This window comes from Oncorhynchus clarkii, chromosome 18, assembly GCF_045791955.1.
Source record: "Oncorhynchus clarkii lewisi isolate Uvic-CL-2024 chromosome 18, UVic_Ocla_1.0, whole genome shotgun sequence".
NCBI classification, from domain to species: Eukaryota; Metazoa; Chordata; class Actinopteri; order Salmoniformes; family Salmonidae; genus Oncorhynchus; species Oncorhynchus clarkii.
The window spans coordinates 59,860,515-60,148,872 of NC_092164.1; the positions used below are offsets into that span (position 1 = coordinate 59,860,515).

Here is a 288,358-nt window from a genome sequence, read left to right on the forward strand (position 1 = left end):
TTCTGAGTGAGTGAGACACTGGGGTTGGTTGTTCCTTCAGAAAAAGAAAAAAACACATTTTATATATTACATTATATGTGACTGTGTAAAATGTGCTGATACCCTGATGGTGTTGATGTATGTATGAAATATTTGGTATTTGGCTTTCTCAAGATGGCATGAAATAAAATGTATAATTCACATAGGAGTTCCCTGTTTTTACGACTGTCGTGACAAATCCACTCTGTTTCTTCTGTCACGCCAGTTTCATTTCTACATCCCGTCTTTAAGAGGACATCATCAAGCAGTCAATGTCAAAGCCAAGATTCTCCGTGAGAAACCCCCCCCCCCCCCCCCGTACACACAATATAATGTAAACTACATGCAGCATTACACATGCTGCAAGATGCTGAGGGCAATAAGTGTACAACACGTAATAGCTTTGGCTAGCTGTATCAGAATTAACCTATAGAACAGTCAATAACACATCAAAAATGTTCTTTTCTCAGCATTCATGGAATCTGACAGTCACTATTTATTGTTCTTACAAAATGCCAAATGCTGTTTATCAGGTACTGTTACTTTTATTTGCAATGTGCCCTAATTTTCTACTATTAATTCAAAATTGTTCTCAACGTCTGCAACAATAGTTCTTCAGATGTTAGTAGTTAAAGGGCTCATAATAACTGGTAATAAACTGCTTTTTCATGCTAACGTTCTGTATTAGCCAGGGCTACTCTGTTATTCGGTTTCTATCAGTTTAAAGGTCAAAAACATGTGTTTGTATGTATGTATGTATATATATATATATATATATATATATATATATATATATATATATATATATATATTTGTATATATCATCATCAGGGTTTCTGGAATATCTATTACAAAATATAATATGAGAAATATACAGTACCAGTCAAAAGTTTGGACACACCTACTCATTCAAGGGTGTATTTATTTTTACTATTTTCTACATTGTAGAATAATAGTGAAGACATCAAAACTATTAAATAACACATATGGAATCATGTTTTAAAATTTATTTAAATGTATTTTATGTAGTAAGCAAAAAAAGTGTTAAACAAATAAACAATTATTTGAGATTCTTCAACAGGTGTGCCTTGTTAAAAGTTCATTTGTGGAATTTCTTTCATTCGTATTGCGTTGAAGCCAATCAGTTGTGTTGTGACAAGGTAGGGGGGTATACAGAAGATGGCCCTATTTGGTAAAAGACAAAGTCCATATTATGGCAAGAACAGCTCAAATAAGCAAAGAGAAACGACAGTCCATCATTACTTTAAGACATGAAGGTTAGTCAATCTGGAAAATTTGAACGTTTCTTCAAGTGCAGTCAGAAAAACCATCAAGCGCTATGATGAAACTGGTTCTCATGAGGACCGCCACGGGAAAGGAAGACTCAGAGTTACCTCTGCTGCAGGAGGTAACTGCAGGATAAGTTCATTAGTTATCAGCCTCAGAAATTGCAGCCCAAATAAATGCTTCACAGAGTTCAAGTAACAGACACATCTCAACATCAACTGTTCAGAGGAGACTGCGTGAACCAAGCTTTCATGGTTGAATTTCTGCAAAGAAACCCCTACTAAAGGACACCAATAATAAGAAGAGACTTGCTTGGGCCAAGAAACACAAGCAATGGACATTAGACCGGTGGAAATCTGTCCTTTATTTTGATGAGTCCAAATTTGTGATTTTTGGTTCCAACGGCCATGTCTTTGTGAAACGCAGAGTAGGTTAACGGGTGATCTCCGCATGTGTGGTTCCCACCGTGAAGCATGGAGGGGGAAGTGTGATGGTGCTTTGCTGGTAACACTGTCTGTGATATTTAGAATTCAAGGCACACTTAACAAGCATGGCTACCACAGCATTCTGCGCGATATGCCATCCCATCTGGTTTGCGCTTAGTGGGATTATCATTTGTTTTTCAACAGGACAATGACCCAACACACCTCCAGGTTGTGTAAGGGCTATTTGACCAAGAAAGAGAGTGATGGAGTGCTGCATCAGATGACCTGGCCTCCACAATTTTCAACCTCAGCCCAATGATGGTTTGGGATGAGTTGGAACGCAGAGTGAAGGAAAAAACAGCCAACAAGTGCTCAGCATATGTGGGAACTCCTTCAAGACTGTTGGAGAGAATGCAAAAAGTGTGCAAAGCTGTCATCAAGGCAAAGGGTGTCTTTGATTTAACATGTTGATTTAACAAACACATTTTTGGTTACTACATGATTCCATATGTGTTATTTCATAGTTTTGACGTCTTTACTATTATTCTACAATGTAGAAAATAGTAAAAACAAAGAAAACCCCTTGAATGAGTAGGTGTGTCCAAACATTTGACTGTTACTGTATATCAAAATAAACATCATTCTGTTTATGTTTTTGTCAATTTAACATGTGGTATTCCATACACACATTGTAGAATTTAAGTTCAATTTAATAACCTTATGTTAAAAGCAAAATATAACATGTATGAGAAGGGCAATAACTTGTTTTATTATTCCAGAAACATAGAGAAATATATATACCAATCTTTATGTTCTAAATCTAGATTTTTCATAAGAAACCTTGATGTTCAATGGCCACGATGATACTTGGAACTCATTGGAAACGTTTTTTTTTTATTTACAGTATCTGTAACTATGGTATGTACAGTTGAGATAGATATGAAAACGTGTATGAAATAAGTATCACACTGGAATACAATAACATTTTGGAACCATATCGGTTGTTATGGCGCGTTTTGAACATAATTCTTCTTTAAAATGTCTGAATGTCATTGGACAGCCTTTACTTTTCACATCATAGTCAAATAAAGTGAGACTGAAAATAACTCTATAAAAGCTTTGTTTGGATCAATTCAAAAAGCCTAAGAGGGTAAAGACCTCCAGATTGTTTCAGTCTGCCCGTATTCAGAGGCCCATTTATGTACCGTTGTCTACCCTTAGGCTAGTGCTCTTTACATAGAGCTTTTAAAGAAATAGGAAGTCAACTAAAGCACAGTTCATGTTTTTGTTATTGTGATCTCAGTTCATTATGTTCATTATAACGGCAATTAAAACAACTGTTTTATCCACAAGGCAAGGTTGTCCAAGGGCTCGATTCAATGTTAAGCTGTGTTGGGCGACATTCGCATAGCAGATGCTTTACAGGTGTAACTGCGGTATGAACTGTAAAATCGGTGAGCGGCTGCTCTTCCGTGTCACCAATCACGCCCTTACTATATCCCTACCATGTTAGAAGTTCATAACGCCGATAGAAAGTGTAGACTCTATTGATGATAGAAATAATGACATGTTTTCATGTTCATTTGGAGCGGAGGAATGTATAGCCTAATTGAGGTGTAGATAACGGAACATTACGCATTTGAGTTTTTGAACTTCTAACACAGCTGCGTGGCTTTGTCTGAATGTCGGGTGTGGTTTCGTTGCGTCCAATGGCAGTGTCCGCGATAAGGTGACGCAGGCAGCCGCTTGTGGATTTGACAGCTCCAACACAGTTCCACCTCCAAAACAACCGCTATCGGGATGTCAGCTCGCGCAGATCTGATATAATCTAGCCCTGATCATTCATGAGCTGCTTTGCTTTATCACCTCAGAACCCTTCTAGAAGGAGTACAAATGAATGCATTACCACAAAGAATGGAGTGCAATTATTTGCTGTCGAAAGGCATTGTGGGGGAAATGGCAGTCATCATGATTCTACAGTAGTCTGGACCTTTGATGTATTTTTACTTGCGCAAACAGGGCATTTCAAATTATTATGTTTCTCATACCTACATAAAATCGCAGAAAAAAGTGTTGATTTCCTTTTCTTGCAGTATTTTTTTTCAGATGCATGGGATTATCAGATTTTTCAATAAAACAATTGCAAAAAATCTGTTGCTTAATAAATTGCTACAGTGATTACATTTTTATTTCCATCACTGATCATCATAAAGAAGAAAAAGAAATTGAAGAAAAAAGAAAAAACCTAAAATTGCTCGAAAGTGTAAGGCCGAAAGCATACTATACTATAGCCAACTATGATGTACGGGGTAAAATGGAATCAGGCATAAACAGACCGGGTCGCAGCACGTGAGCTCAGCTGTCTACAATCCATACACATTACAGAGAGAGAGAGCCAGGAAGGCCAATACATTAGGAATGAAAAGATCCATGTGCAGAGGTTGATAAATAATACAACTGTCAAGGCACAATGGCAAACGGGATGTGGAATGTGTGTGGAGTCCTGTGAGTGAGTGTGTGAGAGACAGAGACACAGAGAGAGAGAGAGAGAGAGAGAGAGAGAGAGAGAGAGGCATTTCCATCGTGCTGTCAAATATTGACCATGTAAGTGCTAGACAGAGGGCTCAGAGGCCCAGAACAATCCTCTATGAGAGGTAGGACTGAGGCTGCAGCAAGACAACCTTAAGGCCTACTGTACTGTACACCTATGGACCTCTGTACACTTCAAGCCAATATGGTATTATGTAGTAATTCGTTTTCTGTTCAGAGGCTCTGCCTTTACACAGCCAGCTCAATTCTGATCTTGTTTTCACTATTGTTTTTTTGACCAATCAGATCAGCTCTGAAATATATCTGACGTGATTGGTCAATCATTGAGAAAAAAAAATCTGAATTGGGCTGCCTGTGTAAACACAGCCAAAGTGATCCACTGATTCAAAGGATACTGTATACATAATGCAAATCGACTGTGGGAAAGGGTTTCTGAGCCCAGCTGGCATTGCCCAGTTCTACCACTACTACTGGTATTGTGGAAGATATACCATTTAGGTTACTGTACATGACTGGTGTAGGGGGGAAGGGGGTGTTACTGTGCTCTGGAGAAATGTGTTTAACCTGAACAGCCTCTGTAAAGGTCACGCTGTGTAAAGGGAAGATTGAGGGGTAATTAAGTTGACCTGAGTGAGAATACAATGATAGCAGGCATGTACACGTGATAGGCCTTCACATGGTTTTTCAGGTATGGTTGTCCCAATCTGGAAAACAATTGTGGTTAACCAATATGCTGCTGTGTGCTAGTCAAGGTACTACCTACAATAGGAGGTAGAGTGTTGTGAAATTATAGTAAAAAAATGTGTAGTGTTACTTCCACATCTTTCCATCATGAATCAATTGTGGCAATATGATTAAAATAATTAGAGTAATTTGTATGGGATATGGCGATGTTAAAAATCTTTATTTTTTAATATATACATTTAACCTTTATTTAAACAGTTAAGAACAAATTCTTACTTACAATGACGGCCTACCCTGGCCGAACCTGGACGACGCTGGGCAAATTGTGCGCCGACCTATGGGACTCCCAATCACGGCTGGATGTGATGCAGCCTGGATTCGAACCAGGGACTGTAGTGACGCCTCTTGCACTGAGATGCAGTGCCTTAGAACGCTGCGCTACCGGTCAAAGTTTTAGAACACCTACTCATTCAAGGGTTTTTCTTTATTTTTACTATTTTCTACATTGTAGAATAATAATGAAGACGTCAAAACTATGAAATAACACGTATGAAATCATGTAGTAACCAAAAAAGTGTTAAACAAAATATATTTTATATTTGAGATTCTTAAAATAGCCACCCTTTGCCTTGACAGCTTTGCATTCTCTCAACCAGCTTCACCTGGAATGCTTTTCCAACAGTCTTAAAGGAGTTCCCACATACGCTGGACACATGTTGGCTGCTTTTCCTTCACTCCGCGATCCGACTCATCCCAAACCATCTCAATTTGGTTAAGGTCAGGGATTGTGGAGGCCAGGTCATCTCATGCAGCACTCCATCACTCTCCTTCTTGGTCAAATAGCCCTTATACAGCCTGGAGGTATGTTAGGTCTTTGTCCTGAAAAACAAATGATAGTCCCACTAAGCATGAACCAGAAGGGATGGTGTATCGCCGTAGAATGCTGTGGTAGCCATGCTGGTTAAGTGTGCCTTGAATTCTAAATAAATCAGACAGTGTCACAAGCAAAGCAGCCCCACATCTCCACGCTTTACAGTGGGAAATACAGTGGGGCAAAAAAGTATTTAGTCAGCCACCAAGTGTGCAAGTTCTCCCACTTAAGATGAGAGAGGCATGTAATTTTCATCATAAGTACACCTAAACTATGACAGACAATATGAGAAAAAAATCAAGAAAATCACATTGTAGGATTTTTAATGAATTTATTTGCAAATTATGGTGGAAAATAAGTATTTGGTCAATAACAAAAGCTTATCTCAATACTTTGTTATATACCCTTTGTTGGCAATGACAGGGGTCAAACGTTTTCTGTAAGTCTTCACAAGGTTCACACACTGTTGCTGGCATTTTGGCCCATTCCTTCATGCAGATCTCCTCCAGAGCAGTGATGTTTTGGGGCTGTTGCTGGGCAACACAGACTTTCAACTCCCTCCAAAGATTTTCTATGGGGTTGAGATCTGGAGACTGGCTAGGCCACTCCAGGACCTTGAAATGCTTCTTACGAAGCCACTCCTTCATTGCCCGGGCGGTGTGTTTGGGATCATTGTCATGCTGAAAGACCCAGCCACGTTTCATCTTCAATGCCCTTGCTGATGGAAGGAAGTTTTCACTCAAAATCTCACGATACATGGCCCCATTCATTCTTTCCTTTACAGGGATCAGTCATCCTGGTTCCTTTGCAGAAAAACAGCCCCAAAACATGGTGTTTCCACCCCTATGCTTCACAGTAGGTATGGTGTTCTTTGGATGCAACTCAGCATTCTTTGTCCTCCAAACACGACGAGTTGTTCAATCTTCTTCTGGATCATCCAAATGCTCTCTAGCAAACTTCAGACGGGCCTGGACATGTAATGGCTTAAGCAGGGTGACACGTCTGGCACTGCAGGATTTGAGTCCCTGGCGGCGTAGTGTGTTACTGATGGTAGGCTTTGTTACTTTGGTCCCAGCTCTCTGCAGGTCATTCACTAGGTCCTTCCGTGTGGTTCTGGGATTTTTGCTCACCGTTCTTGTGATCATTTTGACCCCACGGGGTGAGATCTTGCATGGAGCCCCAGATCGAGGGAGATTATCAGTGGTCTTGTATGTCTTCCATTTCCTAATAATTGCTCCCACAGTTGATTTCTTCAAACCAAGCTGCTTACCTATTGCAGATTCAGTCTTCCCAGCCTGGTGCATGTCTACAATTTTGTTTCTGGTGTCCTTTGACAGCTCTTTGGTCTTGCCCATAGTGGAGTTTGGAGTGTGACTGTTTGAGGTTGTGGACAGGTGTCTTTTATACTAATAAGTTCAAACAGGTGCCATTAATACAGGTAACGAGTGGAGGACAGAGGAGCCTCTTAAAGAAGAAGTTACAGGTCTGTGAGAGCCAGAAATCTTGCTTGTTTGTAGGTGACCAAATACTTATATTCCACCATAATTTGCAAATTAATTAATTAAAAATCCTACAATGTGATTTCTTGGATTTTTTTTCTTCTAATTTTGTCTGTCATAGTTGAAGTGTACCTATGATGAAAATTACAGGCCTCTCTCATCTTTTTAAGAGGGAGAACTTGCACAATTGGTGGCTGACTAAATACTTTTTTGCCCCACTGTACACATGCAGAGATAATCCGTTCACCCACACCGCATCTCACAATAACACGGCGGTTGGAACCAAAAATCTCAAATTTGGACTCATCAGACCAAAGGACCAATTTCCACCGGTCTAATGTCCATTGCTTGTGTTTCTTGGCCCAAGCAAGTCTCTTCTTATTGGTGTCCTTAATAGTGGTTTATTTGCAGCAATTTGACCATGAAGGCCTGATTCACAGTCTCCTCTGAACAGCTAATGTTGAGATGTGTCTGTTACTTGAACACTGTGAAGCATTTATTTGGGCTACAATTTCTGAGGCTGGTAACTAATGAACTTATCCTCTGCAGCAGAGGTAACACTGGGTCTTCCTTTCCTGTGGCGGTCCTCATGAGAACCAGTTTCATCATAGCGCTTGATGGTTTTTGCGACTGCACTTGAAGAAACGTTCAAAGTTCTTGAAATTTACATTTCTTACATGTCTTAAATAATGGACTGTTGTTTCTCTTTGCTTATTTGAGCTGTTCTTGCCATAATATGGACTTGGTCTTTGACCAAATAGGGCTATCTTCTGGATACCACCCCTACCTTGTCACAACACAACTGATTGGCTCAAACACATTGAGGAAAGAAATTCCACAAATGAACTTTTAACAAGGCACACCTGTTAATTGAAATGCATTCCAGTACCTCATGAAGCTGGTTGAGAGAATTCCAAGAGTATGTCAAACTGTCATCAAGGCAAAGGGTGGCTATTTGAAGGATGCCAAAAAGTATATATATTTGGATTTGTTAACTTTTTTAGTTAGTACATGATTACATGTGTTATTTATAGTTTTGATGTCTTCACTATTATTCTACAATGTAGAAAATAGTAAAAATAAAGAAAAACGCTAGAATGAGTAGGTGTTCTAAAACTTTTTTACCTGTACTGTATATTATTAGACAAGGGGCCCCAGATTGAATAATGTCTCCATATACATGCTCTGCCATTCGAGAGAGAGTGAGTTATGGCCTACACTTGCACACTACCGTGAGTATATTGATGTCCAACATGTAACCATGGCTCCCTCTGCGGCATGTACAGTACATCCTAACTGTAGGCAATGATCCTAATGGCAACCTGTTCCCTATTCAGTGCACTACTTTTGAACAGAGCCTAATGTGCTCTGATCAAAAGTAGTGCACTATGTAAGGGAATTGGGAGGTATTTGGGATGCAAATATGGATTTCCTCTGGCTCTCTCCTTGAGAATGATAAATTGTACACTATTCTACCCTAGTACTCTACTGTATCAATCATAAGAGAAGGGAATCTACTGCTAAGTTGTAGTCTATATTAAGTTAATTGTATGGTATATAAACAATGTTTTATATATATATTGTTTAGGCAAGTCAGTTAAGAACAAATTCTTATTTACAATGACGACCTACCCTGGCCAAACCCGGATGACGCTGCAATGCCCTATGGGACTCCCAATCAAGGCTGGATGTATGCTATTACATTTTGCTACAGTGGGATGGAAAATGCCAAAGTCATGCAGTCATCATTGTCATTGGGGTCAACTGGTTCTGGTACTAACTCACAGGAATCAATCTATGTATACAAAAAGAGCTTTATTCAGAAATGTAACTTATTTTACATTAAAAGTATCAGCAGTACTGTGTCCTTTTTTTTCTAAGGACATTTCAAGCCATCAGAACATGAAGAGACCGCAATACACCACAAATAAAGAAGATATGGTAATCAAGAAACCAGGGGACTTTCAAACATGACTTGATTTGACAGTTACTGAACCCTAACAAATGAATACATGAACATAAAAGTATGTTGAAACGGTGAGCCTAATATCCCTTGTCTCAGACCTTAATAAGAGCATAAATACGGAAGATAAAGACCAGGGCTGCATCGAGAGAGAGAGAAGTCCTGGGCTCGGGGCATCCTGAAAGCAGCCTGTACCCCAAACCACCAGACAACCAGACCTGGCCATGTGACTATATTGTCTGAGCTAGCTGGCTGGTTGCCACACAGGGTGAATGGAATGACCCAGTGAACAGCCAGCCCAAGGTCTGATCCACTCCTCTCCAGACAGCCCTGTAGTCTCAGTCAGCAGTGTCAGGATACCACGATCTAATGATGTCAGTGTCTCCGGCCCAACGCTAGCTACACAGCTAGTCTGTTGATGTTGAAGATTTTGACAGAGTGGTCTGCCCCTGCACTGGCTAGCTGTACCCAGGAGCTGCCTGCTGCTGTGATGCTGCCCTCGCCTTCCTCCTCATCCCCCTGGCCGGCTCGGCCCGCCCTCGGCCTCCAGCGCAGCCTCTTCACCGTCAGCGAGTGACTCTGACTGGAGGGGGGAAGCGTTGTCAAGGAAACAACAGAGTGGTGAAATACTGTACTACAGTCATAGTGTATCATTGTGTATGTCTCCATACTGTACTAGTCATAGTGTATCATTGTGTTGTGTCTCCATACTGTACTAGTCATAGTGTATCATTGTGTTATGTCTCCATACTGTACTAGTCATAGTGTATCATTGTGTTGTGTCTCCATACTGTACTACAGTCATAGTGTTGTGTCTCCATACTGTACTACAGTCATAGTGTATCATTGTGTTGTGTCTCCATACTGTACTACAGTCATAGTGTATCATTGTGTTGTGTCTCCATACTGTACTAGTCATAGTGTATCATTGTGTTATGTCTCCATACTGTACTAGTCATAGTGTATCATTGTGTTGTGTCTCCATACTGTACTACAGTCATAGTGTATCATTGTGGTGTGTCTCCATACTGTACTACAGTCATAGTGTATCATTGTGTTATGTCTCCATACTGTACTAGTCATAGTGTATCATTGTGTTATGTCTCCATACTGTACTACAGTCATAGTGTATCATTGTGTTGTGTCTCCATACTGTACTACAGTCATAGTGTATCGTTGTGTTGTCTCCATACTGTACTACAGTCATAGTGTATCATTGTGTTATGTCTCCATACTGTACTACAGTCAGTGTATCATTGTGTTGTGTCTCCATACTGTACTACAGTCATAGTGTTGTGTCTCCATACTGTACTACAGTCATGTATCATTGTGTTGTGTCTCCATACTGTACTAGTCATAGTGTATCATTGTGTTATGTCTCCATACTGTACTAGTCATAGTGTATCATTGTGTTGTGTCTCCATACTGTACTACAGTCATAGTGTATCATTGTGTTGTGTCTCCATACTGTACTAGTCAGTGTATCATTGTGTTGTGTCTCCATACTGTACTAGTCATAGTGTATCATTGTGTTGTGTCTCCATACTGTACTAGTCATAGTGTATCATTGTGTTGTGTCTCCATACTGTACTAGTCATAGTGTATCATTGTGTTGTGTCTCCATACTGTACTACAGTCATAGTGTATCATTGTGTTATGTCTCCATACTGTACTACAGTCATAGTGTATCATTGTGTTGTGTCTCCATACTGTACTACAGTCATAGTGTATCATTGTGTTGTGTCTCCATACTGTACTAGTCATAGTGTATCATTGTGTTGTGTCTCCATACTGTACTAGTCATAGTGTATCATTGTGTTGTGTCTCCATACTGTACTACAGTCATAGTGTATCATTGTGTTGTGTCTCCATACTGTACTACAGTCATAGTGTATCATTGTGTTGTGTCTCCATACTGTACTACAGTCATAGTGTATCATTGTGTTATGTCTCCATACTGTACTACAGTCATAGTGTATCATTGTGTTGTGTCTCCATACTGTACTACAGTCATAGTGTATCATTGTGTTGTGTCTCCATACTGTACTAGTCATAGTGTATCATTGTGTTGTGTCTCCATACTGTACTAGTCATAGTGTATCATTGTGTTGTGTCTCCATACTGTACTACAGTCATAGTGTATCATTGTGTTGTGTCTCCATACTGTACTAGTCATAGTGTATCATTGTGTTGTGTCTCCATACTGTACTAGTCATAGTGTATCATTGTGTTGTGTCTCCATACTGTACTAGTCATAGTGTATCATTGTGTTGTGTCTCCATACTGTACTAGTCATAGTGTATCATTGTGTTATGTCTCCATACTGTACTACAGTCAGTGTATCATTGTGTTGTGTCTCCATACTGTACTAGTCAGTGTATCATTGTGTTATGTCTCCATACTGTACTACAGTCATAGTGTATCATTGTGTTATGTCTCCATACTGTACTACAGTCATAGTGTATCATTGTGTTGTGTCTCCATACTGTACTACAGTCATAGTGTATCATTGTGTTATGTCTCCATACTGTACTACAGTCATAGTGTATCATTGTGTTATGTCTCCATACTGTACTAGTCATAGTGTATCATTGTGTTGTGTCTCCATACTGTACTACAGTCAGTGTATCATTGTGTTGTGTCTCCATACTGTACTAGTCAGTGTATCATTGTGTTATGTCTCCATACTGTACTACAGTCATAGTGTATCATTGTGTTGTGTCTCCATACTGTACTAGTCATAGTGTATCATTGTGTTGTGTCTCCATACTGTACTAGTCATAGTGTATCATTGTGTTGTGTCTCCATACTGTACTAGTCATAGTGTATCATTGTGTTGTGTCTCCATACTGTACTAGTCAGTGTATCATTGTGTTATGTCTCCATACTGTACTACAGTCATAGTGTATCATTGTGTTATGTCTCCATACTGTACTACAGTCAGTGTATCATTGTGTTGTGTCTCCATACTGTACTAGTCAGTGTATCATTGTGTTATGTCTCCATACTGTACTACAGTCATAGTGTATCATTGTGTTATGTCTCCATACTGTACTACAGTCATAGTGTATCATTGTGTTGTGTCTCCATACTGTACTACAGTCATAGTGTATCATTGTGTTATGTCTCCATACTGTACTACAGTCATAGTGTATCATTGTGTTATGTCTCCATACTGTACTACAGTCATAGTGTATCATTGTGTTGTGTCTCCATACTGTACTACAGTCATAGTGTATCATTGTGTTGTGTCTCCATACTGTACTACAGTCATAGTGTATCATTGTGTTGTATCTCCATACTGTACTAGTCATAGTGTATCATTGTGTTATGTCTCCATACTGTACTAGTCATAGTGTATCATTGTGTTGTGTCTCCATACTGTACTACAGTCATAGTGTATCATTGTGTTATGTCTCCATACTGTACTACAGTCATAGTGTATCATTGTGTTGTGTCTACCACAAGCAGACTATGTAAAATAGGTTGTTAGGCGCATGGTAATATATAAGAATGAATTATATTTCTAGGATTAGGTCAACCATGGTTGCATGATGAGTAGTGCAATATGCCTGAGACCTAAAGACTTGTGTTAGCTCCCTGAGTGTGTCACATACAAATATAACGCACAAAAATAAAACCTGATGAAGCATAGATGTTCTCATATGACATTTCCAAAGGTGCTGAGACTCTCTTTAAATGTTGTTTTATACAATAGTATGTATCTGTTGGCGCCGAATCAGATGCCACTCTGTCCTCAGCTGTTGTTGGCACGTCCATTGTGATACCTCACTTCGTTATCGTTTCTCTTATTCATGTTAATTGTGGTCCATGAATAAAACCAAACGTTCACAGATCAGGTAACATAACATTGTTAGAACATTCCTTCAGTCCAGAGATTTCCCTTCATGACTCAGGCCTTCACAAAAAGAGCCTGTTGATTGCAATTTCCTCTTCAATAACCCTCCGTTCAATACACAGCTATTCAAACCCACTTGAGGATGTTCTTTCTCTGGCTACCTTCCAGATGCCACCCTATTCCCTATATAGTGCACTACTTTTGACCAGGACCCTTAGGGTAGGGAATAGGGTCCACTATGGACGTACTCTAAAAACTCTGGGCAGAGTCATAAAAACTCCTGTCTAAAGAGTCAGAGTACCTTTTGGGGTATTTATCCATTGAGATATGTTGGCTTGAGGAGGCTTCATCGTAGAATAATGGAACCAGTGCTTATAGGACAGCTGGACTAAAGGCCTGTAGTTAGTCAGTCCCAAAAGGTGTGCGTGGGTGGGGTGGGGAGGGGGGGGGGGGGGGGGGGGTAATTTTAGAAACTGAAATGTGTGATGAAAGCTTGGGACTGTGTGTTTGTGGGGCGTACATGCATGTGTGTCTAAAGGATACGAGGAGTCTGTTTCTCCATATCTGGTCCAGTCTGATGCTCCAGCAGGCTCCTCACTGAGTTCCCACTTATACAGCAGGACCTGGCCACTCTCCAGCCCCACCGCCAGCAGATAGCTGGAGGAACATACATCAATCAATCAAACTTTATTGTTCCAGATGGACATGTGGTTAACAGGCAGGCTTATTGTCCCAGATGGACATGTGGTTAACAGGCAGGCTTATTGTCCCAGATGGACATGATTACAGGCAGGATTACAGCTAGACATGTATAATATTTCAACACATCACACAAAAGGCTAAATAACACAGAAACGTCATCAACTAGAAGCCAGCTGGGGGAAAAAAAAGCGCATGTGGAAATAAAGCGCATGTGGAAATAAAGCGCATGTGGAAATAAAGCGCATGTGGAAATAAAGTGCATGTGCGAATAAAGTGCATGTGCGAATAAAGTGCATGTGCGAATAAAGTGCATGTGGAAATAAAGTGCATGTGCAACTCAAAGATGGGTTACTAGGCCATAGACAGACAGCACACACAGGTGGCTACAAGGGAAGCATACACACTCCATCCATACACACTACCATCAAGATATGAAACCCCTAGGAACTCTTGTTGATCTGAAACGATTGGATAGGATAACGGCTAAAGCTTCCCTATGCCTTCTGATAGGCTGCGTATACATTTGAACCATATTGCTAATACCTATCCAATTGCAGGCCTACAGCAGTGTCTAGGGTGAAGGGATCTAGTGGTTCAATTGGAATTCAGAAAATAAGCGCTGCCTCAGTATTGTACCTGTTGCCGGGGCACAGGATGGGGCAGAAGGAGACAGCAGTGGCCGAGTCTCCTACATCTAATATGGAGGAACAGGGCCGGATGACTGGAGGTTCATCAGGGGTCACAATGGCATCAGAACTACTGCAGTCACCCCACACTATCACCTGTAGAGAGAAACTTGAATGAAGTTATTCTGGAAAGTCACACTAACATAGAATGTGTGGTAGGATAGGTGGTATCCTATAGCCTATGTAGTTCTATGGGCCCTGGTCAAAAGTAGTGCACTGTAAAGGGAAAAGGTTGCCCTTTGGGATGTAGCCTATGATGAACAGTATTTTACTGCCTCTTCCTTACCATTGTGACCTTTACTTACTGAGGAGCTCATTTGTAAGGAACAACCTTTGAAGGCTGATGCTGGTTTGAGATTAGCACATCATTATGTTTCATGCATTGCATTGACATCAAAGGACTCTTAAGCTGTGGATCAGGGCCTGTTTCAAAAAGATTCTCAGAGTAGAAGTTCTGCTCTAGGATCGGACCCCCCCCCCCCCCACCCTCTCATTCATCACCAATGAAAGGACAAAACTGATCCTTGATCAGTGCTCCGTCTCTGAGAAACTTTGTGAACACACGCTCAGACAGAAGTGAATAGATGTTGAAGTCCGGAGAATACAAGCTACCTCTACTAACAACACTAAGGCCTTGCTGGTGTAGAATAATGACCTTCTTGTCTCGACTTGACGTCACAAAGTACTTGTTGTCGGCGCTCCAGTCACATGACCATATGATGCGCGTGTGTACGGCCGTGTCCTTCCTGGTAGATGAATACAGGGAGAAATGGGGCTCTGGGTGGGGGAGACACACACAGGCACAATAAATACCCATCTACCTTGCACTTTGCATTAGTATTGAACCACAAAAAGATTCTAACACAGTACATAACTGCTCAGTGGTAACAATGAATCTCTCCACTGACACACAAATAAACCCAAAGCCTCAGTTCCTCCTCTCCATGATGTCTGTCATTAATGTTGGTTGTGATGCACTGTTCTGTGTCGTTCCAGCAGCCTCTAGAGAGACATTGCTGCCTGTCGTTCCAGCAGCCAGCCCTCTAGAGACACTGTTGTCTGTGTCGTTCCAGCAGCCAGCCCTCTAGAGACACTGTTGCCTGTCGTTCCAGCAGCCAGCCCTCTAGAGACACTGTTGTCTGTGTTGTTCCAGCAGCCAGCCCTCTAGAGAGACACTGTTGTCTGTGTTGTTCCAGCAGCCTCTAGAGAGACACTGCTGTCTGTGTAGTTCCAGCAGCCAACCCTCTAGAGACACTGTTGTCTGTGTAGTTCCAGCAGCCAGCCCTCTAGAGAGACACTGTTGTCTGTGTCGTTCCAGCAGCCAGCCCTCTAGAGAGAGACACTGTTGTCTGTGTCGTTCCAGCAGTCAGCCCTCTAGAGAGACACTGTTGTCTGTGTTGTTCCAGCAGCCTCTAGAGAGACACTGCTGTCTGTGTCGTTCCAGCAGTCAGCCCTCTAGAGAGACACTGTTGTCTGTGTTGTCCCAGCAGCCTCTAGAGAGACACTGCTGTCTGTGTCGTTCCAGCAGTCAGCCCTCTAGAGAGACACTGCTGTCTGTGTCGTTCCAGCAGTCAGCCCTCTAGAGAGACACTGCTGTTTCACACTTGTCTCACAGTTTGTATAGGCATGTTTCTAGTCTCACAGTATGTATAGGCATGTTTCTAGTCTCACAGTTTGTATAGGAATGTTTCTAGTCCCATGTTTCTAGTCCCATGTTTGTAGTCTCCCAGTTTGTATAGGCATGTTTCTAGTCTCACAGTTTGTATAGGCATGTTTCTAGTCTCATAGTTTGTATAGGCATGTTTCTAGTCCCACAGTTTGTATAGGCATGTTTCTAGTCCCAGTTTGTATAGGCATGTTTCTAGTCCCACAGTTTGTATAGGCATGTTTCTAGTCCCAGTTTGTATAGGCATGTTTCTAGTCCAAGTTTGTATAGGCATGTTTCTAGTCCCACAGTTTGTATAGACATGTTTCTAGTCTCCCAGTTTGTATAGACATGTTTCTAGTCTCCCAGTTTGTATAGGCATGTTTCTAGTCCCACAGTTTGTATAGGCATGTTTCTAGTCCCAGTTTGTATAGGCATGTTTCTAGTCCCACAGTTTGTATAGGCATGTTTCTAGTCTCACAGTTTGTATAGGCATGTTTCTAGTCCCAGTTTGTATAGGCATGTTTCTAGTCTCACAGTTTGTATAGGCATGTTTCTAGTCCCACAGTTTGTATAGGCATGTTTCTAGTCCCAGTTTGTATAGGCATGTTTCTAGTCTCACAGTTTGTATAGGCATGTTTCTAGTCCCACAGTTTGTATAGGCATGTTTCTAGTCCCAGTTTGTATAGGCATGTTTCTAGTCTCACAGTTTGTATAGGCATGTTTCTAGTCCCAGTTTGTATAGGCATGTTTCTAGTCCCACAGTTTGTATAGGCATGTTTCTAGTCTCACAGTTTGTATAGGCATGTTTCTAGTCTCACAGTTTGTATAGGCATGTTTCTAGTCTCACAGTTTGTATAGGCATGTTTCTAGTCCCAGTTTGTATAGGCATGTTTCTAGTCTCACAGTTTGTATAGGCATGTTTCTAGTCCCAGTTTGTATAGGCATGTTTCTAGTCCCACAGTTTGTATAGGCATGTTTCTAGTCCCACAGTTTGTATAGGCATGTTTCTAGTCCCACAGTTTGTATAGGCATGTTTCTAGTCTCAGTTTGTATAGGCATGTTTCTAGTCCCACAGTTTGTATAGGCATGTTTCTAGTCCCAGTTTGTATAGGCATGTTTCTAGTCTCACAGTTTGTATAGGCATGTTTCTAGTCCCACAGTTTGTATAGGCATGTTTCTAGTCTCCCAGTTTGTATAGGCATGTTTCTAGTCCCACAGTTTGTATAGGCATGTTTCTAGTCTCCCAGTTTGTATAGGCATGTTTCTAGTCCCACAGTTTGTATAGGCATGTTTCTAGTCCCACAGTTTGTATAGGCATGTTTCTAGTCTCAGATTGTATAGGCATGTTTCTAGTCTCAGATTGTATAGGCATGTTTCTAGTCCCAGTTTGTATAGGCATGTTTCTAGTCACAGTTTGTATAGGCATGTTTCTAGTCCCACAGTTTGTATAGGCATGTTTCTAGTCTCACAGTTTGTATAGGCATGTTTCTAGTCCCAGTTTGTATAGGCATGTTTCTAGTCCCAGTTTGTATAGGCATGTTTCTAGTCCCAGTTTGTATAGGCATGTTTCTAGTCCCAGTTTGTATAGGCATGTTTCTAGTCGCAGTTTGTATAGGCATGTTTCTAGTCCCACAGTTTGTATAGGCATGTTTCTAGTCTCACAGTTTGTATAGGCATGTTTCTAGTCCCAGATTGTATAGGCATGTTTCTAGTCCCAGTTTGTATAGGCATGTTTCTAGTCCCAGTTTGTATAGGCATGTTTCTAGTCCCAGTTTGTATAGGCATGTTTCTAGTCCCAGTTTGTATAGGCATGTTTCTAGTCCCAGTTTGTATAGGCATGTTTCTAGTCCCACAGTTTGTATAGGCATGTTTCTAGTCCCACAGTTTGTATAGGCATGTTTCTAGTCTCAGTTTGTATAGGCATGTTTCTAGTCTCAGTTTGTATAGGCATGTTTCTAGTCCCAGTTTGTATAGGCATGTTTCTAGTCCCAGTTTGTATAGGCATGTTTCTAGTCCCAGTTTGTATAGGCATGTTTCTAGTCCCAGTTTGTATAGGCATGTTTCTAGTCCCAGTTTGTATAGGCATGTTTCTAGTCCCACAGTTTGTATAGGCATGTTTCTAGTCTCACAGTTTGTATAGGCATGTTTCTAGTCTCCCAGTTTGTATAGGCATGTTTCTAGTCTCCCAGTTTGTATAGGCATGTTTCTAGTCTCCCAGTTTGTATAGGCATGTTTCTAGTCCCACAGTTTGTATAGGCATGTTTCTAGTCCCACAGTTTGTATAGGCATGTTTCTAGTCCCACAGTTTGTATAGGCATGTTTCTAGTCCCCCAGTTTGTATAGGCATGTTTCTAGTCCCACAGTTTGTATAGGCATGTTTCTAGTCTCACAGTTTGTATAGGCATGTTTCTAGTCCCCCAGTTTGTATAGGCATGTTTCTAGTCCCAGTTTGTATAGGCATGTTTCTAGTCTCACAGTTTGTATAGGCATGTTTCTAGTCCCAGTTTGTATAGGCATGTTTCTAGTCCCAGTTTGTATAGGCATGTTTCTAGTCCCACAGTTTGTATAGGCATGTTTCTAGTCTCAGTTTGTATAGGCATGTTTCTAGTCCCAGTTTGTATAGGCATGTTTCTAGTCTCAGTTTGTATAGGCATGTTTCTAGTCCCAGTTTGTATAGGCATGTTTCTAGTCCCAGTTTGTATAGGCATGTTTCTAGTCCCACAGTTTGTATAGGCATGTTTCTAGTCCCACAGTTTGTATAGGCATGTTTCTAGTCTCAGTTTGTATAGGCATGTTTCTAGTCTCAGTTTGTATAGGCATGTTTCTAGTCCCAGTTTGTATAGGCATGTTTCTAGTCCCAGTTTGTATAGGCATGTTTCTAGTCCCAGTTTGTATAGGCATGTTTCTAGTCCCAGTTTGTATAGGCATGTTTCTAGTCCCACAGTTTGTATAGGCATGTTTCTAGTCTCACAGTTTGTATAGGCATGTTTCTAGTCTCCCAGTTTGTATAGGCATGTTTCTAGTCTCCCAGTTTGTATAGGCATGTTTCTAGTCTCCCAGTTTGTATAGGCATGTTTCTAGTCCCACAGTTTGTATAGGCATGTTTCTAGTCCCACAGTTTGTATAGGCATGTTTCTAGTCCCACAGTTTGTATAGGCATGTTTCTAGTCCCCCAGTTTGTATAGGCATGTTTCTAGTCCCACAGTTTGTATAGGCATGTTTCTAGTCTCACAGTTTGTATAGGCATGTTTCTAGTCCCCCAGTTTGTATAGGCATGTTTCTAGTCCCAGTTTGTATAGGCATGTTTCTAGTCTCACAGTTTGTATAGGCATGTTTCTAGTCCCAGTTTGTATAGGCATGTTTCTAGTCCCAGTTTGTATAGGCATGTTTCTAGTCCCACAGTTTGTATAGGCATGTTTCTAGTCTCAGTTTGTATAGGCATGTTTCTAGTCCCAGTTTGTATAGGCATGTTTCTAGTCTCAGTTTGTATAGGCATGTTTCTAGTCCCAGTTTGTATAGGCATGTTTCTAGTCCCAGTTTGTATAGGCATGTTTCTAGTCCCAGTTTGTATAGGCATGTTTCTAGTCCCAGTTTGTATAGGCATGTTTCTAGTCCCACAGTTTGTATAGGCATGTTTCTAGTCTCACAGTTTGTATAGGCATGTTTCTAGTCTCCCAGTTTGTATAGGCATGTTTCTAGTCTCCCAGTTTGTATAGGCATGTTTCTAGTCTCCCAGTTTGTATAGGCATGTTTCTAGTCCCACAGTTTGTATAGGCATGTTTCTAGTCCCACAGTTTGTATAGGCATGTTTCTAGTCCCACAGTTTGTATAGGCATGTTTCTAGTCCCATGTTTCTAGTCTCAGTTTGTATAGGCATGTTTCTAGTCCCAGTTTGTATAGGCATGTTTCTAGTCCCAGTTTGTATAGGCATGTTTCTAGTCCCACAGTTTGTATAGGCATGTTTCTAGTCTCAGTTTGTATAGGCATGTTTCTAGTCCCAGTTTGTATAGGCATGTTTCTAGTCTCAGTTTGTATAGGCATGTTTCTAGTCTCAGTTTGTATAGGCATGTTTCTAGTCCCAGTTTGTATAGGCATGTTTCTAGTCCCAGTTTGTATAGGCATGTTTCTAGTCCCAGTTTGTATAGGCATGTTTCTAGTCCCACAGTTTGTATAGGCATGTTTCTAGTCTCACAGTTTGTATAGGCATGTTTCTAGTCTCCCAGTTTGTATAGGCATGTTTCTAGTCTCCCAGTTTGTATAGGCATGTTTCTAGTCTCCCAGTTTGTATAGGCATGTTTCTAGTCTCCCAGTTTGTATAGGCATGTTTCTAGTCCCACAGTTTGTATAGGCATGTTTCTAGTCCCACAGTTTGTATAGGCATGTTTCTAGTCCTACAGTTTGTATAGGCATGTTTCTAGTCCCATGTTTCTAGTCTCAGTTTGTATAGGCATGTTTCTAGTCCCAGTTTGTATAGGCATGTTTCTAGTCCCAGTTTGTATAGGCATGTTTCTAGTCCCAGTTTGTATAGGCATGTTTCTAGTCCCACAGTTTGTATAGGCATGTTTCTAGTCCCACAGTTTGTATAGGCATGTTTCTAGTCCCACAGTTTGTATAGGCATGTTTCTAGTCCCACAGTTTGTATAGGCATGTTTCTAGTCCCACAGTTTGTATAGGCATGTTTCTAGTCCCATGTTTCTAGTCTCAGTTTGTATAGGCATGTTTCTAGTCCCACAGTTTGTATAGGCATGTTTCTAGTCCCAGTTTGTATAGGCATGTTTCTAGTCTCCCAGTTTGTATAGGCATGTTTCTAGTCCCACAGTTTGTATAGGCATGTTTCTAGTCCCACAGTTTGTATAGGCATGTTTCTAGTCTCAGTTTGTATAGGCATGTTTCTAGTCCCAGTTTGTATAGGCATGTTTCTAGTCCCAGTTTGTATAGGCATGTTTCTAGTCCCACAGTTTGTATAGGCATGTTTCTAGTCTCAGTTTGTATAGGCATGTTTCTAGTCCCAGTTTGTATAGGCATGTTTCTAGTCTCAGTTTGTATAGGCATGTTTCTAGTCTCAGTTTGTATAGGCATGTTTCTAGTCCCAGTTTGTATAGGCATGTTTCTAGTCCCAGTTTGTATAGGCATGTTTCTAGTCCCAGTTTGTATAGGCATGTTTCTAGTCCCACAGTTTGTATAGGCATGTTTCTAGTCTCACAGTTTGTATAGGCATGTTTCTAGTCTCCCAGTTTGTATAGGCATGTTTCTAGTCTCCCAGTTTGTATAGGCATGTTTCTAGTCTCCCAGTTTGTATAGGCATGTTTCTAGTCCCACAGTTTGTATAGGCATGTTTCTAGTCCCACAGTTTGTATAGGCATGTTTCTAGTCCCACAGTTTGTATAGGCATGTTTCTAGTCCCATGTTTCTAGTCTCAGTTTGTATAGGCATGTTTCTAGTCCCAGTTTGTATAGGCATGTTTCTAGTCCCAGTTTGTATAGGCATGTTTCTAGTCCCAGTTTGTATAGGCATGTTTCTAGTCCCACAGTTTGTATAGGCATGTTTCTAGTCCCACAGTTTGTATAGGCATGTTTCTAGTCCCACAGTTTGTATAGGCATGTTTCTAGTCCCACAGTTTGTATAGGCATGTTTCTAGTCCCACAGTTTGTATAGGCATGTTTCTAGTCCCATGTTTCTAGTCTCAGTTTGTATAGGCATGTTTCTAGTCCCACAGTTTGTATAGGCATGTTTCTAGTCCCAGTTTGTATAGGCATGTTTCTAGTCTCCCAGTTTGTATAGGCATGTTTCTAGTCCCACAGTTTGTATAGGCATGTTTCTAGTCCCACAGTTTGTATAGGCATGTTTCTAGTCTCAGTTTGTATAGGCATGTTTCTAGTCCCAGTTTGTATAGGCATGTTTCTAGTCCCAGTTTGTATAGGCATGTTTCTAGTCCCACAGTTTGTATAGGCATGTTTCTAGTCTCACAGTTTGTGTAGGCATGTTTCTAGTCCCAGTTTGTATAGGCATGTTTCTAGTCCCAGTTTGTATAGGCATGTTTCTAGTCCCAGTTTGTATAGGCATGTTTCTAGTCCCAGTTTGTATAGGCATGTTTCTAGTCCCAGTTTGTATAGGCATGTTTCTAGTCGCAGTTTGTATAGGCATGTTTCTAGTCCCACAGTTTGTATAGGCATGTTTCTAGTCTCACAGTTTGTATAGGCATGTTTCTAGTCCCAGTTTGTATAGGCATGTTTCTAGTCCCAGTTTGTATAGGCATGTTTCTAGTCCCAGTTTGTATAGGCATGTTTCTAGTCCCAGTTTGTATAGGCATGTTTCTAGTCCCAGTTTGTATAGGCATGTTTCTAGTCCCAGTTTGTATAGGCATGTTTCTAGTCCCACAGTTTGTATAGGCATGTTTCTAGTCCCACAGTTTGTATAGGCATGTTTCTAGTCCCAGTTTGTATAGGCATGTTTCTAGTCCCAGTTTGTATAGGCATGTTTCTAGTCCCAGTTTGTATAGGCATGTTTCTAGTCCCACAGTTTGTATAGGCATGTTTCTAGTCCCACAGTTTGTATAGGCATGTTTCTAGTCCCCCAGTTTGTATAGGCATGTTTCTAGTCCCACAGTTTGTATAGGCATGTTTCTAGTCCCACAGTTTGTATAGGCATGTTTCTAGTCTCACAGTTTGTATAGGCATGTTTCTAGTCCCCCAGTTTGTATAGGCATGTTTCTAGTCCCAGTTTGTATAGGCATGTTTCTAGTCTCACAGTTTGTATAGGCATGTTTCTAGTCCCAGTTTGTATAGGCATGTTTCTAGTCTCAGTTTGTATAGGCATGTTTCTAGTCTCACAGTTTGTATAGGCATGTTTCTAGTCTCCCAGTTTGTATAGGCATGTTTCTAGTCTCCCAGTTTGTATAGGCATGTTTCTAGTCTCCCAGTTTGTATAGGCATGTTTCTAGTCCCACAGTTTGTATAGGCATGTTTCTAGTCCCACAGTTTGTATAGGCATGTTTCTAGTCCCACAGTTTGTATAGGCATGTTTCTAGTCCCACAGTTTGTATAGGCATGTTTCTAGTCTCACAGTTTGTATAGGCATGTTTCTAGTCCCCCAGTTTGTATAGGCATGTTTCTAGTCCCAGTTTGTATAGGCATGTTTCTAGTCTCACAGTTTGTATAGGCATGTTTCTAGTCCCAGTTTGTATAGGCATGTTTCTAGTCTCAGTTTGTATAGGCATGTTTCTAGTCTCACAGTTTGTATAGGCATGTTTCTAGTCTCCCAGTTTGTATAGGCATGTTTCTAGTCTCCCAGTTTGTATAGGCATGTTTCTAGTCTCCCAGTTTGTATAGGCATGTTTCTAGTCCCACAGTTTGTATAGGCATGTTTCTAGTCCCACAGTTTGTATAGGCTTGTTTCTAGTCCCACAGTTTGTATAGGCATGTTTCTAGTCCCACAGTTTGTATAGGCATGTTTCTAGTCCCATGTTTCTAGTCTCAGTTTGTATAGGCATGTTTCTAGTCCCAGTTTGTATAGGCATGTTTCTAGTCCCAGTTTGTATAGGCATGTTTCTAGTCCCAGTTTGTATAGGCATGTTTCTAGTCCCACAGTTTGTATAGGCATGTTTCTAGTCCCAGTTTGTATAGGCATGTTTCTAGTCCCGCAGTTTGTATAGGCATGTTTCTAGTCTCACAGTTTGTATAGGCATGTTTCTAGTCCCCCAGTTTGTATAGGCATGTTTCTAGTCCCAGTTTGTATAGGCATGTTTCTAGTCCCAGTTTGTATAGGCATGTTTCTAGTCCCACAGTTTGTATAGGCATGTTTCTAGTCTCAGTTTGTATAGGCATGTTTCTAGTCCCAGTTTGTATAGGCATGTTTCTAGTCTCAGTTTGTATAGGCATGTTTCTAGTCCCAGTTTGTATAGGCATGTTTCTAGTCCCACAGTTTGTATAGGCATGTTTCTAGTCCCACAGTTTGTATAGGCATGTTTCTAGTCCCCCAGTTTGTATAGGCATGTTTCTAGTCCCACAGTTTGTATAGGCATGTTTCTAGTCTCACAGTTTGTATAGGCATGTTTCTAGTCCCCCAGTTTGTATAGGCATGTTTCTAGTCCCAGTTTGTATAGGCATGTTTCTAGTCTCACAGTTTGTATAGGCATGTTTCTAGTCCCAGTTTGTATAGGCATGTTTCTAGTCTCAGTTTGTATAGGCATGTTTCTAGTCTCACAGTTTGTATAGGCATGTTTCTAGTCTCCCAGTTTGTATAGGCATGTTTCTAGTCTCCCAGTTTGTATAGGCATGTTTCTAGTCTCCCAGTTTGTATAGGCATGTTTCTAGTCCCACAGTTTGTATAGGCATGTTTCTAGTCCCACAGTTTGTATAGGCATGTTTCTAGTCCCACAGTTTGTATAGGCATGTTTCTAGTCCCACAGTTTGTATAGGCATGTTTCTAGTCTCACAGTTTGTATAGGCATGTTTCTAGTCCCCCAGTTTGTATAGGCATGTTTCTAGTCCCAGTTTGTATAGGCATGTTTCTAGTCTCACAGTTTGTATAGGCATGTTTCTAGTCCCAGTTTGTATAGGCATGTTTCTAGTCTCAGTTTGTATAGGCATGTTTCTAGTCTCACAGTTTGTATAGGCATGTTTCTAGTCTCCCAGTTTGTATAGGCATGTTTCTAGTCTCCCAGTTTGTATAGGCATGTTTCTAGTCTCCCAGTTTGTATAGGCATGTTTCTAGTCCCACAGTTTGTATAGGCATGTTTCTAGTCCCACAGTTTGTATAGGCATGTTTCTAGTCCCACAGTTTGTATAGGCATGTTTCTAGTCCCACAGTTTGTATAGGCATGTTTCTAGTCCCATGTTTCTAGTCTCAGTTTGTATAGGCATGTTTCTAGTCCCAGTTTGTATAGGCATGTTTCTAGTCCCAGTTTGTATAGGCATGTTTCTAGTCCCAGTTTGTATAGGCATGTTTCTAGTCCCACAGTTTGTATAGGCATGTTTCTAGTCCCAGTTTGTATAGGCATGTTTCTAGTCCCGCAGTTTGTATAGGCATGTTTCTAGTCTCACAGTTTGTATAGGCATGTTTCTAGTCCCCCAGTTTGTATAGGCATGTTTCTAGTCCCCCAGTTTGTATAGGCATGTTTCTAGTCCCAGTTTGTATAGGCATGTTTCTAGTCCCACAGTTTGTATAGGCATGTTTCTAGTCTCAGTTTGTATAGGCATGTTTCTAGTCCCAGTTTGTATAGGCATGTTTCTAGTCTCAGTTTGTATAGGCATGTTTCTAGTCCCAGTTTGTATAGGCATGTTTCTAGTCTCAGTTTGTATAGGCATGTTTCTAGTCCCAGTTTGTATAGGCATGTTTCTAGTCCCATGTTTCTAGTCTCCCAGTTTGTATAGGCATGTTTCTAGTCTCACAGTTTGTATAGGCATGTTTCTAGTCCCAGTTTGTATAGGCATGTTTCTAGTCCCAGTTTGTATAGGCATGTTTCTAGTCCCAGTTTGTATAGGCATGTTTCTAGTCCCACAGTTTGTATAGGCATGTTTCTAGTCCCACAGTTTGTATAGGCATGTTTCTAGTCCCAGTTTGTATAGGCATGTTTCTAGTCCCAGTTTGTATAGGCATGTTTCTAGTCCCAGTTTGTATAGGCATGTTTCTAGTCCCACAGTTTGTATAGGCATGTTTCTAGTCCCACAGTTTGTATAGGCATGTTTCTAGTCCCCCAGTTTGTATAGGCATGTTTCTAGTCCCACAGTTTGTATAGGCATGTTTCTAGTCCCACAGTTTGTATAGGCATGTTTCTAGTCTCACAGTTTGTATAGGCATGTTTCTAGTCCCCCAGTTTGTATAGGCATGTTTCTAGTCCCAGTTTGTATAGGCATGTTTCTAGTCTCACAGTTTGTATAGGCATGTTTCTAGTCCCAGTTTGTATAGGCATGTTTCTAGTCTCAGTTTGTATAGGCATGTTTCTAGTCTCACAGTTTGTATAGGCATGTTTCTAGTCTCCCAGTTTGTATAGGCATGTTTCTAGTCTCCCAGTTTGTATAGGCATGTTTCTAGTCTCCCAGTTTGTATAGGCATGTTTCTAGTCCCACAGTTTGTATAGGCATGTTTCTAGTCCCACAGTTTGTATAGGCATGTTTCTAGTCCCACAGTTTGTATAGGCATGTTTCTAGTCCCACAGTTTGTATAGGCATGTTTCTAGTCTCACAGTTTGTATAGGCATGTTTCTAGTCCCCCAGTTTGTATAGGCATGTTTCTAGTCCCAGTTTGTATAGGCATGTTTCTAGTCTCACAGTTTGTATAGGCATGTTTCTAGTCCCAGTTTGTATAGGCATGTTTCTAGTCTCAGTTTGTATAGGCATGTTTCTAGTCTCACAGTTTGTATAGGCATGTTTCTAGTCTCCCAGTTTGTATAGGCATGTTTCTAGTCTCCCAGTTTGTATAGGCATGTTTCTAGTCTCCCAGTTTGTATAGGCATGTTTCTAGTCCCACAGTTTGTATAGGCATGTTTCTAGTCCCACAGTTTGTATAGGCATGTTTCTAGTCCCACAGTTTGTATAGGCATGTTTCTAGTCCCACAGTTTGTATAGGCATGTTTCTAGTCCCATGTTTCTAGTCTCAGTTTGTATAGGCATGTTTCTAGTCCCAGTTTGTATAGGCATGTTTCTAGTCCCAGTTTGTATAGGCATGTTTCTAGTCCCAGTTTGTATAGGCATGTTTCTAGTCCCACAGTTTGTATAGGCATGTTTCTAGTCCCAGTTTGTATAGGCATGTTTCTAGTCCCGCAGTTTGTATAGGCATGTTTCTAGTCTCACAGTTTGTATAGGCATGTTTCTAGTCCCCCAGTTTGTATAGGCATGTTTCTAGTCCCAGTTTGTATAGGCATGTTTCTAGTCCCAGTTTGTATAGGCATGTTTCTAGTCCCACAGTTTGTATAGGCATGTTTCTAGTCTCAGTTTGTATAGGCATGTTTCTAGTCCCAGTTTGTATAGGCATGTTTCTAGTCTCAGTTTGTATAGGCATGTTTCTAGTCCCAGTTTGTATAGGCATGTTTCTAGTCCCACAGTTTGTATAGGCATGTTTCTAGTCCCACAGTTTGTATAGGCATGTTTCTAGTCCCCCAGTTTGTATAGGCATGTTTCTAGTCCCACAGTTTGTATAGGCATGTTTCTAGTCTCACAGTTTGTATAGGCATGTTTCTAGTCCCCCAGTTTGTATAGGCATGTTTCTAGTCCCAGTTTGTATAGGCATGTTTCTAGTCTCACAGTTTGTATAGGCATGTTTCTAGTCCCAGTTTGTATAGGCATGTTTCTAGTCTCAGTTTGTATAGGCATGTTTCTAGTCTCACAGTTTGTATAGGCATGTTTCTAGTCTCCCAGTTTGTATAGGCATGTTTCTAGTCTCCCAGTTTGTATAGGCATGTTTCTAGTCTCCCAGTTTGTATAGGCATGTTTCTAGTCCCACAGTTTGTATAGGCATGTTTCTAGTCCCACAGTTTGTATAGGCATGTTTCTAGTCCCACAGTTTGTATAGGCATGTTTCTAGTCTCACAGTTTGTATAGGCATGTTTCTAGTCCCCCAGTTTGTATAGGCATGTTTCTAGTCCCAGTTTGTATAGGCATGTTTCTAGTCTCACAGTTTGTATAGGCATGTTTCTAGTCCCAGTTTGTATAGGCATGTTTCTAGTCTCAGTTTGTATAGGCATGTTTCTAGTCTCACAGTTTGTATAGGCATGTTTCTAGTCTCCCAGTTTGTATAGGCATGTTTCTAGTCTCCCAGTTTGTATAGGCATGTTTCTAGTCTCCCAGTTTGTATAGGCATGTTTCTAGTCCCACAGTTTGTATAGGCATGTTTCTAGTCCCACAGTTTGTATAGGCATGTTTCTAGTCCCACAGTTTGTATAGGCATGTTTCTAGTCCCACAGTTTGTATAGGCATGTTTCTAGTCCCATGTTTCTAGTCTCAGTTTGTATAGGCATGTTTCTAGTCCCAGTTTGTATAGGCATGTTTCTAGTCCCAGTTTGTATAGGCATGTTTCTAGTCCCAGTTTGTATAGGCATGTTTCTAGTCCCACAGTTTGTATAGGCATGTTTCTAGTCCCAGTTTGTATAGGCATGTTTCTAGTCCCGCAGTTTGTATAGGCATGTTTCTAGTCTCACAGTTTGTATAGGCATGTTTCTAGTCCCCCAGTTTGTATAGGCATGTTTCTAGTCCCCCAGTTTGTATAGGCATGTTTCTAGTCCCAGTTTGTATAGGCATGTTTCTAGTCCCACAGTTTGTATAGGCATGTTTCTAGTCTCAGTTTGTATAGGCATGTTTCTAGTCCCAGTTTGTATAGGCATGTTTCTAGTCTCAGTTTGTATAGGCATGTTTCTAGTCCCAGTTTGTATAGGCATGTTTCTAGTCTCAGTTTGTATAGGCATGTTTCTAGTCCCAGTTTGTATAGGCATGTTTCTAGTCCCATGTTTCTAGTCTCCCAGTTTGTATAGGCATGTTTCTAGTCTCACAGTTTGTATAGGCATGTTTCTAGTCCCAGTTTGTATAGGCATGTTTCTAGTCCCAGTTTGTATAGGCATGTTTCTTGTGTGCGAACTCAGCGTGTGTGTATGTGTATGTGTGTGTGTGTGTGTGTGTGTGTGTGTGTGTGTGTATGTGTGTGTGTGTGCGCGTTTATGTGTGCGTGTGTGTGTGCGCATATGTGTGTGGGGGGGGGGGGGTCACAATTAAGTGAAACTCTGAGGGTAATTGGACTTCAGGGAGAAGAACTGTGTGATGCTTGGCATGGTTTCTTTTTGTGTTATACCACACAAATTAACATGTACAAATGGAACACTAGAGTCAAAACAAATAAATTGTGACAAGCCACAAAGCACATTCCACCCAATAGTTGTCACAGTATTTGGGGGAAACAAATGTGATCTATGGTTAAAGAAAGAGTTTTGACTTCCATTTGATTACTAATAACTATTCTGCCTGTATCAGCCGTTCTCCAGATAGAGCCATGCTAGTAGCAGTGTACACACACACACACACACACACACACACACACACACACACACACACACACACACACACACACACACACACACACACACACACACACACACACACACACACACACACACACAGACACAGACACAGACAAGGTAAAAAATAAATATATAATAATACAAATCGGTCTTTCTGACCCTGATCGAGGCAGATAACCCAGTGTTCCCCGGGCGCCGATGACGTGGATGTCCATTTAGGCATCTCCCCCCACACCTCTCTGATTCAGAGGGGGTTAACCCAGTGTTCCCCGGGCGCCGATGACGTGGATGTCCATTTAGGCATCTCCCCCCACACCTCTCTGATTCAGAGGGGGTTAAATGCGGAAGACACATTTCAGTTGAATGCATTCAGTTGTACAACTGACTAGATATCCCCCTTTCCCTTCCCTACACGCACGCGCTGTCGGAGCTTAGGGAGGCCTGTCTTCTCTCTACCTCCTGCTACAGCCACTCTCCATCCCTGTCTTTACTGGCCGGCTGGGCCGTCCTGTACTGTGCTTTCCAGCCCCTCGATTGGCATGTCTAGACTGGTTAAGAGAGAGAGAGAGAGAGTGTGTGTGTCTGCACGTGTGCGGGCATGTGTGAGATTGTGAGTAATTCAGGGATCAACTGGAACAGACTGCCAGTTCGCCGTGGAACCCATCAAGGAACCCGCCACAGGCAAATAGGGAAAGAAAAACAGTTGCTTCACCGATTAGGGCTGTGTCACTGGTGATTTACCTGACTGGGTTTAAATGGGGATTTGAGACATTGGTTGTATGGCTCCAAACTATCCCTAGGCTAGTAAAACAGGACTATACTCAAACTAAACTAGCTCTTGGCTGCTTAAACACCTGACATGAAACCAAACTAACTTCAAAAGCAGGAAGAAAATACTATTAAAAGAAAAAGCATAATACCAGTAAAGCAGCCAGACAGGACCCTCAGCTCACCTGTGCTTGTAGGGGTGGCGGCGGGGTCGTCCCGTTTCCATAGCGACCAGGTCCTGTCCCGGGACACGGCCAATAGGAACAGTCCATTGGGAGAGAAGGCCATCTGGGTGACAGTGAGGCTGTGGCAGGGCAGTGCCTGTAGCTGGCGCCAGGAAGTGGAGCTCCAGAGCAGCACGGCCGCATGCTCAGCCTTAGAGGCCTAGAACCAGAGAAGAGAAGCAGCTGGAGGACCATAGTGAACTAGCTCAGCCTAAGAGGCCTAGAACCAGAGAAGAGAAGCAGCTGGAGGACCATACTGAACTAGCTCAGCCTAAGAGGCCTAGAACCAGAGAAGAGAAGCAGCTGGAGGACCATACTGAACTAGCTCAGCCTAAGAGGCCTAGAACCAGAGAAGAGAAGCAGCTGGAGGACCATACTAAACTAGCTCAGCCTAAGAGGCCTAGAACCAGAGAAGAATAGCTGTTGGAGGACCATACTGAACTAGCTCAGCCTAAGAGGCCTAGAACCAAAGAAGAATAGCGGTTGGAGGACCATACTGAACTAGCTCAGCCTAAGAGGCCTAATACCAGAGAAGAATTGGAGGTTGGAGGACCCCACACATAGCTGACAAGATAGTCATAGGACCCTATACCATTAATGCTATGTTAGATACCATACCATTCCAGCCATTAATGCGAGCTTGTCCAAGTGCTGTATAGATTAGCTAATACTATCTCCATTCCTCACCAGGGGGCAAACAGTATACAATTCTCCTCCCTCTGTGTTCGGTAAACACTCATTTTAAACTTTGACTCAAAGATGTACTAGCAAACCTAGTCTAGTCTATTGAAGTGACTTAAAAAAATAGAGGCCTATGTTTGTATTGGCTAAAGGAGAGACAGCAGGAAAGATAATGGGCCAATTTGGAACCCACAGCAAATATGTCCTGTAGGTGACAGCATGGACTGAAGGACCACCCAGGTCAGGTGACTGCCATCAAATCACATCATTCCAGTTGTGATAGGAATCTGAATGATCCTGATGGCTGCTAATGGACTTCACCTGACAGATAACAGGTTATTTCTCTGAAAAATAGACACTTTCAGATTGATTTTGCTCCGATTAAAAAGCTGACTGTCCACACGCACTGACACGTTTATTGAGTCTGCCAGATCAGAAGCATTAGGGGTGACCAGGGATGTTCTCTTGATAAGTGTGTGAATTGGACCATTTTCCTGACCTGCTAAGCATTTAAAATGTAACAAGTACTTTTGGATGTCAGGGAAAATGTATAGAGTAAAAAGTACATAATTTTCTTTAGGAATGTAGAGAAGTTGAAGTAGTCAAAAATATAAATAGTAAAGTACAGATTGGTTTTTGCCCTAGCACTACACAGCCGATTCAAATAACTAATCAAACTTTGATCATTTGAATCAGCTGTATAGTGTTAGGGTATAGGCTAGTGTATAGTGTTAGGGTATAGGCTAGTGTATAGTGTTAGGGTATAGGCTAGTGTATAGTGTTAGGGTATAGGCTAGTGCATAGTGTTAGGGTATAGGCTAGTGTATAGTGTTAGGGTATAGGCTAGTGTATAGTGTTAGGGTATAGGCTAGTATATAGTGTTAGGGTATAGGCTAGTGTATAGTGTTAGGGTATAGGCTAGTGTATAGTGTTAGGGTATAGGCTAGTGTATAGTGTTAGGGTATAGGCTAGTGTATAGTGTTAGGGTATAGGCTAGTGTATAGTGTTAGGGTATAGGCTAGTGTATAGTGTTAGGGTATAGGCTAGTGTACAGTGTTAGGGTATAGGCTAGTGTACAGTGTTAGGGTATAGGCTAGTGTACAGTGTTAGGGTATAGGCTAGTGTACAGTGTTAGGGTATAGGCTAGTGTACAGTGTTAGGGTATAGGCTAGTGTATAGTGTTAGGGTATAGGCTAGTGTATAGTGTTAGGGTATAGGCTAGTGTATAGTGTTAGGGACCCCTAACCAAAATGTGCACCGAGTTTGGGAAACCCTGTTGTAACCAGTAAATTACATATTTAAGGAGTAGGATCTACAACACATATTTACAAATAAGTTATCATGCAATATCAACATGATCAAACACAAGATAAACTTTGGTAAAAACCCTTCAACTGATATATCACTGTCAACTAACAAGAAATCAAAAAAGATCCTTGTGCGCTCAGTTGAGAACAGGGATACTGTCTCTGGCAATTGAAGTAGGTAGATTCAATACCCTAGATGAAGAAGAGAGGATAAATCTGTGATTTCGGGGGTTGGCTTAACATTGGTTGGACCAGAGCTAGCTAGTGTGTGTAGAGCAGCACCAGAACTTTAAATAAAAACACATTTTACGTTTTTGTAGTTAATACATGTCAGTAGCCTACAGTAGACCCGCAACGTCAGTAGCCTACAGTAGACCCGCAACGTCAGTAGCCTACAGTAGACCCGCAACGTCAGTAGCCTACAGTAGACCCGCAACGTCAGTAGCCTACAGTAGACCCGCAACGTCAGTAGCCTACAGTAGTCCCGCAACGTCAGTAGCCTACAGTAGACCCGCAACGTCAGTAGCCTACAGTAGACCCGCAACGTCAGTAGCCTACAGTAGACCCGCAACGTCAGTAGCCTACAGTAGACCCGCAACGTCAGTAGCCTACAGTAGACCCGCAACGTCAGTAGCCTACAGTAGACCCGCAACGTCAGTAGCCTACAGTAGACCCGTAACGTCAGTAGCCTACAGTAGATGCCAGGAACATAAACAAATAAAAAAACGTTATTAACCGGCTCCCATGCTTTTAAATTAAATGTTCCGGAACAGTATAGATCACTTTCGTTCCCGGTTCTGATTCCTCTATTTGTTAAAACAATTTATGGTTTTCAGTTAGGTTCCCGGATCCAGTTCCAACCCCTGCTAATAAAGTACAATGTGCTTTGCTACAGTCACAGATCGACGTTTGGCATTTGACCTCCAACTTGTCACACTACCTTACATGCCGAAGCCACCACCGTCCTCCCACTGTCAGACGCCAGACAGAACATCTCAAAGCCATGTCCATACCTGGAGAGAGAGGGAAGGAGAGAGAAGGATAGAGAGAAGGAGAGAGAGAGCGAGCGAGAGAGCAGAGGGGAGGGAGCGAAGAGGAGTGATGAGAGCTTAGTCACCAGATAAGACTGTGATAAAAGACAAGTGGTCAAACTTGAAGCACAAACAATCCTCCTGAAAGCTTTAAAATGGCGCATCTTAGAATCACGCTTCTGGTGTCAGAGCTGCCAGGCTCTAAACAGGGGCATTTGAAACAGAGCGACTACGTCCCAAATGGCCCACAATTCCCTATTAGTGCACAGGGCTCTGGTCAAAGATAGTGGACTATATACAGTTGAAGTCGGAAGTTTACATACACCTGAGCCAAAGTCATTTAAACTCTTTTTTCACAATTCCTGACATTTAATCCTGGTAAAAATTCATTTTCTTAGGTCAGTTAGGATCACCCCTTTATTTTAAGAATGTGAAATGTCTGAATAATAGCAGAGAGAATGATTTATTTCAGCTTTTATTTTTTTCATCACATTCCCAGTGGGTCAGAAGTTTACATACACTCAATTAGTATTTCAGTATTTGGTAGCATTGCTTAAAAATTGTTTAACTTTGGTCAAACGTTTCGGGTGGCCTTCCACAAGCTTCCCACAATAAGTTGGGTGAATTTTGGCCCATTCGTCCTGACAGCTGGTGTAACTGAGTAAGGTTTGTAGGCCTCCTTGCTCGCACACGCTTTTTCAGTTCTGCCCAAAACTTTGGAAGTATGCTTGGGGTCATTGTCCATTTGGAAGACCCATTTGCGACCAAGCTTTAACTTCCTGACTGATGTCTTGAGATGTTGCTTCAATATATCCACATAATTTTCCAGCCTCATGATGCCATCTATTTGGTGAAGGGCACCAGTCCTCCTGCAGCAAAGCACCCCCACAACATGATGCTGCCACCCGTGCTTCACGGTTGGGATGGTGTTCTCCGGCTTGCAAGCCTCCCCCTTTTTCCACCAAACATAACGATGGTCATTATGGTCAAACAGTTCTATTTTTGTTTCATCAGATCAGAGGACATTTCTCCAGCAAGTATGATCTTTGTCCCCATGTGCAGTTGCAAACTGTAGTCTGGCTTTTTAATGGCGGTTTTGGAGCAGTGGCTTCTTCCTTACTGAGCTGCATTTCAGGTTATGTCCATATAGGACTCGTTTTACTGTGGATATAGATACTTTTGTACCTGTTTCCTTCAGCATCTTCACAAGGTCCTTTGCTGTTGTTCTGGGATTGATTTGTACTTTTCGCACCAAAGTACGTTAATCTCTAGGAGACAGAACGCGTCTCCTTCCTGAACGGTATGACGGCTGCGTGGTTCCATGGTGTTTATACTTGCGTACTGTTGTTTCTACAGATGAATGTGGTACCTTCAGGCATTTGGAAATTGCTCCCAAGGATGAACCAGACTTGTGGAGCTCTAAAATTTTCTTCTCAGGTCTTGGCTGATTTTTTTTGATGTTCCCATGATGTCAAGAGGCACTGAGTTTGAAGGTAGGCCTTGAAATACATCCACAGGTACACCTCCAATTGACTCAAATGATGTAAATTAACCTATCAGAAGCTTCTGAAGCCATGACACCATTTTCTGGAATTTTCCAAGCTGTTTAAAGACAGTCAACTTAGTGTATGTAAACTTCTGATCCACTGGAATTGTGATACAGTGAAATAATCTGTCTGTAAACAATTGTTGGAAAAATGACTTGTGTCATGCACAAAGTAGATGTCCTAACTGACTTGACAAAACTATAGGTTGTTAACAAGAAATTTGTGGAGTTGTTGAAAAAACAAGTTTTAATGACTCCAACCTAAGTGTATGTAAACTTCCGACTTCAACTGTAAATCAAATCAAATCAAATTTTATTTGTCACATACACATGGTTAGCAGATGTTAATGCGAGTGTAGCGAAATGCTTGTGCTTCTAGTTCCGACAATGCAGTAATAACCAACAAGTAATCTAACTAAAATTCCAAAACTACTGTCTTATACACAGTGTAAGGGGATAAAGAATATGTACATAAAGATATATGGATGAGTGATGGTACAGAGCAGCATAGGCAAGATACAGTAGATGGTATTGAGTACAGTATATACATATGAGATGAGTATGTAAACAAAGTGGCATAGTTAAAGTGGCTAGTGATACATGTATTACATAAAGATGCAGTAGATGATATAGAGTACAGTATATACATATGAGATTAATAATGTAGGGTATGTAAACATTATATTAGGTAGCATTGTTTAAAGTGGCTAGAGATATATTTTACATAATTTCCCATCAATTCCCATTATTAAAGTGGCTGGAGTTGAGTCAGTGTGTTGGCAGCAGCCACTCAATGTTAGTGGATTTTCCTGACACCACACTCCGAGGGCCCTCACCTCCTCCCTGTAGGCCGTCTCGTTGTTGTTGGTAATCAAGCCTACCACAGTTGTGTCGTCCGCAAACTTGATGATTGAGTTGGAGGCGTGCGTGGCCACGCAGTCGTGGGTGAACAGGGAGTACAGGAGAGGGCTCAGAACGCACCCCTGTGGGGCCCCAGTGTTGAGGATCAGCGGGGTGGAGATGTTGTTGCCTACCCTCACCACCTGGGGGCGGCCCGTCAGGAAGTCCAGTACCCAGTTGCACAGGGCGGGGTCGAGACCCAGGGTCTCGAGCTTGATGACGAGCTTGGAGGGTACTATGGTGTTGAATGCCGAGCTGTAGTCGATGAACAGCATTCTCACATAGGTATTCCTCTTGTCCAGATGGGTTAGGGCAGTGTGCAGTGTGGTTGAGATCGTCTGCGGACCTATTTGGGCGGTAAGCAAATTGGAGTGGGTCTAGGGTGTCAGGTAGGGTGGAGGTGATATTGTCCTTGACTAGTCTCTCAAAGCACTTCATGATGACAGAAGAGAGTGCTACGGGGCAGTAGTCGTTTAGCTCAGTTACCTTAGCTTTCTTGGGAACAGGAACAATGGTGGCCCTCTTGAAGCATGTGGGAACAGCAGACTGGTATAGGGATTGATTGAATATGTCCGTAAACACACCGGCCAGCTGGTCTGCGCATGCTCTGAGGGCGCGGCTGGGGATGCCATCTGGGCCTGCAGCCTTGCGAGGGTTAACACGTTTAAATGTTTTACTCAATGATCCAAGGTTTTTCCAGCCCTGGTTGCGCAATCGATATACTGATACAATTTAGGGAGTCTTGTTTTCAGACTAGCCTTGTTAAAATCCCCAGCTACAATGAATGCAGCCTCAGGATGTATGGATTCCAGTTTGCAAAGAGTCAAATAAAGTTTGTTCAGAGCCATCGATGTGTCTGCTTGGGGGGGAATATATACGGCTGTGATTATAATCGAAGAGAATTCCCTTGGTAGATAATGCGGTCGACATTTGATTGTGAGGAATTCTAAATCAGGTGAACAGAAGGATTTGAGTTCCTGTATGTTTCTGTGATCACACCACGTCTCGTTAGCCATAAGGCATACGCCCTCGCCCCTCTTCTTACCAGAAAGATGTTTGTTTCTGTCAGCGCGATGCGTGGAGAAACCCGCTGGCTGCACCGCCTCCGATAGTGTCTCTCCAGTGAGCCATGTTTCCGTGAAGCAAAGAACGTTACAGACTCTGATGTCCCTCTGGAATGCTACCCTTGCTCGGATTTCATCAACCTTGTTGTCAAGAGACTGGACATTGGCGAGAAGAATGCTAGGGAGTTGTGCACGATGTGCCCGTCTCCGGAGTCTGACCAGAAGACCGCCTCGTTTCCCTCTTTTACGGAGTCGTTTTTTTGGGTTGCCGGCTGGGATCCATTCCGTTGTCCTGGTTGAAAGGCAGAACACAGAATCCGCTTCGCGAAAATCATATTCTTGGTTGTACTGATGGTGAGTTGACGCTGATCTTATATTCAGTAGCTCTTCTCGACTGTATGTAATGAAACCTAAGATGACCTGGGGTACTAATGTAAGAAATAACACGTAAAAAAACAAAAAACTGCATAGTTTCCTAGGAACACGAAGCGAGGCGGCCATCTCTGTCGGCGCCATGGCAACCTGTAGGGACTAGGGTGACATTTGGGACTCAGCCAGAGAGCTGAAGGTTTTCTAGCTGGAATTATGTAGATTCTACTCACACAGGCTGCAAAGGTTAAGAAGACACAGATGATACCTTACTGGTAAAGCACGCTAGAGCTAGACTGTGGAATTAAACAGTGACGTACGGGACTCCAGAACAGCAGACTGCAGGGCACACGCACACAAGAGCGCAGAAACATCTCATCCTCTCAACCTACCAAACCTTCTAAACATTTCATATTCAGAAATATACTCAGAATAGAAACCCTACCACAGAATCAAAAATATGACGCCACATAAATTTTAATGTTGCTATTACGCGTTCAATTATACAATGCATTCCTTGCCAAATGGGAGTAAGAAAAGTGCTATTCAAAAACACAATGACAGTACTTGCAGTAAATGTCACAGCTGTATGTCATGTTAATGCAGGACTGACTGGTAAATAGATTTAACATTGGCAACAAATGGAGGTGATATATTCTCCTGGGCAGAGAAGAGGCTCATGGGGAAATCTGCATTCTGATTGGTGGGAGGTCTTTGGCTGGCTGGCTCTGAACGGGGTTTAGAAATATTTTCAGACCCATTAATCCTCACAGGAGGCGAAACAAACCATAACCAGTTATTTGTCTATAAATATGAGAAATGCGTTGAAATATCGTGTCGCATGGAAAATGGATGCTGCACACTAAAGGTTGAAATCATAGATGCCTTGTGTACATTCCTAGAAAGCAGGAAACAGAGCTGAAACCTTTCCTGACAAAGTCCCCATCTGATTCTGTAGTTGATGAAGTGTGTGCAAAAGTGGTACTGTAACATTAGCTGCCTTTACACATGCAGCCCAATTCTGATATTTGGCAAAACAGCTGATCTGATTGGTCAAAATACCAATTAGTGGAAAAAGATTAGAATTGGGATGCCTGTGTAAATATAGCCATTGAGACCGAAAGTGTGTGTGTGCGTGTATGTGTGAAGATGGAATGAAAGGACTGTTAGAATGATCATGGGACACTAACAGTTTTTGGACCTCAGGCCATAGTGTATTTTGAAGGAGGTGGTCCTCTGGCGGTGGCTCTGTGGACACACACACACACACACACAAAATTACAAAGAAAGTCAATTTCAAAATAATTACATAACTACTGTATTTAACATATTCAGCATTCACCCTAATGGGAACCATTTTCCAATTGACTAAAATTAAGATTGTATCTATGTGGAGATTGTATCTACGTCAATGGCATTTATGATTTTCTTGTGAAACAAACCCTAATGTTAAGCAGAGAGGGAGAGAGGGACAAGAGGGACAAGAGGGAGAGAGGGAGAGAGGGAGAGAGGGCGACAGGGAGAGAGGGAGAGAGGGAGTGACAAGAGGGAGGGAGAGAGGGAGAGAGAGAGGGAGAGAGGGAGTGAGGGAGAGAGGGAGTGACAAGAGGGAGGGAGAGAGGGAGGGAGGGAGAGAGGGACAAGAGGGAGAGCATTAAAGAAGAGACACACTGGAGACACGAAACAGAATGAAGAACAGAATTGACCGCCTCAAGACAATGTTCTCTCTCGGATTCTTCACAGCGCTCATCGTTAGCATTTAGCTCCAATACCTAACCCTCAGTTTGCTATTTCTGAAAAGCCATTTTGTAACAACGACTCTTTATCTCCCAATTTTCAACGGCTGTTAGCTTTGAGGGGTGCTGCGAAATGAGAATCAAATGTACCCCTTCTCTCATTCTCCACCCATGCCAAGACAACGTCACTATCTACTCCTGCAGACACAGTGTGTATCCCAAATGGCACCCTATTCCCTATGGACATTGGTCAAAAGTAATGCACTATGTAAGGAATATGGTGCCATTTGGGACGCGTAAACTTACACAACCCTTACTCTCCTTCATTACACATGACATGTAAAGCCTCGTTCCCTCTCGTTGTTATTTGTCCCTGGCTTCCTGTTTCTCCCAAATGGTTCCTTCCCTTAATCCTCTCTAGTAGTTAATCAGAGACATGGCATTACTCTGTTAACTGATTATTCTGTTGACAACTCACTATTGTGTTGACAACTCATTATTGTGTAAACTCATTATTCTGTTAACGACTCATTATTCCGTCCACCTCATTTCCCTCTCCCTGTAGCACTAACTGTACATGCAGACACACATAGCCCTGTAGCCTAGTCATCGATATTCTAACTTCGCTCTGCGCACACACACACACAAACGAGTCATTAATATCCTAAATCTGTAATCCTATAAGACGTCATTGTAATGATGATCTCAAGACTATAAGGAGATTTTTACAATCACAATGAATGACAACGCATGACAGTGTTTGACTAGAGGCAAGGCACCCAAAGCTCCCCATCCCTTGATTCTCTTTCATTGTGGATTTATTCCTCCTGTTATTTTTTTCTCTTATTTTCCTTCTTTTTTTCTCTCTGCATTGTTGGGAAGGGTCCGTAAGTAAGCACTTCACTGTTAGTCTACACCTGTTGTTTACAAATCATGTGACAAATACAATTAGATCTGTCTCTCATCTTCCTCTCGCTAACCCTCCTTCCCTCTTTACACTCTCGCTCTCTCCCCCAGTCTCACTCCCCCCCAAGTCTCGCTCGCCCCCCCCCCCCCAGTCTCGCTCTCCATCTCTTTCTCACTCCCACTCCCCTCGCCCTCATCCCACCACCCTTCTCTTCCTGCGCTGCTTCTCATCCTTATTTAGTAATTACATGTCTCCAGGTGCTCCGATTCATCCCGCTCTTCTAGAATGCAGGCATGGAGAACAGAGCATAGCAGAGCAGAACAGTGCAGAGTAGAAAAGAGCAGAACAGAGCAGAGCAGAACAGAGCATTAAAGAACAGAGCAGAACAGAGCAGAACAGAGCAGAGCAGAGCATTAAAGAACAGAGCATTAAAGAACAGAGCAGAACATTAAAGAAGAGCAGAACAGAGCAGAGCATTAAAGAAGAACAGAGCAGAGCATTAAAGAAGAGCAGAACAGAGCAGAGCATTAAATAATAGAACAGAACAGAGCATTAAAGAAGAGCAGAACAGAGCAGAGCATTAAAGAAGAGCAGAACAGAGCAGAGCATTAAATAATAGAACAGAACAGAGCATTAAAGAAGAGCAGAACAGAGCAGAGCATTAAAGAAGAGCAGAACAGAACAGAGCATTAAAGAACAGAGCAGAACAGAGCATTAAAGAAGAGCAGAACAGAGCATTAAAGAACAGAGCAGAACAGAGCATTAAAGAAGAGCAGAACAGAGCATTAAAGAAGAGCAGAACAGAGCATTAAAGAAGAGCAGAACAGAGCATTAAAGAAGAGCAGAACAGAGCAGAGCATTAAAGAATAGAGCAGAATAGAGCAGAGCATTAAAGAAGAGCAGAACAGAACAGAGCATTAAAGAAGAGCAGAACAGAGCAGAACATTAAAGAAGAGCAGAACAGAGCAGAGCATTAAATAATAGAACAGAACAGAGCATTAAAGAACAGAGCAGAACAGAGCATTAAAGAAGAGCAGAACAGAGCATTAAAGAAGAGCAGAACAGAGCATTAAAGAAGAGCAGAACAGAACAGAGCATTAAAGAATAGAGCAGAATAGAGCAGAGCATTAAAGAAGAGCAGAACAGAACAGAGCATTAAAGAAGAGCAGAACAGAGCAGAACATTAAAGAAGAGCAGAACAGAGCAGAGCATTAAATAATAGAACAGAACAGAGCATTAAAGAACAGAGCAGAACAGAGCATTAAAGAAGAGCAGAACAGAGCATTAAAGAATAGAGCAGAATAGAGCAGAGCATTAAAGAACAGAGCAGAACAAAATAGAACAGAGCAGAACAAAATAGAACAGAGCAGAGGCATCTAATAAATAGTCAGTCAAGAAGGCTGGATATCATTGTCCCTTAAAGGAATAAACAGAAATATGGAGAGAGTGAAGGAGAGATGGGCTGCACTGACTGAGGCCGTGTAGAAAGGACGTTTATCCCATCCCAATAAAAAACAGTATTAAGGTTTATGTAGGTATTATGTATTGTGGGAGCCATGCCTCAGACAGATGCGGCTGTTAAATGGGTCTAATATTGTAATAGGAATGGTAAGTTTTCAGTATACAATACCATTAAGGGTGAGCGGGTGGAAGTAGGACTCTTGGTATTGGTCAGAAACACTGTTGAACCCGGTTCCCTCCTCTTCATTGGTCTTGGGAGTAAGATCACCTGTCAATCAAAAGAAGAAACTATCAAAATCAGCCAGATGTAACGAGACATTGACGGTTATGTGCAGATAGACCAAGTTTAGGATGGACTTGGAGCCGTACCTTGAAACACAGCCTTGTTGGAGAGACCTAGGGCAGGGGTACTGGCCCCTTCTGGTTGATCTACAGTGTCCTGGGAAAGAGAAACAGACATACCCACACACATACAGGGGAGAGGGGTCAAAGGGGAATTTCAAAGTTCTAGGCTCTTTCCCAGTTCATTTCACCTCGAGTCCTCACATCCTTTTCCCTTGCCTACTTCTCAAAATGCATTGGAGAAGAAGGCCCGAGGGGAGGGATCTTCTCCAATATGGTTGATGGGGAGGCATAGACATAGGATGCGATGAATCATGGAAGGACGAATTGAGATTGAGGCCAACAGTAGCCATTGGGGGTGATGTAGGAAGCAACTGGCGTTGATTGACACACTGCTCAAACAATAACAAAACAGAATGTTGGTACTTCGACCAACAGCAAAGCAGGATTTAGGAACTACTACTCACACTGGAGGCCAGCAGTTTCGCCAGAGGCGTGCCAGAGATGTTTGCAAAGTTCTCCACAAAGTTGCGGGGGGCGCGGAACACCCGGAGGACCTTCTCGTCGGCCCCGGAGACGTACTGGAAGCGGCCCACCATGGCCAGACACTGCATGTCATAGCCGTGGATCTGGGGGCGAGAGATCTCGTGCCAGGTAGGCTGTAGTTAAGACACAGGGGACAGAGGGGAAGAGCTACTGAAGACATACTGAGATACAGTTAGCGATCTCGTTCCAGGTGGGCTGTGGGAAGGGGAAAGAGATACACTACATGACCAAAAGTATGTGGACTCCTGCTCGTCTAACATCTTATTCCAAAATCATGGGCATTAATATGGAGTTGGTTCCCCCTTTGCTGCTATAACAGCCTCCACTCTTCTTGGAAGGCTTTCCACTAGATGTTGGAACATTGCTGCGGGTACTTGCTTCCATTCAGTCACAAGTGTATAAGTGAGGTCGGGCACTGATGTTGGGCGATTAGTCCTGGCTCGTAGTCGGCGTTCCAATTAATCCCAAAGGTGTTCGATGGGGTTGAGATCAGGGCTCTGTGGAGGCCAGTCAAGTTCTTCCACACTGATCTCGACAAACCATTTCTGTATGGACCTCACTTTGTGAACGGGGACATGGTCATGCTGAAACAGGAAAGAGCTTTCCCCAAACTGTTGCCGCAAAGTTGGAAGGACAGAATCGTCTAAAATATGTAATTGTATGCTGTAGCGTTAAGATGTATCCTTCACTAGAACTAAGTGGCCAAGCCATAAGACTCCTGAACATCTAATCAAATGGCTACCCAGACTATTTGCATTGCCCCCCCCCCCCCCACCCCCTCTTTTACACCGCTGCTACTCTCTGTTATTATATATGTATAGTCACTTTAATAACTCCACATGTACATATTACCTCAATTACCTCGACTAACCGGTGCCCCCTGTACATTGACTCTGTACTGGTACCCCCTGTATATAGTCTCACTATTGTTATTTTACTGCTGCTGTTTAATTACTTGTTACTTTAATTTCTTATTCATATTTTTTAAACTGTATTGTTGGTTAGGGGCTTGGCAGTAAGCATTTCACGGTAAGGTCTACTACACCTGTTGTATTCGGCGCATGTGACTAATACAATTTGATTCGAAAACCATGAAAAACGGCTCCAGAACATTATTCCTCCTCTACAAAACTTTACAGTTGGCACTATGCATTCGGGCAGGTAGCGTTCTCCTGGCATTCGCTCAACCCAGATACGTCCTTCATCCAGATCGTGAAGCATGAATCATAATTCATCATTCTACTGCCAATGTTTGTCTATGGAGATTGTAGGACTGTGTGCTTGATTTCATACATGTGGCTGAAATAGCCAAATGCACTAATTTGAAGGGGTGTTCACATACTTGTTTTTTGTATATACAGTGCCTTCGGAAAGCGTTAAGATCCCTTCACCGTTTCCACATTTTGTAACGTTACAGCCTTATTCTAAAATGGATGAAATATATTTTAAAAATCCTCAGCAAACTGACAGGTTCTGAGTTGTAAAACTTGAAAATATGAAATATCCTTAACCATATCAGAGGGAGAGAGGGGAATGTAGAACGTTTACATTCTGTCAGAATATGTTATCTTTGGAAATCAGGAATCCTATGGGGAGGAGTGAGGGATTTGGGCCAAGGTCAGGTCAGATGAAGTGAGGAAGAACAGAAATCACTAAGGTTCTGGAGAGCAATATAGGTGTATTGGCTGTTCAGATGTGTAAGGAGGGGCTCAGCATAGGAGAAAGGGTTCAATATCACTGCTTGTGTGAATATCAAATCAAATGCATTTATAAAGCCCTTCTTACATCAGCTGATATCTCAAAGTGCTGTACAGAAACCCAGCCTAAAACCCCAAACAGCAAGCAATGCAGGTGTAGAAGCACGGCCCCTAGAAAGGCCAAACCTAGGAAGAAACCTAGAGAGGAACCAGGCTATGAGGGGTGGCCAGTCCTCCTCTGGCTGTGCCGGGTGGAAATTATAACAGAACATGGCCAGCTGTATGACCTAGCGGGTGAATAAACTGAGCTGTACTAAGAGTTTTTTCCTCTGTTTATTTAGAACTTAACAGAACTAAACACAATACCTCATAATGACTAAGTGAAAACTTTTTTATTTATTTATTTTTTTAATAAATGTATTAAAAACAAAAATACCTTATTTACATAAGTATTCAGAACCTTCGCTATGAGACTTGAAATTGAGCTCAGGTGTTTCTATTGATCGTCCTTGAGATGTTTCTACAACTTGATTGAGTCCACCTGTGGTAAATTAAATTGATTGGATATGATTTGGAAAGGCACACACCTATCTATATAAGGTCAAAGCAAAAACCAGGCCTTGAGGTCAAAAGGAATCGTCCCTAGAGCTCCTAGACAGGATTGTGTCAAGGCACAGATCTGGGGAAAGGCACCAAAACATTTCCGAAGCATTGAAGGTCTCCAAGAACACAGTGGCCTCCATCATTCTTAAATGGAAGAAGTTTGGAACCACCAAGACTCTTCCTAGAGCTGGCCGCCCGACCAAACTGAACAATCAGGGGAGAAGGGTCTTGGTCAGGGAGGTGACCAAGATCCTACTTTTTGAATGCCTAGCTCAGAATGACCTTCCCAAAAGTTGTTTATATAGAGATCAGTCCTTTCGGGAGTCAAGATAATTTCTTTATAAATCCCATCATTGGATGTTTTGGTAGTTGGGTTTCCAAAGGGACACCATAGGTCAGCATAGATGACCTAAGTTGAAAATATCAAAAAAAGGAGTTGCCCGTTGTATTAATATTTGGAAGATAAAATGCACAACGCAGGGGACGAGAGGGCTAGGATTAACGATCAATAGGAGTTGGTTTTCAGTTCAACATCTGTTTAGGATCTGTGGGATGTCAGTCATGAACTCAGAGCTACGTGTGTTACGTGGGCCACGTTTTCATTGGTCTGTACATTGAGTCTGGAGTGGGATACTTGTTATTTGGCCACTGGCCAAGTTGAACCGGCAAGGACCTATGATTTGTCAACCCCAGGCTAGGGTGGGGAGTTATAAGTGGCACCCTGTCCTTTGTTCTGTGTGGAAAAGCTGAGGACAGGAGGAAACTGAACATCTGACTCCAAGCATAACATCTTGATTTGTCCTCTCTGAATAAACCTATTCTTCTCTCCCTGATTTGCTTTGGAGTTTGTGTTACTGAAAATAACAGAAATGGCTAACACTGGTAATGTGTATGCATCTTTCAAATCTTGAAAAGTTCTCAAACTATTTCAGTCCAAGATATCGGCAGGGTTACGTATTCCACATCTGGACTTATTGGATGCAAAAGACCGCCCTCCAGATGGCAAGGTATTATTGTGAAATATTGGAGTATGGTCATGTCATTTTGATTCCCAGTTACAATGTTTTTCAATTTGCAGTAAACAGAAATTGTGTGAGTAATAATAGGACCAAAGTGTAATTTACATTGTTTAAGGGATATACTGTATCAGTGAAGACCACCTCTTCCAGGGCAATAGGAGACACCATCTTTCTCTCTATACTCAGCCAGGGGGCAGAAGAATCATGTCAATGTAGGATTGGGTGAAATGCTAGAATCTGGAAATACAATTTAAAGTCCTCCTACGTCTTTCCCTCTTTGTGAATGTATACATTTTATCCAGGATGATTTACCTTGCCATATACATTTGAAACCACACTATTATTGTGATCACAACAGGCAGAAGATACTGTACATTGTCTAGATATAGTCAAATATCATCTGTGTATAATGAGATGAAGTGATCAATAGATTTGAGAGAAATTGGTGTTATTTCCTTCGATTGACGAATGAACTGGGCCAGAGCTTCCATGGATAATAAGAATAGCAGAGGCGAAATTGGATCGCCTTGTCTGCTGCTTCTAGTGATTCTGAACAGAGCAGAGCAGATATTGTCTGTTATAACTATGGCTGATGGATTGGCATGTAGGGATGGCTGAGGGATTGTCATATTAATGAAATTGGAGCCGATTCCCATACGTTCCAAGACAGACCAGAAATATGACCATTCTAGTCTATCAAAAGCTTTTTCTGCACAGAGAGATAATATAGCCCAAGGAGCTGTTGTTTCTGATGAAGCATCTAAGGCATGGGTTTTATAACCATTACCCAACGAGGTCCGGAGCCTACTGGTTTTCTGTTCTACCTGATAATTAACCTACCTGGTGTCCCAGGTCTAAATCAGTCCCCGATTAGAGTGGAACAATTAAAAAGAAAGCTGTGTAACTGGCTTCGAGGTCCAGAGTGGACTTTGATGGATCTAAGGTATGTAATAGCCAACTGAGGTTATCCAAGGATAAATGCTTTTTAACAAACCCACTTTGGTCCGTATGGATCAATTTGGGTAAGTAAGTCGAGACATGACAACAACTTTGTGGAAATTACTAACATACGTGTTCATCAAAGATCGTGGCGATAGTGAGAACACTGGGTAGCATCCTTACTTTTTATTAATTTTTTATTATAAAAACGAAATTAGTGATGTGTTCACAGTTCTCCCAATGTAACGCTTGTGAACAGCTGTAGTAATCATTCCAAGCAATAGCGGGCTCCCAGCAAGGTGGCTTCCTCTGTTGAGAGAATATTTTAGAAAAGGCCTGAGTGTGGCTTAGTGTGGATTTACAATCAGAGGTGTACAGTTCTTTATAGAAGTGGGAGAATCTTTGATGGATTAATTCTGATAGTAATACCCCTGTTTCAGATTCAATAGTTGCTATATCAGCTAATTGATCATAACTGTGTAGCTTTTTGGCAAGTAAACGACTGGGACGATTAACATGGAAGTAATGGTTGAGTGTTACTCGAAGGGGGGGGGGGGTACTGAAGAGATCGTGAGGTAAAATTTTAGAGTTTGAGATCTCATGCCAGGTGGCCTGTGGGGAGGAAAGGAGGGAAGAAATAGTGGAGGATATGTCGGAGGAGATCTCCTATGGCTGCAGCCCAAATAACTCTCTATTCCCTATTGTAGTAGTGTACTATATAGTCATTACTGGGGATGTGGTGATATTTGGGATGCTGCCTATAGCTTTCATGTGTCTTGTTTGTTATTTTCATTTAATACACCTGAATGTATCCCTGGTGTAGGATGTGACGTTGCGATGAGTTCAGAGAAGGGGTTAGGAAATATGATGGCAACATTTAATACATATGCATAACTTTGAGAGAAGTATTCATTTCAGAGTAAAAGGGTTTATGTGATCCTTTGAAATGGATTCCCACAATAGGTACTCTGGGAATCATTCTAAAAACGCACTATTCTCTTCAAAAATTACCTCAGAAAGAAATAAGCCATTTGAAGAGTGTGGTTAAGTGCATGAATACGAGACATAGAGAAACACATTTGCCACTCTTAACAAGGTTTTCCTGACAGACAGACACATTACAGTGTAAACCTAAACAACAAATTGTTGACTCCATCTTCCATTAGAAAATGAAGGAATAGTAAAACTAATTCATCTTCACAAACTGTTAAAATGCTACTGTAAATGTCAAATGAAACACAATAGAACACTGTCTTACTAAAAAAAATGCAAAACCGGTAGATGATATTTGGCCCTTACAAAGGGGAAAAACACTGAGCAAAAAAGATACTTTTGAGTTTTAGGGCCACAGTATGTAGCCAGACATTTGGGTAAAGACCATAGTAAAGAGACGGCAGGGATCCTAGTGGTTAGAGCGTTGGGCCAGTAACCAAAAGGTTGCTGCATCAAATCCCCGAGCTGACAAGGTAAAAATATGTTGTTCTGCCCCTGAAGAACTCACTGTTCCCCGGTAGGCCTTCGTTGAAAATAAGATTTTGTTCTTAACTGACTGGTATAGTTAAATAAAAGGTTAAATAAAAATGCATTTAAAAAATGTAGTACTGCATACAAAAGTATTTTCTCTAGAATTGCATTATGGTTTCATTATTGGAGCTCTTTGGGGGCATCAACATGATGTCTATGTGGTATTTAGGTGTCTTCAGTGCATACTTGAGTCTGCCTATAGGAGTGAAAGGGGTTTATAGGTTACATCAGGGACAGAGACACTCCAACCCTAATCTAGCACACCTGATTTTAATAATTAGCTGGTTGCTAAGCTGAATCAGGTTAGTTACAACTGAGGAGCAAAAACCTACAGGAGGGTAGCTCTGCAGGAAGAGGATTGGAGAGCCCTAGGTTACATGTACCTGTGTTTGGTCCATCCTCTTCCAGGGTGTTAGTAGCCTGGTGGTCTGGTCTGACCCCACACTGAGGATGAATTCCCCCTCAGGGTCCCAGCTCAGGTCCTGAACTGCGTTGAAGTGACCAGATATCACCACCCCTGGTCTCCACTCTCCCTGGGACATAACAAACAGACAGAAACAGAGAGTCAGTGACCAGATATCACCACCCCTGGTCTCCACTCTCCCTGGGACATAACAGACAGAAACAGAGAGTCAGCTACCAGATATCACCACCCCTGGTCTCCACTCTCCCTGGGACATAACAGACAGAAACAGAGAGTCAGTGACCACAGGTATCTGCCAAAATAAAGGAAACACCAACATAAAGTGTCTTAATAGGGTGTTGGGCCACCACGAGCCACCACAACAGCTTCAATGCGCATTGGCATAGATTCTACAAGTGTCTGGACCTCTATTGGAGGGATGTGACACCATTCCTCCACAAGAAATTACATAATTTGGTGTTTTGTTGATGTTGGTGGAAAACGCTGTCTCAGGCACTACTTCAGTCTCTCCTATAAGTGTTGAATTGGGTGACAGACACACACCCTTTATACCCCCGATGCTCCTTTGAGAGCTCTTTTTCAAAGTCACTGAGATCTCTTCCAGTCATGGTAGACAAAATAATGACCCTAAGCATGATGGGATGTTAATTGCTTTATTAATTCAGACAGAAACAGATTGAGTCAGTGACCAGATACCACCACCACCACTGGTCTCCCCTCTCCCTGGGACACCACACACACAGACATGCCCTTTTCACACTGCTGAGCCAGGTAACTGGGAATCAGATCCGATACCTTCTCCACACTATCCTGGCGACCCCAATCACACTGTGTTGACTCAGATGTGTTTCTTTCATGTTGAACCAGGCCAGAACAGATCAGCTCAGTTAGACTCAGATCAGTGTGAAACAACAAAGGTATAACAGAGTAGTCAGCCACTCAGTCAGTTCTGGTTCCCAGGGTAACAGAGTAGTCAGCCACTCAGTCAGTTCTGGTTCCCAGGGTAACAGAGTAGTCAGCCACTCAGAGTCAGGTCTGATTCCCAGTCATACACTCCAGCAGTCTGGGTCTTTAGTCAGTTTAATTACACTTAGCACAGTCTCTCTCGCTCCCTCCCTCGCTCATTTGGGATAGACCCACTACTGTGCAGATGAATCATTAGTCTATCTTCACAAGCAGGGGGCTATGTGAAGTGTCGTTGGCACTGCACTGCTGTACTGTCCCATAATTCTCACCTTTGTCGTGGTTCTGGTGCCAGAGATGTAGAATAATGAAATAGAATAGAAGTCTCACCTCTTTGCCGTGGCTCTGGGTCCAGAGATGCAGCGCTCCGTGGAAGGCATGGGCCAGGATCATGGATCCGTCTGGACTCATCTGACAACCGTAGAAACCCAGTGTGTTTCCCCCCACCTCCCCTACACGCACCTGGAGAGAGCGAGAGAGAGGGAGGGGGGCGAGAGAGGGAGGGGACCAGCGGAGGATAAATGACATTAGGACCAGCGGTGTAGTAGAGGTTAAATGACATTAGGACCAGCGGAGGTTAAATGACATTAGGACCAGCGGAGGTTAAATGACATTAGGACCAGCGGAGGTTAAATGACATTAGGACCAGCGGTGTAGAAGAGGTTAAATGACATTAGGACCAGCAGTGTAGTAGAGGTTAAATGACATTAGGACCAGCGGTGTAGTAGAGGTTAAATGACATTAGGACCAGCAGAGGTTAAATTACATTAGGACCATTGGTGGAGTAGAGGTTAAACAAACGTAAACCCCATTTAGGCCCATTTTCTGGGAAAAGTATAGGGAGCGTTACTTTATCCACCTCGACCGATGATCAGCGTTTACACACCTATTTTTTCTACCACTACATCACCAATTATGACATTAAAAACTCTGGACCTAGCTAGTTCGAGGCTAGTCAGGCAAACCTCCTGACCGTACTAATAAGAAACGACTAATAGATAATCCTAGGTATTAGAGCTATGGTCCACTGATTTACAGTGCCTTCAGAAAGTATTCATACCCCTTGACTTATTCCACATTTTGTGTTACAGCCTGAATTAAGAACAGTAACTCGGCCACCCAAGAACATTGACTGTCTTCTAGATAAGCAATTGCAGTGCATATTTGGCCTTGTGTTTTAGGTTATTGTCCTGCTGAAAAGTGAATTGATCTCCCAGTGTCTAGTGGAAAGCAGACTTAAACATGTTTTCCTCAAGGATTTTGCCTGTGCTTAACTCTATTCCATTTATTTTTTATCCTGAAAAACTCCCCAGTCCTTAACGATTACAAGCATACCCATAACATGATGCAGCCATCACCATGCTTCAAAAAATGGAGAGTGGTACTCAGTAATCTGTTGCATTGGATTTTCTCCAAACATAACACTTTGTATTCAGGACAAAAAGTAAATTGCTTTGACATGTTTAGCAGTTTTACTTCAGTGCCTTGTTGCAAACAGGATGTTTGGGAATATTTGAATTCTGTACAGGCTTCCTTTACAATGTCACTTAGGTTAGTATTGTGGAGTAACTACAATGTTGTTGATCCATTATCAGTGTTCTATCACAGCCATTAACCCCTAACTGTTTTGAAATCCCTGAGCAGTTTCCTTCCTCTTTGACAACCGAGTTAATAATTAATAACTTCACCATGCTCGTAGGGATATTCAATGTCTGCTTTTTTTTTTTTTACCCATCTACCAATAGATGCCTTTCTTTGCGAGGCAGTGGAAAACCTCCCTGGTCTTGGTGGTTGAATCGGTGTTTGAAATGCACTGCTAGACTGAGGTACCTTACAGATAATGGTATGAGTGGGGAACAGAGATTAGGTCATCATTAAAAAATCTTGTTAAGTACATACAATTTTTTTACTCCTGAATGTATTTAGGTTTGCCATAACAAATGGGTTGAATACTTCTTGACTCAAGACATGGAGAGTGCTTTTCATTTTTTGTTAATTAGTAAAAATTTCAAAAGACATAATTCCACTTAGACATTAAGGTGTATAGTGTGTAGGTCAGGGACAAAAACTAAATTGAATCCATGTTAAATTCAGGCTGTAACAACAAAATATGTAAAAAGTCAAGGGTTGCGAATACTTTCTGAAGGCACTTTATATGTCCACTCTTTCTCCATCCAACCATCTCTCCTTAACAAACACCATTCAAGCGCAAAGGGTGGGTGACAAATAAATCAGGCAGTCAAGTCAGAAGATGAAATGATGCAAAGCTGGAAGACTCATTATTAGAGGGAAATAAATGGTGTTGTTTTGGGAATACATGTATCTTCTAATGCGATAATGAAAGCAGTCCCAGTGCTCCATATCACATTACAAATGGCCACCAAAAAGCACATGGCTCGAGAACACATTAAGACTAGACTTGGATTTGGGTGGGAGAGCCTTTAAACAGGGAATGTAATTGCTCCATACAAGTAGGTTACGTCTCAAATGGCATCCTAATACCTATCAGGGGTCGGCAAAACGCGACCCCGCCAGTGATTTAGTAAAAAAATAGAATAATTAAATCGGATTTTTGTTTTTAGTCAAAAAAAAAAGCCTATCACCACCAGGAATTCAGCTAAACATTTTCATAAATATCCCCATGAATAAACATATGTGATTGTGTCTCGATGTAATCAAGCTATGAAATGAATGTTATTTTCAAATACATCTCTTTTTGGGCTTAGTTGTGATCAATTTGCAGGGTACAAATGATTTGAATTATGTTCTGGCCCACCCAACCATCCGCGTTGACAAAAATCGGCCTGCGGCGAACAGAATACAATCTGGTCTTTCAACATCACAACCACCCGCTTCACACTTTAATAATGCTGCAGTACATTTATGTAAATCTATATTTCATTAAATCTATATAGAGAGAAGTTATGTACTGGTAGTTCAATGTGCAGTGTATAAACTAGAGACAGAATACTTTATTTTCACAGGTGTCGTAAGTCTATCATCAGCACCCATATTCAAAAAGAGTGCTGATCTAGGAACAGACCTGTCAATAAAAGGTTAAACTAATCCTAGATCAGGACTCCTGCTCTAAGGACGCTTTATTAATACGGACCCCCAATTTGGACAATTTCCCAATGAAGTAATTTTCCAATTAACAATAACTAAATGAAGAGGACCTAAGTGGAAAACAAGTATATTTCAGACAGAGAGAATTGTGGAGCAAAAGAGGATTATAATTGAGTGATAACATTAAGACATAATAAGCAAACGTTATCCAAATGAAGTCATCGCGTGTACGGATCTAGTTCCTGACAGTGATATCCAGGGGAAAACCATTTTAAAAACCTAAATCAAAATAACAAGACAGCCTACATTAAAAACACTTTTGTCGGCTGTGTAACCAGGGCCATTTGCAGAAGGATTAAAGTGCAACAGAGAAATAACTTTCACTCAGCAACATCTACCACACTAGTAAACATTAAAGAAACAACGAGAAATACAAACAGATAACACTAAAAAGGTGTCAACTACCTCAAACTCAATATTTGCTCCTGAGAGTATAACACATGAAGAAAACATGTACAAGAACCTTGCAATATTGTCATATCCAACTAGGCCTAAGTCTTTGTTCATGAAGAGTTCATGAAAGCCTGGGTCCTATACCGATTGAGCTGCTCATCAGGTCACACCACTCAACCTACCGGAACAAAGAGCATTCCCTTTTACAGAACCCTATCAGCTAAACCTGGCCCAAAGGAAGAGATCCAGTCCAATCGAGAGAGAGAGAGAGACGATGAAGCACGAGAGAGAGAGAGAAAGAGAGGCGATGAAGCACGAGAGAGAGAGAGCGAGAGAGAGACGATGAAGCAAGAGAGAGAGAAAGAGACGATGAGGCACGAGAGAGAGAGAGAAAGAGAGGGGATGAAGCACGAGAAAGAGAGAGGGGGGATGAAGCACGAGAGAGAGAGAGGGAGAGAGAGAGAGAGAGAGAGAGAGAGGGGGGGGGCTGAAGCGCGCGCGAGAGAGAGAGCGAGAGCGAGAGAGCAAGAGAGCGAGACGATGAAGCAAGAGAGAGAGAGAGAGAGAGAGAGAGGCGATGAAGCACGAGCGAGAGAGGGGATGAAGCGCGAGAGAGAGAGAGAGAGAGGATGAAGCGCGCGAGAGAGAGAGAGAGGATGAAGCGCGCGAGAGAGAGAAATAGAGAGAGAGAGGATGACTTGTTGACACATCGTAAATAATTAACAAAAAACAGAGCAAACTAGAATGCTATTTGGCCCTAAACAGAGAGTACACTGTGGCAGAATACCTGACCACTGTGGCAGAATTTTCAATGATGTTTGTTCTTCACTTGTTGCCCTTTTCTTGTGGCAACAGGTCACAAATATTTCTGCTGTGATGGCACACTGGGATTTCCTGACCACTATGACTGACCCAAACTTAAGGAAAGCTTTGACTATGTACAGACTCAGTGACCATAGCCTTGCTATTGAGAAATGCTGCCGTAGGCAGACCTGGCTCTCAAGAGAAGAAAGGCTGCCCACAAAATGAGGTGGAAACTGAGCTGCATTTCCTGTTAAATGTATGACCATATTAGAGACATATTTCCCTGAGATAAACAAAGAATTCGAAAACAAACCCGATTTTGATAAACTCCCATATCGACGGGGTGAAATCCCAGTATGCCATCACAGCAGCAAGATTTGTGACCTGTTGCCACAAGAAAAGGGCAACCAGTGAAGAACAAACACCATTGGAAATACAACCCATATTTATTTTCCCTTTTGTACTTTAACTATTTGCACATCGTTACAACACATAATGACATTGTTAAAGTCTTGATTATTTTGGAATTTCTGTGAGTGTAATGTTTACTGTTCATTTTTATTGTTTATTTCACTTTTGTATATGACCTACTTAACATAGGTTTCCATGCCAATAAAGACCATTGAATTGAGTGAGTGAGAAGGGGCTAAAGAGAGAAGGAAGGGATAAAGAGAGAGAGTAGTAGTAGTGGTATTAGTAGCAGAAGCAGTAGTAGTAGTAGCAGCAGCAGTAGGTATACTCTTAGTTCTATTCAAGTTGGATTTTGGGTTGAAATTTGAATAACATTCACCAAACATTAGGCCTACAAATTTCTTCTCCTTGTAGCGTAATGATACATGTAACCTGGGGGCCTTAGCAGCAGCTTGACAGGGAGGTTTTTAGTGCCAACTTCATTATTCTCCCTCCTAGAGGCTCAGCCATCAATGACCTTCAAAGACAAATTTCTGTTGATCCTAAGGCTGCGATAAGGCGGAACTAACGACTGCTATAAATCTGTCCGCTTTCACTTGAGTGGCACCAATCTACCCCAGCCATTCAGGGGATAGACAACGAGGAGGAGAGACCCATCTCCCCCAGCCATTCAGGGGATAGACGACCAGGAGAGATCCATCTCCCCAGCCATTCAGGGGATAGATAGATGACCAGGAGAGATCCATCTCCCCAGCCATTCAGGTGATAAATGACCAGGAGAGATCCATCTCCCCCAGCCATTCAGGTGATAAATGACCAGGAGAGATCATCTCCCCCAGCTATTCAGGGGATAGATGACCAGGAGAGATCCATCTCCCCCAGCCATTCAGGGAATAGACGACCAGGAGAGATCCATCTCCCCAGCCATTCAGGGGATAGACGACCAGAAGAGATCCATCTCCCCCAGCCATTCAGGGGATAGATGACGAGGAGATACGAGGGAGGACAGAGCGATGCAACATTAACCCGATTGATTTTTTACACACACAACAGCCCCGCCGTGAATCATGCAAAATTCACAGAGGCACAACAAAAACGACATCAGTCTTGTTAGGCAGGAAAACAATATGGATGTGAGGTGCGACGCGGGGTCTTATCGCTGGCAGGCGGATAGAGGGGGAGGAACAGAACAAGAACTACAGAGAAGAGGGGGGAGGCATATTTCATTCAAGAGAAAGGAGGGAGAGGGACTGAAGGATGTTGTTCTGGAAACCAATGAGAAGGCCATACGGTACAGTAAAGGGATGCTTTGACCATCCACAGGTTTATACGAAACAGGAACCGATCTAGACCCCAAAGAGCAAGCAGAGACAGTAGCATAGGCCAGGGAAAACTAGGTCCTCTATTGGTTTCTTCCATCTAAGGAGTTTTCCCTGGCCTATGCTACTGTCTCCGCTTGCTCTTTGGGGTCTAGATCGGTTCCTGTAAAGCACTTTTTGACAACTAGATAAACTAATTCATTTACCTACACGTACAAATGACCTCGACTAAACTGTACCTCCACACATTGACTCGGTAGTGGTACCCCCTGTATATAGCCTCGTTATTGTTATGTAATTGTGTTACTTTATAATTGTATTTTTTACTTTAGTTTATTTGGTAAATATTTTCTTAACTCTATTTCTTGAACTGCATTGTTGGTTAAGAGCTTGTAAGTAAGAATTTCACAGTAAGGTCGACACCTGTTATATTTGGCGCATGTGACATACAATTTGATTTGATTGGTTGATGGATACACAAAGATAAGAGGTGTTGGTCTCAGCATTGACTCCCCGTCAAAATAAAGGTTAAGTAAAATAAAAAGAACACACGTACAGACACACGAACACAGACAAATACGAACACAGACAAATACGAACACAGACAAATACGAACACAGACAGACACACGAACACAGATATACGAACACACACAGACACGCGAACACAGACAAATACGAACACAGACAAATACGAACACAGACAAATACGCGAACCCAGACACACGAACCCAGACACACGAACACAGACATACGAACACAGACATACGAACACAGACACACGAACACAGACACATACGAACACAGACACACAAACACACAAACACAGACACACAAACACAGACACACAAACACAGACACAGACACAGACACACAAACACAGACACACAAACACACGAACACAGACACAGACACACGAACACAGACACACGAACACAGACACACGAACACAGACACACAAACACAGACACACAAACACAAACACACGAACACAGACACAGACACACGAACACAGACACACGAACACAGACACACGAACACAGACACAGACACACGAACACAGACACACGAACATAGACACACGAACATAGACACGCGAACATACACACAAACAGACACACGAACATAGTCACAGACATACGAACACAGACACACGAACATAGACACACGAACATAGACACACGAACATAGACACACGAACATAGACACACGAACATAGACACACGAACATAGACACACGAACATAGACACACGAACATAGACACACGAACATAGACACACGAACATAGACATACGAACATAGACACACGAACATAGACACACGAACATAGACACACGAACATAGACACACGAACATAGACACACGAACAGACACACGAACATAGACACAGACATACGAACACAGACACACGAACACAGACACACGAACATAGACACAGACATACGAACACAGACACACGAACCCAGACACACGAACACAGACATACGAACACAGACACAGACATACGAACATAGACACAGACATACGAACATAGACACAGACAGAGACATACGAACATAGACACAGACAGAGACATACGAACATAGACACAGACATACGAACATAGACACACGAACACAGACACACGAACACAGACACAGACATACGAACACAGACAGACACAGACATACGAACACAGACATACGAACATAGACACAGACATACGAACATAGACAAAGACACAGACATACGAACATAGACACAGACACAGGCATACGAACATAGACACAGACACAGACATATACACAGACATACGAACATAGACACAGACATACGAACACAGACATACGAACACAGACACAGACACACGAACACAGACACACAAACACAGACACACAAACACAGACACACAAACACAGACACATCTGAGGGAGGGAGGGATGCTCTGGTCTATTGTCCTCCCCGGTTCCTAATTACCAGTATGACTCGTTAGTACTTGGTGATTTACGCCATCCCACTGCTTGCCCCGGCCCTCCGCTAAATTTCACCAATTACTCTAATCATCACGGAGGGGTAAGGTGTTAATTAAGACGTAGCCCAGGTTGGTCATGTACTGCCTGGCTAAGCTCAGTGGGCCTTTAAGTCCTGGGGTGTGTTCAGTAGGGAACGCCATAGCAAAACCTTTCATAACGGAAAATGAAAACAAGCGTTTCTTATTAGACAAGTTCTGGTTGTTCCGCCCCCATTTCACTTCCCTTTTAAAACCTTTTCTCCTCACTGAACATGAACCTGATCTACACTGAATAAAAAAATATATAAACGCAACATGCAACAATTTCAATGATTTTACTGAGTTAGTTAATATAATGAAATCAGTCAATTGAAAAAAAAATCTTAGTCCCTAATCTATGGATTTCACATGACTGGACAGGAGCGCAGCCATGGATGAGCCTTGGAGGGCATAGGATCACCCACTTGGCAGCCAGGCCCACCCACTTGGCAGCCAGGCCCACCAACTAGGCAGCCAGGCCCACCCACTAGGCAGCCAGGCCCACCCACTAGGCAGCCAGGCCCACCCACTAGGCAGCCAGGCCCACCCACTAGGCAGCCAGGCCCACCCACTTGGCAGCCAGGCCCACCCACTTGGCAGCCAGGCCCACCCACTTGGCAGCCAGGCCCACCCACTTGGCAGCCAGGCCCACCCACTAGGGAGCCAGGCCCACCCACTAGGGAGCCAGGCCCACCCACTCAGAATGAATTTTTCCCCACAAAAGGGCGTTATTACAGACAGAAATACTCCTCAGTTTCATCAGCTGTCTGGGGACTGGTCTCAGACGATCCCACAGGTGAAGAAGTTGGATGTGGAGGTCCTGGGCTGGCTTGGTTATACATGGTCTACGGTTATGGACATACTGCCAAATTATCTTAAACGGCTTATGGACGAGAAACGAACATTCACTTCTGTGGCAACAGCTCTGGTGGACATTCCTGCAGTCAGTATACTAATTGCACGCTGCCTCAAAAACTTGAAACATCTGTGGCATTGTGTTGTATGACAAAACTGCACATTTTAGAGAGGCCTTTTATTGTCCCCATCACAAGGTGCACCTGTGTAATGATCATGCTGTTTAATCAGCTTCTTGATATGCCACACCAGTCAGGTGTATGGATTATCTTGGCAAAGGAGAAATGCTCACTAACAGGGAGGTAAACAAATTTGTGCACAAAACTTGAGAAAAATAAGCTTTCTGTGCGCATGGAAGAATTCTGGGATCTTTATTTTCAGCTCATGAAACATGTTGCGTTTATATTTTGCTTCAGTATAGAAAGGGATATGCATCCTTCTGGTGCAGACAGGACATGTGAAAGGCCTTAGCAATGTCATCTATCCCAATTGTGAATGTGTCATTGATAACAGTGACAAAACTCTTCCCACTCTCTGTGCGCTTCCATTAACCTGGACTTTGCCCAGCAAGTGTGGGGTTTTTGAGATTGTAATATCCTTTGACAAAAGAGTATTATTAATGTGAATTACACCTATCGAGCTTTCCACTGGATGTGAGCACAGTGGGGAGGAAGAAATCTGTAATTAGATGTCAATCATTGACGTGTACAATAACAGACGTTGGCTTCCTTTGTAAGGTTTCTCCCCGTTTGAAAAATCACGGGGAAAAAAAATTAACTGTTCACATATCTTATGCACTTTCACACTGAACAAAGACAGGAGCTATTCCAGGTGTGTATTCCTTCTGCCTTGCTGTGTCAAAGCCCTGGCCAGAGGAGCCATGTTGTCTTTTCCAGAGACCTGCTGCTGCTGCTGCTCTTTCCTTCGATTGACGACCTTGTTCTAATCAACGTCAAGAATAGGAGCCTGGAACAATTTTTAAACTTTGTTGCAGATCCTTATCAGTCTCCTGGTGTCAGAGTGGAGGAACTGAATTTCTGCCACTGTACGCGCAAACGCCAAGATCGATTGATCGATCACCTGTAGACTGTTATCCTTCCATCATGTCATCTTCCTCTCCGAGAGCGCCACTCAAAACCCTGTTCAGGTTAGATTGGGGTGAGGGCCTGGCCATATATTCAAAGTGTCTTAGAATGAGTGCTGATCTAGGATCAGTTTAGCATTTTTGATTACAATGAATAAGATTACAAGGACAAGGTGGACCTGATCGTAGATCAGCACTCCTAAGATGAGATGCTTTATGAATATGGGCCAAGGCCTGCTTTTAGGCTGATAGCCAGTGAGGGGGGGGGGTCATCACTATCTAGCCATGCTACAAAGCAGAGCTCTACGCTGACTTGTTTTTTTACAAGGAGCACATGTGTGCCTAAGTTGAAAAATGTAGGCACACACACAAAAGAATTTGGGAACACAATACAAAATATTTGAGGTAATAAAGCTAGAATCCTTCATTATTCTAGGTATACTGGTGCTCTTAAAGGGAAACGCACAGCTAAATATTTAGGCACATATGCAAGCCAAATAGTCGTACAGTAGAGCTCTGCAATGTTCTCTCTGACATTGGGACTTAAGCATGATTCTGGTGATAAAGTCAACTATGTCCTTTGTAGTAGCATAGTCATCTATTGATTTCAGAGGAGATATTAAGAGTGGAGGAGGAGAAGACAGGTTATATAAGGTCTCTCCCAGAATTCAACACTCCTGAAACTCAGGGGCAGATGGGGAGGAACTTACATCTTCCACACTTCTGTTAAATTTAGCCCAGCACAGAGAAACAGCAGATGTTCTGAGAGAGACAAAAACCGAGAGAGACCGACGGACAGAGACATACACACACACACAGACAGAGAGACATCCAGACAGAGAGACACAGAGAGAGAGAGAGAGAGAGACAGGCATCAAAGCCAAAGGAACTGAGTAACATTGAGAAATGCTATAAATGGAAAGAATGCAGTTTGGAAACCTACCAAAAAACAATTAGGCAACAACAAATTCAATCCCTTTTAGACAATTTCCTGGGTAAAATGTTTCACTGTAATAGTGAAGGTGTAAACTTGGCAGTAGAAAATCTGAACAGTATATTTGACCTCTCAGCTTCCCTATCAAATCTAAAAATCTCAAATAGAAAACCGAAGAAAATTAACAACAATGACAGATGGTTTGATGAAGAATGCAAAAATCTAAGAAAGAAATTGAGAAACCTGTCCAACCAAAAACATAGAGACCTGGAAAACCTGAGTCTACGCCTTCACTATGGTGAATCACTAAAACAATACAGAAATACACTACGGAAAAAGAAGGAACAGCATGTCAGAAATCAGCTCAATGTAATTGAAGAATCCATAGACTAACCACTTCTGGGAAAATTGGAAAACACTAAACAAACAACACAGAGAATTATCTATCCAAAATGGAGATGTATGGGTAAACCACTTCTTCAATCTTTTTGGCTCTATAACAAAACATATACATGATCAAATACAGATCTTAGAATCAACTATTAAAGACTACCAGAACCCACTGGATTCTCCAATTACATTGAATGAGTTACAGGACAAAATAAAAACCCTCCAACCCAAAAAGGCCTGTGGTGTTGATGGTATCCTCAATGAAATGATCAAATATACAGACAACAAATTCCAATTGGCTATACTAAAACTCTTTAACATAATCCTTAGCTCTGGCATCTTCCCCAATATTTGGAACCAAGGACTGATCACCCCAATCCACAAAAGTGGAGACAAATTTGACCCCAATAACTACCGTGGAAAATGCGTCAACCGTAACCTTGGGAAAATCCTCTGCATTATCATTAACAGCAGACATTTCCTCAATGAAAACAATTTACTGAGCAAATGTCAAATGGGCTTTTTACCAAATTACCGTACAACAGACCATGTATTCACCCTGCACACCCTAATTGACAATTTGCCGATGATCTGGTGCTTCTGTCACCAACCAAGGAGGGCCTACAGCAGCACCTAGATCTTATGCACAGATTCTGTCAGACCTGGGCCCTGACAGTAAATCTCAGTAAGACCAAAATAATGGTGTTCCAAAAAAGGTCCAGTCACCAGGACCACAAATACAAATTCCATCTAGACACTGTTGCCCTAGAGCACACAAAAAACTATACATACCTTGGCCTAAACATCAGCGCCACAGGTAACTTCCACAAAGCTGTGAACGATCTGAGAGACAAGGCAAGAAGGGCATTCTATGCCATCAAAAGGAACATAGATTTCAACATACCAATTAGGATTTGGCTAAAAATACTTGAATCAGTCATAGAGCCCATTGCCCTTTACGGTTGTGAGGTCTGGGGTCCGCTCACCAACCAAGACTTCACAAAATGGGACAAACACCAAATTGAGACTCTGCACGCAGAATTCTGCAAAAATATCCTCCGTGTACAACGTAGAACACCAAATAATGCATGCAGAGCAGAATTAGGCCGATACCCACTAATTATCAAAATCCAGAAAAGAGCCGTTAAATTCTATAACCACCTTAAAGGAAGCGATTCCCAAACCTTCAGAGTACACAGCGGCAGAATACCTGACCACTGTGACTGACCAAAAGTTAAGGAAAGCTTTGACTATGTACAGACTTAGTGAGCATAGCCTTGCTATTGAGAAAGGCCGCTGTAGGCAGACATGGCTCTCAAGAGAAGACAGGCTATGTGCACACTGCCCACAAAATGAGGTGGAAACTGAGCTGCACTTCCTAACCTCCTGTCCAACGTATGACCATATTAGAGATACATATTTCACTCAGATTACACAGATCCACAAAGAATTTGAAAACAAATCCAATTTTGATAAACTCCCATATCTACTGGGGGAAATTCCACAGTGTGCCATCACAGCAGCAAGATGTGTGACCTGTTGCCACATGAAAAGGGCAACCAGTGAAGAACAAACACCATTGTAAATACACAACCCATATTTATGCTTATTTATTTTCCCTTGTGTTCTTTAACCATTTGTACATTGTTACAACACTGTATATATATATATATGTATGTATAATATGACATTTGTAATGTCTTTATTGTTTTGAAATTTCTGTATGTGTAATGTTTACTGTTAATTTTTATTGTTTATTTCACTTTTGTATATTATCTACCTCACTTGCTTTGCTTTGGCAATGTAACACATGTTTCCCATGCCAATAAAGCCCCTTGAATTGAATTGACACACAGAGAGAGAGAGAGAGCGAGCGAGAGCGAGAGCGAGCGAGAGCGAGAGCGAGAGCGAGAGCGAGAGCGAGAGCGAGAGCGAGAGCGAGAGAGCGAGAGCGAGAGAGAGAGAGAGAGAGAGAGAGAGCGCGAGAGCGAGAGCGAGAGCGAGAGAGAGAGAGAGAGAGAGACAGACAGGAGTGTGTGTGTGTGTGTGGGGGTGACCTTTACCACAGGTCTCTGTCCTGAACGCCACCCTATTAAGACCAGAGACCAAAGTAGTGCCCTATGGGGAACAGGGTGCTGTTTGGGACACAACCAGAAGTAGACACTGACCTGCTCCACCCACACCCCTGAGCCTTCCTCCTGAGCCCACAGGATCATGGTCTTGTCCATGGAAGCAGAGAGCAGGCTCAGAGACTGGTGCTGGTCGCCACCTGTAGGGGAGACAAAGAGCTTCACAATGAAGGAACACAGTAGTGAAATCGCCCCTAGATGCTAAACTGTACCTAGGAGAAACGTCTTCCTCGGAGCCACAATACAGCAACGCGGGTTGGATGGATAAAAACATCATGAAAGTACCGCAGCGGACAGACGGTGGGTGAGTGATGTGAACTATTAAAAGAGTTCAGGGTTCACCCTTTCTGATGTCATGGGCGTGTGGAACAAATCACTCTCCCTCCATCCCCATGAAATCATTTAGTATGACACCTCCACATCACAGTGAAATAAGTCAAGTGTGATCTGGGGAACAAATGGCGTATAGGTTGACAGTAAAGTACCTTTGATGACAGGGGGCTGCCAGTGGACTCCATAGACCTTGTTCTCGTGGCCGGCAAGGACTGACTCTAGCGTCACTGCAAATGCGGAGGACGCATCTGGGGCAAAAATACAACATGCATGAATCTAAAGTCGAACGGTATGATTGTACAATCACAAACTCATCCACATTTGTGTGATAACTTATTCAGTTAAAAGGCATGTTTTAGAATTGTACGGTTGTTGCCAGGGATCGAACAATTCAAATTTCCCCCGATTAAAATAACACGACATTTAAATATAAAGGCATCGATTCAACGAACATCAACAATGATGACATTCACATTAATGATCACGTGATTCTTGATTCTTCTTGTTAGACAGACATTGAAACAGACTGTGAAAGTGACTCAAACCTGACTTTGATTTAATCATTCATTTTTAATAATTCTAATCAACACATTTTTCTAATGAAACCTGATGCTGTCTGCTCACCGTTCTGTGTCAGTGTAAAGACATCTTCAGACATCCTAATGGCGCGTTCTTCCTGCGCGTTTCTCTTCGTCCTAGACTTGGCAACCAGCCTCCAAACCCGGATCAGACAATCCTGAGCACAGCTGGCCAGTAACAGATCCCCGTCTGCCAGCATAGAGGTAGACATTAGTTGATTTTAATTTAACCTTTATTTATTAACCTTGAACCTTTTTTATTAACCATTAACCTTTATTTATTAACCTTTAACCTTTATTTATTTATTATTTATTTATTAACCTTTAACCTTTATTTATTAACCTTGAACCTTTTTTATTAACCATTAACCTTTATTTATTAACCTTTATTTATTAACCTTTAACCTTTATTTATTAATCTTTAACCTTTATTTATTAACCTTTAACCTTTATTTATTAACCTTTAACCTTTATTTATTTATTATTTATTTATTAACCTTTAACCTTTATTTATTAACCTTTAACCTTTATTTATTTATTCTTTATTTATTAACCTTGAACCTTTTTTATTAACCATTAACCTTTATTTATTAACCTTTAACCTTTATTTATTAACCTTTAACCTTTATTTATTAACCATTAACTTTTCTTTATTTATTACAATTTAACCTTTATTTATTAACCTTTAACCTTTATTTATTAACCTTCAACCTTTAATTATTTATTCTTTATTTATTAACCTTTAACCTTTATTTATTAACCTTTAACCTTTATTTATTTATTCTTTATTTATTAACCTTTAACCTTTATTTATTTATTCTTTATTTATTAACCTTTATTTATTAACTTTTATTAATTGAACCTTTATTTATTCCGGGGGTGGCAGGTAGCCTAGTCGTTAGAGCGTTGGACTAGTAACCGAATGGTTGCAAGATCGAATCCCTGAGCTGACAAGGTAAAAATCTGTCTTTCTGCCCCTGAACAAGGCAGTTAACCACTCTTTTTCCAACTACGACTACCTGGAGAAGAGAGCGAGGAGAGAGGTTGAAAGAAACGGGGTGATTAGATGGCCATGGTAGTATGAGGGGACCAGGACACCAGGGCTAATACCCTTACTCCTGTGACGAGAGGGGACCTTTAGTCACCACAAAGTGTCAGAACATTGGCTGAACCATGTCCTAACAAGGGCTGGAATGAAAAAGACTGATCTCAAAAGACAGGGCCGTGGAAATAGCTGCTTGAAGGATACAGTGTATCTGAGAGAGGGGGGAGAAATAAAGCATTGACTGGGCTCTGCTGCAGCCGTTTCATGCATTATGGAAAGACGTCCGTCTACAAAAGTGAAATCTAATTAAACAGACGTCCCAGTCATAAAAGGACACATTTTCATTTTCTTTTACCCTTTTAAGGTGGAGAGCAATTTTACCCTGCCTGTGGGGCTGGTGCATATAAATTAATCTCTGACAGCATCCCAAACGGCACCCTATTCCCTATATAGTGCACTACTTTCGATCAGAGTCTCTGGTTAAAAATAGTGCACTATGTAGGGAATATGGTGCCATTTGGGACACAGTGTGTCTCTGCCAATACTGGCCGACCAGCTTGGAGTAAGTCATCAACTGAGTGGGATAAGTCTAGTGATGAGGGTCGGTGAAGGAGATGGAATAGCTTTTACAAACCCTGGGGTGCATCCCAAATGGCACCCTGTGCACTACTTTTGACCCGGCCCAATAGGGCTCCCGAGTGGCGCAGCGGTCTAAGGCACTGCACCTCAATGCTAGAGGCGTCACTACTGTATCGCAACTGGCTGTGATCGGGAGTCCCATAGGGCGGCGCAAAATTGTCCCAGAGTCGTCCGGGGCAGGGGAAGGTTTGGCCGGGGCAGGGGAAGGTTTGGCCGGGGCAGGTTTGGCCGGGGCAGGAGAAGGTTTGGCCGGGGCAGGTTTGGCCGGGGCAGGGGGAAGGTTTGGCCGGGGCAGGGGAAGGTTTGGCCGGGGCAGGGGAAGGTTTGGCCGGGGCAGGGGAAGGTTTGGCCGGGGCAGGTTTGGCCGGGGCAGGGGAAGGTTTGGCCGGGGCAGGGGAAGGTTTGGCCGGGGCAGGTTTGGCCGGGGCAGGGGAAGGTTTGGCCGGGGCAGGTTTGGCCGGGGCAGGTTTGGCCGGGGCAGGTTTGGCCGGGGCAGGGGAAGGTTTGGCCGGGGCAGGTTTGGCCGGGGCAGGGGAAGGTTTGGCCGGGGCAGATTTGGCCGGGGCAGGGGAAGGTTTGGCCGGGGCAGGGGAAGGTTTGGCACGCCACCATTGTAAAATAAGAATTTGTTCTTGACTGGCCTAGTTAAATAAAGGTAAAATAAAATAATTTATAAATAGGACTCTGATCAAAAGTAACACACTATATAAAGGGCATACAGTGATACATACAGTGATACATGCAGCCATTTATGATGTAGCCCTGAACAGAGCACTGCTGGAGAACCTCTGGAGTGGTTTACACAACCACCTGTACCTACCTAGTCATCAGGGTTACACAACCACCTGTACCTAACTAGTCAGCAGGGTTACACAACCAACTGTACCTAACTAGTCAGCAGGGTTACACAACCACCTGTACCTAACTAGTCAGCAGGGTTACACAACCACCTGTACCTACCTAGTCAGCAGGGTTACACAACCACCTGTACCTAACTAGTCAGCAGGGTTACACAACCAACTGTACCTAACTAGTCAGCAGGGTTACACAACCACCTGTACCTAACTAGTCAACAGGGTTACACAACCACCTGTACCTAACTAGTCAGCAGGGTGACACAACCACCTGTACCTAACTAGCCAGCAGGGTGACACAACCACCTGTACCTAACTAGTCAGCAGGGTTACACAACCACTAGTCAGCAGGGTTACACAACCACCTGTACCCAACTAGTCAGCAGGGTTACACAACCACCTGTACCTAACTAGCCAGCAGGGTGACAGAACCACCTGTACCTAACTAGTCAGCAGGGTTACACAACCACTAGTCAGCAGGGTTACACAACCACCTGTACCTAACTAGCCAGCAGGGTTACACAACCACTAGTCAGCAGGGTTACACAACCACCTGTACCTACCTAGTCAGCAGGGTTACACAACCAACTGTACCTACCAAGTCAGCAGGGTTACACAACCACCTGTACCTAACTAGTCAGCAGGGTTACACAACCACCTGTACCTAACTAGTCAGCAGGGTTACACAACCACTAGTCAGCAGGGTTACACAACCACCTGTACCTACCTAGTCAGCAGGGTGACACAACCACTTGTACCTAACTAGTCAGCAGGGTGACACAACCACCTGTACCTAACTAGCCAGCAGGGTTACACAACCACTAGTCAGCAGGGTTACACAACCACCTGTACCTACCTAGTCAGCAGGGTTACACAACCACCTGTACCTACCTAGTCAGCAGGGTTACACAACCACCTGTACCTAACTAGTCAGCAGGGTTACACAACCACCTGTACCTAACTAGTCAGCAGGGTTACACAACAACCTGTACCTAACTAGTCAGCAGGGTTACACAACCACCTGTACCTAACTAGTCAGCAGGGTTACACAACCACCTGTACCTAACTAGCCAGCAGGGTTACACAACCACTAGTCAGCAGGGTTACACAACCACCTGTACCTAACTAGCCAGCAGGGTTACACAACCATCTGTACCTAACTAGCCAGCATGGTTACACAACCACCTGTACCTAACTAGTCAGCAGGGTGACACAACCACCTGTACCTAACTAGTCAGCAGGGTGACACAACCACCTGTACCTAACTTGTCAGCAGGGTGACACAACCACTTGTACCTAACTAGTCAGCAGGGTTACACAACCACCTGTACCTAACTAGCCAGCAGGGTTACACAACCACCTGTACCTAACTAACCAGCAGGGTTACACAACCATCTGTACCTAACTAGCCAGCAGGGTTACACAACCACTAGTCAGCAGGGTGACACAACCACCTGTACCTAACTAGTCAGCAGGGTGACACAACCACCTGTACCTAACTAGTCAGCAGGGTGACACAACCACCTGTACCTAACTAGTCAGCAAGGTTACACAACCACATGTACCTAACTAGTCAGCAAGGTTACACAACCACCTGTACCTAACTATCCAGCAGGGTTACACAACCACTAGTCAGCAGGGTGACACAACCACCTGTACCTAACTAGTCAGCAAGGTTACACAACCACCTGTACCTAACTAGTCAGCAGGGTGACACAACCACCTGTACCTAACTAGTCAGCAAGGTTACACAACCACCTGTACCTAACTAGTCAGCAGGGTTACACAACCACCTGTACCTAACTAGTCAGCAGGGTTACACAACCACCTGTACCTAACTAGTCAGCAGGGTTACACAACCACCTGTACCTAACTAGTCAGCAGGGTTACACAACCACCTGTACCTAACTAGCCAGCAGGGTTACACAACCACTAGTCAGCAGGGTTACACAACCACCTGTACCTAACTAGTCAGCAGGGTGACACAACCACCTGTACCTAACTAGTCAGCAGGGTTACACAACCACCTGTACCTACCTAGTCAGCAGGGTTACACAACCACCTGTACCTAACTAGCCAGCAGGGTTACACAACCACCTGTACCTACCTAGTCAGCAGGGTTACACAACCACCTGTACCTAACTAGTCAGCAGGGTTACACAACCACCTGTACCTACCTAGTCAGCAGGGTTACACAACCACCTGTACCTACCTAGTCAGCAGGGTTACACAACCACCTGTACCTAACTAGTCAGCAGGGTTACACAACCACCTGTACCTACCTAGTCAGCAGGGTTACACAACCACCTGTACCTAACTAGTCAGCAGGGTTACACAACCACCTGTACCTAACTAGTCAGCAGGGTTACACAACCACCTGTACCTAACTAGTCAGCAAGGTTACACAACCACCTGTACCTACCTAGTCAGCAGGGTTACACAACCACCTGTACCTAACTAGTCAGCAGGGTTACACAACCACCTGTACCTAACTAGCCAGCAGGGTGACACAACCACCTGTACCTAACTAGTCATCAGGGTTACACAACCACCTGTACCTAACTAGTCAGCAGGGTTACACAACCACCTGTACCTACCTAGTCAGCAGGGTTACACAACCACCTGTACCTAACTAGTCTGCAGGGTTACACAACCACCTGTACCTAACTAGTCAGCAGGGTTACACAACCACCTGTACCTACCTAGTCAGCAGGGTTACACAACCACCTGTACCTAACTAGTCAGCAGGGTTACACAACCACCTGTACCTAACTAGTCAGCAGGGTTACACAACCACCTGTACCTAACTAGTCAGCAGGGTTACACAACCACCTGTACCTAACTAGTCAGCAGGGTTACACAACCACCTGTACCTACCTAGTCAGCAGGGTTACACAACCACCTGTACCTAACTAGTCAGCAGGGTTACACAACCACCTGTACCTAACTAGTCAGCAGGGTTACACAACCACCTGTACCTACCTAGTCAGCAGGGTTACACAACCACCTGTACCTAACTAGTCAGCAGGGTTACACAACCACCTGTACCTAACTAGTCAGCAGGGTTACACAACCACCTGTACCTAACTAGTCAGCAGGGTGACACAACCACCTGTACCTAACTAGTCAGCAGGGTTACACAAACACCTGTACCTAACTAGTCAGCAGGGTTACACAACCACCTGTACCTAACTAGTCAGCAGGGTTACACAACCACCTGTACCTAACTAGCCAGCAGGACATACAGATTATACCACAAATCCATTTTGTCAAACTATCTGATTATTTGTCAGATTTATGTAAGTCACACCAGATAAAACAAGGCAATGAAGAAACAGATGTTTAAAACAGTGGTGTGGTCCTCACCTACACAGGCCCACTCCACACCACGGATCCAATCCTCATGCCCTTGCAAGGAGAGGACTTTCCTGAACTGTCAGAGACACAGGGAAAGAAGAAGGTCAGCATCAATGTCAATAAATATGTTTAAACATCGTTAACCCAACATATTAATGTATTCATGTTAACATGACCTTTATTTGTTGGCCCATATAGTCAGCTACTTGAGCTTACCTGTCCATTGCACTGTGCATACAAATGGATTCTGCAATCGTCGCCCCCGCAGGCAAGTATGGGAACTGCAATGAGTGTAGTGTGTTAGTCCTGCCACGCTTGCTGAAGTCAGACCGCATAATAACACATTTGCATGTGCCTCATGTTTTTAAGACAGATTGAGTGGAGGGGAGGAAGAGGGGGCGGACAAAGCATCAAAAGGAACAGGCATGTGAAAGGCAGTCGAGATGACATGCGGAACACTTCAAGATGATCTGAGGTGTGGAGGGTTCACTGCTGCTGCTTACCTCTGCTGCCTGGCAACCACGCTAGCGAGACATCCATCATAAACCCGCTCCCAAAGGATATGGTATGGGTGCACTCCGCTTCATAGAAAGAGGAAAAATAAATACAGAAAAATTAGCCTTAATGATAGGGCATACAAATTATGAAAAATCATTGGGTTCCATAAATCAACTGTTCCGAGATGATTTCATTAACTTATCCTAGAGAGGTGAGATGGCTAATAGCCAGGAGAGTTCCATTGATGCTAGCTGCAGAGACATTTGTCAAAGGGTGACATATTGAACTTCTCTCCTTTCCCCAGAAACCCAGGGGTCTTCCAGGTACTAGCTAGCACTAGCAACACATACTTGTAGCAGAGCTCCGGCTGGGCTACATCAGACAACATGCCTTGAGGACAGACCCAGCCAGTGTCCCAAATATCACCCTATTCCCTATATAGTGCACTACTTTTGACCGGGGCCCAAAACAATCTGGTCAAAGTAATGCACTCTGTAGGGAAAAAGAGTAGCATTTGGCTACACGGCCGTCTCCATGACTGTCACGTAACATCAGCGTTCGCTTCCCCCCACACCCACTAACACCCAGAGAGGGAAAAAACAACCAACGCTACAAAGGAAACAACATGTCGCCACCAGGGACAGATCTCAAATGAAAACAGCACTGATACTGAGATACATGGAAATGACTTTAACTTTGACCTGACAAGAAACTCACATCAAAATGAATAGGGCCTGATTTTTTATGAAATATCATCAAAGAAGAGGAAGATGATAGCAGCTAATTTACAGTAACCCCCCCCCCCCCCACACACTATTCTCTTCATCCTCCTTCCTCCTCTCCTCTCACAGAACTTATAAGGATGAGAAGAGAACAGTCCAGTGAATATAATGACATCCCAGCATCCCAAATGGCACCCTAGGGCTCTGGTCAAATGTAGTGCACTATATAGGGAACAGGGTACCATTTGGGACGCAAACAACAGAGTGATCCCGGGTCGTATTCACTAGACACCATGTCTTGTGCACTAATGAATACGACCCGGCACAATATCCTTGATACCAAACCATGTCCTGATACAATCCTGGTGTCATGATAGAGTGGAAACCACACCGGTAACAATAGATCAGTACAATATCAGACCTGATAAGTGATGACTCATTAAACGCTGTGATTCAAATGACCAGACTGTTCTGTCTGTGCTACCACAGCATAGCAGCAGATGTCAGGCTAGCTGGAAAATTCAGCACAGATTAACTCACAGATGTCTCTCTTGCTTCGTGGTGAAGTTTCCCCTAGGTACAGGTCTAGGATCATCTTTCCTCATCCAATCCTAACCTTATCCATTATTGGGGAACATGCATCTACATTGGTGATTGGGGAGAGGGGGATCAGTTAAGTTACATCACTGGGCCCAAGCTCCCTGCCATCCAGGAGTTGTGGACCAGGCGATGTCAGAAGAAGGCCTTAAAAATTGAGAACAGTGTATGGCTTGGGTGGCTGGAGTCCATGACAATTTTTAAGGCCTTCCTCTGACATCGCCTGGTACAGAAGTGGTACCAATTCGCCAAGTCTGGAACCAACAGGACCCTGAACAGCTTCTACCCCCAAGCCATAAGACTGATAAATACCGAACCAAATAGTTACCCAGACTACCTGCATTGACCCTTTATTTTTTTTTAACGCACTTGACTATGTACACACACTGGACTCTACCCCCACACACAACACTCGCACACATGCATACTCACGCCACACACACACTTTCACCACATACGCTACTGCTTATGGCGTGAGTATGCATGATACACTGCTGATACAGCTCAGTCTATTATGGATCCTGTTGCCTAGTCACTTCACCCCTATATATACGTATATAGCCACCTCATACCCCTGCACATCAACCCAGTACTGGTACTCCCTGTATTTAGCCATGTTATTTTTTACTCGTTATTGTTATTCACTGTGTATTTATTCCTCGTGTCACTATTTAAATGTTTGTAATATTTATCTTCAACTCTGCATTGTTGTAAAGGGACCTGTAAGTAAGCATTTCACTGTTAGTCTACACCTGTTGTTTACGAAGCATGTGACAAATAACATTTTTATTTTTAACTGACCCACGATCAGCGTCTAGGGGCAACTTCACCCTACACCACCTCACGTCGCTCTGTCTCAAATTTAAATGAGCTGACTTTTGGCTAACATTGTGGGTATTTGTAACCTAATCATGTTGAGACAGGGTACTTTTTTATTTATTTGTATCTTTAACTAGGCAAGTCAGTTAAGAACAAATTCTTATTTTCAATGACGGCCTACAGGAACAGGAGATGGAACAGTGGGTTAACTGCCTGTTCAGGGGCAGAACGACAGATTTGTACCGTGTCAGCTCGGGGGTTTGAACTCGCAACCTTCCGGTTACTAGTCAAGCCACTAGGCTACCCTGCCGCCCCATCAGCACTTGAGAGTACTACTGAGGTGGCCTATGAGCCCTGGTCAAAAGTAGTGCATTACATAGGTCCATGAGGTCCATGAGTCCAAAGGCCAACATCACATCACTGATCTGATTGCCTTACCTAATCTGACTGTCCTAAAGAGTTCCTTTTTTGTGTGACATGGAACACCATGTCACACAAAAAAACTAAGTAAAGTAGCCTTGCCTGAGTTAGTTTCCATCTCCTGTTCCTGTAGCGTGAGGCAACTTGATGTACAAGTACACCCGCTGGACAGGACACTTGTCTATCGCTGAGACAAAAAACGCTTCCCTTACCTTTACTCCCAGTGTAGAGCCATAGTTTTACAGTGGAGTCGGAGGCTGTGGAGGCGATGAGTAGCTTATTGTTGTCCAGGTGGATGGCATCCACAGCACACACTGGTCCAGTATGCCCAACACACTCAACATACTGTTTAAACTGGGGCAGGGGGCACAAACACAAAACATATGCCTTAGAAAGGACTAATATTAGTGAAACTATTGCTGTGTTTAGATAATGTATCAAATGTACACAGAAGTGTCAATACAGATCATTGACATATGGTTTGAGGACTATTCCTACTTCTAATGGCTTTAAAACACACCTTTCCATCTTGGGCCTCCCACACAATCATTAGACTGTCAGACCCTCCTGACACCAGGTGAGTTTCTCTACCTTTAACAGCCATCAGGGAAGAACAACCAATTGTCAGAAACAGTCTATCAAAGCATTGGATGAACATTATAAAGCACATTATCAGCATACCAAAGCATTGGATGAACATTATAAAGCACATTATCAGCATACCAAAGCATTGGATGAACATTATAAAGCACATTATCGGCATACCAAAGCAATGGATGAAGCATGCAGGTATCTCTACTCACCACAGTCCTCTCTGTGGACCCACTGGACTGTGTTCACCCTCCCGGTATGTCCATTGAGGACAGCAACAACACACTTCTCCTGAATAATGTTATGTAAAAGAGTACAGCTGACTGTCACAACAAAAACAACAACATAAGGACACCTAGCACAATACAAAATAAAGCTGATTAACGTGAACTGTCAAAAATGACGAGACTGATGATGTAGCTAGCTCATAGCTAGCCTATGCTGCCACTGCAACGACACGAATAATTCAAATTGTGAAAGAAATATATAACCTGTGGGTCATAGAGAGCGACAGAATTGCATGTTCCATATGCAATGAGCCCCCCACGACCCCATGAAAGAACATTTGGGGTTCGATTTGCACAACATGCGACATGACATGTTTCTATTATGGGAGCCGCCATCTTGTATGCTAGCCGGTAGAGTTACCGTAAATATGGGTATAAGCGCCGCACAAGATTATACGGAACGTTCCGCTCCCATTCGGCGATGGATAAAATGATCTGGAACTCACTCTGGACTAACTGTATATTTTTGTTTCGCTGAGGGGACAGACGCTACAGTATTACTGGCAAACATAACCCACGGTTTATCATGCAAATAAATGGTGTCTAAATGAGAGGGGACATTCTAGTTACTGAACTCTTCTGCTCATTATTCGGTATAATCCAGTAGGTGGTGCAATACACTCATTGAATAAAGTAATTGATATGATAACAAACTAATGGCAAGTTAAAATATTTAAATTGGGCTGGAGAAGGTATATAAATATATTATAGTGAATTCATTAAAAGTATTGTATTTGAAAAGGGATGGGCATACACACTACTACCAGAGATAATGACGTTGTGTAGCCTACCCTAGCTGGTTTGTGTATTTAATGTGTCACAAGTGAGCATTTAGGTTTTAAAAGTATTTGTGCTTTGTGTACTGGGTGGATTGAAATGTCCCCCATTTAAATTTTAAAACCATGGAATTAAACCAAAGCTAAGCTCACTAAATGCATTCCAACTCATGTTGCAATTACCATAGCATACCATGGGTTTTAAGTTTTAGAATTATTTATATAATTAAAGTTGTCAGGCTGACCCCGTTTGAAACACAGCTGTGTACTAGTGTTGTACCATGGGCTTAGAATAGTCCAAAATGACCTTGTGTGACGAAAGACACAAAATAGTTTGACCTGTCATTTCTGGTTGCTCAAGTCATAAACCACGGCAATGGGAAAGACATAACTGGACTGTTTCTCTGGGAATGGTCTGGGCTTTGGGAATAATTTAGTTACAATAGAAGCTATATTGGATGTTAACATTTACACTGTTATTAGGCCTACATTAAGATGTGGTTTAGCGCTGTGGATGAGGGTTGTAATTGCATTTAGCTTTGTTTCTGTGAAATACATAAGCCAGTGCTTTGAACACTGACAATGGAATTAATGTGACAAGAAGAGTGTTGCAGCCTTTTGTTCCATTATGTCATGTGTCTCCACCGTATCCTCTGTACTTTCAGCCTTGCTGATTTGCATGTCAGAAGATATAACATGCAAAGAAAGCAAGACGAATCCATCTTCAAACAGCCCAACATATACAGGGTCATGACAGAGCTGCCAGTGGCATATGATCACAGGCACACTGTATGAAAGGTTACTCTGTCAGTAGGCTACACACTGAAGTGATGTGGTTGACCTGAGCTGGTCTGTCCGTTCTGGGCTGGAAGGAACTGCTCCTCCAAACAAGGTATATAGCAAAGGTCTCAGACGACAGTTTTGTCAGAAGCAGTTTAAAAACCACCTATTGACTTGATCACAAGGAAGAAAATGTGTTGTCATCTCGGAACCCTCTGAGACGACATGATTCATGACAAATAAATCAAGAATAAGAGCCGATGGGCGAGAGAGAGAGAGAGAGAGAGAGAGAGAGAGAGAGAGAGAGAGAGAGAGAGAGAGAGAGAGAGAGAGAAGGCAGGCCCTGGAGGGTTGGTATTTGGACTCATAATTATCAACATTTCAGGAAAAAATGTCCCTTGTGGACCCTGGTCAAAAGTAGTGCACATTATAGGGAGTAGGGGGCCAATTTAGGATGCACACAAAGACACTCCAAGTGACTTATCTCAGTGAAAGCAACCTCTTGGGTGAGAAAACCACAACAGATGTCATCTCAGGGGTGGCTGAGAGAACTGAAGGGGTACGCAACACCATGAAAATCTATCTATCAAAGAGACTCACATTTTCTATTATCTCCCACTTCCTCCTTGACAAGACAATGCTCCTTACTAGCCTATACTGTATGTTCTGCAGTAGGCCCGTTCACTACACCGTAGTCTGGTCCACTTGGGCCAGATTGGATACTGGGACTATGATTCAATTGGAGTTATGCTGGATTTCAAAAGTGCCCCTATACAATAAAGTGGCAAAATACCTTTAGAGTAGAGTGGGATAAACACTTTCTCTGTCCAGGGGACACATTCCCAGGTTCCCAGGCTGTATCACATCCGGCTGTGATTGGGAGTCCCATAGGGTGGTGCACAATTGGCCCAGTGTCGCCCTGTTTGGCCGGAGTAGGCTATCATTGTAAATAAGAATTTGTTCTTAACTGACTTACCTAGTTAATTAAATACAGGTTAAATATAAAATAAAACCAAATATTTAAAAATCACCCTAAGAATCATACAACATCTACAATACAGTCTGCATCCCAAATGGCATCCTATTCTCTATATAGTACACTGGCCTCTGGCCAAAAGTAGTACAATACAAAGGAAATAGGGTGCAATTTGGGGCACAGCCAGTAACTCCCCCTGCTATTTCCCACAGCCACTAAGTATGGCACCAGCCATGCTGAAGGCTTTGTTGTGCCGGCTCTCTGATGTAAGCCACAGACACATTCTGCATCAGAAATTATCACTTTATTATCTCGCCCAGCACCGGACAGATTGGGGGAGCAGGTACAGCTAATCACTAAGGCCAGCAGAGGTCAAACCCGTGTCATTCACAAGGGAGACACAACCCCCCAAGTGTGTGTGTGTGTGTGTGTGTGTGTGTGTGTGTGTGTGTGTGTGTGTGTGTGTGTGTGTGTGTGTGTGTGTGTGTGTAATATTATCCCTACCTGCACACATCAGCTTGCAGAGCGGACAGACGGTCTGTAGTTTAGCGTGCAGGATAGAGAGAGAGGCTCGGAGAGTATTAATTAAGCTCCAAACAAAACACAGCAGCCAGATTACTATGTCACTTTCTGCAGCCTGCTTTTGTTTACAGGTAATTCAATGAGCCTAGCCCATAAGGGCCTCCCTCTGGCCTCCCTCTGGCAGACTGGGCAGCAGTGGCATGGGCATATTGGGAATATAGCACTGGCAGGCTGGGTGGCACAATCACCAGCTTGCACCTGTGGTCTCAAATGCCAGGGCAAGGGGGTTTAATAGTAGAGGTATGGGAATATTTCCGTCATTGCCCTTTCTGTAAGGAGCCACTCTCTGGAAGCAGAAAAACAACTTTGTTTCTATGGTTCATGGTTGTATCAGTGTCAATGCAGTGTCGTTACCCTAAAACCTACATACCTTTGGAGCAAAAAAGACATGCTACAGGAAATTATATATGAAAGCTGTTGTACATTTTTAGAACTTACATTCCATAACTCTTTTTCAGACAAGATATGACACCATTGCATTTTGCAGTGAAAACTACCACTCAAACTTAGTTCATGGATTATTTGAATAATCATATGCCTGCCCATGAACCCAATATTCCTGAGAAAATAGTTAAAAATCCTTAATCTGCATATCCTAGGAAACGTACTGACTATGCAGCTGATTCCACATTTCACTGTGCACAAAATCACCCTCCTTTCATGATCTTTACATTCAGCTCAGCAGTTCTGTTCCCAAGAGCCGCACAGCCAAGAAGAAAGATACAGACAGTGAAATAGCAGTCAGCGGTTCTGAAGAGCATAATAACTTCAGCGGCAGCTGTTAGTAAGACAATCACACAATGCCGACACATCTTGTATTTAACGGCTAATAGCAGTGCTTGATTTGTGATGAAAGAAGTGCAGAAGCTGTCGTTTTTACAAGTCCAGACTTGGACAGACTTGTAAAAAGACAGCTTCTTCACTTCTTTCATCCCAGATCAAGCACGGTCTATTATGGAATACAAAGGGAAGCACAGCCGTGAGCTGCCCAGTGACACGAGCCTACCGGATGAGCTAAATAACTATTATGCTCGCTTCGAGGCAAGCAACACTGAACAATGCGTGAGAGTACTAACTGTTCCGGACGACTGTGTGATCACACTCTCCGTAGCCGGTGTGAGTAAGACCTTTAAACAGGTCAACATTCAGAAGGTCGCAGGGCCAGACGGATTACCAGGACGTGTACACTGAGCATGCGCTGACCAACTGGCAAGTGTCTTCACTGACATTTTCAACCTGTCCAAGTCTGTAATACTAACATGTTTCAAGCAGACCACCATAGTCCCTGTGCCCAAGAACACCATGGTAACCTGCCCAAATGACTACCGACACGTAGCACTCAAGTCTGTAGCCATGAAGTACATTGAAAGGCATGGCTCACATCAACACCATCGTCCCAGAAACCCTAGACCCACTCCAATTTGCATACCGCCCCAACAGATCCACAGATGATGTAATCTCTATTGCACTCCACACTGCCCTTTCCCACCTGGACAAAAGGAGCACCTACGTGAGAATGCTATTCATTGACTACAGCTCAGCGTTCAACACCATAGTGCCCTCAAAGCTCATCACTAAGCTAAGGACCCTGGGACTTAACACCTCCTTCTGCAACTGGGTCCTGGAATTCCTGATGGGCCTCCCCCAAGTGGTAAGGGTAGGTAACAATACATCTGCCACGCTGATCCTCAACACAGGGGCCCCTCAGGGGTGCGTGCTCAGTCCCTTCCTGTACTCCCTTTTCACCCATGACTGTATGGCCAGGCACGACTCCAACACCATCATTAAGTTTGCTGACGAAACAACAGTGGTAGGCCCAATCACTGACAACGAGGAGACAGCCTATAGGGAGGAGGTCAGAGACCTGACAGTGTGGTGCCAGGGTAACAACCTCTACCTCCACGTTATCAAGACAAAGCAGATGATTGTGGAATACAGAAAAAGGAGGACCGAGTACGCCCCCATTCTCATCGACGGGGCTGTACTGGAGCAGGTTGAGAACTTCAAGTTCCTTGGTGTCCACATCACCAACAAACAATCATGGTCCAAACACACCAAGGCAGTCATGAAGAGGGCACGACAACACCTATTCCCCTCAGGAGACTGAAAAGATTTGCAATGGGTCCTCAGATCTTCAAAAAGTTCTACAGCTGCACCATCGAGATCATCCTGACCGGTTGCATCACTGCCTGGAATGGCAACTGCTCAGCCTCCGACCGCAAGGCACTACAGAGGGTAGTGCGTACGGCCCAGTACATCACTGGGGCCAAGCTTCCGGCCATCCAGGACCTCTATACCAGGCGGTGACAGAGGAAGGACCAAAAAATTGCTAAGGACTCCAGCCACCCTAGTTAGAGACCGCTCTTTCTGCTACCGCATTGCAATCTGTACAGGGGCGCCAAGTCTAGGTCAAAAAGGCTTCTTAACAGCTTCTACCCCCAAGCCGTAAGACTCTTGAACAGTTAATCAAATGGCTACCCGGACTATTTGCATTGTCCCCACCACCTTCTCTGTTTATTATCCATGCATAGTCACTTTACCTCTACCTACATGTACATATTACCTCAATTACCTCAACTAATCGGTGCCCCCGCACATTGACTCTGTACCGGTACCCTCTGTACCGGAACCCCCTGTTTATAACCTCACTACTGGTATTTTATTGTTACTCCTTAATTATTTGTTATTATTTCTATTTTTATGTGTTTTTCTTAAAACTGCATTGTTTAAGGATTTCACTGTAGGGTCTACTACACCTGTGGCGAATGTGACAAATAAAATTTGATTTGATTAGATTAGATTGTATTCACCGAAATTCACAAATGGTATGCTATAGAGACCTCTGCTAATTTTTTTCATATGCATTTTTCATTACACCCCACACACACAAAGTTGTCAACATGTGGTCAACCCTCCATCTGGAGAGCTCCTGGGTGTGCAGGCTTCTGATCCAGCCCTGAAACTCCCAAATCTGTTTATCAAAGTACTGTTGTGCAGCTGATGTTTAGGCTACAATGTGGTTTGACCAGGGCTTGAACAAAGGCCTGCACCCCCAGTAACTATGATGGAGGATGGTTGCCACCCTTGATATTACATTTTGCAACATTACAACCAAATACTTCTGTTTTTATCTAATTATTCCCTAATTCAATGAATCAGGAATCAAATAGACAAGGTAGGCTACTTCAAAGCAAGGTATCTTACTAGACATGTTTATATATAAGGCTCAAATATTATTGTTTCAGGGAAGATCTATGCACAAGTAATTTGTCAATTATTTTTTAACGTTGTTGCAATTACATGGCTACTGTTTAATGGAGTGGAATCACCATTTTTCACGGTGCAGATTTATGTAGTGCCGGTAGAAATAAGGCGACGACGAGATTAATGCTTAGTTAGGTATAGTTAACTATCGAGTTAACTGCTACAAGTTATGTTTTGAATTGGCGATCTACTTAGTCTGTCTGTCATTTTAGCCTACCTGCTGCTGAAATGTCGCACTGGCACTGGCACACAGGCAGCACACACAGACACGCACTGGCACACACGCAGCACACACAGACACGCACTGGCACACACGCAGCACACACACAGACACGCACTGGCACACACGCAGCACACACAGACACGCACTGGCACACACGCAGCACACACAGACACGCACTGGCACACACTGAAGGGTCATTCCGATGATGGCTGATATGTCGAGTTTTAAGTTATTGATAGGCTAATATTTAAGTGTGCCTTCATTAATTACATTAACAAAAATTATGGAAAACATTTCCATTCCTTTTCATGGCTGGTGATAGGCTACTTTGTTTTATATAGGAGCTGGTACTCAATTCCCCCAAAATGAAAAATGGACAGTGCGGATATGCTTAAACAAAAAAAAATGTTTCTCCGATAGTTTTTGTTGTTGTTGACAAACAAAAACAGAACAGTCAATTTGTCTGGGAGATTAAAAAAAAAAGCGAGATTAGAAAAAAAATACATTGAAATACAGTATGGCAATAAATGAAAAAGACTGCTCTGAATAACTAGTGTTCTATTCGTCTGGGAGGATGCCTCTTGGTAATGACAAAATGAATCAGCGAGTCAATGTAACAATGTTTGGCAATTTCCCTATTGCAGACCAACACAACTGTATACTCCGTAGAGGACAACTCTACATGGACTACATTGTAATTGCAGTGCTTCTGAACTTGTTAGCCTCCTGTTTTTGATCACTTGTAAATGTAGGAGATGTTGTTCTTGATAAATGTAAAGCATAAGATAACTCTGAACTTTATGATAACCCCTGAATTGTAGAATAGACTAATAAGCAAAAGCCCGGTACATCGTCAAAGTTTAACACACAATCCAGTGTTCAAGCATCCAGTCTCACTCTAATTCCATTCAGCGTAATGACATGGCCCAGGAGATTCTATGACGCTGATCTGAGAGCTGTGGTTGTTCTGCAACCTCTATATAAACATGTTGGGTAGAACCAATGCACTCCGAGATGTGGTTGTTCTGCATCCTCTATATAAACATGTTGGGTAGAACCAAAGCACTACGAGATGTGGTTGTTCTGTATCCACTATATAAACATGATGGTTAGTAGGGAGTTAATAAGATTTGAAGATATTATGGTTTAGGCAAAAATCAGTAGGAGGGTTCAGGGGCATTCTCCCCCAGCATAAAAAATGGAATTTCAACAGTTAAATGCATGAATTTAGTGCACTTTGAGATAAACATTGCGTGATTAGACATTTTTCAGGTAACTTTCACCTTCCACAGCAGTATTCAATTACAGTAGCTATTATGGGTCTCTCTACTCTGGAACACTACACTGTGATGCAGTCACTACCATAAGTCTCACAAAATTTAGACTGACTTTACAACCAAAATTATCCTATTTACACTTTGTGGTCAATTTTGACAGTATAATAAATGTTTCCGCTTCATATCGATGCTACATAGGCTGTTTTCTAAACGTGAAGTTGTTTTTTTAGGGGAAGTTGCTCTTTTAAAGTTACTGTATACTGACACGACCAGGGCAACTGAAATGTGAAGAAAAAGTCAAGTGTCCAAATATCAGCGCAACACAACTCCAAACATAACATATAAAAAGCTGCATAGCCCCTTGGTTATATGACTGTAAAGAGACATGAGCCAAAAAAAAAGAATGAAATAATAAGACCTCTATGATACACTTTATTTCATCAGTTCTATCAGCTAATGCAAGCTTTTTGGATTAAATAACATTTGAGGACACATAACTTAAGTGCCTATGCATTTTCAATGTTGTGTTCACATACAACCTAACCACAAAGCTGGCCATCTTTTCCCCTCTATTTCTGTCTTTCCTTCAATTCTAAGTTCAAGTTTGTTTATTTGTCATATACACGTGATAAACAGGGAGTACTCAGTGCAATGAAACGCTTACTTGTAGGTTAACCTCTCGACAATGCAACAACAATGGAAAAAGGAAGTAGCTAAGTGAATAAAAAGAGTAATACAAATAAAATATCAATTTAATAATTTCAACAATTTAATAATACATATTTTTGTTTTAAATTGCCTACATGGAAATAACAGACATGAGCCTAGTTAGCTACCACCAACTTGTGGAATGGAATAGGGTATAAGACTTCTATGACTCCTTTAATTGAGTCAGTTCTACCACAACAATGCTAATTGTAAACAGGGTTCAGCTTCATTCCACAGGTGGGCACTGTGACCCTGTCAGAAAATACAGTATGTGCTTCAGTCAGAAAAACGTTAGCCAGCCAGTAGCTACCAAAGTGGCTAGCCAGCCAAGCTAAATTGAACCTTTATTTAACTAGGCAAGAAAGTTAAGAACAAATTCTTATTTACAATGACGGCCTACCGGGGAACAGTGGGTTAACTGCCTTGTTCAGTTGGCAGAACGACAGATTTTTACCTTGTCAGCTCGGGGATTCGATCCAGCAGCCTTTCATTTACTGGCCCAACGCCACTAGGCTACTTGCCACCCAAACTAAAGAAACAAAACCCCAAAAATACACTCGCTTGAAATAAACATTTTTCTTAATATCATGACTTACTGTATATCAGCATCCTTAGCTTTCCTATTCACTAAATATACTGTTAATTAAATAATTGACACCCCAATAGCTTTAGGGTGCTGAGCGCTAACTCTAGCTTATTAGCATAAGCCAACCCTTATGCCGAGGGAGACTAGCTAGTTAGCTGCCACCAACCCTTAAACTGAGTGAGACTAGCTAGTCTACCATCAACCCTTATGCTGAGGGAGGCTAGCTAGTTAGCTACCACCAACCCTTATGCTGAGGGAGACTAGCTAGTTAGCTACCACCAACCCTTATGCTGAGGGAGGCTAGCTAGTTAGCTACCACCAACCCTTATGCTGAGGGAGACTAGCTAGTTAGCTACCACCAACCCTTATGCTGAGGGAGACTAGCTAGTTAGCTACCACTAACCCTTATGCTGAGGGAGAGTAGCTAGTTATCTACCACCAACCCTTATGCTGAGGGAGACTAGCTAGTTAGCTACCACCAATCCTGCACAAACCTCTGGCTTAAGGCGTCCATGTTACCGATGTGAAATGGCTAGCTAGTTAGCGGTGGTGCGCACTAATAGCGTTTCAATCGGTGACGTCACTCGCTCTGAGGCCTTGAAGTAGTTGTTCCCCTTGCTCTGCAAGGGCCGCGGCTTCTGTGGAGCGATGGGTAATGATGCTTCGTGTGTGACTGTTGTTGATGTGTGCAGAGGGTCCCTGGTTCGAGCCCAGGTAGGGGTGAGGAGAGGGACGGAAGCTATACTGTTACATCCGCATGCTTCCCAAAAAGGTTTGGAACAGTTTGCGCATATATTATGACGACATTTTGTGACTTCATTGTTTGTTTTGGTCTGTTCGAGGCTGTTCGTGCACACAAAATAAATGTCTTGAGGCAAGCCATAAAATAAACAAAAAAATGTAATGTAATACTATTATATAAATGTAATACTGCATAGCGCAAGTGATGTGTGGTTACGTAAACTCATATTAAAGTGAGTTGTAAAAAACAAACAAAAGGAGCTCAGGTCTACTGACGACACTGGTGGGTAGAAGCAAAGAGCGCAGTGTGTATGGCATCGTGCGGGGGAGTGGTTCGCTGATGTCAATGTTGTGACCAGAGTGCCCCTTGGTGGAGGTGGTGTTATGGTATGGGCAAGCATACGTTTCGGACAACAAGCACAATTGCATTTGAATGCACAGAGATACCATGAGGCCCATGGTTGTGCCATCACCTGATGTTTCAGCCTGACAATGCACTGCCCCATGTGTCGCAAGGAACTGTACACAATTCCTGGAAGTTGAAAATGTCCCAGTTTTTCCCATGGTCTGCATACTCACCTGAAATGTAAACCCATTCAGTATGTTTGGGATGCTCTGGATCAACGTGCACAACCACATGTTCCAGTTCCCGCCAATATACAGCAACATCGCACAGCCATTGAAGAGGAGTGGGACAACATTCCACTGGCCACAATCAACAGCCTGATCAACTCTATGCACTGCATTGAGGCAAATGGTGGTCACACCAGATACTGACTTGTTTTCTGATCCATGCCTCTACCTTTTGTTTTAGGTACCTGTGACCAACAGATGCATATCTGTATTCCCAGTCATGTGAAATCCATAGATTAGGGCCTAATTTATTTATATTGACTGATTTCCTATATAATCTGTAACTCAGTAAAATCAGAGAAATGTTTGCATGTTGTGTTTATATTTTTGTTCAGTGTAGAAATACTTTCCATGCTGTCCAAGAGTCATGGAATATATAATCACATAGTGGTTTTTGTTATCCATGTCAATGGATAACTATGCCATAACGAAACACTGTTAGGGTAGGCTATAGGCTATGAGGAAAATATACCACTTTTGTACGAGTTTAAGACAAACTGAAATTATTTATGTAAATTAGAGGGTAAAACTGCCCCACGTCCTCAGTGTGCTCTCTCATGTGTCAGTCAGTTCCTGTCCATACGGCTATAGTCCTGGATAGCAAACCCACTCTCTAGTTGCTGCAGTCCCCTTTCGGTCTGCCGTAGTTGAGTAGCCTAACTACAAGGACATTAGCGGACGCACGGAACACAACACGAGTGGATTACAACGGCATGTTTTTTTTTAGAGGGGCAGTCAGTCGATCGTGTAACTAGAGGAAGAAATCCTAAAGATTTAGACATTGCCCAAATTTATTGAAACGTTACGCCAGGTAGCGGTAACTCAATAGTGAATCGTGCAATAAAGAGGTCGGCGGGAATGGCTTCATCTCCTTGCGGCAGTGGGAACTTTGATTCCGGACTGGAAATCAAAACTCGTTCTGTGGAACAAACACTTGTCCCATTGGTCTCGCAGGTGAGTTTTTGCGCGAGAACGAGCTACTTCAAACTTTGTTGTTAATACTATAAAAGGACGAATTGTAATGTTTAATTTACCAGGCTACGCTATTGTCGATTGAAGGAGAGATTGCATTGCTCTCCAGTTGTCGGTTTTAAAACCAGCCTATTCAGACATGGAAGTTTGGTAGAGCCGGTTGAATTAGCCTATATTGATACAACTGCGTTTATGTTGTTGAAATGGTTTGAAATCTGATAGCAAAATATTAAACTCAAGCCGTAAAGTGTTGCAGTTAAACAGTTCAAATGTGTCTAATTTCAGTCCTTAGCTGTCAAAAGTTTCAAAACTGATTTCGTTGCATGGGGACCAACTACGGAAAGAATGTGTGGACACAAGGAAGTTTCAAAAGGTAACCTTCCAAAAAGAGGAAACAATGTATCACTTGCCCTGAATGGTGTTTTTGAAACGGTTTCACTTAAATTGGGCCTACATTTGATTACAGTGTAGTTAGCCTTCGTTGCAGTTAGTTGTAGTTTATCAAATGGTCTGTAAACATTTCTCCCTGCATATCCTAACTTTTCTAATTAGTGCACAGGAGGACTGACCCAAACATCTAAAAAGTTACAATTATTCTCTGAACTGAAAACGTTACTTTTCTCCACCTATTGGAACAATGCTAAGAGCCGATGCACATGTAGGATTGTACAGAAAGTTACTCTGAATATCATGGAAATAGTTTTTCCCATTGAGCTGACTTCCAGAACAGTGTTGACCCCACCCACTAATTACTAGTAGGCTAATTTGACACATGTTTTGGTTTTCAATCAACGTCTCTAATTTTTGCCATACCTACCATTCTCTGAAGTCTCAGATAATTCAGTGTTCATCAGGTAAACAAAAAGCACCTGCTCTTCTGCAGGTTAAAAGCATATGGTCTAGGACTGCTCAGCCGGTTCTTAGACTATTGTAGTTCTCTAGAGAAAGCTATAAGCAAATTATGTCTACATTTCTCAGATTACACAAAGAGTAATATCCCCATTTGAAGAATAGGATTTGTCCAGATCAGATCAATAACATAATCAGATTCTCTGAAATAGCTTGTTTCAATGTAAAACTAGCCTGTTATTCCCTGTTGTGACCTCTGGGCTGATTTCCAATTCTAGCTAGTCACATGGTCAGCTTGCAATGGGGGGAATGAGAGAGGGGGAGAGATAATAGATACCACCTCAACAGATCCATAGATGACAAAATCTCAATTGCACTCCACACCCACACCCAAGTCGGAAGTTTACATACACTTAGGTTGGAGTAATTTAAAACTAGTTTTTCAACCACTCCACAAATTTCTTGATAACAAACTATAGTTTTGGCAAGTCCGTTAGGACATCTACTTTGTGCATGACACAAGTCATTTTTACAACAATTGTTTACAGACAGATTATTTCACTTATAATTCACTTTATCAAAATTCTAGTGGGTCAGAAGTTTACATGCACTAAGTTGACTGTGTCTTTAAACAGCTTGGAAAATTTCAGAAAATGTCATGTCTTTAGAAGCTTCTGATAGGCTAATTGACATCATTTTAGTCAATTGGAGGTGTACCTGTGGATGTATTTCGAGGCCTACCTTCAAACCCAGTGCCTCTTTGACGCAGCCGTCACACCACTCAGGAAGGAGATGCGCTCTGTCTCCTAGAACGTACTTTGGTGCGAAAAGTGCAAATCAATCTCAGAACAGCAGCAAAGGACCTTGTGAAGATGCTGGCGGTAACGAGTATAAAAGTATTGTCATGATGTTGGCCTGGGGGATAGGTTTATGACAGTCATAAATATCTCATCCCCCCTTTTTCCTCTCTACCCTACTGAGGTTACATTTGCAAAACCCTTGGTTAACATAGAGATTCTGGGAACATCAGTAGATGGGGGGGGGGGGGGGGGGGGTACTATATGCGGTGGTACTTAATGAATATGATGTCAGTTTGGTTGTCATCTGAGACATTCTCATCAATGATAAGATGACATAAACTCTACAGTGGAAAGTCTACACATCAGAGTTATCTGATTCACATGAAATTGTTGTTTAATTTAAATGTTTGAATAAGACATTGTAAACTTTTTCCCAACTAACCTAGATGAAGCAACTTCGCAGGTTAATTAAAGTTTAATTCCCAAATAGCCTATACAGGTCTGATTTATCATTAAATTGATCAATCACTAAAATGTGTTTTTTGCAAAACCATTCAGTAATCCAGTACTGACAAAAGCCCCGCCCCAGCGGGAATCCCATGTGGTTTTGGCCTTAGAGAGAAGTGCCACAGTGTTGAATGTTCCCAACATTTGATCTACTGTTTACACTTATGATATCCAATCAATGGAGATTGTACTGATTATCGTCTCATTCAATTTCATAAGTTAAATTGTTGAACATCACTTAATGTTCTTCCAATCAAATGAGACACTTTTAAACTTCTCATATTAACCTACATGAAGCAACTTCTCAGGTTAATTAAAGTTGAATACCCAGATAGCCTACCCAGGTAGGATTAATCATTGGCATTGATTAATTCATTCAATTTGCTTCTGCAAATTCATTCACGTCCAACTTCCACATTATTGGTACAGTACGGATAGTTCGTCAACATCTATAAATAGATTAAACTTGTCTTTGCAGCTTCCAATGAATTCCAAATCCATACTTTGAAAACAAAAAATAGGAACATTTTTCCTCTAAATTTTTCTAATAATGTGCAAGCTATCAAAGGAAGTGGTCACCACTCCTCCGCTAATTAGTGAACCTCCACCCATAAAAGGATTGATCTCTGACCTCAGCAGCGATACCAACCCTAATTATGCCATTAGAGAAAAAACAGCCGAAATTGCGAACGCTCTCCAAAATCAACCATCAAACACAAGATTTGTGATGGTTCTCCCCACTGATGTATCGCCATAAAAATGTGGCATCGGTCCAATACCACAGTGCACAGATGAAGCACGTGCCAGACATGGCTAACATGAGGGGACAGGTGGAGAGAACTGAGCAACTATTGACAAAAGCAGGAAATGAAAACATTCTGCCAGTCGAGGAACTGCGTTTGAAATCTGAACAATTAAAAGTAATTGCAAATACTTATGACGATGAACGAGCAGAAACTCTTCAACAAAATCGTCGTCTCAGGAACAACTCGATTTAGCCAAAACTAAATACGATGTTGTCCACTCCAAACTAGATAACTCAACAGATTTATCTACAAACAGGAGCGCACAATTTGATAACATGCAGGCAGTTTAGTTGAACGTTACTCAGAGTAACACGGTTCTACTCAAAATTCTGCAGACCAAAGAAAATCAATTGATGAACACAATGACTAAGTTGGATGACAAATCAGCAGAACTCATTGAAGTCGCTGACCAAATGAATGATGAGAGAACTCGGGTGATGAAGATGGAAATCCTGATTTCTAAGCAAGCGGAAGAAATCTCATCACTGAATCTCTCGCTTCGTACTCAAGACCTCTATCTGCGAACCATGACAGATAAGTTTGAGACCGAAAGGAGCAAGTGCGACACTCACGTGTCCAAAATCAGTACTCTAAGCGCTCAAGTGGACTCTGCAATGCAGCAGAATACCACCCGTAGGTACCATCTGGAGGAAGTCCAGAATGGTCACGCTCTACAGCGTGACTGTCCATCCAAGCAACCGGAGCCCTGTACTCAAAGGAGTGAAGATGATTGGTTTCAGACATTGCCTCCATCATGTGTCCCTCAGTCTTCTCCTCTCAGCCATTCGGCACTAAGTAATATGGCGCCTCTTGGCCAACAAAGCCAAAGCTTGGCTTCTCCTCTTGGCCTTTCGGCCCCACTTTCCCCACAGGATGAAGCGAACCCTCTCCGCCCGCTTGACGCGGAATACCTTGACAAACTCTTCAAGAATTTCCCCACCTTTGACCCCGTTCCAGGTCAGCCAAACGATACTGAGACGTTCTTAGCTGACATAGAGGACGTGTTGGATGGCTACCCGAACGCTACGGGTTCTGACAGGGTTTACCTGTTGAAGCGAACGTTGAATAGACACGTGACGAGGTTCATTCGTCTACAACAGCAACACGTGCTAAATGACTATGCTAAACTTGCCACAGCTTTGAAATTAGAATTCAGTGGTTCTGCGACTCGCAAACACGATAGCTCACTGGCTAACACGGTCAAACAAGCTCAGAATGAACACCCACAAGCTTACTATCATAGGCTTCGTTCAGCTTACTTTGGCCTACTCACTGAAACAGGCATGGAAGACCTGTTACCGTTTAAACATGTTCCTGTCGAACCTGTATCCCACCTTCATTACCTACTTGGGCCCTGCAGCCCACATAGGCAAGCCAATCTTACAACTCAGAGAGCTTGCAAGCACAGCTTTTGAGGCATCAAAAGTTTGCAATGCTAAGAGCCCTGACCACTCGGTTTTGAAGTTTGACCAGGAGCACTCACTCCAGTTAGAGGGTGCGTTAACAGGTATTGGAGCGTTGAGAGATGACGCACAAGAACAGTTTCTACCACGAAACCATGATTCCAATGACCTCCGCGGTCGAAATCCAAACGACTACTGCTACAATCGATCTGTTCACTACGTTCCTGCACCCAACCCACACAGTGTCAGAGCACAAGTGTAACAAAGGGTTGAAGGAAGATCAAAACGTAGACCAATGTTCTCCAGAAGTTCCACTACGTGAAGAACTAAAGAGAGAACAGTAGTGGAGCGGGTATTAAGTTTTAAGTTCCTCGGCGTACACATCACAGACAAACTGAATTGGTCCACTCACACAGACAGCATCGTGAAGAAGGCGCGGCAGCGCCTCTTCAACCTCAGGAGGCTGAAGAAATTTGGCTTGTCACCAAAAGCACTCACAAACTTCTACAGATGCACAATCGAGAGCATCTTGTCGGGCTGTATCACCGCCTGGTACGGCAACTGCTCCGCCCACAACCGTAAGGCTCTCCAGAGGGTAGTGAGGTCTGCACAACGCATCACCGGGGGCAAACTACATGCACTCCAGGACACCTACACCACCCGATGTCACAGGAAGGCCATAAAGATCATCAAGGACAACAACCACCCGAGCCACTGCCTGTTCACCCCCGCTATCATCCATAAGGCGAGTTCAGTATAGGTGCATCAAAGCTGGGACCGAGAGACTGAAAAACAGCTTCTATCTCAAGGCCATCAGACTGTTAAACAGCCACCACTAACATTGAGTGGCTGCTGCCAACACACTGACTCAACTCCAGCCACTTTAATAATGGGAATTGATGTAAAATATATCACTAGCCACTTTAAACAATGCTACTTAATATAATGTTTACATACCCTACATTATTTATCTCCTATGTATACGTATATACTGTACTCTATATCATCTACTGCATCTTTATGTAATACATGTATCACTAGCCACTTTAACTATGCCACTTTGTTTACATACTCATCTCATATGTATATACTGCACTCAATACCATCTACTGTATCTTGCCTATGCCGCTGTGTACCATCACTCATTCATATATCTTTATGTACATATTCTTTATCCCTTTACACGTGTGTATAAGGTAGTAGTTTTGGAATTGTTAGCTAGATTACTCATTGGTTATTACTGCATTGTCGGAACTAGAAGCACAAGCATTTCAAATACAATTTGATTTGATTTGAGAAATTTTGAGAAAAGCGCAAAAGATAAGTCACAAGGACTAGACGGGGAATTAAAAGGCACCAGGTCCTCAGGAATTAACACCCATAGCAAGGAAGTTAAAGTTCAAATCTCTCCCGCTCTCACTCGACACCCTATCCAGGGCCCACTTGATCAATAAACAAGCCCACGGGCATTGTCTATAGACTCGGATACAAAGGTTGCGAAGAAGAAGGTCAAACACTTAGTTAAAGCCAAGCCCACTCAAAATCTGAAAAGTCGATCTGCTTCCACCTTGAACAGAATTGCCACATCACGTCGTTGCGAACGACCAATCCACTAAACACGATTTGTCCACTAAACACGATTTGAAACGCCCATACCTGGAAACAGTCCTGGAGGACTGCTTAACTTGTCATGCGCTAATTGATTCGGGTGTGACAATATTGATAAAATGACCAGTCAATCAATGGTTCTGCCTTCCTCAAGGAATGCTACAAGATTCAAGGACTGCTCTAGCTTAACTTTTTCATACCAACTCATTTCAAAAACTAGCAGAGTTATTGTTGTTAATGCACATTGCACAGCCACTGGACGTAATCATGTTTGTTTCAAGTTCTCTCCGGTTGTGAGGATGGATGATCGTGTGTGAGCGCACTATAATGACATTCACAATCTGTTTTTAGATGTAACAAAGCGTCAAGGACAAAATGTTTGTACAACAATCTCTTTAAAAAAAAAAAGTTTCCTGTGGAACAATCCCCATAGCAACCATTTGCAACACAGAAATTCTCGGTTAAATGTTTTTTCCATATGGATCAATGTTTGCTTGTTGCGGTTGTTGATGATGATGATGATGATGCCATCGGGGATAATCATGCCGCTAGGCTGCCAGAGAGTGTAGTTGATACACTTGTTTCCCTGCAGTGAGAGGTTTCTGTTGTGTGGAGGACAGAAGTAGAAGGGGAGGTCCAGCTGCGTTGCATTGTCTCTCCTTTGGGAGTGGGGTTATGAGGAGGGGGGATGATTATCTGTGAGGAAATGAAAGGCCAGTATCACTGAGAAATGTCCTGGGAAGGTTATTATGAGGCTCGTTCCACCCTGTCTGTAGGTTGTGACGTTGAACTTCTCACAGCCTCTGTTCTGTTATCAGCTCCACTCCCACCAGCATGTGATCAGAGGGCTTGTTAGTAGCTGGGAGGGAGACGTACTCATGGGCCTACTCACGACCGCACACGACTATAACCACAGAATAAAATAGAACACTTTTATACATTCTCAGAACAAAATAATATAGAACACTGCTGTATTGTATCTCTATGGCTACAATGTTGTATCTCTATGGTCCTGCATCATGCATGCACACACACACGGCTACGACAACCTGCCTGTCTGTCTGCATCCTCCGTCACTGTGGCACCTCTCAGGACCAGGTCAAAACTAAGAAACCCTTTTATTTGTCTTTCAACAGGTCTCTCTCATATCTATGCAATGGTGCATTTTGTCTTTGTTTTGTAGGCAACCCTTTTTTAAAATTACAATGGCATATTGAATGCACGGTGATGAAGAGCCTACCTCTGATCGTGGGGCAGAATTCACCCGTCATCATACACACGGCACAGGGAATGCAAAGTGAATGAGTCTCAACCAGCCCTTTGTAGAGCCTTACCTGTGATGTGCTCCACACAGTAGGCTGGTGGGTAATTAGGGATTTTTAAAATCTAGTTTTTTCTGCTTCCTTTTCACATCCGATTACTGTTTTGAAGCCATGATTAGTCAAATAATAGTTCTGGTCTTTGGCTATATATTTGAGGTGTGTGTTTGGTTTAACAAAAGTTCCTGTGATACAGTATAGACATAACATGGTGGTCTTTGTGTTAACTGGATGTGTGGGTGGTGGTGGTGGTATGAGTATTGTGGGATGAAAGGGAAAAAATTACACAAAATTACAAATTACACCTGAGTCTTTGATCTCATCTGGGAACATTTTAAACGCCTCGGGCATTTCCATGGAAAAGGACCCATTAGCACTGACAGTTGAAGTTCATAGGAGCATGTGAAATTGGGTGTCAGATGAAAGCTAATAGTCTGTATTTGTGGGAAATTAAGGCATAGATACATTTTCCAACCATGTTCCATCTTAAAAATGAGGCATAAGTAAAGGCTTTGTGATTTCTGGATAAACACATGGAAAAGGGGTCTTCAGAAAACATCTACCCAGAAAAAGTCTTAAAAGGTATCAGAAAATACATCAAACACTAATGTTGATGTAATGACCCCTGCCAACTAATATCAATACTTATATTTAATTTTGGAGTTCAGTAAGTTCTATAAGTTCAAGAAATATTGCTTTGTGCTTTGTAATTCGGTTAGCAAAAACCCACATGTTTTCTAATTACTCTCCCTGATGAGAACTATGTAGGCTATTTGGTGCATGCAGTTAAGTCCTAAAGTGCAGGTTTATGCAGTAATAGCAGAAGAAAAACCTCATTGTAGCCGATATAAATTGCACAATAATTCTACATTTTGTTGAGGTGTTGTTTCTCTTTATTCCACCCGCCCTTCAGCCACACAATATTTAATGACCCTGTCCGCCTTGCGTCAACCCGCGCATCACTAACACAAGCACTTTACACACACGTACATATGGATTTTGTACTGTAGATATGTGATAGTATATTAGTGGCCTGATTGGACACCCTTAATGTGTTCCTTTAAAAAATATATTTTATTTAACATTTAACTAGGCAAGTCAGTTAATAACAAATATTTATTTACAATGAAATGTCATGTAATATGTTTCTATTGTATATAACTGCCTTAATATTGCTGGACCCCAGGAAGAGTAGCTGCTGCCTTGTCAGGAACTAATAAACCTCAGGAAGAGTAGCTGCTGCCTTGTCAGGAACTAATAAACCCCAGGAAGACTAGCTGCTGCCTTGGCAGGAACGAATGGAGATCCATAATAAACCCCAGGAAGAGTAGCTGCTGCCTTGTCAGGAACGAATGGAGATCCATAATAAACCCCAGGAAGAGTAGCTGCTGCCTTGTCAGGAACTAATAAACCCCAGGAAGAGTAGCTGCTGCCTTGTCAGGAACGAATGGAGATCCATAATAAACCCCAGGAAGAGTAGCTGCTGCCTTGTCAGGAACTAATAAACCCCAGGAAGAGTAGCTGCTGCCTTGTCAGGAACGAATGGAGATCCATAATAAATACAAAATAGGGTCAAAAGGTTTGAGAAGAAATTTAGATTTTCTTTTGTTTATTTATCATCTGGAATAACATTTAAGATGTATTACCTAAACAAAACCTCAGTGGCAGCCTTCAGTGATTTCAGTATTTATTTTTGTATACATTTTAAATGTTTTATTATCACATATAGGTGCAGTGAAATGTGTGCTCATCGACAGATTTTTCACTTTGCAGTACTGGGTATTTGAACCAGCGACCTTTCGGTAACTAGCCCAACGCTTTTACCACTTTTTAAAATCTACTTTGTCAAATAACTCTTCTAACATCTCAGAATGAAGAGGTAAAATGCTACAGAGCTGCATTGTCACAAAAAACCTGTTCTGAAAAATTCTCCATCTTTTCATCTAATTCATCTCTGGTACCCGCGTGCTCCAGTCCAGACCATCTATCCTGTAATGTTTCACGTGAAAATGAAAATTGTGAGTTTTATGGTGGCATTAACCACCCTGTGCAGTAATGTACTAACCTAGAATCCAGATGAATATGCTCTGTTTAACCAGCATATCAGTTATGCTAGTAATGTCCCCATCCCAGCAGTGGACTGACACACAGGTGATGCAGTAGACAGACAGCAGAGGCATCAACCTATAGAGAACTTAACAGATTTGCTTCTTCTAGCTATGACTGTAATAAAGATGAATGACTCCATGGCCTTAAGGCAAACCACAAACAATTACCATACGATACACCTCCTCAGAGACAAAGGTGTGTGTGGTCGTGGTCGTGTGCGCTTGTGTATGGTAATCGGTTCCCTCATCATGACGTTTGTTTAGCTTTAGTGAAACAAATGTGGTTAATACAATATCTGATCAACTATTTCACAGTTGACTTCAGGCTGGCTATGTGAGTTCAGGCCTTCGTCTGTTGGTTGGTTCTCTCATAATAGGTTTCTGTGTGAGGCTGAAGCCAGAGAGCTTTTTTCTCTGCAATTTCCTCCCCTCCCACCCAGTTGCTATAACCACAGTCCCTTCTCTCCTCCCTCGATCACTCTTCCCACTCCGGCTATTAAGGGAGTCATTACCACTCCCAGATGTTCATCAGTTGACTTCTTGGGCACTGCATCTGTGTGCAAGATGTGTCACTGGTTCGATTTCAGGCTGTATCACATCTGGCCGTGATTGGGAGTCCCGTAGGGCGGCGCACAATTGGTCCAGCGTCGTCCGGATTTGGCCGGGGTAGGCCATCATTGTAAATAATAATTTGTTCTTAACTGACTTGCCTAGTTAAATAAAGGCAAAATAAGTATTAAGATGTAATAATATACTGCATGATGAGAGTCCAGTGCCTCTCCAGGAATGGTGTTGTGGAGGGCAGCACATCCATGCTGTGTGTGGGGTGCCATTTTACCCCTCTCCTCCTCATTGGTTTTTAGTTTAGTCATTAGCCAGAAGGGATCTCTCACCTGAGATAATGGGGAGGTAAGTGCAGTTTCTCTCATCTGTCGGCCAGTGACTGGTGGCTGATAGCCAGACTCATTATCTGTAGTGGAGCTAACTGCCTGCCTGCTGCCTCAGACCAACCTGGGAGAGGAGACCCCAGCCTGGGGGCCTGGGTAGGGAGTGCTGACCTAGGATCAGTTTTCCCTTTTTAAATCATAATTTATACAATCATATGGACAGGGAGAACCTGATCAGCACTCCTACTCTTGAGTCTCTTAAAGATGCTTTTCGGGGGTCTGACTTGAGGGGAGGTCCCCTGTCCCTCCCAGGTCTGACCAGGGCTGCTCTGCTCTGGCTTCCTTCACCAGGATCAGGTCTTGGCCCGCTTCCAGCAGGCCGTGTTTATGCCATGACATGATATCTGTCAGCGTGCTGGGGGCAGGAAGTGATCTCTATCACTGGTGGTGGTGTTGTTTTGGGCTGATCCCCCTGTCTCACTGTAACTGACCACCCCCAGCTTTAGACCCAGCATAGGGAAGAAAGAGGAGCCCTTTTATTTGGAAAGAGAATACAAAACATCCACTGTCTGTCACTGATGTTGCTTCTGCTCTCTGGGCTTTGGTTAACTACAGTATTGAATAGCAGCGTGTTGCAGTTCTCTCTCTCTGTCTCGGTCTCTGTCTCTCTCTGTCTCTCTCTCTGTCTCTGTCTCGGGCTCTCTGTCTCGGTCTCTGTCTCTCTCGCTCTCTCTCTTTGTCTCTCGTGATAAGACGGTTCACTCCATGCAAGCTGATTATTCATTTATGTTGGCCTACCACACCGTTGTTGTGTTGGAGTCAGACATGCAGATAGTCAGTGCTATGCAGCAGTTGCTCCCAGAATGGAATGTAAAGGGCTTGTGACAAATACCCACCGCTTACAGTAATTACACAAACACACACACTCTGCCAGCCTGTGAAGTGTAGAGAGGAATAAACTATCAGTTCTGCTGCCTGGACAACAGCAAACAAACAGCCAGCGATGGACGGCGTGTATCAGTGTCATATTACTCTTCTATAATGGGCCCATTCATCTCTGTCTTAGCTGACTGGGCCACAGAGTCAATCACATCAGACTATTAATTCTATGTGTTAATTGCCTCCATGTGAGAAGCTTTGAAGCCCCCCCCTCCCCTCGATAATGAGTTCTTTAAAGACCTGAAAGTTGTTATAACAGAACAGAGCCAGGACCTTTTTAAGAAGCAGGATAGTCATGACCTTTAAGAAGCAGGACAGCCAGGACAGGAACATTTGTTTTTTTGGGGGTGCCAGGCCTCATAGGTGGAAACACTGGAGCCATAATGGAAACACTGGAGCCATGGTGGAAACACTGGAGCCATGGTGGAAACACTGGAGCCATGGTGGAAACACTGGAGCCATGGTGGAAACACTGGAAATGCACCACAAAAGTGCAAAAAAAGTTGTTGCCTCCTAAGTTTTATGCCCCCATGTGTGTTACAGGTACATTCAAGGTTTACTGTGTTGACTGAGTTTCCGCCCCAAAGTTTTCGAGATTTGATTTCCTCTGGCAGGTGTTCACAGCCCTCTGCCACCCCACCCAAGGTAGGAAATCACCCCTGGCTGAACCAGGTGTGGGACCTGCTGCGGAGGTTGCTTGTCAGGCTGAATGGCACCATAGGTATGGATGGGTCAAGAGACCGTCTCCATCCAGGCCGGTGGAGTTGGCAGCTGTTCCTGTGATTTGCAGGGTGCTGGTGAGTGTCACTTGATACACGTGTGACGTCAGAACTCTTTGTTAGGGTGTTTTAGTTCGTTCTCACTCGCTCTCTCTCTCCTGAGAACCCAGTGTCCCAGACTCACAGGTTCATGAATTATACAGGCTATTGAAAGCCCCCAGGCTACAGGTAACTGAGGTAAAACCAACCTGTCGTCTCCACAATGAACCAGCTCCTACTTCTACTCTCTGTGAGTCAAAGGTATTAACTGAGACGCGATAATACCCACCCATCTCTGCATGTTAAAGAACAGAGCTGGCCTGGAACAGTCTGTAAAGAAGTCCCAATTGGCACCTTGTTCCCTATAGGGGTGCACTATTTTTTCCCCCCCCCAGAGACATGGGCCCTGGTCCAAAGTAGGACACTATATAGGGAATAGGGTGCCATTTGGGATACAACCGGCCACATTCAACACCCATCTCACTGGGATTGAGTAGTCTACATCGAACCAATGAGATGCTGGGGGTATTCTGTCTGTGTGTGTGTGTGTGTGTGTGTAATATGCAGGTTTAATTTATGTTTTATTTAACTAGGCAAGTCTGTTAAGAACAAATTCTTATTTACAATGATGGGCTACCCCGGCCAAGCTCTCCCCTAACCCGGATGACGCTGGGCCAATTGTCCGCCGCCCTATGAGACTCCCAATCACCATGTCCGGTTGTGATACAGCTTGGAATCGAACCAGGGTCTGTAGTGATGCCTCTAGCACTGAGATGCAGTGCCTTAGACCACTGCGCCACTCGTCATGAATCTTGTTCTGGAGGCAGCTAGCTGCCACAGCCACAGTCATAATATCATATTTTAAATTTTAAACCAAACCTTAACCCTAACTACACTGCTAACCCTAATGCCTAACCATAAATACATTTTTACAATATGGACAATTGACTTTGCAGCTGGCCCATCTAGAGGAAATCACTTTGTTCTGCCTCAAGGACAAGACTTATCCCAAAAAACGTCAACCTTTGTGCAATGTGGTTGTCATGTGGCCAGTCAGAAAAGGGTTTACTTTAAACAGACCTAATTTTAATAGGAAAGGGACAGATTTGTCATTTTGATAGATGAGAAGGTCCTTGCCAAACAAAAGATCAACGTTCAATGCTAATGAGTTTTCATTGGAAATTATTGTTGTGTGACAGTAATGAGATTGATGAGTCGGGCATATTTGTTTGAGTTTTGGCTACACTCTGTCGCTTTTAAAATAACTTTTCTCACTTTAATTTTAGATAACACCAAAACATTTATTTTCAAAAAGCGACCGACCTCCAAAGATAAAAAACCAGTGCAAACAGAGCTCACGTTAAAGCCAGCCGTCCAAAGAAGAGAAGGCACGCGAAGGCACACCAATGTGAATCCTCCTTTGATTGTCCCAGTGTGTAGATTCTAGAACCTGGCGTCAATGCTTCCTTCCTGCAGAGTTGGGTTCAAAGAGCAGCTTCTCAGGGTAATTAGTTCCATCAATCATGTCCCTGGTCTGGACCACATGGATTAGCCCTCAGTGCCTATCCATCAGCCAGATAAGCAGAGATGAGGCTAACGCTAATGGAGGCTAGCCGCTAAAACATTAGGCTTGGGAATGGACTGTGCGTTATATGGGATCCAAGTCTCTCTCTCTAGAATGTTTTTAAGGGCACTACTCCATCAAAATGGATAGCATTTCCAGGTTGGTTGGAGGGTATGACAAGATAACATTCTCAACCTTCTTGTACTCACTTTTTTTTAAACAGCAAAATAGGGGGGGGGGAGCAAGGAAGAAACACAACAATCTCAGCAGTGACAATAAGGAAGTTCCGTCGCTGTGTGAAAGTCTCCTATTAATAAGTGACCACTGGTCACTCACTATCTATAAAAGGTCTGGTTCCAAGAGGAAAGATCACGTCCCTTATTGAAATGGCTTCATATGTAACGTAGTGTGAGTGATATACTGTGGTAGATAGAGAAGTTTAACTGGAACAATGTCTTTGAGTGTAGACTGGTTTGAATAACATACACAGGATATGGGACTGCAGCCCGACTTCATAAATATGTGGTTGGTTTTGGTTTCTGTACATATAGTGGATTTAGTGACAGGCTTGGGTTACAGATTGACTTCTGAATGCTGTGGCTTGAAGGAAATATGTGTACTTTAAAAACTAAAGAACATGGTTTGTCATGTAGTGAAAACAGGTGTGTTTATGTGAAAGGACACATTCCTTTGTCCAGACAAAGGGCAAGGGGCCAGCATTCCACCCTCCACCGAAAGTGTGTGTGTGGTGACAGGAGGGGTGTCTCCAGTAAGGTCAAAGGGCAGAGTCACATAGTGTGAGACCTGGATACACATAGGCCTCTCCGGTCTGCATGAGATACTGCAAACCCTACACCCCAGCCCGAGCAATCCGTTCTGCCACCTCTGATCTCTTAGAGATCCTATGGGAAGGCAGATCCCGCTTAGTCCAGTCCAGCTCAACTCTGTCCTGCAGATTCGCTATTATGCCGGAAATGTAAAATGTAAATATACCCCCATGGGCTCGAACTTTATCAATGAATCATTCAACTATCCCCAAGCTTCTGCTTTTTTTATGTTTGGCATGATATCCCTTTTAAAAGTGATTTATTGAGGCAATCATTTACTTTGTATTTTAAAAAATATATATATTTTCAAATGTCTCTGACAACACCGCAGTCCTGGGGGAAAAAACGCGAGGGATTTTTCTTGCCCTCAAGGTAGAACATGTAGTCGTGTTGACTTTTTATCACATCTGACATTATCTTCCATCTATTAGTTTGAATTTGAGTGATTGTGACTCAGGCGAAAGCCCTGCCACAGCTCACTCCCTCACGAGCGTAAATCAGTTGACTGTCATGCCTACCCCCGGTGATAGTCGAGACTAACTCTTTCATGTGACATTTTAGCTTTTATTTGATTTCACCTCAATGGTGTCTCTCTCTGACCGAAAAGTGTTTTCCCCTTTACTTTGCCTTCCATTCAGCAGTCACACCCTTTTATTAGACTACTATCTGAATGTAGGTTTTGACTGTAGCCGTGCAGCGTTCGGTGGAACACCTCGACTGAGGGCCGTGGTCATTAGCCCCTGTTAGCACTGTGGGAAGCTGTGAAGCTGTCACACAGCGAGTTAAGCCACTTTCACACACTGTTCCCCAGCTCTATATTATTTGTTCATTATTTGTAATTACTGGTAATGAAGACTGAAGGAATTTCTGTGCCTGATGTGGGATTATCCTCCTGTCAGGGTTGTAATTACCAAGGCATTAGACATAGCTATGGGTGAAAACAACATTAAGGCAAGGGGTGATATCACCAGAGGATAAGACCCCTTTAGGATCCCAGTGTGGTTTAGCATTAGTAACCAACTGATTTGTCTTTTTTGGATGCAGAACATCTAGGCTAGTAAATCCTTTATGGAAGTTTTTCTCCTGAACAGGATGGTTCCTCATACCAAGGCTGGGTTCCTGTCTTGCTAATGCTCCAGTGTGGTGATGTAAAGCAAAGACATGTGTTGGTCCCAGGCGAAGTCAGCTAACTTACATCCACTACATCTGGTCACTGTGACCTAGCTCTTCTTCTGGGGCCTAATGTATCAAGTGTCTCAGAGTGCTGATCTAGGATCAGGTTCCCCTGTCCATGTAATCTCATTGTGATCTAAAAGACAAAACTGATCCCACATCAGCACTCCTACTTTGAAACCCTTGATAAATATGGCCCCTGGTTCAATTCTGTCAGCTGTTGCAGTGAGCCTCAATAACAGCTCGAGCCATATTCCTAGAGGAACGTTTCTGGGGCCAAAACAGGAGTTTAAACAGGCAGTTTCTTATCCAAGCCATTATTGTGAGGCAACAGTCAGATGACTCTAAGATAATGATGATGACAAGACGCAGAGCTGCTAATTACAGTGATTGCTTTCGTCTCCTCTCACATTAGGGTCCCAACAAAACCCTGTGTGATGATAATGGTTCCTAGGTAGATTTACCTCATCTGGATTGATTTACACTCTCAGCGATGGGCCTAGTGTGTGTGTGTGTGTGTGTGTGTGTGTGTGCGCGTGATCTCGGCCGAGAGGGAGGGCAGGTTGGTTTCCATCAATCATCTGCTCCGTTCGTTCACCACCAAAGGATCCTTCTCTCTGGGATAAATGGAGAGGTACAGTAAAGCCTCATCAGGCAGGGGAGGGAGTCTTTCATATCTTGTTTCCTCTTCAAAAGGGAATCAAGGAAGGGAATAATCAGTTTGGGCTCAGGCTAGTCAATAAAGAGTTAGCCCGGGCCTCTTGTTACACCCTATGTAAATTCAGGACAGTTTTCTGGGATGCATGATCTCACCAGCTGTATAGAACCGATTTAGGCAGATTTACATTTCAACTCTGAGGGAAAGTATGTTGCCAAGAATGATCTTATTTCCCCTCATCTCCAACAAGAGACCATGAACTTTTGAATAATGTAGTTATTCAATCAGAGGTAGGCCTTGGCTTGAACATGTGCCCCAGGAACCTTGAAAATTCTCAGTGAAATATCTGAAAGTGTATCTGAAATGAACGCTGCATTCATTTTAAACATATTTCAGCAAACTGTTGCAGTCATTTGACACAATTAGACTGCCCCAAACTGCTGAATTCCTCCTCAACATAATGCCAACAGAGGCAACCTTACACCTAGATGTTATGTGTCCTGCTGTTTGGCTGCACTGTTTGGCTCTCCAGGTTGGGTTTCCTAGCCAGGTTAAACAACTGCCATCTCCCTCTAAAATAATAGTTAATCTGGGCGGGAAAGAATGAACCAGAATGACAACCTACAGGACGGTATCTCTCCAGGAACAGGGTTGGAGAGACAACCTACAAGACGGTAGCTCTCCAGGAACAGGGTTGGAGAGACAACCTACAGGACGGTAGCTCTCCAGGAACAGGGTTGGAGTGACAACCTACAGGACGGTAGCTCTCCAGGAACAGGGTTGGAGAGACAACCTACAGGACGGTAGCTCTCCAGGAACAGGGTTGGAGAGACAACCTACAGGACGGTAGCTCTCCAGGAACAGGGTTGGAGAGACAACCTACAGGACGGTAGCTCTCCAGGAACAGGGTTGGAGAGACAACCTACAGGACGGTAGCTCTCCAGGAACAGGGTTGGAGAGACAGCCTACAGGACGGTAGCTCTCCAGGAACAGGGTTGGAGAGACAGCCTACAGGACGGTAGCTCTCCAGGAACAGGGTTGGAGAGACAGCCTACAGGACGGTAGCTCTCCAGGAACAGGGTTGGAGAGACAGCCTACAGGACGGTAGCTCTCCAGGAACAGGGTTGGAGAGACAGCCTACAGGACGGTAGCTCTCCAGGAACAGGGTTGGAGAGACAACCTACAGGACGGTAGCTCTCCAGGAACAGGGTTGGAGAGACAACCTACAGGACGGTAGCTCTCCAGGAACAGGGTTGGAGAGCCCTTGTCTTATGAAATACAGGCCCTGTCTGAAGTAGAAGACCGAGGCAGTGTGTTACAGTATATGCATACGGTGTACACGTCTGTGGGATGGAGCTCTTCTTGTCTATCTTTGATATAATGTATTCTCTGTCTACGTCTGTTTTATTGTGTTCTACTGACTTAGGACATTTTTACAAAATTTGGTCATTTAGCAGACACTCCTATTGAGAGTTACTTAGTTATTGCATTCATCTTAAGATAGCTATGTGGGACAACCACATATCACAGTCATAGTAAGTACATTTTTCATCAATAAAGCAGCTATCAGTAAAGTCAACGCTAGTAAGAAAAGACAAGTGTGATTGTGACTCCAAGGCTCTAGACCACTAGGGTTTTGGTGACGGACTGGTTGTCTAACTGTCAGACCACTAGGGTGTTGGTGACGGACTGGTTGTCTAACTGTCAGACCACTAGGTTTTCTTCTGCTCGCATAGTCCAAAGCTTTAATATTGGGAGAGGAAATGCTGGTGACCACGTCCCAAATGGCACCCGATTCCCTATTAAGTGCACTAGATTTGACCAGACCCCAATGGGTGAACACGGTGCCATTTCGGACACATAATGTGTTTCTGTAAAAGGTTTCTGCTGTCTCCTCAACAATGGAAGCAGGGTAACCAGTAGGTACTGGGAGCAAAGATGGGAAGGCACTAATGGCCTACCACTATTTTAGAGAGTGGACAATGTATAAAAAAAATTTTTGTGTGTTTTTCCCTCTTCTGCCTTTTAAAGGAAATATGTCTCTGAAATGGTCAATGTACTTGTTTGTGACTCATTCCCACACGTTCACACGAGCACATATACAAACACACACACACACACATACTCTCTCTCACACAAACACCCACATATGAGACGTATAACACTTGAGGTGCATCATCTGCATTCGTAGGCACAAGTCAAACTCTGCTCCATAATTTATACACCACATTAAATATGAATGTAAAGCCAGCTATATAAGTACCTAGTTATCAATAAATGACTAGCTTTGCAGCAGGGCTTCCCCCCTCTATTTACTAACCTCTTCTAGAAAACCCACTGCTTGAAACCTTTGACTTGTATGACCTTGATGCTAAGAGAATGCAGAAGATCTCTGATGGTATAAGATAATGCAGAAGATCTCTGATGGTATAAGAGAATGCAGAAGATCTCTGATGGTATAAGAGAATGCAGAAGATCTCTGATGGTATAAGAGAATGCAGAAGATCTCTGATGGTATAAGAGAATGCAGAAGATCTCTGTTGGTATAAGAGAATGCAGAAGATCTCTGATGGTATAAGAGACTGCAGAAGATATCTGATGGTATAAGAGAATGCAGAAGATCTCTGATGGTATAAGAGAATGCAGAAGATCTCTGATGGTATATTAGAATGCAGAAGATCTCTGATGGTATAAGAGAATGCAGAAGATCTCTGATGGTATATTAGAATGCAGAAGATCTCTGATGGTATAAGAGAATGCAGAAGATCTCTGAAAGAATAAGAGAACACAGAAGGAGAACTCATGGCATCTTTTTTTCCCCCAATGATGACGACATCTGTTTACACAAGCCTGGCCTAGATAAATCAATTGGCCCACTTCCAAGTCAATGAAAACGTCATAATCCTGATAATTTAATTTACTGCTGTCGATTTTGTTGATGGGGGAGATTTTTATGTTTCCGTGAATATGATTTGAATGTTTATAACCATGTTATCATAATCTTATGTACTTGACGATATTAAGATATTTACATAGATTTCAGTACAATGAATTCAATAAAGAGGACCTCCCATGCTTCCCCCAATAGCCACTGAGACAAGACAGGAAAGTCAGAATCAGATCCGGTATTTTGGCAGACCACTCTGAGAGACGGGGAGCAGAGACCACTCTGAGAGACGGGGAGCAGAGACCACTCTGAGAGACGGGGAGCAGAGACCAATCTGCGAGACGGGGAGCAGAGACCAATCTGAGATGATCTGTTCTCATCCTGCGGGCCACCACTTACAAAAACTGTATATCACAAGGCTTTTGTCTTTCTCTCGTTCTATTGTTCTCTCTCTCATACACTCTCTCTCATACACACTCTCTCTTATACACACTCTCTCTCTCATACACACTCTCTCTCTCTCATACACACTCTCTCTCTCTCATACACACTGTCTCTCTTATACACACACTATCTCTCAGCCCCCCTCTTGCTCTTTCTCTACTCCCCTTTTTCCTGTTTCCCCTCATCTGTTCTGACAGTATCTCTTCATCCACCTGACTCACCCTCTGCTCTTCCCTTGTTTTTCACCCAGTCTCGTCATGTGCTGTATGTTGTGCAGTTATCACCCAGTCTCATCTGCTGTTGTAGCAATGCTCTCCGTCTTCACTGTGCTCCTAATGAGTGTGCTCTGCTCTTCTGTTTAGTGGCCTGTGAGGGTAGCCTTTGTGTTGGAAAAACATGCTTGATTTAGGACAAAATGTTAGATCCTATCGGTCATATGCGCTAGTCTAAACCCTCACTGATGCTATGTTGTTCTGTTTCGTCGTCTGTGAAGTGATACAGTGCATTCGGTAAGTATTCAGACCCTTGACTTTCCACATTTTGTTACGTTATTATATTTTATATTTATATATTATATTATTATATTATATTAAAATGGATTAAATTGTATATTGTTTCCTCATCACTCTACACACTACCCCATAATGACAAAGCAAAAATAGTTTTTTTTAAACATTTTTGCAAATGTATTAAAAATAAAATAATTTACTATACTTTGAGGCAACTTTCGCAGTGATTACAGACTTGAGTCTTCTTGGGTATGACTCTACAAGCTTGGCACTCTTGTCTCGGAGCTCTAAGGACAATTCCTTCGACCTCGTGGCTTGGTTTTTGCTCTGACATGACACTGTCAACTGTGGGACCTTTTTATATAGACAGGTGTGTGCCTTTCCAAATCATGTCCAATCACTTGAATTTACTACAGGTGGACTCCAATAAAGTTGTAGAAACATCTCAATGGAAACAGGATGCACCTGAGCTCAATTTCGAGTCTCATAGCAAAGGGTCTGAATACTTATGTAAAAAAAGGTATTTTGTTTTTTTTATTTGTAAAAAATGTGCAAAAAATTCTAAACTTTTTTGCTTTGGCATTATAGGGTATTGTGTGTAGATAAGGAAAATGTTTTATTTAATTCATTTTAGAATAAGGCTGTAACGTAACAAAATGTGGAAAAAGTCAATGGGTCTGAATACTTCCGAATGCACTGTATGCAAAACAAAAAAAAACAGGATGTCTTTAAAAAAAAAATATATATACAGTGTATTTATAATCGTCATCATTCGCTAGGCCCTATGGACCCTGGTCAAAAGTAGTGCACTACATATGGAATAGGGTGCCACTTGGGACGCCGTCTATGCTTGCTGCTTGGGTCAAAGTGACTCATGAAGTGTGCTTGCTGCTCAGCCATGCTCCACAGGCTCCACTTAATACCTGATAGATTTCCCATTACGGCTCAGAGAGCAGAGACAGAGTGCCAGGTTAAGCAGACATTTTTTCTCTCTCTCACTACTTTCACGAGAGAGAGAACTCACCACCACTCAAGTGGATGAACAACAAGACTTCTACCATCCAGAAGATGAATTAGGAATTTCATGTGGAACGCTATGTCAAGCCATATATGCCATTTAGCAGAAGCTTTTATCCAAAGCGACTTACATCAGTGCGTACATTTTCATATGGGCGGCCCCAGCTGGAATCGAACCCACGATGCTGGTGTTGCAAGTGCCATGGTCAACAAACTTACATTTTTCTTTGAAGAGTTACCAGAAGGATGGTTACCAGAAGGATGGTTTTTCCTTCTTTCCTCACTTTCATAATTTTGAATCAGTCCTCCATTAATGTCTCTGGACATTTGAACTGTGGCATAGAGCACCATGCAAGATGACCGAGCAGAACGCTGGGCTATATTTCAAGTTGATTTGACACTGAATGCTGCTATAGTTCATTGGTTGGTTTACACTGTCTGGCTGTCAGTCTGGTTGTGTTTGGCATGGTCTTCTTTCTGTGTCCTGGCATGTTCAGACATAGTGTATTGAGTGAGGCCTCAAGTAAATCAACAGCAATTGATGTTGCAATTTGGTTAACTAAAGCTAAGGGATGTGGCCTTTTTTAAGTGCACTGAACACCTGTGGAGCAACAACAAAAGTATTGCCTAACCGCCTACATATTTAATCATATTTTGATTCGGAGTGAGTCCTTCGGTGAAAGAAGGAAGTTGATTCAGCTGGAATTCCATCCGTGCCTGAGACACAGTGGTGACACCGTAGCTCAGACTGTCCTGTCACGAATCACAATGTATCACGATGTGTGGAACAGATGAGGATGGTGACATTGTTTGACGGGGGACCACTTAGCTCGGCCAGCCAAGAACATATAGGTGTGACTGAACGCGTTGATTCCGCGTGTGTTTTTCAGTTGCTTTTTAAGGGGAAAAAAAGGTCTTGGGGGTGTGGTTCGATGTGGCAGTTATGCGCAGGAGGTTTTAGTTTCGCAATTTTACATCTAGCTAAGGTGTTTAGTGTCATATTTCTCAAGTAAAACAATGTGTGATGTGTTGTCTGATTTGCTGCGCTGCCGTTTTCAACGAGAGAAGTTCATTCTGGAGTTCGGTTCTGCTTTAAGGTTGTAACTGTCATCTGTCCACGGTGATAGAGGCAGACAACCTCCTTGTGGGAGAAGCATGTTCATCACTCAACCTCACACTCTGGGTTCAGCGACTGGAGTCTGAAAGGATGACTTCTCAGCTCTGTCTGTCCTCCTGTGGGACAAAGACATTGATTAGAAGTAGAGGATTCAGTCTGGTCCAGAAAAACAATACTGTCACCTTCTGTCAGAGCAAAGTTATTGGGGATATGGAAAGAGGACACAGAATCCCACTAGATTTGACCCTGTCAGTCCATAGATTCCATAGGTGAGTCCATAGGCGTGCACACCTCTAACCTCAAGGTTAGCGCCGCCTCCAGAAGCGAGAGTGCCGGCTAAATTAGGGACATGGAGTGAGAAGAGAGACAGTACAGCGGAGTGCTCCCTCACCCCTGAAATTACAGCTCCTCAGTTTGAAATGGAGGCACAGCAGCAAGGGGAGTCAGACGTAGCAACGTTACATTATATAACCCAAGTCTCCCAGGACAAGTGGACTACATACCTGCCTCGGTACCCTCTCTCTCACATGGTAATCTCTGATGGATCTACATCTATGGTATTCTCTGGCTATGCAGGTGAGAGTGTGAGTTTCACTGGATACAGTAGATTTTGGGGCTCCCGAGTGGTGCAGTGGTCTAAGGCCAGAACCAGGAACTGTAGTGACGCCTCTTGTACTGAGATGCAGTTCTCAGTACAAGAGGTGTCACTACAGCTCCTGGTACCATTCCAGGCTGTATCACATCCGGCCTTGATTGGGTGTCCCATAGGGCGGAGCACAATTGTCCCAGCTTTGTCCGGGTTTGGCCGGGGTAGGCCGTTATTGTAAATAAGAATTTTGTTCTTAACTGACTTGCCTAGTTAAATAAAGGATAATAAAATCTAGTTAGTCAGTCACGTTGTATTCTAGGCACTATATTTCTGTTGGCTCCACCCCTCCACCTCCCTTAGTACTCACACACACACTGGGCAGAATGAAAGAAGGGTTTTGTGCTTTGCTGAATGTGAGTGGTGTGTGTGTGCGCTCAGGCGCTTTGGGGTCACGGCCATCAGATGCCTCTCTTTCCGTTCAGCTGTCACCTGAGAGGAGCGACACGTTAAACTTATGTTAAACTTAGGCTTATGTTTCCTGTTTCCATGAGGCAGATCACATGAAAGTATGTATGCTTATACATTTCAGGGATTATGTATGTTTTATTAAGGTTTTAGGTCATTCCCCCATTCAAGAGTATTGTAGTAGAATAGATACTTTGATCTGATCCTCACACACACACACACACACACACACACACACACATACATGGGCGGCAGGTAGCCTAGCTGTCAGAGCATTGGGCCAGTAACCAAAAGGTCGCTAGTTCGAATACTTGAGCTGTCAAGGTGTAAAATCTAATGTGCCCTTGAGCAAGGAATTAACCCTAATTTGCCACTCCGGTTCGCCGTCCTGTCTGTTTTCATTTGACATCCATCAGTCCTTGTGCATAGCCAGTCAGTCAATGATTCCTTAGTGCTCTCAAAGCTCACCCAATCAATTGGCATGATTTGCCCTTGCATCTCGCTGGGTATTATATGGGCACCGCACAGCTTTGAGTCGTCTGCCCTGTCTCCGGAGCCATCCGTCTTGCAGCCATCCTGTACTGGAGCCCAGAACCTTCTGTATTAAAGCATCAGCTGCAGGATCAGCTCTGCTCTTTGGATCTGGAAGCAGGAAGTACAGTGTGATAAGTAAGTTGTGTGTGTGTGTGTGTGTGTGTGTGTGTGTGTGTGTGAGAGAGATAAGCAATAGTTCTACAATCCTCCAGCCTCCACCAGGCTCATCAGCCAAGGACCAGTCTGCCCATTCTGATGAGACAGACTCGCTCAGCCCATCTTATCTTGTGCCCAGTACCCTGCTCCTTCATAATGATGATGTTTTACTCTCAACGTGCCACTGTTTCATGACCTGGTGAACCACCACTAGAGGAAACAGACTAGTGTCTGTGAATGAACAGATGTAACATTTCCAGTTTTTTAAAATGAAATGTTTTATGTTTACTTCCAGGGTGTTTAAAGTTTACCGAAGTGCTAGGAGGTTTTTCTCAAATTCTTTCTCTAAATTAATATAGGCGAAATGAAAAAGCTCAATATTTTGGAAGCGGTGCGTTAACTGCGTGCTTGGCTTGTAGCTTTTAGGAGCTGTGAAAAGAGGTTAAATTCACAGTGCCTCCCCGAGGATGGAAAAATAAAATATAGCGAGGCCTGAATGAAAGATAGGCCTGTATGTTCATGGTAATTCTTCAGAATGTATGGACAGAGCGCACGTCACACCACTCCGTTCAGCCGTTAAGCACAGGATGAAACTGCCATGTGGAGTGAGCCGGGGCTTGTTGTTGTAATTTAGTAAGGCAGAAACCCTATTCTTTTCCCATCAGCCAACTCCATGACTCCTTCTTTGTCTCTGTAGCCAGTTCAATAAGCGTGAAACGACTCAAGCGTGTTTCTTGGATAAGGCTTGTGATTCATACGTTGGGATAAGGTTTGTATGCCTGGCTGGCAGCCTGGTATGATTCACTCACTGATGCTTTGTGTCAGTAATGACCGTCCTGGTGTCCTTCAGCCATGCTTTTGTCTCAAACAGAAATCACCCTCATGGTTCTTCTTAGCATTGCTCTGAACAGGGCCGGGCCCCCTGGGTTTGGTTCAGCTGCGGTCTGCATGTTAAATGACCGTGACCAGAGATGTTTTGCGGGAAACATGAGACACACACACTCGTGACACACACACACACACACACACATATACATACTCACTGCTTGAGCTGTGCGAAGAAGAACTGTGAAATGCTCCCCAAGGGCTCATTGACAGTGAGAGAGAGGTGGTATTGGATCTAGGTGTTGTTATTAAGGTGTGTAGTGCTATGCTGCAGAGGGATGTAGATTTAGTGCCGGAGCACAGACTGTAGAACACTTTCCCAGGGAATCACCCCACCTTTATGAACCCTCCAGAGATAGGAGCTCTCTCTCATAGATAGATATCTATCTTACCCATAGACAATAAGCAGGCCAGTGGCCTTTGTGTAAAGTGTGTCTTACACACCGTCCCCATTCCACTCTTTGATCTTAATTATCTGCCCTCCCTCTCTCTTTAGCTCTCTCGCTCTCTGTCTGGCTTTCTGGCTTGCCGTGCTGAGCTAGCTGAGCCTCATCAACTCACAGCCAATTTGGAAGGAATTTATTCTTCCATTAAAGTGCATATTCAGCATGACTTTCATCTCTTTCCCCCATCCCCCTGCATTACACAGCAGAAAACAGTGTTTCACCTCGGTTCAGGTTCCTGAAAAAAAAAAGTCCAACCCTGTGGGAAACATGATATTGTATAAGAGAAGAAAAGAAAAGCTTTCAGTCAGTTGCCAGTTTGAGAGCAATGTTCTCGATGTTCTGTGACAAAATGATAGTCCTGTGATAGTAGGGGACTGTGTCCTTTTAGCGACCGGAGAGCTTTACAGCAGAGAGCAGTGCAGAGATGCTGCACAGCCCTTTCAGTGTCTGTGTCACTGGCTCAATTTTAATGGCCCTTGTTTCAGTAGGAGAGTGTTGCCAAGGTTTCAGCATCTTTTAATGACTGTGTTGATTAGTGCTTCTGTTTTTTAAATACCTTATTCCCCAATTAGAGACGCAACCACACAATCCTTTTTTCAGTTGATGTCCATCTGCTCAACTGGAAGGGAGGTTTGCTGTACTACCTGGGGGTGGCTCGTCAGGAAATCCAGGATCCAGTTGCAGAGGGAGGTGTTTCGTCCCAGTACACAGTCTGCAGACCATCCCTATAGTCATTGCATGACCGACTGGGATTCGAACCCAAGACCACTGCCATCAGAAGACTTTACAATATGTTACAAATTTGCTTTGTGTACAATATGTTACGAATTTGCTAAATGTATGACATGTTACAAATTCTGGCTACGTGGCTAATGTTAGCTAGGCTAGGGGTTAGGGATTAAGGTTAGTTTTAGGGAAAGCGAACATGCTAAGTGTTTGCAAAGTAGTTGAAAAGATGCTAATTACCAAAAATGCTAATGTTGTCTGTGATAAGTTTTGAACTTGCAACCTTTGAGTTGCCATTACCTTTGAGTTCTACGCCTGACCAACCACCGTACTTTGATTTTTGCCTTAAGTAACCACCTGTCTTATAACCTAACATATCATACTAATTTGAGTGTCCTGGATTCACATTTACTATGGTACATCCACAGTAAATGAGACCAGCCTGAATTAAGAGATTGAAAATGAAAAAGCGGGGCCAAAGTAATCTTTTCAGGAAAAAAAACAATTAAATGTAATGAAATGAATGAGATGTGTGTTAAATAAAGCTTCCAAGTTACTCTTGTTCAAACTCGCTGGGTATTACTCAGGTTGCGTCCTAAATGGTGCTATATTCCCTATGAAGTACACTTCTTTTGACCACGTCTCTGGTTAAAAGTAGTGCACTACATAGGGATTGGGGTGCAATCTTGACAGAGCCATAGTGTTTGCCATTACTGCTAAGAAGAATTGACTGGATTTTCCCTATGGGATTTAGTGATAACTGGAAAGCCTCTAGATCACTTCTCAGAAAAAGTCTGATTTTGAAGTCCTTTGTGTAAATAGAAAAACACATGCGATCACCCACACACTTGGAGGCACGTGCACAAACAGCCACAGGAGGCAGCCACAGGAGGCAGCCACAGGAGGCAGCCACAGGAGGCAGCCACAGGAGGCAGCCACAGGAGGCAGCCACAGGAGGCAGCCACAGGAGGCAGCCACAGGAGGCAGCCACAGGAGGCAGCCACAGGAGGCAGCCACAGGAGGCAGCCACAGGTGTTTCAAGATTTTCTGAAAAGTCTGATTGGGTGACTGGATTCTTTGACAATTTTTGGGGGCTTTCCTCTGACACTGCCTAGTATATAAGTCCTGGATGGCAGGAAGCTTGGCCCCAGTGATGTACTGGGCCATATGCACTACCCTCTGTAGCGCCTTATGGTCAGATGCCGAGCAGTTGCCATACCAGGCAGTGATACAAACCGCCAGGATGCTCTCGATGGTGCAGCTGTAGAACTTTAAGGATCTGGGGACCCTTGCCAAATCTTTTCAGTCTTCTGAGGGTGAATAGGTGTTGTCGTGCCCTCTTAACAACTGTCTTGGTGCGTTTGGACCATGATAGTTTGTTGGTGGACACCAAGGAACTTAACTCTTGACAGCTCTGTTGATGTTAATGGGGTCCTGTTCGGCCCGCCTTTTCCTGTAGTCCACAATCAGCTCATTTTTGTCTTGCTCACATTGAGGGAGAGGTTGTTGTCCTGGCACCACATTGCCAGGTCTCTGACCTCCCTATAGGCTGTCTCATCGTTGTCTTTGATCACTGTTGTGTCGTCAACAAACTTAATGGAAAGTGGGGAGGGGGGGATACCCAGTTGTACAAGTTTCACACCAATAAGACATTATTATTTTTTAACTAGCCTGCTGGCCTTACTGAGTCGATAGGAACATTAGCCCGAGCTATTTAGGAGGGATATCACACCTGGCACAAGTGATTGTCTAGTTGTGTTTTCCCTGCTGAGGGGTGCCCTATACCTGCGCCAAGAAGGTAGTAGTTCAAAGTCCGGGTACAGGGGCTGGCTTGGGTCTAAAAGGATTTTGTGAGCCTTGCGGAGGGCCCTGACTTTAAAGATCTAATCCAGGCCTGTCTGTTTGACTCCAAGTACCTTGCTTGCTGTGGTGATAATCCTTCTCAGCATAGTATTAGACTGTCAGGGAGAGGTGTGTGTAATTGCGTATGTATGTGTGCGTCTGTGTGTATTTGCGTACCTCTATGAACAGGTAATGTATGTGCTTGTTCCGATAAAGTCGGAGGCTAAAGGAACTTTTGGTTTTGTTCTTTGAAGTTTTCCTCTGAATCCTTGACAGGTATTAGTTTAATCCTCTTGATGCTCTGAGGATGTTCTGTTCTCATTGGGATGAATGTGGGATGTGTCAGAGGTGTGTGTATGTGTTTGTGTGTGCGCTCTGCTACTTTTCACACTCATCTGTTTGCTCACAGCTATGAATAACACTCAGCAGTGTTTTTGCCTGACAACCACAGACACTGATGCTGTTGAACAAGAACAACATCCACTGAGTGGCTTGCTTAATTAGATTGTGCCCAATGATTGCACACGTTCCCTATTTAGTGCACTGCTTTTGACCAGGGCATATATAGCTCTGGTCAAAAGTAGTGCACTACTTTGGGAATAGGGTGCAATAATGTTCCTTGCATTACTGTTTGGATGGACATAGACTTGATATTAAAACAGGGGCTTGTTACTGATGACAATAATAATAAATAATAATAATAATAAAGATAATGTCACTTTTATTGTTGGTCTGAACAGTGCCACATGGACAGTAAGGTAAGAGAGAGGACTTTTTCAAATTGAAATTATTTTTTAGTTCAATTATTTATTATTATATATATTTTTTTATCAACCCGACCACCACCCCCCCTCTTCAGAGGACAAATATCTGTTTTTTTACAGCTTTTCTGCTACATTTGACATACATGGTACTTTTATATAAAGCAGTCACATAAAAATAATACATTACCAAAGATAATCTCTTTGAACCCTCAGCCACTCTCAGCCCACCCACCTATCACCATAGACCTCAGCTCTTTAATCCCGCCCCTCAGCCACTCTCAGCCCACCCGCCAATCACCATAGACCTCAGCTCTTTAATCCCAACCCTCAGCCACTCTCAGCCCACCTAGCCAATCACCATAGACCTCAGCTCTTTAATCCCAACCCTCAGCCACTCTCAGCCCACCCACCTATCACCATAGACCTCAGCTCTTTAATCCCGCCCCTCAGCCACTCTCAGCCCACCCACCAATCACCATAGACCTCAGCGCTTTAATCCCAACCCTCAGCCACTCTCAGCCCACCTAGCCAATCACCATAGACCTCAGCTCTTTAATCCCAACCCTCAGCCACTCTCAGCCCACCCGGCCAATCACCATAGACCTCAGCTCTTTAATCCCAACCCTCAGCCACTCTCAGCCCACCTAGCCAATCACCATAGACCTCAGCTCTTTAATCCCAACCCTCAGCCACTCTCAGCCCACCTAGACAATCATCATAGACCTCAGCTCTTTAATCCCAACCCTCAGCCACTCTCAGCCCACCCCGCCAATCACCATAGACCTCAGCGCTTTAATCCCAACCCTCAGCCACTCTCAGCCCACCTAGCCAATCACCATAGACCTCAGCTCTTTAATCCCAACCCTCAGCCACTCTCAGCCCACCCGGCCAATCACCATAGACCTCAGCTCTTTAATCCCAACCCTCAGCCACTCTCAGCCCACCCGGCCAATCACCATAGACCTCAGCGCTTTAATCCCAACCCTCAGCCACTCTCAGCCCACCTAGCCAGTCACCATAGACCTCAGCGCTTTAATCCCAACCCTCAGCCACTCTCAGCCCACCTAGCCAATCACCATAGACCTCAGCGCTTTAATCCCAACCCTCAGCCACTCTCAGCCCACCCGGCCAATCACCATAGACCTCAACGCTTTAATCCCAACCCTCAGCCACTCTCAGCCCACCTAGCCAATCATCATAGACCTCAGCGCTTTAATCCCAACCCTCAGCCACTCTCAGCCCACCCGGCCAATCACCATAGACCTCAGCTCTTTAATCCCAACCCTCAGCCACTCTCAGCCCACCCCGCCAATCACCATAGACCTCAGCTCTTTAATCCCAACCCTCAGCCACTCTCAGCCCACCCCGCCAATCACCATAGACCACCCTCGTTTGGCTTCCATGTGACATATATTTCTCAATTGTGCTGTTTTACATACATGTTTTACCTTTCTAGTCTTATTTTATCCACAGAGTGTGAGATAAAGGTGAAAACCTTTCCTACGAGTATTATTATATTGTTTATTGACTCACTATGCTTTTCCAAATTGCTCAACACTGCTATTTGTAAGGTTAATTTTAAGTGTATGTTGTGATTTTTTTTTTTTACCATTCCTGAACCTGTGACCAGAAACAAGCGACATAGGGGCAATACCAGAATACATTATCTATTGTTTCTGTCTCTTTGCAGCAAAATCTACAGAGCTGAGATTGTTGTATGCCCCATATATATAGCATTCTGTTGGTGGCAAGAATTCTATTTAATAATATTTAATTCACTCTACGTGTTGAGTCAAGTGTAGTTTTTTGTACCAGTTCATATTCCATGTGCCATGGAATTGGTACATTGAAAATCTCTTCCCATTTATTTTGCAACCTGTAATCTGGCAATTTTTGTCCTCAAATGAAACTGGTATATTTTTCTATTTGTGCCAGTTCCTTTCCGCCAATTGGTATCTTTAATATATGGCAGGCAAACAAGTTCCCTTCCCATAAATCTTTTTTTGTTATTAATCAGTAGATTTGAGTTTAACCATAACATTTGTTGTAATATTTGTTCTATCTTTTCTGGAGGATAAAAGGACGATACTTTAAACAAAATTGAATTTTCAATTAGCCGGAAATAAGCAGTTGTAATCTGTATAAAGGCAATTTTTAACAAAGGACGAGCCGTTCTTATTAATCTACTGGAGAACCATTTTGGGTTTATGTATGAGTGAAGCTTTTAGGGAGAGGTTTCAAGCTTTTAATATTTGATCATTTTAGCCCCCCAAACTCATTTTCATTATAGAAATAAGCATGTTTAATTTTGTCTGGCTTAGCATTCCAAATACAATTTAAATATTTTTTGCTCATATGATTTTAAAAACAAGTCGTCTGAAGTAGGCAGTGCCATTAGTAAGTATGTTACAAAGTTTATAAATACATTTGATTGATAGGACCAAAGAGTTAATCAATGTGATTTTTCCATACATAGACAACTATTTACCTCTCCATGGTTGCAGAATCTTATCTATTTTTGCTAACTTTCTATTGATATTAATTATGATAAATTAATTAATTTTTTGAGATATGAATACCAAGTATGTCTACTTCACCATCCGCCCATTTTATTGGTAAACTACAAGGTAGTGTGTAACCTTTTTTTAACGAGCCAATACATATGGTACAATTGTCATATTTAGATTTTAATCCAGAGAGGCTAGAAAAGGGACTAATATCTTCAATGAGACTGTGCAGGTATCCAGATTGCGGACTTAAGAAAAAACTAGAGTCATCGGCATACATTGACACTTTGTTTTTATCCCCTGGATTTCTAACCCCTTGATGTTCTTGTTGAGTCAAATTTGAATAGCTAGCATTCTTAATGGCCATAATAAATAGATATGGAGACAACGGACAGCCTTGTTTAAACTCCTCTTAAAAGCTCAATACTTTCTGAAGTAACCGTTACTCCTCTTCTGTAAGTTGGCTTTCACACAGGTCTTTCTGTAAATTTCTTTATTTTACATCATTATTAGGAAAATACATCCTTACAGTTAACATCATTCAGTGGAAATGGAGGAGACTGAAAAGAAAACATATGCTTAAAATATTTTGCTTCCACTTTCAAAATAGAATTTGGTGAATCATGGATGACTCCATTTGTAATTCTGTAAAATATCTTTGGTATAATTTCGATTTTGAAGATTCAAGAACAATTTTGTGCATTTTTCACAATTTTCCATCCAATTTGCTTTATTTTTGTAATACATTACACTTGGAACAATGAATAAGTACCCCCATTTCTTTTAGATTTTCCTCTGACCTATTTTGTGCTTCTATAGTACAATTTCCATTACCATCTACCTGCTCTGTTCCTTCCTCTTTTCCTTTATTAGTCTAATCTCTTCTGACCTAAACTGCTTTTGTATTAATGATGAGTATTGTATTGAATGGTTTCTGAAAGTACATTTAAGTGTCCTATACAATAAGAGGATCTGCTGTACCCATGTTGTGCAAACAAAAAGTAAATTATGAATTATTTTGTCTTAGTTAAGATCAAATTGTCATCCAATAGGCTTTGATTAAATTTCCAATCTCCCCATCCACTTGGAAGTTCTGTAATAGATATATGGAGGCCAATTAGATGGTGGTCCAATCACATTCAGTCTCCTATTACTACAGTTTTTACTTTTGATGCCTGCAAGAATGAGACTAGGAAGTAATCAAGACGGCTAGCTTGATTAAGCCTCCTCCATGTATATCTCACTAGGTCAGGGTTTTTCAGCTTCCATATACTCTAGTTCTAATGTATCCATGATCTTCATGATTTCCTTTAGTGCTTGAGGGTGATTAACTTTACGATCCACTGAGGTACTTAAAACCGTATTATAATTTCCCACCATGATAATGGATGAACTCGTTGCTCGTGAGCTCAATAGATTATTACAGTTGAAGTCGGAAGTTTACATACATCTTAGCCAAATACATTTAAACTCCGTTTTTCACAATTCCTGACATTTAATTATAGTAAAAAAAAATCCTGTTTTAAGTCAGTTAGGATCACCACTTTGTTTTAAGAATGTGCAATGTTAGAATAACAGCAGATAATTATTTCCGCTTTTATTTCTTTCATCACATTCCCATTGGGTCACAAGTTTACAAACACTGAATTAGTATTTGGTAGCGTTGCCTTTCAATTCTTTAACCTGGGTAAAATGTTTCGGGTAACCTTCCACAAGCTTCCCACAATAAGTTGGGTGAATTTTGTCCCATTCCTCCTGACAGAGCTGGTGTACCTGAGTCAGGTTTGTAGGCCTCCTTGCTCGCACACACTTTTTTCAGTTCTGCCCACACATTTTCTATAGGATTAAGGTCAGGGCTTTGTGATGGCCACTCCAATACCTTGACTTTGTTGTCCTTAAGCCATTTTGCCACAACTTTGGAAGTATGCTTGGGGTCATTGTCCATTTGTAAAACCCATTTGCGACCAAGCTTTAACTGATGTCTTGAGATGTTGCTTCAATATATCTACATAATTTTCCTACCTCAAGATGCCATCTATTTTGTGAAGTGCACCAGTCCATCCTGCAGCAAAGCACCCCGACAACATGATGCTGCCCACCCCCGTGCTTCACGGTTGGGATGGTGTTCTTCGGCTTGCAAGCCTCCCCCCTTTTTCCTCCAAATATAACAATGGTCATTATGGCCAAACAATTCTATTTTTGTTTCATCAGACCAGAGGACATTTCTCCAAAAAGTACAATCTTTGTCCCCATGTGCAGTTGCAAAACGTAGTCTGGCTTTTTTTATGGCGGTTTTGGAGCAGTGGCTTCTTCCTTGCTGAGTGGCCTTTCAGGTTATGTCGATACAGGACTCGATTTACTGTGGATAAAGATACTTTGTACCTGTTTCTTCCAGCATCTTCACAAGGTCCTTTTGCTGCTGTTCTGGGATTGATTTGCACTTCTCGCACCTAAGTACGTTCATCTCTAGGAGACAGAACGCATCCCGTTCCTGAGCGGTATGACGGCTGCATGGTCCCATGGTGTTTATACTTGCGTACTATTGTACAGATGAATGTGGAACCTTCAGGCATTTGAAAATTGCTCCCAAGGATGAACCAGACTTGTGGAGTTCCACATTTTCTGAGGTCTTGACTTGATTTCTTTTGATTTTCCCAAGATGTCAAGCAAAGAGGAACGGAGTTTGAAGGTAGGTCTTGAAATACATCCACAGGTACACCTCCAATTGACTCAAATTATGTCAATTAGCCTATCAGAAGCTTCTAAAGCCATGACATAATTTTCTGTGATTCTCCAAGCTGTTTAAAGGCACAGTCAACTCAGTGTATCTAAACTTCTGACCCACTGGAATTGTGATACAGTGAATAAGTGAAATAATCTGTCTGTAAACAATTGTTGGAAAAATTACTTGTCATGCACAAAGTAGAGTTACTAACCGACTTGCCAAAACTATAGTTTGTTAACAAGAAATGTGTGGAGTGGTTGAAAAACTAGCTTTAATGACTCCAACCAAAGTGTATGTATAGTGTTTAGAGTTAGGCTATGGTGTGTTGGACAATTTTCATCCTCTCTGTTAGATAATTAGACATTGGTTTTAGACTCATATAGCAGCTCTCTCTAGCTCTTTAAAAAAAAATGTAGACCCATATAGCAGCTCTCTCTTCCTCTTTTGGTTTTAGACCTATAGCAACTCTCTCTCTCCCTCTTTTGGTTTTAGACCTATAGCAGCGCTCTCTCTCCCTCTTTTGGTTTTAGACCCATATAGCAGCTCTCTCTTCCTCTTTTGGTTTTAGACCTATAGCAGCTCTCTCTCTCCCTCTTTTGGTTTTAGACCTATAGCAGCTCTCTCTCTCCCTCTTTTGGTTTTAGACCTATAGCAGCTCTCTCTCTCCCTCTTTTGGTTTTAGACCTATAGCAGCTCTCTCTCTCCCTCTTTTGGTTTTAGACCTATAGCAGCTCTCTCTCTCCCTCTTTTGGTTTTAGACCTATAGCAGCTCTCTCTCTCCCTCTTTTGGTTTTAGACCTATAGCAGCTCTCTCTCTCCCTATTTTGGTTTTAGACCTATAGCAGCTCTCTCTCCCTCTTTTGGTTTTAGACCTATAGCAGCTCTCTCTCTCTCTCTCCCTCTTTTGGTTTTAGACCTATAGCTGCTCCCTCCCTCTTTTGGTTTTTAGACCTATAGCAGCTCTCTCTCTCTCTCTCCCTGTTTTGGTTTTAGACCTATAGCTGCTCCCTCCCTCTTGGTTTTAGACCTATAGCAGCTCTCTCTCTCCCTCTTTTGGTTTTAGACCTATAGCAGCTCCCTCCCTCTTTCTCTCTTTTCCTCCTTGTTTTTCTCAAGAGTAAATGGAGGGATTTCTCACGGAGGGAGCTATTATCAGGTTTCCACAGTTGTTCAAAAAGCTGCTAAAAGGCAGAGGGTGTTTCCCAAATGGCACCCTATTTCCCTGGGCTTAGCCAAAAGTAGTGTTTAATTTGGAACACAAGCAGATGCACTGGTCAGGTTCCTGAGGTTCTGTCGCATCCCTTCTTTTCTGGTTGAGTGCCAGCGCGAGAGGGCATTTGAGTGTCATGAATACCAGATGCCCCGTGATTCAGGCCCTTTATGACCTGCACGCCAAATATGCACGCCATGCACACGCGCACACATACCATCCGTTATCCTCATCTACTGGGTAGTGAAGACATATGACTCGAATGATTAGATTAGAAAAATGGAATACCCATTAGTCTACACAGAATGTAAATGTGATTGTGATGTTGATTTGAATTCAGGCCAAACATTCTAACCTTCTGCAGAGGTTCTGTACAGTGTGGCATATGGTACCTGGATCACTGAGTCACTGTGGTCCTATACTGTTATATACAGTAGTAGAACTCATCCAGAATTCAGGCTTCAGGGCAGAAATTGGATATCCCTTTTCCTATTGAATGCCTCTTTTTCTGTGGATCAGTTAGCGAACGCTCCTTTGTTTGGAGGCAACTTTGGACCAGTAACCGAAAGGTTGCTAGATCGAATCCCCGAGCTGACAAGGTAAAAATCTGTTCCTAGGCCGTCATTGTAAATAAGAATTTGTTCTTAACTGACTTGCCTAGTTAAATAAATAAAATAAATAAAACAAATAAAACAATTACATTAACTAGTGGCTATCTAATCCTTTCCAGGCAGTGCTGTTGTGATGCAGTGAAGGAGATAAGTTTATTTTTTTTTTTTGTATTTTTTGTTTTTATGAGCGTTTTATGTCTGCTTGTTCTCATGTTGTATGTAATGACGAGATGCTCATGTCTCCACCCTAACAATGGGAGTCGTTGTCCGAATGGCGGGAAGGCAGGCTACAAGCTTAAGTTCAAAATAAGCGCATAGAAACACATTGGGCTTCTTTTGGACAGATTTTGACGAGATTGAAACCTCTCGCTTCGCCTCTTTCTCCCAAGCCCATCCACCTACCAATCACAACAAAGCTGAGAGATCACTTCTTCCTCTCTGACCAACGGTTTCAACTCGCTGTGCCAATGAACATTCATTCTGGAATTACGGTACCACGTATCGCTAGCAGCATTTTAGTCCAATAAAGATTGTTATACTAGCTGTTTAGTCTGTTTTATAAATGTGCAATAAGCATAAAACAACTATAAGGAATTTGCAACTCGTTCTCATTCTGAGAAACAAGGTAGCCCACTTGATTTCAACATCTGAACAAAGTGGACAGGCTAACAGGCTGTTCAAACAGTTGGAGACGGACATAAAGTTCTGTTCATAACATTAACTGTTTCCCTTTGTTAGCGGAATTCAGAGCTTGTGAAATTATACTTAATTCCAAGTTGGCTAAACTTGAAATATAAATATTAGTTGGCTACTCACTAGCACGTGGGCTTGTGCTTGAGAGACTGTTTATGAAACCAGTGTTAATTTTCTATAATGCCTGCTACATTATTAGTGAATGTGCATTATGCATGGTTCTGGTTAAATTTGTAACAAAAAGAGCATTTTATAGTCAGACCTGAAAGCCAGATCAGTGGTTATTGCAAGAAAAAAGCAGGTACAACTATTTTGATAAAATAATTAAATGATTAGTGGGTCTTATGGTTGTGGAAGGAATATATTCAGCCTCTGTATAATTTCACAAGCTTGGAATTCATTAGATTATTGCTGACTGTTTTAAATGCAGTGTATTTTAACTTTACAACAAATCTTATTTAGATATTCTGTACCTGTCAAATGTGTGGACACCTACTCAAACACTGGAGTGGTAGATGTGCAGAAGATGAATGTTCAAGTAGAGATACTGGGGTGCAAAGGAGAAAGAAAAAAAAATACAGTATGGGGATGAGGTAGTTGAAAGGGCTATTTACAGATGGGCTATGTACAGGTGCAATGATCTGTGAGCTGCTCTGACAGCTGGTGCTTGAAGTTAGTGAGGGAGATATGAGTCTCCAGCTTAAGCGATTTTTTTTTTTTTTTTTTTTTTTTTTTTTTTTGCAGTTCGTTCCAGTCATTGGCAGCAGAGAACTGGAAGGAAAGGCTGCCAAAGAGTAATAGGCTTTGGGGGTGACCAGTGAAATATACCTGCTGGAGCGCGTGCTGCGGGTGGGTGCTGCTATGGTGACCAGTGAGCTGAGATAAGGCGGGGCTATAACAAGCAAAGACTTGTAGATGACCTGGAGCCAGTGGGCTTGGGACGAGTATGAAGCAAGGGCCAGCCAACGAGGGCATACAGGTCGCAGTGTTGGGTAGTATATGGGACTTTGGTGACAAAACGGATGGCACTGTGATAGACTGCATCCAATTTGCTGAGTAGGGTATTGGAGGCTATTTTGTAAAATAACATCGCCAAAGTCGATGTCATGGATTGGATTGGAGATGCTTAATGTGTGTCTGGAAGGAGAGTTTACAGTCTAACCAGACACCTAGGTATTTGTAGTTGTCCACATATTCTAGGTCAGAACCATCCAGAGTAGTGATGCTGGACCGGTGGGCAGGTGCGGGCAGCGATCGGTTAAAGAGCATGCATTTAGTTTTACTTGCATTTAAGAGCAGTTGGAGGCCACGGAAGGAGAGTTGTATGGCATTGAAGCTCGTCTGGAGGTTAGTGAACAGTGTCCAAAGAAGGGCCAGAAGTATACAGAATGGTGTCTGCATAGAGGTGGATCAGAGAATTACCAGCAGCAAGAGCGACATCATTAATGTAAACAGAGAAAGAGTAGGCCAGAAAATTGAACCCTGTGGCACCCACCATAGAGACTGCCAGAGGTCTGGACAACAGGCCCTCCGACTTGACACACTGAACTCTCTGAGAAGTAGTTAGGGAACCAGGAGTCTGCCGATACGAATGTGGTGATTGACAGAGTCGAAAGCCTTGGCCAGGACGATGAATACGGCTGCACAGTATTGTCCCTTATCGATGGCAGTTATGATATCGTTTAGGACCTTGAGCGTGGCTGAGGTGCACCCATGACCTGCTCGGAAGCCAGACTGCATAGCAGAGAAGGTACGGTGGGATTCGAAATGGTCGTTGATTTGTTTGTTAACTTGGCTTTCGAAGACCTTAGAAAGGCAGGGTAGGATAGATATAGGTCTGTAGCAGTTTGGGTCAAGAGTGCCCCCCCCTTTGAAGAGGTGGAGGACCGCAGCAGCTTTACGATCTTTGGGGATCTCAGACGACACGAAAGAGGTTGAACAGGCTAGTAATAGGGGTTGCAACAATTTCGGCAGATCATTTTTTAGAAAGAGAGGGTCCAGATTGTCTAGCCCGGCTGGTTTGTAGGGGTTGCAGCTCGTTCAGAACATCAGCTATCTGGATTAGGGTGAAGGAGAAATGGGGAGGCTTGGGCGAGTTGCTGTGGGGGGCGCAGGGCAGATGACCGGGGTAGGGGTAGCCAGGTGGAAAGCATGGCCAGCAGTAGAAAAATGCTTATTGAAATTCTCAATTAACATGGATTTATCGGTGGTGACAGTGTTTCCTTGCCTTAGTGCAGTGGGCAGCTGGGTGGAGGTGCTTTTATTCTCCATGGACATTAGTGTTCCAGAATTTTTGGGAGTTTGTGCTACCGGATGCAAATTTCTGTTTGAAAAAGCTAGCTTTAGCTTTCCTAACTGCTTGTGTATATTGGTTCCTAACTTCCCTGAAAAGTTGTGCATCCCGGGCCTATTCAATGCTAATTCAGAACGCCACAGGATGTTTTTGTGCTGGTCAAGGGCAGTCGGGTCTGGAGCGAACCAAGGGCTATATCTGTTCCTTGTTCAAATTTTTTGAATGGGGCAAGCTTATTTAAGATGGCACTTTTAAAGAATAACCAGGCATCCTCTACTGACGGGATGAGGTCAATAGCCTTCCAGGATACCCGGTCCAGGTCGATTAGAAAGGCCTGCTCGCTGAAGTGTTTTAGGCAGCATTTGACAGTGATGAGGGGTGGTTGTTTGACCGCAGACCCATTACGGATGCAGCCAATGAGGCAGTGATCGCTGCGATCTTGGTTGAAGACAGCAGGTGTATTTTGAGGGCAAGTTGGTTAGGATGATATCCATGGGGGTGCCCGTGTTTACGGATTTGGGGTTGTACCTGGTTGTATCATTGATCATTTGTGTGAGATTGAGGGCATCAAACTTAGATTTTAGGATGGCCGGGGTGTTAACCATGTCCCAGATTAGGTCACCTAGCAGCACGAGCTCTTTCTCACAATCTCTCTTTTGGCTTTAGATCCATATTGCAGTTCTCTCTTGCTCTCCATCCCCTTTGGTTTTAAATTAATATTGCAACTCTCCCTCTTTTCATTTTAGACCCATAGAGCATCTCTTTCTCTCTCTCTCTCTCTCTCCCTCTCTCCCTCACTCTTGGTTTTAGATTAATAGAGCAGCGCTCTCTCCCTCTTGGTTTCAGATTAATATAGCAGCGCTCTCTCTCTCTCTTGGTTTCAGATTTATATAGCAGCTCTTTCTCCCTCTTGATTTCAGATCAATATAGCAGCTCTCTCTCTCTCTCTCTCTCTCTCTTGGTTTCAGATTAATATAGCAGCTCTCTCTCTCTCTCTTGGTTTCAGATTAATATAGCAGCGCTCTCTCTCTCTCTTGGTTTCAGATTAATATAGCAGCGCTCTCTCTCTCTCCCTCTTGGTTTCAGATTAATATAGCAGCGCTCTCTCTCTCTCTCTTGGTTTCAGATTAATATAACAGCGCTCTCTCTCTCTCCCTCTTGGTTTCAGATTAATATAGCAGCGCTCTCTCTCTCTCTCTCTTGGTTTCAGATTAATATAACAGCGCTCTCTCTCTCTCCCTCTTGGTTTCAGATTAATATAGCAGCGCTCTCTCTCTCTCTTGGTTTCAGATTAATATAGCAGCGCTCTCTCTCTCTCCCTCTTGGTTTCAGATTAATATAGCAGCGCTCTCTCTCTCTCTCTCTCTTGGTTTCAGATTAATATAGCAGTGCTCTCTCTCTCCCTCTTGGTTTCAGATTAATATAGCAGCGCTCTCTCTCTCCCTCTTGGTTTCAGATTAATATAGCAGTGCTCTCTCTCCCTCTTGGTTTCAGATTAATATAGCAGCGCTCTCTTTCTCTCTTGGTTTCAGATTAATATAGCAGCTCTCTCTCTCTCTCTTGGTTTCAGATTAATATAGTAGCGCTCTCTCCCTCTTGGTTTCAGATTAATATAGCAGCGCTCTCTCCCTCTTGGTTTCAGATTAATATAACAGCGCTCTCTCCCTCTTGGTTTCAGATTAATATAGTAGCGCTCTCTCTCTCCCTCTTGGTTTCAGATTAATATAACAGCTCTCTCTCTCTCTCTTGGTTTCAGATTAATATAGCAGCTCTCTCTCTCTCTCTTGGTTTTAGATTAATATAGCAGTTCTCTCTCTCCCTCAGATTAATATAGCAGCCCCCCCTTCTTGGTTTTAGATTAATATAGCAACTCTCACAATCTCTCTTTTGGCTTTAGACCCATATAGCAGCTCACTCTCCTCTCCCTCCCTTTTGGTTTTAAATTAATATAGCAACTCTCTGTCTCTCTCTCTCTCTGATTAATATTATGTTTCTCCACCATGCTTCATTCCTATTTACACAGGCAGCCCCATGTGTTCCGTTGATACCGCAGGAGGAAGTTAAGGACACTTTCTCTCCTCTCTCTATAATACACACCTACACACACACTGATGGTCAATACACTCTCACATTTCCAAGTATACCCTATCTTTCGCTTCCGTTCAATCAAATGTTTTAAGAGACTCCTGCCCTCACTTCCTCCTTGTTTTTCTCAAGAGTAAATGGATGGATTTCTCACGGAGGGAGCTATTATCAGGTTTCCACAGTCGTTCAACAAGCTGCTAAAAGGCAGAGGGTGTTTCCCAAATGGCTCCCTATCTCCCTGGGCCTAGCCAAAAGTAGTGCTCTATATAGGGAACAGTGTTTAATTTGGAACACAAGCAGATGCACTGGTCAGGTTCCTGAGGTTCTGTCGCATCCCTTCTTTTCTGGGTGAGTGCCAGCGCGAGAGGGCATTTGAGTGTCATGAATACCAGATGCCCCGTGATTCAGGCCCTTTATGACCTGCACGCCAAATATGCACGCCATGCACACACACACACACACACACACACACACACACACACACTCGTTATCCTCATCTACTGGGTAGTGAAGACATATGGGGCGGCAGGATAGCCTAGTGGTTAGAGTGTTGGGCTAGTAACCGGAAGGTTGCAAGTTCAAATCCCCGAGCTGACAAGGTACAAATCTGCCGTTCTGCCCCTGAACAGACAGTTAACCCACTGTTCCTAGGCCGTCATTGAAAATAAGAATTTGTTCTTAACTGACTTGCCTAGTTAAATAAAGGTAAAGTAAAAAATTTAAATATGACTCAAATGATTAGATTAGAAAAATGGATTGCATAATATTCTGCACTAATGTAATGTTGATTTGAATTCAGGCCAAACATTCTAACCTTCTGCAGAGGTTCTGTACAGTGTGGCATATGGTAACTGGATCACTGAGTCACCATGGTCCCATACAGTAGTAGAACTCATCCAGTACTCAGGCTCCGGGACAGAAATTGAATTTCCCTTTTCATATAGAATGCCTCTTTTTTTTTTTTCTGTGTGTGAGTTAGCGAACGCTCCCTGGTTTGGAGGCATCATAAGTAGTGGCTATCTAATCCTTGCCAGGCAGTGCTGTTGTGATGCATTGAAGGAGAGAGAGAGGAGAGTGGCAGATAAGTGGGGAGAGTGAGAGATATGCTCTGTTACATTTTCTCTCATTGTCTAATTATCCTCCTCTTCAGGGACACACGTCACTAAACCAACCATCGCGTTCCACTCGGCTACACTGTGACATCACGTAGTCACGCACTCACTCCAAACCCACCTGCCGCCCCCTTCCAATTAATGTGTCTTGAGTATTTTCTGTTTTGCTTGAAAAGTGGGCTGTGGTTCTGTTACATTTGAGTAATTTAGCAGATGCTCTTAACCCTAATTGCTCCTGTAAGTTGCTTTGGATAAGTGCCTTGCTCAAGGGCATATCAACACATTTTTCGCCTAGTCTACTTGGGAATTCGAACTAGCGGACTTTCGGTTACTAGCCCAATGCTGTTAACCACTAGGCTACCTGCCGCCTGGTTGAAGAGCGGGATGTGGTTCTGCTCTGGTTGAAGAGCACGCTATGGTTCTGTTATGGTTGAAAAGTGGGCTGTGGTTCTGTTTGAAGAGTGGGCTGTGAAAAGCAGGTGGATGAAGGGGAATTACCTATCCCCACTGCACTTGATGAGCTCCCTAGTGCTTCCGCTTTGCGTTCCAGCGCCCTAGGGCGTCCTCCTTGCGTTCCAGCGCCCTAGGGCGTCCTCCTTGCGTTCCAGCGCCCTAGGGCGTCCTCCTTGCGTTCCAGCGCCCTAGGGCGTTCTCTCGCTCTCTCTCTGCCTCTGTTTCTCCCTCTGATCCACTTTCCCAATTCACCTACAGTTGAAGTTGGAAGTTTACATACACTTAAGTTGGAGTCATTAAAACTTGTTTTTCAACCACTTCCACAAATGTCTTGTTAACAAACTATAGTCGGTTAGGACATCTTTGTGCATGACACACGTCATTTTTCCAACAATTGTTTACAGACAGATTATTTCACTTATAATTCACTGTATCACAATTCCAGTGGGTCAGAAGTTTACATACACTAAGTTGACTGTGCCTTTAAATGGCTTGGGAAATTCTAGAAAATGGTGTCATGGCATTAGAAGCTCCTGGTAGGCTAATTGACATAATTTGTGTTAATTGGAGGTGTACCTGTGGATGTATTTCAAGGCCTACCTTCAAACTCAGTGCCTCTTTGCTTGACATCTTGGGAAAATCTGAAGAAATCAGCCAAGAACTCAGAAAAAAATTGTAGACCTCAAAATGCCTGAAGGTACCACGTCCATCTGACAAACAATAGTACCCACGTATAAACACCATGGGACCACGCAGCCGTCATACCGCTCAGGAAGGAGACCCGTTCTGTCTCCTAGAGATGAAAGTACTTTGGTGCAAAAAGTGCAAATCAATCCCAGAACAACAGCAAAGGACCTTGTGAAGATGCTGAAGGAAACAGATAGAAAAGTATCTTTATCCACAGTAAATCGAGTCCTATATCGACATAACCTGAAAGGCGGCTCAGCAAGAAAGAAGCCACTGCTCCAAAACCGCCATAAAAAGCCAGACTATGGTTTGCAACTGCACATGGGGACAAAGATCGTACTTTTTGGAGAAATGTCCTTTGGTCTGATGAAACAAAAATAGAACTGTTTGGCTATAATGACCATCGTTATGTTTGGAGGGAAAAGGGGGAGGCTTGCAATCTGAAGAACACCATCACAACCGTGAAGCACGGGGGTGGTAGCATCATGTTGTGGGGGTGCTTTGCTGCAGGAGGGACTGGTGCACTTCACAAAATAGATGTATTGAAGCAACATCTCAAGACATCAGTCGGGAAGTTAAAGCTTGGTCACAAATGGGTCTTCCAAATGGACAATGACCCCAAGCATACTTCCAAAGTTGTGGCAAAATGGCTAAAGGACAATAAAGTCAAGGTATTGGAGTTGCCATTACAAAGCCCTGACCTCAATCCTATAGAACATTTGTGGGCAGAACTGAAAAAGTGTGTCCGAGCAAGGAGGCCTACAAACCTGACTCCGTTACACCAGCTCTATCAGGAGGAATGGGCCAAAATTCACCCAACTTATTGTGGGAAGCTTGTGGCTACCCAAAACGTCTGACCCAAGTTAAACAATTTAAAGGCAATGCTACCAAATACTAATTGAGTGCATGTAAACTTCTGGCCCACTGGGAATGTGACGAACGAAATAAAAGGCTGAAATAAATCATTCTCTCTACTATTATTCTGACATTTCATATTCTTAAAATAAAGTGGTGATCATAACTGACCTAAGACAGAGAGTTTTTACGAGGATTAAATGTCAGGAATTGTGAAAAAACTGAGTTTAAATGTATTTGGCTAAGGTGTATGTAAACTTCTGACTTCAACTGTATCTAGGAAATGGACAAACGTATTATCTTTTCCAGCACCTTCTATTCTAAAGTCAGTTCTGAGGTATTTCAATTTGTTTTCCAAATCCAAAAATAATTTGAGCCACAGATTGGATGAAATCTTGTTTCAAAAATCCCACCTCATAGATTTTCGGAAGAAATCGATAGCTGTGTTTTGCGGGCCCAAGTTTAGAGAGTTTTTAGACTTTTCTGTTTTAGACTTGTTTTACACATGTTTTAAACTTGCTTATAATCACCATGGTTTGTACAGTAAACCTACTACATTACAGATACCTGACCACAGGTTTGTGTCCCAAATGGCACCCATCTCCCTTCATGGTGGGCCCTGGTCAAAAGTAGTGCTACAAAGGAAATAGGGGACACGCATTTTGAGGGGGGACACGGGGGGACACGCCATTTGGGACACGCACCAGGAGTTAGTGGGGCTTGAGAATGCCAGTGGTGTACCAGTTTCAATTCCCCCCGACTGAGCTCTCACCAACTGCGCACTGTTATGGTCTGGAAGGGATTGTTTCCATTCAGGTATCTAAGGCAATCAGTGAATAATTTATAGTAATAGGTTCAAACCTATACATAATAGATGACTCTGATCGTAGCTAACAGGCCCCATCTGAGTTGTGTGTGTGTGTGTGTGCGCGCGCGTGTCTGATACATAACAAATTATTCTGATCGTCGCTAATAGGCCCCACCTGAGTTGCCTGTGTGTGTGTGAGTGCGTGTGTAGATGCTGCACTACGGGAGACACCTCCTGCTGTCTCACTGCCGGCTCTCTCCACCTGTTAGACTGCTCCATAGGAAATCAGCAATCAGCTCTCTCTCTCTCCGGGAAAAGGAAATTATTATACTTTTTTTCTGGTTCCTCACTTGGGCAAAGTGGTGGAAACATGGCCTGCGCTGTACCCTGGATGGTGTAGACGGTTAATTGTTTTGGAGAAACATGCTGCTCCACAATGAAATGGGTTGGTATGCTGATTCAGGTTGAGCACAGCAGCAGACTGTGCCATGGAAAGTGTGCCTCCTGTAGTCTGTATCACCACACTGACCAGGTTGTGTCTCTGTATCACCACACTGACCAGCCTGTGTCTCTGTATCACCACACTGACCAGCCTGTGTCTCTGTATCACCACACTGACCAGCCTGTGTCTCTGTATCACCACACTGACCAGCCTGTGTCTCTGTATCACCACACTGACCAGTCTCTGTATCCTCCTAGATCACCACACTGATTAACCACAAAGACAAGCCAAAGAAGTCGGAGCGGACCCAGCAGGCCATCCAGAGAGTGGGCCAGGCCGTCAGCGTTGCTGTGGGACGCTTTGTTGGTGTAGGCGAGGCCATCGCCGTGGAGAACGAGGAGCTGAAGGAAGAGATGGGCATGGCTTGTTTCGAGGCGCGCAGAGCAGGTAACTGGGGCTGTGTCTGAAATTGCGTCCTTTCCCTGTGTAGTAGTGATGGGGGAATAAATTGATACGGTTACATATTGGGATTTTATTTCTGACGATATATCGTTTTATTTTTGAATTTTGAATTGTACCTTTATTTAACCAGGCAAGTCAGTTAAGAACAAATTCTTATTTTCAATGACGGCCTAGGAACAGTGGGTTAACTGCCTGTTCAGGGGCAGAACGACAGCTTGGGGATTTGAACTTGCAACCTTTCGGTTACTAGTCCAACACTCTAACCACTAGGCTACCCTGCCGTTTTGACAATATCTCAATATTATTTATTGCGCTAGTTGGCTGTACCTGAACTAAAACGCCATAAAATCTCTATCGAATCGCAATACATATAGAATCGTGAGAATTGGTACGGCAGATAGCCTAGTAGTTAGAACGTTGGGCAAGTAACCAAAAGATTGCTGGATCGAATCCCCGAGCTGACAAGGTAAAAATCTGTCGTTCTACCCCTGAGCAAGGCAGTTAACCCACTGTTCCCCGGTAGGCCGTCTTTGTAAATAAGAATTTGTCTTAACTGACTTGCCTAGTTAAAAACATTTTAAAAAATTGCAATACATTTCGTATTGGCACCTAAGTATCATGATAATATTGTATTGTGAGGTCCCTGGCAATTCCCAGCCATACTATATAGTACACTACTTTTGACCAAAACCCCATGTGAGCCCTGGTCAAATGTAGTGCACTATTTAGGGAATATGATGCCATTTGGGATGCTACCTAGCAGTCCAACTGACAGTGATTTGGGGGTTGTTTTCATCATAAATAAATTATTTAAAAGTTGTTCTCTGCCTAGACATAACTCTGCTATCAAACACAACTCCACTGGAGGCATCCAGAAGTAGAAGGCTTTGTTGTATTTGTTCCTTTGTGAGTGAAGTTGAGCTGAAGGCTAAAGTGAAGTGAACAGAGTTACTGCTGCTCTTGCCTGAGGGGGGAAAAACAGAGACCGTGAAAAGAACAGTGTGAGTCAGGTTTGGAGAAGTACAGAGCTGGGATGGGAGGAGAAGGGAGATAAACCACTTCTCCAATCTTTTTGGCTCTACAACAAAGAACAAACAGCAAAAACATATACATGATCAAATACAAATCTTAGAATCAACTATTTAAACCTGTTGTGACTAGGGGGCAGTATTTTAATTTTTGGAAAAAAAACGTTCCCGTAGTAAACGGGATATTTTGTCAGGACAAGATGCTAGAATATGCATATAATTGACAGTTTAGGATAGAAAACACTCTAAAGTTTCCAAAACTGTAAAAATATTGTCAGTGAGTATAACAGAACTGATGTTGCAGACGAAAGCCTGAGAAAAATCCAATCCGGAAGTGCCTCATGTTTCGAAAGTGCTGCGTTCCAATGCGTCCCTATTGAGCAGTGAATGGGCTATCAACCAGATTACTCTTTCTCCTTATTCCCGAAGGTGTCTACAGCATTGTGACGTAGTTTTACGCATTTATGTTGAAGAATACCCGTAAGCGGGTACATTGCGCAAGTGGTCACCTGATGCTCCCAGAGAGATTCTCGCGTAAAATACAGAGGTAGCCATTACTCCAATTGGTCCTACTGAAAAACGAATTGTCCCGACGGATATATTATCGAATAGATATTTGAAAAACACCTTGAGGATTGATTATAAACAACGTTTGCCATGTTTCTGTCGATATTATGGAGCTAATTTGGAATATTTTTCGCTGTTTTCGTGACTGCAATTTCCGGGTGATTTCTCAGCCAAACGTGAAGAACAAACGGAGCTATTTCGCCTACAAAAAGATTATTTTTGGAAAAAAGGAACATTTGCTATCTAACTGGGAGTCTCGTGAGTGAAAACATCCGAAGCTCATCAAAGGTAAACTATTTAATTTGATTGCTTTTCTGATTTCCGTGACCAAGTTACTTGCTGCTAGCTGGACAAAATGCTATGCTAGGCTATCGATAAACTTACAGAAATGCTTGTCTAGCTTTTTGAGCATATTTCGAAAATCTGAGATGACAGGGTGATTAACAAAAGGCTAAGCTGTCTCAATATATTTCATTTGTCATTTTCATGAATAGGAATATTTTCTAGGAATATTTATGTCCGTTGCGTTATGCTAATTAGTGTCAGGCGATGATTACGCTCCCTCATGCGGGATGGGGAGTCATTAGAGGTTAAAGACTTCCAGAACCCACTGGATTCTCCAATTACATTGAATGAACTACAGGACAAAATAAAAACTCTCCAACTCAAAAAGGGCTATTGTGTGATGGTATCCTCAATGAAATGATCAAACATACAGACAATAAATTCCAATTGTCTATACTAAAACTCTTAACATCATCCTTAGCTCTGGCATCCTCCCTAATATTTGGAACCAAGGACTGATCAACCCAATCCATAAAAGTGGAGCCAAATTTGAGCCCAATAACTAGAGCGGGATAGGTTTCACCAGCAACTTTGGTAATATCCTCTGCATTAACAGCAGACTCGTACATTTACTCAGTGAAAACAATGTACTGAGCAAATGTCAAATTACCAAACAGACCACATACAGTTGAAGTCGGAATTTTACAAAAACTTAGGTTGTAGTCATTAACTCCTTTTTCAACCACTCCACACATTTCTTGTTAACAATCTATAGTTTTGGCAAGTCGGTTAGGACATCTACTTTGTGCATGACACAAGTAATGTTTCCAACAATTGTTTACAGACAGATTATTTCACTTATAATTCACTGTATCACAATTCCAGTGGGTCAGAAGTTTACATACACTAAGTTGACTGTGCCTTGAAACAGCTTGGAAAATTCCTGAAAATTATGTCATGGCTTTAAGAGCTTCTGATAGGCTAATTGACACCATTTGAGTCAATTGAATGTGTACATGTGGATGTATTTCAAGGCCTACCTTCAAACTCAGTGTCTCTTTGCTTGACATCATGGGAAAATCTAAAGAAATCAGCCAAGACCTCAGAAAACAAATTGTAGACCTCAACAAATCTGGTTCATCCTTGGGAGCAATTTCCGAAAGCCTGATGGTACCACGTTCATCTGTACAAACAATAGTAAGCACGTATAAACACCATGAGACCACGCAGCCATCGTTCCGCTCAGGAAGGAGATGCGTTCTGTCTCCTAGAACGTACGTTGTTGTGAAAAGTGCAAATCAATCCCAGAACAAAAGCAAAGAACCTTGTGAAGATGCTGGAGGAAACCGGTACAAAAGTATTTTATATCCACAGTAAAACGAGTCCTATATCGACAACCTGAAAGGCCGCTCAGCAAGGAAGAAGCCACTGCTCCAAAACCGCCATTAAAAAAAAGGCAGACTACGGTTTGCAACTGCACATTGGGACAAAGATCGTACTTTTTGGAGAAATGTCCTCGGGTCTGATGAAACAAAAAAATAACTGTTTGGCCATAATGACCATCGTTGTGTTTGGAGGAAAAAGGGGGAGGCTTGCAAGCTGAAGAACACCATCCCAACCGTGAAGCACGGGGGTGGCAGCATCATGTTGTGGGGGGTGCTTTGTTGCAGGAGGGGCTGGTGCGCTTCACAAAATAGATTGCATCATGAGGCAGGAAAAAATATATATAGATGTATTGAAGCAACATCTCAAGACATCAGTCAGGAAGTTAACGCTTGGTCGCAAATGGGTCTTCCAAATGGACAATGACCCCAAGCATACTTCCAAAGTTGTGGCAAAATGGCTTAAGGACAATAAAGTCAAGGTATTGGAGTGGCCATCACAAAGCCCTGACCTCAATCCTATACAAAATATGTGGGCAGAACTGAAAAAGTGTGTCCGAGCAAAGAGGCCTACAAACCTGACTCAGTTACACCAGCTCTGTCAGGAGGAATGGGCCAAAATTCACCCAACTTATTGTGGGAAGCTAGCCAAAACATCTGACCCAAGTTAACCTGTTGCGTCGAGAAATCCCGTATCCGGGAGCGTAATTATAGCCTCAAGCTCATTACCATAACGCAACGTTAACTATTCATGAAAATCGCAAATGAAATAAATATATTGGCTCACAAGCTTAGCCTTTTGTTATCAACACTGTCATCTCAGATTTTCAAAATATGCTTTTCAACCATAGCTGCACAAGCACTTGTGTAAGAGTATTGATAGCTAGAATAGCATTAAGCCTAGACATTCAGCAGGCAACATTTTCACAAAAACAAGAAAAGCATTCAAATAAAATAATTTACCTTTGAAGAACTTCGGATGTTTTCAATGAGGAGACTCTCAGTTAGATAGCAAATGTTCAGTTTTTCCAAAAATATTATTTGTGTAGGAGAAATCGCTCCGTTTTGTTCATCACGTTTGGCTAAGAAAAAACCCCGAAAATTCAGTCATTACAACGCCAAACTTTTTTCCAAATTAACTCCATAATATCGACAGAAACATGGCAAACGTTGTTTAGAATCAATCCTCAAGGTGTTTTTCACATATCTATTCGATGATAAGTCATTCGTGGCAGTTTGGTTTCTCCTCTGAACCAAATGGAAAAATGCACGCAGCTGGAGATTACGCAATAATTGCAACGGAGGACACCAGACAGAGCACCTGGTAAATGTAGTCTCTTATGGTCAATCTTCCAATGATATGCCTACAAATACGTCACAATGCTGCAGACACCTTGGGGAAACGACAGAAAGTGTAGGCTCATTCCTTGCGCATTCACAGCCATGTAAGGAGACATTGGAACAAAGCGCATTCAAAATCTGGGGCATTTCCTGTTTGAAATTTCATCTTGGTTTCGCCTGTAGCATCAGTTCTGTGGCACTCACAGATATCTTTGCAGATTTGGAAACGTCAGAGTGTTTTCTTTCCAAAGCTGTCAATTATATGCATAGTCGAGCATCTTTTCGTGACAAAATATCTTGTTTAAAACGGGAATGTTTTTTTATCCAAAAATTAAAAGAGCACCCCCTATATCGAAGAAGTTTAAATTGTTTAAGGCAATGCTACCAAATACTAATTGAGTGTATGTGAACTTCAGACCCACTGGGAATGTGATGAAAGAAATAATAACTTAAATAAATCATTCTCTCTACTATTATTCTGAGATTTCCAATCCTTAAAATAGTGGTAATCCTAACTGACCTACTTCAGGGAGTTTTTACTAGTATTAAATACAATTTTGAAAAACTGAGTTTAAATGTATTTGGCTAAGGTGTATGTACATTTCCGACTTCATTTGTATTCAACCTGCGAACCCTAATTAACAAACAAACAAACCAAAACAAAGTATTCTCATGCTTCATTGATTTCGAAAAAGCCTTTGACTCAATTTGGCATGACGGTCTGCTATACAAATTCATGGAAAGTGGTGTTGACGGAAAAACATACAACATTATAAAATCCATGTACACAAACAACAAGTGTGCAGTTAAAATTAGCAAAAGAAAACATTTATTTCCACAGGGCTGTGGGGTGAGACAGGGATGCAGCTTAAACCCAACCCTCTTCAACATACAGTGGGGAGAGCAATTATTTGATACACTGACAATTTTGCAGGTTTTCCTACTTTCAAAGCATGTAGAGGTCTGTAATTTTTATCATAGGTACACTTCAACTGTGAGAGACGGAATCTAAAACAAAAATCCAGAAAATCACATTGTATGATTTTTAAGTAATTAATTTGCATTTTATTGTATGACATAAGTATTTGATACATCAGAAAAGCAGAACTTAATATTTGGTACAGAAGCCTTTGTTTGCAATTACAGAGATCATATGTTTCCTGTAGTTCTTGACCAGGTTTGCACACACTGCAGCAGGGATTTTTTCCCCCTCCTCCATACAGACCTTCTCCAGATCATTTTGGTTTCGGGGCTGTCGCTGGTCAATATGGACTTTCAGCTCCCTCCAAAGATTTTCTATTGGGTTCAGGTCTGGAGACTGGCTAGGCCACTCCAGGACCTTGAGATGCTTCTTACGGAGCCACTCTTTAGTTGCCCTGGCTGTGTGTTTCGGGTCGTTGTCATGCTGGAAGACCCAGCCACGACCCATCTTCAATGCTGTTACTGAGGGAAGGAGGTTGTTGGCCAAGATCTCGCGATACATGGCCCCATCCATCCTCCCCTCAATACGGTGCAGTCGTCCTGTCCCCTTTGCAGAAAAGTATCCCCAAAGAATGATGTTTCCACCTCCATGCTTCACGGTTGGGATGGTGTTCTTGGGGTTGTACTCATCCTTCTTCTTCCTCCAAACACGGCGAGTGGAGTTTAGACCAAAAAGCTCTATTTTTGTCTCATCAGACCACATGACCTTCTCCCATTCCTCCTCTGGATCATCCAGATGGTCATTGGCAAACTTCAGACGGGCCTGGGCATGCGCTGGCTTGAGCAGGGGGATCTTGCGTGCGCTGCAGGATTTTAATCCATGACGGAGTAGTGTGTTACTAATGGTTTCTTTGAGACTGTGGTCCCAGCTCTCTTCAGGTCATTGACCAGGTCCTGGGCTGATCCCTCACCTTCCTCATGATCATTGAACTGTGAACGAGCTGAGAGACAAGGCAAGAAGGGCCTTTTATTCCATCAAAAGAACCATAAAATGTGACATAATTACCCACGAGGTGAGATCTTGCATGGAGCCCCAGACCGAGGGTGATTGACCGTCATCTTGAACTTCTTCCATTTTCTAATAATTGCGCCAACAGTTGTTGCCTTCTAACCAAGCTACTTGCCTATTGTCCTGTAGCCCATCCCAGCCTTGTGCAGGTCTACAATTTTTTCCCTGATGTCCTTACACAGCTCTCTGGTCTTGGCCATTGTGGAGAGGTTGGAGTCTATTTGATTGAGTGTGTGGACAGGTGTCTTTTGTACAGGTAACGAGTTCAAACAGGTGCAGTTAATACAGGTAATGAGTGGAGAACAGGAGGGATTCTTAAAGAAAAATTAACAGGTCTGTGAGAGCCGGAATTCTTTCTGGTTGGTAGGTGATCAAATACTTATGTCATGCAATAAAATGCAGATTAATTACTTAAAAATCATACAATGTGATTTTCTGGACTTCAACCGTCTCTCATGGTTGAAGTGTACCTATGATAACAATTACAGACCTCTACATGCTTTGTAAGTAGAAAAACCTGCAAAATCGGCATTGTATCAAATACTTGTTCTCCCTACTGTATATATCAATGAATTGGCGAGGGCACTAGACCAGTCTGCAGCACCCGGCCTCACCTTACTAGAATCTGAAGTCAAATGTCTACGGTTTGCTGATGATCTGGTGCTTCTGTCCCCAACCAAGGAGAGCCTACAGGAGCACCTAGATCTTCTGCACCGATTCGGCCAGACCTGGGCCCTGACAGTAAATCTCAGTAAGACAAAAATAATGGTGTTCCAAAAAACGTCCAGTCGCCAGGACAACAAATACAAATTCCATCTAGACACCGTTACCCTAGAGCAAACACAAAACTATACATACCGAGACCGAAATTCAGCACCACAGGTAACTTCCATGAAACTGTGAACGAGCTGAGAGACAAGGCAAGAAGGGCCTTTTATTCCATCAAAAGAACCATAAAATGTGACATAACAATTAGGATCCGGCAAAAAATACTTGAATCAGTTATAGAACCCATTGCCCTTTATGGTTGTGAGGTCTGGGGTCTGCTCACCAGCCAAGAATTCACAAAATGGGACAAACACCAAAATCTGCATGCAGAGCAGAATAAGGCCGATACCCGCAAATTATCTAAATCCTGAAAAGAGCCTTTCAATTCTTACAACCACCTAAAATGAAGCGATTCCCAAATCTTCCATAACAAAGCCATTACCTACAGAGAGTTTAATCTAGAGACGAGTCCACTAAGCAAGATGGTTCTGAGGCTCTGTTCACAAACAGAGGCTCAGGACAGCAACACAATTAGACCCAACCAAATCATGAGGAAACAAAAGGATCATTCTTTCCAATGTGTCAAGTAATTAACAAAAAAAACAGAGCAAACTAGAATGTTATTTGGTCCTAAACAGAGAGTACACAGTGACAGAATACCTGACCACTGTGACTGACCCCAAATTATGGAAATCTTTGACTATGTACAGACTCGGTGAGCATGGCCTTCCTATTGAGAAAGGTGACCGTAGGCAGACCTGGCTCTCAAGAGAAGACCAGCTATGTGCACACTGCCCAAAAAATGAGGTGGAAACTGAGCTACACTTTCTAACCTCCTGACAAATGTATGACCATATTAGAGATGCATATTTCCCTCAGATTACATGGACCCACAATGAATTTGAAAATAAATCAAATTTTGATAAACTCTCATATCAATTGGGTGAAATACCTCAATGTGCCATCACAGCAGCAAGATTTGTGACCTGTTGCCACAAGAAAAGGGCAACCAGCGAAGAACAAACACCATTGTAAATACAACTTATATTAGTTTATTTATTTTAGTTTTTGTACTTTAACTATTTGCACATCGTTACAAATCATATTTTGTCACATTTGCCTAATACAAACGGTGCAGACCTTATTGAAATGCTTACTTACAAGACCTTAACCAACTATGTATGCAGTTAAGAAAATACCTTTAAAAAAGTAAGAGATAAAAGTGACAAATAATTAAATGAGCAGCAGTAAAATAACAATAGCGAGGCTATATACAGGGGGTACCGGTACAGAGTCAATCTGCAGGGCACCGGTGTCGAGGTAGTTGAAGTAATATGTACCTGTAGGTAGAGTTATTATAGTGAATATGCATAGATGATAGCAGAGAGTAGCAGCAGCATAGAAGGGGGGTAAATGCAAATAGTCTGGGTAGCCATTTTGATTAGATGTTCAGGAGTCTTATGGCTTGGGGGTAGAAGCTGTTTAAAAGCTTCTTGGACCTAGGTTCCGGTACCTCTTGCCATGCGGTAGCACAGAGAACAGTCTATGACTAGTGTGGCTGGAGTCTTGGACATTTTTTTAGGGCCTTCCTCTGACATCTCCGTGTATAGAGGTCCTGGATGGCAGGAAGCTTGACCCCGGTGATGTACTGGGCCGTACGCACTACCCTCTATAATGCCTTGCGGTCCGAGACCGAGCAGTTGCCATACCAGGCAGTGATGCAAACCATCAGGATGCTCTCGATGGTGCAGCTGTAAAACCTTTTGAGGATCCGAGTACCCGTGCAAAATCTTTTCAGTCTCTAGAGGGGGAATAGGTTTTTTGTGCCCTTTTCATGACTTTGTGAGCTTGGACCATGTTAATTTGTTGGTGATATGTTGGTATTACAGACTCACAGGGAGTGGTTGAAAATATCAGTGAAGACACTTGCCAGTTGGTCAGCGCATGCTCGTAGTACACGTTGTGGTAATTCGTCTGGCCCTGCGGCCTTGTGATTGTTGGCCTGTTTAAAGGTCTTATTCACATTGGCTGCGGAGAGCGTGATCACAGTCATCCGGAACAGTTGATGCTCTCATGCATGTTTCAGTGTTACTTGCCTCGAAGCGAGCATAGACGTTATTTAGGGCATAGCGGGATTTCTTATGGGTTAGAGTCCCGCTCATTGAAAGCTGCAGCTCTTCCCTTTAGCTCAGCGTGAATGTTGCCTGTAATCTATGGCTTATGGTTGGGGTATGTACCTACAGTCACTATGGGGATGACGTCATCGATGCATTTATTGATGAAGCCAGTGACTGATGTGGTGTAATCCTCAATGTCATCGGAAGAATCCTGGAACATATTCCAGTCTGTGCTAGAAAAACAGTCCTGTAGTCTAGCATCTGCTTCATCTGACCTAGTCAGATGATCTAGACCTAGTCACTGATGCTTCCTGCTTTAATTTTTGCTTAGAAGCATGTAAGGATAGAATTATGGTCAGATTTGCCAAATGGAGGGCGAGGGAGAGCTTTGTATGCGTCTCTGTCTGTGAAGTAAAGGTGGTCGAGTTTTTGGTTACATATTTAACATGCTGATAGAAATGAGGTAAAACTGATTTAAGTTTCCCTACATTAGAGTCCCTGGCCACTAGGAGCTCCCCCTCTGGATTAGCCTTTTCCAGTTTGCTTATGGCGGTATACAGCTCCATGAGTGGGGTTTTAGTGCCAGCATCGGTCTGTGGTGGTATGTAGACAGCTACGAAAAATACAGATGAAAACTCTCTAGGTAGATAGTGTGGTCTACAGCTTATCATGAGATACTCTACCTCAGGCGGGCAAAACCTTGAGACTTCCTTAGCTATCGTGCACTAGTTGTTGTTTACAAATATACATAGGATGCAGCCCCATGTCCTGCCGATGAAGTGTATAACCCACCACCTGTATGTTATTAATGTCGTTGTTCAGCCACGACTCAGTGAAACATATTATATTACAGTTTTCAAGGTCCCATTGGTAGGATATACGTACTCTTAGTTCGTCCCATTTATTTTCCATCGATTGAATGTTGGCTAGCACTACAGATGGCAAAGGCGGATTAGCCACTCGTTGTCTGATCCTCACTAGGCTCCCCGATCTCCTTCCGTGAAATCTTTGTTTCTTCCTCCTGTGAATGACGTGGATGAGGACCTTTTCAGGTGGTAGCGGTTTGAAATTAAATGTAAAGACAATTTGAAATGTCTTTATTCTTTTGGAACTTTTGTGAGTGTAATGTTTACTGTTCATTTTTATTGTTTATTTCACTTTTGTTTATTATCTACTTCACTTGCTTTGGCAATGTTAACAAATGTTTCCCATGCCAATAAAGCCCTTGGAGAGGGAGGGAGAGAGAGCCGTTTCCCCCTCTTTTAACACTTTTCGTGGAAGGAGGATATCTACACCACGGCTATCAACACCCTTTCAACCGAACAGTGTAATGTATTTTTGAGCCGGCTTTGCAACTCTTATCCAGCTAAAAATAGCAAGATAAATATGGGGACGAAGCCTAAGGCCTGAAGCCCAATCACATTCTTATCATGTTGATAAGTCCAAAACAAAATTTTGCAGGATAAGTATTTAGACCCCCAACACAGGGGATAATAGGTTTGTTTGGGAGAAGTGGCATGTGTAACAAGGTCTTTAATCCCCCAGTGTGCTGATTTGAAAAGGGCTAAACCCAGACAAAAGAAAGCTGGTGGGAATCGTCAGCCCGAGTGGTCCACTGGCCAATTGATTCCTTCTACTCCTATCTGCCATTTTCTTACCTTCTATACTCTATTGAGAATCTGAAAAAGAGTGTACTTTTCCCTCTGTCGTTTTGGAACGGAATGAAGTTGTCTTCTCTGTGATGAAAAGAGAAAGGGAAGGGAGGTAAAGCTTTAAATCTGCAGGAAAGGATTGATGGATTGATGGCCTCTTAACGTGTAGCAAGAGAGACTAAGCGGGCCTCCTCCAGCGCAGGCAGGCAATGGGGGCAAGCAGGGAGGCAGACTTGCAGGCAGCATAATTAAATAAATAAGGTGATTACATTACTTTAATTTGGTGATCTCCATCATGGTACGACATTGTAGATAGAGGCGGAGTTGTTGGTTTCAGTCTGTTCTGCTGGACCAGCCCAAACAAATTAATGTCGCTAGCTGAGGTTTTAGTAGGCAACTACTGTATTAAGAGTTTTGGATAGTCAGTGTTTAAAGGGGCCCTGGCCCTGTATCTCTAACTGTCCAAGTCAGTGCAACCTGCAGGCTGTAGACTACATAGCATCACAATCACCCTGTTATAAGACTATCCTTATGGTAAGGACTTGTTACAGGACTCCACAGGTTTTAATGAAGTCAAGTGTTCACCCCTTTCAAATGCCAAGCAGCAGAAAATAATTCCCAATGAAAGAGAGCTTAGTGATAAAGAGACATGGTGAATAAATGGGGAAACTAACACACCGTCAGCAGTCAGGCCTAGAACAAGAATACAACACTGTTGTGAAGCAACACTGTAGGGGAACACTTATGCATACAAAGCCCTCCCTTTTGCAAATCCGACCACGATGCCATCTTGCTCCTACCGTCTTAAAGGCAGAAACTCAAACAGGATGTACCAGTGACTAGAACCATTCAACACTGGTCTGACCAAGCGGAATCCACGCTTCAAGACTGTTATTATCACACGGACTGGGATATGTTCCGGTCAGCCTCAGAGAACAACATTGATCTATACGCTGACTCGGTGAGTGAGTTTATTAGGAGGTGCATTGGAGATGTTGTACCCACTGTGACTATTAAAACCTGCCCTAACCAGAAACCGTGGATGGCTGGTGGCATTCGCACAAAACTGAAAGCGTGAACCACCGCATTTAGCCATGGAAAGAGGTCTGGGAGTATGGCTAAGCGTAAATAGTGTAGTTATTTCCTCCGCAAGGCCATCAAAGAAGCGAAATGCCGGTACAGCAACAAAGTGGAGTCATAATTCAACGGCTCAGATACAAGGCGTATGTGGCAGGGTCTATAGGAAATCAAGGACTATAAAAACAAAACCAGCCATGTCACATACACCTTCAGGCTTCCAGACAAACTAAACACCTTCTTTGTCCGCTTTGAGGATAATACAGTGCCACCATCGCGGCCCGCTAACAAGGACTGCGTCCACAGACGATGCAATCGCCATCACACTGCATACTGCCCTGTCCCATCTGGACAAGAGGAATACCTATGTAAGAATGCTGTTCATTGACTACAGCTCAGCATTCAACAGCATAGGACCCTCCAAGCTCATCATCAAGCTGGAGGCACTGGATCTCAACCCTGCCCTGTGCAATTGGGTCATGGACTTTGACGGACCGCCCCAGGTGGTGAAGGTAGGAAACAATATCTCCACTTCACTAACGCTCAACACTGGGGCACCACAAGGGTGCATTCTCAGCCCCCTCCTGTACTCCCTATTAACCTATGACTGTGTGGCCATGCACGCCTCCAACTCAATCATCAAGTTTGCAGACAACACAACAGTAGTGGGCTTGATTACCAACAACGACGAGACAGCCTACAGGGAGGAGGTGAGGGCACTCGGAGTGTGGTGTCAGGAAAACAACCTCTCACGTCAACAAAACAAAGGAGGAGATTGTGGATTTCAGGAAACATCAAAGGGACAGTAGTGGAGAAGTTGGAAAGTTCCTCGGCGTACACATCACAGACAAATTGAAATAGTCCACCCACACACAGTGTGGTGAAGAAGGTACAACAGCGCCTCTTCAAGCTCAGGACGCTGAAGAAATTTGGCTTGTCACCTAAAACACACAGACTTTTACAGATGCACTATCGAGAGCATCCTGTCGGGCTGTATCACAGCTTGGTATGCAACTGCACCGCCCACAACCGCAAGGCTCTCCAGAGGGTGGTGCGGTCTGCACAACCCATCACTAGGGGCAAACTATCTGCCCTCCATGACACCTACAGCACCCGATGTCACAGGAAGGCCAAAAAGATCATCAAGGACAACAACCACCCGAGCCACTGCCTGTTCACACCGCTACTATCCAGAAGGCGAGGTCAGCACAGGTGCATCAACGCTGGGACCGAGAGACTGAAAAACACCTATCTCAAGGCCATCAGACTGCTAAACAGCCATCACTAACTCAGAGGCTGATGCCTACACTGAGACCCAATCACTGGCCACTTTAATAAATGGATCACTAGTCACTTTAAACAATGCCACTTTAAACAATGTCACTTTAATAATGTTTACGTATCTTGCATTACTCATATGTATATACTGTATTTTATACCATCTATTGCACCTTGCCTATTCCTGCTCGGCCATCGCTCATCCATATATTTATGCGTACATATTCTCATTCATCATTTAGATTTGTGTGTATTAAATAGTTGTTGGGAATTGTTAGATTACTTGTTAGATATTACTGCACTGTAGGAACTAGAAGGACAAGCATTTTGCTACACTCACATTAATATCTGCTAACCATGTGTATGTGACCAATAAAAAAAAAAAAAAATTGGTGGTGGGGGATTCTGGCATAGCATCACCATGCTCCATGCTTATTCCAGAGCCTATTCTGGGGTTCAGCAGCATTCTTTGTGAGCCAGGCTGAATGTTTCAGCTGGTTTGGGGCATTCTGGCATCGACAAAGGGCTGTCGGATGCAATCAGTACACTTCCTTTTGGAATGCAAGCCAACCCAAATAAGGAGGCCAACCATGTATCCAACATAATTCACATCTCTCTCTCTTCGCCCTCCTCCCTCTCTCTCTCTACTGCCTGAGACTGTTATGGTGTTTAAATATTTGTGTGTTCATTTTCCTTTTATAGCCTTTTTCCTTCGCCCACCTAGGGTTGTTTTGGAGTTTCATGAACAAACTACGACCCTCCAGTGTACCAGCGACTTAGATTGAAATGGCCTGGTCATGCATCTCAGAGGGCCTGTAAATTGGGCCCTGGCATTGGCTGGCATCACATTGCTGCAGTGCAACGGGGCTGAATATAATCCCTGTGTGCCAGCCTCCCTGTCCAGGATGAGATGTTCCTACTGGGATTCATGGTGCTGTTGACTGACAGGAGAGGGGGCACCAACCATGGGAAGGGAACCAAAGGGGCTTTAGCTAGCTAAACATCTCAAAGAAACCAAAGCTGAATTCTGGATGTCAGTTTTTTGAACACAATTTTTCATAATGCATGAAACACTAAATGAAGAGCTCTCCAGCAGGGTTGTTTGAAAGCACAATTACCATTGTGAAGCAGTTTGACCAAGTATTAGAAAATGGAGATACAGTGATAATTTACATGGTACATCTGAAAATGTTGTATGGTGTTTGTATGCTGAAAATTCCAATAGATTTGATCCTCCTCATCATCATCACCCCCACCATCATCACCATCATTCTCTACCTCCTTTTTGTCCTTTTTGTCCTAGGGGATGCCATAGCCAAGCTGACAGATGTTGGGATGCCGGTGGCCACCCTTGTGGACGGACCCAAGACGGTGTTCAGTAACAGGACAGGCATGGTGAAGGCTGCCCGCATGCTCCTCTCCTCCGTCACCAAAGTCCTGGTCCTCGCAGACCGCATCGTCATCAAACAGATCATCACCTCACGCAACAAAGTAGGTACCGATTCCGACCACACAGTGGGATGCATGCACACCATAAACACAATATACATTTCGATATAGGGCCATAGATGCACACAGACACACAGAACAAAGTAGAGACACACATGCAAGCAGCTGTGCACACACACACACACACACCAGTGGCAGTCTGCCATTTTAAGACGAGGCAGGACAATTATTATGATTTTGTTTATGAGCATGGCTCATAATTTCCATTACAGCCTATTGGATGACTTTCATTCATATTCCATTCACCCAGCTTAATGTAAGATCAATAGGTTTAGGCTACTACATGAGTCACGTGCTCCCTATATCCATCACGAGGTTGCTACAATCTAGCCTATGAATGAAAGTTTACAACGTAGGTGCACAGGTCGAGAGAAATTTGAGTAATCAAGGTGACAGACATTGACACATTCAATACCTCCATGCACAATCTTGCCTGCATCTAGCTCATCGACGGTGTAATCATTAGTCGACAGTTGCAAACAAACTTTCTATTGGACAACTTCAGGTATGTTTACCCCCGTTCCGTTTGCTTCCGTTAAAGAAAAGTGTTTCAACAGAATCGGTAGAATAAATACATCCCTGATCACGCGCAAACACTGTTCACTTTCATACCAGCCACATGCAAACAGCATGATCTCTTTGATCGTTGGATAATTCCTTCTCGCATCTACGCGCTCTCACCTTTTCCATTCACTTGTGGACTTAAATGCACAACACATCAGCTGTCTGTGACCAGGCAAAAAAAACTTTCCAAGCCAAACCATCATATCATAACCACAACACACAGCTTACATCATTGTCACCATATTAGCTAACATCAAGTCAACATAGCTACTAGAACTAAAACATTAGTAACCCTGCTACAATCATGCAGTAAAGTGTACACTTAGCAACCAGTTTAGCAGTTACACCCATGGGCCCCGGGGGCAAAAAATGTATAAAACTAAAAGCTTACCCGAGATCCAGTATTGGATAGCCATAGCCAGCTAGGTAACATAGCATCCATCCCTGTTTGAGCCAGGTAAACAGGCTAAACGATAGCTGCATTTGCTAGCCAAGTGAAAAAAATATGAAATATATAGCTTTCTCCTTGTTTCTTTCGCTCTCTTTGAGTCAACTACTCACCACATGTTATGTACTGTAGTGCTAGCTAACTGTAGCTTGTGCTTTGATTGGGTGGACAGCATGTCAGTCCACGCTGCAAGATCTCTGATAGGTTGGAGGACGTCCTCCAGAAGTTGTCATAATTACTGTGTAAGTCTATGGAAAGGGGTGAGAACCACGTTTTAGGTTTTATATTGAAATCAATGTACCCAGTGGAGGGCGGAAACTAGCTGTCCTCCGGATACGCCATGGTGCCACCCTACAGAGTGCTGTTGAGGCTACTGTAGACCTTCATTGCAGAACGGTGTGTTTTAATCAAGTATTTGTTGACGTGAATATATTTAGTATAGTGTCTATAAATATACTCTTTTTTTGTTTCACTATTTTTATGAAATTCACTGAGGAGGATTGTCCTTCCCTTCCTCCTCTAAGGAGCCTTCACTGACATAATACACACACAAACACACAAATGCCCAGCACTGGCGACTCCATCTAGTCTTTCAGATCTTATCAGAGCTCCATGATATAGTACAGGATAACTCCATCCTCTGCTGCTCTGGGGATAATGGAAGATGCACATTTACCGTTTCTCTACCTGGTGCTTTCAGGAAGAGGATGTACTCACACACAGGGTCCTGGGGGGGTAAGGGCCTAATCCCGTCTAGTCTAGTAAGGCCTGTTTGGACAGACGGGCGACGGGGCTGCTCCCATTACTGGCAAACACAATTTCATTTTGAACCCTGTCTCTGTCTGATAACAGCATAGCTCTTCTGCCTGGCCGGCAGGATGTCACTACTGTTTACCCTTCGAGAGACAGACCAAGCCTCTGACGCACACATGCACACATGTGCACGCGCACACTCACACACACCATCACACTCACAACATCTCTCTCTCTCTCTCACACACACACACACATACTCACACATACACACTGCTCCAGATGGATGGATCACAGCGTTATATAATGGATTATGTTTTTGGGGGGTCTGAGGTGTGACAGGTTTGATGCATTATGCATCAGCTGACTTTGTTGGGTGATGCATGTCAGGTCAAACCATGTATCTTTGTTGGGTGATGCATGTCAGGTCAAACCATGTATCTTTGTTGGATTATGCATGTCAGGTCAAACCATGTATATTTGTTGGGTGACATCTATCCTACCCTGCCTGTCTAAGGTTTTCGAAAGCCAAGTTAACAAACAGATCACCGACCATTTCGAATCCCACCGTACCTTCTCCGCTATGCAATCTGGTTTCCAAGCTGGTCATGGGTACACCTCAGCCACGCTCAAGGTCCTAAACGATATCATAACCACCATCGATAAGAGACAATACTGTGCAGCTGTATTCATCGACCTGGCCAAGGCTTTTGACTCTGTCCATCACCACATTCTTATTGGCAGACTCAACAGCCTTTGTTTCTCAAATGACTGCCTCACCTGGTTCACCAACTACTTCTCAGATAGAGTTCAGTGTGTCAAATCGGAGGGCCTGTTGTCCAGACCTCTGGCAGTCTCTATGGGGGTGCCACAGGGTTCAATTCTCGGGCCGACTCTCTTCTCTGTATACATCAATGATGTCGCTCTTGCTGCTGGTGATTCACTGTTCCACCTCTATGCAGATGACACCATTCTGTATACTTCTGGCCCTTCTTTGGACACTGTCCTAACCTCCAGACGAGCTTCAATGCCATACAACTCTCCTTCCGTGGCCTCCAATTGCTTTTAAATGCAAGTAAAACTAAATGCATGCTCTTCAACCGATCGCCGCCCACACCTGCCCGCCCGTCCAGCATCGCTACCCTGGACGGTTCTGACTTAGAATATGTGGACAACTACAAATACCTAGATGTCTGGTTAGACTGTAAACTCTCCTTCCAGACTCACATTAAGCATCTCCAATCCAAAATTAAATCTAGAATCGGCTTCCTATTTCTCAACAAAGCATCCTTCACTCATGCTGCCAAACATCCCCACGTAAAACTGCTCCAGCTCATGCAATAAAATGCAAATGAATTACTTAAAAATCATACAATATGATTTTCTGGATTTTTGTTTTAGATTCCGTCTCTCAGTTGAAGTGTACCTATGATAAAAATGACAGACCTCTACATGCTTTGTAAGTAAGAAAACCTGCAAAAAAGTGTATAAAATACTTGTTCTCCCCACTTTATAAACGCAACGTAACGTATTGGTCCCATGTTTCATGACCTGAAATAAAAGATGCCAGAAATGTTCTGTACGCACAAGAAGCTTTATTTCTCTCAAATTCTGGGCACACATTTTTTTTCTATCCTGTTAGTGAGCATTTCTGCTTTGCCAAGATAATCCATCCACCTGACAGGTATGGCATATCAAGAAGCTGATTAAACACCACGATAATTCACAGGTGCACCCTGTCCTGAGGACAATAAAAGGCCACTCTAAAATGTGCAGTTTTATCACCCAACACAATGCCACAGAACTCTCAAGTTTTGAGGTAGTGTGCAATTGGCATGCTGACTGCAGTAATGTCCACCAGAGCTATTGCCATAGAATGTAATGTTCATTTCTCTAGCCGCCTCCAACATCATTTTAGAGAATTTGGCAGTATGTGCAACCGGCCTCACAACCGCAGACCACATGTAACCACGCCAGCCCAGGAACTTCACATCCAGCTTCTTCACCTGTGGGAACGTCTGAGACCAGCTACCCGAACAGCTGATGAAACTGAGATGTATTTCTATCTGTAATAATGCACTTTGTGGGGAAAAACCCATTCTGATTGGCTGGGGCTGGCTCCCTAGCAGGTGGGCCTGGCTGCAGCCCGCCCAGTCGTAAAATCCATAGATTATGGGCTAATGAATTTATTTAATATGAACTGTAACTCAGTCAAATCGTTGACATTTTCGCTTTTATATTTTTTTACCTATAGTTCCCCATAACAGTTTATCCAGTCACGTGTTTGTTAGTAAGTAGCACAACGTGAGAAAGCGGGAGCAGGTGAGTCCGGCTGTGTATTGACAGGGGTCGTCTTTTATATTGAAAGTGTTTTTTATTCTTCAACAGATTGTAGCGGGCCACCGAAAACATCTCTTGGGAAATTCCCCTCCTTATCCTGATGTGGCCCAGCCTGCACTAACTTATCTTGTAAAGATCCATTCATATATTTTGGCCACTCTCTGTGATCTTTCTATGTTTTTTGTCTGGGCATCGGATTTAGCAACAGCACCACTACTGTCATCAGGGAGGGGGAGCGACAAGTCTGGGTCCAAGATAGTAGGGTCTTCGCTGGCATTGTTTGGAGGTGTGGCTAGGCCTGGTGCGACCCACCTGTTCTTGTCCAGCCAGAGAGCTGTCCTCATCAGTGGAAGTGCATGGCCGGACTCCTCCGGTTTGCCCTCTTCGCTGCTAGAATCAGCGAACGGGGGCTCGTTGTATGAATGGCCTGTCCTCGTAGGCTTGTCATTCTCCACACCGGCTGATGGACATTGCTGCACACTGATACATTTCACCAGCGAATTTCTTTGGTTTATAGATTGTGCCTCATTTCTCATTGTTTAAAAAAAAATCACTTCCTGATAGTTTGTCTCTTAGATATGGTAGCAAATTGTTTCAAATATCTAGATTTCTTTCAGCTAAAATGATATCCACAAGTAGTAGCTAGCTAACGTTAACATGCTAGGTTAGGCTATTGCCTTAAATCACTAATCGTCTTCGTCACACACAATTATTCATTTTTATTCATATTTCTCAATTGGATAAACCAGTAAAAACACACACATCACCATAGCTACCAAAAATAGTGGGAGTGAACTTCAAGAGAAGCAGGAATGGGGTGGGGGCGGGAACTGCAGCAACGCTATGATCTGGTGGCTTGGGTCCCGCGGGCGGTGTAGTAACCGATCACGGCCACCGGAGTGCGGCAGCCAATTGTCAAAATGCCGCCTCATTCAAGTGCTGCCATAGGCGAAGGCCTAATCTTGCCTATTGGGAGGGCCGGAAAACTATAGTTTTCCTTCACAGAAAATACATTTGTGCAATACCCAAATAGCTTAATTTTCATGAACAGAAGTGGAACTATATTAGTTTTTTTGTTGTTGCAAAAACAGTGCATAGCCATCATATTTCTATTTATCATGGAAATAATGTAGCTAGCCACATTTCCTAATGTTTTGCTTAAAGTTAATCTGGAATTTTACTGGAGAAAAGTCGGCTGGCTAGTGGCTACACATTGAGAAAAACCTACACATCAGCCAGAGCGCTGTCTGCTGATAGAATGCCTGTTCGTGAATTGTGCAACTGAAGCACAAAGTTAGTATGATGCCAAGCAGAAATTACAATAAGCATTTTAGATATGCGTTTACAAAACGCAGCATGAGCTTTATTACGTGTATTATGTTTTTCCTGCATTAAATGAATTCTGCTTTAACGCGACCCCTAAGTAAGTTACTGAACTATTAAGGTGACGGGGCATAATATTATGTAAGCTTTGTACCGTGTTTAAGAACTCAACGCCTTTTGGATGAGTTATCTGTACAGCTGCCACTGCTATATTTTGATTTCCTTGCATTTTTCTCCTCTCGGTTCTCTGTCTGCTCCTCCCCTATCTTCCCCGAGCAGAGCAGGCAGGCCTGTTGCCCTAGTGACTCCAGACCCACAGCGCGTGCACATGCCGCTTCAGAGCAGACAAGCATGCGTCAAAACTTTGTTAATTTGCACAATGTCTGTCGTTCACACTCGATTGTAAATGTTCAGACTCACCAAAAATGACACAGTAGCTCCTACGTGTTATTTAAAAAAATGTTTAAAAAAAAACATGTTCTCAGATGAAGCTGACGTTTGTCATCGAGTAGGATCTCAAAATTACAACGGAAATAGAACCACTAAATCACCTAGTAATTTCCGATAAAAAATATATCAACAAAATAGACTGGCCAATCGATGACACGAATCATGGCTGCTATACTGGGCAATCAGTTTGCTTTGTTTGCATATTTAGCTAGCAGCCTCCATAGAAATTCGCTATTACTTGTGCTAATTTTGTTATCATTCTTGTAACAGATGCCCAATGTGTTTTTTGTTGTTGTTTTTTGGCGTCCCCGTGTGTACTAAGCCGGTAATACCGCAAATCCCGGAATGAGAGGCCGATATGACAATATAAAAATTATATGTCATTAAGTAACACACACAACATTTACTCCGTCCCTTTTGCAGAGAAATCACAGGTCACCCCTTACCCCACATTGTGTGTTCCAGTGTGAACAGTAAAGGGGATTGGGGTAAATCACTGTGATTTGATTGGTATCTCAAGTGCCATCCAGCCTCTGGCCCATAGTGATAACTCCTGAGACATGGAGGCATGACCATCCATCCTCCTTCCCTTCCCTCGCTCCCCTTCCCTCGCTCCATCTCTCACCAGACGAATGGGACACAATTCCACTTGCTGTCACAATGACCTTTTCCTGTTTCTACAGACAGGTCCTCTATGTTGTTGAAGTCAGTCAGTCATGACAAGCTGGTCTACTGAACACTTTGGCTTGAAAGTGAATGTGATGGCCATCACTTGTATGACGAGGCCCACATTGAGTCTGGGTAATAATTTGCTTTGCTGCCTCATTCAGTATCTAGAACCCCATTGACACACACATCAATGTAGTATCTCTCACAGCACCTTTAGTCCATCTCTCAAGACCTGGTTCGGACAAAAAGCTGTTGCCATTTTTGAATTCTGTGTATAATATTTGATGTTTAAGTGAGAGTGGTGTAATGTGTGGTAGTTACTGTAATAGTGTTCCTGATCTTCCCAGCTGTAGTTACTGTAATAGTGTTCCTGAGCTTCCCAGCTGTAGTTACTGTAATAGTGTTCCTGAGCTTCCCAGCTGTAGTTACTGTAATAGTGTTCCTGATTTTCCCAGCTGTAGTTACTGTAATAGTGTTCCTGATTTTCCCAGGTGCTAGTAACCCTGGAGCAGCTGGAGAGAGTGAGCACCTTCCAGGAGTTTGTCCAGATCTTCAGCCAGTTTGGGAACCAGATGGTGGAGTTCGCCCACCTGACCGGGGACAGACAGAATGTGAGTACCGTCCCTCTCTGAAAGGGTATTGGTCAAGCCACTCTTCTTTCCCCTCCAGCTCTCACATTGTTAGAGAGAGCACTAGAACACTCTGCTGCACCCGGCCTCACCCTACTAGAATCTGAAGACAAATTGTTTGCTGATGATCTGGTGCTTCTGTCCACAACCATGGAGTGTCTACAGCAGCACCTAGATCTTCTGCACAGATTCTGTCAGACCTAGGCCCTGACAGTAAATTTCAGTAAGACAAAAATAATTGTGTTCCAAAAAAAGGTCCAGTTGCCAGAACCACAAATACAAATTCCAGGGGCCTTCTATGCCATCAAAAGGAACATAACATTTGACATACCAATTAGGATCTGGCTAAAAATACTTGAATCAGTTATAGAACACATTGCCCTTTTATGGTTGTGAGGTCTGGTGTCCGCTCACCAACCAAGAATTCACAAAATGGGACAAACACCAAATTGAGACTCTGCATGCAGAATTCTGCGAAATATCCTTTGTGTACAACGTAAAACACCAAATAATGCATGCAGAGCAGAATTATACCCGATACCCGCTAATGACCACTTAAAAGGAAGCAATTCTCAAACCTTCCATAAAAAAGCCATCGCCTACAGAGAGATGAACCTGGAGAAGAGTCCCCTAAGCAAGCTGGTCCTGCGGCTCTGTTCACAAACACAAACAGACCCCACAGAGCCCCAGGACAGCAACACAATTAGACCCAACCAAATCATGAGAAAACAAAAAGATCATTACTTGACACATTGGAAAGAATTAACAAAAAAACTGAGCAAACTAGAATGCTATTTGGCCCTAAACAGAGAGTACACAGTGGCAGAACACCTGACCAAAATGAAAGAAAGCTTTGACTATGTACACTCAGTGAGCATAGCCCTGCTATTGAGAGAGGCCGCCGTAGGCAACCCTGGCTCTCGAGAGATGACAGGCTATGTGCACACTGCCCACAAAATGAGGTGGATACTAACCTCCTGCCAAATGTATGACCATATTAGAGAGACACATTTCCCTCAGATTACACAGACCCACAAAGATCTCAAAAACAAATCCAATTTTAATAAACTCTCATTTCCATACCACAGTGTGCCATCACAGCAGCCAGATGTAGGCAACCAGTGAAGAACAAACATCATTGTAAATACAACCAATACAACCTATTTTTATCCCTTTTGTACTTGAACTATTTGCACATCTTTACAACACTGTACGTAGACATGACATTTTGAAATGTCTTTATTCTTTTGGAACTTGTGTGAGTGTAATATTTACTGTTCACTTTGATTGTTTATTTCACTTTTGTTTATTCATTTCACTTGCTTTGACAATGTAAACATATGTTTCCCATGCCAGTAAAGCCCCTTGAATTAAATTGAGAGAGAGTCTATAAAGATCTAAAAGCCATGTGCTTTCCAGCTTGTAAAAAGAGGCTCCTGTCTTAATGAATCAAATGAGTGTCTGTGCGTGTGGGAGAGAGAACCGTACAGTGCCGTGAGCCATGTTGGCTCCACATCCATTCAGAGTACGAGATGACACAGATAGCAGGGTATGTATGACGAGCCCCTGCTGCCCTCACACACGTGCATATACACACACTACAGGGCCTCTGCACCAGCAGGGATAGTGTAGGTGTGTTTAGACAGACGGCAGCACCAATGCGTGGGTCAAATCTGACTCACATCTCAAAGGAGTGATTACGTCAACAAAACAAAATGTGCCTCAAACAAACCCTCTGGAGGCCAAATTAAGTTGTAAAACTGTACATACATCTTTGTATCATACGTTTTCAAGAAATAATGATGCCAGAAAGTTATAACTCTGTTCCCTGTAGTGCCAGAGTCTGCTAATCCTGCTTTGAGTCATACACAGTCTCTATGTACGTGTTCAAATTGGCACCCTATTCCATATACAGTGCACTACTTTTGACCAGGGCCCATAAGGTCAAAAGTTGTGCACTACACAGGGAATACGTTGTTATTCTGGATACAGACTGCGCTAGCTAGCTGATGAAAAGTGAATCGTTATGATATAGAGATGAAAATATTCAGCTTCCCCTCTTTGTTTAACAAACATAGCACGCCTTTGTCTCTCCGTCTGGAAATCTACTGAGACTAGCCGAGTAAAGAGCAGGGGAATATATACTGAACAAAAATATAAAACGCAACATGTAACAATTTCATAGATTTTACTGAGTTACAGTTCATATAAGTAAATTCATTAGGCCTTAATCTAATAATAATAATAATTTCACATGACTGGAAATAAAGATATGCATCTGTTGGTCACAGATACCTTAAAAAATATTAGGGGCATGAATCAGAAAACCAGTCATAGTCTGGTGTGACCACCATTTTGACTCATGCAGCGCCACACATGTTCTTCGCATAGAGTTGATCAGGCTGTTGAGTGTCAAACAAACCCTCTAGCGACCAAATTAAGTTGTAAAAACATCATACTGTACATACATCTTTGTACAGTCGTGGCCAAAAGTTTTGAGAATGACACAAATATAAATTTTCACAAAGTTTGCTGCTTCAGTGTCTTTTGATATTTGTGTCAGATGTTACTATGGAATACTGAAGTGTAATTACAAGCATTTCATAAGTGTCAAAGACTTATTGACAATTACATGAAGTTGATGCAGAGTCAATATTTGCAGTGTTGACCCTTCTTTTTCAAGAACTCTGCAATCCGCCCTGTCATGCTGTCAATTAACTTCTGGGTCACATCCTAACTGATGGCAGCCCATTCTTGCATAATCGATGCTTGAAGTTTGTCAGAATTTATGGGTTTTTGTTTGTCAACCCGCCTCTTGAGGATTGACCACAGGTTCTCAATGGGATTAAGGTCTGAGGAGTTTCCTGGCCATGGACCCAAAATATTGATGTTTTGTTCCCCGAGCCATTTAGGTATCACTTTTGCCTTATGGCAAGGTGCTCCATCATGCTGGAAAAGGCATTGTTCGTCACCAAACTGTTCCTGGATGTGTTGGTACCATTCTTTATTCATGGCTGTGTTCTTAGGCAATATTGTGAGTGAGCCCACTCCCTTGGCTGAGAAGCAACCCCACACATGAATGGTCTCACGATGCTTTACTGTTGGCATGACACAGGACTGATGGTAGCTCTCACCTTGTCTTCTCCGGACAAGCTTTTTTCCGGATGCCCCAAACAATCGGAAATTGGATTCATCAGAGAAAATGACTTTACCCCAGTCCTCAGCAGTCCAATTCCTGTACCTTTTGCAGAATATCAGTCTGTCCCTGATGTTTTTCCTGGAGAGAAGTGCTGCCTTTGCTGCTCTTCTAGACAGCAGGCCATCCTCCAAAAGTCTTTGCCTCACTGTGCGTGCAGATGCACTCACACCTGCCTGCTGCTCTGTACTGGTGGTGCCCCGATCCTGCAGCTGAATCAACTTTAGGAGACGGTCCTGGCGCTTGCTGGACTTTCTTGGTTGCCCTTAAGCCTTCTTCACAACAATTGAACCACTCTCCTTGAAGTTCTTGATGATCCGATAAATGGTTGATTTAGGTGCAAGCTTATTGGCAGCAATATTCTTGCCTGTGAAGCCCTTTTTGTGCAAAGCAATGGTGACTGCACGTGTTTCCTTGCAGGTAACCATGGTTGACAGAGGAAGAACAATGATTCCAAGCACCACCCTCCTTTTGAAGCTTCCAGTCTGTTATTCGAACTCAATCAGCCTGATAGTAATTTCCAGCCTTGTCCTCGTCAACACTCAGACCTGTGTTAACAAGATAATCACTGACATGATTGATGTCAGCTGGTCCTTTTGTGGCAGAGCTGAAATGCAGTGGAAATGTTTTTTGGGGATTCAGTTCATTTGCATGGCAAAAGGGGACTTTGCAATTAATCCGATCACTCTTCATAACATTCTGGAGTATATACAAATTGCCATCATACAAACTGAGGCAGCAGACTGTGAAAATTAATATTTGTCATAAAATAAAAAAAATTGGCCACGACTGTATGTACACGTTTTCAAGAAATAATGATGCCAGAAAGTTATAACTTCCCTGTGGAATGTTGTCCACCCCTCTTCAATGGCTGTGCGAAGTTGCCGGATATTGGCGGAAACTGGAACACGTCATTGATCTTCAGATCGTAGCTCTAGAAAGAGGCTGGATTTACAATCCCGAGTTGGATGACCGTTCAAAACGTATTTTCCCAGTCGGAGCTCGTTTATTCCCGGCTTCCTAGTTGTCTTGAACTCACTTTTGTCAAGTTTTTCCAGAGTTAAGTTGCTTTGAGTGCGACACAAATCATGCTTCATTAACAGCATGGCCAATGTTGAATGTTTATCACATTAAACTGGGAAAAGAGCCTTCCAAACCACTCATTGTTGAATTTGCGATTTCCAACTTGTGTAATGTTTATGGCCGATGAGCACCAATACGTTTTATCTAATTTCTCTTCGGTATTTCTCTTCATATGACAAGGATTTGCCAGTAGATTGTTGACTTGATTCATGATGATGACTGCTAGCTAAGATTTTGAAAGTACGATGTTGACATGATCAGTCCAATCAAAGCTACTGTACATATAATGTGATTTAACGCAATTTTATCTGTGGTCAATGACCTTGAGTCTTCTTGGATGGGCGCTTCTAATGTGACTATGGCAGCACCCAAGGGGCTGGAATTGTCTAGCGCTACCCTTAGACTTGGCAGTGACGTAGGGTCCACATGAGTGTCAGAACACTGAGCCAATCACAGCACTGAGCTACATTGGAAAAACCTGCCTTAAGAAAACAAGAGGCCATGTGTGTATGAGGCTTTATTAAATCAATGATATATACAGTGGGGCAAAAAAGTATTTAGTCAGCCACCAATTGTGCAAGTTCTCCCACTTAAAACATCATAGGTACACTTCAACTATGACAGACAATGAGAAAAAAAATCCAGAAAATCACATTGTAGGATTTTTAATGAATTTATTTGCAAATTATGGTGGAAAATAAGTATTTGGTCACCTACAAACAAGCAAGATTTCTGGCTCTCACAGACCTGTAACTTCTTATTTAAGAGGCTCCTCTGTCCTCCACTCGTTACCTGTATTAATGGCACCTGTTTGAACTTGTTATCAGTATAAAAGACATGGCTCTGTGCCTGGAGAGAAGTTGATTCAACCTCCTGGAACACACACTAAATGCTTAGTCTTTGAAACACAGAGATGAGCGAGTCAGTGCATGTTACTGAGATATCTACTGCATTGAGTCGTGCTTCACCAGGTTAATCTATGAGTAATAACGCTGATGGTCGGAGAACTAAACCTTAACTAAACTTAGCTCGAGAACTCTTACGGTTCTTCCACATGGTACGATATGCTCTGTGTGCGTTTAAAGTGTGTGGGATGCTTTTTTTTGAATGACTGACCCCTTGCATTAATTGGTCCACTAGTCCAGACCAGAGCCATGTATTTGTTGTATTCTTCATTCATGGCTCTGGCCCAGATCCCTGGTAGGTCAAAGCCAGTTCTTCTTAGCAAGACTGAGTTGTGGCTTAAAATGGTTCTGTCTATTTGGTGTCTCACAACTGGCCCACACTCACAAATCAGAGAAGTTTGGGAACCAGCCGAGACTGCTTCTGTAACTGTCCAGTGTTGGTCTCTGTCCATTAGGACCTGGAGGATGAGACTGCTTCTGTAACTGTCCAGTGTTGGTCTCTGTCCATTAGAACCTGAAGGATGAGACTGCTTCTGTAACTGTCCAGTGTTGGTCTCTGTCCATTAGGACCTGAAGGATGAGACTGCTTCTGTAACTGTCCAGTGTTGGTCTCTGTCCATTAGGACCTGAAGGATGAGACTGCTTCTGTAACTGTCCAGTGTTGGTCTCTGTCCATTAGGACCTGAAGGATGAGACTGCTTCTGTAACTGTCCAGTGTTGGTCTCTGTCCATTAGGACCTGAAGGATGAGACTGCTTCTGTAACTGTCCAGTGTTGGTCTCTGTCCATTAGGACCTGAAGGATGAGACTGCTTCTGTAACTGTCCAGTGTTGGTCTCTGTCCATTAGGACCTGAAGGATGAGACTGCTTCTGTAACTGTCCAGTGTTGGTCTCTGTCCATTAGGACCTGAAGGATGAGACTGCTTCTGTAACTGTCCAGTGTTGGTCTCTGTCCATTAGGACCTGAAGGATGAGACTGCTTCTGTAACTGTCCAGTGTTGGTCTCTGTCCATTAGGACCTGAAGGATGAGACTGCTTCTGTAACTGTCCAGTGTTGGTCTCTGTCCATTAGGACCTGAAGGATGAGACTGCTTCTGTAACTGTCCAGTGTTGGTCTCTGTCCATTAGGACCTGAAGGATGAGACTGCTTCTGTAACTGTCCAGTGTTGGTCTCTGTCCATTAGGACCTGAAGGATGAGACTGCTTCTATAACTGTCCAGTGTTGGTCTCTGTCCATTAGGACCTGAAGGATGAGACTGCTTCTGTAACTGTCCAGTGTTGGTCTCTGTCCATTAGGACCTGAAGGATGAGACTGCTTCTGTAACTGTCCAGTGTTGGTCTCTGTCCATTAGGACCTGAAGGATGAGACTGCTTCTGTAACTGTCCAGTGTTGGTCTCTGTCCATTAGGACCTGAAGGATGAGACTGCTTCTGTAACTGTCCAGTGTTGGTCTCTGTCCATTAGGACCTGAAGGATGAGACTGCTTCTGTAACTGTCCAGTGTTGGTCTCTGTCCATTAGGATCTGAAGGATGAGAATAAGAAGGCCAGGATGGCAGCAGCCAGAGCAGTGCTGGAGAAATGCACCATGATGCTGCTCACTGCATCCAAGGTGTGTACATACTGCTGCTAATGTAGTAGATTAAACCTGTGGACTGGAAAAACTTGCTACTGAATGGGTAAAATTAGTCCTTCTGGTGCTCGTGAATTTCCATATTTTTTTGCTTCAAAACAGCCTAACTTCCCATTTAAAACATTGTTTTTGTGTTTAGTAGATGTGAGGCATAGAGACTGTATTACTACAATTGACTCCGAACATGGACTGCCACACAAGCAGACTAATTCTGATACTTTTCCAAATTATTAGCAAAAGAGTTGCTATGATTGGTAAAAAGATCAGAATTGGACTGCCTGTGTAAATGCAGCCTCAGTTGTAAAACCATGTCTCTCTCCCTGTAGACGTGTCTCAGACACCCGGACTGCGAGTCGGCGCGTATCAACAAAGATGCCGTGTTTCACCGCATGCGATTCGCCCTGGAGCAGGTCATGGAGATCGTGACGGACGCCCGGCCCTGCGGGGAGACCAAGGTCCTTCTCCTCAGCATTTACACCGGCATCAAGGACTTCAAGGTGGGACAACAGGGGAGGACTTCCTTATGATTACATATGTTTTTTTGTTTTTTCTCCACTTTACATTGTAATATAGTTCTAATATAGTAACTACAGTATGATGGTTTAGGCCTGGACTAATCTAGGTTAGCCCCGAACTACAATCTAGTGTAATTTGGGTACCATTTATGTTCACGTAGTCTATCCACAAGATATTTATATTTTTTTTATTTAGCCTTTATTTAACTAGGCAAGTCAGTTAAGAACAAATTCTTATTTACAATGACGGCCTAGCAAAAAGCAAAACACCTGCGACGACGGTGGCTGGGATTAAAAATGTGAAATATAGAACAAAACACACATCACCACAAGAGAGACACCACAGCACTACATAAAGAGAGACCTAAGACAACAACACAGCATGGCAGCAACACATGGCAACAACATGGTAGCAACACAACATGGCAGCACAACATGGTAACCGCACCAAACATGGCACAAACATTATTGGGCACAGACAACAGGCCTGGACATACAAACAGGAAGCACGCCAGGTGTTCGGCACCAGTTCTTTACAATAAGTCAATTATCCCTAGTCAACCTGAATTACCAGTAGCTTGTCATAGAACTTTTGAATGTTATTCTCTGGCACTCTGTGTCAATTAAATTGAAATGCTTTATTGGCATGACAAATAATTTGTTGTATTCATTACTGTGTCTCTGTCTGTGATCCCAGTCCAACGTGGAAGGTCTGCATGAGGGTCTGTACTCAATGCCCCAGCAGGCTCTGTTTGACCAGCTGGAGGCGGTGGTGGAGAGGACGGAGGACTTCACTGACTCGGCCTACACCAGCCACGAGCACCGAGAGGGCATCCTGCAGCTCTGCCAGCTCGCCCGCCAGGACACTGACCAGCTCATCGCAGCCTGGAGGGAGGCGGTATGTTGTCATAAACTGGGCATACACACACATGTAAATACTTGTACACTCGCGTGTATACATGTACTCACACATGTAGATATGTACTCGTACGTCTACATGATTAAGAGCACGGGTACAGTAGGTCATGATTTAGCATGCATGAAAATGCACATTGCATTCACGTGTGTAGATGGCCACAGACACGCACACTCCTTCACTTCCTTTCTGTTGCTTAGCTACATGACCTTGTGTACTGTTGCTAGGTTTATAGATAATGTGAAGGAGAACAATATAATATCCAGCCTTTTCACACCACCCTCTCCCATACGGCTGGCTATACAGTGCTATACAGTCATTCTTTATAGGTCTTAAACCAGTCCTGGGCCCATCAATGCATCTCAGAGTAGGAGTGCTGATCTAGGATCAGTTTTGATTATGTGGACAGATCCTAGATCAGGACTCTTACTCTGAGATGCTTTGTGGATACGGCCCTGAAGTCAGCCTCATCGTATGAATGGCCATTCACTTGACTCCATTGCTCTCTCGACACCTCCCTGAAAGGAGGCTCCTTGGACTCCATAGCGTGTGGCTTTCACACAATGTGTTTTTCCATCATTAAGGTTGTATATATGTGTGAAAATAGAGGCCACAGTTCCATTGACAAATTGAATGGAATCAGAGCTAGCTTGAATGATTGGCTCCCTAGTGAGACCCATTTCTACAGCGTGTGTCACTAGCTAGATCCCAGGGCCTGTTCGTTTTCCTCCACTTATTTCAGTAGAAACAGAGCAGTGAGATGAGGTGTTTTTCTCTACTTATTTCAGTAGAAACAGAGAGGGTGATGAGAGGGTCAGAGACAAATCATCAGGGCCCCGTTTTTCAAAAGTGTTCTATCTGGATTTCAGGATTAAATGCACTGAAATACAATGGGAGTCCAATGATTCATCCATTCTATTCATTCATTCTATTTATTTTGCGTTTAATCCTTTCCGATAGCTGAAATCCAGATAGAACACTTTTGAAAAACTGGACCCTGGTGAATTCTGCTTGCTTGACAGTTTTTGTTTTTACATAGTTTTGACACATTGCTGTAATCGTGTCTGACTACAGTGCCTTTCACCCGTCTCCTTGCCCTTAGAACGTGTGTCTGAAACTTGTGTTTTACAGGATATTGGTGATGCAGAAGGGATCTCTCTCTTTCACTCACTCACACTCTACCTTTTCTCTCTCTCTCACACACACACACACACACACACACACACACACACACACACACACACACACACACACACACAGGGCATGAGCAGGGCTGTGTAATCTCGTATTCTTCTCCTGCTAAGGCAGGCCACATCCCAGGCATCATGTGCATGATTTATGTGACGACTACTCTTATCTTTTTCCCCTCACTTATTTATTTTAATATTTTCCTCATCCCAGCTGTCTCTCAATGCCAAAGAGGCCTCGGAGGAGATGGAGTTGTCTATACTGAAGACCTGCCAAAGTGTTCACGAACTCCGCAGAGAGGTGAGTCCTGTAACCCTGCGGTCTTAACTAGAATGCATCACTGTCTGGCATGCCAAGTGGTTCAGTCCTAGATCAGATCTGTCCGGAGTTTTCTGTACTCTCCAACTGGGTTGGGATGCAACTGATTACATATCATCTGATTACAAAAACCTGTAGCTGTAATCGGTTATGTTACCAGCAAAAATGTTGTAATCAGTTTAGATACATTTGAAAAAATGTATTACTTTTTTGGGATTACTTTTCAAATCAAAAAGGATGTTTGTGGAAAAAATACATTGACACCTTTCTTTTTTTCTCATTCAATTCAGTATTGAAAAAAATAGCAAGTCTAAGTTTGTCCCACCTGAGCGAGTCTGACCACAAGTCAGAAACCACTATGACGACACACCAGATGTGTTTGAGGGATCCTTTTTGTCTTCTTTTAATGCCTCTTAAGGGGAAAGTAACTGAAAGTAATCAGATTACATTACTGAGTTTAGTTAATCCAAAAGTTACGTTACTGATTACAATTTTGGACAGGCAACTGTAACAGATTACATTTAGATAGTAAATGACCCAACCCTGCTCTCATCACAATTTGTTCAGATCTCTTGCTCTTCTTTCTCTTTAATATGGCCTAAGCACTCTCCCACTTTTACGTATTCTCCTTATCCTCCCACCGTTGGCACTCCCCCCCTCACGCTTTTTCTCTCTACCCTGCCCTTTCTTTCTCCTCCTTGTTCTCTTTCTGTCTTACTATTGTTTTCTCTTCCTATTACCATTGTGCAGCCAGATGCACAAAAAATACCACATATGTATACCCATTTTCATCTCCCCTCTCCCTCCGTCCAGCTCCATAAGGTGGCGGTGGGGCGGGCGGCGGACCTGCTGAAGCTGCATGCAGAACACCTGCCTCTGCGGGCCTTGAAGGCCTCAGGGGGCGAGGGAAACCTGGAGGCCGTAGCAGAGTACGCCCGCACGCTCGCAGAGCAGAAGGAACAGCTGGTGGAGGTGAGCGAGGCTCGCTGGCTGGGGAGGTTAACTTAAGTCTGTTGAATCTCCCTGATCAAATCACCTTTGTTGAATTTAATTTATATAATTTTATTTAACCACAAAGTCTATTTAATTAAATGTTTAAAAGTCCATCATATCCATCTCTATGGCTGAGGTGTATGGACATGGTACTGGCTTTGGAGACCTGTATTTATTTTCCAGTTGAATATCTGGAAAATATATCTTGATCTGTCTGCTGCTCATATCCAGTCATATTGATGTTAGACGCTGATGTTGTCTGTTCTGTTCCAGACGTGTCGTCTGCTGTGTCACGTCTCAGGGACAGAGCCTCTGGAGATCACCTGTATGCACGCTGAGGAGACCTTCCACGTCACTGTCCCCCAGGTAACAGACACTCTGACGGGTAACATACACTCTGACGGGTAACAGACACTCTGACGGGTAACAGACACTCTGACGGGTAACAGACACTCTGACGGGTAACAGACACTCTGACGGGTAACAGACACTCTGACGGGTAACAGACACTCTGACGGGTAACAGACACTCTGACGGGTAACAGACACACTGACGGGTAACAGACACTCTGACGGGTAACAGACACTCTGACAGGGAACGCACCCAGACACTCTGGCAGGAAACGCACCCAGACACTCTGGCAGGAAACGCACCCAGACACTCTGGCAGGAAACGCACCCAGACACTCTGGCAGGAAACGCACCCAGACACTCTGGCAGGAAACGCACCCAGACACTCTGGCAGGAAACGCACCCAGACACTCTGGCAGGAAACGCACCCAGACACTCTGGCAGGAAACGCACCCAGACACTCTGGCAGGAAACGCACCCAGACACTCTGGCAGGAAACGCACCCAGACACTCTGGCAGGAAACGCACCCAGACACTGGCAGGAAACGCACCCACCCCTGTGACATGAAACGCACCCACCCCCGTGACATGAAACACACACCCACCCACCCACCCTGTGACAGGTAAGGTAACACACTCTGACATTTAAGGTAACACACTCTGACAGGTAAGGTAACACACTCTGACAGGTAAGGTAACACACTCTGACAGGTAAGGTAACACACTCTGACAGGTAACGTAACACACTCTGACAGGTAACGTAGCACACTCTGACAGGTAAGGTAACACACTCTGACAGGTAACGTAACACACTCTGACAGGTAACGTAGCACACTCTGACAGGTAAGGTAACACACTCTGACAGGTAAGGTAACACACTCTGACAGGTAACGTAGCACAATACACGTTGTGCTAGAAACTCCACCCTGATGTTGTTGTACAACTTCTCCATTATCAAGGTTTGTCAGCACATTCTCTGCCATCTTGTCCCCTATAGCTTCACCCCCATCCATTTAAACACAGCCAACTATTACAGAAACCGACATAAAGATGACTTCATCTGATACGGGGAGAAATAACTCAGAAAACCACACGCACACGTCAGAGTGCATCACCTCCGGCGTGTTGCATTTAATTGGTAATTACCCACAGGTGTCTCTTTATTACCATTGAAAGACATCCACACACACACACACACACACACACACACATCAGTATTAATCCTCCCTGGGCGGAGGCTCCCCCTCTGTGACCTTATTGATTGACCTATGAACCTATTAGCTCAGTCATTACAGCTGGGTCATGCAGGGTCTGACATTACTGTGGGCGGGTCTTCACATTTTCCACAACACTCCCAGCAGCAGATAATGAAGCATCTGTCCCAACGGCCTGGAAGACCAAACATAATTAGAAAACTGGGAGACAAAACGGATTCCATGCCCCCTGCTCTGCTTGCTGAAGATTGGTTCCATTTCACACAATCAGCCCCCACACTGAGAGGAAATGATCATGTGTCTCTGCTCATAGACTTGTTCAACATTCTATGAGAATGAGGCCTGATTCCATTCTGTAATGGGGGTGTTGGAGACATTGTATGGGGGTGAGGCTGTCTAATCATTTTCTTGGATCCTTTGTAAGTTAGTTTTCCCTCAAAGAACCAACTGGTCTGGATAGCTACTGGTGTGAGTAACACCGTAATAGCTCCACTTAAGGTGTGTACTGTGCACCTTATCGAAACACTTCACCACTCCAATACAAATTTAAAACATATCTACTTCCCCCATCTCTCTCTCCCTCCCTCCTCCATCCTCTCAGATCATTTCTGCAGCCCAGACGCTGGCCCTGCACCCATCCAGTAAGATTGCCAAGGAGAACCTGGATGTGTTCTGTGAGGCCTGGGAGTCCCAGCTCTGTGACATGGGCGTGCTGCTCCGGGAGATCAATGACGTGTTCGAGGGCCGCCGAGGTGTGTGTGTGTGTGTAATGGGCATCCAAGGTGGGCCTCCCGGTCGTAGGAGAGGGGAGGGAGAATAAGTGGTGAGAGGAGTTTGGTTGGGTTGGGACAGGCCTCTTGTTGGGAGGAGAGGAGGGGTTGTTGGACTGGGATGGTCCCCCTTGTGGGAGGGGGGTGCTGGAGGGATTGGGTGAGGCAGTCCCCCTGGTAGGAGGAGGGGCAGGGTGTGTTGGTGGGGTGGGGCCAACCCCTTGGTGGGACGAGAGGGGGGGGTTATTGGCCTGGGACGGTCCCCCTGGTGGGAGGGACGTGTTGGAGAGATTGGGTGGGGTAGTCTTAAAGACTTTTTTTTTTTTTACCCTTAGTAGGTAAGTTGACTGAGAACACATTCTCATTTACAGTAATGACCTGGAGAATAGTTACAGGGGGGAAGAGGGGGATGAATGAGCCAATTGTAAACTGGTGATGATTAGGTGGCCATGATGGTATGAGGGCCAGAATGGGAAGTGGTATTGAAGAACTGTAAGACCAGGATTGGATCTCACTCAGACAAGGGATGTTACCATACAAACAACCCCTGGCAAGGGGATGATGTTTCTGTCCCTCATGGTTATTGATAGTAAAAGTTAATAAGACTGTGAAGGAATGGATTATTCATTCAGTTATGTCAAATCTGATGGACTCCCACCACTATTATATCGACACCACACTGAAATAACATTAATGCCCGTATTCACTAGTCACCACACAGATTTCTCCCCACCCTCTTGCTCTCTTTCTCTTGCGCGCTCTCTCTCGCTCTATTCTCTTTATCTCTATTCTCTCTCTTGTTATTCTATTCTCTATATTCTCTTGCTCTCTATTCCCTCCCTCTATTCTGTCTCTTGCTATTCTATTCTCTATATTCTCTTGCTCTCTATTCCCTCCCTCTATTCTGTCTCTTGCTATTCTATTCTCTATATTCTCTTGCTCTCTATTCTCTCCCTCTTATCTCTTGCTATTCTATTCTCTATATTCTCTTGATCTCTATTCTCTTGATCTCTATTCTCTTGCTCTCTATTCTCTCTCTTGCTATTCTATTCTCTTGATCTCTATTCTCTTGCTCTCTATTCTCTCTCTTGCTATTCTATTCTCTCTCTTCTCTTGCTCTCTATTCTCTCTTGCTATTCTATTCTCTCTCTTCTCTTGCTCTCTATCTTAATCTCTATCATTTTCATGGGCAGATAGTCTCTCTACAAGCCATGATTGTTTGTACTCTCTGTCTCTCTTGCTCTCTATTCTCTTGCTCTCTCTCACTCTCTTGTAGTCTTGCTCTCGCTCTCTCTATTCTCTCGCGCTCTATTCTCTTGCTCTCTATTCTCTTGCTCTCTCTCACTCTCTTGTCTCGCTCTCTCTTCTCTCGCTCTCTATTCTCTTGCTCTCTCTCGCTCTCTCTATTCTCTTGCTCTCGCTCTCTCTATTCTATTCTCTCTCTTGCTATTCTATTCTCTTGATCTCTATTCTCTCGCTCTCTCTTCTCTCGCTCTCTATTCTCTTGCTCTCTCTCGCTCTCTCTATTCTCTTGCTCTCGCTCTCTCTATTCTATTCTCTCTCTTGCTATTCTATTCTCTTGATCTCTATTCTCTTGCTCTCTATTCTCTCTCTTGCTATTCTATTCTCTCTTCTCTTGCTCTCTATTATCTTAATCTCTATCATTTTCATGGGCAGTTAGTCTCTCTACAAGCCATGGTTGTTTGTACTCAGTCTCTGTCTAAGCTGTGGTAGTCTAAAATGTATTGATCCTATTCATAGACAGATCAATCTCTATAACCGTGGTTGTTTGTATTCTCTGACACAACGCAGCGATTAAAGCACCATCAGCACGATACCTCTCACCGAGCCACAGGCACAAACCGTTCTGTTACAGGCACACGCACACAGGCCTGTATCTCAACATTGGGTTATACCAACCGTTTCACAGCGCTCTCTCCCACTCCGCAGCGTAATTCCTATAATCCGTAACGTTTGTGGCATGCCACGGTATTCGTATTTATGGGCCACGATCCAAATGACATGCAACGAGAGAGACGACGTCCCCCTGCTGAAACCATTAAATAGAGAAGTGTGTGTGGAGCAGGTAGCCTAGTGGTTAGAGCGTTGGGCCAGTAACCAGCAGGTAGCCTAGTGGTTAGAGCGTTGGGCCAGTAACCAGCAGGTAGCCTAGTGGTTAGAGCGTTGGGCCAGTAACCAGCAGGTAGCCTAGTAGTTAGAGCGTTGGGCCAGAACCGAAATCCCTGAGCTGACAAGGTAAAAATCTGTCGTTCTGCCCCTGAACAAGGCAGTTAACACACTGTTCCTTGGCCGTCATTGTAAATAAGAATTTGTTCTTAACTGACTTGCCTAGTTAAATTAAAAAATGCAAAATAGTAGAAAATTAACACCGGTCTCATAAACAATCTCTCAAGCACAAGCCCACATGTTAGTGAGTAGCCAGCAAATATGAATATTTCAAGTTTTAGCAACTTGGATCTAGGTATAATTTCACAAGCTCTGAATTCCGCTAACCAAGGGAAACAGTTAATGTTATGAACAGAACTTTATGTCCGTCTCCAACTGTTTGAACAGCCTGTTAGCCTGTCCACTTTGTTCAGATGTTGAAATCAAGTGGTCCTACCTTGTTTCTCAGAATGAGAACGAGTTGCCAATTCCTTATATAATTGTTATACTAGCTGCTTAGCATAAAACAATCTTTATTTGACTAAAATGCTGCTAGCGATACGTGATACCATTATGCACTTGCGACTGTGCATTCATTTTCCAGAATGAATGTTCATTGGTACATCAGTTTTAGTAGTGTCTGCTCTGCTCGAAATTTGAGGAGTTGAAACATTAACAGACTATGGTTAGAAAGGGTAACTTCTCTATTATAGTAAAATAATACTGATTTTGTTGGACCAAGCCTCAAATGCAAATAGCGAGTTGGAACCGTTGGTCAGAGAGGAAGAAGTGACCTCTCATCTTTGTTGTTGTGAGTGGTAGGGGGATGGGCTTGGGAGAAAGAGGCAAAGTGAGAGGTTTGATAAATATATAAACCCAATGTGTTTCTATGTGTTTCTATGTGCTTATTTTGAACCTTGTCGCCTGCCTTCCCGCCTTTGGGACAATGACTCCCATTGTTCGAGTGGAGACATGAGCATCTAGTCATTACATACAGATCTCTGGTGTAAATGGGAATGTGCACAGCACAGAAAAAGCGAACGAGACGAGACCAAAAATACAACATGACAACGCTCATAAAAACAATAAATACAAAAAGCCTAGATTATGCGATATGGAATATCGTGCAAAAACATAAATTCAAATTAATCTACTTCATTCGATATACCACACCGCCCTAGGATGTGGAAGGGACTATCAACTTTAGTATGATAGAAGATGTGTTGGAGATGATCAACTGTAGTATGATAGAAGATGTGTTGGGGATAATCAACTTTAGTATGATAGATGTGTTGGGGATAATCAACTGTAGTATGCTAGAAGATGTGTTGGGGATGATCAACTAGTATCATAGAAGATGTGTTGGGGATAATCAACTGTAGTATGATAGAAGATGTGTTGGGGATAATCAACTGTAGTATGATAGAAGATGTGTTGGGGATAATCAACTGTAGTATGATAGATGTGTTGGGGATGATCAACTGTAGTATGATAGAAGATGTGTTGGGGATAATCAACTGTAGTATGATAGAAGATGTTGGAGATGATCAACTAGTATCATAGAAGATGTGTTGGGGATAATCAACTGTAGTATGATAGAAGATGTGTTGGGGATGATCAACTGTAGTATGATAGAAGATGTGTTGGGGATAATCAACTGTAGTATGATAGAAGATGTGTTGGGGATGATCAACTGTAGTATGATAGAAGATGTGTTGGGGATAATCAACTGTAGTATGATAGATGTGTTGGGGATGATCAACTAGTATCATAGAAGATGTGTTGGGGATAATCAACTGTAGTATGATAGAAGATGTGTTGGGGATGATCAACTAGTATCATAGAAGATGTGTTGGGGATAATCAACTGAATCCCTCCCTTTTTAGTATTATTTAATGTGTTGGAATTAATAGCGGAAAACCATTTGAAATGCAGTATAAAAAAGGAGTGTAGGGATTTAAAAAGGCATACAATCATTTTGCTGGGAAATTATGTGACCAAACGGACCATTATTTCACCTTAAACCATGGCATTGTTGAATACATGTTTCTGATTGGCTTGAAGGGCATTCTAGAGTGTGCATTATTTCTCTATAACACATGGTATAGCTAGCTGCAAGGTAGTATTCAATGGGTATAGTTCATTCTTACATGTTCTATGTTTGAGCTGCTTTTGAAAGCAAAAGTCGAATTGAAAATATTGGCATTGTTGATTTCGATTTTCATAATGGCAAACTAGGACTGATGGTTTGATTAGCTAAACTAGCACGTTTGTTTGGTTACCATGGCAACTACTGTAGCTATCTGGTAAACTTGTTAGCTACTTCAGGGGATGTTGAACACATTTCTACTGGCATGTTAAAATATTTATAGCGGGAAATGTGTTAAATTATAGCCATGGAGGGCCTCCCTGGTGGCGCAGTGATCTAGGGCACTGCATCGCAGCGCTAGCTGTGACTCTGGGTTCGCGCCCAGGTTCTGTCGCAGCCGGCCACGACCGGGAGGTCCGGCACAATTGGCCTAGCATCATCCGGGTTAGGGAGGGTTTGGCCGGTAGGGATATCCTTGTCTCAGTGGGCGCAGTGCGCGCTAACCAAGGTAGCCAGGTGCACTGTGTTTCCTCCGACACATTGGTGCGGCTGGCTTCCGGGTTGGAGGCACGCTGTGTTGAGAAGCAGTGTGGCTTGGTTGGGTTTTGTTTCGGAGGACTCATGGCTGTCGACCTTCGTCTCTCCCGAGCCCGTAAGGGAGTTGTAGCGATGAGACAAGATAGTAATTACTAACAATTGGATACCACGAAATTGGGGAGAAAAGGGCGTAAAAAAAAATAAAAAATTATTATAGCCATGGGATAATCAACTCAGGGCTCTATGCATTCTCTGGAAAATAATGCAACTCTGTGGAAGGTCAGTTACACTTCTTCATGGAACACACCTTACACGTCGTTCATTATTTTCCATATAACTCATAGCCTCCCATTCATTATCCCAAACTTGTGATCCAATGGCCAAAACTTTAAAAAAAGATTTTTCCTCAAAATAGTATTTTTTCTGATTTAATAACAGGTGATAAAAGAGCTTACTTGTCGCTTCCCAGACCAGGGGTGAGTATCAGAATAAACAATACTATGATTGGTGGGTATTTCCAATGTCATTCTGTTTAAATGATTTTCCCTCACTTTCTCCTTTAATATCACTCATCCTGTCAAACGTTTTCTTCCCTCCAGAAACATTCAGCCAACCTGAAGACGGTGAAAGCTGTTAAGCTAGATACGGAGGTATAACTAGACTCTTCAATTACACAATACACCTCACATAGTGCACAACTTTTGACCATACCCTATATATGGAATACAGTGGCATTTGGGCTGCATCTACTACCTCATCCTGACAGGTGCATTTATTCTGCAGGAAATGAATACCTGGTCAAACAGGGGAATAATGGCGATTATTCCAGGGACCTTGCATGGTCTGATACAGTTGAAGTCGGAAGTTTACATACACTTAGGTTGGAGTCATTAAAACTCGTTTTTCAACCACTCCACAAATTTCTTGTTAACAACCTATAGTTTTGGCAAGTCGGTTAGGACATCTACTTTGTGCATGACACAAGTAATTTTTCCAACAATTGTTTAAAGACAGAATATTTCACTTATAACTCATTGTTTTAGATTTCCAGTAGGTCAGAAGTTTAAATACACTAAGTTGACTGTGCCTTTAAACAGCTTGGAAAATTCCAGAAAATGATGTCATAGCTTTAATTTTAGTCAATTGGAGGTGTACCTGTGGATGTATTTCAAGGACTACCTTCAAACTCAATGACTCTTTGCTTGACATCATGGGAAAATCAAAAGAAATCAGCCAACGCCTGAAGGTACCACATTCATCTGTACAAACAATAGTACGCAAGTAGAAACACCATGGGACCATGCAGCCATCATACCACTCAGGAAGGAGACGTGTTCTGTCTCCTAGAGATGAACGTATTTTGGTGCAAAAAGTGCAAATCAATCTCAGAACAACAGCAAAGGACCTTGTGAATATGCTGGAGGAAACGGATACAAAAGTATCTCTATCCAGCAGTAAAATGAGTCCTATATCGACATAACCTGAAAGGCCGCTCAGCAAGGAAGAAGGCACTGCTTCAAAACCACCATAAAAAAGCCGGACTACGGTTTGCAACTGCACATGGGGACAAAGATCGTACTTTTTGGAGAAATGTTCTCTGGTCTGATGAAACAAAAATAGAACTGTTTGGCCATAATGACCATTGTTATGTTTAGAGGAAAAAGGGTGAGGCTTGCAAGCAGAAGAACACCATCCCAACCGTGAAGCATGGGGGAAGTGGAAGCATCATGTTGTGCTTTGCTGCAGGAGGGACTGGTGTACTTCACAAATAGATGGCATCATGAGGTTTGAAAATTATGTGGATATATTAAAGCAACATCTCAAGACATCAGTCAGGAAGTTAAAGCTTGGTTACAAATGGGTCTTCCAAATGGACAATAACCCCAAGCATACTTCACAAGTTGTGACAAAATGCCTTAAGGATAATAAAGTCAAGGTATTGGAGTGGCCATAACAAAGCCCTGACCTCAATCTTATCGAAAATGTGTGGGCGAAACTGGAAAAGCGTGTGCGAGCAAGGAGGCCTACAAACCTGACTCAGTTACACCAGCTCTGTCAGGAAGAATGGGCCAAACTTCACCCAATTTATTGTGGAAAGCCTGTGGAAGGCTCCCTGAAACGTTTGACTTAAGTTAAACATTTTAAAGGCAATGCTACCAAATACTAATTGAGTGTATGTAAACCTCTGACCCACTGGGAATGTGATTCTGACATTTCACATTCTTAAAATAAAGTGGTGATCCTAACTGACCTAAGACTACTTTTTACTGGTATTAAATGTCAGGAATTGTGAAAAACTGAGCTTAAATGTATTTTCCTAAGGTGTATGGAAACTTCCGGAGTCTCACTCCGTCATGAATGGGCGTGCATACACAAAATTATAATCATTCATTGGAAATTATTAGGAATGTTTGATGTCTTTTAAGAGAGGTGAAGAGTGGAATTGTTGACTTTCTCAAGCAGCAATGAGTTTTATCTTTAAACTGATAATATGACTTAAGAAATTATTTACATCCTTTGAATTTTTCCACATTTTGTTGTGTTACAGCCTAAATTTAAAATTGTTTAAATTAATATTTTGTGTCACTGGCCTACAAACCCATAATACCCCATAATGTCAATGTGGAATTATGTTTTTAGAAATGTTTAACATCAAAATGTCTGCCTAGCAAAGATCAACAACCAACTTGACAGAGTTTAAAGAATAAAACAAAAAAGCACAAATATAATACAATCCAGATGTGCAAAGCTCTTAGACTCACTCAGAAAGACTCTCAGCTGTAATCGCTGCCAAAGTTATGTAAAGATATATTAGTGTTTTATGTTTCATATATTTTTGACAAATGTTAGAATTTTTCTTCCACTTTGTCATTAGAGTATTTTGTGTAGATCTTTGACAAAAAAATACTATTACTTTTTTTTTTAACCCACCTTGTAACCTTGTAATGTGGAAAAAGTGAAGGGGTGCAAATACTTTCTGAATGCAATGTATATGGTTATGAATGATCATGAATCAGTAATGATGATGATAATGAAGGCAATGTATATGGTTATGAATGATCATGAATCAGTAATGATGATGATAATGAATGCAATGTATATGGTTATGAATGATCATGAATCAGTAATGATGATGATAATGAAGGCAATGCATATGGTTATGAATGATCATGAATCAGTAATGATGATGATAATGAATGCAATGTATATGGTTATGAATGATCATGAATCAGTAATGATGATGATGATAATGAATGCAATGTAGATAAAAAGTAATGTGGTTATGGGCTCATCATGCACTGACCTTACGGAAATCACCGAATATGGTGGAATCTCAGAAGGTTTGGGCTTGATTAGTAGTCTTGGATGGGAGACCATCCTTAACTAATGGCGGACCCACGATCTCTCCGCCCCAGGAGCAGAGCACCATATCCAAGCTGGGTCTAGAGCTGCGTCTGCTGACCTCCGACGTGGACACGGAGGTGGAGAAGTGGGAGGACCAGGAGCAGGACATCGTCCGCGAGGGCCAGAGCATATCCAGCATGGCCTACTCCATGTACCTCTTCACCAGGTAGACACCAGCTGTCTGTCTGTCCTCACCAGGTAGACACCAGCTTTCTGTCTGTAGACACCAGCTGTCTGTCTTCACCAGGTAGACACCAGCTGTCTGTCTGTCGCTGTCTTCACCAGGTAGACACCAGCTGTCTGTCTGTCTCTGTCTTCACCAGGTAGCTTATCTATCAATCATTAGACTGTCACTCAATAATAATAATAATAATAACTTTATTTATACAGTATAGTACTTTTCAATACAAGTAAAAGTGCTTACCATCATAAAATAATAAAAGTACTAACAATGAAAGGAGGAAGGAGAATGGAAAAAATATAGATACATTGAAATCATACATTAAAAGCATCTTTATAAAAGTCTTCAGCAAGCCTGCAGTATAAATGTCAAGTATACTTTGCACCAGCCAGGTATTGACCACCAGCCAGGTATTGACCACCAGCCAGGTATTGACCACCAGCCAGGTATTGACCACCAGCCAGGTATTGACCACCAGCCAGGTATTGACCACCATTGACCATCTGTATGGAAATAGAAGAAGAGAACACAGATGCCGTCACGCATCTTGTTGATATGATGTTCATAGTCAATATACTTAATCAGTTGTTATCATCAGGTAATATTTCATTCATTTCCTGTATCGATTGTGCAGGGGGGAGGGCCTACTGAAGACGACCATGGATCTCTTCCACCAGGCTGAGGTAAAGTACTGTACACGCGCCCCATCCGCCACTCAACTCATCCATCTCCTGTCCTTCATCCTCCTACTTCATACAGGGCTTTAATTGAATCTGTCCCAGGTGCCATTAAACACAACCACGTCCCAGGGAGAAGACCGAATCAATACAGTATTAAAAGGCCCAAGACAATAATTTGTCTGTGGTAAGGAGAGGATGAGTCAGGGAGCAGAGTGCCCTGGCCCTGTACTTAATGTAGAGAGAGAGGGAGAGAGATGTGATGATGATCTGCACTCGCTGTAGGAGAAAAGGGGAAAGAGCGAGGAAGAGGGACAGAAGAAGTGCTGATGAGGCCACCTGTCGTTCAATCAGCAGGGCCTTCACAATGCCACACACACAGAGAAAGCCTAACCTTCCACTGTGGAGCTCCCACTGAGCGATAATAACCTCTGCTAATTCACTGAGGTGGAAAAGGGCAGCTGTCTTCTATGACACAAACACTACAATTTGTCAGGTCCTCTAGAGATTGATTATTTATTTATGTTTGGTTCATCCTTGTACATTAACAATACAACACAAGGAATATGGGTTTTTAGTTCTACCATATACTGCTGGTGTTCCACATATCTCCTTTTAGGATTTTTCTACTAATCCTAAAATAGTGGACATTATACAATGGGGTGGGTCTAATCCTGAATGCTGATTGGATAAAACCGCATTCCAGCCGGTGTCTATTCCACAAGTTACCACCTGCTAATAAGTATATGATGTTAAAATGCCAATTTAATCTGTTCAATCTGACTGAGCAATCCACTGTCTCATCAGCCCAGCCAGGCAATTTATAAACTTTATCTCCACTATAAAAAGCATCTAGACATTCTCACATTTATTTTAGACTAACATTTAGTTTCAACAGCGGAGATTTGTATAAACCTTGCTGTATGTCTCTCCGACATTTGCAACGTTGTTTCAATATTCAAATTCGATCTCCTGCTGTCCCATAGTAATGCACATGTCAGGACGAGATGGAAATGCAGGCAGTGTTTCTCAGCCGGTAGAAATCATGATGTTTTGTTGGCTAGCTCCTCTGAGCAACGAGAGAGCACATTTTATATTCCAGGCGAAATCGCGCCTCATTAGCTCATTGTTAAGGATGTATCCAAATAAATGTCATTAGAAAACAGCTTAAACAAGTGAAAATACTGTTGTTATTCTGGCTGCACTGTTTGACGTGACTGCAAGGGATAACAACATTGCCAGCCAGTATGGCAACGGAACATTTAGAACAAACGACTGGGTCACGTCCATAGACAGAACAAAAAGACTGAACGACTGGGTCACGTCCATAGACAGAACAATAAGACTGAACGACTGGGTCACGTCCATAGACAGAACAAAAAGACTGAACGACTGGGTCACATCCATAGACAGAACAATAAGACTGAACGACTGGGTCACGTCCATAGACAGAACAATAAGACTGAACGACTGGGTCACGTCCATAGACAGAACAATAAGACTGAACGACTGGGTCGCGTCCATAGACAGAACAATAAGACTGAACGACTGGGTCACGTCCATAGACAGAACAATAAGACTGAATGACTGGGTCGCGTCTCTGGCAACCGAACCGATAGAAGGAGCGACTAGCCGGATTGGGTAGCAACCCTAGATATGGGACTATATCTTGTGGAAGAACGAAATAGTATGAATAAATTCATCAAAATAACGTTTTGAAAGATAATGTCAATCATTATTTGAATATGTTGGTAACCCGTTGTATGGAGGATACCCAGTGTTTGAAGGACATATTGGTACTTTGTCTCAGGCCTAACAAAACCTGTGCCAATATATCCAACAAACACCGGCTTCTCTGGCATTATCACTTAAATAGAATATGGAATAGAGTAGTAGAACACGGAACAGAGTAGAGAACTTTCAATGTCCCCTTAAGTTTCAGGATGCAACCATACTTTCTATAACTCTACCCTTTCACACAGCAACATTTAACTTGCAATTATTCTAATTAGCTGCTCACCAAAACCTTACAGTATAGTGTACCAGTCTTGTTTACATCATCCCAGCTACTTACAATACAGCCATTGAGTGGAATTGACAATAGATTTGCCAGACCAGGGTTCAAAATGTTCTGCCAGACCAGGGTTCAGAATGTTCTGCCAGTAAAGTGAGCCATGCTTTGTTTTTTTCTCTCTCTCTGTCTGTCTCGCTCTCATTTATATATATATATTTATATTTCTCTCTCTCCTTTTGCAGGTGCTTTCTGAGGAAGGACTCCAGCTGTGTTCTTCAGTACACACTTTGTCCACCCTGGTACACGCGCACGCAACCACACCCACGCACGTTCTTCACCCACGCTAGGCAGGAATATTAATCCTGCACCCAGTTTCAGTTTCCTCTGTACTCAAAAATCAAAGAAACAAGGAAGTATGCCTCCCTCTTTCCAAAGTGCCCAGGTCCTGGAGTTGAATTATATGTCCCTCTTTGACAGCCATTCATGACTGCCATCCGTCTCTGGGTAAAGTGAAAATGTGGTTATCAACACTGGCTAACCCTACTCTCCGGAGAGTGCACCCAAACACTAATACACGCACATACACACTCACACATACTACTAATACATAATCAACACATCCAGCACTTCAGCTCAGCAGCGTGCGTTTGATTAATTACTTCAAACAAACATTGGCTAATGGAGCTCCCCCCACTGGAATGAAGCAGGCTTGTGGTGCAGCTGCACTGCCCTCTTGTAAATGATCAAGTTCTTTATGCTAATCAGCCTGAACATTTTCAACTGAGGCTGAACATGTTCCTAAATATGTTTACCAGAGATTGTGAATGGTACGACACAGACATATTCTAATGTAGTAGGATAATATCAATATACTGTGCCTTCAGATGTATTCAGACCCCTTGACTTTTTCATCATTTTGTTACGTTACAGCTTTATTCTAAATTGGATTAAATTATTTTATTTTTCCTCAGCAATCTACACACAATACCCCATAATGGCAAAGCAAAAACTGGTTTGACATTTTTGCGAATTTATAAAAAACCAAAAAAACAGACACTTTGCTATGAGAATCAAAATTGAGCTCAGGTGCATCCTGTTTCCATTGGTCATCCTTGATGTTTCGACAACTTGATGGGAGTCCACTTGTGATAAATTAAATTGATTGGATATGATTTGGAAAGGAACACACCTGTCTATATAAGGTCCCACAGTTGACAGTGCATGTCACAGCAAAAAACAAGCCATGAGGTTGAAGGAATTGTCCGTAGAGCTCCGAGACACGATTGTGTCGAGGCACAGGTCTGGGGAAGTGTACCAAAACATTTCTGCAGCATTGAAGGTCCCCAAGAACACAGTGGCCTCCATCATTCTTAAATGGAAGAAGTTTGGAACCACCAAGACCCTTCCTAGAGCTGGCCACCCGGCCAAACTGAGCAATCGGGGGAGAAGGGCCTTGGTCATGGAGGTGACAAAGAACCTGATGCTCTCTCTGACAGAGCTCCAGAGTTCCTCTGTGGAGATGGTTGTCCTTCTGAAAGGTTCTCTCATCTCTGCAACACTCCAACAATCAGGCCTTTTATGGTAGAGAGGCCAGACGAAAGCCACTCCTCAGTAAAAGGCACATGACAGCCAGCTTGGAGTTTGCCAAAGGCACTGAAAGACTCTCAGACCATGAGAAACAAGATTCTCTGGATTGAACTATTTGGCCTGAATGCCAAGCGTCACGTCTGGAGGAAACCTGGCACCATCCCTATGGTGAAGCACGGTGGTGGAAGGATCATACTGTGGGGATGTTTTTCAGCGGCAGGGGCTGGGAGACTAGTCAGGATCGAGGCAAAGATGAACGGAGCAAAGTACAGAGAGATCCTTGATGAAAACCTGCTCCAGAGCGCTCAGGACCTCAGACTGGGGCGAAGGTTCAACTTCCAACAGGACAACGACCCTAAGCACACAGCCAAGACAATGCAGGAGTGGCTTCGGGACAAGTCCAGAGCATCTCTGGAGACCTGAAAATAGCTGTGCAGCAACGCTCCCCATCCAATCTGACAGAGCTTGAGATGATCTGCAGACAAGAATGGGAGAAACATTCCAAATGCAGGTGTGCCAAGCTTTTAGCATCATACCCAAGAAGAATCAAGGCTGCCAAAGGTCCAACAATATAAAGGGTCTGAATACTCATGTAAATGTTTCAGTTTATTTTATTTGATAAATTTGCTATAATTTCTAAAAACCTGTTTTTGCGTGTAGATTGATGGGGGAAAAGTATTTCAGACATTTTAGAACAATGCTGTAACATAGAAATAATTGCATATGGCATACAGTTGAAGTCAGAAGTTTACATACACCTTAGCCACTCAATTAGTATTTGGTAGCATTGCCTTTACATTGTTTAACTTGGGTCAAACCTTTCGGGTAGCCTTCCACAGGCTTCCCACAATAAGTTAGGTGAATTTTGGCCCATTCCTCCTGACAGAGCTGGTGTAACTGAGTCTTGTTTGTAGGCCTCCTTGCTCGCACACGCTTTTCCAGTTTCGCCCACTCATTTTCTATAGGATTTAGGTCAGGGCTTTGTGATGGCCACTCCAATACCTTGACTTTGTTGTCCTTAAGCCATTTTGCCACAACTTTGGAAGTATGCTTGGGGTCATTGTCCATTTGGAAGGCCCATTTGCAACCAAGCTTTAACTTCCTGACTGATGTCTTGAGATGTTGCTTCAATATATCTACATAATTTTCATACCTCATGATGCCATCTATTTTGTGAAGTGCACCAGTCCCTCCTGCAGCAAAGCACCCTCACAACATGATGCTGCCACCCTCGTGCTTCACGGTTGGGATGGTGTTCTTCTGTTTGCAAGCCTCCCCCTTTTTCCTCCAAACATAACGATGGTCATTATGGCAAACAGTTCTATTTTTGTTTCATCAGACCAGAGGACATTTCTCCAAAAAGTATGATCTTTGTCCCCATGTGCAGTTGCAAACCGTAGTCTGGGTTTTTTATGGCGGTTTTTGAGCAGTGGCTTCTTCCTTGCTGAGCGGCCTTTCAGGTTATGTCGATATAGCACTTTTCGCACCAAAGTACGTTCATCTCTAGGACACAGAATGCGTCTCCTTCCTGAGAGGTATGACGGCTGCGTAGTCCCATGGTCTTTATACTCTCGTACTATTGATTGTACAGATGAACGTGGTACCTTCAGGTGTTTGGAAATTGCTCTCAAGAATGGACCAGACTTGTGGAGGTCTACTGACCTTGGCTGATGTCTTTTGATTTTCCCATGCTGTGAAGCAAAGAGTCACTGAGTTTGAAGGTAGGTGTTGAAGGCATTGAAATACATTCACAGGTACACCTCCAATTGACTCAAATGATGTCAAATTAGCCTATCAGAAGCTTCTAAAGCCATGCCATCATTTTCTGGAATTTTCCAAGCTGTTTAAAGGCACAGTTAACTTAGTGTATGTGAACTTCTGACCCACTGGAATTGTGATACAGTGAATTAATCTGTCTGTAAACAATTGTTGGAAAAATTACTTGTCATGCACAAAGTAGTTGTCTTAACCGACTTACCAAAACAATAGTTTGTTAACAAGAAATTTGTGGAGTGGTTGAAAAATGAGTTTTAATGACACCAACCTAAGTGTGTGTAAACTTTCGACTTCAACTGTACATGAGAGACTCCAAGCACAGTAAGATTTTAATGTATAAACTACATTCTAACCTAAATAGGTTTGCAAAATTCCGGTAACTTTCTCAAAATTACCTGGTTTTCCAGAGATCCTGGTTGGATAATTTATGGAATTATTAGGGAATAAGTAGGATATCCGGAATCCTCCAAACCAGGAGAAATTTACTGGAATTTTGCAACCCTACTCCTAAACCTTAACTTTGTTTTTATAGAACAACTTTTTTTAGTGATCACATTTTGACATAACTGTCTCTCCTTTTCCCTCTCACAGCTGATGGATGAAGAGAAGGTGGTAGTGCTTTCAGAGATGGAGAAGCTTATGGGCTTATGTCAGCAGCTGCAGATGGGGGTGAGGACGCCGGTACAGGGCAAGACTGCCACCTTCCAGAAGGTACTGTTACTGATACACCAGCCTTACAGTGACATATGTGGAACTATGCTGCTGTTGTCAATAGTGCTGTCCCCGACTAAACAAAATCTTGGTTGTCCGAAAGTCTTCTATTCTTTCGACCAATCGATTGTCCAAACTGTTTAAACGTGTACTTTTCCATATATAGACACACCCTATGTGTTTTAATAATGGATATAGTTGGTTTTGAGTTTACGGTTTTATGAAATAAGACCAATGCTCCAAGAGGGCGCCAGACATCTAGATATCCAGAAGGAAAAAGGTTTTTACGTGACCCAACTATTTGCCTCCCGTTGCTGCTGGCTTTCGCAGATTCTGCCATTTATCGAACCCACAAATGCTGATGCTCAAGATACTCAACTAGTCTAAAGGAGGACAGTTTTATTGCTTCTTTAATCAGGACAACAGTTTTCAGGTGTGCTAACATAATTGCAAAAGGGTTTTCTAATGATCAATTAGCCTTTTAAAATGATAAACTTGGATTAGCTAACACAACGTGCCATTGCAACACAGGAGTGATGGTTGCTGATAACAGGCCTCTGTACGCCTATGTAGATATTCAATTATTATTTTTTTCTGTTATTTCCAGCTACAGTAGTCATTTACAACATTAACAATGTCTACACTGTATTTCTGATCACCAACAGCCTAACGACCAAACAATCGACCAGTCAACTAATTGGGATCAGCCTTAGTTGTCAATGACTGGATTTGTTTGTGTGATAAAATCCACTTTTATTTGAAAATCTTAGTTAAAAATGTCAGCAAAATAATGAGTCTATCAGTCATACAGATATTAACTGGAGCGTTCTATTACTATAAATACAGTTCAATCTTGTGACAAAAGGCGTGGTTGGAGAGAAGAGTGAGACAATGCACAGAAAAGAAACTGACGAGGAGTATTGATTAACTGCACTGAAAAAGAACAGAAAGTCAACCCATTCATCAGCATTGGCAGCATTGGGCAAACATTTGTTACTGCTTTACAGAGAGGTCAATCATGAAAACATGATCGTAAAATTAAACCCTTTAATGACACTGAGCTTAATTAACCTCCATTAAAATCAGTTGGACAGTGATGAACTGGCATGGGTCACTTTTTACTCATGTGGAAGGTTACAGTCAGAATGAGAGATTAGAGAATGACATGGGATGCATCCCAAATGGCACCATATTCCCTATATAGTGCACTACTTTTGACCAGAGTCCACTGGAGTCTGGTCGAAAGTAGTGCACTATATAGGGAATATGGTGCCATTTGGGATGCATGACATGAGCTTCTATGATTAATGTGGATCGGTTATATAGGCATTGGCTTTCTCTTCAAGTTGTCATTAACCAGACAGATCAGTCTTCTGTTAGTCTGTCAGGTTGGTTTAATCAAACAAAGGTCATTGCTGAAAGGCCTTTTTTAACGGAGCAGGAAATTGAGGCTCTGGTGGTTGTCAAGAGCTGGTTTTAACCTAGCCAATCAGCTTTCCCATGTGGTTTACCAACATTTCCCCACAGGGATAAAAGTCGTTATCTTTATGTTGTTAGGATGAATATTACATTCTATAAAGACCACCAACCATCCTTGATATATTTTTCTGTCTGTCTCTAGGTGGATTCATCCATTCAGAACACTAGAGCCATTATGACTGTGGTAATCTACCTCCTGCCAGTCTGTAATAAACTTGTCAGAAAGGTGAGAAGTCACAATTGACATCAGCTGATCTACCAAGTTCTCCAAGTAACCAATGTTTACTGGGGTTTGAGTAGACAGATGAAAGTCAATGGTGGTCATTTTCTCCAATGTTTTTACATTGGTTAGATTTTTTTTTTTAAATAACTACCATATCCTATGTCTGTGTCTCCAGTATAAGTCAGAGAGAAGCAGTCTGGACTCTCCACAGAGCTGGAGGGACAGGCAGTCGTCCACACCCATCAAAGACGGCGCGCTCAACGGCAAGAACAGCAACGGCTTCGGGGCCAAGTCCCTGGAGAAGCATATGGCCAGCCTCACCTTCCTGGAGAGCAAGTAGTCCAGTCTAGTGACCTTTGACCCCTAACCTGTATCACCTATCACAGAGCTGGAGCATACCATTGTCAACTACCGGGGGGGGGGGGGGGGGGGGGGGGGGGTGATAGACGCCTCAGTCACTTCGACAATTTTGTCAACAACAAAAAAAAAAACGCTCACTTATGTGCCTGTCAGTGTAATCAGCCCATTCACTTTGTCGTGTAACTAACCTGTAGCACATCTCAGCCAAATGTATCACATGTATAAAGAAAATATCTGAAATTTACTGAAATGAAAGCCGTGGCCAGAGCATGATGCCATCATCACCATGTCTTTGAATCTTACCCAGTGATTTGGGCTGTTACCCCAGCTTTCTGATCACCTGGTCCCAGCTCAGTTTTTGAGCTGTCTTGTCGATACCTATGGCCATTGTCATGAGGAGTTGGCAAGACCGACCAAACAGATCTGGGACCAGGACAAAGCTGATATTGCTCTCACTATTGTACACGAACCAAAACGCATCATGGCTTAGCAATTATTGAGTGTAATTAATGCAATCTCACTTTGATGCCAAATAAGAGAGTAAATTGAAGGTTTAATCACTGAATTATGCCACTTAGCTTGCTATAAACTGACTGACACATACGGTTCTTATTATGCCTCTATTTCAGCAGACAATTTTTATCCGACTGACTTTCTACTCTCTGTAATGTATTGAATAATTTTCTGTGTATATGTGGTGTACTGTTTAATCCACGTTGTCAGAAGACCTATCTAAAAGATTGTTGATCCAGCGCATGAGTCAAATGAACTGTGGTTTTGAAGCTGTTCGTTATGAAATGTACTTGAAAGTAAAAGTACGTCCCAAATGGCAACCTATTCAACATACACCACCCGTTCTGCCAGTCACATTCTGTTAAAGGTCCCCAAAGCACACACATCCCTGGGTCGCTTGTCTTTTCAGTTCGCTGCAGCTCTCATCCTCCACATCCAACACCCGTTCTGCCAGTCACATTCTGTTAAAGGTCCCCAAAGCACACACATCCCTGGGTCGCTTGTCTTTTCAGTTCGCTGCAGCTCTCATCCTCCACATACAACACCCGTTCTGCCAGTCACATTCTGTTAATGGTCCCCAAAGCACACACATCCCTGGGTCGCTTGTCTTTTCAGTTCGCTGCAGCTCTCATCCTCCACATACAACACCCGTTCTGCCAGTCACATTCTGTTAAAGGTCCCCAAAGCACACACATCCCTGGGTCGCTTGTCTTTTCAGTTCGCTGCAGCTCTCATCCTCCACATACAACACCCGTTCTGCCAGTCACATTCTGTTAAAGGTCCCCAAAGCACACACATCCCTGGGTCGCTTGTCTTTTCAGTTCGCTGCAGCTCTCATCCTCCACATACAACACCCGTTCTGCCAGTCACATTCTGTTAAAGGTCCCCAAAGCACACACATCCCTGGGTCGCTTGTCTTTTCAGTTCGCTGCAGCTCTCATCCTCCACATACAACACCCGTTCTGCCAGTCACATTCTGTTAAAGGTCCCCAAAGCACACACATCCCTGGGTCGCTTGTCTTTTCAGTTCGCTGCAGCTCTCATCCTCCACATACAACACCCGTTCTGCCAGTCACATTCTGTTAAAGGTCCCCAAAGCACACACATCCCTGGGTCGCTTGTCTTTTCAGTTCGCTGCAGCTCTCATCCTCCACATACAACACCCGTTCTGCCAGTCACATTCTGTTAAAGGTCCCCAAAGCACACACATCCCTGGGTCGCTTGTCTTTTCAGTTCGCTGCAGCTCTCATCCTCCACATACAACACCCGTTCTGCCAGTCACATTCTGTTAAAGGTCCCCAAAGCACACACATCCCTGGGTCGCTTGTCTTTTCAGTTCGCTGCAGCTCTCATCCTCCACATACAACACCCGTTCTGCCAGTCACATTCTGTTAAAGGTCCCCAAAGCACACACATCCCTGGGTCGCTTGTCTTTTCAGTTCGCTGCAGCTCTCATCCTCCACATACAACACCCGTTCTGCCAGTCACATTCTGTTAAAGGTCCCCAAAGCACACACATCCCTGGGTCGCTTGTCTTTTCAGTTCGCTGCAGCTCTCATCCTCCACATACAACACCCGTTCTGCCAGTCACATTCTGTTAAAGGTCCCCAAAGCACACACATCCCTGGGTCGCTTGTCTTTTCAGTTCGCTGCAGCTCTCATCCTCCACATACAACACCCGTTCTGCCAGTCACATTCTGTTAAAGGTCCCCAAAGCACACACATCCCTGGGTCGCTTGTCTTTTCAGTTCGCTGCAGCTCTCATCCTCCACATACAACACCCGTTCTGCCAGTCACATTCTGTTAAAGGTCCCCAAAGCACACACATCCCTGGGTCGCTTGTCTTTTCAGTTCGCTGCAGCTCTCATCCTCCACATACAACACCCGTTCTGCCAGTCACATTCTGTTAAAGGTCCCCAAAGCACACACATCCCTGGGTCGCTTGTCTTTTCAGTTCGCTGCAGCTCTCATCCTCCACATACAACACCCGTTCTGCCAGTCACATTCTGTTAAAGGTCCCCAAAGCACACACATCCCTGGGTCGCTTGTCTTTTCAGTTCGCTGCAGCTCTCATCCTCCACATACAACACCCGTTCTGCCAGTCACATTCTGTTAAAGGTCCCCAAAGCACACACATCCCTGGGTCGCTTGTCTTTTCAGTTCGCTGCAGCTCTCATCCTCTACATACAACACCCGTTCTGCCAGTCACATTCTGTTAAAGGTCCCCAAAGCACACACATCCCTGGGTCGCTTGTCTTTTCAGTTCGCTGCAGCTCTCATCCTCCACATACAACACCCGTTCTGCCAGTCACATTCTGTTAAAGGTCCCCAAAGCACACACATCCCTGGGTCGCTTGTCTTTTCAGTTCGCTGCAGCTCTCATCCTCCACATACAACACCCGTTCTGCCAGTCACATTCTGTTAAAGGTCCCCAAAGCACACACATCCCTGGGTCGCTTGTCTTTTCAGTTCGCTGCAGCTCTCATCCTCCACATACAACACCCGTTCTGCCAGTCACATTCTGTTAAAGGTCCCCAAAGCACACACATCCCTGGGTCGCTTGTCTTTTCAGTTCGCTGCAGCTCTCATCCTCCACATACAACACCCGTTCTGCCAGTCACATTCTGTTAAAGGTCCCCAAAGCACACACATCCCTGGGTCGCTTGTCTTTTCAGTTCGCTGCAGCTCTCATCCTCCACATACAACACCCGTTCTGCCAGTCACATTCTGTTAAAGGTCCCCAAAGCACACACATCCCTGGGTCGCTTGTCTTTTCAGTTCGCTGCAGCTCTCATCCTCCACATACAACACCCGTTCTGCCAGTCACATTCTGTTAAAGGTCCCCAAAGCACACACATCCCTGGGTCGCTTGTCTTTTCAGTTCGCTGCAGCTCTCATCCTCCACATACAACACCCGTTCTGCCAGTCACATTCTGTTAAAGGTCCCCAAAGCACACACATCCCTGGGTCGCTTGTCTTTTCAGTTCGCTGCAGCTCTCATCCTCCACATACAACACCCGTTCTGCCAGTCACATTCTGTTAAAGGTCCCCAAAGCACACACATCCCTGGGTCGCTTGTCTTTTCAGTTCGCTGCAGCTCTCATCCTCCACATACAACACCCGTTCTGCCAGTCACATTCTGTTAAAGGTCCCCAAAGCACACACATCCCTGGGTCGCTTGTCTTTTCAGTTCGCTGCAGCTCTCATCCTCCACATACAACACCCGTTCTGCCAGTCACATTCTGTTAAAGGTCCCCAAAGCACACACATCCCTGGGTCGCTTGTCTTTTCAGTTCGCTGCAGCTCTCATCCTCCACATACAACACCCGTTCTGCCAGTCACATTCTGTTAAAGGTCCCCAAAGCACACACATCCCTGGGTCGCTTGTCTTTTCAGTTCGCTGCAGCTCTCATCCTCCACATACAACACCCGTTCTGCCAGTCACATTCTGTTAAAGGTCCCCAAAGCACACACATCCCTGGGTCGCTTGTCTTTTCAGTTCGCTGCAGCTCTCATCCTCCACATACAACACCCGTTCTGCCAGTCACATTCTGTTAAAGGTCCCCAAAGCACACACATCCCTGGGTCGCTTGTCTTTTCAGTTCGCTGCAGCTCTCATCCTCCACATACAACACCCGTTCTGCCAGTCACATTCTGTTAAAGGTCCCCAAAGCACACACATCCCTGGGTCGCTTGTCTTTTCAGTTCGCTGCAGCTCTCATCCTCCACATACAACACCCGTTCTGCCAGTCACATTCTGTTAAAGGTCCCCAAAGCACACACATCCCTGGGTCGCTTGTCTTTTCAGTTCGCTGCAGCTCTCATCCTCCACATACAACACTCGTTCTGCCAGTCACATTCTGTTAAAGGTCCCCAAAGCACACACATCCCTGGGTCGCTTGTCTTTTCAGTTCGCTGCAGCTCTCATCCTCCACATACAACACCCGTTCTGCCAGTCACATTCTGTTAAAGGTCCCCAAAGCACACACATCCCTAGGTCGCTTGTCTTTTCAGTTCGCTGCAGCTCTCATCCTCCACATACAACACCCGTTCTGCCAGTCACATTCTGTTAAAGGTCCCCAAAGCACACACATCCCTGGGTCGCTTGTCTTTTCAGTTCGCTGCAGCTCTCATCCTCCACATACAACACCCGTTCTGCCAGTCACATTCTGTTAAAGGTCCCCAAAGCACACACATCCCTGGGTCGCTTGTCTTTTCAGTTCGCTGCAGCTCTCATCCTCCACATACAACACCCGTTCTGCCAGTCACATTCTGTTAAAGGTCCCCAAAGCACACACATCCCTGGGTCGCTTGTCTTTTCAGTTCGCTGCAGCTCTCATCCTCCACATACAACACCCGTTCTGCCAGTCACATTCTGTTAAAGGTCCCCAAAGCACACACATCCCTGGGTCGCTTGTCTTTTCAGTTTGCTGCAGCTAGCGATTGGAACGAGCTGCAAAACACTCAAACTGGACAGTTTTATCTCCATCTCTTAATTCAAACTCAATCATGGACACTCTTACTGACAGTTGTGGCTGCTTCGCGTGATGTATTGTTCTCTACCTTCTTGACCAATGTGCTGTTGTATCTGCCCAATAATGTTTGTACCATGTTTTGTGCTGCTGCCATGTTGTGTTGCTACCATGTTGTTGTCATGTTGTGTTGCTACCATGCTGTGTTGTCATGTGTTGCTACCATGTTGTGTTGCTACCATGTTGCTACAATGCTATGTTGTCTTAGGTCTCTCTTTATGGAGCGCTGTCTCTTGTCGTGATGTGTGTTTTGTCCGTGCAGGTGGCCTTTTGGTAGTCCGTCATTGTAAATAAGAATTATTATTATTTTATTTACCCCTTTTGTTTCCTCCCCAATTTCGTGGTATCCAATTGGCAGTTACAGTCCTGCCTCGGCGATGCAACTCCCGTACGGGAGAGGCGAAGGTCGAGAGCCGTGGGTCCCAACCAAGTGGTATTGCTTCTTGACACAATGTCCACTTAACCCGGAAGCCAGCCCCACCAATGTGTCGGAGGAACACACACTGGCGACCATGTCAGCGTGCACTGCACCTGGCCCGGCCCATAAGAATTTGTTCTTAACTGACTTGCCTAGTTAAATTAAATACAAATATAGTGCACTACTTTTAGTTGCTCTGGTCAAAAGTAGTGGTCTATATATAGCAAATAGGGTATCATTTGGGAAGCAGTCTATTGTGTATCACGCTGTATTATTCTGGTACTTGAAGCAGAGATATCTGTATCCACAGAGATGAGTCTGGTCCTACTAAACCTGAATGGTTCGTTAGACTAAACCACCATATTAAGCTTCAGAGATAGTTGTGAATTAGTGCAGGTGAAGTCGGCTGCTGTTGAGTAAAGCCCCAGATGTGAAGAAATAGATTTAGTTTTGGACCATTATTCTTTTGACAGTTAAATGATTATAAATAGAACACAAATTTAAATAAAACATTATTTTTCTTAAAACATGGTGGATTGGGTAATTTATTAAGTTATTTTGGTACATTGTCAATGACCGATGTAATAGAAATATCTTATGAATTTCCTCCTTTAGAAAATTAAATCTCACATTCCATCAATCATCAAGAGCTAAAAAAGGTAACTGGCTCAATTTCTTCCATGTTACAACAAAACAAACAAAAAGTATTTGCACAGGACTACCTACTCCTGGTAGAGGCTAGAGAACCTCCATCACCCCACTGTCATCCACCACGGGCATAAGTCCATATCTGGACAGGGGTACCTAGGTCTGGCTGGGTCTGAAGGAGACGAGGGACCCCTCCAACAAAGCTGTCCCAGGAAAAGTCACTCCAGCTGAGGTGAGTGTGACGAGTCCCTGTGAACTCTTCATTCCTCAGCATGGCTCAGGCTGGGTGCTGCTGGTCCGTTTAAAGATGACGCTCTCGTACTCCTCTCTGCTCAGTGAGACCGTTAGTGACCGTCTTGCTCTCTATTTTAAGGAGGATGACAGCAATGTATCCCTCTGGAAGGCTGGTCAGATACACACGGGTAGGAGTTAGCCATGCTAATGTAATTTACCTTCTCAATGGGGTACATGTAAATGAAGCACTAGACTGACCAAAAATGTGTTTTAACTGGAATGAAGCTTCTGGAAATGTTCCTCACCTTTCCCAGTAAAAGTTTTGGCCTTTCAAGAATAACCACATTGACCTCCAGTAGCCGTATGCAGCTGAAAAGAGAAACTAGGATTCCATTTCAGGATCATCACAAAAGATCTACGAGTAATAAATGGCACTAACCATAAACGGTGGATTATCTGCCGAGGTGCATCTCAATACGAGAGAAAAGGTTGTAATCACCTGAAAGTGGTGTACTCCTCCCCACCTGTACAAGTTGCCCTCCCTGGGAAAAGTCAAACTCCGAGGATGACAATACCATAGTATATAGCAGTAGTATAACGTACCAGATAATAATATCATATATTTATGTATGGAAGATAATATACCAGATTATATACAATTATTTTTTAAATGTAGTAGCACAATCTCTTCGACTTCTCAGACACTGTTCTGCAGGCGACTGCAGCCAGCGCTTATTTGATAGTTGATAACTCTTGATTGTCCTGCCATTCTGAAGAATAGGGTGAGTCTCTGCCAGGGTGATCACACAGATTCTGCAAAAAAAATTGGGTTTTTTGGACTAGCCCAACACTAACACATTAGTCAACTGCACATTCTATAAAATTACTATAACGTAAACTCACCCCATTCCGTACAAATGTGCGCATCCGCAACATTCAAACGAGGCTACAAAGAAAACTAATGGGACTGTAGCGACTGTGTTGAGTCAAAATCGGGGGTGTGAACTAGGTTTCTATTCAAGCGTTGATCAACATGGTAATGGCTCTATAGTATTGGAGAAAAGTTTAAAAAACGGACCCTCTGTTACATCGGGACGTGTCATGTCGTAACGTACAGCACGCATAAAGCAACTATTTCTGTCTTACAGTCTCTCTCCACCAGGTGTAACACTTCTATCATCCTTTAGAAACAAGAAATGGACAGTGACGGAGGCAACCTAGTCATTTTTTTCCTCATCATTGCATGTGATCATCATTCTCAAAGCCGCTGTTTACTTCTAAGATCACTTTAGCACCGATTCAAATTCGACACAAACCTTCAAATTGGTATGTAATGACACATTATATAAACTCTGTATAGTGTTTTATTTACATTTTAAAGGCGATAAGGTGATAAGTTGGACAGATCGAGTGAAAAAAAGCAATTTTCCCACACAACATCTCTCCTTCTCACTATCACGCATTCGTTTCGCTTCCCCACCCGCCAGTTTTAAAAAGACCCGACGGGGCTCATTGTGTTGTTTTTTTGTCTTCCGTTGATAGACCTAGCTAGTACCAAAGGGCATCAAATAATAATCAAATATTTGACAGATTATTTTACAAATGCTTGGATTTCGTAACGGAGTGTAAATGCTGTTGCATTTCTTCTTCGATGAGTTTTAACGGCGGTTGGCATCCAATAAATGTTGCATTACCGCCACCTACTAGACTGGAGCACACCCTTAGACTTAACAAATACCCTACCATCTAACACTACACTCACTAAAAAAAGAGCAAATATATATATTTGATTAATAATAATAAAAAAAGAACACCACCCTACTCCACTATTTAAATCTATTTAGTCCTACTTCAGGCCAACAACCTGAAAGGATGGAACACCACCACTTAACACACCCTGCAACTCTGATGTCAAGTCTCTGACACCCAAATACCTCTCTGCAGCTGCTACCACAAACTACATTTTCGGTGACATCCCTGCAGTACAGTTGATCACCATTGCTAAAAATCAAATCTTACTGAAACATAACACTTGTTTGTTTATCCCTCTGTAATGGTATAGATATACTACTCACACCACTTCTCTCAGGATCCCTCCCGCTTCACCCATCTTCCTCTACTTTATTCACTGCCTCAGCATATGACAAGTTCTGCACTACTCTAACCCTGAAAACTTCAACCTGCCTCTTTCTCAAAGGACATTTCTGATCCCCAGCCACATGGGCACCCCTACAATTAACATAACTCATTTCCCCAATGCTACACATTCCTTTGTCTCATATACGCTTCTAAACACTTCTCACACCTTGGACCCTCCCTCCTACACACTGCTGCCACATGCACATAAGCTCAACACCTGTAACAACGTAATGTGTTTGGCACAAAAGCTTGCACAGGATAACTTATAGTATATCCTAACATGACTTGTAGGGCAAAGACTCAACATCAAAGCTCAAAAGAACAGACAATGACTCCTGTTTCACCACTCACACCACCCTGTCTGCGTCGCAACAAACGAAGAGCATCACAAACACCGGGAATCTTCCCCTTCAGTTGGTCAACTTTCACATACCGCTACCCCAGTAATCACTCCTTTCAATGGCGCCCTTTTCTTGAGAGCAAAACCATTCTCATCTCTTGCCCCCATTTGTTTAACGTGGAGCTCCTCCCTCTTACCAGCAGAAACACAATTATCACAAGACCAATTCTGGTTACCCTCACCGATTACACTGCACCCAACTCTGGGCTGTTTTCGCCCAACCTGAAACCACAAATGGATCAGCCGAAAGGCAAGGGTCCACTTTTTCAAACAACTTCACTCCTGCTGTCACAGACTCATCTTTATCCTGACCCTCGGTGCAAGCCACAGACTCTGAGAACTTCACCACACCTATCATCTCCGATACTTCGCCCTCATTCACTTCAATTTCTCCTCCTGTCTTCAGCTCACTCTGCTTACACTTTCTACCATTCTTCTTTAACAAAACATGTCTCTTTTTTCCCAGCCATTTTTAACCACCTCAAGCTTGCCCTCTTCCTCCCTCTCTCTCTTAGACCTCCTCTGCCTCTTTTTCCCTCCATTCCTCCTCCATATTCTAAGTATACGTCTCCTTATGATAATACTGCACTTCTCCTGACATACATCTTGTTCTTTCCTTCTCAAGGGATGCCATTTAACCGGCTGTCACAATCTCCGTACAATCAGCAGGAACCCCTCGGGATGGGAAGTAGCTCTAAACAGTACATCCCACTTATAATGCAGCTGCTTCGTCTTCATGTTCTTCTTTATCAATAGCTACCCCAACTCTTTTCCATTTCAAACAAGCGCGCTCTCTCGACCTTGGCTGCCTCCCTGATGTTTTAGCGCTATTGCACATTTCTGGTCTGTCCATTTCAAACATTCGGAAGACTTCTAGTTGATATTTCGAAAATGTTCCAGGAACCTTTTAATCCAATATGAAATGACCTGATGTCAACAGCTGTTATCTTAATGTTTTGTACTGTACTATACTGTACCCTTAAATGTTACCTTTTCTTGTAGATGCAAGGATATACACTGTTAGAAAGGGAATATTTCTCTATCAAAGGGAAGGATGCTTGACAGTGACCTTACCATTTTGATTCGGTGTTGCTGCATACAGTGCAGTAGGCTGTCAATTTCTCATGCCCTTCAAACCCCACTTCAAGTGATTCATAAAAAATACAACCCCTAAAACTGGGATGAGAAAATTCATCTAAACAGGTGTTTCATCAATGAGTAATTCCCTTCATAATCAATACTTTTCATATCAATGGCCATTACATAATATATTTCAACTACATGACCAAAAGTATGTGGACACCTGTTCGCCGAACATCTCATTCCAAAATCATGACATTAATATGGAATTGGTTCCCCCTTTGCTGCTATAACAGCTTCCACTCTTCTGGGAAGGCTTTCCACTAGATGTCGGAACATTGATGCAGGGACTTTGTTCCATTTAGCCCAAGAGCATTAGTGAAGTTGGGCAATTAGGCCTTGATGGGGTTGAGGTCAGGGCTATGTGCAGGACAGTCAAGTTCTTCCACAGCGATCTTGACAAACTATTGTATGGACCTCGCTTTGTGCATGGGGGAATTGTCATGCTGAGAGAGGAAAGAGCCATCCCCAAACTGTTGCCACAACGTTGGAAGCACAGAATTGTCTAGAATGTCATAATATGCTGTAGCATTAAGATTTCCCTTCACTGGAATTAAGGGGCCTTGCCCGAGATATGAAAAACAGCCCCGGACCATTATTCCTCCTGCACCAAACTTCACAGTTGGCACTAGGCATTCGGGCAGGTAGCGTTCTCCTGGCATCCGCCAAACCCGTGCTTCACCTTTCCAGAGAACACGTTTCCACTGCTCCAGAGTCCAATGGCGGCAAGCTTTACACCACTCCAGCCGACGAATGGCATTGCACATGGTGATCTTAGGCTTGTGTGCGGCTTCTCGACCATGGAAACCCATTTCATGATGCTCCCAACGAGCAGTTATCATGCTGACGTTCCTTCCTGAGGCAGTTTGGGACTCTGTAGTGAGTGTTGTAACCGAGGACAGGCGATTTTTACGCACTTCAGCACTCGGCAGTTCCATCCCGTGAGCTTGTGTGGCCTAACCACTTCGTGGCTGAGCCATTGTTGCTCCTAGACTTTTCCACTTCAAAATAACAGCACTTACAGTTGACCGGGGCAGCTCTTGCAGCGTAGAAATTTGACGATCTGACTTGTTGGAAATGTGGCAACCTGCGTCACTGAGCTCTTCAGTAAGGCCATTCTACTGCCGATGTTTGTCTATGGAGATTGCATGACTGTGGGCTCGATTTTATACACCTGTCAGCAACTGGTGTGGCTGAAATAGCCGAATCCACTTATTTGAAGGGGTGTCCACATACTTTTGTATATATAGTGTATATTTAGAACTTTTTCTTCTCTTCTCCCCTCGGGAAGTCAGAGGATAGAGCTGCTGACATAGCCCTACTTCTCCATCTGTATTCTCCTGAGAAGATAAAGTACAGACTTTCGTATAACCTTAAAGCTCCATACATTTTTTATTATGATAAATGAGGATGCCAGATCCTCCATGGACAGGTCCATGTATGACTCACTTTTCTAACTTTGTTGCAAGTTTTCTGTATATTCAGCTGTTTTTTTTTTTGTAGAGTAGACCTAAAAGCTCACATAGCCACACACACAGCAGTTTGATCGATGTGTGCCGAGATGCTTATAGCTTTACAACTTTACAACCCCTGACCTCTCTCCTCCAGCAAAGTGTGCTTGGCTCATTAGTGTGCCTATTATGCTCTGTTGCCACTAGATGTCACTGCTATACAAGTTTGGAGAGGTTAGTGCATGGTAAATACATGAGGTAACACAAGCCAATGCCATACCCATATGCCACTTATCCACAGTCTATGTGTTTTAATGGATGATTCATCGTGGCAGATCTTTAAAACTTACCACATAGCTTCCTACTGATAGATGTGTTTTGTTCTGATTCTGTTTTAGAATCAGAACAAATATTGTGTTGGTGCTAATGGGACTTAAATCTGTTATTTCAATATCAATATTACTTTTTTATACTCAGCTTTAATGTTTCTCCCAGGCCTTGCATAAATGTTTGTTCTCTTGAATTTGTGTCACTGAAAATTCGGTAATAATTTCTAAGGGGTAAGAGTGTAATAATTTCTAAGGGGTAGGGGTGTAATAATTTCTAAGGGGTAGGGGTGGGACAGAGGGACCATGGGAATGTTTTCCCTTCCTGAGTTTGAGAAATCGAAATTTGAGACTCGATACTGACCGGTCAGATTCCAAGCATATCTGACGTGGCTGTTTGGCTATGTGGACAATTTGTAGGGAAGAGGTTTTCTTGCACAAGGCAGCTTAGGTGAAATGACCTCATGTTGACCACATAATTGGTAGAGAGGAGGAGGAGAGCGAGAGAGAGAGCAAAAGAGAGAGAAAAAGAGAGAGAGAGCAAAAGAGAGAGAGAGAGCAAAAGAGAGAGAGAGAGAGGGGGGGGGGGGGGCGAGAGAGGTACACAGAGTTTTTCCATGTATCGGCTAACTTTTGCCAAGCTTTTGGAAACTGTGGCTGAGTACTGCCTAAGAAATGTGTTTTTCCGTTACTCTTCTCTGTGGTAGTGTAGTCTGCAATTGATTCTGGGAAAAAAATACAAAACTGCAGCTGAGACAGTGGAAATAAATATAAATAATGAATTGGATATGGTAAAAATAAAATAAAAAACAGTTATACAATACTTATACAAAAACAGAAATACAAGACTTCTTGCAAGTCTGGGTTGGTGACAGAAATAGTAGTGTATTTAGTCTCTCGGAGTGGAGGATAATGCTCATCTCTCAACTGGCTGCAGTAAGTCAAGTGCTCAACAAGTTGTGTTACAATCTGTCACCACTGGAACAAAGATGGTTTTCTCAGAGTGAGCTGTAGAAGTGCCAAGGTCATAGACAAGCCTGTATTAAGACAGCATAGTTCAGTCACCTCTTACACTCACACTTTCTAGGGGGACGACAGGGATGAACCCACAGCCTTGACAACATTTCCTCAAGGGATTGAGTAGCTTTGTTTTACACAACTTAAACACAACGTGAAGAGTGAGTTTGTTAACCTAACTGGCAGGTGGTCTGACGTGGTGTTTGGAGTACTGGAGAATTCCTCAGACATCTCAGCACATGCATTGTAGAGCTCATTCAGACACACGCACACACACACACTGTATATGCACACACCACTCCAATGTGTTACTCTGACTGATGATGATTATGAGCAGACTGAGACCTCCAATTGCTGCAGCTACAGACCGACATCAGCCGGCGAGGCTTCTGCCTCTAGCTCCACGTCAGCGAATGTTGCAACATGGTTGTTTGTCTCCTTGTTTGCCTCGATCCCTAGATGGAGTGACATTCTCTGGCTCCCTATAAACCAGTCAGCACTCTAGTCGTCTACATACCTCATCCACCCAGCCAAACATTTGCCTGATAAGGGATCAGCAGAACTTTATCATTAGGGCAACAAAGCACATTTGTGTCGTGGCTCCAGGATGTTCATGTGGTTGTCTGGTTTTTAACAGCTGGATGCAGAGTCTTTTCCAGGTCTGCTTCATTCAATAAAGCTGCACACTGGAAAATGAGCCTTTCCTGATCTTACAGACAAGAATCATCTGAAATATGGTTTAGACCACAAGCCTCTGAGGAGTTATCTACGAGCATGGAAGACCTGTCGCCCGGTCATCAGGCACTGATGTGACCATTTCCCCATTCTTTACCAGGCAAAGCAACTGAGAACTGTTGGAACAGACAGTCAATTGTTGGACTTTTCTAAGTGTTTGATATTGCTGGTCTGTCCCTTCTTACTCAACTGTACATCAATAACCATCATTATCTTGAAAGTTCAACATTCTGAAGTGCACAGCTGTCTCTGAAGCTCAACACATTCTTTTGCAATTGCTTCATTTAAAGCTGGAATCTTTAACAGTGAAACAGCCACGTCTGTTTGCGATATTACAAAAACAAAGAAGTTACTGCAAACAACCAACACAGTTTTTCCTCTCTGAGATCATTGCACAACTGATAGAAGAGGACAATATGTACTGCAATTTGTTTTTACATTCTGCGCAGCTCGGAAACAAAATCAATACCAGCAGCGGTGGTGCGGCCAGTGGCGCTGTTTCCCCCTCCTGCAGATTCCATCTTTAAGACCAGAAAACTGAGAGAAGATTGAGTAAAGGGATGTTGTGTCCTTCCAGACTGAAAACAATTGGTTACTTACTAGCTTTTCTTGTTTGAAAGAAAAGAGAGACACCTGCATTTGATGTTATCAGAAGGTCAATATACTGTAGTTATGATGCCAAAAGTTAAGAGCCACTTTATTCACTTCAATATTAGTTTCAGTTTTGGAATTTTTCATGTTGGAACCTGCGTACATCTCAGTGGATGTGTGAGCTAGTAATGCCTATACTCCATGTAGAGTTATGGGAGGACAGCGTCTGATCCCAGAAGATTGGTTATTCCTTGATGGAAAATCCACTCTTGAGAGAATCGTTTCAAAGTCACAGACAATTTAATTTAGTTTTTTCCCTCTTTTGACAATATTTCTACTATTAAATGCTCAAGTTGATGTGGTGACGGTATTATAAGGTGATAATACTGGATTAGGCAGGTCAAGCACCACACTCTCTTATGGGCCTTGTTTCTGGCTCCTCTCCAAAGGACTCCTGAAATGAGTTGCTACCAAACATGGTTGCCTGATGCACTGAGAACCACCATGGGAATAATTTGTCATATTGTATTTGGGCTGATTCACTCTAAGAAAAAATTTGGCTGTCCTCATAGGAGAACCCTTTGAAAAAACATTTTTGGATCCAGGTAGATCCTTTTTGGTCTCAGGTAGAACCATTTTCAGTTCCACGTAGCACCCTTTCCACAGAGGGTCCTGCATGGAACTCAAAAGGGTTCTACCTGGAACCAAAAAGCGTCCTACCTGGAAGTAAAAAGGGTTCTCCTATGCGGACAGTTGAAGAACCCTTTTGGAACCTTTTTTTTCTAAGAAGAAGTGAACACACTAGACATGAGAATGAGACTGTGGATGATTAAGTACAGATGAAGTCGGAAGTGTCCATACACCTTAGCCAAACACATTTAAACTCAGTTTTTCATAATTCCTGACATTTAATCTTAGTAAAAATGCCCTGTTTGAGGCCAGTTAGGATCACCACTTTATTTTAAGAATGTAAAATGTCAAATCATTCTCTCTATTATTATTCTATTTCAGCTTTTATCTATTTCATCACATTCCCAGTGGGTCAGAAATTGACATACACTCAATTAGTATTTGGTAGCATTGCCTTTAAATTGTTTAACCTGGGTCAAACGTTTCAGGGAGCCTTCCACAAGCTTCCCACAATAAGTTGGGTGAATTTTGACCCATTCTTCCTGACAGAGCTGGTGTAACGGAGTCAGGTTTGTAGGCCTCCTTGTTCACACACACTTTTTCAGTTCTGCCCACAAATTTTCTATAGGATTGAGGTCGGGGCTTTGTGATGGCCACTCCAATACCTTGACTTTGTTGTCCTTAAGCCATTTTGCCACAACTTTGGAAGTATGCTTGGGGTCATTGTCCATTTGGAAGATCCATTTGCGACCAAGCTTTAACTGACATCTTGAGATGTTGCTTCAATATATCCACATCATTTTCCTACCTCATGAAGCCATCTATTTTGTGACGTGCACCAGTCCCTCCTGCAGCAAAGACTCCCACAACATGATGCTGCCACCCACGTGCTTCATGGTTGTGATGGTGTTCTTTAGCTTGCAAGCCTCCCCCTTTTTCCTCCAAACATAACAGTTATCATTATGGCGAAACAGTTCTATTTTTGTTTCATCAGACCAGAGGACATTTCCGATTTCAAATAGGCTTTATGGCGAAAGCACCACAAACGATTGTTAGGTCAGAGCCAAGTCACAGAAAAACACAGCCATTTTTCCAGCCAAAGAGAGGAGTCACAAAAATCCGAAATAGAGAGAGAATGAATCACTAACCTTTGATGATCTTCATCAAATAACACTCATAGAACTTCATGTTACACAATACATGTCTGTTTTGTTCGATTAAGTTCAAATAAAAATATCTCAGTATACATTGGCGCGTTATGTTCAGTAGTTCCAAAAACATCCAGTGATTTTGCAGAGAGCCACATCAATTTAAAGAAATTCTCATAATAAATGTTGATGAAAATACAAGTGTTATGCATGGAACTTTAGATACACTTCTCCTTAATGCAACCGCTGTGTCAGATTTCAATAAAGCTTTACGGAAAAAGCAAACCATGCAATAATCTGAGTACGGCACTCAGAGACCAAACAAGCCAAAAAGATATCCGCCATATTGTGCAGTCAACAGAAGTCAGAAATAACATTATAAATATTCACTTACCTTTGATGATCTTCATCAGAATGCTCTCCCAGGAATCCCAGTTCCACAATGAATGTTTGTTTTGTTTGATAATGTCCATCATTTATGTCCAAATAGCTACTTTTGTTAGCACGTTTTGTAAACAAATCCAAACTACCGAAGCGCGTTCACTAGGAGCAGACGAAATGTCAAAAAGTTTCGTTACAGTCTGTAGAAACATGTCAAGCAATGTATAGAATCAATCTTTAGGTTGTTTTTAACATAAATCTTCAATAATGTTCCAACCGGAGAATTCCTTTGTCTGTAATAAAGCAATGGAACGTGAGCTACCTCTCATGTGAACGAGCCTCACGAGCTTGTTGCACTCTGCCAGACCACTGACTCAAAGAGCCCTTATGAGCCCCTCCTTTACAGTAGAAGCCTCAAACAAGGTTCTGGAGACTGTTGACATCTAGTGGAAGCCTTAGGAAGTGCAACATGACCAATATCCCACTGTATCTTCAATAGGGAATGAGTTGAAAAACGACCAACCTCAGACTACCCCCTTACTGGTTGGATCTTTTGTCAGGTTTTTGCCTGCCATATGAGTTCTGTTATACTCATAGACGTCATTCAAACAGTTTTAGAAACTTCTGAGTGTTTTCTATCCAAATATACTAATAATATGCATATCTTAGCAACTGGGACTGAAAAGCAGGCAGTTTACTCTGGGCACCTTATTCATCCAAGCTACTCAATTCTGCCCCCAGCCATAAGAAGTTTTAATGACTCCAACCAAAGTGTATGTTAACTTCCGACTTCAACTGTATCGAGGACTTCATTCTCACTGCCAGCTAGAGGTTCACTTAACATTCCACAAGTCAAATAGATTTTCTACTAAGTAAATACATAGACAAATCATATCTGAGGAGCAGATTCAACCTCAGTTCTCAACCATGAGCACGTATGTGAATGACTGGCCACTTCTGTTAATTCCAGTTCCCATGCAATCATACTTTATGAAATTAGAACGGCTACAGTTGTGTAATGTCTTCTGAAACAATGGAGTCAGTAAGTGTCTCCTCTCTGGGCCTTCCGAGTGGCGCAGGGTCCTAAGGCACTGCATCGCAGGGATTGAGCTGCCTCTACAGATCAGGGTTCGATCCTGGGCTGTGTTGCAACCGGCCGCGGAAACCCATGAGGCGGTGCCTGAGGCGGTGCACAATTGGCCCAGCATCCGGTGCTTCCTCCGACACATTGGTGCGGCTGGCTTCTGGGTTAAGCGAGCAGTGTGTCAAGAAGCAGGGTCGTGTTTTGGAAGACGCATGGCTCTCGACCTTTGCCTCTCCCGAGTTCTTACGGGAGTTGCAGCGATGGGATAAGACTGCACCTACCAATTGGATATCACGAAAAAGGGGTAAAAAGTACAAAAAATACAAATAAAATAAGTGTCTCCTCCCACATAAAAAAATACTATAGTATACTTAGTATGTTAGAAATACTTTAGTATTTACTGTTAACTATATTATAAATACTGTAGTAAAAGACAACTGTAGTATATCCTATAGTACATTCTGGCCTACTGGCCATTTACTCTTACATTCTCCACCTGGCACAGCCAGAAGAGGACTGGCCACCCCTCAGAGCCTGGTTCCTCACTAGGTTTATATTCTCCCCCCAGGCACAGCCAGAAGAGGACTGGCCACCCCTCAGAGCCTGGTTCCTCTCTAGGTTTATATTCTCCACCCGGCACAGCCAGAAGAGGACTGGCCACCCCTCAGAGCCTGGTTCCTTTCTAGGTTTCTTCCTTGGCCCCTGACTTTCTTGGGAGTTTTTCCTAGACACCGTGCTTCTACATCTGCATTGTTTGCTATTTGGGGTTTTAGGCTGGGTTTCTGTACAGCACTTTGTGACATCTACTGATGTAAGAAGGACTTTATGAATGCATTTGATAGTAATTATTGTAGTGTTTTTGTGGATTGTAGTATACTGTATTATTTACTGTAGTGTTTTTGCTGACTTTACTTTAGTATTTACTGTAGTGTTTTTGCTGACTTTACTTTAGTATTTACTGTAGTGTTTTTGCTGACTTTACTTTAGTATTTACTGTAGTGTTTTTGCTGACTTCACTTTAGTATTTACTGTAGTGTTTTTGCTGACTTTACTTTAGTATTTACTCTAGTGTTTTTGCAGACTGTACTATAATGTAGTATTTACTGTAGTGTTTTTGCTGACTTTACTTTAGTATTTACTCTAGTGTTTTTGCAGACTGTACTATAATGGAGTATTTACTCTAGTGTTTTTGCAGACTGATACTATAATGTAGTATTTACTCTAGTGTTTTTGCAGACTGGTACTATAATGTAGTATTTACTCTAGTGTTTTTACAGACTGGTATTATAATGTAGTTTTTACTCTAGTGTTTTTGCAGACTGTACTATAATGTAGTATTTACTCTAGTGTTTTTGCAGACTGTACTATAATGTAGTATTTACTCTAGTGTTTTTGCAGACTGGTATTATAATGTAGTTTTTACTCTAGTGTTTTTGCAGACAGGTATTATAACGTAGTTTTTACTCTAGTGTTTTTGCAGACTGGTATTATAATGTAGTATTTACTCTAGTGTTTTTGCAGACTGTATTATAATGTAGTATTTACTCTAGTGTTTTTGCAGACTGTACTATAATGTAGTATTTACTCTAGTGTTTTTGCAGACTGGTACTATAATGTAGTATTTACTCTAGTGTTTTTGCAGACTGTACTATAATGTAGTATTTACTCTAGTGTTTTTGCAGACTGGTATTATAATGTAGTTTTTACTCTAGTGTTTTTGCAGACTGTACTATAATGTAGTATTTACTCTAGTGTTTTTGCAGACTGGTATTATAATGTAGTTTTTACTCTAGTGTTTTTGCAGACTGGTATTATAATGTAGTTTTTACTCTAGTGTTTTTGCAGACTGGTACTATAATGTAGTTTTTACTCTAGTGTTTTTGCAGACTGGTACTATAATGTAGTATTTACTCTAGTGTTTTTGCAGACTGGTATTATAATGTAGTTTGTACTCTAGTGTTTTTGCAGACTGGTATTATAATGTAGTTTTTACTCTAGTGTTTTTGCAGACTGTACTATAATGTAGTATTTACTCTAGTGTTTTTGCAGACTGGTACTATAATGTAGTATTTACTCTAGTGTTTTTGCAGACTGTACTATAATGTAGTATTTACTCTAGTGTTTTTGCAGACTGGTATTATAATGTAGTTTTTACTCTAGTGTTTTTGCAGACTGTACTATAATGTAGTATTTACTCTAGTGTTTTTGCAGACTGGTATTATAATGTAGTTTTTACTCTAGTGTTTTTGCAGACTGTATTATAATGTAGTTTTTACTCTAGTGTTTTTGCAGACTGGTACTATAATGTAGTATTTACTCTAGTGTTTTTGCAGACTGGTACTATAATGTAGTATTTACTCTAGTGTTTTTGCAGACTGGTACTATAATGTAGTTTTTACTCTAGTGTTTTTGCAGACTGGTACTATAATGTAGTATTTACTCTAGTGTTTTTGCAGACTGGTATTATAATGTAGTTTTTACTCTAGTGTTTTTGCAGACTGTACTATAATGTAGTATTTACTCTAGTGTTTTTGCAGACTGGTACTATAATGTAGTTTTTACTCTAGTGTTTTTGCAGACTGGTACTATAATGTAGTATTTACTCTAGTGTTTTTGCAGACTGGTATTATAATGTAGTTTTTACTCTAGTGTTTTTGCAGACTGTACTATAATGTAGTATTTACTCTAGTGTTTTTGCAGACTGGTATTATAATGTAGTATTTACTCTAGTGTTTTTGCAGACTGGTATTATAATGTAGTTTTTACTCTAGTGTTTTTGCAGACTGGTACTATAATGTAGTTTTTACTCTAGTGTTTTTGCAGACTGGTATTATAATGTAGTATTTACTCTAGTGTTTTTGCAGACTGGTATTATAATGTAGTTTTTACTCTAGTGTTTTTGCAGACTGTACTATAATGTAGTATTTACTCTAGTGTTTTTGCAGACTGTACTATAATGTAGTATTTACTCTAGTGTTTTTGCAGACTGTACTATAATGTAGTATTTACTCTAGTGTTTTTGCAGACTGTACTATAATGTAGTATTTACTCTAGTGTTTTTACAGACTGTACTATAATGTAGTATTTACTCTAGTGTTTTTGCAGACTGGTATTATAATGTAGTATTTACTCTAGTGTTTTTGCAGACTGGTACTATAATGTAGTATTTACTCTAGTGTTTTTGCAGACTGGTACTATAATGTAGTTTTTACTGTAGTGTTTTTGCGAACATCACTGTAGTATTTACTGTAGTGTTTTTGCAGACTGTACTATAATGTAGTTTTTACTCTAGTGTTTTTGCAGACTGGTACTATAATGTAGTTTTTACTCTAGTGTTTTTGCAGACTGGTATTATAATGTAGTTTTTACTCTAGTGTTTTTGCAGACTGTACTATAATGTAGTATTTACTCTAGTGTTTTTGCAGACTGGTATTATAATGTAGTATTTACTCTAGTGTTTTTGCAGACTGGTATTATAATGTAGTTTTTACTCTAGTGTTTTTGCAGACTGGTATTATAATGTAGTATTTACTCTAGTGTTTTTGCAGACTGGTATTATAATGTAGTTTTTACTCTAGTGTTTTTGCAGACTGGTATTATAATGTAGTTTTTACTCTAGTGTTTTTGCAGACTGGTATTATAATGTAGTTTTTACTCTAGTGTTTTTGCAGACTGGTACTATAATGTAGTATTTACTCTAGTGTTTTTGCAGACTGTACTATAATGTAGTATTTACTCTAGTGTTTTTGCAGACTGGTATTATAATGTAGTATTTACTCTAGTGTTTTTGCAGACTGTACTATAATGTAGTATTTACTCTAGTGTTTTTGCAGACTGGTATTATAATGTAGTATTTACTCTAGTGTTTTTGCAGACTGGTATTATAATGTAGTATTTACTCTAGTGTTTTTGCAGACTGGTACTATAATGTAGTTTTTACTGTAGTGTTTTTGCAGACTGTACTCTAATGTAGTTTTTACTGTAGTGTTTTTGCAGACTGTACTATAATGTAGTATTTACTCTAGTGTTTTTGCAGACTGGTACTATAATGTAGTATTTACTCTAGTGTTTTTACAGACTGGTACTATAATGTAGTGTTTACTCTAGTGTTTTTGCAGACTGGTACTATAATGTAGTATTTACTCTAGTGTTTTTGCAGACTGTACTATAATGTAGTTTTTACTGTAGTGTTTTTGCAGACTGTACTATAATGTAGTATTTACTCTAGTGTTTTTGCAGACTGGTATTATAATGTAGTATTTACTCTAGTGTTTTTGCAGACTGGTATTATAATGTAGTATTTACTCTAGTGTTTTTGCAGACTGTACTATAATGTAGTATTTACTCTAGTGTTTTTGCAGACTGGTACTATAATGTAGTATTTACTCTAGTGTTTTTGCAGACTGTACTATAATGTAGTTTTTACTGTAGTGTTTTTGCAGACTGTACTATAATGTAGTATTTACTCTAGTGTTTTTGCAGACTGGTATTATAATGTAGTATTTACTCTAGTGTTTTTGCAGACTGGTACTATAATGTAGTATTTACTCTAGTGTTTTTGCAGACTGTACTATAATGTAGTATTTACTCTAGTGTTTTTGCAGACTGGTATTATAATGTAGTTTTTACTCTAGTGTTTTTGCAGACTGGTACTATAATGTAGTTTTTACTCTAGTGTTTTTGCAGACTGGTACTATAATGTAGTATTTACTCTAGTGTTTTTGCAGACTGGTACTATAATGTAGTATTTACTCTAGTGTTTTTGCAGACTGGTATTATAATGTAGTTTTTACTCTAGTGTTTTTGCAGACTGTACTATAATGTAGTATTTACTCTAGTGTTTTTGCAGACTGGTATTATAATGTAGTATTTACTCTAGTGTTTTTGCAGACTGGTATTATAATGTAGTATTTACTCTAGTGTTTTTGCAGACTGGTATTATAATGTAGTTTTTACTCTAGTGTTTTTGCAGACTGGTACTATAATGTAGTTTTTACTCTAGTGTTTTTGCAGACTGGTATTATAATGTAGTATTTACTCTAGTGTTTTTGCAGACTGGTATTATAATGTAGTTTTTACTCTAGTGTTTTTGCAGACTGTACTATAATGTAGTATTTACTCTAGTGTTTTTGCAGACTGTACTATAATGTAGTATTTACTCTAGTGTTTTTGCAGACTGTACTATAATGTAGTATTTACTCTAGTGTTTTTGCAGACTGTACTATAATGTAGTATTTACTCTAGTGTTTTTACAGACTGTACTATAATGTAGTATTTACTCTAGTGTTTTTGCAGACTGGTATTATAATGTAGTATTTACTCTAGTGTTTTTGCAGACTGGTACTATAATGTAGTATTTACTCTAGTGTTTTTGCAGACTGGTACTATAATGTAGTTTTTACTGTAGTGTTTTTGCGAACATCACTGTAGTATTTACTGTAGTGTTTTTGCAGACTGTACTATAATGTAGTTTTTACTCTAGTGTTTTTGCAGACTGGTACTATAATGTAGTTTTTACTCTAGTGTTTTTGCAGACTGGTATTATAATGTAGTTTTTACTCTAGTGTTTTTGCAGACTGTACTATAATGTAGTATTTACTCTAGTGTTTTTGCAGACTGGTATTATAATGTAGTATTTACTCTAGTGTTTTTGCAGACTGGTATTATAATGTAGTTTTTACTCTAGTGTTTTTGCAGACTGGTATTATAATGTAGTTTTTACTCTAGTGTTTTTGCAGACTGGTATTATAATGTAGTTTTTACTCTAGTGTTTTTGCAGACTGTACTATAATGTAGTATTTACTCTAGTGTTTTTGCAGACTGGTATTATAATGTAGTATTTACTCTAGTGTTTTTGCAGACTGGTATTATAATGTAGTATTTACTCTAGTGTTTTTGCAGACTGGTACTATAATGTAGTTTTTACTGTAGTGTTTTTGCAGACTGTACTCTAATGTAGTTTTTACTGTAGTGTTTTTGCAGACTGTACTATAATGTAGTATTTACTCTAGTGTTTTTGCAGACTGGTACTATAATGTAGTATTTACTCTAGTGTTTTTACAGACTGGTACTATAATGTAGTATTTACTCTAGTGTTTTTGCAGACTGGTACTATAATGTAGTATTTACTCTAGTGTTTTTGCAGACTGGTATTATAATGTAGTTTTTACTCTAGTGTTTTTGCAGACTGGTACTATAATGTAGTTTTTACTCTAGTGTTTTTGCAGACTGGTACTATAATGTAGTATTTACTCTAGTGTTTTTGCAGACTGGTATTATAATGTAATTTTTACTCTAGTGTTTTTGCAGACTGGTATTATAATGTAGTTTTTACTCTAGTGTTTTTGCAGACTGGTACTATAATGTAGTTTTTACTCTAGTGTTTTTGCAGACTGTACTACAATGTAGTATTTACTCTAGTGTTTTTGCAGACTGTACTATAATGTAGTATTTACTCTAGTGTTTTTGCAGACTGTACTATAATGTAGTATTTACTCTAGTGTTTTTGCAGACTGTACTATAATGTAGTATTTACTCTAGTGTTTTTGCAGACTGTACTATAATGTAGTATTTACTCTAGTGTTTTTGCAGACTGGTATTATAATGTAGTATTTACTCTAGTGTTTTTGCAGACTGGTATTATAATGTAGTATTTACTCTAGTGTTTTTGCAGACTGTACTATAATGTAGTATTTACTGTAGTGTTTTTGCAGACTGGTACTATAATGTAGTATTTACTCTAGTGTTTTTGCAGACTGTACTATAATGTAGTTTTTACTGTAGTGTTTTTGCAGACTGTACTATAATGTAGTATTTACTCTAGTGTTTTTGCAGACTGGTATTATAATGTAGTATTTACTCTAGTGTTTTTGCAGACTGGTACTATAATGTAGTATTTACTCTAGTGTTTTTGCAGACTGTACTATAATGTAGTATTTACTCTAGTGTTTTTGCAGACTGGTATTATAATGTAGTTTTTACTCTAGTGTTTTTGCAGACTGGTACTATAATGTAGTTTTTACTCTAGTGTTTTTGCAGACTGGTACTATAATGTAGTATTTACTCTAGTGTTTTTGCAGACTGGTATTATAATGTAGTTTTTACTCTAGTGTTTTTGCAGACTGGTATTATAATGTAGTTTTTACTCTAGTGTTTTTGCAGACTGGTACTATAATGTAGTTTTTACTCTAGTGTTTTTGCAGACTGTACTACAATGTAGTATTTACTCTAGTGTTTTTGCAGACTGTACTATAATGTAGTATTTACTCTAGTGTTTTTGCAGACTGTACTATAATGTAGTATTTACTCTAGTGTTTTTGCAGACTGTACTATAATGTAGTATTTACTCTAGTGTTTTTGCAGACTGTACTATAATGTAGTATTTACTCTAGTGTTTTTGCAGACTGGTATTATAATGTAGTATTTACTCTAGTGTTTTTGCAGACTGGTATTATAATGTAGTTTTTACTCTAGTGTTTTTGCAGACTGGTATTATAATGTAGTTTTTACTCTAGTGTTTTTGCAGACTGGTATTATAATGTAGTTTTTACTCTAGTGTTTTTGCAGACTGGTATTATAATGTAGTATTTACTCTAGTGTTTTTGCAGACTGGTATTATAATGTAGTATTTACTCTAGTGTTTTTGCAGACTGGTATTATAATGTAGTATTTACTCTAGTGTTTTTGCAGACTGTACTATAATGTAGTATTTACTCTAGTGTTTTTGCAGACTGGTATTATAATGTAGTTTTTACTCTAGTGTTTTTGCAGACTGGTATTATAATGTAGTTTTTACTCTAGTGTTTTTGCAGACTGGTACTATAATGTAGTATTTACTCTAGTGTTTTTGCAGACTGTACTATAATGTAGTATTTACTCTAGTTTTTTTGCAGACTGTACTATAATGTAGTATTTACTCTAGTGTTTTTGCAGACTGGTATTATAATGTAGTTTTTACTCTAGTGTTTTTGCAGACTGTACTATAATGCAGTATTTACTCTAGTGTTTTTGCAGACTGGTATTATAATGTAGTATTTACTCTAGTGTTTTTGCAGACTGGTATTATAATGTAGTATTTACTCTAGTGTTTTTGCAGACTGGTACTATAATGTAGTTTTTACTGTAGTGTTTTTGCAGACTGTACTATAATGTAGTTTTTACTGTAGTGTTTTTGCAGACTGTACTATAATGTAGTATTTACTCTAGTGTTTTTGCAGACTGGTACTATAATGTAGTTTTTACTCTAGTGTTTTTACAGACTGGTACTATAATGTAGTATTTACTCTAGTGTTTTTGCAGACTGGTACTATAATGTAGTATTTACTGTAGTGTTTTTGCAGACTATACTATAATGTAGTTTTTACTGTAGTGTTTTTGCAGACTGTACTATAATGTAGTATTTACTCTAGTGTTTTTGCAGACTGGTATTATAATGTAGTATTTACTCTAGTGTTTTTGCAGACTGGTATTATAATGTAGTATTTACTCTAGTGTTTTTGCAGACTGTACTATAATGTAGTATTTACTCTAGTGTTTTTGCAGACTGGTATTATAATGTAGTATTTACTCTAGTGTTTTTGCAGACTGGTACTATAATGTAGTATTTACTGTAGTGTTTTTGCAGACTGGTACTATAATGTAGTATTTACTGTAGTGTTTTTGCAGACTGGTACTATAATGTAGTATTTACTGTAGTGTTTTTGCGAACATCACTGTAGTATTTACTGTAGTGTTTTTGTTTTATTGTTTTTGACATAGAAGTGGAGGCTTTCTCCTTCAGGAAACCTACCTAGGTAGGACTGAGTTCTGAATGGATAATTCAGAGCTTTTACTCTTTTCTATAACCTGTCGGGAACACAATATGTGGTCTCTACTTGGCATGTATTTTTTCACTTATGGGTAGCACAATACGTGAAATAAGGAAAGGGGAATGGGCAGGGTATATGCAAATTGAATACTGTAGTATTTACTATAGTTAAAAAAGTGTAGTGTTTTTGCAGACATTACTGTAGTATTTACTATAGTATTCTAGTATGTTAAAACATTCTATAGTAAGTACTACACATGATCGAGGTACTATAGTAAGTACTATAGTATTCTATAGTAAACTGTAGTATTTTTTCATGTGGGCTATGATCGATTAGAGTGATGGTTGGTGGTTATAGAGATGGGTGGACGTCAGTGTTGTACTGGCTCAGTGCCCACTCTGAACATGAGGTAACGTTATGGAGACATTATGGTTTTAATCTTTCTGCTGATCACGCTCCAAACAGACCAGCTCACGCATTTCTCTCTCTGATGACATCACAGGAGAAAATCGCTATTGACCAAACAGGGCACACTTTTCTCTTGTTCTGACGCAAAAACAAGTTCTGCTGTAGAAAGTGATTTTGTCCATTGTTTCTGAACATGACTGAGACACTAGTTCACCAATCAGACAGCAGCATGAGACAGCAGCTCACACATGTCTGATGACCTTACAGCAGATAATCACACATCTGTTGTGACTGAAAAGGCCTAACTTTGTCTAAGTGCTGCTGTATGTGATGCTATAAAAGCTCTATTCATTTTAGTTCTGTTTCTAGAACCTCCAGGCTCTGTCCTACTTCTCTTGGAAATCTGGTAACCAGTTTTCATAGAATGGGGCCTGTAGTCTGATAGTGCAAGACAAACCATAAATGGTGGCCTTTTCCTTTGTCCTGCCCTGTATCCCTTCTTTACTCCTCTGTCCTGGCCTGTATCCTCTCTATACTCCTCTGTTCAGGCCTGTATCCTCTCTATACTCCTCTGTCCTGGCCTGTATCACCTCTATACTCCTCTGTCCTGGCCTGTATCCCCCTCTATCCTCCTTTGTCCTGGCCTGTATCCCCTCTATCCTCCACTGTCCTGGCCTGTATCCCCTCTATACTCCTCAGTCCTGGCCTGTATCCCCTCTATCCTCCTCTGTCCTGGCCTGTATCCCCTCTATCCTCCTCTATCCTGGACTGTAATCCCCTCTATCCTCCTCTGTCCTGGCCTGTATCCCCTCTATCCTCCTCTGTCCTGGCCTGTATCACCCTCCATCGTCCTCCATACTAGCCTCTCAGGAGAGCCTTAACGTTAGCTGATTTGTAGAGTTTAGATGTACTGATTCTACTTAAAGGTTTTAATGGTATGTGGTGCTCAAAAAAAGGTGATGACATCTCCCAAAAAGAGCACAACAACAACAGCAACAAGACATTGGTTGAAATGAGCTTTTGTTAGATTTGGTTCTGGGTGATGAGATGACCTACATACTGATGAGGGTGCCCATTGTGTCAAAACAGACTCAACTTACTGTTGGAGGACTTCCTGGCTGCAGGTTGGAGACAGAGGAAGTACTCCTGATTGTCAGAGCAGGGCACGGGCCAAACCACCACATGATTAAAGGAGGACAAACATTTCTCTACTCAGCTTCTTCCATCCTCCCTCCTGGTTTTCATCAAGGAGGAAGATATCAGTCAACATATTTATGTGTCCCTGGCGGCTCACACAGACACCGGGCACTAAACCCAGTGCATGAGCTTTCTAGGTCAGGGTTTGAGGAGATTAGAGGAGTGAGGGGGACTGTGATGTGATGTTGACGCATGAACTCTTGGTTTTGATAATGGCTTCACTGATTTTCAGACAGCCTGGCCTGAAGTAGCCTTGCTGGTGCAAATCTGTTATCTTAATTTAATCACTGTTGTTGTAGAGAATGTTCTTGAGCAGAAGGAAATGCAAACTTGTAGTTTACTAGACGTTTAAAAAGGCTTCTAATGTAATTTCCACTGAAAAATGTCAGGTTTTATTTGCCCTATTGAAAAATGTATCAACCCCTACAAAAAATGTCCATGAATTATAATTCACAATATAATTCACATTTCCTGTTGCTGCATGATTATTTTCCTGCTGTCAGAAACTGGTCACATTAAGATAGTAGATCTGTAAGCAGGACTAGATCTGTGGTGTGATCCATCCTTGTCCACATTGTTTTGTTCACTCTGATTTGACCTGACCTCTGTCCTTTCTTTGCCTTACCTGGAAGGTTTAAACTCATTCCTGATGCTCATGACTTTCTAACATGTTTTGTAAAGAATGTGTTCAGTATGTATGCATTCATATACAGTACCAGTCAAAAGTTTGGACACACCTACTCATTCAAGGCTTTTTCTTTATTTTTACTATTTTCTACATTATATAATACTAGTGAAGACATCAGAACTATGAAATAACACATATGGAATCATGTAGTAACCAAAAAAACGCAATACAAATCTTGAGATTCTTTGAGATTCTTCAAAGTAAAACCCTTTGCCATGATAACAGATTTGCACACTATTGGCATTCTCTACACCAGCTTCATGAGGAATGCTTTTCAAACAATCTTTAAGGAGTTCCCACATATGCTGAGCACTTGTTGGCTGCTGTTCCTTCACTCTGATGTCCAACTCATCCCAAACCATCTCAATAAGGGCGGCAGGTAGCCTAGTGGTTAGAGCGTTGGGCCAGTAACCAAAAGGTTAATAGATTGAATCCTCAAGCTGACAAGGTAAAAATCTGTTGTTCTGCCCCTGAACAAGTTAGTTAACCCACTGTTCCCTGATAGGCCATCATTGTAAATAAGAATTTGTTCTTAACTGACTTGCCTAGTTAAATTTAAAAAATGTAAAATACGGTTGAATTTGGGTGATTGTGGAGGCCATGTCATCTGACGCAGCACTCCATCACTCTCTTTCTTGGTCAAATAGCCCTTACACAGCCTGGAAGTGTGTTGGGTCATTGTCCTGTTGAAAAACAAATGATAATCCCATGAAGCACAAACCAGATGGGATGGCGTATCACTACAGAATGCTGTGGTAGCCATGCTGGTTAAGTGTACTTTGAATTCTAAATAAATCACAGACTGGAATGAACGTATCCTCTGCAGCAGAGGTAACTCTGGGTCTTCCTTTCCTGTGACGGTCCTCATGAGAACCCGTTTCATCGTAACTTTATGGTTTTTGCAACTGTACTTGAAGAAACTTTCAATTTTCTTGAAATTTTCCACATTAAATTACCTTCATGTCTTAAAGTAATGATGGACTGTCGTTTCTCTTTGCTTATATGAGCTGTTCTTGCCATAATATGGACTTGCTCTTTTACCAAATAGGGCTATTTTCTGTATACCACCCTTGCCTTGTCACAACACAAACAGGAAGGAAAGAAATTCCATTAATTAACTTTGAATTTAAATGCATTCCAGGTGACTGCCTCATGAAGCTGGTTGAGAGAATGCCAAAAGTGTGCAAAGCTGTCATCAAGGCAAAGGGTGGCTGTTGAGTTGTTGAGTTTATTTTATGTTTACAGGAACAGTGCACATTAATCAACGTTTCAGTAAAACTGCCGGTTTTAGCCAATTTTCAACCGCAGTCCCTGGGCTGCGGTTGAAAAAACAATTACAATATAGACAGTCATTGAGCAGTGAGCACACGCAGAGCAACATAGGACAAGCAAGACATAGCATACAGACAGAGCAACATAGAACAAAAAGCAGCAAGACAAAATTCATAAAAGCAACAAAGTGTTTCCACACCTCACAAGCTACAGACAACAGACAACATGGAAAGCGGCAACACACAGCTAGGGATTATGTTCACAAATCTGATGGACCTTTAGCCATGTCTTCATGCATTTTGTGAAAGTGTGATATGTGGTGCAGTTATGTGTGTCTGATGTCAGTGTATTCCAGACATGGGAAGCTCTCACAGAGAAAGCGGATTTACTAAAAGTGCTTTTCCTTAAGGGAACTATACAGTCACCTCTCATGGCAGACCTTGTGGATCTGCTGCCATATGTTTGGGTTTTCTGTTTAACAAAAGTACTGTATGGAGGGGGAGCCAGGCCATTTAGGATCTTGAATACAAGACATGCGTCGGTGTATTGCACAAGATTTTCCCAACTCAGGAGCTCATGCTTTCTGAGGATGTAACAGTGATGATGGCTATTGGGCTTCCTATCAAGCACTTTGAGAGCCTGTTTGTAGACAGACTGAATAGGTTTTAATGTTGTACAGCAAGCTTGGGCCCAACTAGTCAAGCAGTATGTTAAGTGGGGGAGTATCATAGATTTGAAGTACAGTTTTGCTACCTCTGTAGTCAAACAATTTCGTATAAATCGGAAATGAGCTAGGTTGAATTTGGTTATTTGAATGACCTTTTTCACATGCTTTTTAAAAGAGAGGTTGGAATCAAGTATGATGCCAAGGTACTTCAAATCAGATACCACCTGGAGCTTCTCCCCTGACACATAGACATCTGGCTCAGTAGCATATGTTGCCCTCTTTGTGAAGAACATGCAAACAGTTTTTTTCACATTGAGATGCAAACACGAGTCACTGAGTCACTTTAACCTGAACCATTATAGTAGTGAGTTCTTGTGCAGCTTGTTGTTTGCTCTTTGCACATATATCACTGTGTCATCTGCATACATTTCAACTTCAGACCCCGTACAGACAGAAGGCAGATCATTAATGTACAGGTTGAACAGGAGGGGCCCCCATATTGACCCTTGGGGCACGCCCACATCATAGCTAAGAGTGGGCGACAGCTCATTGCTCACTCTGACACACTGAGTTCTGCCTTCAAGGTTTGATTTCATCTCAAGGCATCGGGGGAAAAGTTGAACTTGGACAATTTTGTGATGAGAATCTCATGGTTAACAGTATCAAAAGCCTTCCTTAGGTCCAGAAACACAGCCCCAACAACGCCCCCTCTGTCCATCTTGGACCGTTTCTGTGGAGTGTTTCGCTCTGAAGCCAAAGTGCATGGAGTGTAATGTGGAGGGGCTGTTGTTGAGGTGGGCAATCAGTTGTTCTGCTGCACACTTTTCAACAACCTTTGACACCACAGGTAGTATAATAATGGGCCTGTAGTTACTCACGTCAGCAGGGTCGCACGATTTAAAGATGGCCGTTATTATGGCCGACTTCCATACCCTTGGAAACATCCCGAGACCAATAGATGTGTTGGTGACCTTAGTAATGGGGCCAATGAGTGACTCTTTGTAGTTTTATGAAAGGTAGAGTCCAGCCCAAACACATCTTTGGCTTTAGAGTTCTTTAGTGAGCTAATCACCTTGTTAACCTTTGACTCAGAAACCTCCCTTATGATGAAGACAGGTTGAGCGTCATTCACTATCACTGAGCCCAAGAAACCAGTGAAGGGGTTCTGTGTCAGTACCCTGACATAGTCAATAAAGTAGGAATTGAAGGCTATTGCTATTTCGACTGCATCCTGTGTTAGTTTGTTATTTATTCAACATGATTTCTAGTCTTTTTGCAGTGTTACTATGGTCTTTCCCTGTAAACCTTTTTTAGATTCTTCCAGATCAATTTAGAATTTCCCTTTGGTTCACCAATTATGTTAATAAAGAAGTTTGCCTTGGCCTGTCTGATTTCTTTCATCACCTTATTTCTCAACATGGTAAACCTACATCTGTCATGCTCTAATTTGGATCTTAGGGCTATTTTTAGAGCATAGTCTCGTTGTTTCATCAATTTCCAGATTTCTCCATTTAGCCAAGGAAGAGTGCTCTTTTGGCCAGGTTTGGATTTGATTTTCTTTAGGAAACTATTTATTGTAGTCTGGATTGTGGATAGAAAAACCTGACTATCAGCTTCCACGTCTGTATAGGACAAGAGATCATTCCAGTTAATTGCGTTTTCAAAATAGTTGAATTCACTCTTAGGTATTCTTAGCTGATCCGGCTTTCTAACAGTAGAGAGGTAAAAATCTGCTCTTAGACAGCTTTCTGGCTGTAAGTGTCAGATTATGATCGCTACTTTGAAGAATATCACATCTAAAATACTTTTTTTAGTTACTACATGATTCCATATGTGTTATTACATAGTTTTGATGTCTTCAATATTATCCTACAATGTAGAAAACAGTAAAAAATAAAGAAAAACCCTTGAATGAGTAGGTGTTGTAAAACCTTTGACTGCTACTGTAAATACAAGTAATTAGCTGCCCACACATTCTGCTCATGTTAATTTATCACGTTCTTATTTCTTCCTGATAGCTTGTAGTCTGCTTGCTGTCTGTAATGTTACAGGTCATAACTTTAATGGCATTTGAATGATGGTACCATGTACTCTCTGACTCAGCCAGGTTATTCTGGTTCATTGGAATCCAAAATGTCCTGCCTCACTCAGCCATTCCAGGTATATTTTGTATCTTTCCATGTGGAAATGTATTCCTTATTGATATGGGGCATTTTTTTACATTGTTCCTGTGGTTGTCTGGTTTTTAACAGCTGGATGCAGAGTCTTTTCCAGGTCTGCTTCATTCAATAAAGCTGCACACTGGAAAATGAGCCATTCCTGATCTTACAGACAAGAATCATCTGAAATATGGTTTAGACCACAAGCCTCTGAGGAGTTATCTACGAGCATGGAAGACCTGTCGCCCGGTCATCAGGCACTGATGTGACCATTTCCCCATTCTTTACCAGGCAAAGCAACTGAGAACTGTTGGAACAGACAGTCAATTGTTGGACTTTTCTAAGTGTTTGATATTGCTGGTCTGTCCCTTCTTACTCAACTGTACATCAATAACCATCATTATCTTGAAAGTTCAACATTCTGAAGTGCACAGCTGTCTCTGAAGCTCAACACATTCTTTTGCAATTGCTTCATTTAAAGCTGGAATCTTTAACAGTGAAACAGCCACGTCTGTTTGCGATATTACAAAAACAAAGAAGTTACTGCAAACAACCAACACAGTTTTTTCCCCTCTGACATCATTGCACAACCGATAGAAGAGCACAATGTGTACAACACTTCTTTAATTCTGCCGAGCGATGCTCCTTAGCAACCAAAAAAAAAAATAGCTTGTAGAGTGGCCAGTTGCGCTGTTTCTCTCTACTGCAGATTCCATATTTAAGACCTTATTGTTTTTTCTTGTTTGAAAGAAAAGAGAGGCATTGGAAAATATACAGTAGTTAGGATGTGTGTACATTATTTTATTGATATATTTTTACATGTATTTTTATTTAACTTGGCAAGTCAGTTAAGAACAAATTCTTATTTACAATGACGGCCTACCCCGGCCAAACCCTAACCTGGACGACACTGGGCCAATTGTTCGCCGCCCTATGGGACTCCCAATCACAGACGGTTGTGATACAGCCTGGAATCAAACCAGGGTCTGTAGTGACAACTATAGGACTGAGATGCAGTGCCTTAGACCGCTGTGCCACTCGGGAGCTTCAGTATTAAACGTTAAGATCCACTTTATTCACTTGAATATTAGTTTCTTTACTTTCTTTACTGTCGTTTTTTCTGTCGTTTTTGTGGTCTGTACTTTTCTGTAGTATTTACTGTAGTGTTTTTGTGGTCTGTACTATACTGTAGTATTTACTGTAGTGTTTTTGTGGTCTGTACTTTACTGTAGTATTTACTGTAGTGTTTTTGTGGACTGTACTATAATGTAGTATTTACTGTAGTGTTTTTGTGGACTGTACTATAATGTAGTATTTACTGTAGTGTTTTTGTGGACTGTACTATACTGGAGTGTTTTTGTTGACTGCACTATACTGTAGTATTTCCTGTAGTGTTTTTGATGACTGTATTGTAATGTAGTATTTCCTGTAGTGTTTTTGATGACTGTATTGTAATGTAGTATTTCCTGTAGTGTTTTTGATGACTGTATTGTAATGTAGTATTTCCTGTAGTGTTTTTGTTTTTATTGTCTTTGTCTTATTCATAGAAGTGTAGGCCTTCTCCTAAAAGAGCTCATTTTCAATAACCTGTAGGTAGTTACGACTGAGTTCTGAACAGATCATTCAGAGCATCAGCTCTTTTCTATAACCTATAGTGAACACAAAATATGGTCTCTACTTGGCATGTAGTTTTCTAACAGACAGGTGGCACAAATTGTGAAATGGGGGAGGGATGTTGGATGGGTATATGCAAATGTAAAATACTGTGATATTTAATATAGCTAAAAAATTGTAGTGTTGCGTATCTTAGGGTTTTGCGGACATGACTGTAGTATTTACTACAGTGCATTTTTGCGGAATATACTGTAGAATATACTATAGTATTCTAGTATAGAAACATTATATAGTAAGTACTACACATGACGAGGGATAATGTAGTATTCTATAGTAAACTGTAGTATTTTTTCATGTGGGCCATGATCGATTAGAGTGATGGTTGGTGGTTATAGAGATGGGTGGACGTCAGTGTTGTACTGGCTCAGTGCCCACTCTGAACATGAGGTAACGTTATGGAGACATTATGGTTTTAATCTTTCTGCTGATCACGCTCCAAACAGACCAGCTCACACATTTCTCTCTCTGATGACATCACAGGAGGAAATCGCTATTGACCAAACAGGACACACTTTGCTCTTGTTCTGACGCAAAAACAAGTTCTGCTGTAGAAAGTGATTGTGTCCATTGTTTCTGAACATGACTGAGACACTAGTTCACCAATCAGACAGCAGCATGAGACAGCAGCTCACACATGTCTGATGACCGTACAGCAGATAATCACACATCTGTTGTGACTGAAATCCCTCCACCCCCCTGTATCCCCTCTATCCTTCTCTGTTCTGGCCTGTATCACCTCTATCCTTCTCTGTCCTGGCCTGTATCACCTCTATCCTCCTTTGTCCTTTCTGTATCCCATCTATCCTTCTCTGTCCTGCCCTGTATCCCCTCTATCCTCTTCTGTCCTGGCCTGTATCCCCTCTATCCTTCTCTGTCCTGCCCTGTATCCCCTCTATACTCCTCTGTCCTGGCCTGTATCCCACTCTATCCTCCTCTGTCCTGGCCTGTATCCCCTCTATCTTCCTTTGTCCTGGCCTGTATCCCCTCTATCCTCCTCTGTTCTGGCCTGTATCCCCTCCATCCTCCTCTGTCCTGGCCTGTATCCCCTCTATCCTTCTCTGTCCTGCCCTGTATCCCCTCTATCCTCCTCTGTCCTGGCCTGTATCCCACTCTATCCTCCTCTGTCCTGGCCTGTATCCCCTCTATCTTCCTTTGTCCTGGCTTGTATCCCCTCTATCCTCCTCTGTTCTGGCCTGTATCCCCTCCATCCTCCTCTGTCCCGGCCTGTATCCCCCTCTTTCCTCCTCTGTCCTGGCCTGTATCCCCTCTTTCCTCCTCTGTCCTGGCCTGTATCCCCTCTATCCTCCTCTGTTCTGGCCTGTATCACCTCTATCCTCCTTTGTCCTGGCCTGTATCCCCTCCATCCTCCTCTGTCCTGGCCTGTATCCCTCTATCCTCCTCTGTCCTGGCCTGTATCCCCTCTATCCTCCTCTGTCCTGGCCTGTATCCCCCTCCATCCTCCTCTGGCCTGGCCTGTATCCCCTCTATCCTCCTCTGTCCTGGCCTGTATCCCCTCCATCCTCCTCTGTCCTGGCCTGTATCCCCTCTATCCTCCTCTGTCCTGGCCTGTATCACCTCTATCCTCCTTTGTCCTGGCCTGTATCCCCTCCATCCTCCTCTGTCCTGGCCTGTATCTCCCTCCATCGTCCTCCATAGTATGGAGAGCCTTAACGTTAGCTGATTTATAGAGTTTAGATGTGCTGATTCTACTTAAAGGTTTTAATGGTATGTGGTGCTCAAAAAAAGGTGATGACATTTCCCAAAAAGAGCACAACAACAACAGGAACAAGACATTGGTTGAAATGAGCTTTTGTTAGATTTGGTTCTGGGTGATGAGATGACCTACATACTGATGAGGGTGCCCATTGTGTCAAAACAGACTCAACTTACTGTTGGAGGACTTCCTGGCTGCAGGTTGGAGACAGAGGAAGTACTCCTGATTGTCAGAGCAGGGCACGGGCCAAACCACCACATGATTAAAGGAGGACAAACATTTCTCTACTCAGCTTCTTCCATCCTCCCTCCTGGTTTTCATCAAGGAGGAAGATATCAGTCAACATATTTATGTGTCCCTGGCGGCTCACACAGACACCGGGCACTAAACCCAGTGCATGAGCTTTCTAGGTCAGGGTTTGAGGAGATTAGAGGAGTGAGGGGGACTGTGATGTGATGTTGACGCATGAACTCTTGGTTTTGATAATGGCTTCACTGATTTTCAGACAGCCTGGCCTGAAGTAGCCTTGCTGGTGCAAATCTGTTATCTTAATTTAATCACTGTTGTTGTAGAGAATGTTCTTGAGCAGAAGGAAATGCAAACTTGTAGTTTACTAGACGTTTAAAAAGGCTTCTAATGTAATTTCCACTGAAAAATGTCAGGTTTTATTTGCCCTATTGAAAAATTTATCAACCCCTACAAAAAATGTCCATGAATTATAATTCACAATATAATTCACATTTCCTGTTGCTGCATGATTATTTTCCTGCTGTCAGAAACTGGTCACATTAAGATAGTAGATCTGTAAGCAGGACTAGATCTGTGGTGTGATCCATCCTTGTCCACATTGTTTTGTTCACTCTGATTTGACCTGACCTCTGTCCTTTCTTTGCCTTACCTGGAAGGTTTAAACTCATTCCTGATGCTCATGACTTTCTGCCATATTGTGTAAATGGGCGGTGGGCTATGAAAAATAACAGTTTGTACCAGGTACCATAAGGACTTGAGGCACAAACTACCTGCTAGGACCAACATTTATCTTTTTAGAACCTTGACATTTCCTTGGATACTTCACCACAGAGTGAATGTCAAAATGCTAAATCTTAATGTCTGAGCCTTGCGTATCCTTTACATCCAGTGGCTTAGATATGGTGTGCATTCATGTATTTGTGCATTCATATAGGTACAACTAATTAGATGTCCACACGTTCTGCTCCTGTTCATTTAACTCTTTCTTTATTTGCCACCCATCTAGAGCACAGATGTTTACAGACTCTTTATGGAATGAGAGAGTGTGTAAACAAGACTGTATCTTAATAGCTTGTAGTCTGCTTGCTGTCTGGGATGTTACAGGTCATAACTTTAGTGCCTTTTGAATGATGGTACCACGTACTCTCTGACTCAGACAGGCCATTCTGGTTGGTTTGAATCCAAAACGTCCTCCCTCACCCAGCCGTCTCAGGTATTCTTAGAAAACGGCATAGACTGGGCTGTATCTTCCCCCGTGGAAAGGTATTCCATATTAGTATTGGGTCTTTTGGATATTGTCTCTATTTTGTCTTGAAGTTTAAGTATTGTCTTCCATACGAATGCACTTAGTTAGATACAAAAGGTTGAAAAGGCCTACCATATTTTGAAATGCTGTGACTAAACATAAAGGACATAATATAAAGGAAATTATTTATTTTTAGTAAGGAACAACTCAAACAAATAAAATAATGACTCATAGTTTGTCCCCTTTGACTTCATTTTTAAGTGGTGTTTTGTTCTTGGTAGTTATCATGGTTTATTGTTTCACATAAAATGGAACGTTAAAGGAGAACCCGCAAGCAACTTCAGTCCCCAGAGATGCTGCAACATTTAGACCACACCACACAGAGTAGATAGTATCATTTTAACGATGACAACGCAGCCTGTGAAGACACGCATGCGCACACACGCTAACACGCTAACACACGCACACACGCTAACACACGCACTCCACACACACGCTAACACACGCACACACGCGCACTCCACACACACGCTAACACACGCACACACGCTAACACACGCACACACGCTAACACTGGCACTCCACACACATGCTAACACACGCACACACGCTAACACACGCACACACGCTAACACACGCACACACGCTAACACACGCACTCCACACACACGTATATTGTAATATTGTTGTATTGTGGTATTATACATTTTGTACTGTAGATACAGTTGAAGTCAGAAGTTTACATATACCTTAGCCAAATACATTTGAACTCAGTTTTTCACAATTCCTGACATTTAATCTTAGTAAAAATTCCCTGTCTTAGGTCAGTTAGGATCACCACTTTATTTTAAGAATGTGAAATGTCAGAAAATTAGTTGAGAGGGTGATTTATTTCAGCTATTATTTCTTTCATCACATTCCCAGTGGGTCAGAAATTTACACGCACTCAATTAGTATTTGGTAGCATTGCCTTTACATTGTTTAAATTGGGTCAAAGGTTTTGGGTAGCCTTCCACAAGCTTCCCACAATAAGTTGAGTGAATTTTGGCCCATTCCTCCTGACAAAGCTGGTGTAACTGAGTCAGGTTTGTAGGCCTCCTTGCTTGCACATGCGTTTTCAGTTCTAACCACACATTTTCTATAGGATTGAGGTCAGGGCTTTGTGATGGCCATTCTAATACCTTGACTTTGTTGTCCTTAAGCCATTTTGCCACAACTTTGGAAGTATGCTTGGGGTCATTGTCCAATTGGAAGACCCATTTGCGGCCAAGCTTTAACTTCCTGACTGATGTCTTGAGATGTTGCTTCAATATACCTACATAATTTCCATCCTCATGATGCCATCTATTTTGTGAAGTGCACCAGTCCCTCCTGCAGCAAAGCACCCCCACAACATGCTGCCACCCCCGTGCTTCACGGTTGGTGTGCTTAGGCTTGCAAGCATCTCCCTTTTTCTTCCAAACATAACAATGGTCATTATGGCCAAACAATTCTATTTTTGTTTCATCAGACCAGAGGACATTTCTCCAAAAAGTACGATCTTTCTCCCCATGTGCAGTTCCAAACTGTTTAGCCAGCTTTTTTATGGCAGTTTTGGAGCAGTGGCTTCTTCCTTGCTGAGAGGCCTTTCAGGTTAGGTCGGTATTGGACTCGTTTACTGTGGATATAGATACTTTTGTACCTGTTTCTTCTAGCATCTTCACAAGGTCCTTTGCTGTTGTTCTGGGATTGATTTGCACTTTTCGCACCTAAGTTTGTTCATCTCTAGGAGACAGAACGGGTCTCCTTCCTGAGTGGTATGATGGCTGCGTGGTCCCATGGTGTTTATACTTGCATACTATTGTTTGTACAGATGAATGTGGAACCTTCAGGCATTTGGAAATTGCTCTCAAGGTTGAACCAGACTTGTGGAGGTCTACAATTAGTTTTCTGAGGTCTTGGCTGATTTCTTTTGATTTTCCCATGATGTCAAGCAAAGAGGCACTGAGTTTGAAGGTAGTCCTTGAAATACATCCACAGGTACACCTCCAATTGTCTCAAATGATGTCAATTAGCCTATCAGAAGCTTCTAAAGCCATGACATAATTTTCTGGAATTTTCCAAGCTGTGTAACTCTGGGATAGGTGGGATGGTAGCGTCCCACCTGGCCAACATCCAGTGAAAATGCAGAGCACCAAATTCAAATAAATTACTATACAAATTCAACTTTGATGAAATCACACATGCAATACACCAAATTAAAGCTACACTTGTTGTTAATCCAGCCAATGTGTCAGATTTCAAAAAAGGCTTTACGGCGAACGTGTTTTATTGTAGATATGTTATGGTAGAGTAGTGGTTTAATAATGTGTTGTATTGTAGATATGTTATGGTAGAGTAGGGGTTTAATAATGTGTTGTATGATGTACTGTTTTATTATGTTGTGTGTTATTTTCTCTTTGCATGGGAAAGTGTGAACTCAGCCGTTTACCGGAAATTTTGTTGACTTTCTCTCTACATAAATAGAAACTGACCTTTTACATAGGGTAGCCTACGCTTCAGAGTGATCTGAAGAATGTTCAGCTAGATTGTCAGTGAGAACAGAGAATAACATGTCAGTGGTCCCAGAGAGGTAATAACCAATGCTTTTAAAATAGTTTGTTTCCTATATCACTACCGTTTTTTAAACTACAGTACTTTAATTTAAAGATATAATTTCCTCCTTACATGTTTAATGGAATGATGAGAGACACCCAGGGGTTTAATTTCTAACTCCCCAGACCCTATGTTGCTAAATTACCAAATACTGAAAAAACTTTTTGTTGAGTAAATTGTAATATTCTGTTCTCTATTCACAGTCATAACAGGGCAAGTCATTAGCACAGTTGCACCACACAGCTCTGAAAGGCTAGATTGCTAAATACTTTGAGTAGAATGTTTGAAATCCAATATATGTTTGAAATCCAATATATTGGACAATTATTGAACATTATACTCTTTGAACTCACTAGCAGCTACAAGTTCCAATAATATAATGTAGATGGATGTTGTAGATTATTTTAAAGTTGCTATGTACAGTATATCTTAGGTCAGCCAATAGTCAATAGCCGAGTTGATTCTGTCCAGTAGTGCTTGTTTTACAGTATTATTCATCTCAATGTCAAGATTTATACAATGGGTGGGTCTAATCCTGAATGATGATTGGTTAAAAGCGCATTCCAGCGGTCATACATGGGGCCCAGCGTCGTCTGGGTTAGGGGAGGGTTTGGCCGGCAGGGATGTCATTGTCTCACTGCGCTCTTCTCCATAAATCGATTGGATGCCGGCAACTTGGTTGGATTTTTTTGTTTAGATTGCCTTTCAGCATGTTAATAACACAATTAAGCAATCTGTGCCTCTCTGGCTGGTAAGATTTCAGCAGCTATCATGTTTTCTGCTCCTCCAGAGGATGGTGAAACTAATGAGCTGCCAACTCTGGATGAGCTCCCCATTCCCCTTGTAGATATGGACGATGAGTAATGATTGAAGGTTGTTTTCTTTTAACAAGTTGAGGGTAAGGTCATCTAAACCCTTAATCTGTTTCCCATCATGTGGAACACTGAGCTGATGAGCCAGTTTAGCATAATTGTTAAACAACAGGGCTTTATATTTTGACTTGATGTCCCAGGGACAGTTAGAAAAACAGGTCAATCCAACCCAATTGTGGTAAGAGATATGGAAAAAAATGGTTAACATTGTGAGATTTATTCACATCTGAAATCTACAGATCCCTTGTGTATGTGTGTGTATTTTTATACTCCCTCCCATTGGTTATAACCTTTTGATTGTAGATTTTAGCTTGATTATGATTTTCTATATTGATGTAGTTAATATAAGTATAACCTTTTATTATGATTTATTATAATGATGTAATTTGATAGAACCTCCTTTTGATAGAAGCTCAAATCTAATGCTTTAAAATGTCAAATGTAATTATTATTATCACACAAGTTCTCTTTGTGCATCTTATCTTTGGTGTCATAAACAATCCTTGGTACCTGCTTGTGTCTGGTGAAGAGATGGGGGGGAGGAACATCTGGCAGAATGCCCAGAATATGTTCTTTAAGTTAAGATAGGAGACAGATCTAGTCACATGTAGGAACCGATCCAATGAATCATGTTTATGTAGGTTTAGATAACAGTATATGAAGCTCTATGCCCTTTTGGAGCTCACTTCAGACTGGTACTTATGCATCTCAGTTTGACAGTGAGTGGCGCAGTGGTCTAAGGCACTGCATCGCTAGCTGTGCCACTAGAGATTCTGGGTTCGTGTCCAGGCTCTGTCGCAGCCGGCCGTGACTGGTAGACCCATGGAGCGGCGCACAATTGGCTCAGCGTCGTCTGAGTTAGGGGAGGGTTTGGCCGGCAGGGATGTCCTTGTCCCATCGCACACCAGCAACTCTTGTGGCTTGCTGGGTGCAGTGCATGCTGACATGGTCGCCAGGTGTACGGTGTTTCCTCCGACACATTGGCGCGGCTGGCTTCCGGGTTAAGTGGGCATTGTGTCAAGAAGCAGTGCGGCTTGGTTGGGATGTGTTTCGGAGAACGCACAGCTCTTGTCCTTCACCTCTCCCAAGTCCGTACAGGAGTTGCAGCGATGAGACAAAACTGTAACTGCCAATTGGATAATGTGAAATTGGGGAGAAAACGGGGTAAAAAAAAATATTTTACTGTGACCTCTCACTGACAATAAAGAGTGATGATTCATTTAATAATGACTTTGATGAGTGTCCTGTGTAAGAATTTCCACAACATAATTATTGAATATTTTAAGATCTTTTATTGTCCATTTATATACCCTTTTTATTTATCCTATGGTTCTGACTTGGTGTACAGGGAGAACACTGTAAGAATGGCCCATGTACAGCGACTACGTCCGTCCTAGCTTGCTCATTAATGTCTTAATCAAAATGACGGATTGCCTTTTATCCACTTGTTGTCCCCTTATGTCATAGAAAAAGAAACCACATTTGTTTAAGAAAGTCAGCCATATCAACAACAATTTTTTAAGGCAGTAAAGGAGGCTGAATGAACGTTTTCACTGCCAGACAAGGATCTTCTGATATCCAAAGCTCCGATGATAGTCAGGTGTAGTAGTGTTAAGGTGTTGGGACTGCTGTTGGGACAGCTTTATGTAGGCCCTAACAGTTTTTGGGCACCATTTGTCACTGTTATAGTGCAAATAATGTATTGTTTAGCATTATGTTGTGTAATAGCTTTGCTGGAATGCATCCCCCAATTTTTAAAATGGTTTTTGCCCCACCAAAATGTACATGCTAAAATCGTCACTGCTAATTTGAAAAGGAAAAGTTAAGATTTAGGACTGCAACGCAAACGGCACACTATTCCAGGGTCCATATGGCAGTAGTGCAAAACGTTGAGTGTCAGACGTCGAGCCTCCAGAGAGCATGATGCTGTCATTTGTTGAGCCACCAGAGAGTCTGATGCTGTCAGACATTTGGGCAGCTGGGTCTGTTTGGGTCTGGGCCTTCAGAGCTGAGGATGAGGTTAGATTAGAAAGGCCTGGGGGGGGGGGGGGGGTGTAAAAGATGAAGTACGACTCTGAATCATTCAGCGTTCCTTTGTTTTCATTCTCATTCATTGTTTTCCTTGGTGCTTTAGATACAGTGTGACATCAAACAGACCACAGGAATAGAATGGTGGAATCAGAACTGTAGGAGAAGAGATTAGAAAAGAAGATGAGAGAAAAGAAGAGGAGAGGAGAGATGGAGGGAGAGAAGAGGAGAGAAGAGGAGAAGAGAAGAGAAGAGAGGAGAGAAGAGAAGAGAAGAGAAGAGAAGAGAAGAGAGGAGAGGAGAGGAGAGGAGAGGAGAGGAGAGGAGAGGAGAGGAGAGGAGAGGAGAGGAGAGGAGAGGAGAAATAGAAGAGGAGAGTGTGTAGTTTGTTATAGAATAGTTTTAATCAGAACTATAGAAGAGGAGAGATAGGGGAGAGAGGAGAGAAGAGGAGAGAAGAGGAGAGAAAAGGAGAGAAGAGGAGAGTGTGTAGTTTGTTATATTCACAGCATTTCTACTCCCATCTGAAACATAGTCGGTCTTGAGGTTCTGCTGGGATAGAAGACAACATGTACTATCCTGTGAGGGTGTCCAGTTCTTCAGTTTGTTCATGTTGAATTGATCCTGTCTTCTGCTCTCTTCACCCGTCGTGTCCTATTGTTTTGGTCGACACATCCTCACGTCTGTGTGATCGTTGGCAGAGCATTGAGGTATTCCTTTAAACACTTAAACCCTTCTGTGATTTCTGGGAAATGTTGTCATTTCTTGTTTGATGTTTGCTTGTGAAAATGTGAAATCCATGGAAAAGGGAAAAGGCTTGTCACATTGAAGGGAAATACACTGAATGAACAAAACATTAGGAACACCGGCTCTTTCCATGACAAAAACTGGCCAGGTGAATCCAGGTGAAAGTATGATCCATTATTGATGTCAGTTGTTAAATCCACTTCAGCCAGTGTAAATGAAGGGGAGGAGACAGGTTAAAGAAAGATTTGTATGTCTTGAGACCAATCTTTTGTCTCGTCCATTCACCCTTTGATTGACATAGATGCTCCACCCATGTCTCTGCCTTTGAACGGGGTCAAGCACCGATCTGTGTCAAGAACTACCATGCTGCTGGGTTTTTCACACTCAACAGTTTCCCATGTGTATCAGAATGGTTCACCAACCAAAGGACACCAACCAACTTGACAAGCTGACAAGCTGAAATCTACATCACCAGACAGGTGATGCTTTAGCAATGACTTTAACTAATGCGACAAACAGTAATGAAACCAGACTAGCAGAGGTTGTTGTGTTGACACCACAACAGCAGCATCGGTCTGCTCTGCTAAAATTAGGAGGCAGCTAGGGTAATATCCATTTAATGGCTTTCCCTGACTGTATAGAAGACTGTATGATGTGGATTCAAGCAGCTGTTCAGGCCTGCCCTGCTCATAACGCAAAGTATAGCCACCAACTCTTTCACACATGCACAGTGCCTTGCAAAAGCATTCATCCCACTTGCCATTTTTCAATATTTTGTTGCATTACAACCTGTCATTTAAATTGATTTGATTTGGATTTCATGTAATGGACACAAACAAATCCAAATTGGTGACGTGAAATTAAAAAATGAACTTTCAAAAAAGAAATAAAAACTTTAAATGGAAAAGTGTTACGTGCATATGTATTCACCCCCTATGCTATGAAGCCCCTAAATAAGATCTGGTGCAACCAATTACCTTCAGAAGTCACATAATTAGTTAAATAAAGTCCACCTGTGTGTAATCTAGGTGTCATGTGATCTCAGTATATATTCACCTGTTCTGAAAGGCTCCAGAGTCTGCAACACCACTAAGCAAGGGCCACCACCAAGCAAGGGCCACCACCAAGCAAGGGCCACCACCAAGCAAGGGCCACCACCAAGCAAGGGCCACCACCAAGCAAAGGCCACCACCAAGCAAGGGCCACCACCAAGCAAGGGCCACCACCAAGCAAGGGCCACCATGAAGACTAAGGAGCTCTCCAAACAGGTCAGCTGGAGCAGTTTTGCCTTGAAGAATGGGCAAAAATCCCAGTGTCTAGATATATAGACTAGATCTATAGACACTGTCTAGATATATAGACACTATATGCCAAGCATATAGAGACCTATCCCAAGAGACATGCAGCTGTAATTGCTACGAAAGGTGGTTATAGTTATGAATAGTGAATAGTTATGCACGCTTAAGTTTTCAGTTTTTTTGCGTTATTTCTTGTTTGTCTCACAATTCAAAATATTTTGCATCTTCAATGTGGTAGGCATGTTGTGTAAATCAAATGTTACAAACCCCCCCAAAAATCACATTTAATTCCAGGTTGTAAGGCAACAAAATGGAGGTGAATACTTTCGCAAGACGCTGTACACACAGACACGGACTCTCTCTCTCACACATATTCACACACACACACAATCAGCTGTTTTAGTTGGCCTTGCAGATATTTAATGGGGGCATTAAAAGCAGACAAAACAAATACTTGATCCCGTCGTGAATTCAATGATGAGAAAGTGCTGCGTTTGTATCAAGGAGTCAGCTCTCACTGTGAGGAGTTCCTACAGGTGACTGAGAAATCTCGTGAAATCTAATTCATTATATGTCCATGTTGCTGACTTTGTAGCTTCAATGGGTTCCAGATACAACATTTGCAGCCTGCCAAGTTCATAAGTAATACTGCTCTTGCGTCTTTGGTCTTTTCTGGCTTTCACTGGTGATTGTCTTGCGGAAAGTGGAAGAATGGACAGTCATAAGGTTCCTCCTAACTACCTCATAACGTATAAAATGTCCTATGTGGTGTTATGGTGGCAAAGTTCACTGTATAAACTTTAGAGACACTTCCAGAAATCTTATCAGCATGGATAAGGTTTCTCCTTAGAATACTACACGACTACTGTACATGGTTCCCTGCTGCAGCTTGCATTCTCAGACGTGGTTATCATTGCTGTCACTCAGATGGACAACAGTTACCTACAGAAACAGAGCTATTCAGGAAGTACTTTAGACAAGGGTTAAGCTGTGTTCCCAGGCTTGGATATTGGTGAGTTTGAGGCCTTAAAGAGATACTTCAGGATTTTGGCAACGAGGCCTTTTATCTACTTCTCCAGAGTCAGATGAAATGGTGGATACCATTTTTATGCCCCTATGTCCAGTATGAAGTTTTGCAAGTCAATGCTAACTAGCGTTATGTGCAATGACTGGAAGTCTATGGGTATCCGCTAATATGCTAGCAGATACCATAGACTTCCAGTCATTATGCTAATGCTAGGTAGCAATTGCACAAGTGCTTGTCAGCCACTTCCTTCAAACTGCACACAGAGATATAAAAATGGTATTCACCAGTTCATCTGACTCTGGGGACGTAGATAAAAAGCCTCATTGCCAAAATCCAGAAGTATCCCTTTAACTGAGAATGCGGAAGTTGTGAAGACAGAGGTATGATAAGTCCATTGTGGTTGTATGTCTTAGTTATGGTACATTGTTGCTTTACATCCCCACAACACAATTGGAATTGATCTATTGCATTATCATTGCATCAGACAGAGTTGATTAGTTCACATCCTAAGATAAGACACCAGCTTTCACAGTAACAATGAACTAATCAGCATCACATATGGCCGCCATGAGGCCTTGGCGAGACAATCAGCCACAACAACAACACACAATTTGACAATACACACATCAGAACCTTTTCACTGTGCTGTTTTCTTGGATGTTTGCTTGGATTCGGGAATGCTATGTTGATTCCTATTCAATTTGGTGCAGGCTTGAAGCCCTGGGTTACTTTCAAGAGGACAACTTGTTCTGGGCAGTCATCTTTGTGATGTTTTATCATCTGCATGCAGTTCTAGCTCTTTGGACGTAACTCTCCACAGCCCTTCCAGGAACTTTTTGAAACAGTATGTACTCACTAGTCTCTCGTGAGTCGTGACAGAAGAGCTGGCCAGATCACACACAATATTTGGTTCTGGTTTGCCGAGATTATACAATACCTTACTTTTATTTATATGAACATGTACTCAACAGAAATCACTTTGCAAGGGGTCAGGCTAAAGCTTCTGAAGCTGGTAACCATTGACATTTACACACATCCACAATAACAACAATTGCTCCCCGGGCGTCGATTAAGTCAGCCCCCGCACCTTTCTGATTCAGAGGGGTTGGGTTAAATGTGGAAGACACATTCAGTTGTGCAGCTGTCTAGGTATTCCCCTTTCCTTCCATGTTTCTTTCCTCAGAATATTACACATTCACACAAACACCCACAACACAGCATTCAACTATTTTATCGACTGTCATGATGCTAACATGTGTTGTATTTTTGCAGGACACTCGGTCAGTGCTCTGGACTCTGGACGGACTTCAACTTCAATGTTGATTTATCCCACTGAGCTTCCAATTCCTTATCAGTTCAATCCCAAAGGCTCAGATAAGGAGCAGTGTGTGTATTGGAGGAAAATATATCGTAACAGAGGTTAACATTTAAATAGGGACTCTGGCCACCGGGCAAGATTTGGTTCTGGGTGTCGAGATCAGAAGAAAAAATGTTAGTTTATCCAGTTCCCTGGTTCAAAGTGCTAATTTCTGTGTCAAAGTCTGGATCCTTGAGCCGTTGCTCCTCTTAGTCTCATAGTCTTTTTTTAAAACATATTTTCTGTGGGCTTCATTTCTGTTATTGAGATAGGACAGTGAAGATGCGACAACAAAGATAGCAAGGCAGTGGGTTGGATTCGAACCCATGCCGAATCTGGTAGCCTAGGCCAGTTCTTCTCAAACCTCTCCTCGGGGACCCCTAGACGTTTCACAATTTTGTTATAGCCCTTACTAGCTGACGTGATTCACCTAGTCAAGTACATGTTGATTAGTTGACAAGTTGAATCAAGTGTGCTAGCTCTGGAATAGATCAAATACATGGACGTCTGGGGGTCCCCAAAGAGAGGTTTGAGAACCACTGGCCTATGCAGGCCACTACGTATCATAGTCCTCCTCCAGGTCCATATGGCTGAGACTGTGGGAGGTGACGTAGACAGATTTATTCTTCTTGTGGTTCTTCTGCTGCTGTCTAGGGCCCTGAGCCCCGGCAAGAGAGAGGTAAGAGGCGATGCTGTTCCTGACTCCATAGCTCACCATGGTGTCCCTGTTCTGCTGCCCCTGGGGAGCCCCTGCACTGATCAGATCTTTCCTTTTGATTGAGAGAGAGAGAGAGAGCGAAAGAGAGAGCGAGTGAGAGGTGATTAAAACGTGTTTGAGCCAATCATCATCAGGATGCAGAGTCACATCTGTCAAGTGTTCCCGCAAGCCAAGTTTTCCATTGGCCAAGTCAAAAGCAGGACTACAATTTCATTGGATCATTGGAGAGATCTGAGAGCAACAATGATGATAGACTCTAAACTACTGAACTATGAGTCCGTACCTGTCTACTTTCTTCCAGTCGAAGTTATTGCGGCGCATCACTACAGGGGGTGGCTGAGTGGTGGTGTCGAGGAGGTTGGCGGTCCCACACAGACACGGGCCAGTGAGAACACAGCACAGCCCATCTGCAGAGTCTAGGAGATCAGAGATGGACTGTGTTAGACACAGACATATAGACATCCCCCGTGTTTTACATAGACATATAGACCTCCCCCGTGTTAGACACAGACATATAGACATGCCCCGTGTTAGACACAGACATATAGACATGCCCCGTGTTAGACACAGACATATAGACAGTCCCCCATGTTAGACATATAGACAGTCCTCTGTGTTAGCCACAGACATATAGACATCCCCCATGTTAGACACAGACATATAGATTGTCTCCCATGTTAGACATATAGACATCCCCCGTGTTAGACACAGACAGATACACATTTCCATACGCTATGTACTGAAAAATAAGCATATGTGCTCACAAACACTTGTGCGATGAACATAACCACACGCGAACGCACACACACGCACACATTCACACACATCTGCCTTTGAAAACATTAATGTTACAGTCAATATGAAAGACCTAGCCTCAGTAAAAATATGTCCACATGGTCATCAGCAACAAACCCATCCCTTCCTTTCTTGTTCTTAATGTGTACTCTTGGCCAAAGCACAACGGAACGTAGCAAGCATCTGATAAGAAGAAATATATTTAAAAATGCTTGAGGTTATTTTCAGTGTGTCTGTCTCTGTTTTAGACTCACCACAGTAGTGGTTGACCATCTCTTCCAGGCACTGGAAGGTCAGGCGAGGAGAGATATAGTACCAGCCGTTGTTCTCCAAGCGATAGATTTTATAGTGCTTGATGGATCTGTGCTTTACAGACATGGAGTAGACACCTGCACGTACAATATACAGATGTAATATCTTATTTTGAGCTAGTTTGCTACAGCAGGAAATAATACTGCAGCAACAGGAAATGGGAATTATTACGTAGGGGTTGGTTGTGCGTTGTTCGTAAGGGAAAATCAAGTCTAAAATGTCAAAGTGGAAATGACAAACTTCAGAAGCCTTTTTAAATCTCAAACATACTACAATGTTTGAACATTCTCCTGCAACAGGGTGATACAATGAAGATCCTACATCTGTAGGCCTAAATAGATCCTCATAGATACCCATCTACTATCATCCTACTGACCTCCTAACTTGGTAGGGCTTTAAAAAGTCACGGACTCACCTCTCTGCTGTGTGCTCTCTCTGATCATGAAGGATCCCACTCTGTTTACAGGGAGGCGAAGTAGTTCCTCCGCCTTCTGCCTCGCCACTCCCTCAAACAACCATCTTAGAACATACATTTATATACTATATGATATACAGTAGGCATATTATATTAAGATGTGATAGTCTTTCTGGTTAGACCTAATTTATTCTTTAATTCTATTGACACTTCCGAAACATTTTAGTCTCTATATGAATATTTGTAGACTGAATGTTAAGCAGTGGGAGACAACCATGCTTACCCATGGTAGACTTTGGCAACATAGTTATTAGGGATGTAGTTCTCCCTTCCTGATTGGCCAGACCGGACTCTCCACCAGTTACCTTCCCTAAAGAACGCACACAAATTAAAAGGGGAACTGTGACTGAAAAAAATCTGAAATTGTAGTTCCCCATATTGTATTAAAGCTGCAAGACAATAATGCTATACATCTAATTTCCCCCAATGTGTTCATTCTCTATTGTGCATGTTATTGCTTGCACAGTTTTGTATTGTAATGTTGCACAGTTTTGTATTGTAATGTTGCACAGATTTGTATTGTAATGTTGCACAGTTTTGTATTGTAATGTTGCACCGTTTTGTATTGTAATGTTGCACAGTTTTGTATTGTAATGTTGCACAGTTTTGTATTGTAATGTTGCACAGATTTGTATTGTAATGTTGCACAGTTTTGTATTGTAATGTTGCACAGTTTTGTATTGTAATGTTGCACAGTTTTGTATTGTAATGTTGCACCGTTTTGTATTGTAATGTTGCACCGTTTTGTATTGTAATGTTGCACAGTTTTGTATTGTAATGTTGCACAGTTTTGTATTGTAATGTTGCACAGATTTGTATTGTAATGTTGCACAGTTTTGTATTGTAATGTTGCACAGTTTTGTATTGTAATGTTGCACAGTTTTGTATTGTAATGTTGCACAGATTTGTATTGTAATGTTGCACAGATTTGTATTGTAATGTTGCACAGATTTGTATTGTAATGTTGCACAGTTTTGTATTGTAATGTTGCACAGTTTTGTATTGTAATGTTGCACAGTTTTGTATTGTAATGTTGCACAGTTTTGTATTGTAATGTTGCACAGATTTGTATTGTAATGTTGCACAGATTTGTATTGTAATGTTGCACAGTTTTGTATTGTAATGTTGCACAGTTTTGTATTGTAATGTTGCACAGTTTTGTATTGTAATGTTGCACAGCTTTGTATTGTAATGTTGCACAGTTTTGTATTGTAATGTTGCACAGTTTTGTATTGTAATGTTGCACAGTTTTGTATTGTAATGTTGCACAGTTTTGTATTGTAATGTTGCACAGTTTTGTATTGTAATGTTGCACAGATTTGTATTGTAATGTTGCACAGTTTTGTATTGTAATGTTGCACAGATTTGTATTGTAATGTTGCACAGTTTTGTATTGTAATGTTGCACAGATTTGTATTGTAATGTTGCACAGTTTTGTATTGTAATGTTGCACAGTTTTGTATTGTAATGTTGCACAGCTTTGTAATGTTGCACAGTTTTGTATTGTAATGTTGCACAGTTTTGTATTGTAATGTTGCACAGTTTTGTATTGTAATGTTGCACAGTTTTGTATTGTAATGTTGCACAGTTTTGTATTGTATTTTGGTTAGCACTGTGGCTTGCGGGAGTTTTTGTGTGTCGTCCTGTGTCATCTCGATATCTACAGTATGTCTATAACACAGGAGGCTGCTAAGGGGAGAATGGCTCATAATAATGTCCGGAACGGAGCAAATGGAATGTCATCAAACACCTGAAAACCATGTATGTGATACCAGTCCACCTATTCTACTCCAGTTATTACCAGTAGACCGTTGTACCCAATTAAGGTGCCACCAAGCTCCTGTGGTCTGTAACTGTGCATCTATCAATTTCTGCTCTAGGAAGTGGTTAGTACATACAGTACATCTTTAAAAGTGCTTTCTTCACCATCTTAAATAAGCATGCCCCTTTCAAAAAATGTTGAACTAAGAAAAGATATAGACCTTGATCCACTCCAGACTTGACTGCCCTTGACCAGCACAAAAACACCCTGTGGAGTACTGCACTAGCATCAAATAGTCCCCGCGATATGCAACTTTTCATGGAAGTCAGGAACCAATACACACAGTCAGTTAGGAAAGCAAAGGCTAGCTTTTTCAAACAGAAATTTGCATCCTACAACACTAATTCCAAAGGTTTTTGGGACACTGTAAAGTCCATGGAGAGTAAGAGCACCTCCTGCCCACTGCACTGAGGCTAGGCCAGATTTTGCAGCTCTTTCAGAACATCAGCTGACTGGATTTGGGAGAAGGAGAAATGGGGACGGCTTGGGGGAGTTGCTGTGGGGGGTGCAGTGCTGTTGACCGGGGTAGGGGTAGCCAGGTTGAAAGCATGGCCAGCCGTAGAAAAATGCTTATTGAAATTCTCAATTATAGTGGATTTATCGGTGGTGACAGTGTTTCCTATCCTCAGTGCAGTGGGCAGCTGGAAGGAGAACTTCTTATTCTCCATGGACTTTACAGTGTCCCAGAACTTTTTGGAGTTTGTGTTCCAGGAAGCAAATTTCTGCTTGAAAAAGCTAGCCTTGGCTTTTCTATCTCTCTGTGTATATTGGTTTCTGACTTCCCTGAACAGCTGCATATCACGGGGGCTGTTCGATGCTAATGCAGAACGCCATAGGATGTTTTTGTGTTGGTTAAGGGCAGTCAGGTCTGGAGAGAACCAAGGGCTATATCTGTTCCTGGTTCTAAATTTCTTGAATGGGGCATGCTTATTTAAGATGGTGAGGAAGGCATTTAAAAAAAATAACCAGGCATCCTCTACTGACGGGATGAGGTCAATATCCTTCCAGGATACCCAGGCCAGATCGATTAGAAAGGCCTGCTCGCTGAAGTGTTTCAGGGAGCGTTTGACAGTGATGAGTGAGACCCATTACGGATGCAGGCAATGAGGCAGTGATCACTGAGATCTTGGTTGAAAACAGCAGAGGTGTATTTAGAGGGCAAGTTGGTTAGGATGATATCTATGAGGGTGCCCGTGTTTACGGCTTTGGGGTGGTACCTGGTAGGTTCATTGATAATTTGTGTGAGATTGAGGACATCAAGTAGGATGGCTGGGGTGTTAAGCATGTTCCAGTTTAGGTCGCCTCGCAGCACGAGCTCTGAAGATAGATGGGGGGCATTCAGTTCACATATGGTGTCCAGAGTACAGCTGGGGGCAGAGCGTGGTCTATAGCAGGCGGCAACAGTGAGAGACTTGTTTTTAGAGAGGTGGATTTTTATACTGTGTACTTCTGGTCCTTCTTTAGACACTTAACAAACCTCCAAACGAGCTTCAACGCCATACAACACTCCTTCCGTGGCCTCCAACTGCTCTTAAATGCTAGTAAACCAAAGTGCATGCTCTTCAACTGATCACTGCCCACACCCGCCCGCCCGACTAGCATCACTATTCTGGACGGTTCTGAATATGTGGACAACTATAAATACCTAGTTGTCTGGCTAGACTGTAAACTCTCTTTCCAGACTCACATTAAGCATCTCCAATCCAAAGTTGAAAATAGAATCGGCTTCCTATTTTGCAACAAAGCCTCCTTCACTCATGCTGCCAAACATACCCTCGTAAAACTGACTACCCTACCGATCCTTGACTTCGTCGATGTCATTTACAAAATAGCCACCAACACAATACTCAGCAAATTGGATGCAGTCTATCACAGTGCCATCCATTTTGTCACCAAAGCCCCATATACTACCCACCACTGCGACCTGTATGCTCTCGTTGGCTGGTCCTCTCTACATATTCGTCGCCAAACCCATTGGCTCCAGGTCAACTATAAGTCTTTGCTAGGTACAGCTCACTGGTCACCGTAGCAACACCCACCCATAGCAAGCGCTCCAGCAGGTACAGTATATTTCACTGGTCATCACCAAAGCCAACACACCCTTTGGCTGCCTTTCCTTCCAGTTCTCTGCTGCCATTGACTGGAACGAATTTCAAAAATCCCTGAAGTTGGAGACTTATATCTCCCTCACTAACTTAAAGCGTCAGCTGTCAGAGCAGTTTACCGATCGCTGCAGCTGTACACAGCCCATCTGTAAATAGCCCATCCAACCATCTACCTACCTCATCCACATATTTGTTTTTGTTTTTCTGCTCTTTTGAACACCAGTATTTCTACTTGCACATCCTCATCTGTACATCTATCACTCCAGTGGTAATTGCTAAATTGTAATTACTTCAACTATTGGCCTATTAATGCCTTACCTCCTTACTTCGTTTGCACACACTGTATACAGATTTTTCTATTGTGTTATTGACTGTACATTTGTTTATCCCATGTGTAACTTTGTGTTGTTGTTTTTTTGGCCAGGTCGCAGTTGTAAATGAGAACTTGTGCATGTGCAGACCACGTGTTTATACAGTAATTGCTCTCACAGACAGACAAAGCATTGACTGTACTTACTGAGACAAGACCCTCAGCTTCTCTCCCATCCTGAAGATCGGCTCACTGATGTCTGGAAAAGGATAGTCATGGAGAACGACAAGTGTGTCGTCTTCTCCTGCTCAGCAACCACCAATGTTACACAGTTAGATAGACATCAACATTAGCACAGGTGACATTTAGTGATGCATTTCCTGACATGAGGGAAATAATTGTCTTTTACTTCTAATTGACTTCCAAGTGAACGATATCAAACGTATACACTTTGGTAAAGGTATGTCGACTGAAATCCAAGTACTGTAGTGTAATCATCATATCTGTTGAAGCCTCATCACATTACATTTAAAAACTACAGTATGATATAGCAAATAATGACTTTAAGTCTTACCCTTTAGTGCGGTGTCATGGCAGTTTGTATTTGTTTCGTTGCTATTTTCCCCACCCCTCATCACATTCCCCATAGTGGCACTCCAATGGGGTCAAGCTCTGAGGACACACAGACAGATGACCTACAGTAGCTATTCATCAAGTCATATCGACTCGCATACTTCCTACTATTGCTGGCCAGCGAAGCGATTGTGCCTGTGTGTGTGTGTGTGTGTGTGTGTACGTTTTGTAACTTCCTACTAACGGCCACAGTCCTATCTCGACCAGGACACACACAGTAAATGGAGAAGTTGAGGACAGGCTCTCTATCAAGCACAACTTTCCACCCTACCCTTTCTTTCCTCTTTCTAACTTATGTCACAAAATGTGTTGACTAATTTGAAGGTCAACCTGAGTGGTTATACTGTGTAGCTAACATGTTTTTAACTTCACCCATAACCCAATGTGTTGGTGAAATCTGATTAAATACTTAGCTTCACGTTATAGAGTGGCTTCCGTAGTAAACTGGAGTAGCAGGGATGGACATTAAGGGCTGCCCTATTGCTTGAGCAGTCACACAAGTTGAGCCTGCTCTGAGGTTGCCCCATTGGGAAGGTTTTTATTTTTACTGATAACATCCAAAATGCTAAGGATTCTAGTAGTCGGGTCCCCCCCCCCCCCCCTCTCCTTCTGAACACCCCAAAATAAATATACGCCCTATTAAATAATAGGCCCTATTAGTAAAACTATAGTAACCAATAGTCCCTGTGTTGAGAAGAGAACATAGGAAACAGAGACACCGTGGAAACAATCGGAAGATAATATACTACATTACCAAAAGTATGTGTACACCTGCTAGTTGAACATGTAATTCGAAAATCACGGGCATTAAGATACTATAACAGCCTCCACTCTTCTGGGAAGGCTTTTCACAAGATGTTGGAACATTGCTGCGGGGACTTGCTTCCATTCAGCCACAAGAGCATTACTGAGGTTGGGTACTGATGTTGGGCGATTAGGCCTGGCTCGCAGTCTGCGTTCCAATTCATCCTAAAGGTGTTCGATGGGGTTGAGGTCAGGGCTTTGTGCAGGCTAGTCAAGTTCTTCCACACCGATCTTGACAAACCATTTCTGTATGGACCTCGCTTTGGGCACGGGGGCATTGTCATGCTGAAACAGGAATGGTGAAACTGTTTCCACAAAGTTGGAAGCACAGAATTGTCTAGAATGTCATTGTATGGTGTAGCGTTAAGATTTCCCTTCACTGGAATTAAGGGGCCTAGCCCGAACCCTGAAAAACAGCCCCAGCCCATTATTCCTCCTCCACCAAATGTACAGTTGTCACTATGGATTTGGGCAGGTAGCGTTCTCCTGGTATCTGCCAAACCCAGATTTGTCCGTCAGACTGCCAGATTGTGAAATGAGATTCATCACTCCAGAGAACGTGTTTCCACTGCTCCAGAGTCCAATGGTGGCGAGCTTTACACTACTCCAGCCGACCTTTGGCATTGTGCATTGTGATCTTAGGCTTGTGTGCGGCTGCTCAGTTTTGGAAACCCATTTCAGGAAGCTCCCGACCAGCATTTATTGTGCTGACGTTGCTTCCAGAGGCAGTTTGGAACTTGTGGTGAGTGTTGCAACCGAGGAAAGACTATTTTTTTACACGCTACGCATTCGTCTGCCCCGAAAGGTGGCATTCTATGACGGTGCCACAATGAAAGTCACTGAGCTCTTTAGTAGTGTTTGGAGATTGAATGGCTGTGTGCTCAATTTTATACACCTGTCAGCAACAGGTGTGGCTGAAATAGCCAAAAGGGTGTCCACATACTTTTGTATATATAATGTATCTTGGTTAACTTGGATGATATGATAGCAAGTTATTCTCATGCTTTTTTCACACATTTCACAATTTCACATATCCTCATTGGTTTATAGAAGCAGGTACCCATGTGCCATCTCCTCATTGGTTATACCCACGTGGGTGACTGAACGACGAACGAGGTCGGTGGCGGTAATGCACCTAATTTATGAAAGTTGCCAATCGCAATATAAAGTCCAGAGAAGATAAAGCCTGGAAGGAGGAGAGGTGACTAGAAACGATTTGGTTGACCGTTTTATGTGTGGATTAATTGTCGGAGTAGAGGACCTTGTGCACTTCAGGTAAAATAACAACTCAATGTCTATATCCCAGGACAAATTGGCTAGCAACAGCAAGCTAACTAAATAGGACAATTTAGCTAGCAAGTGCAAGCTTGCTAAATTGCCATAAATGTTTAATGCTTTTCGACCTATCCTCAAATTAATGTAATTGGTTCAGAGTTTGTTTTGATATTTTAACCTGCGTGTCGTGATCGCGTTTGGTGTGGGGGGACAAAATGAATGTATGCACGATGGTGCACACACACAGACGGTTTGGGTTCTGTGTTAAGAAGGACAGTTTTATTGCTTCTTTTAATCAGGACAAAAGTTTTCAGCTGTGCTAACATAATTGCAAAAGGGTTTTCTAATGATCAAATAGCCTTTTAAAATGCCAAACTCGGATTATCTAACATGACATGCCATTGGAACACTCGAGTGATGGTTGCTGATAATGGGCCTCTGAATACCATAAAAAATCTGCCATTTCCAGGTACAATAGTTGCAAGTTCATGTCTCCGAGCTGACAAGGTACAAATCTGTCGTTCTGCCCCTGAACAGGCAGTTAACCCACTGTTCCTAGGCCGTCATTGAAAATAAGAATTTGTTTACAACATTAACAATGTCTACACTGTATTTCTGATCAATTTGATGTTATTTTAATGGACAAGTCGTCAGGCTTTCTTTCAAAAACAAGGACATGTCTAAGTCACCCCAAACTTGTGAATGGTAGTGTAAGAATCAAAAGTAATTCCTTATATTCCTTATTAAGCAAACCAGATGGGACCATTTTCTTGTTTGTTTTAATGTACGGATAGCCAAGGGCAAGCTCCATCACTCAGACATAATTTACAAACTAAGCATTTGTTAAGTGAGTCCGCCAGATCAGAGGCAGTAGGGATGACCAGGGATGTTCTCTTGATATGTGTGTTAATTTGAATGTTTCCTGTCCTGCTAAGCATTCAAAATGTAACGAGTACTTTTGGGTATCAGGGAAAATGTATGTACAGTGGGGCAAAAAATATTTAGTCAGCCACCAATTGTGCAAGTTCTCCCACTTAAGAAGATTTATATTGATAACAAGTTCAAACAGGTGCCATTAATACAGGTAACGAGTGGAGGACAGAGGAGCCTCTTAAAGAAGAAGTTACAGGTCTGTGTGAGCCAGAAATCTTGCTTGTTTGTAGGTGACCAAATACTTATTTTCCACCATAATTTGCAAATAAATTCATAAAAAATCCTACAATGTGATTTTCAGGATTTTCTTTCTCATTTTGTCTGTCATAGTTGAAGTATTCCTATGATGAAAATTACAGGCCTCTCTCATATTTTTAAGTGGGAGAACTTGCACAATTGGTGGCTGACTAAATACTTTCTTGCCCCACTGTATGTACAATTGTCTTCAGCAATGTAGTGGAGTAAAAGTAGTCAAAAATATAAATACTCAAGTAATGTACAGATACCCCAAAAGACTACTTAAGTAGTACTTTCAGGTATTTTTACTTACGTACTTTACATGACTGTAAATGACCTTTTAAAATGTGTGTTGTTACTACTACAGCATATATTTTAAGCACAGATATGTAGGCTTAGTACACTTTTACCATACATATACTGCAATAAATGCGTGACATAGCCTGAATAACTCACCTAGCTTCTTCTGAGTCCTGTGGAGTCGTCAGGCTTGGAGGACCAGTAGCAGGGGGCTCCTGAGTCCTGTGGAGTCGTCAGGCTTGGAGGACCAGTAGCAGGGGGATCCTGAGTCCTGTGGAGTCGTCAGGCTTGGAGGACCAGTAGCAGGGGGATCCTGAGTCCTGTGGAGTCGTCAGGCTTGGAGGACCAGTAGCAGGGGGATCCTGAGTCCTGTGGAGTCGTCAGGCTTGGAGGACCAGTAGCAGGGGGATCCTGAGTCCTGTGGAGTCGTCAGGCTTGGAGGACCAGTAGCAGGGGGATCCTGAGTCCTGTGGAGTCGTCAGGCTTGGAGGACCAGTAGCAGGGGGCTCCTGAGTCCTGTGGAGTCGTCAGGCTTGGAGGACCAGTAGCAGGGGGATCCTGAGTCCTGTGGAGTCGTCAGGCTTGGAGGACCAGTAGCAGGGGGATCCTGAGTCCTGTGGAGTCGTCAGGCTTGGAGGACCAGTAGCAGGGGGATCCTGAGTCCTGTGGAGTCGTCAGGCTTGGAGGACCAGTAGCAGGGGGATCCTGAGTCCTGTGGAGTCGTCAGGCTTGGAGGACCAGTAGCAGGGGGATCCTGAGTCCTGTGGAGTCGTCAGGCTTGGAGGGCCAGTAGCAGGGGATCCTTGTTGAACATGGTCTTTGGCTCTGTGTGTTGGAGATAAGCCAGAGGGAGCATGTCAGCTACACTGATATACTGTTACTATTCATGGACAGAGTTTCACAGTTCACACCCTCAGCTGATGCACTGTCACAGTGAGGCAAGAGCACTTCCTCTGGCCACCCACACACACACACACACACACACACACACACACGCACACAACACTGGTTGGGCTCACACACATTGACCGTGTTCCAAAGCATAAAATATGTGATGCATTGTGGGTAAATTGTGAAACAGAGCAAAAGACCTATGAGAATGTTTGAGTTCACAGACAAGAACTAAGAGAACGTACTAACTAAAAGTAGATGCTGGTTTTACATGTTGCATTTAAATATTTTTTCAGTATATGTTGTGTTGAACCCTGTCATCCTTTGTAATCAGTATTATCACTCTCTCTTTCTCATTCTACATAAGGCTTCTGTGCTGGCTAGTGTGCCCCACGGAAGCAACCAGTCACCACCTTCTACGCGTGGTCGAGCTGCAGACTCATATAAGAATCTATTGAGCCAAGTAATATTTCTCAATAGCACTGTGGTTAATAGTTAGCTGCACCAAGCTTTATTCAAAATAGCAATGTGGTTAAATGGCTAGCTGCTACAAGCTATTTTTCCAAATAGCACTGTGGTTAAATGGCTAGCTGCTACAAGCTATTTTTCCAAATAGCACTGTGGTTAAATGGCTAGCTGCTGCAAGCTATTTTTCAAAATAGCACTATAGTTCTCCAGTCCACAATAAAGTTTTCTACCTCTTTCTACCTCTGATGGTTTTAATAACAATCTGTGGATCTGCCCTTCCCTCCTAGACTGTCATTTTACCAGTCCAACAGGCCTGTTGTAGATTAAACTGTAGGATGGAGAGAGTTTATTAGACAGTGTGTCACAGATTAACGGTACCCACAAATAAGAGGTCTGCTCTTTGGATGTGTAACACGTAACATGTGTTTGTGTGTGAAGTAGTCACGTGCACATTTCTCTGAGTAGATCAAAAAAGTTTGAAAATGATCAATGAGTGGATATTCTCACTGCTCTGGAGAAAGTTTTTTTTTTTTTTACCCCGGTAACCGTTTCTGATTTAAATATGGTGCCTTGTTTTTGCCAAAAATAGTGTCAATGTGAAACTCGTGAAGTTTTAGCATCTATATACCTCTGTTAAAAGCTATCTACATGAAGTAGGCCTAAATAATACGTATCTATAGTTCACACACACAACACTTGGATCTGTCCATTTGAAACATCAGGTCTTGCTCTGTTGACACCTTCCTGACTTTTTATTGGAGGACAGATGGTCAGTACATTTCTATTGAGCCTTTTGTCTATAGTTATGTCAAAGATGGCGCATAGTCTCTGAAAGTACACTGAGCTTCATTCGACTTTATAACTCGTCATTATCTAAGATCGTGGATTTCAGGAAGTTTTGGAAGTTATTTTGGAACTTGATATACTTGTATTGCCTCGAGGGAGAGGAGAGACTCACTATTGCATAGAGCAGAAGTTGGAAGGTATTGGTTTGATGCTGGTCGAGTGTGGGACTGCAGCACTCTCTATCTGGTTTCCCCGGCATGTGTGAGGACTGAGGTTAGAGACACTAAGTGATATATGAACAGACCACAGACTTTAAGGTCTTACAACACAGCTCATTTCTTCACCTTCAGTAGTATTTTGGTTCCTTTTTAACAATTGTTTCAAAACCCAGCGCAGTAGAGCGCTTATAGAAATAATATTCACCATATTATTGACAATGTAAAACCCTCCTGTAAGGGAGTGTGTCACTGGCAGCAGGGAAGTCAGGCGCAGGAGAGCAAAACTGGGTAATCAACGGAGCAGTTTTATTCATAACCCCCGGAAACCAGAACAATAAACAAATGGGTACAAAACCCGTCGCGCACCAGAGAAAACGTGCACATGCACTTACAATAAACAATTCCGCACAAAGACATGGGGGGTACAGAGGGTTAAATACACAACATGTAATGAGGGAAATTGAGACCAGGTGTATGAGAAGACAAGACAAAACAAATGGAAAATGAAAAGCGGATCGATGATGGCTAGAAGACCGGTGACGCCCTAACGGCGCTCGGAGGGGAACCGACTTCGGCAGAGGAACCGACTTCGGTGGAAGTCGTGACACCTCCATGTGATTTTCCTACCATGGAAAATAAGTTATCAATATAAAAAAATGGAATGTTTAAAAAAGGTTTTACCTTTTTTTTTAACTAGGCAAGTCAGTTAAGAACAAATTATTACTTACAATGACGGCCTACCCCGGCCAAAACTGGACGACGCTGGGCCAATTGTAAATTCAAATTTTTAACATGTTTAATTTCTCCTTTGGATAATAAAAAAACACACACACAATGACACAGGCTCATATCCAAGTAGTGCAAAAGGTGGGGGCAGGTGTCGGGTGTAATTGAGGTAGGAAGGAAATGTTCATTGTGGTCTGGAACTAACATAAACTGGGCAATAACCTGACATTTTTGTCAGGATGTAAAAATGGTGCTTTGTTTGTATGCTCCTTATCTGAGAGATTCTGATCTTGTTTGGATATATTCAATAGTAGGAGTGTCACGGTTCACCAAACCCATGGTTTGGGACGTATTGTTGTTTTGGGGTCACAGTTCAGTTTTGGTATAGTGAAAACCATTCAGGAAGTTGAAGGAAAATATAAATCGCTTATGCATTTTGTTCATGTCTTACCATCTTTGGCAAATTAATGAATGGTCTACTAAATTCAATACATTTAGTTGATTTCCTACTATGTTCTATACATTTAGTTGATTTCGTACTATGTTCAATAAGTACAATTTTGCTTCTTCTGGGAAGCCAAAATGTTCCCACACTGGAGATTTAAATGATGATGGAGGATCTGGTTTATCTGCCCCACCACTCGCCATCATACAGAGAGAACTACTTCCCGGCTGCGCCTCACAAAAGGATAGTTTGAAATGGGCCAATTCAGATTTGAATTTTGATTAGAACATGCCCTTAGGCTCTAGTGTTTTAACTGAATAGCCTACAATGTATTTTTCAGCTCAGATTTTCTCAAGAGGCATACAACGCAGTGTAGGCATAGCCTACAGGTCTAGTGTTTTTATTTTGTCAAATCAAATCAAATCAAATTGTATTAGTCACATGCGCCGAATACAACCTTACAGTGAAATGCTTACTTACGAGCCCATAACCAACAATGCAGTTTAAAACAAAATACAGATAAGAATACGAAATAAAAGTAACAAGTAATTAAAGAGCAGCAGTAAAATAACAACAGCGAGACTATATACAGGGTATTACGGTACAGAGTCAATGTGCGGGGGCAACGGTTAGTTGAGGTAATATCTACATGTAGGTAGAGTTATTAAAGTTACTATGCATAGATGATAACAACAGAGAGTAGCAGCAGTGTAAAAGAGGGGGGGGGGGGGGGCAATGCAAATAGTCTGGGTAGCCATTTGTTTAGATGTTCAGGAGTCATATGGCTTGGGGGTAGAAGTTGTAGAAGCCTCTTGGACCTTGACATGGCGCTCCGGTACCACTTGGCGTGTGGTAGCAGAGAGAACAGTCTATTACTAGGGTGGCTGGAGTCTTTGACAATATTTAGGGCCTTCCTCTGACACCGCCTGGTATAGAGGTCCTGGATGGCGGGAAGCTTGGCCCCAGTGATGTACTAAGCCATTCAAACTACGCTCTGTAGTGCCTTGCGGTCTGAGACCGAGCAGTTGCCATACCAGGCAATGATGCAACCAGTCAGGATGCTCTCGATGGTACAGCTGTAGAACCTTTTGAGGATCTGAGGACCCATGTCAAATCTTTTCAGTCTCCTGAGGGGAAATATGTTTTGTCGTGCCCTCTTCACAACTGTCTTTAGTATTGTCATGTTTACGGTTAGATGGATTTCTTGTCCTCGCAGTGTAAACATTAGCCTCTTCAACCTTCAGATGACCTTCTAATATGTGGATGACGTGGGAAGAAGGTCCACAACAATCTTTTCTCTTCGGGATGTTTACTGTAGACAAGTGATAACACTATAGTTACTGCTTAGCTCCAGTTCAGATAACACATAGGTGTCCATACCAGGGCCATACAACAGACTGACGAACCAACGAAAAAACACTGACAATTGGAACACACAGCTCGCAGTCATGTAGAGATCAAAGTAGGCAGGACGTGCTGCTTCAGTGGCACAACTACCCTGAACAACAATATAAATGCAACATGTAAAGTGTTGGTTCCATGTTTCATGGGCTGGAATAACAGATCCCAGAAATTATCCAGACACACAAAAAGCTTTTTTCTCTCAAATTTTGAGCACAAATCTGTTTACATCCCTGTTAGTGAGCATTTCTTCTTTTCCAAGATAATCCATCCACCTGACAGGTGTGGTTTATGGAAACTGATTAAACAGCATAATCTTTTACACACGTGCACCTGGTGCTGCGGACAATAAAAGGCCACTTCAAAATGTGCAGTTTAGTCATACAACACAATGCCACAGATGTTTCAAGTTTTGAGGGAGCGTGGAATTGGCATGCTGATTGCAGGAATGTCCAACAGAGCTGTTGCCAGATAATTACATGTTAATTTATCTACTATAAGCTGCCTCCTATGTTGTTTTAGAGAATTTGGCAGTACATCCAACCAGCCTCACAACCGCGGGCGGGCGGGCAGGGGGGGGGGGAGGGGGGGGGAATGCTGAGTAGTATTTCTGTCTGTAATAAAAATGCATTCTGATTGGCTGTGCCTGGATCCCCAGTGGGTGGGCCTATACCCTCCAAGGCCCACCCATGGCTGCATCCATGCCCAGTCATGTGAAATACATAGATTAAGGCCTAATGAATGTATTTCAATTGAGTGATTTCCTCATATGAACTGTAACTCAGTAAATTCTTTGAAATTGTTGCATGTTGCGATTATATTTTTGTTCACCTTTGACTTTTTTCACATTTAGTTATATTACAGCCTTATTCTAAAATATATATATGTTTATATCCCTCATCAATCTACACACAATACCCCATAATGAGAAAGTGAAAACCGTTATTTAGACATTTTTGCACATTTATACAAAATTTAAAACAGAAATACCTTATTAACGTAAGTATTCAAACCCTTTGCTATGAGACTCGAAATTGAGCTCAGGTGCATCCTGTTTCCATTGATCATCCTTGAGATGTTTCTACAACTTGATAGAATTGACAGTTGAAGTTTGCCAAAAGGCACCTAAAGATTCTCAGACCATGAGAAGCAAGATTCTCTGGTCTGATGAAACCAAGATTGAACTGTTTCGCCTGAATGCCAAGTGTCACGTCTGGAGGAAACCTGGCACCATCCCTACAGTGAAGCATGGTGGTGGCAGCATCATGCTGTGTTTTTCAGCGGCAGGGACTGGGAGACTAGTCAGGATCGAGGGAAAGATGAACAGAGCTAAGTACATAGAGATCCTTGATGAAAACCTGCTCCAGAGTGCTCAGAACCTTAGACTGGGGCGAAGGTTCACCTTCCAACAGGACAACGACCCTAAGCACACAGCCAACACAACACAGGAGTGGCTTTGGGACAAGTCTCTGAATGTCCTTGAGTGGCCCAGCCAGAGCCAATTGAACATCTCTGGAGAGATCGGAAAGTAGCTGTGCAGCGACACTCCCCATCCAACCTGGCAGAGCTTGAGAGGATCTGCAAAGAAGAATGGGAGAAACTCCCTAAATACAGCTGTGCCAAGCTTGTAGCATCATACCCAAGAAGACTCGAGGCTGTAATCGCTGCCGAAGGTGATTCAGCAAAGTACTGAGTAAAGGGTCTGAATACTTATGTAAATGTGATATTTCAGTTTTTATCTATATATATATACATATATATATACATTTTCAAAAGTTTCTAAAATCTTGTTTTTGCTTGATCATTATGGGGTATTGTTTGTAGATTGATGAGGGGAAAAAAACAATTAATTCAATTTTAGAATAAGGCTGTAATATAACAAACTGTGGAAAAAGTCAATGGGTCTGAATACTTTCCGAATGCACTGTATATTCGCACCCCTTGACTTTTTCCACATTTTGTTGTTTTACAACCTGAATACATGTTTTACTGAATATAGCTTTTTTTGTCACTGGCCTACACACAATAACATCAAAGGGGAATTATATTTGATCGAAAAATGTATAAAAATGTTAATAGGAACTGTCTTGAGTCAATAAGTATTTAACCCCTTTGTTATGGCAAGCCTAAATCAGTTCAGGAGTAGAAATTGCTTAACAATCCACATAATATGTTGCATGTGTAATAATAGTGTTTAACATTACTTTTGAATGACTACCTCATCTCGGTACCCCACACATACAAGGAATCCGCTCAGTGATTTCACCATGAGGCCAATGGTGACTTTAGTTTAATGGCTGTGAAAGGAGAAAACTGAGGATGGATCAACAACATTGTAGAAACTCCAAAATACTAACCTAATTGATAAAGTGAAAAGAAGGAAGCCTGTACAGAATTAAAATATTTCAAAACTTGCATCCTGTTTGCAACAAGGCACTTAAGTAATACTGGAAGAAATGTGGCAACGCAATAAACTTTTGGTCTTGAATACAAAGTGTTATGTTTGGGGCCAATCCAATAAAACACATTAATGAGTACCACTTCCAATATTGTCAAACATCATGGTGACTGCATCATGTTATGGGTATACTTGTAATCATTAAGTAGTGGGGAGTTTTTCAGGATAAAAAAGAAATGGAATGGAGCTAAGCACAGGCAAAATCCTAGAGGAAAACCTGCTTTCCATGAGACACTGGAGTTGCTTGCTAAGAAGACAGTGAATGTTCCTGAGTGACTGAGTTACAATTTTGACTTAAATCAGCTTTAAAATCTATGGCAAGACCTGCAAATGGTTGTCTAGCAATGACTAATAACACATTTAACAGAGCTTGAACAATTTTGAAAAGAATATTGGGCAAATGTTGCACAATCCAGGTATGGATAGCTGTTAGATACTTACCCATAAAAACTCAGATTATTGACTCAGGGGTGGGAATACTTGTGTAAATGTGATATTTCTGTATTTCATTTTCAATAAATGTTCTAAAATAACATAATTGAATCTATTTTTAATTCAGGCTGTAAAACAACAAAATGTGGAATAAGTCAAGTGGTATGAATACTTTCTGAAGGCACTATATATATAGTTTGATGTATAAATTGTTCCGGACGGTGCAATACGAATACGTGTATCGTTACACTCAATGACATATATAAACCCTGGATAGCTGACGCTATGTCTTAGCCAATAAGAACCGTTGAAGCCACCAGACCACCATTATCATACTACTTCGGGGCTTTGAGTAATGGAAGTGGATCAGGGAAAAACCATGTCCCACATTAAAATAGCCAACTTGTCAATAATACCAGGATGTGCGGCATATGGATGCAGCCAGCACCAATTCAAGGGATGTGGGAAGACATTTCATATGCAAGTATCTAAATTATTAGTGTAGAAAATGTTTTTTGGGGTGCAGGCTGTAACCATAGCAACGCATGTATGCAAATGTATGTGTATGCTAGCTAGCTTAAAAAACTATAACCCATTTGTTGATGTATCACCACTTTATCCACGCTTAATAACATCTGTACAATTAAACTGCTGTTCTCATGGATTTCCGAATAATTCTTTCACAACTGTTGAACAAATATTGTGCATTGACAATGAATGCCGTTAATGGTAGCAGCCAGCCTAGTACATGAGCTATACACCAGTGAACACAGTGTTTTTTATAGTCTGAATGTGTCACATGGGATGACGCTGGAGAGACGAAGCAGGTACGGGGAGTAAAACATTTAATAAAGAACGGACATGGACCGAGACAGGAACAGGAAACAGGTAACAAAGGAAAGGCAATCAATGCAGCAGTGGGAACATAGCAGGGAACTGACAAATATAGGGGAGGTAATAAACAGATGATAAGTGAATCCAGGTGAGTCCAATATCGCTGATGCGCGTGACGAGGGAAGGCAGGTGTGCGTAATGGAGGATAGGAGTGCGTAGTAGAGAAGTGTGCTACTGTCACACTCTGACCATAGTTTGCGTTGTTTGTTTCTATGTTTTGGTTGGTCAGGGTGTGATATGAGTGGGCATTCTATGTTGTATGTCTAGTTTGTCTGTATCGATGTGTTTGGCCTGATATGGTTGTCAATCAGAGGCAGGTGTTAGTCGTTGTCTCTGATGGGGAACCATATTTATGTAGGCTGTTTTGTATTGTGGGGTGTGGGTGATTGTTCCTGTTTCGTGGGGTGTGGGTGATTGTTCCTGTTTCGTCGTCGTTCATTTTGTTGGTTATTGTTTGTTGGTTTAAGTATTCTATTAAAATGGATAATCATCACGCTGCATTTTGGTCCTCCTCTCTTTCGCCAGACAAAGAACGTTTAAACAGCTACAGGTTTTCATTTAAACAGCTACAGGTTTTGGAAGATACATTTATATTTTTTCATTGCATACAGAGTAATACATACATACTTTTAAAAAACAATACATAAACTCAGCAAAAAAATAAATGTCCCTTTTTCAGGACCCTGTTTTTCAAAGATAATTCATAAGAATCCAAATAACTTCACAGATCTTCATTGTAAATGGTTTACACACTGTTTCCAATGCTTGCTCAATGAACCATAAACAATTAATGAACATGCACCTTTGGAACGGTCGTTAAGACACAAACAGCTTACAGACGGTAGGCAATTAAGGTCACAGTTATGACCACTTAGGACAATAAAGAAACCTTTCTACTGACCCTGAAAAACACCAAAAGAAAGATGCCCAGGGTCCCTGCTCATCTGCGTGAACGTGCCTTAGGCATGCTGCAAGGAGGCATGAGGACTGCATATGTGGCCAGGGCAATAAATTGCAATGTCCGTACTGAGACGTCGAAGACAGCGCTACAGGGAGACAGGACGGACAGCTGATCGTCCTCGCAGTGGCAGACCACGTTTAACAACACCTGCACAGGATCGGTACATCCGAACATCACAACTGGGGGACAGGTACAGGATGGCAACAACTGCCTGAGTTACACCAGGAACGCACAATCCCTCCATCAGTGCTCAGACTGTCCGCGATAGGCTGAGAGAGGCTGGACTGAGGGCTTGTAGGAAGACATCCTCCTCCCTCATGTGGTACCCTTCCTGCAGGCTCATCCTGACATGACCCTCCATCATGACAATGCCAAGCAGTATGGCACTGCTCTGTGCCATACTGTTCTGTGCGTGATTTCCTGCAAGACAGGGATGTCAGTGTTCTGCCATGGACAGCGAAGAGCCCGGATCACAATCCCATTGAGCACGTCTGGGACCTGTTGGATTGGAGAAATGTTTGGGAACTTGCAGGTGCCTTGGTGGAAGAGTGAGGTAACATCTCACAGCAAGAACTGAACATCTGGTGCAGTCCATGAGGAGGAGATGCACTGCAGTACGTAATGCAGCTGGTGGCCACACCAGATACTGACTGTTACTTTTGATTTTGACCCCCCCCCCCCTTTGTTCAGGGACACATTATTCCATTTCTGTTAGTCACATGTCTGTGGAACTTGTTCAGTTTATGTCTCAGTTGTTGAATCTTGTTATTCAAACAAATATTTACACATGTTAAGTTTGCTGAAAATATACGCAGTTGACAATGAAAGGAAGTTTATTTTTAGTATTGTATGAACTTAACAGAAGCCAATCATTTATCAGTGAAAATTGAAAATGTAAAAACATTTAGGACATTTTCATAGAGTTCTTATGTTGCGGTCCCCGCTACAATAAAGAAATACTTAAATGCATGCATTTTTGTTCTTGAAACATGACAATGAAATTCCAATGGAGGCTTTTCCTATGGAGGAGTATCAAAATGGCGGACGGGGACTTCCGAACAGCGCCCCCTATCAGTCATCTAGTGAATACACATATATCATTTGTTACACCCCTACTCAATTGTCAACATATTGAAACTTTATCGATGTTGTATACGTAGATATTGATAAACAGAATGTTTGCTTTCTGGATCCGTTTCTCTGGCAAGAAGACTGATGTGTAACACATTCTTGCATCTCAGTGGTGTCTGTGTGGCCAAGGTCTAGAAGAGTACACAGTGCAGTAGTATCGATAAATTTGGGATAATAAATTAAGTCTATTAAAGAACATATCGTACAACAGGAGAAAAAGTAAGAAGATTCTTTCACAAAACGAATTGACTAGAGCAAACAGTCATGAAGCAGTAGGCCTAGCAGATGTTAAAGCAATTGTATATGTGACCCGTTCTCAGTAAATTTCTTTCTGTAAATGGGTCATTTGACAGGCTTGAGAAATGGATGTCATACTTTGAATTTATTCATTGATGTTACAAGACACGTGGTAAATGTCTGGTGAACTTTGAAGAAGGTAGATGATCTTTAGGCATACAGATACCATCAGCCTTCTGGTCAGTGTTGGCTAGAAAGCTAAGTTCCCATTACCTTGTTATTGGACTTAGTGTGAACATGCCCAACCCTTTTTCTAAAATAACCTTTTTAAAATAGTCACTTCATCTCTTTTCAAAATCTTAATCAAGACACGTATATATATTCCCAGCTGTTCTCTCTACCACTTTGGAAACAAGCATTTTAATGAATACTTTCAAGTGATATCCTTTGGTTCCATATTGTGCATTTTGTTGTATATGTCTGTTGCCAAAAATAAATTCAATTCATAAGAGAAGAAAAAAGAAAAAGATCCGTCCTTGAAGTTTGACATTCTCAGCTTTGTTCTTCTTTTCCCCAAAAACAATGCAGAGTTCCATGTGCTTGCAGACCGGTAGTTAGTGCTGCTTTAGCTCCATCCTGGCACTAAAGAGTTGTGTTCAAAGGTGACCGACAGTCTCAATTCAATCTTACATTATGTAGGAACATTTTAAATTGTGTTTTTTACATTGGATAAAAGTTTCAGAGCTAGAACATTGTATATCATACACTGCAGTTGAGGAACAATGGGAAAGTAATTCTGTTTTGAAAGTTGATAAACTTGTAACCCCACTTTTGAGAAAATGGCCCTTGAATATTTTGGTACACCTACTGGAGAGCTTTTCTTTGTCTACACCAATTAATATTTAATATGAGAGGATAAAAGAGCCACCGTCTTCATATTCAGACCAACAACTACCACAGGATTAAACACAAACAAGGAACGTGTCGGTTGGAATGCTTAGAAGAACCATTTCAAATTCTACAAAAACATCTTCAAAAAGTCCACCACAATTCTATATTGTTGGTTACTATAATCTATGTGGTTGTTCGTATTTAGGTCACTCTGAGGCACCAAGGCTATATGCCATAACGTCTGCTTTCACAAACAGGCGTCCTCAAACATCTCATCAAATGTCTCATCCACCGCAGTCGCAGCCTACATTCCTATACAATGTTGGTGCTCCCGCTGGCAGTGCGCAGTCCAAAGACTCACCGTCTACGTCCCAAATGCTACCCTATCCCCTATTTAGGCCACTACTTTTGATCAGGGCCTATAGGATAGTAGTGCAATATGTAGGGAATAGGGTGCCATTTGGGATGCAGGTCCATCTGTAGAAGTCATCAAGTCATTATCTCTCCCCCTTGCTGATCCATCCTCACATTCCTCAAAGCTTTTCAAATATGTCAGCTGGATAAACCCTGAATAATCTATTTGCTTAGTGATTTGTTATACTCTTAATAATATAAACATTTCAACCAAATTTTGACTGAATTCAACAGCGTCATTTTGGTAAGAGAGGTAAAACAGCACTGAGAAATGACTTTGTCTCGGGCCAAACAACACTAGTGCCAATACATCCTCCAAACACCGGCTTCTCGGGCATTATCACTTTCATACAACGGCTTACCAACATGTTAAAGTAATGATTGACATATTTTCAAATTATTTTTTTTTTTGATTACAATTATTCATACTATTTCATCTTTCCACAAGATATAGTCCCAACACAAATCTAGGGTTGCTACCCAAGCCGGCTGGTTGTTCATTCTATCGGTTCGGTTGCCAGAGACTCAACCCAGTCATTCAGTCTTTTTGTTCTGTATCTATGGATGTGACCCAGTCGTTTGTTCTAAACGTTCGTGCCATACTGGCTGGAAATGTTCTCAACGTTCTTGCTTGCTAGCTAGGCATCTACGGCTAACTTACAGTCATGTCAAACAGTGCAGCCAGAATAACAACAAAGTAGCTGCATTTGCTTTTGTTTAAGCTGTTTTCTGGTGACATTTATTTGGACACATCCATAAGAAGGAGCTAATGAGGCACGATTTCACCTGACATAGAAAATGTGCTCACTTGTCAGGACACTGCTGTTCAGAGGAGCTAGTCAACAACACAGCTAACACAATCACTTCAAACTGAAGCTGGAAAGACTGCAAACTAGCTGCACTTTGTTTCATTTTACCTTTTATCAATTGACATTTCTTTGTATATATCCATAAAAAATATGCCAGCTGATTCATGATTTCCACTGGCTGAGACTCCCGACGCATTCATTACTATGGGACAGCTGGAGATCGAATTTGAATATTGAAACAATGTTGTAAATGTCGGCGAGACAGACAGAAAAGTTTGTACAAATCTCCGCTGTTGAAAACTAGTTAGTCTAAAAGAAGTGTGAGATAATGACTAGATGCTTTTTATAGTGGAGAAAGTGTCTAAGTTGCCTGGCTGGGCTGATGAGACAGTGGATTGCGTAATCAGATGGAACAGAGTAAATAGGCATATTAGCATCATAGATTTAGCCGGTGGTAACTTGTGGAATAGACATGGCAGGAATGCGGTTTTGACCAATCAGCATTCAGGATTAGACCCACCCGTTGTATACATTTATATAATTGAGTGAAATTACCTTCTGTAGCGGGACCCTGTATTAGCAAACCCCTAAATCATGGGATTTCAATACTATAATAAGATGTCCAGGATAGGACTTTTAGTCCCTGGTCTCGTATGCCTGGTAGAGTGTAGGGTGAAGTAGACGCTGATCTTGGGTCGGTTTTTCCCCCACTAATGGTTAAGTTTGGGATTAGGGGAGGGGAAGCGGATCCTAGATCTGTACCTAGGGGAAACTTCACCCCAGAGCCATGGTACAGCAGGATGTTGGTGTTGTTCAGGGAATCAAAGACATTATGACAATATTATACCTGGCCCGAGCTGTATCCTGACCTGTCTGTACAGCTGCTTCACTCTCTGATCCAGGAAGTATACATGTTCTATGGTCCTGATCCAGGATTTCTATCTTGCATGGTTTTTATCCAATTCTACGTTTTCCAAAATCGACTCCATGATAAATATAATATAATCTGCCTCACTTTGATCCTAGCTCAAGTCTATATTCTGGGTGGTACTGATGCAACCATGGGCCTAATGTATATTATCTATGGCCACGATCCTTGTCTTTGTGCTTCGTGAGAAATCTAGGTCACACATTCTCCATGGTTTTCATCTCGTCTTGTGGCTTTTCAAGAGTGAAGGGAGGCTACAGGGGGTACTGAGTCAAATTAGACCTGGGTGCAAATAGTATCCTAAATCTTTGTTATACTTCATCTGTGCTTGTTGGAGCTTGCCTGACACACTGGAACCAATGGGATTAGTCCTAAAAGTGCTATTTGAACCCAGGTCTAATTGAAATACAAGATCTCTGCAATCGCGTGACTGGGCTCTGACTCAATAATAGTCACGTCCTGCAGCCCTCCTCTGGACCCAGTGGAAACTCTTACTCAGGGGAATTATGTCATCGTTCAAATTGACCCAGAGACAATGAACCCAGAACACATTATAGAAAGCCGTCTCTCTGTGGCTGCAGGACGGTGGTAGGCTACTCACACGTGGCAGACGTCTATGCTGCTTTAACTAACCATAATGAGTCAGTGTGCAATATGCATTGTGTCAGTCCATTTGGTCCACTCATTCACACATTGGTTCAATTTCCTCTTGACGCAGAGCAATGTGGCTAAAACACTAGCACATTTAAACCACAGGAAGCCCCCTTTCTGAGACCTAACCCTTATGTCACATGATGACCACTGCCTGACGTTGTTATAAACCAGAGCTTAACAGAGGTATCCAAGGGGACATTCACATTCATTGCATCGCATTCATTTATATTTGTGAATGCAGTTACAACTACTTGGCAAGGACGCACGTGTATTCTATACAGCCATTTCGCAAACAAGCTGACAGCTTACAGATACAGTAGCTATGAGCCTGAGAGGCTGAGAGGTGCAGACAGCCAGTCAGTCAGTCCAGCTGGTGAAAGTTGTCTTAATGGCTGTCTGTCTGTGAGTGGAACCAGTTATTACAGTGTATAACAAGGCACCTGTGTAAGCAGATGGACACACACACACACACACACACACACACACACACACACACACACACACACACACACACACACACACACACACACACACACACACACACACACACACACACACACACACACTCTCCTAATAGCACAGTGGATGATAATGCCAGCCTTAATATACAGGAGAGTACTGTAACGAACGGTTACGATGCCAGCCCCAGACCATAATAAGTGGCGTGGCCAGCCTGAACCAGCCCAGTCTCCTAAACGGCACAGATGCAATCTCTTATCACTGTGGCAACACACATTACCTGGTCATTATAGGGCTGTTTCTCTATTTTTACGCTGTTCGTTTTTCCTGGGCCCCTGTGAAAGTAGCTCCGCCTCCATGGTTTAGTGTATGTAAAACCCACAGCCTGCCGGCAGCTGTATCTGATACAGACTCAGTGTAACGGTGTACAGTACAGCCCTGTAATCATTATGTTTTTACACTGTAAATTATGTGTAATAGAACTGTAAATTAGATCAAGTTGAAAGATTATATATGCACCTTTTATGGATATTAATTCAAGTTGTCATTGTGCATTCAATTTACACCACGTATTGTCTTCATACAAATGTGATTAGTTATGTACTGACAGATTGGGCAAATAGGGATTTAGAAAAAAATGCCATAGGTTTGAAATCTAATTTGTGCTTCTCTTAGAAGTACATCGGGATAACCAGTGTAGCTCTTAAGGCCTGCAGAGGAAAGGAACATTCCAAGCTAAGTTTCCACTGGCTAGATTCAAGAATTATTCAACTGCAAACATTCCAGGAAGATCTTTGCTTTATTACTTTTCTGAGAAATGGTCCATGGCAGCAATGACATGTCTTCACCATTCAGTCTTGAATTTACAATGCATTTATTCTGGTAACCATAAACACGTCTATACTTGCCAGGTCTGGCAATAGATGGATACTGATGTGAACTTCTCAAGGTTCAAGAAGTGAACTGCCCTATTAGCTAAAATACTACACTCTGGTTCACTATAAGTACCTGCATCATACTGGCTGTATTTCTGTATTTTTAAAGTTATATATCTTAAAAACTTGATTGCTGACATGCAAAATATTCTCAGACTTTATAAAAAATGGACAATTGAAACAAATAACAAAATAAGGTTTTTGGGTGGAGGTTAACCTCCAAAAGCAGAAGTTGCATCACAGGCTGTAATTCCAGAGGCTAGTGGCTACTGCATGAGGCTAGTGTCTACTGCATGAGGCTAGTGGCTACTGCATGAGGCTAGTGGCTACTGCATGAGGCTAGAGGCTACTGCATGAGGCTAGAGGCTACTGCATGAGGCTAGTGCATAAGGGACTGAGTGTTTGTGCTTTTGGCAACACCATTGCTCATTGTCAAGCCAAAGATCATGTTTGACATGTATTGGCATGATAGCACAATTTGACTGGCGCTCAGACTGGCGCTCAGACTGGCACTCAGACTGGCACTCACTTATGTATGAACTCTATTTATCATTTTCTCAGGACTTTACCTTCCAACCCTGCGTGGATCTAAAGTGAGCGTGACCTGACAGGGAACCAGAGGTGTATCTCTGGATTTAAAGCTCCTGTCAGAGAGTGTCGAAGAAGCGAGAACAATCTGTCACGGATCCAACAGGCAGGTGTCATAGCGTTTCTATCATTAAATGTGAAGACTTATATTTTCAAATCAATTCTCTATGTGTAATTATGCCTTACGTGATTAAACTAATCATGTAACTTTAATTAACTGGGAAGTCAGGGCACCACGGGAAAATGTCTATATAGTCTCTATATCCCGAATCAACTCTTCAGATATTTTCATAGCTTATCGATTACAGCCTTCTATTAATGTATTATTACCTCATCAATCTCATTCCTGAACGTCGCAAACCGTTGGATATCTGCACGAACCCCCCTATCCACATCGATGGAACAGTAGTGGAGAGGGTAGCAAGTTTTAAGTTCCTCGGCATACACATCACAGACAAACTGAATTGGTCCACTCACACAGACAGCATCGTGAAGAAGGCGCAGCAGCGCCTCTTCAACCTCAGGAGGCTGAAGAAATTCGGCTTGTCACCAAAAGCACTCACAAACTTCTACAGATGCACAATCGAGAGCATCCTGGCGGGCTGTATCACCGCCTGGTATGGCAACTGCACCGCCCTCAACCGTAAGGCTCTCCAGAGGGTAGTGAGGTCTGCACAACGCATCACCGGGGGCAAACTACCTGCCCTCCAGGACACCTACACCACCCGATGTCACAGGAAGGCCATAAAGATCATCAAGGACATCAACCACCCGAGCCACTGCCTGTTCACCCCGCTATCATCCAGAAGGCGAGGTCAGTACAGGTGCATCAAAGCTGGGTCCGAGAGACTGAAAAACAGCTTCTATCTCAAGGCCATCAGACTGTTAAACAGCCACCACTAACATTGAGTGGCTGCTGCCAACACACTGACACTGACTCAACTCCAGCCACTTTAATAATGGGAATTGATGGGAAATGATGTAAATATATCACTAGCCACTTTAAACAATGCTACCTTATATAATGTTACTTACCCTACATTATTCATCTCATATGCATACGTATATACTGTACTCTATATCATCGACTGTATCCTTATGTAATACATGTATCACTAGCCACTTTAAACTATGCCACTTTGTTTACATACTCATCTCATTTGTACATACTGTACTCGATACCATCTACTGTATCTTGCCTATGCTGCTCTGTACCATCACTCATTCATATATCCTTATGTACATATTCTTTATCCCCTTACACTGTGTACAAGACAGTAGTTTTGGAATTGTTAGTTAGATTACTTGTTATTACTGCATTGTCGGAACTAGAAGCACAAGCATTTCGCTACACTCGCATTAACATCTGCTAACCATGTGTATGTGACAAATAAAATTTGATTTGATTTGATTTGAACCCTAACATAAATCATGCAATGTACAAATTGGCTTAAATATTTATTTACTGACTAACTAATCAATCACAGAATTACATAAACACACACACAATAGTTATACATTGGTTACTGACATGACACACTGAAAAGTCCCTAGTGGGCTAAGCTGATATGAAGGCTTGGTAGACAAAGGAAAGGGGTGGGGCCAGCTCAAGAGCGGGAAACTCAGAGTGGACACACATACAGTGCCTTGCGAAAGTATTCGGCCCCATTGAACTTTGCGACCTTTTGCCACATTTCAGGCTTCAAACATAAAGATATAAAACTGTATTTTTTTGTGAAGAATCAACAACAAGTGGGACACAATCATGAAGTGGAACAACATTTATTGGATATTTCAAACTTTTTTAACAAATCAAAAACGGAAAAATTGGGCGTGCAAAATTATTCAGCCCCCTTAAGTTAATACTTTGTAGCGCCACCTTTTGCTGCGATTACAGCTGTAAGTCGCTTGGGGTATGTCTCTATCAGTTTTGCACATCGAGAGACTGACGTTTTTTCCCATTCCTCCTTGCAAAACAGCTCGAGCTCAGTGAGGTTGGATGGAGAGCATTTGTGAACAGCAGTTTTCAGTTCTTTCCACAGATTCTCGATTGGATTCAGATCTGGACTTTGACTTGGCCATTCTAACACCTGGATATGTTTATTTTTGAACCATTCCATTGTAGATTTTGCTTTATGTTTTGGATCATTGTCTTGTTGGAAGACAAATCTCCGTCCCAGTCTCAGGTCTTTTGCAGACTCCATCAGGTTTTCTTCCAGAATGGTCCTGTATTTGGCTCCATCCATCTTCCCATCAATTTTAACCATCTTCCCTGTCCCTGCTGAAGAAAAGCAGGCCCAAACCATGATGCTGCCACCACCATGTTTGACAGTTGGGATGGTGTGTTCAGGGTGATGAGCTGTGTTGCTTTTACGCCAAACATAACGTTTTGCATTGTTGCCAAAAAGTTCAATTTTGGTTTCATCTGACCAGAGCACCTTCTTCCACATGTTTGGTGTGTCTCCCAGGTGGCTTGTGGCAAACTTTAAACAACACTTTTTATGGATATCTTTAAGAAATGGCTTTCTTCTTGCCACTCTTCCATAAAGGCCAGATTTGTGCAATATACGACTGATTGTTGTCTTATGGACAGAGTCTCCCACCTCAGCTGTAGATCTCTGCAGTTCATCCAGAGCACATATGTCAGAGTCAAGGCCCGCGGGCCACATCCGGCCCGCAAGAAGGTTTTTTACGGCCCCTGGGATGATCTTGATTTATTATTAGAACCGGCCCGCAGCAAGCCGGCAGCCCGCAGATCTTTTACACGCACCAATACTACATTTCCCACAATGCAAAGGTGACGCACCGAGCAGTAGGCTGCTTCATTTCAATATTTATTGGCACAGCAGTCGTCAGCATCACAGTAAAATTAACTTTCAGATACCCATCAAAAATGGCAAAACGGAAGGTGGATACTGAGAACCGGGGGTTTCAAACAAGGTGGGAGTCGGAGTATATGTTCACGAAGGTAGCTGGAAAACCTGTGTGTCTTCTGTGTGGAGAAAGTGTGGCGGTACTGAAAGAGTATAATCTGAGACGACATTATGAAACGAAACACGCGGACACACACGCGGACGCAACTGTCAAGGCCAGTTTTATTTTGGCAGAAGAGATCGCTAAATCAGCCCGGCCATTTACGGAGGGGGATTTCATCAAAAACTGCATGATTAAAGTTTGTGACGAAGTTTGCCCAGAAAAAAGGCAACTCTTTTTAAATGTGAGTCTGAGCAGAAACACCATTGCCGAGAGAGTAGACCAGTTGTCCATCAATCTAAAAGAGCAGCTTGTGAAAAAGGGAAAAGATTTTATTGCATATTCCTTGGCTGTGGATGAGAGCACCGACATTTCTGACATTGCCCAGTTGTCAATTTTCATCCGCGGAGTGGACTCCAACCTAAGCGTGACAGAGGAGTTTTTGGCTTTACGTCCTATGCATGGCACAACTACGGGGCATGATTTGTATGAAGAGGTGTCAAGATGTGTAAATGAGATGGAGCTGCCTTGGGAAAAACTCGTGGGTTTGACAACCGACGGAGCACCTGCGATGTGTGGACACAGGAGCGGACTGGTGGCGAAGATACGGGAAAAGATGCAAGAGGAAAACGCGACAGGTGAGCTGACAGCTTATCATTGTATCATACACCAGGAAGCGTTGTGCGGTAAAGCCTTGAAAATGGAGCATGTAATGAGCATCATCACGCGCACAGTTAACTTTATCAGAGCCAAAGGTTTGAATCACCGCCAGTTCAAGGCATTTCTGACGGAGTTAGAAACGGAGCATGGTGATTTGCCTTATCACACAGAGGTGCGATGGCTAAGCCAGGGAAAGGTGCTTCAAAGATGTTTCGAGCTTCGTGAGGAGATTTGTCTGTTCTTGGACAGCAAAGGGAAAGACACAACACAACTCCGAGACGAAATGTTTCTGTGTGAAATGGCTTTTCTGTGTGACATTACGAGTCATCTGAATGCAATAAACTTGCAGCTGCAGGGTCGGGATCGTGTCATCTCTGATATGTACAGTACAGTGAAGGCATTTAAAACCAAACTGACTCTGTGGGAGACGCAGATGCGGAAAGAAAATTTGAGCCACTTTCCCAGCTGCCAGACCATGAAAGAGAAGCTCTCTACCAGTGCGTTCCCGAGCACACAGTTGGCTGATAAAATAGGTATGCTTGCCGCTGACTTTCGACGCCGATTTGCTGACTTTGAAGCACAAAAAAGCAGGTTGGAACTGCTCGGTAACCCATTTGCTGTTGACGTGGAAAGCTCACCACCAAACCTCCAAATGGAGTTGATTGACCTCCAATGCAATGATGCACTGAGGGCAAAATATGCGGCAGTGGGTGCTGCGGAGTTCGCCCGTTTCCTCCCCGGCACAATGCCCCAGCTGCGCATCCAGGCTGCTCAAACGTTGTCTATGTTTGGCAGCACATACCTGTGTGAACAACTGTTTTCTTTGATGAACCTGAACAAAACATCACACAGAAGTCGACTTACTGCTGAACACCTCCACTCAATTCTGAGGATTTCTTCAGCTCAGAGCCTTACCCCGAACATTGATGAACTTGTGGAAAAGATGGGACACCACCAAGTATCACCCTCAACCTCAAACAAGTGAACATTACTGTGCAATCACATATTTAGAGTTTTTACTCAGTTCAAGTTTAAAAGTTAAAATTTAATATTTGTTTTCACTGCATGTTACTTCTCCTTAAACAAAGTGTTGTTTTTGATTAATAGATTTTTGCACTTTATTTTTTTGTATTTCAATCCAATTATATTTTAAAAATATTTCAGTTGAGTGGATGATAGAAAATTGCTATTATTGTTTTTTCTTTGAAGTAAATTTAGCCCACTTTTGCTAAAATAGAAAATATAGTCTACTGATGGTGCCTTGAATACCGGTTTCTTTCATTTAATGTTCATGTTATGGGGATATTTATATAAAGGAAATTTGTCTTTTGTGTCTGTTGAAAATTAAAGATTACTGACAGAGCCATAAGAAAATATTGCTTTATTTATCTGATCATATTGTAATATATTTGTTAGGTTTTCAGTAGGTTCAATTAGGTTCACTAGACTATATGCGTCATTTAAAAAAATTTCAATGAACATTCGAACAGTCCGGCCCTCGTCTTGTAGCTGATTTTTTTATTTGGCCCTCCGTCCATTTGACTTTGACACCCCTGATCCAGAGTGATCATGGGTCTCTTGGCTGCATCTCTGATCAGTCTTCTCCTTGTATGAGCTGAAAGTTTAGAGGGACGGCCAGGTCTTGGTAGATTTGCAGTGGTCTGATACTCCTTCCATTTCAATATTATCGCTTGCACAGTGCTCCTTGGGATGTTTAAAGCTTGGGAAATATTTTTGTATCCAAATCCGGCTTTAAACTTCTTCACAACAGTATCTCGGACCTGCCTGGTGTGTTCCTTGTTCTTCATGATGCTCTCTGCACTTTTAACGGACCTCTGAGACTATCACAGTGCAGGTGCATTTATACGGAGACTTGATTACACACAGGTGGATTGTATTTATCATCATTAGTCATTTAGGTCAACATTGGATCATTCAGAGATCCTCACTGAACTTCTGGAGAGAGTTTGCTGCACTGAAAGTAAAGGGGCTGAATAATTTTGCATGCCCAATTTTTCAATTTTTGATTTGTTAAAAAAGTTTGAAATATCCAATAAATGTCATTCCACTTCATGATTGTGTCACACTTGTTGTTGATTCTTCACAAAAAAATACAGATTTATATCTTTATGTTTGAAGCCTGAAATGTGGCAAAAGGTCGAAAAGTTCAAGGGGGACGAATATTCTTGCAAGGCACTGTACATATACTACACTCATGGAAATACTTATACTTTGAACATGAACAACCTGTCACGACTCCCGCTGAAGTCGGTCCCTCTCCTTGTTCGGGCGGTGTTCGGCGGTCGACGTCACCGACCTTCTAGCCATCGCTGATCCATTTTTCCTTTTTCCATTGGTTTTGTCTGGTCTTCCTTCACACCTGGTTCCAATCCCATCAATTACATGTTGTGTATTTCACCCTCTGTTTCCCCTCATGTCCTTGTCGGTGATTGTTTTATTGTATGTTATGAACATGTTATGATCTGGTGTGCCACGGGTTTTGTACCCACTTTTATTATTTTGTATATGATGAGTTTTGTGAGCACTTATTACACAACTCCATTTATACCAAGTTCGTTCTCCTGCACCTGACTTGCCTGCCACCAGCACGCACCCATTACACAACTCCATTTATACCAAGTTCGTTCTCCTGCACCTGACTTTCCTGCCACCAGCACACACCCATTACACAACTCCATTTATACCAAGTTCGTTCTCCTGCACCTGACTTCCCTGCCACCAGCACGCACCCATTACACAACTCCATTTATACCAAGTTCGTTCTCCTGCGCCTGACTTCCTGCCACCAGCACGCACCCATTACACAACTCCATTTATACCAAGTTCGTTCTCCTGCACCTGACTTCCCTGCCACCAGCACGCACCCATTACACAACTCCATTTATACCAAGTTTGTTCTCCTGCACCTGACTTGCCTGCCACCAGCACGCACCCATTACACAACTCCATTTATACCAAGTTTGTTCTCCTGCACCTGACTTGCCTGCCACCAGCACGCACCCATTACACAACTCCATTTATACCAAGTTCGTTCTCCTGCACCTGACTTCCCTGCCACCAGCACGCACCCATTACACAACTCCATTTATACCAAGTTCGTTCTCCTGCACCTGACTTACCTGCTACCAGCACGCACCCATTACACAACTCCATTTATACCAAGTTCGTTCTCCTGCACCTGACTTCCCTGCCACCAGCACGCACCCATTACACAACTCCATTTATACCAAGTTCGTTCTCCTGCGCCTGACTTCCTGCCACCAGCACGCACCCATTACACAACTCCATTTATACCAAGTTCGTTCTCCTGCACCTGACTTCCCTGCCACCAGCACGCACCCATTACACAACTCCATTTATACCAAGTTTGTTCTCCTGCACCTGACTTCCCTGCCACCAGCACGCACCCCTTACACAACTCCATTTATACCAAGTTTGTTCTCCTGCACCTGACTTCCCTGCCACCAGCACGCACCCCTTACACAACTCCATTTATACCAAGTTTGTTCTCCTGCACCTGACTTCCCTGCCACCAGCACGCACCCATTACACAACTCCATTTATACCAAGTTCGTTCTCCTGCACCTGACTTCCTGCCACCAGCACGCACCCATTACACAACTCCATTTATACCAAGTTCGTTCTCCTGCACCTGACTTCCTGCCACCAGCACGCACCCATTACACAACTCCATTTATACCAAGTTCGTTCTCCTGCGCCTGACTTCCTGCCACCAGCACGCACCCATTACACAACTCCATTTATACCAAGTTTGTTCTCCTGCACCTGACTTCCCTGCCACCAGCACGCACCCCTTACACAACTCCATTTATACCAAGTTTGTTCTCCTGCACCTGACTTCCCTGCCACCAGCACGCACCCATTACACAACTCCATTTATACCAAGTTCGTTCTCCTGCGCCTGACTTCCTGCCACCAGCACGCACCCATTACACAACTCCATTTATACCAAGTTCGTTCTCCTGCGCCTGACTTCCTGCCACCAGCACGCACCCATTACACAACTCCATTTATACCAAGTTCGTTCTCCTGCACCTGACTTCCCTGCCACCAGCACGCACCCATTACACAACTCCATTTATACCAAGTTTGTTCTCCTGCACCTGACTTCCCTGCCACCAGCACGCACCCCTTACACAACTCCATTTATACCAAGTTTGTTCTCCTGCACCTGACTTCCCTGCCACCAGCACGCACCCATTACACAACTCCATTTATACCAAGTTCGTTCTCCTGCACCTGACTTCCTGCCACCAGCACGCACCCATTACACAACTCCATTTATACCAAGTTCGTTCTCCTGCACCTGACTTCCTGCCACCAGCACGCACCCATTACACAACTCCATTTATACCAAGTTCGTTCTCCTGCGCCTGACTTCCTGCCACCAGCACGCACCCATTACACAACTCCATTTATACCAAGTTCGTTCTCCTGCGCCTGACTTCCCTGCCACCAGCACGCACCCATTACACTACTCCATTTATTCCAAGTTTGTTCTCCTGCACCTGACTTCCTGCCACCAGCACGCACCCATTACACAACTCCATTTATACCAAGTTCGTTCTCCTGCTCCTGACTTCCCTGCCACCAGCACGCACCCATTACACTACTCCATTTATTCCAAGTTTGTTCTCCTGCACCTGACTTGCCTGCCACCAGCACGCACCCATTACACAACTCCATTTATACCAAGTTCGTTCTCCTGCACCTGACTTCCCTGCCACCAGCACGCACCCATTACACAACTCCATTTATACCAAGTTCGTTCTCCTGCACCTGACTTCCCTGCCACCAGCACGCACCCATTACACAACTCCATTTATACCAAGTTCGTTCTCCTGCGCCTGACTTCCTGCCACCAGCACGCACCCATTACACAACTCCATTTATACCAAGTTTGTTCTCCTGCACCTGACTTCCCTGCCACCAGCACGCACCCCTTACACAACTCCATTTATACCAAGTTTGTTCTCCTGCACCTGACTTCCCTGCCACCAGCACGCACCCCTTACACAACTCCATTTATACCAAGTTTGTTCTCCTGCACCTGACTTCCCTGCCACCAGCACGCACCCATTACACAACTCCATTTATACCAAGTTCGTTCTCCTGCACCTGACTTCCTGCCACCAGCACGCACCCATTACACAACTCCATTTATACCAAGTTCGTTCTCCTGCACCTGACTTCCTGCCACCAGCACGCACCCATTACACAACTCCATTTATACCAAGTTCGTTCTCCTGCACCTGACTTCCCTGCCACCAGCACGCACCCATTACACAACTCCATTTATACCAAGTTCGTTCTCCTGCACCTGACTTCCCTGCCACCAGCACGCACCCATTACACAACTCCATTTATACCAAGTTCGTTCTCCTGCACCTGACTTCCCTGCCACCAGCACGCACCCATTACACAACTCCATTTATACCAAGTTCGTTCTCCTGCGCCTGACTTCCTGCCACCAGCACGCACCCATTACACAACTCCATTTATTCCAAGTTTGTTCTCCTGCACCTGACTTGCCTGCCACCAGCACGCACCCATTACACAACTCCATTTATACCAAGTTCGTTCTCCTGCACCTGACTTCCCTGCCACCAGCACGCACCCATTACACAACTCCATTTATACCAAGTTCGTTCTCCTGCACCTGACTTCCCTGCCACCAGCACGCACCCATTACACAACTCCATTTATACCAAGTTCGTTCTCCTGCGCCTGACTTCCTGCCACCAGCACGCACCCATTACACAACTCCATTTATACCAAGTTCGTTCTCCTGCACCTGACTTCCCTGCCACCAGCACGCACCCATTACACAACTCCATTTATACCAAGTTTGTTCTCCTGCACCTGACTTCCCTGCCACCAGCACGCACCCCTTACACAACTCCATTTATACCAAGTTTGTTCTCCTGCACCTGACTTCCCTGCCACCAGCACGCACCCCTTACACAACTCCATTTATACCAAGTTTGTTCTCCTGCACCTGACTTCCCTGCCACCAGCACGCACCCCTTACACAACTCCATTTATACCAAGTTTGTTCTCCTGCACCTGACTTCCCTGCCACCAGCACGCACCCATTACACAACTCCATTTATACCAAGTTCGTTCTCCTGCACCTGACTTCCTGCCACCAGCACGCACCCATTACACAACTCCATTTATACCAAGTTCGTTCTCCTGCACCTGACTTCCTGCCACCAGCACGCACCCATTACACAACTCCATTTATACCAAGTTCGTTCTCCTGCGCCTGACTTCCTGCCACCAGCACGCACCCATTACACAACTCCATTTATACCAAGTTCGTTCTCCTGCGCCTGACTTCCCTGCCACCAGCACGCACCCATTACACAACTCCATTTATACCAAGTTCGTTATCCTGCACCTGACTTCCCTGCCACCAGCACGCACCCATTACACAACTCCATTTATACCAAGTTCGTTCTCCTGCTCCTGACTTCCCTGCCACCAGCACGCACCCATTACACAACTCCATTTATTCCAAGTTTGTTCTCCTGCACCTGACTTCCAAGCCACCAGCACGCACCCCTTACACAACTCCATTTATACCAAGTTCGTTCTCCTGCACCTGACTTCCCTGCCACCAGCACGCACCCATTACACAACTCCATTTATACCAAGTTCGTTCTCCTGCGCCTGACTTCCTGCCACCAGCACGCACCCATTACACAACTCCATTTATACCAAGTTCGTTCTCCTGCACCTGACTTCCCTGCCACCAGCACGCACCCATTACACAACTCCATTTATACCAAGTTTGTTCTCCTGCACCTGACTTCCCTGCCACCAGCACGCACCCCTTACACAACTCCATTTATACCAAGTTTGTTCTCCTGCACCTGACTTCCCTGCCACCAGCACGCACCCCTTACACAACTCCATTTATACCAAGTTTGTTCTCCTGCACCTGACTTCCCTGCCACCAGCACGCACCCATTACACAACTCCATTTATACCAAGTTCGTTCTCCTGCACCTGACTTCCTGCCACCAGCACGCACCCATTACACAACTCCATTTATACCAAGTTCGTTCTCCTGCACCTGACTTCCTGCCACCAGCACGCACCCATTACACAACTCCATTTATACCAAGTTCGTTCTCCTGCGCCTGACTTCCTGCCACCAGCACGCACCCATTACACAACTCCATTTATACCAAGTTCGTTCTCCTGCGCCTGACTTCCCTGCCACCAGCACGCACCCATTACACAACTCCATTTATACCAAGTTCGTTCTCCTGCACCTGACTTCCCTGCCACCAGCACGCACCCATTACACAACTCCATTTATACCAAGTTCGTTCTCCTGCTCCTGACTTCCCTGCCACCAGCACGCACCCATTACACTACTCCATTTATTCCAAGTTTGTTCTCCTGCACCTGACTTGCCTGCCACCAGCACGCACCCATTACACAACTCCATTTATACCAAGTTCGTTCTCCTGCACCTGACTTCCCTGCCACCAGCACGCACCCATTACACAACTCCATTTATACCAAGTTCGTTCTCCTGCACCTGACTTCCCTGCCACCAGCACGCACCCATTACACAACTCCATTTATACCAAGTTCGTTCTCCTGCGCCTGACTTCCTGCCACCAGCACGCACCCATTACACAACTCCATTTATACCAAGTTTGTTCTCCTGCACCTGACTTCCCTGCCACCAGCACGCACCCCTTACACAACTCCATTTATACCAAGTTTGTTCTCCTGCACCTGACTTCCCTGCCACCAGCACGCACCCCTTACACAACTCCATTTATACCAAGTTTGTTCTCCTGCACCTGACTTCCCTGCCACCAGCACGCACCCATTACACAACTCCATTTATACCAAGTTCGTTCTCCTGCACCTGACTTCCTGCCACCAGCACGCACCCATTACACAACTCCATTTATACCAAGTTCGTTCTCCTGCACCTGACTTCCTGCCACCAGCACGCACCCATTACACAACTCCATTTATACCAAGTTCGTTCTCCTGCACCTGACTTCCCTGCCACCAGCACGCACCCATTACACAACTCCATTTATACCAAGTTCGTTCTCCTGCACCTGACTTCCCTGCCACCAGCACGCACCCATTACACAACTCCATTTATACCAAGTTCGTTCTCCTGCACCTGACTTCTCTGCCACCAGCACGCACCCATTACACAACTCCATTTATACCAAGTTCGTTCTCCTGCGCCTGACTTCCTGCCACCAGCACGCACCCATTACACAACTCCATTTATTCCAAGTTTGTTCTCCTGCACCTGACTTGCCTGCCACCAGCACGCACCCATTACACAACTCCATTTATACCAAGTTCGTTCTCCTGCACCTGACTTCCCTGCCACCAGCACGCACCCATTACACAACTCCATTTATACCAAGTTCGTTCTCCTGCACCTGACTTCCCTGCCACCAGCACGCACCCATTACACAACTCCATTTATACCAAGTTCGTTCTCCTGCGCCTGACTTCCCTGCCACCAGCACGCACCCATTACACAACTCCATTTATACCAAGTTCGTTCTCCTGCACCTGACTTCCCTGCCACCAGCACGCACCCATTACACAACTCCATTTATACCAAGTTCGTTCTCCTGCACCTGACTTCCTGCCACCAGCACGCACCCATTACACAACTCCATTTATACCAAGTTCGTTCTCCTGCACCTGACTTCCTGCCACCAGCACGCACCCATTACACAACTCCATTTATACCAAGTTCGTTCTCCTGCACCTGACTTCCCTGCCACCAGCACGCACCCATTACACAACTCCATTTATACCAAGTTCGTTCTCCTGCACCTGACTTCCCTGCCACCAGCACGCACCCATTACACAACTCCATTTATACCAAGTTCGTTCTCCTGCACCTGACTTCCCTGCCACCAGCACGCACCCATTACACAACTCCATTTATACCAAGTTCGTTCTCCTGCACCTGACTTCCTGCCACCAGCACGCACCCATTACACAACTCCATTTATACCAAGTTCGTTCTCCTGCACCTGACTTCCTGCCACCAGCACGCACCCATTACACAACTCCATTTATACCAAGTTCGTTCTCCTGCACCTGACTTCCCTGCCACCAGCACGCACCCATTACACAACTCCATTTATACCAAGTTCGTTCTCCTGCTCCTGACTTCCCTGCCACCAGCACGCACCCATTACACTACTCCATTTATTCCAAGTTTGTTCTCCTGCACCTGACTTGCCTGCCACCAGCACGCACCCATTACACAACTCCATTTATACCAAGTTCGTTCTCCTGCACCTGACTTCCCTGCCACCAGCACGCACCCATTACACAACTCCATTTATACCAAGTTCGTTCTCCTGCACCTGACTTCCCTGCCACCAGCACGCACCCATTACACAACTCCATTTATACCAAGTTCGTTCTCCTGCGCCTGACTTCCTGCCACCAGCACGCACCCATTACACAACTCCATTTATACCAAGTTTGTTCTCCTGCACCTGACTTCCCTGCCACCAGCACGCACCCCTTACACAACTCCATTTATACCAAGTTTGTTCTCCTGCACCTGACTTCCCTGCCACCAGCACGCACCCCTTACACAACTCCATTTATACCAAGTTTGTTCTCCTGCACCTGACTTCCCTGCCACCAGCACGCACCCATTACACAACTCCATTTATACCAAGTTCGTTCTCCTGCACCTGACTTCCTGCCACCAGCACGCACCCATTACACAACTCCATTTATACCAAGTTCGTTCTCCTGCACCTGACTTCCTGCCACCAGCACGCACCCATTACACAACTCCATTTATACCAAGTTCGTTCTCCTGCACCTGACTTCCCTGCCACCAGCACGCACCCATTACACAACTCCATTTATACCAAGTTCGTTCTCCTGCACCTGACTTCCCTGCCACCAGCACGCACCCATTACACAACTCCATTTATACCAAGTTCGTTCTCCTGCACCTGACTTCCCTGCCACCAGCACGCACCCATTACACAACTCCATTTATACCAAGTTCGTTCTCCTGCGCCTGACTTCCTGCCACCAGCACGCACCCATTACACAACTCCATTTATACCAAGTTCGTTCTCCTGCACCTGACTTCCCTGCCACCAGCACGCACCCATTACACAACTCCATTTATACCAAGTTTGTTCTCCTGCACCTGACTTCCCTGCCACCAGCACGCACCCCTTACACAACTCCATTTATACCAAGTTTGTTCTCCTGCACCTGACTTCCCTGCCACCAGCACGCACCCCTTACACAACTCCATTTATACCAAGTTTGTTCTCCTGCACCTGACTTCCCTGCCACCAGCACGCACCCCTTACACAACTCCATTTATACCAAGTTTGTTCTCCTGCACCTGACTTCCCTGCCACCAGCACGCACCCATTACACAACTCCATTTATACCAAGTTCGTTCTCCTGCACCTGACTTCCTGCCACCAGCACGCACCCATTACACAACTCCATTTATACCAAGTTCGTTCTCCTGCACCTGACTTCCTGCCACCAGCACGCACCCATTACACAACTCCATTTATACCAAGTTCGTTCTCCTGCGCCTGACTTCCTGCCACCAGCACGCACCCATTACACAACTCCATTTATACCAAGTTCGTTCTCCTGCGCCTGACTTCCCTGCCACCAGCACGCACCCATTACACAACTCCATTTATACCAAGTTCGTTATCCTGCACCTGACTTCCCTGCCACCAGCACGCACCCATTACACAACTCCATTTATACCAAGTTCGTTCTCCTGCTCCTGACTTCCCTGCCACCAGCACGCACCCATTACACAACTCCATTTATTCCAAGTTTGTTCTCCTGCACCTGACTTCCAAGCCACCAGCACGCACCCCTTACACAACTCCATTTATACCAAGTTCGTTCTCCTGCACCTGACTTCCCTGCCACCAGCACGCACCCATTACACAACTCCATTTATACCAAGTTCGTTCTCCTGCGCCTGACTTCCTGCCACCAGCACGCACCCATTACACAACTCCATTTATACCAAGTTCGTTCTCCTGCACCTGACTTCCCTGCCACCAGCACGCACCCATTACACAACTCCATTTATACCAAGTTTGTTCTCCTGCACCTGACTTCCCTGCCACCAGCACGCACCCCTTACACAACTCCATTTATACCAAGTTTGTTCTCCTGCACCTGACTTCCCTGCCACCAGCACGCACCCCTTACACAACTCCATTTATACCAAGTTTGTTCTCCTGCACCTGACTTCCCTGCCACCAGCACGCACCCATTACACAACTCCATTTATACCAAGTTCGTTCTCCTGCACCTGACTTCCTGCCACCAGCACGCACCCATTACACAACTCCATTTATACCAAGTTCGTTCTCCTGCACCTGACTTCCTGCCACCAGCACGCACCCATTACACAACTCCATTTATACCAAGTTCGTTCTCCTGCGCCTGACTTCCTGCCACCAGCACGCACCCATTACACAACTCCATTTATACCAAGTTCGTTCTCCTGCGCCTGACTTCCCTGCCACCAGCACGCACCCATTACACAACTCCATTTATACCAAGTTCGTTCTCCTGCACCTGACTTCCCTGCCACCAGCACGCACCCATTACACAACTCCATTTATACCAAGTTCGTTCTCCTGCTCCTGACTTCCCTGCCACCAGCACGCACCCATTACACTACTCCATTTATTCCAAGTTTGTTCTCCTGCACCTGACTTGCCTGCCACCAGCACGCACCCATTACACAACTCCATTTATACCAAGTTCGTTCTCCTGCACCTGACTTCCCTGCCACCAGCACGCACCCATTACACAACTCCATTTATACCAAGTTCGTTCTCCTGCACCTGACTTCCCTGCCACCAGCACGCACCCATTACACAACTCCATTTATACCAAGTTCGTTCTCCTGCGCCTGACTTCCTGCCACCAGCACGCACCCATTACACAACTCCATTTATACCAAGTTTGTTCTCCTGCACCTGACTTCCCTGCCACCAGCACGCACCCCTTACACAACTCCATTTATACCAAGTTTGTTCTCCTGCACCTGACTTCCCTGCCACCAGCACGCACCCCTTACACAACTCCATTTATACCAAGTTTGTTCTCCTGCACCTGACTTCCCTGCCACCAGCACGCACCCCTTACACAACTCCATTTATACCAAGTTTGTTCTCCTGCACCTGACTTCCCTGCCACCAGCACGCACCCATTACACAACTCCATTTATACCAAGTTCGTTCTCCTGCACCTGACTTCCCTGCCACCAGCACGCACCCATTACACAACTCCATTTATACCAAGTTCGTTCTCCTGCGCCTGACTTCCTGCCACCAGCACGCACCCATTACACAACTCCATTTATACCAAGTTTGTTCTCCTGCACCTGACTTCCCTGCCACCAGCACGCACCCCTTACACAACTCCATTTATACCAAGTTTGTTCTCCTGCACCTGACTTCCCTGCCACCAGCACGCACCCCTTACACAACTCCATTTATACCAAGTTTGTTCTCCTGCACCTGACTTCCCTGCCACCAGCACGCACCCATTACACAACTCCATTTATACCAAGTTCGTTCTCCTGCACCTGACTTCCTGCCACCAGCACGCACCCATTACACAACTCCATTTATACCAAGTTCGTTCTCCTGCACCTGACTTCCTGCCACCAGCACGCACCCATTACACAACTCCATTTATACCAAGTTCGTTCTCCTGCACCTGACTTCCCTGCCACCAGCACGCACCCATTACACAACTCCATTTATACCAAGTTCGTTCTCCTGCACCTGACTTCCCTGCCACCAGCACGCACCCATTACACAACTCCATTTATACCAAGTTCGTTCTCCTGCACCTGACTTCCCTGCCACCAGCACGCACCCATTACACAACTCCATTTATACCAAGTTCGTTCTCCTGCGCCTGACTTCCTGCCACCAGCACGCACCCATTACACAACTCCATTTATTCCAAGTTTGTTCTCCTGCACCTGACTTGCCTGCCACCAGCACGCACCCATTACACAACTCCATTTATACCAAGTTCGTTCTCCTGCACCTGACTTCCCTGCCACCAGCACGCACCCATTACACAACTCCATTTATACCAAGTTCGTTCTCCTGCACCTGACTTCCCTGCCACCAGCACGCACCCATTACACAACTCCATTTATACCAAGTTCGTTCTCCTGCGCCTGACTTCCTGCCACCAGCACGCACCCATTACACAACTCCATTTATACCAAGTTCGTTCTCCTGCACCTGACTTCCCTGCCACCAGCACGCACCCATTACACAACTCCATTTATACCAAGTTTGTTCTCCTGCACCTGACTTCCCTGCCACCAGCACGCACCCCTTACACAACTCCATTTATACCAAGTTCGTTCTCCTGCACCTGACTTCCCTGCCACCAGCACGCACCCCTTACACAACTCCATTTATACCAAGTTTGTTCTCCTGCACCTGACTTCCCTGCCACCAGCACGCACCCATTACACAACTCCATTTATACCAAGTTCGTTCTCCTGCACCTGACTTCCTGCCACCAGCACGCACCCATTACACAACTCCATTTATACCAAGTTCGTTCTCCTGCACCTGACTTCCTGCCACCAGCACGCACCCATTACACAACTCCATTTATACCAAGTTCGTTCTCCTGCACCTGACTTCCCTGCCACCAGCACGCACCCATTACACAACTCCATTTATACCAAGTTCGTTCTCCTGCACCTGACTTCCCTGCCACCAGCACGCACCCATTACACAACTCCATTTATACCAAGTTCGTTCTCCTGCACCTGACTTCCCTGCCACCAGCACGCACCCATTACACAACTCCATTTATACCAAGTTCGTTCTCCTGCGCCTGACTTCCTGCCACCAGCACGCACCCATTACACAACTCCATTTATACCAAGTTCGTTCTCCTGCACCTGACTTCCCTGCCACCAGCACGCACCCATTACACAACTCCATTTATACCAAGTTTGTTCTCCTGCACCTGACTTCCCTGCCACCAGCACGCACCCCTTACACAACTCCATTTATACCAAGTTTGTTCTCCTGCACCTGACTTCCCTGCCACCAGCACGCACCCCTTACACAACTCCATTTATACCAAGTTTGTTCTCCTGCACCTGACTTCCCTGCCACCAGCACGCACCCATTACACAACTCCATTTATACCAAGTTCGTTCTCCTGCACCTGACTTCCTGCCACCAGCACGCACCCATTACACAACTCCATTTATACCAAGTTCGTTCTCCTGCACCTGACTTCCTGCCACCAGCACGCACCCATTACACAACTCCATTTATACCAAGTTCGTTCTCCTGCGCCTGACTTCCTGCCACCAGCACGCACCCATTACACAACTCCATTTATACCAAGTTCGTTCTCCTGCGCCTGACTTCCCTGCCACCAGCACGCACCCATTACACAACTCCATTTATACCAAGTTCGTTATCCTGCACCTGACTTCCCTGCCACCAGCACGCACCCATTACACAACTCCATTTATACCAAGTTCGTTCTCCTGCTCCTGACTTCCCTGCCACCAGCACGCACCCATTACACAACTCCATTTATTCCAAGTTTGTTCTCCTGCACCTGACTTCCAAGCCACCAGCACGCACCCCTTACACAACTCCATTTATACCAAGTTCGTTCTCCTGCACCTGACTTCCTGCCACCAGCACGCACCCATTACACAACTCCATTTATACCAAGTTCGTTCTCCTGCACCTGACTTCCTGCCACCAGCACGCACCCATTACACAACTCCATTTATACCAAGTTCGTTCTCCTGCACCTGACTTCCCTGCCACCAGCACGCACCCATTACACAACTCCATTTATACCAAGTTCGTTCTCCTGCACCTGACTTCCTGCCACCAGCACGCACCCATTACACAACTCCATTTATACCAAGTTCGTTCTCCTGCACCTGACTTCCTGCCACCAGCACACACCCCTTACACAACTCCATTTATACCAAGTTCGTTCTCCTGCACCTGACTTCCCTGCCACCAGCACGCACCCATTACACAACTCCATTTATACCAAGTTCGTTCTCCTGCACCTGACTTCCCTGCCACCAGCACGCACCCATTACACAACTCCATTTATACCAAGTTTGTTCTCCTGCACCTGACTTCCCTGCCACCAGCACGCACCCCTTACACAACTCCATTTATACCAAGTTCGTTCTCCTGCACCTGACTTCCCTGCCACCAGCACGCACCCATTACACAACTCCATTTATACCAAGTTCGTTCTCCTGCACCTGACTTCCTGCCACCAGCACGCACCCATTACACAACTCCATTTATACCAAGTTCGTTCTCCTGCACCTGACTTCCTGCCACCAGCACGCACCCATTACACAACTCCATTTATACCAAGTTCGTTCTCCTGCGCCTGACTTCCTGCCACCAGCACGCACCCATTACACAACTCCATTTATACCAAGTTCGTTCTCCTGCGCCTGACTTCCCTGCCACCAGCACGCACCCATTACACAACTCCATTTATACCAAGTTCGTTCTCCTGCACCTGACTTCCCTGCCACCAGCACGCACCCATTACACAACTCCATTTATACCAAGTTCGTTCTCCTGCTCCTGACTTCCCTGCCACCAGCACGCACCCATTACACAACTCCATTTATTCCAAGTTTGTTCTCCTGCACCTTACTTCCAAGCCACCAGCATGCACCCCTTACACAACTCCATTTATACCAAGTTCGTTCTCCTGCACCTGACTTCCTGCCACCAGCACGCACCCATTACACAACTCCATTTATACCAAGTTCGTTCTCCTGCACCTGACTTCCCTGCCACCAGCACGCACCCATTACACAACTCCATTTATACCAAGTTCGTTCTCCTGCACCTGACTTCCTGCCACCAGCACACACCCCTTACACAACTCCATTTATACCAAGTTCGTTCTCCTGCACCTGACTTCCTGCCACCAGCACGCACCCATTAAACAACTCCATTTATACCAAGTTCGTTCTCCTGCACCTGACTTCCCTGCCACCAGCACGCACCCATTACACAACTCCATTTATACCAAGTTCGTTCTCCTGCACCTGACTTCCTGCCACCAGCATACACCTCTTACACAACTCCATTTATACCAAGTTCGTTCTCCTGCACCTGACTTCCTGCCACCAGCACACACCCATTACACAACTCCATTTATACCAAGTTCGTTCTCCTGCACCTGACTTCCCTGCCACCAGCACGCACCCATTACACAACTCCATTTATACCAAGTTCGTTCTCCTGCACCTGACTTCCTGCCACCAGCACACACCCCTTACACAACTCCATTTATACCAAGTTTGTTCTCCTGCACCTGACTTCCCTGCCACCAGCACGCACCCATTACACAACTCCATTTATACCAAGTTCGTTCTCCTGCACCTGACTTCCCTGCCACCAGCACGCACCCATTACACAACTCCATTTATACCAAGTTCGTTCTCCTGCACCTGACTTGCCTGCCACCAGCACGCACCCATTACACAACTCCATTTATACCAAGTTCGTTCTCCTGCGCCTGACTTCCTGCCACCAGCACGCACCCATTACACAACTCCATTTATACCAAGTTCGTTCTCCTGCACCTGACTTCCCTGCCACCAGCACGCACCCATTACACAACTCCATTTATATCAAGTTTGTTCTCCTGCACCTGACTTCCCTGCCACCAGCACGCACCCCTTACACAACTCCATTTATACCAAGTTTGTTCTCCTGCACCTGACTTCCCTGCCACCAGCACGCACCCCTTACACAACTCCATTTATACCAAGTTTGTTCTCCTGCACCTGACTTCCCTGCCACCAGCACGCACCCATTACACAACTCCATTTATACCAAGTTCGTTCTCCTGCACCTGACTTCCTGCCACCAGCACGCACCCATTACACAACTCCATTTATACCAAGTTCGTTCTCCTGCACCTGACTTCCTGCCACCAGCACGCACCCATTACACAACTCCATTTATACCAAGTTCGTTCTCCTGCGCCTGACTTCCTGCCACCAGCACGCACCCATTACACAACTCCATTTATACCAAGTTCGTTCTCCTGCGCCTGACTTCCCTGCCACCAGCACGCACCCATTACACAACTCCATTTATACCAAGTTCGTTCTCCTGCACCTGACTTCCCTGCCACCAGCACGCACCCATTACACAACTCCATTTATACCAAGTTCGTTCTCCTGCTCCTGACTTCCCTGCCACCAGCACGCACCCATTACACAACTCCATTTATTCCAAGTTTGTTCTCCTGCACCTGACTTCCAAGCCACCAGCACGCACCCCTTACACAACTCCATTTATACCAAGTTCGTTCTCCTGCACCTGACTTCCTGCCACCAGGACGCACCCATTACACAACTCCATTTATACCAAGTTCGTTCTCCTGCACCTGACTTCCCTGCCACCAGCACGCACCCATTACACAACTCCATTTATTCCAAGTTTGTTCTCCTGCACCTGACTTCCAAGCCACCAGCACGCACCCCTTACACAACTCCATTTATACCAAGTTCGTTCTCCTGCACCTGACTTCCTGCCACCAGGACGCACCCATTACACAACTCCATTTATACCAAGTTCGTTCTCCTGCACCTGACTTCCTGCCACCAGCACGCACCCATTACACAACTCCATTTATACCAAGTTCGTTCTCCTGCACCTGACTTCCTGCCACCAGCACACACCCCTTACACAACTCCATTTATACCAAGTTCGTTCTCCTGCACCTGACTTCCTGCCACCAGCACGCACCCATTAAACAACTCCATTTATACCAAGTTCGTTCTCCTGCACCTGACTTCCCTGCCACCAGCACGCACCCATTACACAACTCCATTTATACCAAGTTCGTTCTCCTGCACCTGACTTCCTGCCACCAGCACACACCTCTTACACAACTCCATTTATACCAAGTTCGTTCTCCTGCACCTGACTTCCTGCCACCAGCACACACCCATTACACAACTCCATTTATACCAAGTTCGTTCTCCTGCACCTGACTTCCCTGCCACCAGCACGCACCCATTACACAACTCCATTTATACCAAGTTCGTTCTCCTGCACCTGACTTCCTGCCACCAGCACACACCCCTTACACAACTCCATTTATACCAAGTTCGTTCTCCTGCACCTGACTTCCCTGCCACCAGCACGCACCCATTACACGACTGCTCACACGTTTGTGAGTGTATGCCTTTGTTGTCCCTCTGTATGCCTTTGTTGTCCCTCTCTGCGATCGCCTGTCCATCTGCTGGATAGATTGTCAACAGAAAGTCTCTGGTTTGTCCACCAGAGATCAAAGTCTTTCGAACTTGTAGCTTTTTATAATGAATACGTCATTCGGTCATTTGACCAGTTGCGTTTACCAGACTAAAGTACTTAAACAGCAGCAGCCTGAATAATTGTTCTTTAGTTTGTAGATTTCTGAGCCATTTCAACGTGGGAATGATCTCCACATTCTCTGGTCTTGTCCTTTGACAGATTTGCCAACCATTTCAACATGTAGTGTCAGCTTCCATTTTTTCTGGTCTTGTCCTTTGGTAGAGTTGTAATTTGAACCACTTCACACACCAGCATTACCCGGTATGTTTTGGTCTTATGTAAATTTTGTCGGAAGTGGGTTTTATACTTTTAGTAGAAAAGGGGGCGATCCATGGCGCCGATGTAACTAGTTAAAACTTTATATTACTAGTTAAAACTTTATATGAAAACCCATACTCTCATTTAGAAGGCTAACATCACATACTCAATCATTTATTTTATCCAACATTCAGATGCAAACCTCATAATTGAGAAGTGTATACAAACAAAGCAACAGTAATGTTTGTCTCCTGTCCTTCCCGAGGTCACCAAATGAAACAAACTCGACATGACTGTTCATTAAGTGTCCACGGACCACTCCAACTGCTTGGAATACAGAAATACTGTTCAATTATTCAACCTTAGAATGTTAGCGTACTGCAAAGTCTTTCTCTGTGGTAACAAAGGGATTCTCAACTTTCATTTTGGCAGAGTGGGGAAAGGTGTTTTGGCATTTACAACTGTCATAAAACAGCCGACTTCCCGCTCTCCCACCCTCCGAGAGAGAGTGTACTGTAGAGCGGACCCACTATAAACTGATCCTTCAGATCTTCACAGGAGAGTCATGACACAGGAGAAAGCAGGGCATTGTGGGGAGATTAATGTGGAGGTTCCCTCCTCCTCTGGCGTTTATCCCTTCTTCTGACATTTGACCATCTGTATTGCAGGCCCCATGCATATCAAAACAGAGTTTAACATCCGAGACGTAGGGGAATGGATGAACATGTTGATATTTATTAGGCTAAAGGTACTGGAAAATGTTTGGCAGTCTCAGCTTAGGTGTGGAAATTATTGCATCCTCACCTTTTCTCTATTCCAAGCACAAGAAAAAAACTTGTTTTGATCGGCTATTCCACTGATTTCAATCTCAATTAAATACGTGGAGCGTCTCTCTCACATTCCTAAAACTCCAGAATGATGTCCTAAACTTTAAATTTCACCCCTGTCATCTAGGTCCATTGAGTTCAGAGTCAGAGGCTCACTGACCACTCCCCCTTTCAACTTTAGAACTATCAGCCTACATCCCTGTGTCCCAATTCTCTGTTCTTTCTTCCCAAGTAAGTCCACGCTTATTCCCTTCACTTCATGATTTAACAGGAAATGACTGGTATAGTAAATATGCTGGAAACTCCTCTTACTATTCTTCATCCAGCCCCTTCTTACACCAATCCAGTGTTTTTAAACGCTTGGGGAGAAGTGTACCAGCGCACACTCTTGGTACGGGGAAAAGAAATGCCAGAGAATTGGAACAAAGAGGATTTGGCTGTGACCAGGACAATTTGTGCTCAGCACACTAAGCTATAAATCAGCCTATCAGCAGCCAGATGCATTCTGTTTCTGGAATCTGGATAGGTCTGACCCCAGTTCAGATTGATGCTCCTCTAGCTCTGACTAAGTATCTTGTCATTAGCCACAGTTTTGGACCACTCGCTCATCTCGTCTGAGCTCCCCTGTATTTTACAGTCTGCGAGGGAATGACCTCAACTCTTAAATTCTGTTCATGAGGTCACTTTGAGAAAATCCCAGTCAGCCATGCTCCACTTCAACCACTGGCATTCCTTAAAAACAGAGCCAGGAGATAGGAAAAGATGCATGGGAAGAGATAGGAAAAGATGCATGGGAAGAGATAGGAAAAGATGCATGGGAAGAGATAGGAAAAGATGCATGGGAAGAGATAGGAAAAGATGGGACATCTTAAATGCCTTCATCCCATTTGTAAGGTATGGATGTGTGCACAAAAATCCAAAACAACAGCGCATCAAATGTACCACATTCACTTGTGGCTGTTACTTAACCCCGAAAAGTCTAAGCCTTTGGGGGGGAGGGGAACGGGGTTCTACTAAGCTAACATATGTAATTGTTTTAAGGTGGTCATACCATGGATCATTTAGCTATTTGATTTGGAATATCCGTACCCCTGTAGATACATATAAAATATGTATACAGTCCCAGTCAAAAGTTGACACACCTACTCATGCAAGGGTTTTTCTTATTTTTCTTTTTTTTACTATTTTCTTCATTGTAGAACAATAGTGAAGACATCAAAACTATGAAATAACACATATGGACTCAAAAAGTAACCAAAATATATGTTATATTTGAGATTCCTCTAAGTAGCCACCCTTACCTTGAGGATAACTTTGCACACTCTTGACATTCTCTCAACCAGCTTCGTGAGGAATGCTTTTCTAACATTTTTTGAAGGAATTCCCACATTTGCTGAACACTTGTTGCCTGCTTTTCCTCCAACTCATCCCAAACCATCTCAATTGGGTTGAGGTCGGGTGATTGTGGAGGCGAGTCGACTAGGGGTTTTTAATAGATGCATCATTAACATTAACCACACAACTTACCATAGACCATTACTATTTATATACACACACACACACACACACACACACACACACACACACACACACACACACACACACACACACACACACACACACACACACACACACACACACACACACACACACACACACACACACACACACACACACACACACACACACACACACACACACACACACACCAAAGGCGTGCCATGAATTTGACAGTAACTTTAAAAGGGGTAACAGTATTTTACTGTAATTACAAGGGAGTGGTTCAAGCATGTTGGCTGTTAGGTAAGTTGTTTACGCATTACAGCATATTAATGAATATTTTGTGTTTTATGTCACTTACACTTTTAGAGGCCTTAACGAAGGCTTCTAAACCGGCAGCAAATACAGGGCAAAACAGAACAAAAGAACATGAACAAAAGAACATGAACAAATGCTCAACCATCAAGACCTGCTGCCACTCCAATCTATCCTCAAAACATTTTAAATTGATAGGAAACTATAACCACATATGAGTTCAATTGCCACAGCATTCTCTCTCACGGGTGCAACAAATATAGCCTCTTACAAGGCACGCCTCAAAATATGTTAATGACCCAGAAATCACAATACCATGCGCCCACTATAGTGGTCAAAGGGTTTTTGGCGCTCCAAAAATATGGTACGGTACTGTATTCTGTGGGGTGGAATTATAGTACCATTTGAAATGTAGCAATTATTTCTCCGCCCATACTGCAGTATTCTGCAGTGAAACGTTTCATAGTATTTAAGTGTTGATAAAACCTCAAATATCAATATAAATGACAGTTTTAGGTTACAGTGCACACAAATATACAGTACAGTGCAGTTTATTACACCTGCTGTATCCTGTACACTTGACAAACTTTGAAACACACACACAAATACACACATGTTCTTAGGCTGGGTCCATATAGAGGATAGAGGGTCAGCTGGGGTAACTCTCCTGGGGAATGAATGCATACCATTAGAGGGCTAGGCATGACTTGATGTGCCTGTGTGTTATGGTTGTGATCAAACACTTTCAACTGGATTCATTTGTCTGTTTTTTTTTACCTTCCTGTTTGAGAAGCATTATATGGGTGTAGTATTTGTACGGCCTTATTAAAGAAGACTACACAACGTTCAAGGATTAGTGTCTCTGTATTCCCTTGGTTGTTATCTGGCTTATGTTGAGCTGACACTACGTTAGGCTATTAAACAAGCAAGGTGATTGGTGAAGCTGAAACAAATACACCTCACAGAGGGCCTGAAAGGCGATGGTCTTTTGTTGGGACGTAGGAAGACAGCTCTGCTTTTATAGACCTGGCAGCATCCTAAATCACTGCGTTTGTGTCCATGATAGAGGTCTTCACGGATCCACGTGTACCCGAATACCCGAGACCCGATCCGGGACCCGAGTTGGTCCGGATGCAGAATTCTAAATAATGTCACGGGCTTGGGTCGGATCTGAATGATTGTTACGGGTCTCGGGTATGTGTAATTTTAACTGACTTGTCCGGAAGGGCCGTACAGATCCGAATGTGACTGCTGCAGTAGAGAGAGAGAGACATTTGATCATTTATGCTGCTGCATTTCACGAGAGGGGAGCATGGCGCGTGTAGCTTTCCACTTGGCAAAAAACTGAATCAACGTTGTTTCCACGTCATTTCAACCAAGAAAATCAATGTGACGACATTGAATCAACGTTGTTTCCACGTCATTTCAACCAAGAAAATCAATGTGACGACGTTGAATCAACGTGGAAAACTGATTGGATTTGTAAAAAATGATCAACGTACGTACGGGCATTTTCGTATTTATTTTTTTACCCAACTTTATATCTAAATCGGATGACATGGTGAAATTATTTTGGGATTTCACTTTGAATTCACGTTAGTTGAAAACTCAAACAAATGTAAATCAGAACTAGATGTTGAACTGACGTCTGTGCCCAGTGGGTTGTTGTTGGTCAATCATTAGTCATCACAGCTGCAATAGGCCACAGTCACACCACGTCATTTCAAAGTGGATAATTTAGTAATATTTGGTTGAGACGTTGAACAATGAGATTACAACCGATATTCATCCTCCCAAAAGACAGCCAAAATGTAGTTGAATTTCCAATGTGTTATCACTATGAGTTCAACCAGACACAACCAGATTCAAACATTTAAAAGCACAGCAAAGTTCAAATTGGAATACAATGTCAGATATTTAGTTTATTTATACAATACTAATGTGTTATCACTGTGCTTCATCTAATAGCAGAACCAAATGACCTGGATTGCAGTTGAGATTACATTAAAGTACATGGTGCAAGTGATTAATGCCGTTTCAGAGTCTGCGCAGATTATTGCAGCAATTGTGAAAATCTCTACACACTTGCGATGACCTATACATGCTATCTTGAACAAGCACGCTTTATATTATTACATAAGAAGAATAGTTACAGTAACCTCATAGTGGCCATGAATGATTTACTCATTTTAAGCTTGAATGTTACAATAGTTTGTAAGATAGTGTCATGACGTTGCGCTCTTTGGGTACAGCGAGCACCATCCCCCTCTCTCTGCTCCTACAACCAGGCTGCTGTGGTCAGTGAGGTCGTAAATTCCTAGGGAAGACCCTGCCTCATGGCCACACAGTATAGAGACAGAGTGCAGTTTCATAGAGAACAAAGGAATTTCTTCCACCTCACAGAACTTGAGGTCCGAACAACATTTATGTATAAAATGTATAAAAGATCGGTGAAGAATCCAGCTATGAACTGGTCAGTTTGTTACATTTTGGTGAGGCTCAAGGGACACAGTGCGGCCACATTACCATAACACTGTTTATATAATAATATGAGGTTTATATCTAATTGTTGTATAAGATGAATGAGTGAGGATGATACTGTTTGTAAAATTGTGTAATGTGATTTTGGACTGTTTAAACTATCGATACCGACAGAATAAGAAGAAGTCTTTGATATTAATTACTAGTCTGCAGCTAGGAATTCGGTATCATTGAACGCGAAGAACGACAACCGCCGAAACGTGCATTCTATTACGTGAATGTCACTCTGAACAATCCATCCTAACCACGAGATAGAGAGAGAGGACGGAAACTCTCCAACAGAGACTAACATTTCAACAGCGATCAAGACGACACACTGTAAATATATATATATTGATTGCAATTGTTCCCGAATGAGTGAGCGGTCATGTGCAAAAGATTAGCATTTCAATTGTTATAATTATCAACTGTCTGTTGTCTTCTCAGTCGACCCCCACTTCCCTTTTGTACAACAAGCCGCCATGCCGGTTTAGCCCACTAGGGCACATTCTCCTATCATTTCTTGTAACCATATTTACTTTGTTTGTTTGTTTATGCATTTCTGTGAATGACTTAGTTAGTAAATAAATGATTTAAGACAACTGATGTATGGATAACTCATAGTGAAGACTGGGTTCGTGTAGATAACCAAAAATGTATGACGTTTGGAATGAGACCAACGTGAGGTAACGTAAATAATTCATTAATTCGAAGACTAATTGATCAGATATAAAATATCTGAAAAGTTATATTAGGAAATTATAACTTTGTAATCTGAATATTTTCCTCATAAAAAAACAAATAACTGAAAGATCATATTTACATAAGTATTCAGACCATTTACTCAGTACTTTGTTGAAGCACCTTTGGCAGCGATTACAGCCTTGAGTCTTCTTGGGATGGTGGATGGTGTATCAATACACCCAGTCACTACAAAGACAGGCTTACTTCCTAACTCAGTTGCTGGAGAGGAAGGAAACCACTCAGGGATTTCATCATGAGGCCAATGGCGATTTCAGTTTAATGGCTGTGATAGGAGGATACTGAAGACAGTGTTGTGACAAGGTAGGGGTGGTATACAGAAGATAGCCCGATTTGGTAAAATACCAAGTCCATATTATGGCAGAAACAGCTCAAATAAGCAAAGAGAAATGACAGTGTCAGCGTCATTGTCAGTGGTGTATAGGTAAGGACGGAGTCAAGCGCAGGAAACAGAACAAAGTAAAAATAACGTACTTTACTCGGGAAAAAATAAACAGTACAATAAATCCACGTAGGGATACCAAACCCTAACACACAAGACTCACACAAAACAGGAACAATCACGCACAAAACATAATGAGACCCAGAGGGTTAAATAGGGAAATAATAATAACGTAATGGGAACCAAGACATAACAAATGGAAAAAGAAATGTGGATCGGTGGCAGCTAGAAAGCTGGTGACAACGACCGCCGAACGCCGCCCGAACAAGGAGAGGCACCAACTTCGGCGGAAGTCGTGACAGACAGTCCATCATTAGTTTAAATCATGAAGGTCAGTCAATCTGGAAAATGTAAAGAACTTTGAAAGTTTCTTCAAGTGCAGTCACAAAAACCATCAAGTGCTATGATTAAACTGGCTCTCATGTGGACCGCCACAGGAAAAAAAAGACCCAGAGTTACCTCTGTTGCAGAGGATAAGCCCAAATAAATGATTCACAGAGTTCAAGTAACAGACACATCTCAACATCAACTGTTCAGAGTAGACTCCATGAATCAGGCCTTTATCGTCAAATTGCTGCAAAGAAACCAGTACTAATGGACACCACTAAGAAGAATATACTTACTTGGGCCAAGAAACAGGAGCAATGCCATTAGACCGGTGGAAGTCTGTCCTTTGTCTGATGATTCGAAATTTGATATTTTTGGTTCCAGTCGTCGTGTCTTTGTGAGACACAGAGTTGGTGAACAGATGATCTCCGCATGTGTGGTTCCCAACCGTGAGGCATGGAGGAGGAGGTTAAGACACACTTAACCAGCATGGCTACCACAGCATTCTGCAGCGATATACCATCCCATCTGGTTTGCGCTTAGTGGGACTATCATTCGTTTTTCAACAGGACAAAGACCTAACACACCTCCAGGCGGTGTAAGGGCTATTTGACCAAGAAGGAGAGTGATGGAGTGCTGCGTCAGATGACCTGGCCTCCACAATCACCCGACCTCAACCCAATTGAGATGGTTTGGGATGAGTTGGACTGTAGAGGGAAGGAAAAGCAGCCAACAAGTGTTCAGCGTATGTGGGAACTCCTTCAAGACTGTTGGAAAAGCATTCCAGGTGAAGCTGGTTGAGAGAATGCCAAGAGGGTGCAATGTTGTCAAGGCAAAGGGTGGCTACTTTGAAGAATGTAAAATGTAATATATATTTTGATTTGTTTAACACTTTTTTGGCAACTACATGATTCCATGTGTTATTTCTTGGTTTTGATGTCTTCGCTATTATTCTACAATGTAGAAAATAGTAAGAATAAAAAAAAAACTGGAATGAGTAGGTGTGTCCAAGCTTTTGACTGGTACTGTAACTCTACTTAAATATAAGACCTAAAAATGGTTGTCTAGAAATGATCAACAACCAACTTGACAGAGCTTCAATAATGTTTTAAAGAATAATGGGCAAATATTGTACAATCCAGGTGTGCAAAGGTCTTAGACTTACCAAGAAATGTGATTCTAACATGTATTGACTCGAGGTTGAATTCTTATCTAATCAAAACATATTAGTGTTTTACTTTCCTTAAAATTCTTCCACTTTGACATTACAGAATATTTTGTGTAGATGATAGACACTTTTTTAAATAAAATACATTTCAATCCCACTTTGTAACACAACAAAATGTGGCAAAAATCAAGAGGTGTGAATACTTTCTGATGGCACTGAATGCATATCGGGTCCGGGTGGGAAAGCCCCAGGTCCATTTTGGAACAGGTCCAACTATTTGGACTTGTGAAGAC

General features: G+C 42.8%; 4 protein-coding genes across 7 annotated transcripts in view; 2 read left to right on the plus strand and 2 right to left on the minus strand.

Moving 5' to 3' along the window:
* LOC139372747 (gamma-aminobutyric acid type B receptor subunit 2-like) overlaps positions 1–53 on the plus strand; it is a 460,183-nt gene extending 460,130 nt beyond the window's left edge. The window contains exon 19 of the mRNA XM_071112543.1: positions 1–53. This exon is cut by the window's left edge and continues 2,480 nt beyond it. The gene's annotated coding sequence lies outside the window, so the exon portion shown is untranslated.
* A 9,077-nt stretch (positions 54–9,130) lies between these two features.
* Positions 9,131–73,800, minus strand: LOC139373797 (elongator complex protein 2-like). The gene is made up of 22 exons (XM_071114800.1): positions 73,665–73,800; positions 73,386–73,464; positions 73,103–73,173; positions 72,795–72,936; positions 70,030–70,107; positions 69,743–69,807; positions 69,536–69,602; positions 63,678–63,821; positions 63,206–63,301; positions 62,760–62,860; positions 49,577–49,708; positions 48,243–48,392; positions 41,999–42,190; positions 41,559–41,628; positions 41,359–41,457; positions 38,276–38,333; positions 33,116–33,188; positions 30,149–30,347; positions 15,200–15,321; positions 14,495–14,640; positions 13,700–13,813; positions 9,131–9,880 (listed from the first exon to the last, which is right to left on the minus strand). Exons 1-22 carry the CDS (start codon positions 73,794–73,796, stop codon positions 9,697–9,699), a joined length of 2,514 nt encoding a protein of 837 aa, XP_070970901.1. The 5' UTR covers positions 73,797–73,800; the 3' UTR covers positions 9,131–9,696.
* Positions 73,801–84,614: 10,814 nt separating this feature from the next.
* Positions 84,615–183,808, plus strand: LOC139373798 (alpha-catulin-like). The gene is made up of 19 exons (XM_071114801.1): positions 84,615–84,960; positions 130,304–130,493; positions 145,297–145,484; positions 152,541–152,660; positions 159,382–159,471; positions 159,819–159,989; positions 160,705–160,905; positions 162,325–162,411; positions 163,243–163,401; positions 163,696–163,788; positions 165,588–165,738; positions 170,987–171,024; positions 171,148–171,198; positions 173,965–174,119; positions 174,769–174,817; positions 177,068–177,124; positions 180,780–180,899; positions 182,521–182,604; positions 182,777–183,808. Exons 1-19 carry the CDS (start codon positions 84,865–84,867, stop codon positions 182,939–182,941), a joined length of 2,265 nt encoding a protein of 754 aa, XP_070970902.1. The 5' UTR covers positions 84,615–84,864; the 3' UTR covers positions 182,942–183,808.
* A 44,599-nt stretch (positions 183,809–228,407) lies between these two features.
* LOC139373799 (src-like-adapter) lies at positions 228,408–242,118 on the minus strand. Of its 4 annotated transcripts, none has more exons than XM_071114805.1 (8): positions 241,703–242,118; positions 237,504–237,601; positions 237,137–237,233; positions 232,916–233,002; positions 232,633–232,736; positions 232,160–232,294; positions 231,394–231,526; positions 228,408–231,162 (listed from the first exon to the last, which is right to left on the minus strand). In XM_071114805.1, the coding sequence occupies exons 2-8, from the start codon at positions 237,574–237,576 to the stop codon at positions 230,949–230,951; spliced, it is 843 nt and encodes a 280-aa protein (XP_070970906.1). In that variant the 5' UTR covers positions 237,577–237,601; positions 241,703–242,118; the 3' UTR covers positions 228,408–230,948. The 4 variants fall into 4 exon arrangements, with proteins under 4 accessions (XP_070970906.1, XP_070970905.1, XP_070970904.1 ...); XM_071114804.1 differs by having other exon boundaries at positions 237,504–237,633; positions 241,268–241,992; XM_071114803.1 differs by having other exon boundaries at positions 237,504–237,669; positions 241,268–241,955.
* Between the last annotated feature and the right edge of the window lie 46,240 nt (positions 242,119–288,358).

Coding starts and splice junctions, on each gene's coding strand:
- LOC139373799 (XM_071114805.1), bottom strand. CDS start 237,576: ATGGGGAATGTGATGAGGGGTGGGGAAAATAGCAACGAAACAAATACA. Junction 233,003..237,136: donor AAGCTGAGGGTCTTGTCTCA/GTAAGTACAGTC, acceptor TGCGTTCTTTAG/GGAAGGTAACTGGTGGAGAG. Junction 231,163..231,393: donor GACTGGAAGAAAGTAGACAG/GTACGGACTCAT, acceptor CTCAATCAAAAG/GAAAGATCTGATCAGTGCAG.
- LOC139373798 (XM_071114801.1), top strand. CDS start 84,865: ATGGCTTCATCTCCTTGCGGCAGTGGGAACTTTGATTCCGGACTGGAA. Junction 165,739..170,986: donor CGTGTTCGAGGGCCGCCGAG/GTGTGTGTGTGT, acceptor ATTTAATAACAG/GTGATAAAAGAGCTTACTTG. Junction 182,605..182,776: donor GTAATAAACTTGTCAGAAAG/GTGAGAAGTCAC, acceptor CTGTGTCTCCAG/TATAAGTCAGAGAGAAGCAG.
- LOC139373797 (XM_071114800.1), bottom strand. CDS start 73,796: ATGGCGGCTCCCATAATAGAAACATGTCATGTCGCATGTTGTGCAAAT. Junction 63,302..63,677: donor CTTTACACTGACACAGAACG/GTGAGCAGACAG, acceptor TTTTTGCCCCAG/ATGCGTCCTCCGCATTTGCA. Junction 48,393..49,576: donor CCCAGAGCCACGGCAAAGAG/GTGAGACTTCTA, acceptor GTTATGTCCCAG/GGAGAGTGGAGACCAGGGGT.